Here is a 288,358-nt window from a genome sequence, read left to right on the forward strand (position 1 = left end):
AACACATAGTCAATCAACTATACTCCAATAAAATTTTGAAAAAAAGAATTTAACACAAGAAAAAAGAAACCAAAAGAGAAAAAATACTTTAAAAAAAAGACATATGGATGGCCATAACACACATACAAATATGTCCAACATTACTATTACAGAAATGCAAATCAAAACTACAATGAGGTATCACCTTACACTGGTCAGAATGGCCATCACCAAAAAAAAAAAAAAAAATCCTACAAGTAAGAAATGCTGGAAAGGGTGTGGAGAAAGGGGAACATTTCAACACTGTTGGTGAGGCTGTGGAGGAAAGGAACTCTCCTACACTGTTGATAGGAATGTAAATTGGTTCAGGGGCTATTGAAAACAATATGGAGGTCCCTTAAAAACTAGTTACCATGTGATCCAGAGTAAACAAAACTTCAAAAAGATACATGCAGCCCAATGTTCATAGTAGCTCAATCAACAAAAGCCAAGACACGGAAGCCACCTAAGTGTCAATGAATTAATGGATAAAGAAGATATGGTATATATATATACCATATATATATATATATATATATATATATATATATATATATATACACACACACACACAGTATATATATATATATATATATATATATATATATATATATGTACACACACACATAGGAATATTACACAGCCATAAAAAGAAAAAAATAATGCCATTTGCTGCAACACAGATGGACCAAGAGATTATATACTATGTGAAGAAAGTCAAAGAAGTATATGATATCACTTATATGTACAATCTAAAAAATGATATAAATGAACTGATTTCAAAACAGAAACAGACTTAGAATACACACTTATGATTCCAAAGGGGAAAGGTTAAGGGATGGATTACTTAGGCATTTGGAGTTAACATATAGACATTAGTATATGTAAAACAAAGAATCAACAAAGACCTATCATATAGCAGAAAGACAAACCTAGACAGTGTATTAAAGAGCAGAGACATCACTTTGCTGACAAAGGGCCATATAGTCAAATTTATGGTTTTTCCAGTAGTCATGTACAGATATGAGAGTTGGCCCATAAAGAAGGCTGATCACCAAAGAATTGATGCTTTTGAACTGTGGTGCTGGAGAAGACTCTTGAAAGTCCCTTGGACAGCAAGGAGATCAAAGCAGTCAATCCTAAAGGAAATCAACCCTGAATATTCATTGGAAGGACTGGTGCTGAAGCTGAAGCTCCAATACTGTGTCCAGCTGATGTGAAGAGCCGATTCACCGGAAAAGACCCTGATGCTGGGAAAGATTGAGGGCAAGAGAAGAAGGGGGTGACAAAGGATGAGATGGTTGGATGGCATCACTGACTCAATGGACATGAGTTTGAGCAAACTCCAGGAGATAGTGAAGGACAGGGAAGCCTGGAGTGCTGCAGTCCATGGGGTCTCAAAGAGTTGGACATGACTGAGCGACTGAACAACAATAGCACAGAGAACACTACTCAATATTCCATAATAACCTAAATGGGAAAATAATTTGAAAAGAAAAGATACATATATATGTATAGTGAATCACTTTGCTGTACACTAGAAACTAACACAATCTGTGCTGTGCTTAGTCACTCAGTCGTATCCGACTCTTGGTGACCCCACGGACTGTAGCCCACCAGGCTCCTCTGTCCGTGGGGATTCTCCAGGTAAGAATACTGGAGTGAGTTGCCATGCTCTTCTCCAGGGGATCTTCCCAACCCAGGGATCGAACCCAGGTCTCCCGCATTGCAGGTGGATTCTTTACCATCTGAGCCACCAGAGAAGCTTCACATAAGTCAGAATGGTCACCATCAAAAACTCTACAATTAGGAAGAGCTGGAGAAGGTGTAGCAGAAAAGGGAATCCTCCTCCATTTGTTAACACAAATGACAATTTGTGCAGCTGCTATGGAAAACAATATAGAGGTCCTTTAAAAAATTAAAAATGGAGTTACCATATGATCCACAATTCCACTCTTGGGTATATATCCAGAAAAGACAAAAACTATTTCAAAAAAATGCATTCATCCCTATGTTCATTATAGCTTTATTTACAATAGCCAAGACATGGAAGCAACCTAAATGTTCACAAGTGGAACAATACATAAAAAGGATGTATATATGTATCTGTGTGTATATGTGTGTGTGTACATATATATATACATATATATATATACACATATATATATATATATATATGGAATATTACACAGCCATAAAAAGAATGAAATAATACCATTTGCAGCACCATGGATGGACCTAGAGATTATCAACCTATGTGAAGTAAGTGAGACAGAGAAAGACAAGTATCATATGATATCACTTTTATGTGGAATGTAAAAAATGATACAAGTGACCTAATTTACAAAGCGGAAATAGACTCACAGATATAGAAAACAAACTTATGATACCAAGAGGAAAACATAAGAGGAGGGATAAACTAGGCATTTGGGATTAATATATACACACTACTATATGTAAAATTGGTAATCAACAAGGACCTACTTTATCACACAGAGAACACTACTTAATATTCTATAATAACCTAAATGGGAAAATACTCTGAAAAAGAATAGATACATGTATACATATAACTGAACCACTTTGCTGCACTCCTGAAATTAACACAACAAGGTAAATCAACTGAACTCCAATATAAGCTTTTTTAAAAAAAGAAAAAACATCTGTAACAAAAGAGAAAAATCTCAGAACAAAAAATAAGACATACAGATGGCCAAAAGTCCTATGAAAAGATGTTGAACATCACTAAATATAAAGAAATGCAAATCACAACTACAATAAGGTATCACCTCAGACCAACCAGAACAGCCATCATCAAAAACTCTACAAATAATAAATGCTGGAGAGGGTGTGGAGGAAAAGGAACTCTCTTACACTATTGGTGGGAATGTAATTCTTACAGTCACTATGGAGCACAGTATGGAGGGTCTGTAAACTAAAAGTAGAGCTAATATATGACCCAGCAATCCCATTCCTGGGCATATATCCAGAGATAACCATAATTTGACAAAATACACACACCCTATCATTCATTTTAATAGCCAAGACAAGGAAACAGCCTAAACATCCATCAAGAGATGAATGGATAAAGAACATATGGTATATATCCAGTGGAATATTACTTAATAAGAAAGAATGAAATAATACCATGTGCAGCAACATGAATGGACCCAGAGATGATTATACTAAGCAAAGTAAGCAAAGCAGAGTAAGACAAATGTTATATGATATCACTTATTTGTGGAAGCTAAAAAATGATACAAATGACCTTATTTATGAAATAGACAGTCACAGATGTAGAAAACAAATTTATGGTTACCAAAGGGAAAGGAGAGTGGGAGAAGGGATAAATTAGGAGTTTGTGGTTAACATATACACATTACTATATATGTAAAATAGATAACCAACAAGGACCTACTGCATAGCACAGGGAATATACTTAGTATTTTGTAATAACCTATAAGGGAAAAGAATCTGAAAAACAATGTGTGTTGCATAACTGAATCACTGTGCTGTACACCTGAAACTAACCCAACATTCGAAAACAACTACACTTGAATATTAAAAACTCACCTGAAAAAAATTTCTAAAGCTTACCTGATAACTTAACAAATGCAAAAACAAAACAAAAACAGTGGCATTATTCCAACCACAAAAGGAAGGGATAATTATATAACAAGATAGGGGTGCTAGTTAGTGCTCAAATAGCAATCATATTACTATATATATCCATAAATTTATCAAATTTACACACTGTATCCATTAAATGGACACATCACATATAAAATATATTTTAATAAAAAATAAGTAAAAAATTTTTTTTCAAAAAATAAGAGAAACACTGCTTAATTCATTTTTTAAATCTATGGCATTAAAATTTGCATGCAGTTTTTCTGTTGGGGATATGTCTTTGTCACATCCTGATTTCAAACTATTTTAAAAATCTATAGTATAGATTTTCCTGGTGATCCAGTGGCTAAGACTCTGCACTCCCAATGCAGGGGGCCTGGGATGGATCCCTGGTCAGGGAACTAGATCCCACATGCTGCAACTAAGGGCCTGCATGCTGCAACTAAGATCTGACATGGCCAAATAAATAAAATTAACAAAAAAGGTCACTCTTGTTTCTAAGTAATCCTTGCATTCAAGCCAGTGGTACTTGAAAAATAAATAAATAAAAGGAAAAATCTATGTTAATTAAAACAGTATGGTACCGACTGAAAAATAAAACATAGATCACTGCAACAGAAGACAAAGCGCAGGAGCCAAGATGGCGGAGGAGTAGGACGGGGAGAACACTTTCTCCCCCACAAATTCATCAAAAGAGCATTTAAACGTCGAGTAAATTCCACAAAACAACTTCTGAATGCCGGCAGAGGACATCAGGCACCCAGAAAAGCAATCCAACTCTTCGAAAGGAGGTAGGAAAAAATATAAAAGACAAAAAAAGAGACAAAGAGGGAGGGACGGAGTTCCGTCCCGGGAAGGGAGTCTTAAAAAGAGAGAAGTTTCCAAACACCAGGAAACCTTCTCACTGCCGAATCTGTGCCGAGCTTTGGAAGCACAGAGGGCAACATAACAGGAAGAAAAAATAAGTAAACAATTAAAACTCGAAGATTGCGAGTCCTACGGTAACTCCCCCAGCGGAGAAGCAGCACAGACGCCTGCACGCGCCATTAGCAAGCGGGGGCTGGGCAGGGAGGCGCAGCGCGGGCTGCATCACTTAGAGTAAGAATCTGGCCTGAATACCCTGAGCACTATCTGAGCGAAATAATTTGGGCTAGCAAACCAGACTGTGGGATATCTACCACGTGAAAAACCAGCCCTAACCTAAGACCGCCAGGCCCGCGCACGGAACAAAGAATTGAACAGAGATAGCCAGCTCCAGACCTTCTCCCTCTGGTGACAGGCAGCCAGAGCAGGAAGGGGGCAATCACAGCCCCAGAGAGACATTATCTATAAAACTGTAAGCAGGCTTCTTTGCTAACTAAAACTTTTTGGGGGTCTGGACGGTTAACATCTGCCTGAGAAGGTGCGCCGGTTTTACACCCAGATAACCGAGTGGCGGGGAGGCAATAAGTCGCAGCATTGGCGCTCGCCAAACACCTCATCACTTGAGCTGCTTGGACCTGGGAAGAGCACAAAACTCAGGCCCAACTGAGTCTGCGCCTCTGAGGACTACCCGAGTGCCTGAACCTGAGCGGCTTGGACCTGGGAGGTACATGCAACCCAGGGCCAGCCTCAGATTGTTCCCAGCGGAACAACCTAGAGCCCGAGGAGTGTGGGCAGGGAGGCTACACGCGCCGTGAGCAGGGGCAGACCCAGTGTGGCTAAGGCACTGCGAGCGCACGCCAGTGTTATTTGTTTGCAGCATCCCTCCCTCCCTCCCCACAGCGCGACTGAACAAAGAGAAGAAATACAGCTCCACCCATCAGAACACCGACACAAGCTTCCCTAACCAGGAAACCTTGACAAGCCACCTGTACAAACCCACACACAGCGAGGAAAAGCCACAATAAAGAGAACTCCACAAACTGCCAGAATACAGAAAGGACACCCCAAACTCAGCAATTTAAACAAGATGAAGAGACAGAGGAATACCCAGCAGATAAAGGAACAGGATAAATGCCCACCAAACCAAACAAAAGAGGAAGAGATAGGGAATCTACCTGATAAAGAATTCCGAATAATGATAGTAAAATTGATCCAAAATCTTGAAATTAAAATGGAATCACAGATAAATAGCTTGGAGACAAGGATTGAGAAGATGCAAGAAAGGTTTAACAAGGACCTAGAAGAAATAAAAAAGAGTCAATATATAATGAATAACGCAATAAATGAAATTAAAAACACTCTGGAGGCAACAAATAGTAGAATAACAGAGGCAGAAGATAGGATTAGTGAATTAGAAGATAGAATGGTAGAAATAAATGAATCAGAGAGAATAAAAGAAAAACGAATTAAAAGAAATGAGGACAATCTCAGAGACCTCCAAGACAATATTAAACGCTACACATTCGAATCATAGGGGTTCCAGAAGAAGAAGACAAAAAGAAAGACCATGAGAAAATACTTGAGGAGATAATAGTTGAAAACTTCCCTAAACTGGGGAAGGAAATAATCACCCAAGTCCAAGAAACCCAGAGAATCCCAAACAGGATAAACCCAAGGCGAAACACCCCAAGACACATATTAATCAAATTAACAAAGATCAAACACAAAGAACAAATATTAAAAGCAGCAAGGGAAAAACAACAAATAACACACAAGGGAATTCCCATAAGGATAACAGCTGATCTTTCAATAGAAACTCTTCAAGCCAGGAGGGAATGGCAAGACATACTTAAAATGATGAAAGAAAATAACCTACAGCCCAGATTATTGTACCCAGCAAGGATCTCATTCAAGTATGAAGGAGAAATCAAAAGCTTCTCAGACAAGCAAAAGCTGAGAGAATTCTGCACCACCAAACCAGCTCTCCAACAAATACTAAAGGATATTCTCTAGACAGGAAACACAAAAATGGTGTATAAATTCGAACCCCAAACAATAAAGTAAATGGCAACGGGATCATACTTATCAGTAATTACCTTAAACGTAAATGGGTTGAATGCCCCAACCAAAAGACAAAGACTGGCTGAATGGATACAAAAACAAGACCCCTACATATGTTGTCTACAGGAGACCCACCTCAAAACAGGGGACACATACAGACTGAAAGTGAAGGGCTGGAAAAAGATTTTCCATGCAAATAGGGACCAAAAGAAAGCAGGAGTAGCAATACTCATATCAGATAAAATAGACTTTAAAACAAAGGCTGTGAAAAGAGACAAAGAAGGTCACTACATAATGATCAAAGGATCAATCCAAGAAGAAGATATAACAATTATAAATATATATGCACCCAACACGGGAGCACCGCAGTATGTAAGACAAATGCTAACAAGTATGAAAGGAGAAATTAACAATAACACAATAATAGTGGGAGACTTTAATACCCCACTCACACCTATGGATAGATCAACTAAACAGAAAATTAACAAGGAAACACAAACTTTAAACGATACAATAGACCAGTTAGACCTAATTGATATCTATAGGACATTTCATCCCGAAACAATGAATTTCACCTTTTTCTCAAGCGCACATGGAACCTTCTCCAGGATAGATCACATCCTGGGCCATAAAGCTAGCCTTGGTAAATTCAAAAAAATAGAAATCATTCCAAGCATCTTTTCTGACCACAATGCAGTAAGATTAGATCTCAATTACAGGAGAAAAACTATTAAAAATTCCAACATACGGAGGATGAACAACACCCTGCTGAATAACCAACAAATCACAGAAGAAATCAAAAAAGAAATCAAAATTTGCATAGAAACGAATGAAAATGAAAACACAACAACCCAAAACCTGTGGGACACTGTAAAAGCAGTCCTAAGGGGAAAGTTCATAGCAATACAGGCACACCTCAAGAAACAAGAAAAAAGTCAAATAAATTACCTAACTCTACACCTAAAGCAACTAGAAAAGGAAGCAATGAAGAACCCCAGGGTTAGTAGAAGGAAAGAAATCTTAAAAATTAGAGCAGAAATAAATGCAAAAGAAACAAAAGAGACCATAGCAAAAATCAACAAAGCTAAAAGCTGGTTCTTTGAAAGGATAAATAAAATTGATAAACCATTAGCCAGACTCATCAAGAAACAAAGGGAGAAAAATCAAATCAATAAAATTAGAAACGAAAATGGAGAGATCACAACAGACAACACAGAAATACAAAGGATCATAAGAGACTATTATCAACAATTATATGCCAATAAAATGGACAACGAGGAAGAAATGGACAAATTCTTAGAAAAGTACAACTTTCCAAAACTGGACCAGGAAGAAATAGAAAACCTTAACAGACCCATCACAAGCACGGAAATTGAAACTGTAATCAAAAATCTTCCAGCAAACAAAAGCCCAGGTCCAGACGGCTTCACAGCTGAATTCTACCAAAAATTTAGAGAAGAGCTAACACCTATCCTGCTCAAACTCTTCCAGAAAATTGCAGAGGAAGGTAAACTTCCAAACTCATTCTATGAGGCCACCATCACCCTAATACCAAAACCTGACAAAGATCCCACAAAAAAAGAAAACTACAGACCAATATCACTGATGAATATAGATGCAAAAATCCTAAACAAAATTCTAGCAATCAGAATCCAACAACACATTAAAAAGATCATACACCATGACCAAGTGGGCTTTATCCCAGGGATGCAAGGATTCTTCAATATCCGCAAATCAATCAATGTAATACACCACATTAACAAATTGAAAAACAAAAACCATATGATTATCTCAATAGATGCAGAGAAAGCCTTTGACAAAATTCAACACCATTTATGATAAAAACTCTCCAGAAAGCAGGAATAGAAGGAACATACCTCAACATAATAAAAGCTATATATGACAAACCCACAGCAAACATTATCCTCAATGGTGAAAAATTGAAAGCATTTCCTCTAAAGTCAGGAACAAGACAAGGGTGCCCACTTTCACCATTACTATTCAACATAGTTTTGGAAGTTTTGGCCACAGCAATCAGAGCAGAAAAAGAAATAAAAGGAATCCAAATTGGAAAAGAAGAAGTAAAAATCTCACTATTTGCAGATGACATGATCCTCTACATAGAAAACCCTAAAGACTCCACCAGAAAATTCCTAGAACTAATCAATGATTAGAGTAAAGTTGCAGGATATAAAATCAACACACAGAAATCCCTTGCATTCCTATACACTAATAATGAGAAAACAGAAAGAGAAATTAAGGAAACTATTCCATTCACCATTGCAACGAAGAGAATAAAATACTTAGGAATATATCTACCTAAAGAAACTAAAGACCTATATATAGAAAACTATAAAACACTGGTGAAAGAAATCAAAGAGGACACTAATAGATGGAGAAATATACCATGTTCATGGATTGGAAGAATCAATATAGTGAAAATGAGTATACTACCCAAAGCAATTTATAGATTCAATGCAATCCCTATCAAGCTACCAACAGTATTCTTCACAGAGCTAGAACAAATAATTTCACAATTTGTATGGAAATACAAAAAACCTCGAATGGCCAAAGCGATCTTGAGAAAGAAAAATGGAACTGGAGGAAACAACCTACCTGACTTCAGGCTCTACTACAAAGCCACAGTTATCAAGACAGTATGGTACTGGCAGAAAGACAGAAATATAGATCAATGGAACAAAATAGAAAGCCCAGAGATAAATCCACACACAAATGGACACCTTATCTTTGACAAAGGAGGCAAGAATATACAATGGATTAAAGACAATCTCTTTAACAAGTGGTGCTGGGAAATCTGGTCAACCACTTGTAAAAGAATGAAACTAGAACACTTTCTAACACCATATACAAAAATAAACTCAAAATGGATTAAAGATCTCAACATAAGACCAGAAACTATAAAACTCCTAGAGGAGAACATAGGCAAAACACTCTCTGACATACATCACAGCAGGGTCCTCTATGACCCACCTCCCAGAATACTGGAAATAAAAGCAAAAATAAACAAATGGGACCTAATTAAACTTAAAAGCTTCTGCACATCAAAGGAAACTATTAGCAAGGTGAAAAGACAGCCTTCAGAATGGGAGAAAATAATAGCAAATGAAGCAACCGACAAACAACTAATCTCAAAAATATACAAGCAACTCCTACAGCTCAACTCCAGAAAAATAAATGACCCAATCAAAAAATGGGCCAAGGATCTAAATAGACATTTCTCCAAAGAAGACATACAGATGGCTAACAAACACATGAAAAGATGCTCAACATCACTCATTATCAGAGAAATGCAAATCAAAACCACTATGAGATACCATTTCACACCAGTCAGAATGGCTGTGATCCAAAAGTCTACAAATAATAAATGCTGGAGAGGGTGTGGAGAAAAGGGAACCCTCTTACACTGTTGGTGGGAATGCAAACTAGTACAGCCACTATGGAGAACAGTGTGGAGATTCCTTAAAAAACTGGAAATAGAACTGCCTTGTGATCCAGCAATCCCACTGCTGGGCATACACACTGAGGAAACCAGAAGGGAAAGAGACACGTGTACCCCAATGTTCATCGCAGCACTGTTTATAATAGCCAGGACATGGAAGCAACCTAGATGTCCATCAGCAGATGAATGGATAAGAAAGCTGTGGTACATATACACAATGGAGTATTACTCAGCCATTAAAAAGAATACATTTGAATCAGTTCTAATGAGGTGGATGAAACTGGAGCCTATTATACAGAGTGAAGTAAGCCAGAAGGAAAAACACCAATACAGTATACTAACGCATATATATGGAATTTAGAAAGATGGTAACGATAACCCTGTATACGAGACAGCAAAAGAGACACTGATGTATAGAACAGGCTTATGGACTCTGTGGGAGAGGGAGAGGGTGGGAAGACTTGGGAGAATGGCATTGAAACATGTGAAATGTCATGTATGAAACGAGATGCTAGTCCAGGTTCAATGCACGATGCTGGATGCTTGGGGCTGGTGCACTGGGACGACCCAGAGGGATGGTATGGGGAGGGAGGAGGGAGGAACGTTCAGGATGGGGAACACATGAGAAATAAAAAAAAAAAAAAAGACAAAGCACAGAAAGTAACCCATGCATACATAATCAATTAACTTATGACAAAGGAGCCAAGAATATACAATGGGAAAAGAACAATCTCTTATACTCATTGAGATTGACAATCTCAGTACTCAATAAATGGTATTGAGAAAACTGGACAGCCATATGCAAAAGAATGAAATGGGAACACTGTCCTACTCTGTACATAGGATTTTCTCAAAATGGATTAAACACTTGAATATTAAGACCTGAAACCATTCGATTCCTAAAAGAAGGCAAAATTGGCAAGCTTCTGGACATTGATCTTGGTGATAATTTGGGGGGATTTGACACCAAAAGCAAAGGCAAAAATAAATCAGACTATATCAAACAAACAAAAAGCTTCTGCACAGCAAAGGAACCATCAATAACATTATAAGGCAGGGGCTTCCCTGGTGTCCAGTGGTTAAGAATTCATCATGCAATGTAGGAGACACAGGTTCGAACCCTGATCCGAGAAGATCCCACATGCTGCAGACCATCTAAATCCGTGTGCCACCATTATCCAGCCTGTGCTCTAGAGCCCACGTGCTGCAACCACTGAGCCTGTGTGCCCTAGAGCCCGTGCTCCACGACAAGAGAAGCCACCACAGTGAGAAGCCAGAACACCGCAACTGAACTGCAGGCCCTGCTCAGCGCAACTACACAAAAGGCCACGCAGCGACAAAGACCCAGCACAACCAAAAATAAATAAAATTATTTTAAAAAATGAACAGGCAACCTACTGAATGGGAGAAAATATTTGAAAATCATACCTGATAAGGGGGTAATTTCCAAAATATATAAAGAACTCATAAATATAACTAGCAACCCCCCAACCCCCTCCCTGAGGAACAATCCAATTTAAAAATTGGCAGAAGATCTCACTAGACATTTTTCCAGTGACAACCTACAGATGGCCAACTGGTCCATGAAAAGATGCTCAATATCATTAATCATCAGGGAAGTGCAAATTAAAACCACAATGAGACACCACCTCATACCCATTAGAATGGCTATTATCAAAAAGACTTTAGATAACAAGTATGGTGAAAATGTGGAGAAAAGGGAACCCTTGTGCAATGGTAGTGGGAATATAAATTGGTATAGCCGCTATGGAAAACAGTATAGAATTAAAAAATTAAAAACAAAACTACCTTCTGACCCAGATATTCCAATTCTAGGTATTTATCTGAAGAATATAAAATGCTACTTTGAAAAAATAAATGCACCCCTATGTTCATTGTAGTAATATTTACAACAGCAAGATATGAAAACACCTATGTGTCCTTTGATGGGTGAATGAGTAAAGATGTGGCATAAACAATACTAAACCATAAACAAGGAAATTCTGCCACTTACAACAACAGGGATGGACCTCGAGGGTATTATGCTAAATGACTTACATCAGAGAAAGTCAGAGAAAGATGATATTGTATGATCTTACATATCTGCAGAATTAAAACAAAAGCAAACCAAGTTCATAGTTACAGAGAACATATTGGTGGTTGCCAACAACAAGGGTAGAGGCAATAGGGGTGGGCCAAATGGATGAAGCAAGTCAAAAGGTACAAACTTCCCATTACAACATTACAAGTCATAGGGATGTAATATATGGTGACTATAGTTAATAGTACTGTATTGTGTATTTGGATGTTGCTAAGCAGGTCAATCTTAAAAGTGCTAATCACAAGGAAAAAATTCCTGTAACTATGTATGGTGATGAATTTTACCTAAACTTATCATAGAGATCCTTCTGCAACATACACAAACATCAAATTGCTGTGTTGTACACCAGAAATTAATGTAATATTGTATGCCAATTTTGCTTCAGTTTTAAAAATTACATGACCTTGTGCTCTCAGGGCTTTCCAGGTGGCACTAGTGGTAAAGAACTCTCCTGCCAAGGCAGGAGATATAAGAGACACGAGTTCGATCCCTGGGTCAGGAAGATCCCCTGAAGGAGGGCATGGCAACCCATTAAATTATTCTTGCCTGGAGAATCCCATGGACAAAGGAGCCTGGCGGGCTATAGTCCATAGGCTTTCAGAGAGTCAGACATGACTGAAACAGCTTAGCGTACACGCACGTGCTCTTGAGAATGTGCAACTTTGTTCCATTCATAGAGAAACACAGGACACCAAAAAGATGTACCCTATCTGCTTACATTTCAACTTTCCCCCACAATTACTATGTATGTCCTAAAGACAACTTCTTACACATCATGCCTTACTTCCCTACTGGAAAGTAATTCCACATACTCTCTCCCCCAGGGAGCTGAAATGAAATAAATGAAGCCACGTGTATTGTAGGTGTAAAAATGTGTGTATCTCAAAATGCTATCACTTAAAATGTGTCTACTTTTTAATGCTTTTGAATTGTTTCACACACCAAAAAAAAAAAAAAAAGAAAAGAAGAAAAAGTTTACAAAATTGTAACTGAAGCTCACAGTTTAAAAACCAAGCTAAAAATCATTATAATTTTTCACAGGAGGAGGATTAGGCAAACTCTGGCAGCAGATGACTTCACAAGATGTGAAGAAGTTAAGACTCTTCAAAGGACTGCTTTTTTATGTTCCTTAGTGTGATGTACCTCACAAATGAGTTTCGCTTTTTTAAAAAAAAACAAACAAACAAACAAACGCACCTGCTGATCTCATTTCTGATCTCTAGGTCTCCTCTGAGCGAACCCTATGTCTCATCTCCAACAAGATGGACTAGCCTATCTCTATCTTAGAAACTCAATGAGATTAAGTTTTATACCCCCAGCTTTGAGCAGATGACCTTTGTCCTTGGTTCGGTCTTTAAGGACATTTGCTTGGAGGATGATACCTGATGATTGGTTCCCCTAAGATTGCTGGAGTTATGGAATTTCAGTTGATGGATGGCTTGTCGTTTTAGTCCCTTTATTATCTTTTTAGACCAATGTGGATTACAAAAAATTTCCCAACCTTCTAAGGCACAGTGCTGCTCTACAGGATTAGATTTCAGTAGACCTCACTCTAGTCCACCTGAATCAGAACGGAATCAGTATTTTAACAAAGTTCCCTAGGCAATGGTAGTCTCTAGCCAAGGATTAGGAACCACTGGACTAGACCAGCCTCTTTAAAATGTCTGAGCACTAGGATTTTGTCCTCCTGACATACCACATACTTTAGTGAAATACCTGAGATCCTGTGTGCATAAAGCAAGTGTCTCAACAATTTAACTTTGCCAATTTTGTGGGAGTGGGGCTCTTTCCCTGTGAGACTTCTGAGCGTATCCTCACTGGAAGTGAGTCATAGATTTGGTTCAATCACATGCTCATCAAAGTATATTTGCTTGAAGTACCCTGACATTGGGGCACAGTGGTAAAGAATTGCCTGCCAATGCAGGAGACGCAAGATACATGGGTTTAAAACCTGGGTCGGGAAGATCCCCTGGAGAAGGAAATGGCAAGCTGCTTCAGTATTCTTGCTTGGGAAATCCCATGGACAGAGGAGCCTGGAGGGCTACAGTCCACGGGTTTGCAAAGAGTCAGACACAACTAAGCTCACACACGCATGTGCACACACACACACACACCCTTACATCATTAACTCTCTTTTTAAACTGACAAATTTTGTGCTGCTGTTTTTGGCAAAAGTCAAATTGAAAGAACTCTCTCTCATTCAAACATTTACATACACGCATACACAACCCCCACCCCCCACACACACACAGGCTTACTTTTCTCAGTTGTTTTCTGATAACTAGTTACCAGAATACTATAAACATGAGAAATGGAATATTTCTGGCCATATCAGTAAACAAAGGATGTTGCAGTCATTAAAGACTGCAGTCCTCCAATGTGAGCAGGCAAGCCCTGAGGACACTTAGGAAGGAAAAGAACCCCTGCCATCTACCAGCTATCAGACTGCAGCCACTCCCCATGATGAACCCTGAGGGAACTCAGGATGTGATAATACAGGATCCTGACCCCAGATAGTTGAGGTGCATATCAAAGGAACGGCTTCTGTGAGCCCAGACTCTTGAATCTTCCCACACATAGAAAAGTGCTATATTCCTTGAGATATCTGATTTTAACTAACAATAATCTTTTGCTGCTATGCAAGCTGGATTGTGGAGGAACCAGAGATCAAATTGCCAACATTCCTTGGATCATAGAAAAAGCAAGAGAATTCCAGAAAAACGTCTACTTCTTCTGCATTCACTATGCTAAAGCCTTTCACTATGTGGATCACAATAAACTGTGGAAAATCCTTAAAGAGATGGGAATACCAGACCACTTTACTTGCCTCCTGAGAAATCTGTATGCAGGTCAAGAAGCAACAGCTAAAACCAGACATGGAACAACAGACCGGTTCTAAATTGGGAAAGGAGTACATCAAGGCTGTATATTGTCACCCTTCTTATTTAACTTATATGCAGAGTACATCATGCAAAATGCTGGGCTGGATGAAGCATAAGCTGGAATCAAGATTGCCGGGAGAAATATCAATAACCTCAGATATGTAGATGACACCACCCTTATGGCAGAAAGTGAAGAGGAACTAAAGAGCCTCCTGATGAAAGTGAAAGAGCAGAGTGAAAAAGTTGGCTTAAAACTCAACATTCAAAAAAATAAGATCATGGCATCTAGTCCTATTACTTCATGGAAAATAGATGGGGAAAAACAATGGAAACACTGACAAACTTTATTTTCTTGGACTCCAAAGTCACTGCCATGAAATTAAGAGGCTTGCTCCTTGGAAGAAAATCTATGACCAACCTAGACAGTGTACTAAAAAGCAGAGACATTACTTTGCCAACAAAGGTTCCATCTAGTCAAAGCTATGGTTTTTCCAGTAGTCACGTATGGATGTGAGAGTTGGACCATAAAGAAGGCTGAATGCTGAAGAATCGATGCTTTTGAGCTGTGGTGTTGGAGAATACTCTTGAGAATCCCTTGGACTGCAATGAGATCAAACCAGTCAATCCTAAAGGAAATCAATCCTGAATATTCATTAGAAGGAGTGATGCTGAAGCTGAAGTTCCAATACTTTGGCCACCTGATGTGAGGAACCAAGTCATTGGAAAAGACTCTGATGCTGGGAAAGACTGAAGGCAGGAGGAGAAGGGGGTGACAGAGGATGAGATGGTTGGATGACTTCACCGACTCAATGGATGTAAGTTTGAGCAGGCTCTGGGAGATGGTGAAGGACAGAGAAGCCTGGCATGCTGCAGTCTATGGGGTTGCAAAGAGTAGGACATGACTGAGCAACTAACAACAACAACAATCTTTTGATGTTCCTGAGTACCTGCCCTTTGTTGCAAAACTTCTATATGACCTGGCTCCTCCCCTTACCTCCTGGGAACAGTTTCTCAGAGCTATCTGAAGTGCTGCCTCTGGGGCTGCAGTCCTTGTTTTGCCTCAAATAAAACTTAACTTGCAACTCTCACATTGAGTTACTTTTTTATTTTTAACACATTTACTTTGAGTAATGGCCAGGCTTTCCATGTGGAATAGTCTAAATTCTCTGTCTCAGTTATAAGAAAATGTAACTGAGCATTTTGGCTGACTTTAGGCTGGGACTTGATTCTTCTTCCAATAGGTAGACTTGAGCAACACCTTCTTACCACCTAAGTCCATCCTCTGATAGATGTGCTGCTAAAGGACAACTCAGGGCAAAAGCAAGTCAACCTACATCCCTACTGATGTTTTGTATATACATATGAAGTGTACAAATTCCCTGGTAAACACTAATAATAAATGCTTAATAAAGACTTGGTTGAATGAATGTATGGTATACTTGAGTCAATGAGCAGAGGAGGCTGCTGGGAGACAGGATGGGCAACTGAATATAGTCATATTTTATGAATGAACAATGGCCGACTTCCCTGGTGGTCTAGTGGTTAAAAATCCACCTGCCAATGCAGGGGACATAGGTTCAGTCCCTGGTCCAGGAAGATCCCACATGCTGCAGGACAACAAATCCTGTGCCCCAAACTACTGAAGCCTTAGAGCCTGTGCTTCACAACAAGAGAAGCCACCGTAATGAGAAGCCTGCACACAGCAACTAGAGAGTAGCCCCCACTCACCGCAACTAGAGAAAGCCAACATGCAGCAACGAATACCCAGCACAGCCAAAAATAAATTAAATACACCAATAGCAGCAAACAATGGGACCACTGAGAGAGATTTTGTCATAGGGTAAAGAGAAGCTTGGTACAGCAAGCCAGTCTCAGCTGAGGGTTGAAAGGAAGTGATGATTTTGACCCTACGGTGACAATAACACTTGTGTGGTGGTGCCAGAGCCACATGGGCCTAAACTTCCAAGGAGGGGTGCCTTGCCTTGAGAACAAAGCCTGCAGGCATAAGCCGAACTAACTATAAACATTCCCAGGCCCCAGGACCCTTCTCTGGGACCCTCCTCTTTCTGAGAAAAACACCAGAGGGTCCTGTGCCCTTTCTTTTTAGGAACATAACTGGTGGAGAAATTTTTACATCATCAGGAATGAATAAGACGGCACAGCTGAGAACTGTAGCTCCAGAGACATGGTTCATTGTTGAAACACCAGCTCCTCTAGCCAAGACGGCCTTCTTCACCAGAAGTGTGGACACATATAAAGGGGCTTGGGATCCCCAGAAACACTTGGTCTATACAGCCTCCTAACTGTGCCACAGGATTCATTTTCCACATCTTCCTCTTAGTTCTAGAACCCCCCAAGTTCCAGTTTATAGCATATAAGTATATGGCTTCTGTTTGTGGTATATATGTGGGTTTTGTTGTTATGAAAATGAAAAAAGAGGAATGAGTTTTTCTTTTTCCCTTTTCTGAGAACAAAGAAGATAAAGAGAACAGTGAGCAAGCCTGAACATTCTTAGTTTTTCACTTTAATTGCACCTAAGTCTGCATGTCTGTAACTAAGTCTGCTTTCTCGCCCCCTAACTCTGCAGGAGCTATAATTCACATTTTCTCCTATTGGTTCTATGTTAAGTGCATCCCCTATCTGGTGTTTTACCCTTACAACAACGCTTCCCCTTGTAGTTACATATCAGAAAGTAGGCCGCAGGGCCACCGAACTGCCAGACTCAATTACTGGGTTACTGACTCCAGTTTCTGGGTGTCTTTGAAACGATGCAAGAGGAAGAAATCAAGATCCTATTACCTCATTACCTTTGTTCCTCGTTACCAACTCTTGACTCCGAGCCCTTGCCTTACATAAGCCCCTAGACTCCCCATGGAGAGGGGGCGCAGTGCTTGAGGCACAAGCCTACTCTGTTCCTCTCTCCACTGGCTGAGAATAGAAAGCCCCCTTTCTATTTCCCCCAAACTCTCTCTCCGTGTATTTCATTCGGCTTCAGTGGACAGAGAAGGCCAAGATTTTGGCCGGCAACAGTTTCTGTTATTTAATGAAAAAATTTAATTCTCCACATTATTCCAGTTTACTCCAGAATCCCGACCAAAATCCCAAACCAGGGATTTTACTAATATTCTATAATGCAAAGCTAGAGGGGAATGTACAAGAGAAATTTGGGGGGAAAATACACGTGTGAATAAACATGGACTCAAGAGACCAAGTGGAACATGAGATCAAGTGGAAAAGAGAGAGGCCAGTGTCTGTTTTTTCATACCACCACCCCAATTTTCAGTGGACAATGAGCAATGGCCTACAATTCAACTCAGTTTTGATACTATCAACCTGAAGATAGCATGAGATTACATCAGTTAAGGGCTCAGTCCTACAAGACTGCTCCTCCCCAACATATACACACATACTTTAGATGCCAGTCTCAAATCCAGGTTGTCATTTGCTCTGACCCACCTGTCATAGGTCAGAGGTTCCCACAACTCCCTCCTCGGGCTCTATTAATTTCCTAGAGCAGCTCACAGAACTCTGAGAAATGTCTACTAATAGATCATGGATGAAATGGTTGGATGGCATCACCTATTCAATGGACATGTTTGAACATACTCTGGGAAATAGTGAAGGACAAGGGAGCCTGGCATGCTGCAGTCCATGGGGTCGCAAAGACTTGAACATGACTGACTGAACAACAATATGATAGACAAAACTCAGGGACAGCCAGATGGAAAAGATGAGTAGGGCAAGGCGTAGGGAAAGGGGGCGGAGCTTTCATGCTCTATCTAGGTGAGCCACTTCCCCCAAATCTTCCAATGTTCACCAACCTGGAAGCTCTACAAACTCTGTCCTTTTGAGTGTTTATGGAGGCATGATTGATTAAATCGTTGGCCACTGGTAACTTAACTAAATTCCCAGCCCCTCTCCTCTCCAGGAGACCTGGGGATGGGACTAAAAGGTTCAACCCTCTCATCACCTCATCACACTGTGGATTCCCCTGGCAACCAGCCCCCATTTTTGGAGACAGAGGTTTTCCAAGAACTGTCCTTAACATAACAAAGGCATCTTTATCACCCTCATTACTAAGGAAATTCCAAGCATGTTAGCTCTTCGCCAGCAAAGGGACAAAGACTAAATATACATTTCTCATTATAAATCATAATGTCACAGATGTCAAGAAAAGAAGTATTTTAATGAGAGAGGATAAGGGACTGTTTCCTTAAGTTATTAATAGTATGTGAAAGTATGTAAATTTTAAGAGCACAGTCTGAACAACTTTATATATATAGAGTCTCATGTAACCACCAACCACATCACAGTATGGAATATTTTCAGCACCTAGAAGGTTTTTGTTTTTTTTTTTTTTTGTCCTCTCCATGTTGATTGTCCCCAAAGGGTAACCATTATTTTAATATATCATCATAGACTACTTTTGCCTATTTTAACCTTTATATGGAGGCATCATACTTTGTGGGGTGTGTGTTTGCTGTTTTTTGTGGAGAGGACAGTTTTTAACTAAGGTTGTTACAGCCCAGATGACATTTAATGGTATGATTGAGAAGCAAAAACAAATGTAGAATATAAGGAGTCCCTTTCCAAGTCTAACTCAAAAAGAGTGTTCTCCTATCAAAAAAGCCAGACTGAGCCCTAAAAACCCCTGTCATAGAAGCAAAGGTAAACACCGTTTATATGACAAGAAGGATTTACTCCTGAGTACAGTCCCATTGGAGGAGAGTGTCTATTTAATATTTCAGTCCAACATAGATCTGCAGAGGCAAGTGGGATCAATAAAAGCTAGAGAGACCGCAGTTGCTGTGATATGTGAGTGGAGATGGAGAGAACCCTTTATAATCAGGATGCCCCCTCTATACCAAGGAATCCCAAGAGTTTCAGATGGTACTGGGCATATGGCAGGCCTTCAACAAATATCTGATGAAAGAGTGTTGAACTAAATGAATAATGAATAGTGTAGAAGGAAGACTTCTAAAATATTATCGTATTATACACCCATCACTCAGAAACTGGGAGTAAGCTGATAGACAACGGTACTTGTTTTGGTGAAACTTCAAATTTTCTTTTTAAAGATACTCCGGTTCTGGGACTTCCCTGGTGGTCCAGTGGTTAGGAAAGACTCCAGGCTCCCAATGTAGGGGGTGCGGGTTCATCCCTCATCAGGAAACTAGATCCCCTATGTCATAAGTAAGAGTTCACATGTCACAACTAAACATACTATGTGCCACAACGAAGACTTGGTGCAAAGAAATAATTTACAAAAAAAAAAAAAAATTCCAGTTCTGTCTCTGTGAAGAAAGCTGAGCGCAAAAGAATTGATGCTTTTGAACTGTGGTATTGGAGAAGACTCTTGAGAGTCCCTTGGACTGCAAGGAGATCCAACCAGTCCATCCTAAAGGAAATCAGTCCTGAATATTCATTGGAAGGACTGATGCTGAAGCTGAAACTCCAATACTTTGGCCACCTCATGCAAAGAGTTGACTCATTGGAGAAGACCTAATGCTGGGAAAGACTGAAGGAGGGAGAAGGGGATGACAGAGGATGAGATGGTGGGATGGCATCACTGACTCAATGGACATGAGTTTGAGTAAGCTCTGGGAGTTGGTGATGGACAGGGAGGCCTGGCGTCTGCAGTCCATGGGGTTGCAAAGAGTCAGACACAACAGAGTGGCTGAACTGAACTGATTTCTCTCTCAAGCAAATAACAATGAAATATTATCAGCACAATTCCCTAAGTAGTTTGAAATACCTAATGGCTGATCAGTTTACTAGTTCAATTCTTTTCTCTGGGTACTAGGGCAGGTCTTCCTACAAAAGTGTTAAATCAATATTATGTGTTACATGGGTGGATTTCAATATCATCTTCACATGCAAGTATTTTAGTATCAGAAAGAATTTTTCTATAATTTTAAATTGTCTAACATGATGAATTATTATAATTTAAATAATGCCATAGTTAAATCCACTGCGGTATCATGGACTGGATTTTGGAACAGAAGAACATTAGTGATAAAAACTGGTGAAATCCAAATAAAGTCAAGAGTTTTAGTAAGTAGTAATGTACCAGTATTCATCTCTTGCTTTTGACAAAGGTATCATGGGTATGTCAGATGTTAACATTAAGAGAAACCAGGTGAAGGATATATGAGAACACTATACTATCTTTCGAGAAGGCAATGGCACCCCACTCCAGTACTCTTGCCTGGAAAATCCCATGGATGGAGGAGCCTGGTAGGCTGCAGTCCATGGGGTCGCTAAGAGTTGGGCACGACTGAACGACTTCACTTTCACTTTTCACTCTCATGCATTGGAGAAGGAAATGGCAGCCCACTCCAGTGTTCCTGCCTGGAGAATCCCAGGGACGGCGGAGCCTGGTGGGTTGCCGTCTATGGGGTCGCACAGAGTTGGACACGACTAAAGTGACTTAGCAGCAGCAGCAGCAGCATACTATCTTTACAACTTTTTTGAAAATCCAAATTATTCCAAAATTTATGGTTTATTTTTAAAAATACAGTGGGACCTCCCTGATGGTCCAGTAGTTAAGACTCTGTGCTTCCAATACAGGGGGCAAGGGTCACTCTCTGGTCAGGAAACTAAGACCCCATATGCTGTGCAACACAGCCAAATTTGTTTTTTACTTTTTTCAATTAAAAAAAAAAAATACAGTAAGTCCCACTAGTTTTCGCTGTAGAAGATGATGAATGTTTGCTATTTACTTGACTTTTTGAGGCATATGGAGGGAGGGAGAAGCAAAGGATCTTTTATACTTCTTTACCTATACCATAGGAGCACACATCCAAAAAGAGCTTGGCTTCATTAAACACACATTCACATATTGATAATAGCTATGCTCACAGGTGTAGTGGAAGGCTAAGGGTGAGAGGGAAGTAGGAATGTTTATAAAAGGGGAACATGAGGGATCTCTGTGATGCTGGAAATGTTCTGAATCTTCAGTCTCAATGGTACACAATTATGATACTAAACTCTAGTTTTGCAAGATGAGAAGAACCTGGGTGAAGGCTACATAGGATCTCTCTGTATTTTATTTTAGATTTTTGACCATGCTGTGCAGACTATGGGATCTTAGTTTCCCAACCAGGATGGAAACCAGGCCCACAGCAGTGAAAGTGTCAAGTCCTAGGAATTCCCTCTGTATTATCAGCTTTCTCAAAATAAAAAGTTTATTAAAAAGACTTACAGATAGAGGAAAGGTAAAATAAAGAGAAAAATAGATGTGTTCAAACAAAATATTGATAATACTACAAATATAACATTTGATAATTATGAGCCATATTAGCATTGATTTCCAAGGCCAAATTGAGCTTGTAAAGAGAATTATCAAACTACTGTTTAGAACAGTAAGAAAAATTTTTCTTTTGTAATCTGTAGTCTCTAATGAGCAATGTAACTGATCCAAAGGTTATCATTCAGATGTCACACAAAAGCACAGAATAAAAACTATGAATTATATGTGAATCAGATCTACAATTCTTGGTGAATAAGTTACATGATGGAATGAATGAATGAATGAATGAATCAAACACCACTTCTTCCCAACCTCCAGGATTCCATACTTTCAATTATCTTCCCTAATTTTGCTTCTCCACTGGCTGCTTCCTCCTCAAATATGCTTAGAGCTTCCCTACCCTTAAATCCCCTGATCTCTTCACAAATAGCTTGTCATTTACAAGAGAAAAGACCAGTAACTTCACAGTGGAGCAAACCAGTGGACACTGACTTACACGAGTGATCAAAGCTACCATCACCGGTAAGTGACCAACTGACTTCATGTGGCTCCTGACAGGACAAGCTAAGAAGGAAACTAAACTGCTCAACTCCATTGAATTGTAAGTAAATATTAGAGAAACCCAATACTAAGCAACATTGTACAAACCAATGGCTGCAAAATATCCATGTGATGAAAGACAAAGAAGGCAGAACAACCGTTGCGTATGACAGACATGATGACTAAACGGAATGTGTGAGATTCTCAATTTGATCCTATGCCAGGAAAATGTGTTATGGAAACTTTATCATGAAAACTGCCAACATTTTGGGACTTCCCTAGCAGTCCAGTGGTTAAGAATCTGCCTTCCAATGCAGAGGACTCCAGTTTGATCTCTGGTTGGGGACCTAAGATCCCACATGCTGCAGGGCAACCAAGCTGGAGTGTCCCAACTCCTGAGCTCCATATGTCCCAATGAAGAGCCCCTGTTCCACAACTAAATGAATACATTAAAAATATTAAAAAAAAACTTTAAAGTACAGCAGTCATATTTTAAAATAGCAACCTCCTATGTAAATCCAAAGCCAACAAGTATAAGACTATATATCAGAGTCAACAAAAATGTTAGTCCGTTATATAACTTTTCGTTAGTTACATGGTTTGAAAGTGACACATTCTATCATACAAATGATATGGGAGATGAATGTTCAATTAGTATTTGGTATATAAAGATAAAATCAAGACATTAAAAATGGGTAATACTTTACTACTGTAGTCATAAAACTGAATCACTACTCAAAGAGACTATTTGATATTTTGTTCACCAAAAAAAATATCATTCTCTACTTTTAAAAAAGTCTATTTTATTCTTTGCAAAGAACATACATTATTTAACTTATTCTTACTTAAATCACAAATTCCTTTCCCCTCATTTTTTTGGTTTCTAAACTTCTTATAATTAAATATTATAAACATTATTCCAAGATGCCATATGGTCATTAATTCAATAGTAAGCAGCAGCTTAGTACTATTTTTATATTCTGATTTCCTGCCATTCCCATCTGTCCCATTAATGACCTAGATATCAGATTTTGATTAATTTTCCCCCAGCTCTTACATTTATTTCTAGTTTTCTAAAAAAATCCTCTCTGGTCTGTTGGCGGCATAAAATGAATCTTCCTAAATATTTGGTCTCAAATACTTCACTATTATACAAGGGTAGTCTTGACTTCATCGTGAAAAGAAAACAACCAATGAAAAACAGTTATTCTGAATTAGGGGCGATTGAATCAACTTTGATTAACATGTATCTTCTCAATTTTTCTAGTATGCTCTGAGAATATCTTGTTTTTGAAGTTGTCCCAGCAACTTTTTTTTCCCCAGCCAAACTAGAATTGTCCTGCTTGGCCTAATTAGAACTGAACTGTTTGGTTCTCATTAAACAACTCTGCTCAGTATTTTGTGGTTTTAAGTTGTTATAAGTCATTTAAGATTTTGTATTAGATCACATATCTAGGAGAAAGGAACCCCAAACACTCAGATTTAATCAAGGCATATCTCAATTGATTGCATGTCATTTTTGAAATGATTCATGTAAAATACCATATATGAACTATGGGTATTAATGTCTACTTAAGAAAATGACTATATTGTAGAGTAGTCCCAATAAATGTAGTTAATGAATGGATGAATGAAATATAAAATGGAACACTAAATAAACAGATTCATATACTAGTAAAAGCATATGAATTAGGTAACTGAGTTCAAGGCTTGCTGCTGCTGCTGCTGCTGCTGCTGCTAAGTCACTTCAGTCGTGTCCAACTCTGTGCGACCCCAAAGACGGCAGCCCACCAGGCTCCCCCATCCTTGGGATTCTCCAGGCAGGAACACTGGAGTGGGTTGCCATTTCCTTCTCCAATTCATGAAAGTGAAAAGTGAAAGTGAAGTCGCTCAGTCGTGCCTGACTTTTAGAGACCCCATGGACTGCAGCCTACCAGGCTCCTCTGCCCATGGGATTTTCCAGGTAAGAGGACTGGAGTGGGGTGCCATTGCCTTTCAGTTCAAGCCTTAGTTCCTTGATTAACTGCATATGTAACTTTAGTCACAGATCAAAAAGGTACTGTAAAGTTCATCATACTGGTTGAAATGAATCTATCTGGAAAATAAAGGCACCAAACTAGAGGTGCCTATGATTTCATAAAGGTTTATGGCCTTATGGCTGTGATGTGAATGCCACAGCTTATGCATGACAGGGTGTACATGTGGGAAAGAAGTTCTCCTTACATGCCCTGTTCCTTTCATGGTGGGGAGGGGTGGGAGGGGATCTTTCCCAGAAGCCTCCTATAATTTCCCTTTTATCTCATTGGCCACAATTGAGTCATATAGCCAATTCTGACTGCAAAGTTGGCTAGATAGTGAAGACTGGGTATTTTCAACCTCTAGATGGAGATAGGCAAGGAAGAAGACTGGGAATGGCTGTCGACTAGGCAGTCGACAGTCTGCCCCAAATCAGCTCACTGGTTTTAATGATGATGAAGATGAATCCAGAGAAGTGACTTACAGCAGTTTAATGTTAGGGCCAGAATCAAAACTAGAACTTATACCTTCTAATTGTGCAGTTCTGAGCATCCCCTAGTAGCCACAGTGCTTCTTCAAAGGTACCATACTGGGACTTCCCTCATGGTCCAGTGGCTAAGAATCTGCATGCCAAGGCAAGGGACACACATTCGACCTCTGGTCCAGGAAGATCCCACGTTTCACGGAGCAACTAAGCCCATGTACCACAACTACTGCGCCTACGTGCCTACAGCCTGTGAGCCACAACAAGAGAAGTCACCACAATGAGAAGGCCCCACTCATCACAGCTAGAGAAAGCCTGAGCAAATCAGCAAGGATCCAGTGCAGCCAAATATAAAAATAATTTTAAAATAGTGAAAGTGAAGTCACTCAGTCACGTCCAACTCTTTGTGACCCATGGATGGAGAAGACTGGTAGGCTACAGTCCATGGGATTTTCCAGGTAACAGTATTGGAGTGGGTTGCCATTTCCTTCTCCAGGGGATCTTCCCAACCCAGGGATCGAACCTGGGTCTCCCACATTGCCCACAGACGCTTTACCCTCTGAGCCACCAGGGAAGCCCTTATTTAAAAATAAGTTATTATTTATTTTTAAAAAAGGTATCATATCTTCAGCTCTGAGATAATGGGGTTGACTAGAAGCAATGAATTCAGCAATGTATAAATGGGCATCAATTGAGCACTTAATATATTCCAAATAATGAGTGAAGTACAGGAGATCAAAAGTTAATAGTTTCTTCCCTCAAAATCTGAATGATCTTAATATTTTACATTCATAAATAACAATTATAATTTTAAAGCAATAAAGTGAATCAATTATCCATTCTGAGAAAAGGTTTAGAAGGTACATATAAATCAGAAAATATTGCTATTAGCTTACAATATTATCTAAGGCAGGGGTTAACAAACTGTAGCCTGTGGACCAAATCCAGCCCACTGTTTGGATATAAATGAAGTTTTATTGGAACACAGCCATACCCATTCGTATACATTTATTCTATGACTGCCTTCCTAATACAGTGGCATAGCTGAGCAGTTGCAACAGAATCGAATAGTTGAGATGGAAACCATAGATTGCAAAGTCTAAAATATTTACTATCCGGCCATTTACAGAAAATGTTTGCCAATCCCTTATTTAAGGGGGAAAAGAAGAATGTTTATATAAAATAATAGATGGCTCTTGTTTATCTCATCATGTCCTCCAAATGTTTTACTGACATTTGACTCTCTCGTTTTTGGCTTCCTACCAATTCAGCAGATTGGACATCAACATCAGTAATACAAGACTTTGATTACTTGTGCCACTGCTACTTTGAAAACATTAAAAGAATGCTTCAGTTAGCAGATAAGTTATTTTTGTTTCAGAGAGCAGTTATTCACTGTTCAAGATGATGAAGATTTGATTTGGTTGGCTTAAATGGCATTTTTGGAGAACTTGAATCTATCAGCGCATATGTAAGTATATTGTGTGAGGCAAGTCAAATTCAGCTGACTCCAGTTTGTTTCCTGGCATCGGCCAAGACACCTGGAAGTTTCCCTTCCTCTGGTGGCTGAATATCCACACCTAAATGCTTGTCCGTGTCTCAGATACAGGTTTCAAGTTCAACTCAACCCTTCTCTCCACACTGTTTATAGTATCCCCCACCTAACCAGATGTTCCACAGGCTGGGGTTCTAATTCTGACTTCACCACTCTTGGAATTTGGCTTCCCTGGTGGCTCAGACCGTAAAGCGTCCGCCCGCAATGCGGGAGACCCAGGTTCTATTCCTGGGTCGGGAAGATCCCCCGGAGAAAGAAATGGCAACCCACTCCAGCACTCTTGCCTGGAAAATCCCATGGATGGAGGAGCCTGATAAGCTATATAGTCCATAGGGTCGCAAAGAGTCGGACACGATTGAGCGACTTCACTCACTCACTTTCAAATTTCTTTTTTCAGTTTTCTTTTTTGTACAATGGGGAGAATTGTTTTCACCTCACTTAGGATTGGTGTAAAAATTAAAGGAGACATTGAGTATAAAGTGCTTGGCACACAGCAGATATAAAAAATTACTTCTCCTTCCACACACTTCTCAAAACATCAGGCTTTAAATCTTGAGAATTCAGCTTCTGCTTCAGGCTTCAAATCATTTCCAAAAACGTGGCTATCACCTTGCTTCTTCCCTGTGTATGTGCTAAGTCACTTCAGTCGTGTCCATTTCTTTGAGACCCTATGGACCGTAGCCTGCCAGGCTCCTCTGTCCATGGGTTTCTCTAGGCAAGAATACTGGAATGGGTTGTCATGCCGTTTTCCAGGGTATCTTCCCGACAGGAGTTCAAACTCGCATTTTCTGTATTGGCAGGCTGATTCTTTACAACTAGGGCCACCTGGGAAGCTTCTCTAAATGGCTGCAATTATCTCCCATCTCTTCTTCCTTGCTCTGATTGCATGCTTTTTTGAGCCATCTTACTACAATTTTACTTAGCAATCTACATTTACAACAAAATAAAACTCCATTCTTAGTTTGCTACATTTTGATCAATTCAGTCATGATCTGCCTTCCTCTCCAAGCCCATCTCTGCTCCACCTGGTGTCTCACCTTCCAGTTGGCCAGCCCAAGCGTCTTCCAGTGGTAGTCTCAGGGTCCCAAAGAGCAGAAGAAAAGTCCCAGTGAGCCAGCATTTTTGAGTCTCTGTGTCTTTCTTACTGCAGTATATTTAACATACCTGCTTGTGTCTTCTTTGTTTATGTCTGATTGGATGTAACAAGTTATATGGCCTAGAGTCAGTGTGGATAAAAGAGTATGTATATAAGGAGAGGTTCTTCTTGGCGGGGCAGGGCATTACTGTAACAATTAGCCCAGTCACTTCCTAATTATGTGACACTTGACAATTCACTTACCTCACTGACACTGTTTCTTAAATGTGTACAACACAGACACCATTCATAAGATCCCTGTAAGACAAAAACTTTTTAATTCCTTACATATATTGTGCCTTACACATAAACCCATTGTTATACAACCTTGCTAGGAACTAAGGAGAACTAAAGAAAAACAAAGGGTGTCAGTAAATATCTGCTGTTTATATAAATGAAATGATTGCCTTGAGAAATGGACTAGTTGTAATATGGTCTTTGTCAGAGATGTTTTCCACTTTAATAACTTTCCTCCTGATTTATAAGTGTATATTTAGAGTAGAAAAATAGAGGAAAGTAATATTAACTAAAATCCCGTTCATAAGAGAACCACTCTTAACATCCCATCAGATTCCTCTTTAACCTTGTTTTGTATGAATTTTTTAAAATTTGGATTTCAAGCTTATTAACAGCTTACAAGCAAAGTTGAAACATCTTCTGAAAAGAGAAAATGGGTTTAATTATTTCCACTTTTAAAACTTATTAAAAACATTTGTGTGTTGAAATAAAAGCCATCTTACTGACATACCATTTAATTTTTGTTAATAAGGCATCAAGAATGGTGACTGAGAGACTGCCAGGAGACAGAAAAACATTCACTTGCTTGTTTGGCAGCTAATAAGTCACAGCCATAAAACTTACAATAACTGACAAGTTATAAATATGCCCTATTTTCCTTCTTTAAAAAAATTCCTCATAATCAAAATCATTTCCTTTACTTGACTCATCACAGGCGCCTTCTGCCAAGAGTATCTTCTCCATGCAAGAGTGAAAAAGCAGCTCCACCTTTTTAAAGTTTTTTATTTGTTTTTTACATAGGCTACTATTGTCTATCTTTTGGCAGTTTCTGGTTTTTTGTGTGTTCCTTATTCATCTCTCGGCCGCCCTGATCAATTTCATTGAACTTTTAGCAAGTGTATTGGTATGTCCTTGGGTCTTTCCCATTCAAAACTGTTGCAAATACGCATAAGCCACAAGAATGCAGTTTAAACTGTCTCAATTTATCAGATTTCCACTTCATTAGTGAGACTTTACGCATGGTTAAAAAAGTAATATGGGCAAATAGAAAGAACTTCACCCTAATTACAAACCCATCACTGACTTAGTGACCTGCTACTAATCTAACAAGGACGATTTCAGAGGTATTACATTTATTACCAACATACTGGAAGGGAGGAAGGGAGGAGAAAAGGAGGAAGGACTAGTAAATAATGTCTAATTTTCCATGTCTGTCAATATGCATCTTTTTGGAATGAATTTTCAAAGGTAGCCAAGTAAGCTAGGACTACTCGGTTTCAGAATCATGATCATGGTTGAATGGGTTGAGGGAGTTCAGATAGACTAAGGGGTAAGTTCAAATAATTGATTTTAGAGGAGTTGAAAAAATGTTTTTGGCCAACCATATCAATTATTTGGCTGGGACAAGGCTGGGCATATGCTTTCACCAAGACATCTGTTGAGTAGTAACCAAATCTCTACCTGAAGTTAATTGATCTCACCCATCAAGCAATCAGTGAATAAATGAGGAGCACCGTCAAAAGCTGGGGCTTCGCTGGTGGCTCAGAGGGTCAAGAATCTGCCTGCAATACAGGAGATAGTTTTGATCCCTGGGTCGGGAAGGTCCCCTGGAGAAGGAAACGGCAACCCACTCCAGTATTCTTGCCTGGAGAATCCCCATGGGCAGAGGAGCCTGGCAGGCTGCAGTCCATGGGGCCACAGTTGCCACTGAGTGACTAAGCTCATACACATGGCCAAAAGTTATTCTGCGTTGTTTCCTTTTCAAAGGTAGTTTCAAGTGAAACCCTATCAAAATGGTGAAGTCACTCGAGGCTAATCCCTTCCTCCAAGGGTTACTCCCATCCCAAATGTGCCTGCTTTGTTTCACTCTCTGGAGCCTTTAAGGCAGTTATTTCATATTTTGTTCGAGTTGTTAGTTCCCTTTGCTGAATCACTTTATTAGGAGCCTCCTTGGCCACACAGGAAGTGGAATCTAGGTGAATCACGTTTAGCTCAGAGAACATGACCGGTATGGTACTGATTCTTTGGCCTATGTTGATACCTGTTTCATGGACCAATTTTCCCAAACTGTGTGTTTGAAAAGAATATGTAAGTCTGCCACTATTGGGTGCAGAGTTTCTTTCAGGTCAAATGGGATTGTGTACTTCAAATTGTCCGTGGCCTTAATGGTTTTTATCTTTGCGATATAGTAAATCAGAAGAGTACATTAATATTTTCCACTATGATTGTGGATTTGTCTACTTATCCTTGTATTTCTATCAATTTTGACCATATATTTGCAGTCTGTATTAAGTGCATAACATTTTTAGTTGTTTTGACTTGTTGGCATAATGAAACTTTTATCATAATAATCATTTTTAAAAGTCTTTGGAAAAAAAAATTTAAGGGAGTGTAGGAAAAAAAAAAAAACTAAAAACGTCTTTGGGGCTTACCTCATGGTCCATTGGTTAGGAATCCACCTTGCAATTCAAGGGACACTGGTTCAATCCCTAGCTTGGGAAGATCACACATGCCAAGAGGCAACTAAACCAGTGCACAACTAATGAATCCCTCACATTCTAGAGCCTGTGCTCCACAATGAGAGAAGCCACCACAGTGAGAAGGCTGCACACAGCAGCTGGAGAGTAACCCCCACTCGCTGCAACTAGAGAAAGCTTGTGTGCAGCATGAAGATCCAGCACAGCCCCCAAAGAGTCTCCACAGAGGTTTTTTGCAGTGTAATTGTATTCTGTTCTCAGTCTAGAACTCTTGGTTCACAGCGATATTATAGACTTGATTTAGAGAACATTTATCATCTATCTCATCAGAACAATGACCTTCTTCAAGGACATGCTCCTTCCTCACTTCATCCAATTTCTGGAATTGCCGACCACAGTCTCTCTGTCCCTTTGTCCACAGTATGTAGTCTGAGAAGTAAGCAAATGGCCCCAGCTGGGCCAAAGTTCTTCCCCAGACTTTTCTGGATCATTAGTTAGACAGAAAGTTTTCCTTCTTCAGTAGTCAGAAAACTATTGAGAAGGGTGCCCAGGATTTCCAGGTGAGGTACTCTCTCTGGAAAATTCCTCTGCTGCTCTGTGCCTTTACCCTGATCCCAAGAGCCAGACAGCGGGGGCCCAGCTGGGCAGAGTCTTCCCTTGATGGCCTCGGCTCCCCCGTCTACAGGGACAGGATCAAAGACGGACTGTGGGGTCCATCTGCTGACAAGTATCCACGGCTTCTGTGCACTGGACACAGCTGTATCAGGGAGGAAACATGCGAGTGTGCGTCAGTGTGCACCACACACTTCCCTACTGCCCTGCAGCCAGCGCTCCTTGCACGCAGGCCAGGCTCTGTCTCCTGCAGCGCTGTGGAACAGAATGAGACCAGCAGCGAGAGAGTGAGAGACCAGTGAGAGAGCAACAGAGATAACATAGTATCGGTCCGCAGTGTCCCCCTGTGTCATGAGAGGGCCTGAGTGTGTGTGGCGGAAACAGTGACAGTTCCTTTCTTCTGTCCTTGCCTATCTCTTGGGACCTAGTAAACAAGAAAGGTAGGAGTCGTGTGTGCGTGTGTGTGTGTGTGTGTGTGTGTGTGTGTTGGCAAGACTGGGAATAGGGGTAGATGCCATTCATGCCTGTCTAGCTCCACTGCTGGGGGCTTACGTGAAATGGTAAGTTTCTACTTCACCCTTTCCCCACAAGGCAGTCTATGTGTCCGTTGCAATGGATGAACACCTTCATGAAGTACTTTAAAAGGGTACTATGAAATTCTGGCCAAAGAAGATAGTATCATAACCAATAGCCATCTTCATCATAAGTTCTAAAATTTCATAGGAAGGAAAGGAGTGCTTTTCTGTTTAATAATAAAAGTATTCATACTTACAGGAATGCAGTGATAAAATCTTCAAGAGACTCCCCTGGTGGTCCAGTGGTTATGACTCCCCACTCCCCTATGCAGGGGGCCCAGGTTTGATCCCTGGTCAGGGAACCAGATCCTGCATGCTCCAAGTAAAATCTCTCATGCCATAACTGGGGGAAAAAAAAAAATTCTGCATGCCGCAACTAAGACCCAGCACAGCCAAATAAATATTTTTAAAAATCCTTAAAATATGTAGAGCTTCCCTGGAGGCTCAGTAGTAGGAAGTCCACCTGCCAATGCAGGAGACACAGGTTCAACCCCTGGTCCAGGAGGACCCCACGTGCTGCAGAGCAACTAAACCCATGTGCGACAACTACTGAGCCTGTGCTCCAGAGCCTGGGAGCTGCAGCTACTGAAGCCTGCACACCCTGGAGCCCATGCTCGACAACAAGAGAAGTCACCACAATGAGACCCCACCCCGCCCCACCCCACCCCCCTTACTGCAACTAGAGAATACCCCCTGCTCACCACATCACCGCGACTAGAGAAAGACCTGCGCAAAGACCCAGCACAGCCAAAAGCAAACATAAATAAATAAAAATGTGCAAAAAAAATGTTAAATGCTTAGTATACCTGAATACGTGAGTACACATAATTTGTACTTTTGGACTATACCAGGCAATGACTTGAAGGAAAACATATTGATTTAATCAAGAAGATAGAACTAATTTTAAAAATAATGATTATGATTTTATGTAGGTGGTAAAGCAATGATGTAATTTATAAACACAAAAGCCACACAAAAATAGAAAAGTGCAGTCTGGAAGCACTAAAGTCTTGATATGAAACAGGTTTGCATAAACAAACTAATCAAAAAAAGGCCAAAGTTTAATTTACTAGTAACAAATTATTTTTAGCATATGCAAAAAATAATTATGAAAATGCCCTTTGAAACCAAATTGCATGTTTCAAAAAGGACAAATCTCTTGAGAAAGATCAGAATCACTAATTTTAAGCTATATTCAATTGTCACAGATACAGATAGATACTTCTCACAACATAAATATTGCATAATCAAATACTACTTTATGCAAAACCTATTCAGCGCATTAAATAAACTCCATAATATGTCATGCTTTTTAGTAATTATATTTATCTCTCCAGAATGCAATATTTAATTCAAGAATAATTTACTGAAGGAAATACACAAAACTTCTTGGTAAATTTCTGATTGAAAAAAGCATGTTTATTAAATAAGTTTGGATATCTTAATGATTCTTGCTTATAATCACATTCTGCCTGCCCTTTATCTCCCTGTCTTCTATTTTATCTCAAAGGAAGAGAAATGAGATAAAGAGAAGCAAGTTGCTGGACTAGACCTATACTGGAATATTGCTTTACACTTAGTCAAATGCAAGACCTAGAGTGCTTCTAAACGTTGTCACTTTCTTCCATTCAGTTTTTGCTGTAGGAGTAATATTACATAAACGGAAAACACATACACATACACACACACACACACACTTTATGTAATACATATTTATTTAAAGCAATACCTGACATGTTATTCAAATCCTGGTTGTGTGAAATGAATCAAACTTTTGACAGTGACTTGAGTGTGTGTGTGTATGTGCAGCTTTCAAATACTGTGGTTCATACTAGTGGGTAAGAATATGCCCTAAAAGTAATATTCCATAATTAACAAGCAAGCTCATTTCCTAGGAGAGATCCGTTAGCAGCTTCTAGCTAACCCCACTTGTGAATTGCCATTCATAGCATTAAGATCACTAAGAAAGCAAATTTTAGTATAGAGGACACCAATTATTTTTCAGCTTAAGTTCCTTTTTCCAAAATTGCCCGTGTATTTCTGTCATGGAAGGATAAAGAGAAAATCATCAAAGGCTGTGGGGACTTCCCTGGTAGTCTAGTGGCTAAGATTCTATGCTCCCAATGCAGGGGGGCTGGGTTCAATCCCTGGTCAAGGAACTAGATCCCATATGCTGCAGCTAAAGATCCCGCATGCCACAACTAAGGCCCAACCCGGCCAAATAAGTGAATAATAAATATTTGAAAGAACAAAAAAGGAGGTGAAAATCAACAATATTCACATTTGCCAAAACAGGTTAGGTTATGCTGTGATAACAACCCTCCAATCTCAGTGGCTAAACACAATAAAGCTTATTTCTGGCCTCTGCTCAAAACGGTCATCTCACTGAGGTAGGCACTTGGCTCTACAACCACTGCAGCAGCAGGAGAAGAGTGTTGTGGTGTCTACCACTGGCCATTTGATGGTGCCTCCATGTGCAACTGTGTCCGACTGTTTGAGACCCCATGGACGTAGCCCACCAGGCTCCTCTCTCCCTGGGATTCTCCAGGCAAGAATACTGGAGTGGGTTGCCATTTCCTCCTCCAGGGGATCTTCCCAACCCAGGGATTGAACCTGTGGCTCCTGCATTGGCAGGCGGATTCTTTACCACTGACCCACCTGGAAAGCCCAAGCATTGTAACATCTAAAACTCAGGCAGCTGTGGGCATCTCAATTAGTACCCTGTGACTTAGATCAATTTGTATCCTGTGAATTAGAAGCAGTGACAGAAGAATACTCTTTGTCTGCAGAGAGACGACCAAGTGGCAAGGACCTGATGGTGATCTAGCTCTTAGTTATAACCCTGAGGCTGACAAACCTTCCTGTCCTCGGGGTCCAAGATAAACCTGAAGGTCCATCCAATAAATGCTTTTTTTTTTCCTTTGGCTGAAGCTAGTTTCTGTTGTTCAGAAACAAAAGCTTTACTACTGAATCAATACTGTTTAATCCAAGTGCCTCCTTACTAAGTAAAGTGAACTGCTTCCCTAGGTTCAGGCTTGTGCGTTATTGAGGTACATACTGCCATCTCAAGTCAAAGGAAATAAAGCATATGCTGATGTAGATCCTTCTCTTCTAAATTCTCTTACCACATGCTCTTGTACATGATGAGTTTTTTTCCCCTCAATCTCAGAGACTAATGCTTTCTTTACTAATGCCCTAATTAGAACAGTAACTCAATATGTCAAAGTGTTTAGCATTTTAGGCATTATGCTAAACACTGTATAAAGGAAGTGTGGCTTAGTTAAGTATAATGCCCAATGTCACAGGACTAGATAGCAGCACAGGTGATCTTGACCCTATCTGTCAGACTCCAGAGCTTCTGCTTTTCTTAACAGTTCTCAAAATTTCAACCTAAGCTAAACATCTATATCTCAAAACCATGAAAACAGATACATGTACATTTTTCCCAATAAGACTTATGTTTTATTAAGAAATCCTAAGAGCATCGCCATAACACAAGATGTTCCTCTTTTTTGTCCCTCCCTTTCAATAAAGAATTGGACATCTATCAATGAACCAAGAATTGGGCATCTATCCATAAACTTCCCTCGTGGCTCAGACGGTAAAGCGTCTGCCTACAATGCAGGAGACCCAGGTTCGATCCCTGGGTTGGGAAGATCCTCTGGAGAAGGCAATGGCACCCCACTCCAGTACTCTTGCCTGGAAAATCCCATGGACGGAGGAGCGTGGTAGGCTACAGTCCATGGGGCTGCAGAGAGTCGGACACGACTGAGCGACTTCACTCACTCCATGAACCAAAGCGCCTTTGCAGGAGTTGTGGGATCCAGCACGACCCACCAAGGGACGCGCCAACCTGTGCATCAGACAGCAGGCAGAAAGACTTCAGTACACGCTGTTGAACTGGTGGAACAGCAACCTGTCCCATATCATCTCATGACAGTCAAGAAAAAACTTGCAAAGTGCTGAAACTGGGCAGGTACCCACGGACAAGACAGAAATTGCAGAAGTCCAGGCTTTCCAAAGGGAGATTCTAGCATGCCATTGGAGTAAAAATATATGGCATGCATTTTTGCAACATGTGACTATATGTAAGATGTGGATGGGTTTGGACACAGGGGCAACAGTAAGAACTTTACCTGTGCTGTCCTTTGTCCCTCAAGGGGATGAACAAGCAGTGGGCCTCCATCTCTCTAGTAGTGAAAAACTAGAGCAGGAAATGAGTGCTGACTTCTCCAGTTGTACCCGATGCAGCTGGAGAAACCCATTTTTCTCCAGCAGCACCCAGAGTACAGAGATCGGACCTCCATGGCTGGCAGGAGCAAAGAGAACAAGCAACAAGGCAGACAAGAATACCGTATCAAAGGGCATTAAAGGGACATGGTTCCTATTGTATTCACTCAGCAGGAAATCTACCCGCAAGCCTCTGGGAATAGCACACCTGGGGACCTACCTACCTACCAGGTCCCTGGGCGCCCTCAATTTCCTGAATGCTAGAGACACACCTCCCGCCACACCGCAGCTGGTTGCATGTGCACACTGCCCAGCACAGCAGTGACAGCTAGCTCTAGACAGTGAGTTCAGAAAACAGGCCAGGGTTTACCGGCAAGGCAGACGTCAGAAACGTGAGCTATAGTGCCACCTTCTGGAAATGAGATGTCCAGCAGCCAGCCTGACGAGTTTTAAGAACAAGACATAAAAGTTCAAGGATTCGGCCACAAGAGGGAGCAAGACAGTAGAGCAGGTGTACCGATACAGACGCGGAGAAAATCCCAGATAACAGCACTAACAACCGGAATACTCTATTTGAAAGCAGGAAATCCCATGGATGGAGGAGCCTGGTAGGCTGCAGTCCATGGGGTCACTAAGAGTCAGACACGACTGAGCGACTTCACTTTCACTTTTCACTTTCATGCATTGGAGAAGGAAATGGCAACCCACTCCAGTGTTCTTGCCTGGAGCATCCCAGGGATGGGGGAGCCTGGTGGGCTGCAGTCTATGGGGTCGCACAGAGTCGGACACGACTGACGCGACTTAGCAGCAGCAGCAGCATAGATTTAAAGATGTTATCTGCTAGTTCAAATGTGAAACCAAGCAGTGCAAAACTACCAGCAATATGAAAAACAAAATCAAGGAATCATGTCATCAACAAAAGATACTTTAACAATCAAGCTGTAATGTACAAAAGTCTGTGATCTAGCTGATAAAGAATTCAAAATAGCTGTTTTGAAGAAACTCAACAAGCTACAAAAAATACCACAGAAAGACAATTCATTGAAATCTCTCTCACACACAATCATGATTATCATAGCAAAGGAAATCATCAACAAAATAAAAAGGCAATCTATTGAATGGGAGAAAACATTTGCAAGTTATATATCCTAAAGGAAGCTAATATCCAAAATATACGAAGAACTTATGAGTAAAAAAGCAAACAATCAGATTTTTTTAAATGGGCAGAAGATCTAAACACAGTTGACCCTTGAATAGCATGCATTTGAACTGTGAGGTCCACTAGTATGCAAGTTTCTCTCTCTCAGTAAGTATGTGCTATCGTGTTATTACACGATCCACGATTGGTTGAATCCACAGATGCAGAACCAGGGATACAGAGAGTTGACTAAACAGTTATTTGCAAATGTGACTGTGTCAGAGGGTTGGCATCCCAAACCCCTGCTTTGTTCAAGGGTCAACTGTAGGTATTTTTCCAAAGAAGACCTACAGATGTTTACAGAAAGATGTTCAACATCACTAATTATCTGGTAAATGCAAATCAAAACCACAATGAGATATCACCTCACAACCTGTTAGAATACTTATTTTCTACAAAAGACAAGAAATAAGTGTTGGCAAGGATGTGGAGAAAAGGGAACCCCTGTCCACTGTTGGTGGGAATGTAAATAGGTACAGCCACTATGGAAAACAGTATGGAGGTTTCTCAGAAAATTAAAAATAGAACTACCATATAGCCCAGCCACTTCACTTCTGGATAATTATCCGAAGAATATGTAAACTTATTCAAAACCATGTACGTACCTCTATGTTCATTGCAGCATTATTTACAATAGCCAGGCTATGGAAAAACCTAACTGTTCATCAATGTATGAGTTGATAAAGATGAGAGGTGCATGTGTATGCATATTACTCATTCATAAAAAGAAAACTGTGCCTGTTGGGACAGCATAGGTGGACCCTGACGGTATCATACTAAGTGAAATAAGTCAGAGAAAAACAAATACTGTATGATTTCACTTTATGTGGAATATAGAAAAAGGAAAAATCATCTCATAGATACTGAGAACAGATTGGTGGTTACCAGAGAAGAGAGTTGAGGCAAAATAGGTAAATACAGTCAATTTGTATGGTGATGGATGGCAACTAGAGTTATGGTGGAGATCCCTTTGTAGTGCACACAAACATTAAATTATGTTTCAGGTCAAATAAAAAATAAATGTTCAAAATGAGATCTTTACTAAGAGATAAAAGTCATTTAAAAGAACTAAGCAAAATTTCTGGAGCTAAAAAAAAAAAAATCAATGATGAAGTGAAAAATGCAATAGAGAGCACCTGGAATAAAGCAGAGCAAACAGAAGACAGAATAAATGAGATGATAGGAATTTTGAAATAACCCAGTCAGAACAGAACAAAGAAAAAAGAATGAAAAAGAGAAGAAAGTGTATGTGACTTGTAAGAGTCCAGCAAAGGAGTAAATAGAATATTCAGGGTTTTACAAAAAGAAGAAAGGGAGAAGGGGGCAGATAGCTTATCTAAAGAAAAACAGCTCAAAGAACTCAAACCTGGGATATGAATTAGACATCCAAATTCATGAAGCTAATAGATTAATTTATTATCTCAAAGCAAAAAGATCTTCTCCAAGACATTAATATGAAACTGTCAAAACTCAAAAATAAAGAGAATCCCAAAAGCAGCCATGGAAAAGAAATTATAATCTACAAAAGGAAGCCCTATTAGGCTATCAATGGGTTTCTCAGCAAATACTCTACAGGTCCAGATTAAGTGAAGTGACACATCCGAAGAGTTTAATGAAAAAAAATCACCAGCCAAGTATATTCCATCCTGAATTTTGAAAGAGAAATGAAGACTTTCCAAGACAAACAAAAGCTGAGGGAGTTCATCACCACTAGCTCTATCTTGGGAGAAGGCAATGGCACCCCACTCCAGTACTCTTGCCTGGAAAATCCCATGAATGGAGGAGCCTGGTAGGCTGCAGTCCATGGGGTCACTGAGGGTCAGACACGACTGAGCGACTTCACTTTCACTTTTCACTTTCATGCATTGGAGAAGGAAATGGCAACCCACTCCAGTGTTCTTGCCTGGAGAATCCCAGGGACGGGGGAGCCTGGTGGGCTGCCGTCTATGGGGTCGCACAGAGTCGGACTTGACTGAAACGACTTAGCAGCAGCAGCAGCTCTATCTTGTAAGAAATGTTGAAAGTAGTTTTTCAAGCAGAAATGAAACGACACTAATCAGTGACATGAAAACATATGAAAATACACAGCACACTGGTAAAGAAAAATAAGCAGTCAGATTTAAAAACTCTAATTACATAATGCAACAGTGTGTTAACCACTTAACTATAGTACAAAGATAAAAGGAAAACAATAATTATAGCTACTGCAATTTGTTAATGAATATACAATATAAAAAGAGGTAAATAATGGCATCAGAAATAGAAAAGGTGGGAGTAAAAGGGTGAAGTTTTGTAGACAATTGAAGTTAAGTTGCTATCAGCTTAAAATGTACTGTTTTTTCTATGACATGTCTAACATAAGCCTTATGGTTACTACAAAGTAAAAATCTAAAATAGATGCACAAAAGATAATCAGAAATAGAGCCACAGAAAAATCACCTACTTACAAAGATACATATAAACAGAGGGGAAAAGAATCAATGGAAATACAAAACAGAAAACAGGAAGATGGCATTAGTAAGTTCTTAGATATCAACACTGACTCTAAATGCAAGTGGACTGAATTCACCAAACACACAATGACTGAATGCATTAAAAAAAAAATCAAGACCCAACCAAATGCTGCCTACAAGAAACTCACTTCAACTTTAAGGACATACACATAGGCTCAACGTGAAGGGATAGAAAAAATATATTTCGTAAGTGGAAAACGAAAGACAGCAGAGGTAGTTACACTTTTATCAAACAGTGTGTACTTGAAGTCCAAACTGATAACAAGACAAAGTCATGTAATGATAAAGGGATCAGTCATCAAGGAAATATAACAATCATAAAGATCTACGTATACAACAGAACACATAAATATGTTAAGAAAATACTAGCAGATCTGAATGGATAAATAAATAATAATAGTAGGGGATCTCAGTATCCAACTTTCAGCAATGGATAAGAAACCCAAGAAGGAAACACTGTGGACTTACCAAACGTTTGTAAAATATCCCATCCATTTTTCCATTTTTTTTTCAAATGCACATGGAACATTTTCCAGAAGTGATCAAGTGATCGTACTCAAAACAGTTAGCAAATTTAAGAAGACTGAAATCATACCAAGTATCTTTCCAACCACAACTATATGAAACTAGAAGTCACAAGAAGAAAGCTGGAAAATCTAGGAATATGTGAAAATTTAACAACAACTGCTCAACAACCTTGGGTCAAAAAAGCAATTTTTAAAAATCTTTCAAATGAAACAGAAAAATAACATATCAAAACCTATAGGATGCTAAAAAAAAAAAAAAAAAAGCAGTTTTGAAAGTTTATAGTGATAAATACATATATTACAAAAACAGATTACAAACAAACAACTTTACACCTCAAGGAACTAGAAAAAGAAAAACTAAGCCCAAAATGAGCAGAAGGAAGAAAGTAACAAATTTCCAAATGGAAATAGAGACCAGAAAAATAGAAAAAAAAAAATAAACTAAGAATGGATTCTTTGAAAAAATAAGCAGAATTGATGAATCTTTAAGTAGACTAAGAAAGTAAGACTCGACATCAGAAATCTAAAATATGACACAAATGAACTTATCTACAACAGAAACAGATTGACATATAGAGAACAGCTGTGGTTGCCAGTGCGGTGGGGGAGGGGTGGACTGGAGTCTGGAGTTAGTGGACGCAAACTGTTACATTTAGAATGGATAAACAACAAGGTCCTACTGTATAGCACAGGGAACTATATTCAGTATTCTGTGATAAACCATAACGGAAAAGAAGGTGAGAAAATGTATATATGTGTAACTGAATCACTTTGCTGTACAGTAGAAATCAACACACGCTGTAAATCAACTACAATAAAATAATATTAAAGAATAACATCAGAAATCAAAGAGGAGACATTACAACTGATACTATAGAAATACAAAGAATTATAAGAGACTCCTCTGAATAATTATATGCTGGGAGATTACATAACCTAGAAGAGAAAATGGATAAATTCCTAGAAACACACAATCTTATACCAAGACTGGATCATGAATAAGTAAATTGAACACACCAAGTAAGGAGATTGAATCAGTAATCAAAAACTTTCCAACACAGAAAACCTCAGGATCAGATGGCTTTACTGGTGAGTTCTACCAAAATTTGAGAGAAAAATTATTATCAATCTTTCTCAAACTCTTCCAAAAATTCCAAGGAAGAGGGAATACTTCCAAAATTATTTCATCAGGCCAGCATTATCCTGATATCAAAGTCAGGTAAAGGCACTACAACAAAACTACAGATCAGTGTCCTGATAAATACAGATGCAAAACCTCTGTAACAGCAAACCAAAATTGATAACACATTAAATAAGGATTATATACCACAAACAAGTGGAGTTTATCCCTGGGATGCAAGGCTAGTTCAACATATATAAATCAATTAATATCATATACCACTTTAATAGAATGAAAGGAAAAAATCATATGACCATTTCATTAGGATGCAGAAAAAGCATCTGATAAAATGTAACATCCTTTCATGATTAAAAAAAGAAACTGGGTATATAAATAACATGGTGGTGGTAATTTAGTCACTAAGTCGTGTCCAACTTTCATGACCCTATGAACTGTAGCCCGCCAGGCTCCTCTGTCCATGGGGATTCTCCAGGCAAGAATACTGGAGTGGGTTGCCATTTCCTTCTCCATATAAAGACTGTATGTCAACATAATAAAAATCATATGAAACAACACTGCAGCTAACATTGTAATTCAAGGGTGCAAAACTAAAAACTTTCCTGTAAGACCAGCAACATAACAAGGGAGCTCATTCTTACCACTCTTATTGAATGTAGTACTGGAATCCTAGCTAGAGAAATTAGGCAAGACAAAAAATAAAAGGCATCTAAATCAGAAAGGAAGAAGTCAATTGTCATGATTTGCAGATGATATAACAGAAAATCCTCAAGACTCAACCAAAATAATGGCTGGAATAAACTGACTCAATAAAGTTGCAGGATAAAAATCAATACACATAAATCAGTTTTTATACACTAACAGTAAAACATCTGAAAGAGAAACAAAAGTATCCCACTCATAATGCAATCAGAAACAGCGCTTAGGAATAGATTTAATCCAGGAGATAAAAGATCTGTATATTGAAAACTATGACTTTGATCAAAGACATTGAAGTCAAAAAAAGGAAAATATTCTGAGTTCACACATCAGAAGAATTATTATTAGAATGTCCATACTATTCAAAGCCATCTATAGATTCAATGCATTCCTTATTAAAATTCCAATGGGATTTTTCATAGAAATAGAAAAAATTCTAAAATTTGTATAAAACTACAGAACACCCTGAATAACCAAAAGGTCAACAATGGAAACATCACACTTCTTGGTTTCAAACCATACCATAACGCTATAGTAACTTAAACGGTATGGTACTGGTATAAAAATAGACATTTTGAGCATTGGAACAGAATAACCCCCAGAAATAAACTCTTGCATTTACAGTCAAGTAGTATTTGACAAAGGAGCCAAATACACTCAATGGGGAAGCGTAGTGTATTTATTTAACAATAGGGTTGGGAAAACTGGATAACCATGTGCAGAAGAATCAAATAAAAACAGTATATAATATCATTTACATTGAAAATCTAAGGGAACTCCTGGCACTTCGGTGGTTTGGAGTCCAGACTTTCACTGCTGAGGGCCCAGGTTCAATCCCTGGTTGAGGAAATAAGATCCCACAAGCTGCATGGCATGGCCAAAAGAAAAAAAAAAAAGCCAAACTTATAAAATCAGAGAGTAGAATGGTGGTTACCAGAGGCTGGGGAGCAGAGGAATTAGGGAGATGTTGTTTTCAAGGGTACAAACTTGCAAAAAGCATAGATAAATAAGTTTTGGAGATCTAACACACAGCATAGTAATCCAGCCAACAATACTGTATTGTAAGTCTCAAAGTTGCTGAGAGTTCAGTGTTTAACTGTTCCCACCACAGAAAAAGAACTAGGTGATATAATAGAGGTGTTAGCTAACACTATGGTGTTAATATCACGTTATATGTAAATATATTACATCAACACATACATCTTAAACTTATACATGTGTGCTTAGTCACTCAGTCGTGTCTGACTCTTTGCAACCCCATGGACTATATAGCCTGCCAGGCTCCTCTGTCCATGGGATTCTCCAGGCAAAAATACTGGAGTGGACTGCCATACCCTCCCCTCCAAGTGATCTTCCCAAGCCAGGGATGCAACCCAGGTCTCTGGCATTGCAGGCAGATTCTTTACTTTTTGAGCCCAGGTTGTGTCAATCATTTCAATAATAAATTTTTAACATTAAGAAACTATAGAAGTCTATACTTTTTGAAATATTTGCATTTACTCATTAGTATACATAACTCATGTAAATTTTATTTTTGCATTCTAAGGCAGTCCTTGAAAGCATAATACATTTTTTAAAAAGTCTGTGTGGGCCCTGCAGTGACTCATGTTTACTAATGGAGAAGATTCAAAGGAAACAGTCTTCTGGGTAACAGCTCTGTAGCTAGTATACATTTGCCTTTCATGAAAAACCAAACCTGCACCAGGACCCCAGCTGAAGGCTGAAACTGCTTGCTTAGTATTCTCAAGCAGTCCTTGCACTGGTGAATACGGGCAGGGAAAATTTGAGGGGCCCATCAAAACAGATTGTTTCTTTTGCTCTAGTCATGAAGGGAATATTTTCAGAGTGGATAGGGAGTTCCTTGGGGGTCGACATTGGAGTTTCTATTGTTGATCCACTTTCAAAATACCTTCATCCCACATGATGGTGAGTCATTTTGTGCTGATGTTCGAATCCCTAGTCATGAGTTTGAGCAAACTCTGGGAGATGGTGAAGGAAAGGGAAGGCTGGCGTACTGCAGTCCACGGGGTCAAAAAGAGTTGGACGCGACTGAGTGACAGAACAACAACAACAAATTTTGTGCTGATGTTCAAGTCCCCAGTACTGGTTGTTCTGAGGCTCAAGTTTATCCTGCCCTTTGCTCCACTTGGTTCAGCCTCAAAACACGCAGGGAGGCTTCCAGTGACTCTTTCTTTGGCCGAAGCTATATAGAAGTTAGCTTTTACTACTTGACAAACTACTGCAAAACTCTAGCTTAGAACAAACATTAATTGAGCTCACGATACAGTGAGTCAGCTGGCTGATGCTGGGCTGCCCGGGTTGATCTCGTCCAGCTGCAAGCACCCTTCAAACCCCTGATGGCCTCAGACTTTTTCAGCTCCCCCCGGTCAAAGCAAGTCACATGATCATCCCAGATTCAAGAGGCAGATAGACTATCCCCTTGTGAAGAGAGAAAAACAATTACGGCCAGGTCTGCAATCCACCACAGTTTGCTTAAACTGATTTCCTATAGCTTGTAATGAACCACTGATGAAAACTTTTAATTAATTTTTTTTGGCCACATCACATGGCTTGTGGGATCTTATTTCCCTGACCAGGGAGTGAACCCAGGCCCTCAGCAGTGAAAATGTGGAGTCCTACCTACTCCAATACTCTTGCCTGGAAAATCCCATGGATGGAGGAGCCTGGTAGGCTGCAGTTCGTGGGGTCGCTACGAATCAGACACGACTGAGCGACTTCACTTTCACTTTTCACTTTCATGCATTGGAGAAGGAAATGGCAACCCACTCCAGTGTTCTTGCCTGGAGAATCCCAGGGATGGCGGAGCCTGGTGGGCTGCAGTCTATGGGGTCGCACAGAGTCGGACACGACTGAAGTGACTTAGCAGCAGTAGCAGCAACCACTGGACTGCTAGGGAATTCCCTATTTTTAATTTTTAAAGTGTTAATATGTTTTTATAATCATATCTCATTGGCACAATGATCACACAGCTAATCAGGCAAACTTTACAAGAAATACATTAAGTTGATAAAACCAACAGTGACTACAAACCAATTTCCTGCTGGCATTTTAACCCTTAAAAATGGGTAATCCCACTTTCAAATACTTTAGATGGGCTACTTAATGATCTTGGAGACTCACATTGTGTGTATACATATATGTTGCGTCCTGAAACTACTTCCTTTGTAAATTTAGTCCATAATATTCCCAGTGCTTTTTCTACTAGTAGGCAAGAAGGGAAAGTTCTAGAAACTGCTATTGTGGCAAACACAATAACGGCTCACACATTCTGTTGCAGAAAAGGGCAGTTCTGATGACTTTGTCACACTTGGTGTATATTTTACCAGAAATGCTAGAGGTTTACATTTAAAACCCCTCCCAAAGTGGTAAAAGTGGCTCAGCACATAATGTTGAATCTTCCAGCTCAATAAAACACTTCTGTATCCTCAAGCAGTGATGAGGCCATCTGGAGCCTGGCATGACCAGACCAATGGGCAACACTGGTTACTACTCCTTCTCCTCAAGGAACATTAACTAAAATCTCCTTTTAAAGCAAAGCATCTGGACCTATTTATCACCATTTAACAATGCAAATGGGGTTGCATCTTAACAAGAGGGCTGTATTAAGATGCTGAGGATACAGCAAAAAGAAATTCAACAAGGACAGAAATGACTGTCAACATCTCACCTTGCCCAAAACTTAGAACTCAGTGTCTTGGGTGGCAAAAAAATCCCCACTCTGTTTCTGTATTTGAGAGTCTCCTTGACTTTTCAAAATAAGATAAAAAGTTCTGATTCTTCAGAAACAGATGTCACTTCATCAACACTGAACATTTCCTGACCCACTCACACACATATACACAGAAATCTAACAAACTCCTGAATGAATCCTGACTTCTCAGAGGCCTCCTCATCCAGCCCCTGACCCCTGATTGATGGTTCCTTCCTCAAGGCCAGTACTGAATCTTAAAGGCTCTTCAGTAGTGCAGTAACACCTCAGGTTCCTGTTTAGAAAACTGTTTGAGCCGCAAGACTGGGAGCTAGCTTCTGCTGGGTTAAAGAAGGAACCCCAAACAGAGATGCTTGAAGAAACAATCGTTTCATTGCTCATGATCCTGTGGGCAAAGCAAATTACGTGGCCAAACCCTGAGTCTGTGCCCGTAGGGACCAGTTAAAGGCGTGGCTAAGGAAGGTGGAAACAAACGGGACCAGCACTGAGTCATTTACTGCAGAGGGGTTCATCATTTCACCTGTGAGCTCCTTCAAAGCTTGTGGCTGGATTTCCTACGACCCTGGTGACTTTTTTCTTTTGACATATGAGAGACAATGAGGCTTTGTTAGTTGCTCAGTCATGTCTGACTCTTTGCAACCCCATGGACTGTAGCCTGCCAAGCTCCTCTGTCCATGGAATTCCCCAGGATAAGGATGATAATCAGGGGACAGGAAAGTATGTATGCTCTCTTTTCATTTCTATTTATGTTTAAGTCGACTTCAATGTATACTTTTTTTTTTTTAAACTGGGACTAGCCTAGTGTTTTACAAACCAAGAGAATTCATCCTGCCAACTTTATAGAAATATTAAGTAACCATGACCACAGCATGTTATTCCCTAGAACCTCACCACTGCCTGTAGATCTACATTCAGAGAAGTAGCTATTTCCATTTATTTTTTTATTTACAAGTTAGTTGTCTATTTACACAAAAGGCACCACTTAATTGACTGTTTCAAGTATAAAAAAGAATTCTTGTTCTTTTGGTCACTATTTTTATCTCTTGAAAATGCTCTAATTGAATGATTCATTCATTCCAAAAATAGTATTTAGCTTGTTATGTGCAAGAAACACAATGCCATGGAAGATACTGTTTTCCTATTTGCTCTCCCCTCCCTATCCCAAGCTAATTCATTCATTTCTTATTTGTTTAGCAAATATATACTGACTATATTATAGGCCAAGTGCAATGACAACTCTGCATAGCAAACTCATACATTCAATCCACACCTATGTACTGAGTGTCCGTTATGTGGCAGGTACTATACCAGGCACAGCTCCAAGGGTGAGCTAAATTCGGCAGGCTTTTCTTTCTGTGGTTTACAGTGGACTTGGGAATACAGACAATCGGGGAAAAAAAAAAGCACACAAACATGAGTATATTCAATCACAAAATGAGATAAAAGTACAACAAAGGAAAAGAACAGCCTGCACTAGGGAGCTACAAATTCCCTAAGTGATGCCTGAGGTGAGATGAGAGGTCTGGGAAAAGCCAGCGGGGCAACAAGAGAAGAATCCATGGCAAAAGCCCCAGCCCAGAACTGAAGGAAGGAGGGGAGGGGAGGGAGATGGAGGCAGGAAGGTGTGAGGATGAGGCTGGAGGTGGGGGATGGGGGATGACTGATGCTGTTGAAACTGAGTAGGACCCTTCTGGGTACAAAAGCTTCTATGTTTCTCCCGTTTCTTATTGGCAGGAAAAGGGCTTGAGCCCCCTAGACCTTCCCTGAGTTCCAAGGGTCAGAGGCAAACAATTACCAGTCAGGGAATGGAAGGGATGCAGAAACAGTGTGCATTCCAACTTGCCTCAGTCGTGTCCGACTCTTTGCGACGCCATGGACTGTAGCCCGCCAGGTTCCTCTGTCCATGGGGATTCTCTAGGCAAGAATACTGGAGTGGATTGCCATGCCTCCTCCAGGGGGTCTTCCTAACCCAGGGATCGAACCCACATTTTTTATGTCTCCTGCAGTGGCAGGTGGGTTCTCTACCACTAGCACCACCTGGGAAGCCCCACAGAAACAGAGGAGCAATCAACAGTAACAAATACATGACCTTATGGTATCATACGGAAAACTTCCATCACCCCCAAAATGTCCTATGCTTCATCATTTCATGCCCCTATACCCTCCCCTCCAAACCTCACTCTACCCAAATAAGGAACCAACTCACTAGCCCTGTCCTCCTCAGGGAGTGAGCCAGCCACCTGTTACTTGTTCTCCCTCTGTGAACCCCAATAAAGCCTTGCCTGAAAAAAAAAAAAAAAAGGAATTATAGTGCAGAGTGGGGCAGTGTCCTGGTTCCTTCCAAGGAAAATACTTAACACTTTTGAGCTCTTCTACACTAAAGCCCCGACCCAGGTGGAAGATGGTAACTTCAGGCTGAGCACAAGAGTCCTGGGGTACCTCCCTGTTAACTCATCACCCACCAGTCAGAATAAAGCCACACCACCTGCAGCCCTAACCCCAAATACTGCCTAAAAACATTTCTTCCCCAAACTACCAGAGAGTTCCAGGTTTTTTGAGCCCAAGGCACCCTTTCTCCTTGTTTGGCCCTTCAATAAACCCTTCTGTGCTCTAAACTTTGACGATTTGACGTGCTTGGCTTCAGCTGGGCATGGGCACACACTTGCATTTGGTAACACTATGAAGGGCTGTCGGTCACAGTAACTACATGGGCTTTTATCGTAAGATAAATGAGAATCATGGAAGGATTTTAACTGGCAGGGGGACACGGTCAGATTTGCTTCTAAAGTGACTGCTCTGTTACTTTGGAGAAGACACTGGTGTGGGGGCAGGGAGATGAGGAGAAATCCCTGTTGAGTAGTTCAGGAGGGAGCCTTGACTATGGTGGTGCCAGTGTCAGTGGAGAAAAGAAGATGGATTGTGGATTTATAAGAGGTAAAAACAACAGACTCTGGTGATGGGTGTGCACAAGCTTAGAGAGAAGGGGGTATCAAAGCTGACTCCAAGATCAATGGCTCAATAATACCTTTAGTAAGCTTTCTACCTCTAATCTATACCCAATTCTAATTTGTGTTTTTAATTCTAAACTGTTTTTCTCCTCACCACCACCCTCTTAAGGCAACTCAGTTCTGATGCCATCTACCTGGAGATGCGTAAGATACCACAGGTTAAGGGCCCCTTTCAGACACCAATCACAAATCAGGGTTGTTACCTGTGCTTCTGACCCATCAGCTATAGATCAAATCACGACCGCCTCCCCTCAGGTCTGATTAACTCATTCGAGCAGTTCACAAAACTCAGAGAAACATGTGACTTACTAGTGTATGGGGATATGAGGGAAGGCCACAACTCGGGAACAGCCGGAGAGAAGACAGGCGCAGGGCATGTGGAAAGGACTGCAGAGCTGCCATGCCTTCTCTAGGTGTGCCGCTCTTCTCAGTGCTCACCAGCCTGGAAAAGCTCTGAACCCCATCCCTTTGGGTTTTTCTGGAGGCTTCATTACACTGGCCATTGGTGATAGAACTCAACCACCGTGGCCCTCTTCCCCAGCACTCTGCAGGGGAGTGGGTAGGACTGAAAGTTCCACCCTCTTATTACATGCAACCAGCCCCGCCCCAAGCTTAGATGTGTTCCAAATGGCCTGATTAACATAACAAAAGATACCTTTTTATTAATACTACTCTCATCGCATGCAATTCCAAAGTTTCAGGAGCTCTGTGCCAGAAATGGAGACAAAGACCAAATATACACATAAATAAATAAATCACAGTATCACATTACCAACTTGTTAGGAACAAAACACTTCCTTTTGAGTAAGAATTGCAGAGGCCATCCACGAGGTCACCCACAAGATGTATCCATTAGTTTCTAACTGTGACATAAACCACTTCCAAAATGTCATGGCTTAAAACAACAATCATTTATTTACTCACAGTTTTGAGGTTTGGCAATTGGAGCTATGCTTCTGTGGGTCGTTCCCCTCCTGCGGGCCTCTGCACTCAGGCTGGTGAGTGCAGTCAGCTGGAAGTTTAACTGACTAAGGGCCTTCAGCTGAGATGACCTAGTGACTGGTTCCACCTGATCTCAGCTTCCAGGGGGCAAGCCTGACTTCTTTCCACAGCGGTCTCAGGGCTCCAAAGAACAAGAGGTGATTCCCAAAAGGCTATCACTTTTCAAGCTTTTTTGCTTGCACTTTACTTTCGCCTCACTGGACAATACAAGTCACGCAGTCAAGCCCAGAGTCATTGTACAAGAGGCTCACTCAGGGGCATGGATATAGGGAGCTGTGACCAAACAGGGGAAAAACACTGAAACACTCTGCCACACGTTTGTTTTTTTTTTTAATTTTGTATTTTTGGCCAAACTGAACAGCATGTGGGATCCTGGTCAAGGATTGAACCCACACCCCCTGCATTGGAAGCACAAAGTCTCAACGACCGGACCACCAGGGAATTCCCAGTTTCATTGTTTTAACTATGAATGACTTGAAAACTTCTGGGAGGATTTCCTACTATTTTCTACTATAATATCTCAGGGATTTACTTACATTTATGTAGAGTCAATGCATTGTGACTGCCAACTAAAGAATGTCATGCACCATCTAGCTCTACAAGGATTGTCATCAACTACTGCAGTCACTGACCTTCAGCCACCCCCGAAAGGCATCACGGCCGAAATCTGGAACGAGGCACTCTGTGAGCTGGGAAAACTGGCAGAACAGGCCTTCAGATACGTGTTTTCAGGAGACATTTTTATGAAACCAATTTCCTACATCTTCCCGTACTTAGAAAAGCACTACAACCATTAACTAAGAGGTCTGTTCCTCGTGACTAGTAGTTACCTTCTACCAAGACGGGCCATGATAGCACGTAACCCTTCTATAAAACCAGCATAATCACAAAATACTCCTCTTTGGAATAGTTCCCCAGAGCTATCTGAGAGGCTGTCTCCTGAGCTATAGTTCCAGGAAGTCCCCAAATAAAACTCAAACCTCCCATATTTTGTGGTTTTATTTCAGTCAACATTATCTAGGTACAACTACAGTTTGATCTGGTGTTCTTCATCTAGTGTCACACACAGTGTATCTATCAAGAAAATAGTTTGCCTAGTAAAACACCCCCTTATTCCCTGCAAAATCTCATACTTTATATACCTATTGTTGCCCTGCTGTACCCTCAAAACAAGGCAAACTATATAAAATATACAACACTTATCTAAATCACCTAACAAACATTACCTTTATTTCATGAGACTAAAGTTAGTAATTACCCCAAATTAGCCTCCTAACTATATCTATGCATTACTTAGGTGTGTAAAGTTCATAAAGACAGGCATCCCCCTCAATCTGCCATTTACTGCCAACAAAATCAAAATGAAAGTACATTTTAATAATCTCCAAAAGAAAAAAAATATTTCAATACTAATTTTACCACAAGCCAAACTACCATACCAAATACCAATATTATCACTTAAATACATAATTTTTATACATATAAAATCCAACTCATCCTGTTAATGTAGCTTAATAATTAAAGCAAGGCACTGAACTTCCCTGGTGGTCCAGTGGATGAGAATCCACCTGCCAATGTAGGAGACATGGGCTTGATCCCTAGTCTGGGAAGACTCCACATGCCACGGAGCAACTAAGCCCTCAAGCAGGCCCCACTCTGCAGACTGCGAGCCAGAACTACTGAAATCCAGGCGTCTAGAGCCTGTGCTCTGCAACCAGAGAAGGCACAGCAATGAGAAGCCCATGCACAACTAGAGAGTAGAGAGTAGCCCCTGCTTCCCACAACTAAAAAAAAGCCCATGCAGCAATGAAGACCAACCAAAAAGAGAATAAATATTTTTTTTTAATTAAAAAAAAATCAAGGCACTGAAAAATACTTTGATGAGTTTACTAACTCTGAAAACACATAAGGTTTGGCCCCAGCCTTTCTATGAGTTTCAGGTAAAATTACGTATACAAGTACCTGCAGCCCAGTGAGAATGCCCTCTAAATCATAAAAGATCAAAAGGAGCAGGCATCAAGCACACTAAAAAGTGACTCACAACATCTTGCTTAACCATACCCCACAGGAAACAGCAGTGCTAAAAAGTAAGCTTGTAACCGAAAGTTTAAGCTACATTAACTAAACAGCACAATTGAACTCAACTCACAGGCTAGTAAAGTAATGCTTAAAATTCTCCAAGCCAGGCTTCAGCAATGCGTGAACTGTGAACTTCCAGATGTTCAAGCTGGTTTTAGAAAAGGCAGAGGAACCAGAGATGAAATTGCCAACATCCGCTGGATCATGGAAAAAGCAAGAGAGTTCCAGAAAAACATCTATTTCTGCTTTATTGACTATGCCAAAGCCTTTGACTATGTGGATCACAATAAACTGTGGAAAATTCTGAAAGAGATGGGAATACCAGACCACCTGACCTGCCTCTTGAGAAACCTATATGCAGGTCAGGAAGCAATAGTTAGAACTGGGCATGGAACAACAGACTGGTTCCAAATAGGGAAAGGAGTATGTCAAGGCTGTATATTGTCACCCTGTTTATTTAACTTATATGCAGAGCACATCATGAAAAATGCTGGGCTGGATGAAGCGCAAGCTGGAATCAAGATTTCCAGGAGAAATATCAACAACCTCAGATATGCACATGACACCACTCTTATGGCAGAAAGCAAGGAAGAGCTAAAGAGTCTTTTGATTAAAGAGGAGAGTGAAAAAGTTGGGTTAAACTCAACATTCAGAAAACTAAGATCATGGCATCCAGTCCCATCACTTTGTGGCAAATAGATGGAGAAACAGTGGCAACAGTGGCAGAATTTATTTTTGGGGCTCCAAAATCACTGCAGATGGTGACTGCAGCCATGAAATTAAAATATGCTTACTGCTTGGAAGAAAAGCTATGACCAACCCAGACAGCATATTAAAAAGCAGAGACATTGCCAACAAAGGTCCATCTAGACAAGTCTATGGTTTTTCCAGTAGTCATGTATGGATGTGAAAGTTGGACTATACAGAAAGCTGAGCACCGAAGAATTGATGCTTTTGAACTGTGGTGTTGAAGAAGACTCTTGAGTGTCCCTTGGACTTCAGGAGATCCAACCAGTCCATCCTAAAGAAAATCAGTCCTGAATATTCATTGGAAGGACTGATGTTGAAGCTGAAACTCCAATACTTTGGCCACCTGATGTGAAGAGCTGACTCATTTGAAAAGATGCTGATGCTGGCAAAGATTGAAGACAAGAAGAGAAGGGGATGACAGAGCATCACCAACTCGATGGACATGAGTTTGAGCAATCTCAAGGAGTTGGTGATGGATAGGGAAGCCTGGCATGTTGCAGTCCATGGGGTCACAAAGAGTCAGACATGACTGAGCAACTGAACTGAGCAGAACTGATTGCAAATAAAACTAGCCTCCAGGCATTAACTCAAAGACTGACATCTGCCTACTGAAACGAAGCATGCAGGGAGCCAGGAGCTTCCTAGTCTCATTTTTGTTGTGCACTTAGTATTTGTATGACCATGGCAAGACGTTTAACCTGTGAGTCAGTTTCTACATCTGTAAAATCAGAGATTTGGATGTCACATACTGTAGTGACCTCACTTTAGTGAGTGTTTACCCTGAAGGTTTGCATGTGGTTGTGTGTGAATAAGACAGCCTTCATTTAATTCCCTCCTATATCACTTAGCTAGTGCCTAACATTGTCTCATTGTTTTCAAAAGGGATATAAATAAGCATGTGTTAGGAAGACTAAACACAAATAGGGAAGTAAAATACTTATGATATATAGAATCTCTCAAATTTTAACTGTTATTATGAGTTTTTAAGCCATCAAAATGCCTTAAATATTTTTGTTTAATTTTAGTATAAAGCCTTCTATTTGCAATATGAATAGCAATATGAATTTGCAGTATGAATAAACTCTTCTGGTTCAGCCTTTTAAATTATGTTCCAAGTTTGATCATAAGTACAAAAGAAAAACATAGTATATTTTATTACATATGCTTTATTGTATGGAAAAGTATTTCTGAAGATACGGAGTGTCAAGAGCTAAACTAGTCAATGAAAAATGTAATGTAAACCTCTTTAATGAGTAAGTCAGTGCTGTGCTGTGCTTAGTCACTCGGTCCTGTCCAACTCTTTGTAACCCCATGGACTGTAGCCCACCAGGCTCCTCTGTCCGTGGGATTCTCCAGGCAGGGATAGTGGAGTGGGTTGCCATGCCCATCTGCAGGGAATCTTTCCACCCCAGGGATCAAACACAGGTCTCCCCCATTGCAGGTGGATTCTTTACAGTCTGAGCCACAAGGGAAGCAGTGTAAATCAATATAAAATGCTTATTTCTATATGGATTTTGGCGTATTTCAAATCTTTGCTCTTAAAAAGAATTTATAATCTAGATATCAAAGTAAGAAGTAAACAGTAAAAGTAGTATAATTCATAGTTGTTAAGAACAAATGTTAATTACTGGACTTTGAACAAGTCAGATTAGCATATGATTTGGTGATGAGAAAAATCCTGAGTTAGGAAACAGTCATTCAACTGAATGTTGATAAAGGGCTAGACTGCAATGAACAAAGAGTGATGCACATGAAGTGGAAGAACGGCATGAGTATTAGAGCAGGAGTGGAAAAGACCGTGATGTGTTTTGGAGACAGTGGATAGATAGGGCTGGAGATGTTAAGGAGATAAGGCTAAAATGATGAAACTGAGATCCTTAAATGCCTGTTTAAGGACTAGAATTTTTTCTTTCAAGACTGAAAGAGGAAAGTGTAATTTTAACACAGGACAAGTAATTTGCAGGGGTGTACCTAGCCTTTCCTCATAGCTCACCTCATAGAATCCGCCTGCAATGCAGGAGACCCTGGTTCGATTCCTGGGTCAGAAAGATCCCCTTGAGAAGGGATAGGCTATCTACTCCAGTATTCTTGGGCTTCCCTGGTGGCCCAGATGGTAAAGAATTTGCCTGCAATGCAGGAGACCTGGGTTGGGAAGACCCCCTGGAGGAGGGCATGGCAAGCTTGCATGCTGATGTTATTGGCTAAGTCTAGCCTTTACATTGATCTGATTTGTTGTCATATAGCAGGTACTTTGCTCTGACTGGCTGACATCTACCTCAGTTTGTTCTGATTGGCAGACTTCTAACCTGACCCATTTGGCTTACCTCAAGCCTGTACATTGCTCTGACACATTGCTCTGATTGGCTGACTCCTAGCCTGAACCTTGCTCTGATTGCCTGACCCCAGGCCTTTACTTTGTCCTGATTGGTGGAATCCTAGCCCATGCTTTGCTCTGATTGGCTGAGTCCTGGCCTGTACTTTGTTCTGACTGACTACTTCTTAGACCGTCCATATGTATGATTGGCTGAATACTAGCTCATACTTTGCTGTTATTGCCTGAATCCTGGCCAGTACTTTGTTCTGATTGGTTGACTCTTAGGCTGCACCTCTTGTTGACTGGCTGACACCTAGACTGTACATTACTACGATTGGCTGATTGTAGCTTGTACTTTGCCCTGATTGCCTGACTCAAAGACTATAAATTACTCTGATTGGCAGACCTCTAACCTGTACTCTGAGCTGACTGGCTGACTACTAGCCAGTATCTTGCTCTGATTGGCTGACAGTAGCCTGTAATTTGCCCTTATCAACTGACTCCTAATTTGTATATTGCTCTGATTGGCTGACTCCTAACCTGTGCATTGCTCAGAGTGGCTAACTCCTATCATGTATATTGCTCTATTAAAGACTCTTAGCATTTCCCTGCACTGATTGGCTGACTTGAAATTGCACACTGCTCTGATTGTCTGACTCTGGATGGTGCATTGTTCTGATTTGCTTACTCCTAGACTGTGCCTTACTATGATTGGCTGACTCGAGCCTGTACATTGCCCTGATTGGCTGCCTCCTATCCCCTTCTTTCTCTGATTGGCTGACTCCTGCCCTGTATTGCTCTGATTATCAGAGTCCTAGTTCTATGGTCTGATTGGATACTACACAGTCTGTTCACTGCTATAATTGGCTGAATCCGAGCCCATAGTGTGCTGAGATTGCCTGACTCCTGGCCTTTACGTTGCTCAAATTGGGTAACTCAAGTGTTCTTTGTTCTGATTGGCTGACTCTTAGCCTACACCTTGTTCTGATTGGTGAAAACTAGCCTACCCTGATTGGCTGAATTCTGGCCAGTACTTTGTTCTGATTGACTGACTCCTAGCCAGGTCTTGGCCCTGACTGGCTGACTCTGAGCCTGATCTTTACCCTGAATGGCCGAATCTGAGCATGTATATTTAACTGTTTGGCTGACCTCAAGCCTGTTATTTGTCCTAATTGGCTGACTCCTAGCCTGTATTTTGCTCTGATTGGCTAACTCCTATCCAGTAGTTTGCTCTGATTGGATGACTTCTGGCCTGTACTTTGCACTGATTGGCTGACTCAAAGCTTACATGCTGATGGTAGTAGCTAAGCCTAGTCTTTACATTGATTTTATTTACTATCTTATTGTATTATGGTCTGACTAGATGACTCCTCGGAGAAGGCAATGGCACCCCACTCCAGTACTCTTGCCTGGAAAATCCCATGGACGGAGGAGCCTGGTAGGCTGCAGTCCATGGGGTCGCTAAGAGTTGGACACGACTGAGCGACTTCACTTTCACTTTTACTTTCATGCATTGGAGAAGGAAGTGGCAACCTACTCCAGTGTTCTTGCCTGGAGAATCCCAGGGACAGGGGAGCTTGGTGGGCTGCAGTCTATGGGGTCGCACAAAGTAAGACACGACTGAAGTGACTTAGCAGCAGCAGCAGCAGCAGCAGACTGATTGGCTGAACTCTATCATATTCTTTGCTCTGATTGGCTGAGTCCGAGTCTTTACTTTGCGCTGAGCAGCTGAGTCCTAGCCTGTACATTTCTCTGATTGGCTGAACTCTAGCATACATTTTCCCCTGATTGGCTGACTCCTATCTTGTACTTTTCTCTGACTGGCTAACTCCCATCAGGTAGTTTGCTCTGATTGTCTGACTACTGGCCTGTACATTGCTCTGATTGGCTGACTTCTAGCCAATACCTTGTTCTGATTGGCTAAACTCTAGGCTATACTTTGCTCTAACTGGCTGACTCCTAACCTGTTCTTTTCTCTTATTGGCTGAGTCCAAGCCTATACTTTGCCCTAATTGGCTGAGACATAGCCTGTACATTTATTTATCTGATTGGCTAAACTCTAACCTGTACTTTGCTGTGATTGGCTGACTCCAAGCCTGTTCCTTGCTCTGATTGGCTGAGTTCAAGCCTTTACTTTGCCCTTAGTGCCTGAGTCCTATCCTGTATTTTACTCTGATTGGCTAACTCCCATCAGGTAGTTTGCTCTGATTGGCTGTCTCCTAGCCAGTTCCTTATACTGATTGGCTGAGTTCAAACCTGTACTTTGCCATGACTGGCTGAGTCCTAACCTGAACATTTCTCTAACTGGCTGAACTCTAGCCAGTCTTTTGCCTGACTGGCTGACTCCTAATCTGTTCTTTGCTCTTATTGGCTGAGTGCGAGCCTGTACTTTGACTTGATTGGCTGAGTTCTAGCCTGTACATTTCTCTGATTGGCTAAACTCTAGCCTGTACTTTGCTTTGATTGGCTGACTCCTAGCCACTACATTGTTCTGATTGACTGGTCTAACCAACACTTTGCTTTGATTGGCTGACTCCTAACCTGTTCTTGGCTCTGATTGGCCTAGCCAGAGTCTGTACTTTGCCATGATTCAGTTCAGTTCAGTTCAGTCGCTCAGTTGTGTCCGACTCTTCGCGACGCCATGAATTGCAGCACACCAGGCCTCCCTGTCCATCAACCAACTCCCGGAGTTCACTCAGACTCACGTCCATCGAGTCAGTGATGCCATCCAGCCATCTCATCCTCTGTCGTCCCCTTCTCCTCCTGCCCCCAATCCCTCCCAGCATCAGAGTCTTTTCCAATGAGTCAACTCTTCCCATGAGGTGGCCAAAGTACTGGAGTTTCAGCTTCAGCATCATTCCCTCCAAAGAAATCGCAGGGCTGATCTCCTTCAGAATGGACTGGTTGGATCTCCTGGCAGTCCAGGGGACTCTCAAGAGTCTTCTCCAACACCACAGTTCAAAAGCATCAATTCTTCGGCGCTCAGCCTTCTTCACAGTCCAACTCTCACATCCATACATGACCACAGGAAAAGCCATAGCCTTGACTAGACGAACCTTTGTTGGCAAAGTAATGTCTCTGCTTTTCAATATGCTATCTAGGTTGGTCATAACTTTCCTTCCAAGGAGTAAGCGTCTTTTAATTTCATGGCTGCAGTCACCATCTACAGTGATTTTGGAGCCCCAAAAAATGAAGTCTGACACTGTTTCCACTGTTACCCTATCTATTTCCCATGAAGTGATTGGACTGGATGCCATGAGCTTCGTTTTCTGAATGTTGAGCTTTAAGCCAACTTTTTCACTCTCCACTTTCACTTTCATCAAGAGGCTTTTTAGTTCCTCTTCACTTTCTGCCATAAGGGTGGTGTCATCTGCATATCTGAGGTTATTGATATTTCTCCCAGCAATCTTGATTCCAGGAGTCCTAACCTGAATATTTCTATGATTGGCTGAACTCTAGCCTTTTTCCCTGATTGGCTGGCTTACTGGCGTGTATATTGCTCTGATTGGCTGGCTCCTAGCCAGCTTGTTCTGATTGGCTGACTGTAGGCTCTAGTTTGCCCTTATTACCTGCCTCCTAACTTGTATATTGCTCTGATTGGCTGATCCTTAGCCTGTGCATTGCTCTGATTTTCTGACTCCTATCCTGTACTCTGCACTGAGTGGCTAAGTCCTATCTGGTCGTTTTCTCTGATTGGCTGAGTCCTGGCCTTGCCTTGCACTGATTGGCTGACTTGAAATTGCTCTCTGCTCTGAATGTCTGACTTGAGCCTCTACATTGGTCTGAGTTACTGACTCCTAGTCCAAACCTTGCTCTGATAGGCTGGCTCGAGCCTGTACTTTGCCCTGATTGGCTGACTCATAGCCCCTACTTTGCTCAATTGGCTAACTCCTTGCCTGTACATTGCTCTGGTTGGCTGGCTCCTAGCCTGCACTTTGCACTTATTGGCTGGCTCAAAGCTTATATGCTGTCCTGATTGGTTAAGTCAGGCTTTATATTGGTCTGGTTTGCTGGCTTATAACCAGTACTTTTCTCTGACTGGCTGAATTCTACCCGGTTGTTTGTTCTGATTGGCTGACTCCTGGCCTGTCCTTTGCTCTGATTGGCTGACCCCTGGCCTTTTTCCTCCATGGTTGGCTGACTCCTTGCCTTTATTTTGTCCTGATTGGCTGATTTTAGCCTTGCATTTTTCTGATTGGCTGATTTCTAGCATGTACTTTGCTCTGATTGGCAAACTCCTATATGTTAATTTCCCCTGATTGGCTGACTCCTGAATTGTATTTGCTCTGATTAGCTAACTCCTACCATGTATGTTGCTCTGATTGGCATATTCCAAGTCTGTACTTTGCACTGATTGGCTGACTTGAAACTGGTATTCTGCTCCGATTGTCTGACTCCATCCTTTGCTTTGGTCTATTTGCTGACTCCTAGACTGTACCTCGGAGAAGGCAATGACACCCCACTCCAGTACTCTTGCCTGGAAAATCCCATGGATGGAGGAGCCTGGTAGGCTGCAGTCCATGGGGTCGCTAAGATTCGGATTCGACTGAGCGTCTTCACTTTCACTTTTCACTTTCATTCATTGGAGAAGGAAATGGCAACCCACTCCAGTGTTCTTGCCTGGAGAATCCCAGGCACGGGGGAGCCTGGTGGGCTGCTCTCTATGGGGTCGCACAGAGTCAGACACGACTAAAGTGACTAAGCAGCAGTGGCAGACTGTACCTACCGTGATTGGTTTCCTTGAGCTGGTACTTTTCGTTGGTTGGCTGACTCCTATACCCTCTACTTACTCTTATTTGCTGACTCCTGGCCTGTAGTTTGCTCTGATTGGCTGTCTCCTAGCATGTATATTGCTTTCATTGGCAGACTCCATGTCTCTATCTTCCACTGATTGGCTGCCTTGAAGCCGGTATTCTGCTTTGAGTCTCTGACTCTAGCCTGTGCATTTTTCTGATTCGCTGGCTTCTAGACTGTACCTTTACTGTGACTGGCTGATTTGAACTTTTACTTTACCCTGATTGGCTGACTCCTATCCCCTACTTGCTCTGATTGACTGACTCCTGGCCTGTAATTGATCTGATTGGCTGACTGATAGCCCATAGTTTGCTCTGACTGGCTGACTCCTAGCACCTCACTGCACTGTTTGCCTGCTTCTTAGCCTGTTCTTTGCTCTGATTGGTTGACTCCTAACCTGTGCTTTAGTTACCAAAATATATGTGGCTTCCTGCTGCTTGCTTCTCAAAAGCCAAAAAACAAGCAAGGTTAGTGGCTAGGAAAGATTGCTCAATTTCAGATGCTGGCAGCCATGGTGGCAAGATGGATGTCTGGCCTAAGGCCAACTCCCCACCACTGGCAACTATTGTGGTAAGAGCTTTCATGGACAGCAGTAGGCTACGAGCAGAAACAGCATATTCAGCTCTGACATTCATCTTCTGATTGCTCATCGGTGATCTGATCAGAGTCATATTGGTTGTTTTAGGTACCCTTAATCTTAAGTTCTAAGGTCCGTTTGTTCCCATGTATTTGAGGTAAGTTCTTGCAATTGTGGCAGCATATGTCATTGGGTACAGCCTGGTCATCATGAAGCTAACTTTTTCACCCTAGTTTTTGATATCTGTACTCGTCACAGGATGTACCTCAGAATATTATCTGTAGGACTAAAGGTCCTTGACTATGCTTAATGAGTACATTATTATTATTTGGTTTCCTTTACTGTTTTCCTTTGTTTTCACATTTTCTGATGTTTCTGATTAAACTTATTCTTTGACTAAAGTTTTCCACACACAAAAGGCTGACTGAGGACATGGTGGGTGCTGGAAGGCAAGGATCATAGGGTTCTGCTCTGTTTCAAACCTCCCTTTTCTTGATTACTCTGCAATCATGAATAGGGACAGGTACAGAAGGAAAAAAGGAATATTACTTTGTCATAGTACCTGGACAAGCATTTGAAAATTAATAGACATTTCAATGAGAATAATAATCAAAATGGATCTTTGTTTTTTCCTTAATGGTTAAAGCAGATGTACAGTGTATGTTTAATAGACCACAAACAGGCTGTGCTTGTTAGCCTAAAATTCAAGATAAATCATGTGTAGGCCAGCATTATTTCCCCATACCTCAGTATGTGAAAATTTCTTCCATCATTTGCCTCTTTTAATTGTAACTCCTTTCAAAGAAAACATTAATCATCAATTATTTCTCTGACGCTGGCAGAGTGGCTCTTTTCCCTGCTCTGGGTCCATCCATTTCTCTGGGTGCTTGGCCTTGTTTTTGTTTATATATTTGCCTAGTTGTTCATGTTGGGGGAAAACTAATCAGATATCATGAACAGGCTCAGAGGTATGTTCACAGGGAAATGCTTTCTAGGCCATACATTTTATCATTTGTATCCAATTGTCATACAGATATTGTACATGTGCTTTAAGTCATAAACTTAAAGCCAGCAGTGCTACATATCACAAGTAGTTATACTCTGTGACCACGTTATTGGACAATATTTCCATCCTGAACACTGGGGTCAAAATATGATTAGAAACAAGACAATTACTTTCCTTTAGAAGTCTGTTACCAAATTCAGATCAATATTCCACTAGAACTTTGCTCTCTTCATAGATAGAAGGAAAAAAAATTAGATTGAGAATCAGTTTACTATCAATAAAATTCATTGACCTAATTAAATTTAGTGTAATCTTAATCCTGCCAAGGTACAAAATTCGTTTTTCAAAGTTCCTTTTTCAGAAACCTTTTTTTTTTTTTTTATCATCTCCTAAATCCCCACAAATTTGTCCTGCATTTCCCTATACAGAAACAAAGACCTGTAGGACAGAAGTGTTATCATCATTCTTTCTCAACAAAAATATTTCCATTCTTTATACCTTCTCTTTGCTGACAACACATATCCTACTTGCTTTACACACTGCAATGGTTTCCTTATCACTTTTCACATCACAAGTTTTAACCCTGGAAAGCATAACAAATCCAAGATACAAGTGACTGAAATGTTATAGCAACATTTTCGGATTGGCAAATAAAAATATATTCCATAAACTTTAAAAACATTTATTTTATCACACCATAATTTTTCTTTAATAATACCACATGCATGTTTAAAAACCCAAACATCTTTAGTTTCCTTCTTATTCTTACAAGAAGACAAAAGTAGATATATTTAGATTTGTTTTATTTATAAGTGCTTATATTTTTTAAGGCCAATTCAATAGAACTCCTTTAAAAGTTAACCTCAACAATATTATCCAAAGTCAAAAGCCCATATTGAGACACGCAGACCTCCAGACAAATGGATATCTCATGGTTTCATTGTTTTACATTTCATCAATTAGACATTGCAGTTAAATGTATCCATTTATGAATAACAGAATAGCCAATTTTACACATGCAATTTTAAGCCTTCTCTTTTTCCCCTTTGACTTGAAGTTTTACTTATTAATACAAAGATGAAGGCTCAGGCAAAGTAGACATGTTTGTAATTCAAGGACATGATGAGAGTCAACTTCCAACTTTCTTCTACACATATTTTTGTTTTAGCGTGGTCTGAAAAAATTGTTTTATCAAGCTGCTGCTACTGCTAAGTCACTTCAGTCGTGTCTGACTCTGTGCGACCCCATAGATGGCAGCCCACCAGGCTCCCCCATGCCTGGGATTCTCCAGGCAAGAACACTGGAGTGGGTTGCCATTATCAAGCTAGCCTTCTCTAACTGCACATACAAAGAGAAACGGTTTTTAGAATTGCAAGAGTTTCATCTTAACCAATTTTCTTAGGAATCTAAAGAATACTTTGCTATATATTGTCCAAAAAAAAAGTTTCTTTTTTGTTAGTCATGATTCCATGGCTAAAATTTTTCTTAATGAATTGAACCTGAATTTCCCATTTTGCATAAGGCAACAAAATGCCACTGGCACAAATGGAATACACACACACGCACCAAACAACAGGTCAGTCACAAATCCTCTCCGAGGGAGACTGGTACAGATTCCCAGACAAACACCTCCCCAACATGAAGCATTCCCAGTGGTAGCCGACGTCAGAACCAATTGGCAAAATGTCCAAATGACACTCACCAACGTGAGTGTCATGGCGGTCACCAACGGTCCTCAGTGGTAGATAGATGTCAGAACCAATTATCAATGCACCAATAGCACTGTTCACAAACAATCCTCAACATCAGACACACATCAGAACCAATTTGCAAAATGCTGGAATAGCACCTCAAGCCCCAAACAGTTCTCAACATCAGAACCAATTGGCACGAATGCCTAAATAGCACTACTGCTGCTGCTGCTGCTGCTGCTGCTAAGTTGCTTCAGTCGTGTCTGACTCTGTGCGACCCCAGAGACGGCAGCCCACCAGGCTCCCCCGTCCTCACAAATGAGAAGATCACCCATGTGCACACTGGTGGACTAACCAAGATTTGGAGCTCGTCAGCTCATCTCAAGTCTAAGTTTCCATTCCACCAAGGAAAAGAATAAGTTGGCAGCCAGTGCCAAGCAAGGGAGAAACAGGGAGGATTCTCAAAACAGATGGTTTTGGCAGCTGTTAGGAACGTCCCTGAAATCCCCTACTCTGGGCTAGCTAGCCACAAGCAGCAGGCTCATACATTGTCATGGCCACAGGTCTCCCCTGGAAAACCCAGGAGAACCAGGTGCCATGAAAGCTCAAGAGCCAGCAGTAGGCAGCCCCAAGATGGGCACCAAAATCTGTTACCAAAAGTTGTGTGGGGTCCGGCTGCTCTCCTCTCAAAAGCCAGTAAACTGGCCAGGTTGTTGTAAAGAAAAGTTTACTTCATTTCAGAGGCCTGCAACTGAGTGGTAGGAGGGCGGATGTCTGTCCAAAGATGGACCACCACCCCCACCCCCACCACTGGCAACCACTGAAGCAAGAACTTTTTTAGATAGAAGGAGAGGACTATATGCAGAAAAGGCACAGTCAACGTTGAATCATCTTGGTTGTCTTAAGTGCAGTTAATCTTCAGTTCCAGGGTCCATTTGTTCCCATTTCTTTGAAGCCAGTTCTCAGAATAGTGGCGGCTTATGTCATGAGAACAGTCTGGTCATCATGAAGTTAACTTCTTCACCCTAGTGTGTTAGTATCTATATGACAGCTTACAGGATGTGGCTCAGAATATTATCTATAGCCCTCGAGAAAGATTTAAAGGTCCTTGACTATGCTTAATCAATACATTATTGTTATTCGGTCTCCTTTGACTGCTTTCCTTGGTTTTCACATGTTCTCATTTTTCTGATTAAGCTTATTCTTTGTCTAAAGTTTTCCACAGACCAAGGGCAGGCAGAGGACATGGTGTGTGGAGGTAAGGACCTCAGAGTTCCTCTCCATATCACTTTGCTCTGATTGACTGACTCTGATTGCCTGTACTATGCCCTGATGGTCTGACCCCTAGCCTATAAATTTCTCTAGTTGGCAGACCTCTAGTCTGTACATTGCTCTTATTGGCTGTCTCATAGCCTGTACCTAACACGGATTGGCTAATTCTAGTCTGTACTTTGCCCTGATTGGCTGACTGCTAGCCTGCACATAGCTCTTTTTGACTGATGCCTAGCCTGTACTTTGCTCTCATTGGTTAACTGCTAGCCTGTATTTTGCTCTGATTGGCTGACTTCAGACTTGTACTTTGCTCTAATTGGCTGACTGCTAGCCTGTGCATTGCTCTCACTGGCTGACTCTTTGCTTGTAATTTCCCCCAACTGAAAGTGAAAATATTAGTCACTCAGTCCTGTCCGACTCTTTGCCACCCCAGGGACTGTAGCCTGCCAGGCTCCTCCAACCATGGGATTATCCAGGCAAGAATACTGGAGTGGGTTTCCATTTCCATCTCCAGGGGACCTTCCTGACCCAGGAATCAAACCCAGGTCTCCCGCATTGCAGGCAGATGCTTTACCATCTGAGCCACCAGGAGGGATTAATTATAGAATCCCCGTCACAGATTTACTGTGGAAATTAAATGAGATCATATAGTTAGAACATTTAATGGTTGCTAGCACTAGAAAGAAATGGCACCCCACTCCAGTGTTCTTGCCTGGAGAATCCCAGGGACAGGGGAGCCTGGTGGGCTGCCATCTCTGGGGTCGCACAGAGTCGGACACGACTGAAGTGACTTAGCAGCAGCAGCAGCAGCAGATGACCGATTGGCCGAACTCTATCCTATTCTTTGCTCTGATTGGCTGAGTCCGAGTCTTCACTTTGCACTGAGCCGCTGAGTCCTAGCCTGTACATTTCTCTGATTGGCTGAACTCTAGCATACATTTTTCCCTGATTGGCTGACTCCTATCTTGTATTTTTCTCTGATTGGCTAACTCCCATCAGGTAGTTTGATTGTCTGACTACTGGCCTGTACATTGCTCTGATTGGCTGACTTCTAGCCAATACCTTGTTCTGATTGGCTAAACTCTAGGCTATACTTTGCTCTGACTGGCTGACTCCTAACCTGCTCTTTTCTCTTATTGGCTGAGTCCAAGCCTATACTTTGCCCTAATTGGCTGAGTCATAGCCTGTACATTTATTTCTCTGATTGGCTAAACTCTAACTTGTACTTTTCTGTGATTGGCTGACTCCTAGCCTGCTCCTTGCTCTGATTGGCTGAGTTCAAGCCTTTACTTTGCCCTTAGTGGCTGAGTCCTATTCTGTATTTTTCTCTGATTGGCTAACTCCCATCAGGTAGTTTGCTCTGACTGGCTGTCTCCTAGCCACTTCCTTATACTGAATGGCTGAACTCTAGCCTATACATTTCTCTGATTGGCTGACTCCTAACTTGTCCTTAGCTCTGATTGGCTGAGTTCAAACCTGTACTTTGCCATGACTGGCTGAGTCCTAACCTGAACATTTCTCTAACTGGCTGAACTCTAGCCAGTCTTTTGTTCTGACTGCTGCTGCTGCTAAGTCACTTCAGTTGTGTCCGACTCTGTTTGACCCTAGAGACGGCACCCCACCAGGCTCTGTTATCCCTGGGATTCTCCAGGCAAGAACATAAGTGGGTTGCCATTTCCTTCTCCAGTGCATCAAAGTGAAAAGTGAAAGTGAAGTCGCTCAGACGTGTCCGACTCTTAGCGACCCCATGGACTGCAGCCTACCAGGTTCCTCCATCCCTAGGATTTTCCAGGCAAGAGTACTGGAGTGGGGTGCCATCGCCTTCTCCGTTTGGTCTGACAGGCTCGGACTCAGCCAATTAGAGTAAAGAACAGGTTAGGAGTCAGCCAGTCAGAGCAAACTGCCAGTCAGAGCCAGTCAGTTTGCTCTGACTGGCTGACTCCTAACCTGTTCTTTACTCTTATTGGCTGAGTCCGAGCCTGTACTTTGCCCTGATTGGCTGAGTCCTAGCCTGTACATTTCTGATTGGCTAAACTCAAGCCTGCACTTTGTTCTGATTGGCTGACTCCTAGCCACTACATTGTTCTGATTGGCTGACGTCTAGCCAACACTTTGCGTTGATTGGCTGAATCCTAACCAGTCCTTGGCTCTGATTGGCCTAGCCGGAGCCTGTACTTTGCCATGACTGGCTGAGTCCTAACCTGAACTCTAGCCTATCTTTTGCCCTGACTGGCTGACTCCTAAACTGTTCTTTACTCTTATTGGCTAAGTCCGAGCCTGTACTTTGCCCTGATTGGCTGAGCACTAGCCTGTACATTTCTCTGATTGGCTAAACTCTAGCATGTGCTTGCTTTGATTGGCTGACTCCTAACCTGTGCTTGGGTCTGATTGGCCTAGCCGGAGTCTATACTTTGCCATGATTGGCTGAGTCCTAACCTGACTATTTCTCTGATTGGCTGAACTCTAGCCTGTCTTTTCCCCTGATTGGCTGGCTACTGGCATGTGCATTGCTCTGATTGGCTAGCTCCTAGCCAGTACCTTATTCTGATTGGCCGACTGTAGGCTCTAGTTTGCCCTTATTCAGATCAGATCAGTCACTCAGTCGTGTCCGACTCTCTGCGACCTCATGAATCGCAGCACGCCACGCCTCCCTGTCCATCACCAACTCCCGGAATTCACTGAGACTCTGACTCCTAACTTGTATATTGCTCTGATTGGCTGATCCTTAGCCTGTGTATTGCTCTGATTTTCTCCTATCCTGTACTTTGCGCTGAGTGGCTAAGTCCTATCTGGTAGTTTTCTCTGATTGGCTGAGTCTTGGCCTTGCCTTGCACTGATTGGCTGACTTGAAATTGCTCTCTGCTCTGAATGTCTGACTTCAGCCTCTACATTGGTCAGAGTTACTGACTCCTAGTCCAAACCTGGAGAAGGCAATGGCACCCCATGCCAGTACTCTTGCCTGGAAAATCCCATGGATGGAGGAGCCTGGTAGGCTGCAGTCCATGGGGTTGCTGAGGGTCGGACACGACTGAGCGACTTCACTTTCACTTTTCACTTTCATGCATTGGAGAAGGAAATGGCAACCCACTCCAGGGTTCTTGCCTGGAGAATTCTAGGGACAGGGGAGCCTAGTGGGCTGCCGTCTATGGGATCGCACAGAGTCGGACACGACTGAAGCGACTTAGCAGCAGCAGCAGTCCAAACCTTGCTCTGATTGGCTGTCTCGAGCCTGTACTTTGCCCAGATTGGCTGACTCATAGCCCCTACTTTGCTCGATTGGCTAACTCCTTGCCTGTACATTGCTCTGGTTGGCTGGCTCCTAGCCTGCACTTTGCAGTGATTGGCTGATTCAAAGCTTGCATGCTGTCCTGATTGGTTAAGTCAGGCTTCATATTGGTCTGGTTTGCTGGTTTATAACCAGTACTTTTCTTTGACTGGCTGACTCCTACCTGGTTCTTTGTTCTCATTGGCTGACCTCCGGCCTGTCCCTTGGTCTGACTGGCTGACTCCTGGCCTTTTTCTTCCATGATTGGCTTACTTCTTGCCTTTATTTTGTCCTGATTGGCTAATTTTAGCCTGTGCATTTCTCTGATTGGCTGATTTCTAGCATGTACTTTGCTCTGATTGGCTAACTCTTATCTGTTAATTTTTTCTGACTGGCTGACTCCTGAATTGTATTTGCTCTGATTGGCTAACTCCTAGCATGTACGTTGCTTTGATTGGCATACTCCAAGTCTGTACTTTGCACTGATTGGCTGACTTGAAACTGGTATTCTGCTCTGATTTTCTGACTCCATCCTTTGCTTTGATCTATTTGCTGACTCCTAGACTGTACCTCGGAGAAGGCAATGATACCTCACTCCAGTACTCTTGCCTGGAAAATCCCCTGGACGGAGGAGCCTGGTAGGCTGCAGTCCATGGGGTCGCTAAGATTCGGATAAGAGTGAGTGTCTTCACTTTCATTTTTCACTTTCATTCATTGGAGAAGGAAATGGCAACCCACTCCAGTGTTCTTGCCTGGAGAATTCTAGGGATGGGGGAGCCTAGTGGGCTGCCGTCTATGGGATCGCACAGAGTCGGACACGACTGGAGCGACTTAGCAGCAGCAGCAGCTGCCTGTATGTTGTTCTGATTGGCTGACTCCTAGACTGTACCTTACTCTGATTGGCTCATTCTAGCCTTTACTTTGTCTTGATTGGCTGACTCCTAGCCCAGTTTTCTCTGATTGGCTGACTCAAAGCTTGTTGGGGGGCTGAACTGATTAAGTCTAGCCTTTATATTGGTAGGATTTGCTGTTCCTGTACTTTACTGTGATGGTCTAACTCCTTTCCAGTAGTTTGCTCTGATTGGCTGGCTCCTGGCCTGTATTTTTCCCTGACTGACTGATTCCTAACACCTACTTTGCTCTGACTGGCTGGCTCTTGGCCTATACGTTGCTGTGATTGGCTGACTCCAGGCCTATACTTTGTTCTGATTGGCTAACTCCTAGCCTGTACATTGCTCTGATTGGCCACCTCCTTACCTGCACTCTGCTCTGATTGTCTGACTCTAGTTTGTGCATTGGTCTGATTTGCTCACTCCTAGACTGTACCTTCAGAGAAGGCAAAGGCACCCCACTCCAGTACTCCTGCCTGGAAATTCCAGTGGATGGACGAGCCTGGTAGGCTGCAGTCCATGTGGTCGCTAAGAGTCAGACACGACGGAGTGACTTCACTTTCTCTTTTCACCTTCTTGCACTGGAGAAGGAAATGGCAACCCACTCCAGTGTTCTTGCCTGGAGAATCCCAGGGATGGCGGAGCCTGGTGGGCTGCTGTCTATGGGGTCGCACAGAGTCGGACACAACTGAAGCAACTTAGCAGCAGCAGCAGACTGTACCTTAGGCAGTGGCACCCCACTCCAGTACTCTTGCCTGGAAAATCCCACAGACAGAGGAGCCTGATAGGCTGCAGTCCATGGGGTCGCTAAGAGTCGGGCACGACTGAGCGACTTCACTTTCTCTTTTCACCTTCATGCATTGGAGAAGGAAATGGCAACCCACTCCAGTGTTCTTGCCTGGAGAATCCCAGGGACGGGGGAGCCTGGTGGGCTGCCATCTCTGGGGTTGCACAGAGTTGGACACAACTGAAGCGACTTAGCAGCAGCAGCGACAACAGACTGTACATTACTGTAATTGGCTGATTCAAGCCTATACTTTGCCCTGATTGGCTGACTCCAGCCCCCTACTTTCCCCTCATTGGCTGACTCCTAGATTGTTCTCAGCTTTCACTACTGATTCCTAGCATCTCCTTTGCTGTGATCAGCTGCTTCTTAGTCCGTACCTTGCTCTGGTTGGCTGACTCCTAGCCTGTGTTTTAGTTACCGAAATGTAAAAATCTCAACATTCAGAAAACTAAGATCATGGCATCTGGTCCCATCATTTCATGGCAGATAGATGGGGAAACAGTGGAAACAGTGAATGACTTTATTTTTGGGGGCTCCAAAATCACTGCAGATGGTGATTGCAGCCATCAAATTAAAAGACACTCATTGGAAGGAAAGTTATGACCAAACTAGATCAGATCAGATCAGTCACTCAGTCGTGTCCGACTCTTTGGGACCCCATGAATCGCAGCACTCCAGGCCTCCCTGTCCATCACCAACTCGCGGAGTCCACTGAGACTCACATCCATCGAGTCAGTGATGCCAGTCCAGCCATCTCATCCTCTGTCGTCCCCTTCTCCTCCTGCCCCCAATCCCTCCCAGCATCAGGGTCTTTTCCAATGAGTCAACTCTTCGCATGAGGTGGCCAAAGTACTGGAATTTCAGCTTTAGTATCATTCCTTCCAAAGAAATCCCAGGGCTAATCTCTTTCAGAATGGACTGGTTGGATCTCCTTGCAATCCAAGAGACTCTCAAGAGTCTTCTCCAACACCACCGTTCAAAAGCATCAATTCTTCGGCACTCAGCCTTCTTCACCATCCAACTCTCACATCCATACATGACCACAGGAAAAACCATAGCCTTGACTAGACGGACCTTTGTTGGCAAAGTACTGTCTCTGCTTTTCAATATGCTATCTAGGTTGGTCATAACTTTCCTTCCAAGGAGTAAGCGTCTTTTAATTTCATGGCTGCAGTCACCATCTGTAGTGATTTTGGAACTCCCCAAAATAAAGTCTGACACTGTTTCCACTGTTTCCCCATCTATTTCCCATGAAGTGATGGGACTGGATGCCATGATCTTCGTTTTCTGAATGTTGAGCTTTAAGCCAACTTTTTCACTCTCCACTTTCACCTTCATCAAGAGGCTTTTTAGTTCCTCTTCACTTTCTGCCATAAGGGTGGTGTCATCTGCATATCTGAGGTTAGTGATATTTCTCCCAGCAATCTTGATTCCAGCTTGTGCTTCTTCCAGTCCAGCGTTTCTCATGATGTACTCTGCATATAAGTTAAATAAACAGGGTGACAATATACAGCCTTGACGAACTCTTTTTCCTATTTGGAACCACTCTGTTGTTCCATGTCCAGTTCTAACTGTTGCTTCCTGACCTGCATACAAATTTCTTAAGAGGCAGATCAGGTGGTCTGGTATTCCCATCTCTTGAAGAATTTTCCACAATTTATTGTGATCCACACAGTCAAAGGCTTTGACATAGTCAATAAAGCAGAAATAGATGTTTTTCTGGAACTCTCTTGCTTTTTCCATGATCCAGCAGATGTTGGCAATTTGATCTCTGGTTCCTCTGCCTTTTCAAAACCAGCTTGAACATCAGGAAGTTCACGGTTCACATATTGCTGAAGCCTGGCTTGGAGAATTTTGAGCATTTCTTTACTAGCGTGTGAGATGAGTGCAAGTGTGCGGTAGTTTGAGCATTCTTTGGCATTGCCTTTCTTTGGGATTGGAATGAAAACTGACCTTTTCCAGTCCTGTGGCCACTGCTGAGTTTTCCAAATTTGCTGGCATATTGAGTACAGCACTTTCACAGCATCATCTTTCAGGATTTGGAATAGATCAACTGGAATTCCATCACCTCCACTAGCTTTGTTCATAGTGATGCTTTCTAAGGCCCACTTGACTTCACATTCCAGGATGTCTGGCTCTAGATGAGTGATCACACCTTCGTGATTATCTGGGTCATGAAGATCTTTTTTGTACAGTTCTTCCGTGTATTATTGCCATCTCTTCTTAATATCTTCTGCTTCTGTTAGGTCCATCCCATTTCTGTCCTTTATCGAGCCCATCTTTGCATGAAATGTTCCTTTGATATCTCTGATTTTCTTTAAGAGATCTCTAGTCTTTCCCATTGTGTTGTTTTCCTCTGTTTCTTTGCATTGATCTCTGAAGAAGCCTTTCTTATCTCTTCTTGGTATTCTTTGGAACTCTGCATTCAGATGTTTATATCTTTCCTTTTCTCCTTTGCTTTTCGCTTCTCTTCTTTTCACAGCTATTTGTAAGGCCTCCCCAGACAGCCATTTTGCTTTTTTGCATTTCTTTTCCATGGGGATGGTCTTGATCCCTGTCTCCTGAACAATGTCACGAACCTCATTCCATAGTTCATCAGGTACTCTATCTATCAGATCTAGGCCCTTAAATCTATTTCTCACTTCCACTGTATAATCATAAGGAATTTACAAACTAGATAGCATATTAAAAAGCAGAGATATTACTTTGCCAACCAAGGTCCATCTAGTCAAGGCTATGATTTTTCCAGTGGTCATGTATGGATGTGAGAGTTGGACTGTGAAGAAAGCTGAGCGCTGAAGAATTGATGCTTTTGAACTGTGGTGCTGGAAAATACTCTTGAGAGTCCCTTGGACTGCAAGGAAATCCAACCAGTCCATTCTAAAGGAGATCAGTCCTGGTTGTTCATTGGAAGGACTGATGCTAAAGCTGAAACTCCAATACTTTGGTCATGTCATGCGAAGAGTTGACTCATTGGAAAAGACCCTGATGCTGGGAGGGATTGGGGGCAGGAGGAGAAGGGGACGACAGAGGATGAGATGGCTGGATGGCATCACTGACTTAATGGACATGAGTTTGAGTTAACTCTGGGAGTTGGTGATGGACAGGGAGGCCTGGTGTGCTGCGATTCATGGGGTTGCAAAGAGTCAGACACGACTGAGCGACTGAACTGAACTGAACTGAATTGAACTGGTATAGGTTCCAACTGCTTGCTTCTCAAGAGCCAACAAACAGGCCAGAATGGTGGAAAGGAAATATTACTTAATTTAGATGCTGGCAACTGGAGTGTCATGAGGAATGTCAGGCCCAAGGTCAACTCCCCACCACTGGCAACCTTTGAGGTAAGAAAGAGCTTTAATAGACAGAAGGAGGGGGCTATATGCAGAAATAGCATAGTCAGCTCTGATAATCATCTTAGAATGGTCATCAGTGGTTTGAGTCATCTTGGTTGTTTTAGGTACCCTTAATCTTCAGTTCCAGGGTCCATTTGTTCCCATTTCTTTGAGGCCAGTTCTCAGAATTGTGGCACCTTATGTCATGGGTATAGTATGGTCATCATGAAGTTAACTTCTTCACCCTAGTGTTTGGTATCTATATGACAGCTCAGAGTATTATCTCAAGTGTCTCAGAGTATTATCTCAAGGCTTTGAGAAAGATTTAAAGGTCACTGTCTATGCTTGATTGGTATATTATTCTTATTTGATCTTTTTTCAATGTTTTCCTTGTTTTCCACATGTTCTCATTTTTCTGATTAAACTTATTCTTTGACTAAAGTTTTCTACACACAAAAGACTGGCTGAGGACATGTTGCAGGGTGCCAGAGGGCAAGGATCATAGGGTTCTGCTCTGTTTCAACCCTCCCTTTTCTTGGATACTTATCAGTCTTGTATAGGGACAGGTACAGAAGAAGAAAGGGAATATTACTTAGTCATAGTACCTGGACAAACACTTGAAAATTACTAGACATGACAATGAGGATAACAATCAAAATGCATCTTTGTATTATTTTCTGAATGTATTTTTTCTTAATGGTTAAAGCATATGTACAATATATGCTTAATAGGCCATAAACAGGCTGTATTGGTTAGCCTAAAGTTCAAGATAAATCACATGCAGGCCAGAATTATTTCCCCATACCTCAGTAGGTGAGAATTTCTTCCAGCATTTTTCGCTTTTAATTATAACTCCTTTCACAGAATGTGTCAATAATCAACATATTTTTCTCACATTGGCAGAGTGGAAATCTTTTCCCTGTTCTGGATCCATCCATGTCTCTCAGTTCTAGTCCTCACTTTGATCTGATTGGCTGACTCCCAGCCTGTGATTTTCCCTGATTGTCAGAGACCTAACGTACTTTGCTGTGATTGGCTGACTCCTAGTCTCTACCTTGCTCTATTTGGCTTAGGACTAGCTGGTACTTTACTCTGATTGTCTGTCTCCTAGCTGTACCTTACTCTGAATTGGCTCTCTCCTAGTCTTTGCTTGATTTGCTGACTTCTAGCTGGTATTCCTTAAATCCTAAGCATAGGAGAGATAAGAAGGCCTTCTTAAGTGAACAATGCCCCCTCCCCCCCCAAAAAAAAGAAGAAGAAAACCATACAATGGAAAAGGCTATAGATTTCTGCCAGGAAAGTGGAGATACAAATGGAACATTTCATGCAAAGGTGGGCACAATAAAGGACAGAAATGACAAGACTTAACAGAAGCAAAGAGAAAAAGAAGAGATGGCAAGAGTACACAGAACTATGCAAAAGGGTCTTCATGAACAAGATAACCACGATGGTATAGTCACTCACCTAGACCCAGACATCCTGGATTGAGAAGTCAAGTGGGCCCTAAGAATCGTTACTATGAAGAAAACTACTGGAGGTGATGGAATTCCAGCTGAACTGTTTCACATCCTAAAAGATGATGCTGTTAAAGTGCTACATTCAATGTACCCGCAAATTTGGAAAACTCACCAGTGGCCACAGGACTGGAAAAGGTCAGGTTTTATTCCCACTCCAAAGAAAGGCAATGCCAAAGAATGCTGAAACTACTGTATAATTGCACTCATTTCATGTTCTTCAAGGTAATGCCCAAAATCCTTTGAGCTACCTTTGACATTACATGAACTGAGAACTTCCAGATGTACAAGCTGGGTTTAGAAAAACCAGAGGAACCAGAGATCAAACTGCCAATGTTCACTGGATCATGAGAATTGCATGAGAATTGCATGAGAATTGCAAAACATATCTGCTTTACTGAGTAAACTAAAGCCTCTGATACTACACTTGATCTTAGCCAAAAGGCCGAGAAGCGATTCCAATCCCAAAGAAAGGCAATGCCAAAGAATGCTCAAACTACCGCACACTTGCAGTCATCTCACATGCTAGTAAAGGAATGCTCAAAATTCTCCAAGCCAGGCTTCAGCAATATGTGAACCGTGAACTTCCAGTTGTTCAAGCTGGTTTTAGAAAAGGCAGAGGAACCAGAGATCAAATTGCCAATATCTGCTGGATCATCGAAAAAGCAAGAGTTCCTGAAAAACATCTATTTCTGCTGTATTGACTATACCAAAGCCTTTGACTGTGTGGACCACAATAAACTGTGGAAAATTCTTCAAGAGATGGGAATACCAGACCACCTGACCTGCTTCTTGAGAAATTTGTATGCATGTCAGGAAGCAACAGTTAGAACTGGACATGGAACAACAGACTGGTTCCAAATAGGAAAAGGAGTGCATCAAGGTTGCATATTGTCACCCTGCTCATTTAATTTATATACAGAGTACATCATGAGAAACGCCGGGTTGGAAGAAGTACAAGCTGGAATCAAGATTGCCGGGAGAAATATCAATAACCTCAGATATGCAGATAACACCACCCTTATGGCAGAAAGTGAAGAGGAACTAAAAAGCCTCTTGATGAAGGTGAAAGAGGAGAGTGAAAAAGTTGGCTTAAAGCTCAACATTCAGAAAATGAAGATCATGGCATCTGGTCCCATCACTTCATGGGAAATAGATGGGGAAACAGTGGAAACAGTGTCAGACTTTATTGTTTTGAGCTCCAAAATCACTGCAGATGGTGATTGCAGCCATGAAATTAAAAGACGCTTACTCCTCGGAAGGAAAGTTATGACCAACCTAGACAGCATATTAAAAAGCAGAGACATTACTTTGCCAACAAAGGTCCGTCTAGTCAAGGCTATGGTTTTTCCTGTGGTCATGTATGGATGTGAGAGTTGGACTGTGAAGAAAGCTGAGCACCAAAGAATTGATGCTTTTGAACGGTGGTGTTGGAGAAGACTCTTGAGAGTCCCCTGGACTGCAAGGAGATCCAACCAGTCCATTCTAAAGGAGATCAGTCCTGGGTGTTCATTGGAAGGACTGATGTTGAAGCTGAAGCTCCAATACTTTGGCCACCTGATGTGAAGAGCTGACTCATTTGAAAAGACCCTGATACTGGGAAAGATTGAGGGCAAGAGGAGAAGGGGACGACAGGGGATGAGATGGTTGGATGGCATCACTGACTCGATAGACATGGGTTTGGGTGGACTCTGGGAGTTGGTGATGGACAGGGAGGCCTGGCGTGCAGCGGTTCATGGGGTCATAAAGAGTCAGACACGGACACGACTGAGTGACTGAACTGAAGTGAACTGAACAGGGTTGGTCAATTTAGGCCGGCCACCACAGTCAGACAATGTACCCAAATTAATAGAAATCCACTGTAAAGCATGTCAAAGAGTACCTCAAAATAAAGTCCTAGCTATGCTACCATAAGCCAAATAAAAATAAATAATAAAATAAAATATAAAATGTATAAAATATGCTATGCTATACTAAGTCGCTTCAGTCGTGTCCAACTCTGTGCGACCCCATAGACGGCAGCCCACCAGGCTCCGCCATCCCTGGGATCCTCCAGGCAAGAATACTGAAGTGGGTTGCCATTTCCTTCTCCAACGCATGAAAGTGAAAAGTGAAAAGTGAAAGTTAAGTCGCTCAGTCGTTGTCCGACTCCTAGCGACCCCATGGACTGCAGCCTACCAGGTTCCTCCATCCATGGGATTTGCTAGGCAAGAGTACTGGAGTGGGTTGCCATTGCCTTCTCTGATATAAAATATAAATAAAATAAAAATAAGTTGTAAAACTAACCTTAACATTTCTGATTACACAACAGCCAAACTGGGGTTAGATATCCCACTCCGTTTAGCCCTAAACCCAAATGATTCTAACAACAGCATTATTAACCAGCGTACTACTGGCGGTAGCCTAAAACTCAAAGGACTTGGCAGTGTTTCATACCCTTCCAGAGGAGCCTGTTCTATCATTGATAAAGCCCGATAAACCTCACCAACCCTTGTTAATACAGTCTATATACTGCACACCCTAAAAGAAATAATAGTAAGTGTAATAATCAGGCATAAAAACATTAGGTCAATGTGTAACCTATGGGATGGGAAGAAATGTGTTATATTTTCTACCTCAAGAACATAAAATATTTTCTAAGAAAGCTTTTATGAAATAAAAAGCCAAAGGAGGATTTAGTAGTAAATTAAGAACAGAGCGCTTAATTCAATCAGGCCTGAAAGCACGCACACACTGCCCTTCACCCTCCACAAACGTCAAAAACTTCTTTTAACTTATTAACAAGTATCAAACATATCAGCAGAGATTAAGTCACAAGGTAAGCATACTGGAAAGTGGGCTTGGATGAATCAAAAAGTGTGGCTTAAACAAATGCACTTACTTTATACCCAAGAGACTGCATGCTATGTGAACACTGGGAACTAAAACTAGCCCAGACTTCCCACCAAACTCAACTATTAAAAGGAAATTAAATAAAACACTTATTCAATATCTTAAGTATAGGAGACAGAAATTTTAATTTGGCAGTTTAGAGAAAGGACTGTTAAAGGAATGACACCAAAAAGCAATAAAAGTAGCAAAAACCAAAGTTTACCCCCTTTGACCTTTTGTACCGAATATGATGATTTAACTAGAAAACTTGAACAAAGAGAACTTCAGTTAAACCCCCTAAAACCAGAAGAGCAATTTATGAACAGTTTATAAAGACAAACTCACCTAATGGACAAAACAGTGAGAAGATCCGAGAGTAGAGGCGACAAGCCTAAAAGCCTGGTGCTGGCTGCGGTAACATGATGTTGCTTCCCCAGCAGTCAAGATCAGAGGGGAGAGTAACTGAACGTCCTCCTTCCATTGACTCTTTCCTCCTGGATCCTCCACCATACCTCTAAAGCACGGATTCCCTAGCAAGCTCTCCAGGCCCTGCAGTATTACTTCCGGTTGGCTTTGGGCTTCTAAAGAGGAAAGCTTGAATTTTTTTTGGTCTCCATTCTCTTGTATTTGACCCAAAGGGTTTCTGGGATCACTGTACGTTTGCTTATGTCAGCTTTCCATTATAAAAAAAATAGCCCAACAGACACAGCTATAGTATTGGTCAGTTATTAGCATGTAATTGACGAAACAAAATCTGTTGCCTACAATCAACAGTGATTGTGCTCACAGGGCTGTGAGTCAGCTGGGGAGTCTGTTGATCTAAGAGCATCTGAGTCAGCTCCACGTCTCTTATTGTCCTGGATCCACAGGGTTAGCTAATCAGGATTTTTCAGTAATGACATCTTTTAAATCTACTGGCCACACTGAGTTCCCAGGTTGGTTGGTTTGCTTGTAGGTTTTTTCATTTGCCTCTTTCCCCTTCCTTCTGCCCCTAACCCGACTCCCCTGTGTTTAAAATGTGGCTTTATAAAAGTTTTAAGACACAGTAGCTTGTTTCTCTGACTTTTAAATTCCAATTTTTAAAGATTTTTTTAAAAGATGCCTTTTCTTTTATCTACTACATTTATGAAATTTACAGAGATATTTTAGTTTATTATTTCTACACCTGTCAATTCCCAGAACAGGTGGGTAAGAAATCTGTTTATTACACTAAGATATCAAGGGCTCTTTTTATTACAACTATATCAAGACATTCTTTTCTTTTCTGGTATTATTATTCACAGAGGAATGATCACCTTCTGTCCTTAACTTGAAATGAAAGTTCTAGCTAGACATTTATCAAACATCCAGCACTTTCAAAGGCTTCTCAGGCTATTTTGCCAGTTATCTGAGAAGGAATGATGATGAAAAGAAGCTCTGAAACCTCCCCAGAGAATCAGTGATGAAAAAATAAATTACTCCTAGAATGGATAAATCTTCTGTGGTTGATGGGATGGGAGTTTGCTAATTTAGGGTCACCTACTTAGGAATGACTTTGTATGGTTTACAGATTAATCATAAATATTAATGGCAGAGGTTACTGAAGTAGAAAATAAAGGCTTACAAATACATATATCTGCAAATATTCATCATGGAAACTTTATTGAATGAAAATGAACCACATTTCCAGCCTGGATGGGAGGGGAATTTGGGGGAGAAACAATACATGTATATGTATGGCTGAGTCCTTTTGCTGTCTACCTCACACTGTTACAACATTGTTAATTGACTATACTCCAATACAAAATAAAAAGTTTAAAAGAAAAGAAAATGAGCCACATATCTAGGAAGCAAGCCTACATTAAAGACTAGAATATGGAATCAAAGTTCACCCAGTATAACTTCAGGGCATGTGGCTCAATTGCACATGACCTTCTACTCTCCCACCACCATTTCTTGCTAACACTTCTGAATATGTATGTCACCCAGCTTTGGGCCCCAGAAATGCATGTGGAAGGACAACAGTTAATTGTGATCTGAAGAGACTCAGTCATGCTAAGAAGTCTGGTAGTGTGGTTCAGAGCATTGGCTCTGGAGTCTGACATACTCAGACCTGTGTCTTGCTCTTAGACTTTGGGCAAATCACTCAACACCCCTGAGCCCCTTCTAGGGATTCAGAGAGCTTGTCTCTTCTGGGGAAGATTCTAGTCCTAGGATCAGCCTCCTTGAGCACCACTCCATCAGCTCCTCCCCACTCCTGCCCACCCACGAGGCCTCTGAAATTCCCTCCTGGGATTTTTGTAGGGAAAAGAACCTGAGCCTTCCCTCTGGTAGAGACTTGGGGCTCTGGGCCCTTTATTTCCTAACTCACTGCCTTTAGAAGCATTTATCTTTGTCCCTCACACCCCACCCAGTCAAGCATAAAGGCCTCCAAGCATTAAAAGGAAAAAAACAGCAGAAAAACACTCAATAAATTATCTAGTCAGAGTTAAATAGAATTAAATAATTTTAAGGATATTGATGAGAATTCAACATGATAATGTATGACAAAGCATATAAAGCACTTAATGTGGATATACAATAACATCTCAATTAATATTATTATTATTATTGTCTACTGATCACCTTATAAGAGCAACGTTTTATAAACCAGAGGATCAACACTTGATATTGAACCTCTTAGGCAGTTTGCCTTCCCAGGTGGCTCAGTGGTAAAGAACCTGCCTGCCAATGCAGGAGATGCAGGAGACATGGGTTCGATCCTTAGGTGGGGAAGATCCCCTGGAGTAGGAAATGGCAACCCACTGCAGTATTCTTTTTTTTTTTTTTTTAATTTTATTTTATTTTTAAACTTTACATAATTGTATTAGTTTTGCCAAATATCAAAATGAATCCATCACAGGTATACATGTGCTCCCCATCCTGAACCCTCCTCCCTCCCCATACCATCCCTCTGGGTCGTCCCAGTGCACTAGCCCCAAGCATCCAGTATCGTGCATTGAACCTGGACTGGCATCTCGTTTCATACATGATATTTTACATGTTTCAATGCCATTCTCCCAAATCTTCCCACCCTCTCCCTCTCCCACAGAGTCCATAAGACTGTTCCATACATCAGTGTCTCTTTTGCTGTCTCGTACACAGGGTTATTGTTATCATCTTTCTAAATTCCATATATATGCATTAGTATACTGTATTGGTGTTTTTCCTTCTGGCTTACTTCACTCTGTATAATAGGCTCCAGTTTCATCCACCTCATTAGAACTGATTCAAATGAATTCTTTTTAATGGCTGAGTAATACTCCATTGTGTATATGTACTACTGCTTTCTTATCCATTCATCTGCTGATGGACATCTAGGTTGCTTCCATGTCCTGGCTATTATAAACAGTGCTGCAATGAATACTGGGGTACACGTGTCTCTTTCAGTTCAGGTTTCCTTGGTGTGTATGCCCAGCAGTGGGATTGCTGGATCATAAGGCAGTTCTATTTCCAGTTTTTTAAGGAATCTCCACACTGTTCTTCATAGTGGCTGTACTAGTTTGCATTCCCACCAACAGTGTAAGAGGGTTCCCTTTTCTCCACACCCTCTCCAACATTTATTATTTGTAGACTTTTGGATCGACACTGCAGTATTCTTGCCTGGGAAATCCCATGGACAGAAGAGCCTGGCACGCTACAGCCCATGGACTTGCAAGAGTCTGACACAACTGAGCGACTGAGTGCTCAAAGCACACACAAGACAGACTTAAATTCAAATTCTGGCTCCTTCTTTTTAAGGACATGCAAGGGCTTCCCTGGTGGCTCAGACAGTAAAGAATCCGCCTGCAATGCAGGAGACCTGGGTGCGATCCCTGGCTTGGGAAGATCCCCTGGAGTAGGAAATGGCAACACACTCCAGTATCCTTGCCTGGAAAATCCCATGGACAGAGAAGCCTGGCGGGCTGTCGTCCATAGACTCACAAAAGAGTCAGACACAACTGAGCACACACACACACACACACACACACATCTTATCATGACTATTTTCCCTATCTACTAAAAGATAATAATAGTTAACATTTATTGAGCAGTTACTCTCTGACACCCCTGTTCTAAGCAATTTGTTTAACCCTCACAACTCTTAAGAGGTGAGGATTGTTATTATTTTCTAGATGAGGCAACAATGCAAACAAGTTTTACAACTAGATGAACAGCACACAACAGATTATTGTATGTCAAACCCAGGCGGAGAGCCCAAAAGCTTAACCATGTCATTCTTGTTCCCCTTAGTTTTCCTCTGATGTTTTAGAAATGAATTTTATTTTCCCTCAAGATTCTTGCAAGTTGAGATTTACTTTCTATTTGTTATCTATACAAGCTGCAATTCTTATAAAACCTCTTAAAAAGTCAAACAATGTAAATGTATATACAGTAAAAGGGAAGGGACTTCCCTGTGGTCCAGTGGGTAAGGCCTCACACTCCTCATGCAGGGGGCCTGGGTTCAACCCTTGGTCAGGGAACTTGATCCCATGTGCCACAGCTAAAGATTCCCACATGCTGCAACAAAGATCAAAGATCTTGCATGCTGCAATTAATACCTGGTGCAGCCAAATAAAATAAATAAAAATAAATATTAAAAAAAAAAGGGAAAGTCTCCTACCCCACACTAGGAAAAGTATGGTCCTCTTTACACACTAGGAAAGCACCATAAATTGTTCAGTGTAGACCTTTCTTAAAAATCTCAATAGCATTCTCTACTGACATCACAATGGCCATAGTAGGAGAAAACCAGTGTCATGAGTTTATAATAGCATGATAATAATATGCAGGAACTATGTCCAGAATTGCTTTCTGACTTCTGATCATTTCTGTTAAACTTTCTTCACTTTACCTCAACCTTTAAGGAGAATTTAGAAGAAGAAAAGTGACTCTGGAGGTAACTCCTAGGAGACAAAATGGCAACTGAGCCCTCCTTCAGACAAGACTCTGGGAAACTGAACACTCCAGTGACCAATCACCATATACATGATGAAAAATTATTACCCAAGCCACCAGAAGGCCCATTATTCATAAAGCAGCATTCAAAAATGGCCATTCCCAAACCACCAGAACAGTCTTTTGCAGCTAAAGGTAAATTCTTAGAATGTGATTCATTCCTTTATTCTACACATATATATTCAGCATCTACCACATTCTACACACTCCTATGTAATATGACTTAAGAAACAGACTTAATCAGAAAATTAGAAAAAACTCTTCATGGAGCATACATTCTAGAGAATGGTAAGAGAAACAAACAAGCAAAGTCATTTAATGAAATATATGATGTGTCAGAAGGTAATAAATATTATGGAGGAAAAATATCAGAGTTAAAAGTGTTGGATAAGGCCCAAGATTTTATTCATGTTGCTTATTTCTCATTTAAGATATTTTCTTCTATGGTCTTAGCTGTGTTTTAAATTTTTTGGCTTTCTTATTGTGAGATAGAATTGACATACAGAAAAGCACATAAAAATATAAATAGGCAATTATATAAAATATATTATTATAAGGTGAACACCATGTACCCACAACTCCACTCATGAGATAGAATGGCCTGCTATACACTGAATATTTGTGTCCCCCCAGAATTCATATCGTTGAAGCCTCATTCCCAATGTGATGGTGTTGGGAGTTGGGCCTTTGGACATGATTATGTCATGAGGGTGAAGCCCTCATGAATGGGATCAGTGCCCTTACAAGAGAGACCCCAAAGAGCTCCCTTGTCCCTTCTACCTTGTGAGGACAGAGTGTAAAGATGGTTGTCTATGAACCAGGAAGCAGGCCCTCTTGCGACAACAAATCTGCTGGTGCTTTGCTCTTGGATTTCCCAGTCTCCAGAACTGTGAAAAATAAATGTTTGTTGTTTAAGCCAATGGTCTATGATATTTTTGTTATCACAACCCAAATGGACTAAGACATGGCCCAATCACAACACCCTCCACAGACTTTCAGAATAGCCACTATTCTGATTTCCACATTAGTCACTCCCTTGCATTTTAATAGTTTAACTATTATATATACCTTCCTGGGCTTCCCAGGTGGCACTAGTGGTAAAGAACATGCCTGTCAATGCAGAAGACATAAGAGACTTGGGTTCGATCCCTTAGTTGGAAAGATCCCCTGGAGGAGGGCATGGCAACCCACTCCAGTGTTCTTGCCTGGAGAATCCCCATGGACAGAGGAGCCTGTCAGGCTATAGTCCATGGGGTCACAAAGAGTTGGACATGACTGAAGTGACTTAACACACACACACACACATATACTTCTCTAAAAAAAGACAGTATAGCTTTTGGGATTTCCTCTGTGATGAGGTGCTTCTTCCATTCCTCTAACCATTTTTCTAAATTGGGTTGTCTCCTTTTTTCTTATTGATTTACAGAAGTTTCTTTCAATTCTGGACACAAGTGCTTGGTTATATACATACATACATATATATATATATATATATATATATATATATATATATATATATATAATGCAAATATTTGTCCCTTCTCTGACTGGTGTTCTCACTTCTTACAATGTCTGTGACAGGCATGGAAGAGGCTCTGACCACCTGCAAGGAGGGAGGTTAGCTGATAGCCTCCTGCTGTTGGGTCCTCTGGGGTCCTTCCCAGTGTCTGAACTGCACTTAGGCTTTTTGGGGTGGCCACTGGCCCATGACTGAGCACGTGGTGGCACTCAGGTCTGGCCATTTCTTTCTCTTTTAAAATTAAAACAAAAATTATTTTATTTATTTACTTTTGGCTGTGCTGGGTCTTTGCTGCTGCGAGGGCTCCTCTCTAGTTGCAGCAAATGGGGGCTACTCTCTAGTTATGCTTCTCAGACTTCTCATTGTCGTAGCCTCTCTTGTTGTGGAGCGTGGACTCTAGGGCCCATGGGCTCCAGTAGTTGTGGCTCAAGGACTCTAAAGCTCAGGCTCAATAGCTGTGGCATATGGGCTTAGTTGTTCCATGGCATGTGGGATCTTCCTGGACCAGGGATCAAACCTGTGCATCCTGCATTGGCAGGCAGATTCTTTACCACTGAGCCACCAGAGAAGCCTCTCAGCAGGTTAATTTTCATCATGTCTTGTCTTCCAGTGGTTTCATGAGCTCCAGGCTGGTAGGTGCCTTAGGAAAATTATTTCTGGTGGCTTCCAATGGCCTCGGGTGAGATGCTTTGTGGTTTGATTAGGCCAGACACCTTGCAGGCATTTCCTGTCCAGATTTCATCAACTAAGTTCAGGGCTTGAGGGACCCAGCTCATTGAAGCTAGGAGTTCTGGGGGTACAAATTTGTATGAGACAGGCATGTGCCAACTTCTCAGGGGCTCTTTTCCTTCTCTCTTCTACTCTAGCTGTGCTCAGAGCCAAGGCAGCCTTCTCTCTAGTCTCCTGGGATAGGGAATAAGGGAATGGATCCTGGAGGTTCAGTCTTCTTGGGTCCCTTCATAATGCTATAGAATCACAGAGATTCCCTTTTATTGTGACTGTGTCCTGGTCCTGGACATCTGGATCCCAAGATGAATAAAGCTTATTCATCTTCAGTGCTCTGAGAACCTATATCATGGACTACAGGCTACCATCCCCACGTTAAACATTAACCTGGGAGTTCATATATATATATAAACTTTATAAAAGTTTATAAAGTGTATAAAACTTTATATATATATGTTTACATATATATATTTAAATAAATATATATATGTCAATAAATATATATATATGTCTTCCATAGTTTTAAGATATTATTTCAATATTTCCAATAAGAAGGTTGATCCAAATCACCTAGTGTGATAAATATGGCCACGAATTATTTGCAGCTCTTTCTGTCAAGAGATAGGAAATATTTTCCCTTCCTCTGACTTCAGGCTGGGCATATGATCTGCTTTGACCAACAGAAAGCAGCAGAAGTGACACTGTAGGATTTCCCAAGCTGAAGCCTCAAGGGGCCCTACAACTTGCAGTTCTGCTCAGTTGGAACCCAGCCACCATGAGCACAGTGAGCAACCTAGGTGCTCTGGTTGACAGCCTTAGCTAACTGTCAGATGTGTGAGTGGGGTCACCCGGGGCCAGCCAGCTCCCAGCCAACTTGTCATCTGACTGGAGGCCCATAAATGATCCAAGCAAGATCAACAAAACTGCCCTCAATGAGCCCAGGCCAAATGGATGGTCCACAGAACTGCGATCAATACAATTGTTGTTGTTTTAAACCACAAAGCTTTGAGGCAGTCTCCTATGCAGCAATAGATAACTGACACACCCAGCTCACCAGTTATTAAAAACTGCAACTACCCTAAACTGAAATATTGATGCTAAAAACATCAGTAACTTAGAAACATAGTAACATAATTAATATTTTGAGAAGATATTTATGCAAAATTTGGTAATAAGCTAAGGATATTCTACTTTAGGAAGCACATTATTTGTGGCAGAATTGGATTTTTAATCTTTTTCCTTTTGATTCCAGAAAATCTTTAAGCATACATGATTAGAATGGCCAAGTCCATTTGGATATACTAAAGCCAATTGATCAATAAAATATAATAAGAAAAACTCTACCTTACTTTCTCTAATCCCTTCCCCAAGTGGCCTAAAAGTAGCTCCACAAAAAGCAACTTTAAAAATAAAAACCACTGGACCTAGAGTTTATCATACTAAGCGAAGTAAGTCAGAAAGGGAGAGACAAATACCATAGATATCTCTTGTATGTGGAATCTAAAACACAACACAAATGAACATATCTATGAAAGAGAAACAGACACACGGACACAGAAAACAGACGTGTGGTTGCCAAGATTGGGTGGGGGAGGGAAGGACTGGGAGTCTGGGATTAACAGATGCAAACTAGTATGTATAGGACAGATAAACAACGATGTTGTACTGTATGGCCAGAGAACTGTAGTCAATATCCTGGGATAAATCATAATGGAAAATATATGAAAAAGTATATATATATATAACTGAATCACTTTGCTGTACAGCAGAAATTAACACACTGTAAATCAACTATACTTCAATAAAATAAACAAAACTCATTCTTTAACCTAGAAACCTGAGTGTAGAGAAAGGAATAGTCTAACTCTAAGGCCATTCACTTTGTTTCAGGTTAACATCCTAGTCACGTGTTTTGGATAAAATCCTTCTTAACATCTTTCCACAGCAAAGGGCAAAATATTTTGGGGAGCAAAGAATCTTTCACTATGTCTTCCTACTTCAGTATTTTTTTTTTCATCTATGCATCTACAGCTAAATTTCTTACTTATACTACTTCTCTTTGGTAAAAATTAATTTGGATGACTAAGTTCTAAAGTTGTTTATGATTCTTTTTAGATTAGTGCATTCAAGGAAACTTTTGAAAAATGTTTTATTTTACAGAAAAAGAATTCCATTTAAAATACAATTTATTCAAAAGATCCCTAAGGAATAAATTGTTAAAACAGTTGGCTCAACAACTATTTTATGATTGAAGGAATTTAATCCTATTTGTAGCTTATTAACAACAATATAAGTCTATTTTGATTTTTTTCAAAGTATACCCTTTATCTCATGTAATTGTATGTGGAAAGTGTTTACAAATTATTCTATAAATTATTCATCAATTTCCAGATGAGTTGTATTTTATTAGATTTGGATGCTAAAGTGCTATAGTGGATATATAATCAAAGTGCTGATGGACTACAGTAATAAAAAACATTTTCTTAGAAATTTTATAAAACTCAATATGTACAGGAGAAGGCAATGGCAACCCACTCCAGTACTCTTGCCTGGAAAATCCCATGGGCAGAGGAGCCTGGTAGGCTGCAGTCCATAGGGTCGCTAAGAGTAGAAAACCACTGACTGACTTCACCTTCACTTTTCACTTTCATGCATTGGAGAAGGAAACAGCAACCCACTCCAGTGTTCTTGCCTGGAGAATCCCAGGGACCGGGGAGCCTGGTGGGCTGCCGTCTATGGGGTTGAAAGGTTGTTGTATCACGCAAATACACCGGGATTCTTGGCCCCCGGAGGAGAAGAATTCAATCCGGGGCCAGAGACAAGGCTTGATCGCTCAGAGCTTTTGTGTAATAAAGTTTTATTAAAGTATAAAGGAGACAGAGAAAGCTTCTGACATAGGCATCAGAAGGGGGCAGAAAGAGTACCCGCTTGCTAGTGTTAACAATGAGGTTATATAATCCAAAGAATGTCTGGAGGTTTTAAAGACCTTATCAGACCTACTCCCATAATTTACATTTTAAGATAACACTGTCCTCAGGCAAGATACATCCTTGTAAAGACCAGGTCTACTCCCATAATTAACATTTTAAGATAACAGAAGGTTGAATCCAAAGACTGTCCTTAGGCAGGATACATTATTGTTATATAATCCTAAGGAATGTGGAGAAAGAAAAAAAGTTTGTCCTTCCTCCTTGAGAATTCCAGACCCCTCTCTCCTTGGGGACCCCTAGACTCCTTATCAACCTGCCTAGGAAATGACTCTCTCATTCTCCCCTTTTCTTTTAGGAGAATTATGTTGCCTAGGGAAAAGGGGCGTCGTTCTCGTTCCATAACTGCTTCCGAGCTGACAAGGGGCATTGTCCCTAAATTGGTGAGGCAACATATTCTCCTAATCCTCATATTGAGGATACCTGATCCAGGGGCCCCAAATAGTAGTTGGAGGAAGCTACAGCAGTAGCAGGAGTTTGAGCAACCATTTGTAACTTAAAAGCTTTCATGCGGCTAGAAACAAATCCAGTTATACAATTACAGGTGCAGGGAGCAAACAGTTAAAACAAAACAATCAGAATCAAAATTAAAAGTCACACTATGTCCATAGTTAAAGTGCAAAGTGTTGCACCGGTCCATTTTAGGGTTGGTAAGTGTCATCAGATGAAGAGGAGGCATCGCATGTGATTGTTGTCGAAGGTATTCATGGACTTGGAGAAAGTCTTTTCCTTAAATTGGGGATGTCCACCACGGGAAGCCTTCCACTGATGAAGAGGAGAGCTCTCTGCAGACCCAGCAGTTAGACCGATTGTGGAATGCAGCATAGGAGTGAGCCCAGGAAAGGAATACATTGTCTTGAGGATCCAACGGCAGACTCAGGATATTTGGAGTCAGCAGAAGTAGACTCACATAGATTATCAGGCCCATCCGCTGCCCTTTGCTTAACTCTAGAGCTCGGGTCAGGGCCACAAGCTCCGCTAACTGAGCACTGGTTCCCTGGGGGAGAGATTTTGCTTCCAAAACCTGTTCAGCAGTCACCACGGCGTAACCTGCTTTACGCTTTCCATCCTGAACAAAAGAACTGCCATCTGTAAATATTTCCATGTCAGGATTGGCTAATGAGGTATCCTTTAGATCCTCCCAAGCTGCATAGTTTAAAGTTAGGAATTGAGAACAATCGTGATCAGGTGTTTCATTTTCCTTCTCAGGAAGGAAAGTGCCAGGATTTAAATTTCCACAAACTTCAAGCTTAGCTTCTGGTCCTTCTAACAACAATGACTGATACTTAAGAAGCCTACTGTCTGTCATCCAAATATTAACCTTAGAATTTAAGATTCCACTCACATCATGAGAAGTCAGTACAGTAAGGTTTCGTCCATTAATTATTTTTAAAGCTTCAGGTGCTAATAAAGCCGCTGCCCCAATTACTCTTAGGCAGTGGGGCCACCCACGTGAAACTACATCTAATTCTCTGCTTAGATAAGCAATAGGTTGCTGGTGAGGTCCTCGGGGTTGTGTCAAAACTCTCAATGCCACACCTTTTCTTTCAGTGACAAACAAATTAAATTCTGACCCTGTGGGCAAGCTCAGAGCTGGAGCTTGCAGGAGAGCAGTCTGAAGAACCTTAAAAGCCTTTTGAGTTTCTGGAGACCAAACCAGTTTGTCGGTTTGGGCCTGCTGAGTTTCAGCTATAAGTTTATATAAAGGCCGGGCAAGTTCCCCGTAACCCAGAATCCAAATGCGACAGTAACCTGTGATTCCCAAAAATCCTCTCAATTGTCTTAAAGTCATAGGTAGGGGGTGATTTAGTATAGGTTTAATTCTCTCAGGGCCTATGGCCCTAGTCCCTTCTGATATGATTAGGCCCAGATATCTAACCGATTGTTGACAAAGTTGAGCCTTTTCTCTTGATGCCTTGTAACCACAGCCTGCCAGAAAGTTTAAGAAATCTTCTGAGGCTCGTGAACAAGCTTCCTCTGTCTCAGCACAGAGCAAAATATCATCTACATATTGTAACACCACTGCTTCAGAGCTATTAAAGTTTTGTAGATCCCGTGACAAACTTTGTCCGAATAAGTGAGGACTGTCATGAAATCTCTGGGGCAAAACTGTCCAGGTTAACTAAGAAGCTGGCTGCATAGGGTCTTCAAAGGCAAATAGAAATTGACTTTCTTCCGCCAAAGGCACTGAATAGAAGGCATCCTTTAAATCAATTACTGAGAAATATTTGGCCCGTTCAGGAATTTCAGACAATAGAGTATAAGGATTAGGCACTACGGGGTGTAAAGGAACTACAGCCTCATTTATTATTTGTAAATCTTGAACTAGTCTCCATTTACCATTCGATTTCTTCATACCCGAAATAGGAGTGTTGCAAGGACTGTTACAGGGAATTAGTAGTCCCTGCTCCTTTAAATTTTCGATGATGGGTTTTAACCCTTCCTTAACTAGGTTTCAGTGGATACTGCTTCTTATGTGGAAATACGTGTGGGTCTTTGAGCTTAACAACTACAGGAATAGCATTTTGTGCTCGACCCACAGAATTTCCATCAGCCCATACTCTAGGATTTACATTTTGTTCAACTAAAGGGAGAGAAAGGAAGGGCTCCATATTCATGAAAACAGAGGCATGGACCTTGCTCAGTATATCCCTTCCCAAAAGTGGTGAGGGAGATTCTAGCACAATCAGAAACTTGTGTGAAAACAGCACAGAATCCCAGTTGCAAGATAAAGAATAACTGAAATAATACCTTTTGGCTCGTCCAGACAGTCCCATTACAGAAGTGGATGGGGAAGAAAGTGGGCCAGGGGCTTCAGTAAGCACAGAATAAGTTGCCCCAGTATCTAAAAGGAAATCGACGGATTGGCCCCCTACAATTATTAATACCCGGGGTTCCTCAGGTGTAATTAGGATGGGAGCTTGTGTGGGGATCCCCAGGCACCTTCAGTCCTGATTGTCTTGAGAGTCGGACCCCGGAGACCTACGCCTCTGGGGACAGTCTCTCTTCCAGTGTGGTCCTTTATGCAGACCGGACATGGAGCCGGGGGCAGCTTAGATGCCTGAGGGCAATCCCGTTTGAGATGCCCTTCCTTTCCACAGTAATAGCAAGTTTATCCCTTTTCACCTGGGCCCCTCTGGACATTTTTCTCAGGCTGTTTAAGAACGTTTTTCATAGCCATGGCAAAGGCTTCCACCTTTTCCTTTGTCTTTTTTTGCCTTTCTTTCTTTTCCTCATATTCCCTACCATAATAGACTGTCTGATCCAGTTGTAACAGAGTATCTAAAGACTGATTTGGTCCATACGCCTGTTTTAATAGCTTACGGCGGATATCTGGAGCCGACTGAGTGAGAAATCTATCCTTTAAGATCACTTTTCTCTCTTCACTTTCGGGATCAATGTCAGTGAATCTGCGAAGGCCTTCTCTCAGTCTATCTAGGAATTTACCGGGAGCTTCCTTCTCCTGTTCTGTGTCTGCCAATTTGCCATAGTTTAAAGGCTTAGAACGCCTGCCTAAGTCCTTCAAGAAAACGTCTAACAAAATGACTCTGATCCCATCTTCCTTTAGCTGTGTTGTAGTCTCAGTCTGGTTCTATAGTTGGGACCGCCTGATTCCCAGTGGGGAGGGCCGCTATCTCGTTCTCCCTCTTCCCTACTGATTCATTACCAAGCCATTCATCTCCATAAACAACCGCTTTTCCCAAAACTCGAATCTTTGACTCGGGAGTCAGCGTTTGTCCCAAGATATACATCACATCCTTCCAAGTGAGGTCATAAAGCAGAGTAACACCTTTAAAGGCTCTAATATATTTTTCTGGGTCCTCTAAATAGTCTCCCAGATCCTCCTTGATTCTTTGTATTTCTTAATAAGAGAAAGGCTTATTAACTCTCACAGACTGATTATTTCTCCCGGTGGGTGTTTCATAAAGAGGCAACAGCTTGTGTGGCTGTTCCTCAGTCTCTCTGGCTGCTCTGTGCATATGATCCCAGGGATAGATTGGAGAAACCTGTTTTTCCTCTTCTCTTTGTCTCCTGTCCTCCATCTCATCTCTTACTTCGATGGTCTGAGTTTCTACTGAAATCAGAGTAGTCTGAGGTCGTACTGAGACAGGAGTTGTTTGGACCTCCACGTGGGCAGTTTGAATCCCAGTTTGGAGTCCCAGGTACGGGGGCAAAGTAAGAGGACAGGAGGGAGCTGAAGGTTTCACGCCCAAATCTATACCCTTAGGACATAAGTCTGGCATATTTCGCAGAGAGAAAAAGGGCAACACATATGCTATTCTACCCATTTCCCTTGTTCCTTACAGAACCGGTCTAATTGTAGAACAGTATTATACTTAAGAGACCCTCCAACTGGCCACCGTTCGCCGTCCTCCAATGGATACCGTGGCCATACAGTATCACATAGGAAGACCAGGTGTGTCTTCTTTAAGCCCTGGGGATCAAATCTATCCCAGTTTTTCAGGATACAGTTCAAAGGAGTGAGGCTGGAATTGTTAGCTCCCATCTGTAAGAGAGAAAAAAAGCGACCAGCGTCATTTTTTCTACCGGAGGCGTCCCTCCCTGCTCTAGATGGGGGTGTAGACAGACGTTACACCAAAAGCTTTTCCTTCCTGGTCGGACTTAGTCTGTCCCTTACCGACGCAGGCGCCGTACTCGTCCCTCCCAGTTCTACCACCGAGATGGGGTGGGGATGTACCAGGGGTAGACTTGATAGCATCCCTACTTGACGTCCAGCTCTTCACCTTTAACCTTGCTTGCCTCTGATGTCACCTGGGGTGAATCAGAGTAACCTTCCGGAATGCCTCCCAAGCTAAGACCGCTGCTATAAGCCCTATGAGATCACCATGGAACCGCAGAGCAGGGCTCCTTACTTGCTTCATGCAGGGCATGCCATTCATTCACACAAGCACACGGTAGAGTTAGTAAAGCACAGCAGAAAACGTGTTCACTAAGAGAACAAAGAACTAAAGCTCCAAGCATCCTTACTTTGTCCTGAAGGATCCCGGACGAGCCCCCAAGATGAAAGGTTGTTGTATCACGCGAATACACCGGGATTCTTGGCCCCCGGAGGAGAAGAATTCAATCCGGGGCCAGAGACGAGGCTTGATCGCTCAGAGCTTTTGTGTAATAAAGTTTTATTAAAGTATAAAGGAGACAGAGAAAGCTTCTGACATAGGCATCAGAAGGGGGCAGAAAGAGTACCCGCTTGCTAGTGTTAACAATGAGGTTATATAATCCAAAGAATGTCTGGAGGTTGTAAAGACCTCATCAGACCTACTCCCATAATTTACATTTTAAGATAACACTGTCCTCAGGCAAGATACATCCTTGTAAAGACCAGGTCTACTCCCATAATTAACATTTTAAGATAACAGAAGGTTGAATCCAAAGACTGTCCTTAGGCAGGATACATTATTGTTATATAATCCTAAGGAATGTGGAGAAAGAAAAATGTTTGTCCTTTCTTCCTCCTTGAGAATTCCAGACCCCTCTCTCCTTGGGGACCCCTAGACTCCTTATCAACCTGCCTAGGAAATGATTCTCAGGGTAGCACAGAGTCGGACACGACTGAAGCGACTTAGCAGCAGCAGTAGCAGCAATATGTACAAAGCTAATGAAAATGATAATGGAAATTTTTCTCCATTTAAAAATTATAATTTTTTAATGAAAATCTTAAAGTTTATATTCCACTTACAGTGTTTACAAAATACTGGCTATATTCCCCATGTTGTACAATACATCCTTGTAGACTCTTACATCCAACATATTGTACCTCCCACTCCCTCACCCCTATATGGCCCTCATCTCCCTCCCCGAGGATAACCACTAGTTTGTTCCCTATATCCGTAAGTCTGCTTCTTTTTGTTATAATCATTAGTTTGTTGTATATTTTTTATTTTTTAATTGAAGGATAATTGCTTTACAGAATTTTGTTGTTTTCTACCATACATCAACATGAATCAGCCATAGGTATACATGTCTCCTTCCTCTTGAACCTCCCTCTCATCTCCCTCCCCATCCTATACCTCTGGGTTGATGCAGAGCCCCTGTTTGAGTTCCCTGAGTCATACAGCAAATTCCCATTGACTATCTATTTTACATATGGTAATGGAAGTTTCCATGTTACTCTCTCCATATAGCTCACCCATCTCCTCCCCTCTCCCCATGTCCATAAGTCTGTTCTCTATGTCTGTTTTTCCATTGCTTCCCTGCAAAAAATTCATCAGTACCAGCTTTCTAGATTCCATATATGTGCATTAGTATACAATATTTATCATTCTCTTTCTGACTTACTTCACTCTGTGTAATAGGCTCTAGGTTCATCCACCTCATTAGAACTGACTCAAATGCATTGCTTTTTATGGCTGAGTAATATTCCATTGTGTAGATGTACCACAACTTCTTTATCCATTCATCTGTCAATGGACATCTAGGTTGCTTCCATGTTCTAGCAATTGTAAATAGTGCTTCAGTGAACAATGGGATACATGTGTCTCTTTCAATTTTGGTTTCCTCAGGACATATGCCTAGGAGTGGGATTGTGAGGTCATATGGCAGTTTTATTCCTAGTTTTTTAAGGAATCTTAAAAAATCTTCCATAGTGGCTGTATCAATTTACATTCCCACCAACAGTGCAAGAGTGTTCCCTTTTCTCCACACCCTCTCCGGCATTTATTGTTTGTACACTTTTTGATGAGGGCCATTCTGACTGGTGTAAGTTGATATCTCATTGTAGTTTTGATTTGCATTTCTCTAATAATGAGCAATGTTGAGCATCTGTTCATGTGTTTGTTAGCCATCTGTATGTCTTCTTTGGAGAAATGTCTGCTTAGGTCTTTTTCCACTTTTTGATTGGGTTGTTTCTTTTTCTGGCATTGAGTTGTATGAGCTGCTTGTATATTTTGAAAATTAATCCTTTGTCAGTTGTTTCATTTGCTATTATTTTCTCCCATTCTGAGGGTTGTCTTTTCACCTTGCTTATAGTTTTCTTTGCTGTGCAAAAGCTTTTAAGTTTAATCAGGTCCCATTTGTTTACTTTTATTTCCTTTACTCCAGGAGGTGGGACATAGAGGATCTTGCTTTGATTTATGTCACAGAGTGTTCTGCCTATGTTATCCTCTAAGAATTTTATAGTTCCTGGTCTTACATTTAGGTCTTTAATCCATTTTGAGTTTATCTTTGTATATGGTGTTAGGAAGTGTTCTAATTTCTTTCTTTTACATGTAGCTGTCCAGTCGTCTCAGCACCATTTATTGAAGAGGCTATCTTTGCCGCATTGTATATTCTTGCCTCCTTTGTCAAATATAAGGTACCCATAGGTGTGTGGGTTTATTTCTGGTCTTTCAATCTTGTTCCATTGGTCTATATTTCTGTTTTTGTGCCAGTACCATAGTGTCTTGATGACTGTTTCTTTGAAGTATAATGTGAAGTCAGGAAGGTTGATTCCTCCAGCTCCATTCTTCTTTCTCAAGACTGCTTTAGATATTTGGGGTCTTTTGTGTTTCCATATGAATTGTGAAATTTTTTGTTCTAGTTCTGTGAAAAATGTCATTAGTAATTTGATAGGTATCACATTGAATCTGTAGATTGCATTTGGTAGTATAGTCATGTTCACAATATTGATTCTTCCTATCCAGGAACATGGAATATCTCTCCATCTGTTTATGTTGTCTTTGATTTCTTTCATCAGTGTCTTATAATTTTCTGTATACAGTTCTTTTGTCTCCTTAGGTAGGTTTATTCCTAGATATTTTATTCTTTTTGTTGCAATGGTGAATGGGATTGATTCCTTGATTTCTGATTTTTAATTGTTAGTATATAGGAATGCAAGTGATTTCTGTGTCTTGATTTTGTATCCTGTGACTTTGCTAAATTCACTGATAACTTCTAGTAATTTTCTGATAGTATCTTTAGGGTTTTCTATATATATTATTATGTCACCTGCAAACAGTGAGAGCTTTACTTATTTTCTGATCTGGATTACTTTTATTTCTTTTTCTTCTTTGATTGCCATAGGTAGGACTTCCAAAACTATGTTGAATAATAGTGGTGAGAATGGACACCCTTGTCTTGTCCCTGATCTTACAGTGAATGCTTTCAGCTTTTTCACCATTGACAATAATGTTTGCTGTAGGCTTATGATATATGACCTTTACTATGTTGAGGTAGGTTCCTTCTGTGCCCATTTTTGAGGAGTTTTAATCATAAATGGGTGCTGAGTTTTGTCAAAGGCTTTTTCTGCATCTATTGAGATGATCATATGGTTTTGATCTTTCAGTTTGTTAACATGGTGTATCACATTGATTGATTTGCCTATATTGAAGAATCCTTGCATCTCTACAATAAACCCAACTTCTCATGGTGTATGAGCTTTTTGACGTGTTAATGAATTTTGTTTGCTAAAATTTTTTTCTGGATTTTTGCATCTATGTTCATCAGTGATATTGGCCTGTAGTTTTTTTGTGTTGTCTTTGTATGGTTTTGGTATCAGGGTATTGGTGGCCTCAGAGTTTGGAAGTGTTCCTTTTTCTGCAATTTTTTGAAAGAGTTTTAGAAGGATAGGCATTAGCTCTTCTCTAAATGTTTGACAGAATTCATCTGTGAAGCCATTTGGTCCTGGGCTTTTGTTTTTTGGGAGATTTTTGATCACAGTTTCGATTTCAGTGCCTGTAATTGGGTTGTTCATAATTTCTATTTCTTCCAGGTTCAGGCTTGGAAGATTGAACATTTCTAAGAATCTGTCCATTTCTTTCAGGGTATCCATTCTATTGCCATATAGTTGCTCATAATAGTCTCTTATAATCCTTCATATTTCTGCATTGTCTGTTGTCAGTTCAGTTCAGTTCAGTTCAGTCACTCAGTCGTGTCTGACTCTTTGCGACCCCATAAATTGCAGCACACCAGGCCTCCCTGTCCATCACCAACTCCCAGAGTTTACCCAGACGCACATCCATCGAGTCAGTGATGCCATCCAGCCATCTCATCCTCTGTCGTCCCCTTCTCCTCCTGCCCCCAATCCCTCCCAGCATCAGAGTCGTTTCCAATGAGTCAACACTTCCCATGAGGTGGCCAAAGTACTGGAGTTTCAGCTTTAGCATCATTCCTTCCAAAGAGATCCCAGGGCTGATCTCCTTCAGAATGGACTGGTTGGATCTCCTTGCAGTCCAAGGGACTCTCAAGAGTCTTCTCCAACACCACAGTTCAAAAGCATCAATTCTTCGGCGCTCAGCCTTCTTCACCGTCCAACTCTCACATCCATACATGACCACAGGAAAAACCATAGCCTTGACTAGACGAACCTTTGTTGGCAAAGTAATGTCTCTGCTTTTGAATATGCTATCTAGGTTGGTCATAACTTTCCTTCCAAGGAGTAAGCATCTTTTAATTTCATGGCTGCAGTCACCATCTGCAGTGATTTTGGAGCCCCAAAAAATAAAGTCTGACACTGTTTCCACTGTTTCCCCATCTATTTCCCATGAAGTGATGGGACCGGGTGCCATGATCTTCGTTTTCTGAATGTTGAGCTTTGAGCCAACTTTTTCACTCTCCACTTTCACTTTCATCAAGAGGTTTTTTAGTTCCTCTTCACTTTCTGCCATAAGGGTGGTGTCATCTGCATATCTGAGGTTAGTGATATTCTCCCAGCAATCTTGATTCCAGCTTGTGTTTCTTCCAGTCCAGCGTTTCTCATGATGTACTCTGCATATAAGTTAAATAAACAAGGTGACAATATACAGCCTTGACGTATTCCATTTCCTATTTGGAACCACTCTGTTGTTCCATGTCCAGTTCTAACTATTGCTTCCTGACCTCCATACAAATTTCTCAAGAGGCAGATCAGGTGGTATGGTATGCCCATCTCTTTCAGAATTTTCCACAGCTTATTGTGATCCACACAGTCAAAGGCTTTGGCATAGTCAATAAAGCAGAAATAGATGTTTTTCTGGAACTCTCTTGCTTTTTCGATGATCCAGCGGATGTTGGCAATTTGATCTCTGGTTCCTCTGCCTTTTGTAAAACCAGCTTGAACATCAGGAAGTTCACAGTTCACATATTGCTGAAGCCTGGCTTGGAGAATTTTGAGCATTACTTTACTAGCGTGTGAGATGAGTGCAATTGTGCGGTAGTTTGAGCACTCTTTGGCATTGCCTTTCTTGGGGATTGGAATGAAAACTGACCTTTTCCAGTCCTGTGGCCACTGCTGTTTTCCACATTTGCTGGCATATTGAGTGCAGCACTTTCACAGCATCATCTTTCAGGATTTGAAATAGCTCAACTGGAATTCCATCACCTCCACTAGCTTTGTTCATAGTGATGCTTTCTAAGGCCCATTTGACTTCACATTCCAGGATGTCTGGCTCTAGGTCAGTGATCACACCATCGTGATTATCTGGGTCATGAAGATCTTTTTGTACAGTTCTTCTATGTATTCTTGCCACCTCTTCTTAATATCTTTTGATTCTGTTAGGTCCATACCATTTCTGTCCTTTATCGAGCCCATCTTTGCATGAAATGTTCCCTTGGTATCTCTAATTTTCTTTAAGAGATCTCTAGTCTTTCCCATTCTGTTGTTTTCCTCTATTTCTTTGCATTGTCTGTTGTAACCTCTCCTTTTTCATTTCTGATTTTGTTGATTTTATTCTTCTTTTTTCTTAATAAGTCTGGCTAAAAGTTTATCAAGTTTATTTCCTCAAGGTTTGTTGTATATTTTAGTTCCACATATAAGAGATCTCATACAGTACTTGTCTTTCTCTATCTGACTTGTTTCACTTAGCATATTGTTTTTGTCTTAGTTACTAAGGTGTGTCTGACTCTTTTGCGACCCCATGGACCCCATCAGGCTTCGCTGTTAATGGGATTTCCAATGCAAGAATACTGGAATGGGTTGCCATTTCCTTCTCCAGGATAATGGAGTTTTAAGATACTTGCTTGGTATTGAGACAATAATGTTGTGATCAATACCAGGTACAATTAACACAATTTTGTCTTGATTTGGTCATATTTGTGGATTGCTATAAACAGATTCTTTATAATGTTCTAGAACCACATAAGTGAGGCAGAAACAATAAAATAAAGAATGTAAATAATTTGGTTGGTATTAGGGAAAAGAATCAGTGCACAATTTTTTCCTTGGAATTGGTTGATTCTACTATGTCATCCCAAGAGTCAACTATGAACAGAGAGGTATTTTAAAAAGCTTCTTTACATAAAATAGGCCAACTATGAAGACAGTACAATGCAAAGCAGAGTATCATTACTTCTCTTAGATAAAAATTAATTTGGATGACTCAATTCCAAAGTTGTTTATGATTTTTTCTATGATTCTATTTTTATGACTAAGTTTAGGAGAGTAATAATGTGTAATTAGCAGAGATATTTCAGCTTTAAATTGTTAAATTATAGATGATGAAGAAAATTATCTATAAATCTGAGTTTTTTCATGAGCTGAAAAGCCTAAGAAATACCAAAACAGTAGGAAAGTATAAGTGGAGTAATGGCTTCACTGAAGCCTTTGTTTTTTTATGATCCTAGCATGAAGGCCGCAGAAGGCAATGGCACCCCACTCCAGCACTCTTGCCTGGAAAATCCCATGGACTGAGGAGCCTGGTGGGCTGCAGTCCATGGGGTCGCTAAGAGTCCGACAGGACTGAGCGACTTCACTTTCACTTTCCTACATTGAAGGAAATGGCAACCCACTCCAGTGTTCTTGCCTGGAGAATCCCAGGGACGGGGGAGCCTGGTGGGCTGCCGTCTATGGGGTCGCACAGAGTCGGACACGACTGAAGCGACTTAGCAGCAGCAGCAGCAGCAGCAGCAGCAGCAGCAGCAGCAGCAGCATGAAGGTGGAGAAGGCGATGGCACCCACTCCAGTACTCTTGACTGGAAAATCCCATGAACGGAGGAGCCTGGTAGGCTGCAGTCCATGGGGTCGCTGAGGGTCAGACACGACTGAGCGACTTCCTTTACACTTTCATGCATTGGAGAAGGAAATGGCAACCCACTCCAGTGTTCTTGCCTGGAGAATCCCAGGGACGGGGGAGCCTGGTGGGCGGCCGTCTACGGGGTCGCACAGAGTCGGACATGAATGAAGTGACTTAGCAGCAGCAGCAGCAGCAGTATGAAGGCATCCTGGACATCATTGTAGCGATCGCACATGATCACTATAATGCTATCATGTAATTATGATTACCCCAAACAAGTATACCAGCCACTTCTGCAGCGCACAATGATGGAAAGGAAGGCTACCTAAGAAACAGAAATGCCTTGAGTGTTGAAAACAGCGCCACCTAGCGGTTGAATTTGTTTCTAACAAGCCAGCTTCTTTCTATTCCACATGACCTTTAGCAAGCCGACAAAAAATTTTAGACTTCAAGTCATGGACTTTGAAAACATAGGGGAATCTTGTATGGTACACACTGTGATTGTATATCTGAGACAATTCAGTAGAAATGGCTCAGCATCCTTCCATGTTATAATTACTTAACATTGCCATTACAGCTTCCAAAGTACAACTCAACTAAAGAAAAAAAACCACATTACATTTGAAATCCTGTCTACTATGATCAGATGAAAGAAATCCATGTTAACACTTGTGCCTTCACCAGTTCTTCCAGTCGTGGGCCACAAATCCTTAAAAAATCTATTAGATAAAGCGACTAAATATCAGTCTTACCTCCCAGTGAGTAAAGAGAAGTGAAATACCCAGCCACAATGGGGAAAAAGAAATCCAGCACAGGTGAACAGCTCCCAGCAACCCATCCTCTCTGCTCCTCTGGCACCCTTCCCTCAGTGCAACACCTCCTTGGTTCTTACTGTGTATGACTTACTTCTCCAGACAGACTGCAGGGTCCTTGAAGGCAGGTCAAGCCCTTTTCTCTTGGGTGCCCTTGTGCTGCTGGCGCTGGGCTGAGCACCCAGCGATGGCTTATTGGTTGACTAATGTCATGGGGGGATGGGCTGGAGGGGCGGGCGATTGATTCCAGCTGAGGAACCTGAGGAATGAGGCAGGTGCAGGCTTGAAGGGAATGGGTGCCAAGAATGGAATGGTGGTGTCAGGAAGCTCAGTAGCTCTAAAGGAGTCTGTCCCCACCCCCCAAGGCTCTGACCTAGGAACTTGGGTTAAAAAAAAAAGCTCACAGAAGTAATCCCAGAATGAATAAATAAATTACCGCAACTCCCGAGATGAAATATGACAGCCATTAAAAGTTCTTTGAATATTGTGGGGATAATTGTTCAGTTTCCGAGCCCGACTTTCCCTCCATAGAAGGTATTAGATTGTCACTGCACCATTTTATTTTGCCCATGTCTTTGTGGTCTTTTAAACACGTTTGAAAGGAAGCCAATTTCATCCAATTTTATAATTCAGTGCTTTCTTTCAACTGTAATGAACTAGAACCTGAAATAGAATAAAACAGGTCTTGTGCCCAATTTGAAATCCAGTATAATGGCAGTGCTCTTTCTCCCTTGATAATAAACCTATATCTAGAATGGAGACTTTCTGGCCCAGAAATTTTCTAGCCTTAATATATAATTCTGAATGTGGTGGGCTGACAGTAGTACAATTCAAATTTGTTGGAAGGTTCTATACTGGAAATAAGACAAATAAGTATTTTTTCTGAGTCATGTAATTCACAACAAATGGATGGTTAAGGATATAATTTCTAATATACATTATTTATTCTAATACTGATGCTTTATATGATGTGCTTAAAATAATTGTGCCAGAAGATCAGTAAGATTTCAGCCCTTTTAATTGGGAAAAGTGTCAGGATAAACAAGATTACACTAATGGACTTTGATACATATAATTAGGATGATGATACATTGTCTTTTTTTTCACCTTATCTTTTTACTATGAAATAGTTCAAGCATACAGAAAAGTAGAGGATATAGTAAAAAAAAAATCCATACTCCCATCACTCAGTCAAATCTTAAGATTTTGCTATGTTTGCTTTAAGTCTTTTAATTTTTTAAGAAACACAACTTTTCAGGTTCCAGTGAAGTCTCTTGCCTAATTCCATGCTCTGCCTTTCAGAGGTAACCACCATCCAAAACTTGGTTATCTATCATCCCTCTCCAAGTTTCATACTTCTAGTTCAACTGTATGTGTTCACATACATGATACATTGTGTTGTTTTGCAGGTTAAAATTTTTATACAACATTTATGAACATCCAAGATCTGTGAAAATACCACCTTAAAGTTTAGGGAAAAAATTAAAATAACCACAAGTATTATTTACGAGTCTGGATGATTTTCTACCCTTCTTTCTAACCTCTTATTTTCCAATTTTTCTAAGAACAGTATTATTCATTTCCAACAAACAATTTGATCAAAAATTAAACGGACAAGAATGCTCATTTTACAAAGAGGTCCCTTGGCTGTTGAGAAACCAGTGATGTAGAGAATGAACTTGCAAATATTCACTGTCATTTGAATTAGATTTACTTATTTGAAGAGGTAGGTGGCAAACAGACATTGTTTTCTCCTATACACACTGTAGTAAAGAAAGAGACGTGGTGGTAAATTAATAAAAGGCTGAAGGTTTAAAATGAGCTTGAGGAGAAAGATGAGATTAAACCTTCAAGAAAAATAAGACACAGCACAGTTTCTAAACTACAAGTTACTGGTAATTATTGTCATATGTTTTACTTAATATGTTCAGAAGACTGCCTCCTCATTTACCAAGTCTTTGGGGAAAACAAGTTAGTTGTATCCTTTTGATCAGTAATATTCTATTGGACAAACCATGAAAATCCCTGGGAAGCTGAATGGGAGCCCAGATCTTCTATTTCTTCATAATCTTTTATGTATTAGTGACTAAAGGATTTTTCTTATTTCCAATATTAGATACTTGAAAAAGAGTTAGTGAAAGTGAAATAAAAAGGAGATATATTTATTAACCTCCATATTTTTGAGGAACAAATAAAATTTATTTCCTTCAGAGGGTTCATTTCAGGGACTATAAGCTCACATGCTGTCAGGGACTAGTCAAATATATCTATTTTACATAAATGCAAATTACACTTTCATTGAGGTATAATTCATATACCATAAATACACTCCTTTAAAGTGTATGCTTCAGTTTTTAGTATATTCACAAGGTTGTGCAATCATCAACCCAAAAGAAATCCTGTCCATTAGCAGTCATGTCCCTTTTCCCCTCCCCACACCCCAACTCCCGCCCCAGACTCTGGCAGCCACTAATCCACCTTCTGTCCCTGTGGATTTGTCTATTCTGGACATTTCACGCAATCTGAATCATACACTATGTGGCTTTTTGTATGACTTTTTTCACTCTGTGCAGTTTTCAAGATTCATTTATGTTGTAGTATGTGTGTGGTACCTTATCATTTTTACATGTGAATAATATTCCCTTGTATGGATATCTCACCTTTCATTTACCATTCATCAATTGATAAGACAGTTGTTTTCTCTTGCGCTATTATGAATAATGCTGTCATGAACATTTGTGTACAGTGGCCTCTGAATTTAAGCTCAAAAATTTAGATTTGCAGGGGCTTCCCTAGTGGTACAGTGGTTAAGACTCTGAGCTTCTGCTGCAAGGGGCAAGATTTCAATCCCTGCTTAGGGACCTAACATTCTGCACCGCAATGTGGCATGGCCAAAAATTAATTAAAATTAATTGAGCAACTAGTTTTTAAAAACTTTGTAAAAAAACTTTTTATTTCATATTAGGGTATAGCCAATTAACATGAGCAACTTGTTTTTAACCTATCTTCTGCTTCTCAGAATATTTATCTTTATAGTCCCCAAATTTAAGTTATTAGGTCATTTTCACTAAATCTGATGACAAGGAAATCTTTAGAAACACTGGTGAGAGTTCTTTGTCTGTGATACTTAACACATCTTATCCTTTAACGTAAGACCAGAGCTAAGATATGTACCTATAAAGTATAGGTCAAGTAGCAATCAAGTTGGTTTTGAAACTCACTCAGTTTTCCAGTAATGCCTATTATGTGACCTGATGAATTGTAGGTTGCAAGAACAGATCAAGTAAACTTCCTTATTTAAAAAGTACAGTTAAAACAAGCTATTACAAAGTTCTAGTTAAAAACTAATTCTTGGAACACTTTTACACTGTTGGTGGGAATGTAAAATGGTGCAGCCACTATGGAAAACCATATGAACGATTCCTCAAAAAATTAAAAATAGAACTACCATATGATCTAGCAATTCTACTTTTGAGTATATATCCCAAAGAATCGAAATCAGGATATCTACACTCCCAGGTTCACTGCAGCATTATTCACAACAGCCAAGATATAGATACAACCCAAATGTCCATTGACAGATGAATGGATAAAGAAAATGTAGTATATACATACAATGGAATCTTGATCAGCCTTAAAAAGAAGGAAATTCTACTGTTTGCAACATCAATGTACCAAATTTGATACACTGGTACAAATTTAGATTATGCTAAGTGAAATAAACTGGACACAAAAAGAAATATTGTGTAATCTTACTTTATGTGTGGAATCTTAAAAAGTCAAACAGAAATAGGAGATTGGTGGTTAGCAGGGGGTGGGGTGAGAGGGGAAATGGGGAATTGTTCAATGGGTATGAAGTTAGTTACACAAGATGATTAAGTCCTAGAGATTGCTGTACAACTTTTAGTGCCATAGTTAACAATACGCTATTGTGCATTTAAAAATCTAAGAGGGTAGATTTCATGTTAAGCATTCTTAAACATACAAACACAGAAAGCAAAAGGGACACCAGGAAATTTTTGGAGGTGACTGGTATGTTTATAACCTTGATTTTGGTGATGGGATAATGGGTGTATGCATGAAGTCCAAGCTCATCAAAGTATATACTTGAAATATGTACAGTTTTCTATATATCAATTATACCTTATTAAAGCTATAAAAATAGTAATTTTTGCACTTCTATTTATGATTAGACACTATGAGGTAAAAACTACCTACTTGACTACCATTGCTGTTATAGTGTCTGTGCTATGACATCTTTTGTTTCATGGTTCCTCCTAAATTGCAATCATTCTTCATTCCCACAGGATACAAAATACCTATAAGCCAAAGAACTGAGACTTAGGCATTTTAAAAGAAACACACTAAAAAAAATTCTAAGATATTATTACAGGAGCAAAAATGCATTATTTATGTTACTGATTACCTGGAGAACAGAAGATTGAGGTGTTGGTGATTGAGTTCAGAGAATAATGGCATACTTGACTCCACCAACTCACCCAGGTAGAGAGGAACTGAAGCATAGAGTGGAACCAGTAAGTCATGGTTAGCCATGACTGCAAGACCCTATTGAGAACAGATGCTGACCTCACCGGGGCATTTTCTGGATGCTGAGATGGGGCAATGTAGTCTTTTTTGACAGAACAAGTAAGGTGCTCATCATCCCAGAAACTGCTTCTTCAGCTGTTGGTTAATTCTTCAGTGTGTGCCTTATCAAGGGCTAACAGCTGAGCTGAACGTTTCCTGAACCATCTTTCTCAATTAACTTTGATCTAAGTTCTAGTCTGTAAATGAGAAATGCAAGTAAGAATGAGGGTCAATTTATTTTAAGTAAATTTATCATTAAATATCAACGTGTATCATTTCAAACATTTATAAATATCACAATTTATAGAAAATTAATTAATCTTAAAATTATCGGAACAATGATTTTCACAGTTATTTACATTAACTCAAACTACCTTTGTAGAAACAAACGATGTTTAAAAGTGTCCTTGCCACAAAGTAATAATTTCATAGTACCTTTCTGTAACATTTATGTCACTAAAGTGGCAGCTGCACCAATAAAACCCAGCAGATTCAATAATTTACAAACAGCATAATCAGAACTGAAAATGCAAACTACCATTCATTCCAAACAAAACAAAACCTTTTATATTAATATATATAAATATATAAATATTTTTCCATTTTCATCACTGAAGAAAATAATTAGGAGGCAGTATTTTCTTGTTTGTAGTAAAAAAAATTAATCTTAAGATTATTTTAAAATTGACATTGAGAAGCTAGGTTAGGTAAATTGTTATAATGCCTCACAATAAATTTTTTGAGAATTTCTTGGTTGTGGGTGCAGCGAGAAGGAAATTCTTGGGTTTACTGGAAGCTTTTTCTATCAATTAAACCATTTTTCTGTTGTATTAATAATATGTCCATAAGCATATTATCATCTCAAATAGAAATTTTAATTACTTATCAGCAATTTATAACACACTTAGATGGAAAGAGATTCTTGGCTTTTTTTTTTCTACTTAAGTTTGTAAACTTTTTTTGATATCCCCTCAAAAGGATCCTAAATAGATCTAAATATATGTCAAAGGAAAAGCAAACTTTATATGGACTCAGTGCTTGTATTTGAAAACAATATTTGCTATACTATTCCACAGGTTTTTTTTTAGCATATAAAAGTATGGTATAAGAAATTATAGTCACAATAAAGTACATTTTCTTTTATTCACATAGAACATATACTTAAATTTTAAATGTTGGCTCTTCAAGAAAGCTTCTCCTGGTAAATAATATGTATAACCATTGCCCAAAAATGTATACAGCTGTTTTCCCCAAAATATTTATACACATAGTGGTCCACTTAAGACCAGCCCCATTAGAATCCACTGAATACAATGTGTTCTTAATTTATAAATGGGCTACCCTCAGTATATAAAATATAAATGCATGTTTGTTACACATACAAAGTAAGAAATATAAAAAGGAGAGATGAAAAGAAAAGGAAGTGTTCTTCCCTATAAGATCCTGACAGAAATTCAGTGTAATTAGTGAGAACATGTATTCTTAATTTATAAATGGGCTACCCTCATTATACAAAATATAGAGGCATGTATGTTATACACAATGTAAAAAATATAAAAAAGAGAGATGAACGAGAAAAGAAAGGAAAGTGTCCTTCCCTATAAGATCCAGATAGCAGCAATTCAGTATAATTAGTGAGACCATGTAAAACACATGAAGAATTTTCAGTTTTGGCAAATACTTTTTAGAAAAATGCCTAAGGAATGAGGGTACTAAATTTCTATTTTAAGAATTTAGTAGAGGCTTCCATTTAAACATTTAGTGAAGATGTTGTGGTCTCCCTAATAAGCAGAAAAGAGGACTTTGGGTAGGGGAGTCTGTTAAAAAGAAGCAAACAAAAAATCACAGATTTTTAGCCGGTTAGTAATAGCCCCTTAATGAAGTGTGTGTAGTGCAGGAATCAAATCCTGGCCCATAAGAGTCTGAATATATGTGATAAAAAATTCCAATGGACAGGATCTGAATTCTTTCTAGATCTTACAGGAAATGAGGCAGGAAATGATTGCAAAGGAGGGGGTCAGCCCCAAAGGCGGCTGGTCCAATCTTAACTAGTGCTGTTAAAAAAAACACCCAATGTTTCTATAGCATTCTTTCTGCTGCATTTTCTTTATTTCAAGCCACAGGTCTACTTGGAGGATCATGCAGCAAGTGGCTTATAAATAAAATCAGTTTATGAATAGTGTCGTCACATTAAGAGACTGAATCACTGGATTCTCTCCATAGGTAAAGAGCTCGCATCTTTGGAATCCATGAGTTGGTAGTATTTACGGCATACCTAAAATTGGACAAAAATCATATATGTCAATAATAATATACATGCAATTTAGGAGTTAAAGCAATGAAGATGATTCAATCATTATTGAGCTAGAAATTCCATATGGTTCCTAAATATTGCTTCACAGGTAAAATGCAACAAATATAACTGGGCCAATTTCAAAATTAGCAAATGAACACTACTGCTAACTGTTTACCAACTAAAGTCATTCCAATTTTTCTCAAATCTCAGCATATGTTACCAAGAGAGATCCTAAAGATGGCAATCATATGTATTTTGGAAGTCTAGGAATTTGGACATTTACTGTATCCTTCAGCTTAGAGATATGTTATATATCCTATTTTTTTAAAGACCAAGCTTTTTCATTCTGTACTGATATCAAAGGGAAACAGAAGGGAAAAAAATATCAATGAAAATATTCAGCTGCAATGCTATTTTCTTTTCTCTTCCAGACCACCATAATGCAGCCAAAAACAAAACAAAACAAAAACCTCAGGATAAAGAAAAAAATAGAACTTTTTCTAAAACAGAATTTAAAAAAAATTAAATTACAGTTCTTCTGGGAAATACTCAGACACTTCCACCAAACATTCCTGAGAAGCAGAAGAAAATAAGCATCTGCTAATTCTGTACAGATTTATGTATACAGAAGCCTTTTGTAGTATGTAAAGCACTAATACCAACATAAGGAATGGTTATTACGGAAGAAAAATATTTGAACAAATTTATTATAAACATGAAGAATACAGAAAATGGTAAATCTAATTTTAAATTTTCATGCACATAACTGAAATTTTATCATGATTTAAAAGATAATTTAATGTTCTGCTAATGTAGATAATTTTTATTCCCTTTCTAATATAAATAACTTTTCATTCTATATTTATATATAGTGCTTTAGTGATGATGCCAATCTGATTAATGCTTGTCAGACTTCTAAAAACAGATGTTCTCCCATATATATAAAAAATTTTTACATTTTAAACCCAGGTCATCTTGTAATTAATTAAGAGAAATAATCCAACTCCCTAATTAAGATTTTTTAAATGTTTCACTTTCTTAGCAACATGAAATACGTCATTTCCATTTAGGCCAATAATTTGAAGAAAAACTGAACTATCATCAGGAACAACTTCCAAAAATGATTATTATATTTAAATTAATGCTGGTTACGCAGTGAGTTTTACAATGTACTGAGCAATTTTACTATTATAAGAATATTCAGAATATGCAAAAATAATAATTCAGTTTGAATTTCACCAATTTATTTCAGCAATAATTTTAAAAAAATTTCAGTTCACCAATGTATTCTCTTAACTAAAATAAAAGTGATGATAAATTTCCCCAGGTTTAGAGTTTTACAGAAACTCTGCTAACATACTCTGGCCAAAAGTCTTACCAGGATTGAAATATTAAGACTTCTGTAGCAGATTTTCATAAGTATGAAAAACAACTTAAATACATTTGAAAGACAGTTCAATTGATTTCAAATACTATACATTTCATCTACCACTCTGAACATCCTTTCATTTAAGCATGAACACTAGTACTTGTGGTTACTGCTGCACGTGCCAGCAGAATGTAGCCCCTCAAAGAAAATCATCTACTAAAAATCAAAGAGAATAAAAGCAGAGTCACAGTCCTTAATTCTGAATTAAATGGTCTATTAACTAGACCTTCAACAGATTTTCCAGGTTCCTAAGAACAGGAAGAAGGAAAAATACTGAAAACTTTCTGTTCATTTATACACAAATACATTAATGCTAACTCATATAATTGTCTAATTTAAAGAGGAACTGACCTGAGAGGTACCTTGCTCCGATTAACATTACCACGCTACTCACTATAAAAAAGCCCAAGGGCAGACTACAGAAGATACTAGGGTCACCTGTTGTCATCCGAGTAGGAGGGAATTCCAGTCAAGCAAACCAAAAGAGAGACACATAATTACAATATTTGTGTTAAGAATCACATGATAGCAAAAAAAAGTTATAAAAATAGTATATTCATAAAAGCTAGCAAAGAGTTATTACTTTAAATCAAAACCAGAATCAAAATTGAGGGCTTATGACAGTTAACAAACAATACAGATAGCATGCCACAAACAGCAAGAACATAGAGCATATAGACCAACATAAACCTTCCACTGGCAAAGCCAAAGAAAGCTGAAGGAGAACTTTCTTTTTGGGAGGCTGCTGATTTTAGCTTTCTTGGTTCTTTCCCAAAAGATACTAAGTGAGCAATACCATTCCCCATCCAGATTAAAATTATAGATCCTTTGGCTATCAGAGAAGAGTTATATTAGTCCAATTCATTAGTTTGAAAATGAATTTCAAACCCTGTTGGTTTCATTTTCTTTTTTACACACAGTTGGTATAACAAAATGAACCTGAAAAGTAATGTTACTATATAATTTAAAAACTAAACTGTATTATCTATATTTAAAATATTGTCTGAGAACACAATTGTTTTGATATTTTCTAACCTGATTAAAAACATTTCCTTTAAAGAATAGCTATATAGATACAGACATAGGCTTTTCTTGAATTTAAACATTATGTATCTTGAACATTTAACACTTTTTGAAAAAAAACGTTATTTTGGTGGGTTTGGAGTACAAAGTCATGAAGTCATTATTTATCATAAGCTCTCTCCAAAAAATATTAAATCTCCAATCATTTCTACATTTTAAACATATTAAATGTATGTTAAAAATTCTTTACACTCCATTCAAATATAGTTACAAACAAGAAAATAAATATGAATGCTTCAAAATTGGCAATATGCTTTGGAAATTAAGCTAACATAATATTCTTCCCATAAATTAAAACTATTTAAGGAGGATAAGAGGCCAGGTAGCAATTTGAATAGCCTTATGAGATCATCAAAATAGGATTCTATCTGTACTATTATTACATAGCTTACATTGGTTGAGGAACAATCAGCATTTCACTAATTGAATATTGTTATCTGGATTATTATACAGTTTTAGAGACTCTCAAAATGTTGTACATGAGTGCTTTTCATAAATCTACTACAAATTGTTTTCACAGTTTGCCTTAAATACACTGCAGCCTAACTGAAACAAACACCAAGTTTGAAAAATTGAAAGCTCTCAAAAAATCAAATTATTTTATCATCAATTCTGAAGGCAGAAACAAAAAAATCGTGTAATTTTCTTTCATTCACTTTTTCTTGGCATTTTAAGTTCCCTGACAATAAGGTAAAGCAAACAGAAAATGATCAATTGGCTTTGTGGAAACTTGGCAATTAAAGTTATATCCTCAACTGCAAGTAAGGAAGAAGTACATGTGGCATTGACATGGAGGCGGATATGGCGAGGGAGGGGAACAGGTTGAATTGTGCCATTTTATTTATTTATTTGGCCATATAATATTTTTTTGGCCATAAAATAAATAAAATACATTTTATTTATTTATTTTTGGGGAGCATGCAGGATCTTGTTCACTGACCAGAGATGAACCTGTGCCCCATGCATTGGAAGTTTGGAGTCTCAACCACTGGACTGCCAGGGAAGTTTCTATGCCATTAAAAAAAATACAACTAGTCAAAGAAATCACAGAACTCATTTTCATCAGCTTTTAATTGATGGCAACCAGAAAATAAATCAGAGTGCACGGCTATTGCATCCTTCAAAGCAACTAGCACTGTGCTACAAAAAATACCTATGATTGAGAAGTTTAACTATAAAAGGTCTCAAAACTGCAAACAGTCTTAGCAAGAAAGGCTTTGTCACCATCTTAGAAAGAAAGGTGGGTCTCAGAACAAAAGATTTAAAGACAATGGATATTAAGCCTAAAGCTTATTTAGGAGAATAAACAAAAGCTTCAAGTAGAAACAGGATGATCCCAGAAGCTTCTCTGAAAAGCTGCCGCTGCTGCTAAGTCGCTTCAGTCGTGTCCGACTCTGTGCAACCCCATAGATGGCAGCCCACCAGGCTCCGCCGTCCCTGGGATTCTCCAGGCAAGAACACTGGAGTGGGTTGCCATTTCCTTCTCCAATGCATGAAAGTGAAAAGTGAAAGTGAAGTCGCTCAGTCATGTCCGACTCTTAGCGACCCCATGGACTGCAGCCCACCAGGCTCCTCCATCCATGGGATTTTCCAGGTGAAAGTACTGGAGTGGGGTGCCATTGCCTTCTCCGTCTGAAAAGCTAGATACATTAAAAGTGGTTCTTGGGACTTCCCTGGTGATCCAGTGGCTAAGACTCTGGGCTCCTAATGACGGGAGCCTGGGTTTGACCCCTAGACAGGGAACTAGATCCCACATGCTGCAACTAAGCACCGGTGCAGCCAATAAATAAATAATTTTTTTAAAAAGTGGTTCTATACTCACTTTGGGGTTGGAAGGCAGGCTATATTTCATTTATAAACTCTTCTCTCTTAAACTATATGCTTCAAAATATTATTGGCCATTGTTTCATCCATTAAATTCCAAATCTTGTATTTAGCAAAGGATTATCAAGCCATATTAAAGGTGTGTTAAAGGCTGTTTCAATATTAAAGGCAGCTCAGAGCTGTTTACAACTAAATATTTTATTTATGGTAGATACCTTTCCCACCTAAGTGATTAAAAACAAAAATCCTCTAATTTCTGCCAAGAACATTTCCCAATTATGACATTTCTAATTTACTATGTTTGGTACTTTTCTTCCTCTGATTTCAATGAATTCTTACAACATACACTCACTAAGGACTTGGGGGCAGTCTAGGAAGTAGTGAAATGTATTCTGAAATCAATATAGCTTTTGGTCGGTTCAAGTCATGAAGACAGCCCCCCAAAAAGGCAAAGTCAGTCACGAAGAGGAAAAAAAAAAAAACAGTTTAGTTGATTTTTTTTTTCATTAGGAAGAAACTAGAAATACTTTTACTTTTAGAAAATTAAGTTATCAATCAAAGGAATAAACTAATCAACCAGGAATAAACTAATAAGGAAAGGTATGGCAGGACAGGAGTTAAGCACATATATCGATCTGATAATTTACATTTTATGTTTAGAACTTTAAAGTGTTTTCAAAATGTTAGAAACTATGAGCATATCATAATGCTATTCTTCAGAGCAGCCTTGCTAAGTATAAACAGATACTTAAAGAAGCTATTTAACATACTAGGACAAAGTGGCAATAACAATAAAAACATTTTTACCACTTTCTGAAGACTGAGTTGTAACCCAACCCATTGATTTCATCACAGCTTTCTTCCATGTAGAATAACGAATTTCACTTTCTAGAAATAGAAGGTAGGAAAACCATACATAAGAAAGGCAGTTTACTCAATGTTATGTGGCAGACTGGATGGGAGGGGAGTCTGGGGGAGAATGGATACATGTATATGTATGGAATAATCTGCCAGGAGACCCCAGTTCGATTCCTGGACTGGGAAGATCCACTGAAGAAGGGATAGGCTACCCACTCCAGTATTCTTGGACTTCCCTGGTGGCTCAGACAGTAAAGAATCCACCTGCAATGTGGGAGACCTGGGTTCGATCCCTGGGTTGGGAAGATCCCCTGGAGAAGGGAACAGCTACCCACTCCAGTATTCTGGCTTGGAGAATTCCATGGACTGTACAGTCCATGTGGTGGCAAAGAGTTGGACATGACTGAGTGACTTTCACTTTCACATGCATGGCTGTCACTTTGCTGTACACCTAAAACTATCAATAACAACTGTTAGTTACTATACTCCAATACAAAATAAAAAGTTTTTTAAAAAAGAAAGTTTACTAAGATGTTCTAAGTACTATACTTATATTCACTCATCATTCTTGATAAATTGTTTCACTTATTAAACTGACGCTTGTTACACTGTATTTAACTGACATGGAGCTTTACCAGGACTCAGATCCCAGTATGGTTGCCAAAGACTGCCAATGACTGCAGAGAGAAGCTTGTGTGGAAGTTGGAGGGAAATTCAGCCTGGTCTGCAAAATGAAAGGAGATGCGGAGACAGGCTATCTGCTAAGACCAGGTCATTCACAAGCAGGTGGTGATGAATTAGAAAGGAGAATCCTATTTGATCTGCTTTCTCTTTGGGGGAGGGCAGAGGACCTTGGAAAGTAAGTTGCTCAGTTATGTCCAACTCTTTGTCACCCTATGCACTGTAGCCTGCCAGGCTCCTCTGTCCATGGAATTCTCCAGGCAAGAATACTGGAGTGGGTAGCTGTTCCCTTCTCCAGGGGATCTTCCCAACCCAGGGATCAAACCCAGGTGTCCCGCATTGCAGGCAGATTCTTTACCATCTGAACCACCACAAAATCCACTATGATGCCATTTTTTAAAAATATAAATTTATTTATTTTAATTGGAGGCTAATTACTTTACAGTATTGTATTGGTTTTGCCATACATCAACATAACCCTGTATGAGACAGCAAAAGAGACAGAGATGTATAGAACAGTCTTTTGGACTCTATGATACCATTTTATACACAGCTTTTTAAAAAGGTTTAAAACCAAATTGAATATATAAAACCTGACTTCTGTACACAAACTTAATTACAGGTATTGGGGCTTCCCAGGTGGCGCAGTGGTAAAGAATCTGCCTGCCAATGCAGGAGATGCAAAAGACATGGATTTGATCCCTGGGTCTGGAAGATCCCCTGGAGGAGGAACTGACAACCCACTCCAGTATTCTTGCCTGGAATAGTTCATGGACAGAGGAGCCTGGCGGGACAGTCTATTGGTCTGGCTTGTGGCTTAGTTTTGTTTGTTACAACAGTGAGTCAAATATTTAATGCTCATTGATTTAAATTGTTGCTGCTTTTGTCAGGCTAGCCCTGCTGTGCTTAAAAGTTACCAGAATGGTCCTTAGCCAAGTTAATCCTGTCCTAAAACTGGTCATTGGCACTAAAGAGGACCCAATGCAGACATGATGGGTCAGTGGTCTATATATCTCCCTTGTCACTGTCAGAAAAGGTTACACTAACAGGCTATTAATAAAACTGATAATGTGGCAGTGTTATCCTCGTACATGAAGAGACTATAAACAGTAGAAGTGAATGGTAAAAAAGTGATTATAGAAATTTGTGGGTTTTTTTTAAAATAGGGAACTATTTCTCTTATTTACATTCATTCAGATATGAAGCCAAATATGTTTAGCAGCTGAATATGAAATTACCTTCACATTTGCAATCTTATTTCATTTCTTGATTTGTGACTAAACCACCAAACTCTCTCTCCCTTTTCACAGTACACCAATCTTCAGTCTTTACGAGTACCCTCACTGAAAAAGATAACTGTAGAGCACAGGGAACTATACTCAATATTATGTAATAACCTATAAGGGAAAAGAATCTGAAAAACATAGTATATATAACTGAATCACTTTGCTGTACTGCTGGAACTAACACAACATTGTGTTAGAAATCAACTCTACCTCAATAAAAAAATAAATAAAAGTACCCTCAGCGTTGATCTGAGGTTCAAATCGCTCCATTGTGACAGCCGACAAGTCCTCAGGCTCCAGACTCCAGACGCCAACCCCTTCTGCAGCCCCTGCAGCCATGGCGGCTCCCAGAGCAGTTGTTTCAGGCATGGATGGTTTCACTGAGGGGAGCGAACAACATCACTATCTTAGCAATTACATATGCCTGAAAAATCAGTTCTTCAAAAAAAACTTGACTATTGGGGTTTGAAGGAATGAGGGCTTACTGACCTACTGGAATATACAGAATGTCTGCTTGTAACTGCATAAGGATTTTGTTGTTGGTCATTCCACCATCTACCTGCAAATGGCTGAGTGGAATTCCACAGTCACGGTTCATGGCGTCCAAAATCTGAAAAAAAAAAAAAAAAACCAAAAAACAATGCAATGAACATCATCAAAGTACCACACAGTAATATCTCAGAAAATAGTCATCTTCTACTTAAAAACACACAAAAGCTCCCCAAAGCCTACAGAAGGAAAAAAGAGATTTCTTCTAGGTCTTCCTTGGTCTGGTTACCACCAACCTTTTCTCTTACCACTCCTCTGCACTCACCTCTATATCCAGGCAAGCCAGACAACTCTATTTTGCACCCTGATTTCCTGCCGTGGTGTCTATGTTTGTGCTGCTATTCAAATCCTTTGCCTAATATGTGTCGCTCAGCATCCCCTCAACTGTAAAATGCCCAGTGCCCAGCAGCTAACAGGAACTTAGAGAGTAATGACAGCTGGGAAAAGAAAACAAACTTGCATTTATTACATTACTGTTTAGGCAGGCTTAATTAAAATTTTTTTTTCTTTTGGCCTTACTGTGCAGCCCATGGGATCTTAGTTCCCTGACCTGGGATGGAACCCGTGCCCACTGCAGTGGAAACATGAAGTCTTAATCACTGGACTGCTAGGGAAGTCCCCAGGCTTAATTTCTGATTATGCTGGGAAGATTGAGGGCAAGAACAGAAGGGGGCAGCAGAGGATGAGATGGTTAGATGGCATCACTGACTCAATGGACATGAGTTTGAGCAAACTCTGGAGATGGTGAAGGACAGGGAAGCCTGGCATGCTGCAGTCCATGGGGTCACAAAGAGTCAGACATGACTTAGTGACTGAACAACAAGAACAAGCTTATTAAATTTTCATAAATTTCTGGCATATATATATATATAAAATTTGTATAGGAATAATAAACATGGATTAAATACAGGAAAAAGGCCCATATTGATTACCTCTCGAGTTTGGAAACAAACAGCTTCTAATGCAGCAAAAGCAATATGGCATTTATTGGTGAACTGAGTGAGCCCACAGATGATCCTAAAAATACACACAAAGATTTTTAAGATTAGAGCAGAATAAATGAGTCATTAATCGGGAATGTTCTAAATATGGAAAGGTTGAATTTGGTACATAGAAGTGTATGGGGGGAAAAAGACATTAAAAAGCCAAAACTGGACACAAACATTAAGTAGCTGGCAAAATCCTTATAGTCTACAATGTTGCATCCACATATGAAAAAGTTCATGATCTATCTGAATAGATGACAATAATATAAAACCAAATCAATATTCATCTAGATGATAGCCTTTTGATACATAACTTACAGGTGCCTTGAAGATAAAAGATAATAATACTAACATGAATAGGAATATAGCCAGGGCTTATTGTCAGATGACATAACTTCGTGGAATTTTTTCTAATATTTATTTATTGATTTGGCTGAACCAGGTCTTAGTTGTGGCAGGTGGGATCTAGAACCCAGGTGCCCTGAATTGGGAGGGAGGGCAGAGTTCCAGCCACTGAACCACCAGGGAAGTCCCTGGAGTTCTTCTTTATATCATGCCATGGGGCATGCAGTGCAGTAATTTAGTTCCTCAACCAGGCATCGAATCCATGCCTCCTGCAGTGGAAGCGTGGAGTCCTAACCACTGGACAGCCAGGGAAGTCCCAACTTCTTGGAGTTTAAAGGTTCTAAAATTATACTTCCCAAGGATAAAAGGTTTCCTCCATACTTCAAAATCATTTGAAAATAGAAAACTATTAACCAATAAGTTTTTAGCTAATATAGTAAATAAATCAAGACAGACAAAAGCATACCTTATTTTCAATTCTTACCCTCTTGCACTGGGCTCCCAATAAGGTGCATACAGCCCCGAAAATGCTGGGACGAAATAGCAGCCATAAGAAGTACCTACTTCTTTAGCAAGTTTTTCTAACGTTAAAAACAAACAACAACAACAACAAAAAAAAACACACAAAAAATCATTCCAATATATACTACTTCTTTTCATCAACAAGCACACATGTTTAAAATATTAGGACAGGACTTTTGGTTTCCTAATATGCAGTACAGCAAAATGTTGCTAATTGTAGCAGAATATGAGGAGCAACAAAAGCAAATTTCTCCTTTACAAAATATAACCCAGTCCAAGAATGAAAGGAACTGGATTAGTTTTGTTAAGGTATTGTAGCTCATTTCCACTATTTTTTAAAAAAATATTTAATTTATTTTCGGATGTGCTGGGTCTTCGTTGCTGTGCACAGGCTTTCTCTAGTTGTAATGCCTGGGAGCTGCTCTCTAGACATGGGGCACAGGTTTCTCATTGCAGTGGCTTCTTTTGTTGTGGAACACAAACTCCAGGGCACGTGGCCTCAGTAGGAGTGGGGTAGGGGCTTAGATGCCCCACGGCATGTGGGATCTTAGTTCCTGGACCAAGGATTGATCCTGTGTCCCCTGCATTGGCAGGCGGATTCTTAACTACTGGACCATCAAGGAAGTCCCAGTTTCCACTATTTTTAAGGTTGCTGACTAGCAGATGAAGAAGTGGCCTTCACTGCATTCCTAATCAGAAATGTGTCCCTGATTATCTCACCTTCAGGTGAAATGAAGCAAGCAGGAGAGTGGGTAGGGAGTTCAAAATAATTACCTATCATTTGAAAATAGCCATAGTAATACTTAAATTACAGGTTCTGGAGTTTTAATTCTCACTCTAATAAGAGTTAAAGCTCTTTCTTATCAGATAAATTTAACTGCAGATTCTGGCAATCTTCGGTGTTCAATTTTACACTTGGGTAATTTTTATGCCTTACCGTGACTGTTTATGAATAAGCACCACTAATTACGTCAATTTGTTGTTTTATAAATCTTCACAAAGAGTCTTTTATATATAAATCAAACTCATAATAGGAATCCATATAGTTTAATGTCAAATACAGGGCAAAGCATTAACAGACTACAAGAGTAAAATATTAACAATTTTCATTATTTAGATTCCAGCCCTTTGTTAGAAGATACTCACCAATTTCCTCGGAGCTTTTTATAATTCCAAGATTGTCTCTAAGCCAGCGAATAACAGCACCAGCTATAGCTACTGAACCCTATGAAAAATAAGGAATCCGAGAGAGAATATATTAAATATGTTATCAGTACATAAAGTTCTTATTGAGCATATTGTCTGTGTATGATTCTACCAGATGGATACAATTCAAAAATTTTAACTTTGGGACTTCTACAAATGTCATAAACCAGGTCTTTTAATATAAACATGGTTTTATCTAAGTTATTATAGAAATTTTTCATGAGGCAGAGAAGACAGCCCTCCAGTAGACCTTGGACCTGTTCCCATAGATGGACATCACTGTGCTGAGCAATCTGTTTCTTGAACAATTGTTCTGTTGCTAAATGACAATGGTATGTTATCACCCAGAATACATTCCCATCGTAGCCACAAAGTTATTGGGAAATGTTACCCTGAAAGTTTTTTAAGCCCATTTCCCAAATTAAACAGTATATTAAATCTAGCAACCACACACAAAAAAGTCAACAAAGAAGGCTAACTGCAAAGTAATTATTCTTAGATAACTAATGAGGACCTAACTGTATAGCACAGGGAACTCTACCAAATGCTCTGTGGTAACCTAAATGAGAAGGACATTTTTAAAAGAGTGGATATATGTATAACTGATTCACTTTGCTATACAGCAGAAACTAACATAGCTGCTGCTGCTGCTGCTGCTAAGTCACTTTAGTCATGTCCAATTCTGTGAGACCCCATAGATGGCAGCCCACCAGGCTCCCCCATCCCTGGGATTCTCCAGGCAAGAATACTGGAGTGGGTTGCCATTTCCTTCTCCAATGCATGAAAGTGAAAGGTGAAAGTGAAGTCGCTCAGTTGTGTCTGACCCTCAGCGACCCCATGGACTGCAGCCTACCAGGCTCCTCTGCCCATGGGATTTTCCAGGCAAGAGTACTGGAGTGGGGTGCCATTGCCTTCTCCGAACACAGCATTGTAAAGCGATTATACCCCAATAAAAATTCATTAAAAAAATAATTATTCTTTACAACAAAATCACCAAGGGATGGAGTGGAGGGGGAATGTATGGCTGTGGCAATAAGGAAGAAAACATACAATTTGGAGTCAGATGAACTGGGTTTAAGGCTGAATTCTATTTCTTAATAGATTCATAATTTTAGGTAAATTAGTTGGGCTTTCCAAGACTCCATTTATTCGCCTATATAATGGTAATGACTATAATAATAGTTACCTAAAGAAATTACAAGGAGGCTTAATATAGGAAGTATACAGGAATATACAGGAAAGTTATTACTGAATGTAAATACTAGTTTCATTAGTTCTTTAAGTGTTAAAAAAACATATCAGCCAAATTCCATTGACTGATGTATGGATAAATGTAGTATACCTACACACTGGAAAATTATTTGACCATGAAAAAACATGAAATTCTGCTACAACATGGGTGAATGTTGAAAACATCATGCTAAATGAAAGATCATATATTGTATAACTCAATTTATATGAAATGTCCACAATACACAAATCCATAGACACAAAGTTGACTAGTGCTTGCCTAGGGTTGAGGTGATGGAGTTAGTCTTTGGGGAAATAAAAATGTTCTCAATTTAGACTGTTGTGATGACTGCAAAACTCTGTGAACATACTAAAAACCACTGAATCATACACTTTTAGAAGAGTGAATTGTGTGATACGGGAAGGACATCTCCATAAAGCTGTTTATTAAAAAAAAAAAAAAGATTCTGGGGCCAAAAGAAGTATTAGCACAAACCATTAGGAGTTCCAAAAAAGGTTTCTTGGTTCTGATGTTTCATTCATACACATTTGTTCATCTTCTGTGTTTTGTTTTTCATATAGATTACTAATGTAAATTACTTCCATAGCATCACTCCAAACCAAAACATCAGGTAATACAGTAAGTGTAGGAAACAGAACTTTTTTATACGTTGCTTGCCTGTCTATCCCCAGTAAATTAAATTGCAAATGGTTATCCCTTCTTGCCATCAGTTTTCAGGATGTAAACAAACTAGACGCTGAACATGTTGCTATTAATACATTCTACCATTCATAGCTGCTATGAGAACAAGTCACTATATTCTACTGAAAAGCTGGCAAAACACCAGTTGCTCTTTTTACACAGTGAATTTTCAGCTATAAAAATCATTTGAGGAACTGATTTGACATCTCTGTGAAGATAGAACCAGATTTTAAAAGTGGGACAATAACAATTTAGCAAACATCTGACAAGGGACCCTAACCCAATGCCTCTCCTCAAAGAATACACTTCCTAACTTTGATATATTATATACTTAGGTAGAGAGTAGGACCATTAAGGAGAACTAAGTACATTTTTTGCTTCTGGAGACAATTCAACTCTGAAACATCCTTTGGAAGCAAACAATTCAGAGATACTAGTGCCAAAGACTAGAAAACACGTAAGATTCTCTAGACCAGTGCTGTTAACAGAAATATAATGTGAGTTGCAGATATAATTTAACTTTTTTAGTTACCATAGTTAAAAAGGTTAGATTAATTATATTTTAACTCAATATATTAAAAATATTATCATTGCAACATGTAACAATATAAACATTGAGATATGTTTATATATATATATATATATATATATATATATATATATATATATATAAAAAACTCACTAAGTCTTGGAAATCAGGTATATATTTTCTACTTACAGCACATTTCAATTTGGACTAGCCACATTCAAAGTGTTCAATAGTCAGGTGTGGCTAGTGGCTACCATACTGGACAGCACAGTTCTAGATCTACATGGAAAAACAGATGTTCTTTCTCCTTATACACTCAAAAAGACACTGGTCCTACATGGCATCTAACCAAGAAATGTGTATGTTTCCAATGGTTTTAGGTGAGTAAACAACGAATTTTAAAAAGCCATTAAGCTGGAAGTCTAGTGGAGTGGTCTTATGGCTATGAGCTAGTGGAACTTCATATTTTGGGAAATCAAATGTTGGTGTACCTCCTTTCCACTGATGAGGGCACTATGTTACACGCTCAGATAAGTTTTTTTTCAGAGGAAGCAATGTGGTTATAAAAAAAGGAAAATCAAGATTTTCATTAAAGGTAACTGATTGAGAACATTACTGAAGACATTATTTAAAGCCACTGTCAAGCTTCCAGAAGAAAATTATTTTAACTTTGGTCATCAGGAGTATAAAGTAGTGTTCTATTGTTGAGCAGAGAAGTAGGTTTAATATGAAAAACACTTATCTGAAATAAGTATATAATTTTGGTATCATGATATAATACTTGGTATAGCTCTTTACAAATTAATAAAAATAAGAGAAACCTCCAAATTCACAAAAGATGTAGTCTTCTGAATCCAAAGGCAGGAGATAAATTGGAAGGTGGTATAATGCTTTGAAGATGGGCAGGGAAAAGAGTACAGGAATGGAAACCTAAAATGATAGATAGAAGGTGACTGTCTACTTGTGATCAAATAAGTTACTGTCAATTATATCATAAATATAAAGATTCAATACTTCAGCTCATCAACTAAAAATATGAATCAACTCTTATTCTAAGTCACGATCCACTGGGAAAGCTACACAGAAGCCTAACTGAGGTGTAAAACATAATAGAAATGAGAGGGCTTTCCCAGTGGCTCAGCGGTAAAGAATCCACCTGAAATGCCAGAGACATGGGTTCAATCCCTGGGTTGGGAAGATCCCCTAGAGAAGTAAATGGCAACTCACTCCAGTATTCTTGCCTGGGAAATCCAATGGACAGAGGAGCCTAGCGGGCTAAGGTTCATAGGGTTGCCAAGAGTCCGATACGACTGAGTGACTGAGCGTGCACAAAGAAAAACATAATAGAAGTGGGTAAAAAGAAGTTCAATGATAAATGGACAAGAGAAATAAATTACTCAAAACTAGACAAACAGCCTGGAAAGTGAAAAGCTAAGGAAAAGGCTATGTGAAGATTAGATTAAAAATAACCAGGTAGCTCCGATATAATGGCATGGCAGGCAAACATATGTTCCCTCGAAAGTTCCTTGAGATGAATGTTACTGCCATGAACAGTATTATAAAGTAGATTATTTCAGGATGTAGGATGTGTCTCACAATGCAGTTATGGTTAAAATCAGTACATGTGGAGAAAAATTATGTAAACTTTAGGTTATCCTTAAAGTGCTCAAAATCAACCATTAGGCACAGGAAATAGTTGTGTGTATGCTACAGTAATACACAACACTATATAATTAATACTGTACTTAATTTATATATGATTACAAATGCAAAAATCTAACTACAGCATTTGTAATTGCAAAGAGAAGACAACAGGAGCAGAGAGGTGAATTGGGGAAGCATTTTTGAAATGTAATCTGTATCATTAATACTTTGGTAACAAGTTAGAGAATTAAAATTAAAAGCACTCATTTGTCAGAAATTATACACCTGTGGCAGATTCATGTTGATGTATGGCAAAACCAATACAATACTGTAATTAGCCTCCAATTAAAATAAATAAATTTATTTATATATATATATATATAAAGAAAGTATACTTTCTAAGAAAGTACATTAGAAAAGTCCATAAACAATGTTTACAGGCTCCCATGATCCTCAACTCCTGCTATTCATGCTCTTCCATGATGCTTTCCCTTTAAGTAAGGTGGGATCTATGACTTGCTTTTAACCAACAGGACCTGTCAAACATGACAGGATGTATGTGGCAATATGTATGTGATTACGTTGCATAACATTATCACACATGTTTTCTGGACTCTCTCCCCGCCTTGCTGGTATTAAGTCCTCACATAGGAAGGAACTGCAGGTGGCCTCTAGGAGCTGAGGGCAGCCTCTTGCTGACTGCTAGTAAGAAACTGAAACCTCCAGTCCTACAACCACAAGGAACTAAATTTGGTCAATAACCTGAGTGAACCTAGAAACAGATGGAGTCTTAGATGAGACTGCAACCTCAATCTACACCTTGTGCAATCTCAGTCTAAATCTTGACTGCAGCCCAGTAAGACCCTGAGTAGAGGATCCAGCTAAGCTTTGCACGGAATCCTGACCCATGAAAACTGTAAGGTAATAAATGGGTATGGTTTTAAGCCACTTGCATCAGTGGTAGTATTGTTATGCAGCAACAGTTAACTAATAAATAAGGCTTATACCTAAAATGAATATCTGGCTCAAGAAAGATGAAAAACTCCAAAAAAGAAAAATTTAACACTAAAATCACAAATCACATCAAAGAGATGAGAAAAAGGACATTTAAAGAAAACAATGGGTGGGGGGGGTGTTAGCCCCTATGGAAGATGGTATGGAGATTCCTTTAAAAACTAGGAATAAAACCATCATATGACCCAGCAATCCCACTCCTAGGCATACGTCCTGAGGAAACTAAAACTGAAAAAGACACATGTATCCCATTGTTCATTGCAGCACTATTTACAATAGCTAGAACATGAAAGCAACTTAGATATCCACTGACAGATGAATGGATAAAGAAGTTATGGTACATATACACAATGGAATATTACTCAGCCATAAAAAGGAACACATTTGAGTCAGTTCTAATGAGGTGGATGAACCTAGAGCCTATTATACAGAATGAAGTAAGTCAGAAAGAGAAAGATAAATATCATATACTAACACACACACACACACACATATATATATATATATATATATGGAATCTAGAAAGATGGTCTTGAAGCATTTATTTGCAAGGCAGTAATGGAGAAACAGACATAGAGAACAGACTTATGGACATGGGGAGAGGGGAAGAGAGGGTGAGATGTATGGAAAGAGTAACATGGAAACTTATATTACCATACGTAAAATAGACAGTCAATGGGAATTTGCTGTATGTCTCACGGAACTCAAACAAGGGCTCTGTATCAACCTAGAGGGGTGGGAAGGGGAAGGAGATGGGAGGGTGGTTCAAAAGGGAGGGGACATATGTACACCTATGGCTGATTCATGTTGAGGTTTGACAGAAAACAACAAAATTCTGTAAAGCAATTATCCTTCAAATAAAGAATAAATAAATTAAAAAAAAACAATGGGGTTCTTATAAGAAATCCTCTTTGGAGCTCATGTTTAAATAGGCAAAAATGGCATAATATAGGATTTGGTATATAAACAATACCTATTGAGTGTCTACTATAAGCCAGATTCTGGAATAGAGTGGTGAACAAGACAGGCAAGTCTTCTGACCGCAGGGAACTTATATCCTAGTGACAGAATACAGAACATGGAAGTATCAAACCCATAGTATGCTCAAGTTCATAATCAGATCAAAGCTCCCCAAAAGCATTTTGTTTTGGGAAATAACATTTAGAAAAAGATGAACGAGGAAGGGAGAAGCACAGCTTGGGGAAGATGGCACACAGATGGCAGAGGGAAGGCAGAACTACTCACTCTATTTTGGTAATTCTTGCTGTATTTTGTTTCAGTATCTTCCACCACTAATAAAAATTTCCAACTAGCAACAGTGGGACAAATTTAAGCAGTTTAACTTGAGTTTAAAGTCTCAAAACAACTGAAGGATCATGTGTCCGACTTCCTTTTTACTAACAATGAAATAGGGACCCAGAGATGTTAACATTCTTAGTGATAAATCCCTATCAACAGAGATAGTTGAGTTTGCACTTTAAAAAAAATCACCTGTGTCCCTAACAGAGGATAACAGGCAAAATATAAAAAGAGAAAAACAAAACAACACATGCTACCTCAAGAAGAGAATAGCATCAATGTGGACAGAAATAGAAATGCACAGTCAAGTAGGGTTTGAGGCCACAGGCATGATGGATTCTGATTCATTGTTCTGTATGTGTCAGGCAGCAGGAGGGGCTGGAACTGACTCCTGCAGAGGAAAAGAATTCAGAGTGCTTCACGTAAGACCAGGAAGAGTGTCAGTGTTTGAAGCCAGGGGCTCGGTGGCGCTCTCCTGCTTGTGTAGGGGTGCTGGAAAACAAGCAGTTGTCTACCTGCTGACTAAGGCCATTGGCTTAATGGAAAACGAGACCAGAAGGGAAAATTTCAAAATACATGAAGAAATCCAGTATTAAAACATCAGACATAGTGTTCAGAAAACAGAACACCTACATGCAAAAGAATCAACCCAGACTACTTTCTCACACCATATATGAAAATAAACTCCAAACAGATTTAAAATTCAAATGCAAGATCTGAAAGTATAAAACTTCTAGAAGAAAACATAGGCTGTATGCTCTTTGACCTCAGCAATATTCTTTTTGTACTGTCTCCTCAGGCAAGGGAAACAAAGGCAAAAATAAACTAAAAAGCTTTTGCACAATGAAGGAAGCTATCAACAAAATGAAAAGGCAGCCCACTGAATTGGAGCGAATATTTGCAAATGGGGTTAGTATACAAAATATACAAAGAACTCATATAACTCAATGTCAAAAACTATCTGATTAAAACATTGACAGAGGACCTAAATAGACATTTTTCCAAAGAAGACATATAGATAGTAAATAGCCCCATGAAAAGGTGCTCAACATCACTAATCATCAGGGAAATGCAAATCAAAATCATAATGCAATCTCCCCACACCTGTCATAGTGGCTATTATCAATAAGACAAGAAATAACAAGTGTTGGGGAGGATATGGGGAAAAGGGCCCCTTGAGCCCTGGTGTCCACCTCTGAGTAATTTTTCAAAGGAAAAAAAACACTAGTTAGAAAAGATATATGCACCAGCATGCTCATTGCAGCATTATTTACAATAGCCAAGATATGAAAGCAACCTGAATATCTCTCAATAGATGAATAAAATGGATACTTTTATAATATATATAATGGAATATTACTCATCCATAAAAAGGGGTGACATCTTGTGATTTGCGAAAATATGGGTGGACCTAGAGGGTACTTGCTAAGTGAAATAAGCCAGAGAAAGAAAATATAGCATGGTATCACTTGTATGTGGAATCCAAAAAATAAAACAAATGAACAAACAAATTAGAAAATAGACTCACAGAAACAGAGAACAAAATGTTGGTTGCCAGAGCGGAAGAGGGTAGGAGGATGAGTGAAAGAGATGAGGGAGATTAAGAGGTACAAGCTTCCAGTCATAAAATAAACAAGGCATGGGACTTCCCTGGTGGTCCAGTGGTTAAGACTCCATGCTTCTAGTGCAGGGGGTATAGGTTCGATCAGAAGCTAAGATCCCACAAGTGGCGTGGCCAATAAATAAATTAATTAAAAAATAAACAAGTCACAGGGATATGATATACAGCACTGGGAATATAGTCAATATATTATAATAATTTTGCACGGTGACAGATGCTAATTAGACTTATTGTGGTGATCATTTTGTAATGTATAAAAATACTGAGTCACTATGTTGTACACTTAAAAGTAAGTTAAGTGTAATTTAATTACACTTCTATTAAAATTTGATTAAATTAAAATATACAGACTTTTTAGTAAATTAGATAGTACTGCACATCATACGCTAGCTTAGAAGCATCACTTCTAGTAAAAATGTATGGAAGGGGAAGAAATGACATCAGTCAACAAAACTTAACAGTTGGAACAGAATTCATTCCAATCTGACAAATAAGTCTTTAAAATAAGTATGTGCTAAATGTATTCAAAGGAGTGAATTAGGAGACTTCCCTGGTAGTCCAGGTTAGGACTCTGAGCTTCCACTGCAGGGGTACAGGTTCAATTCCTGGTCGGGAAACTAAGATCCTGCATGCCGTGTAGCATGGCCAAAAAAGAAAAAAACAAACAAAAGCCAAAGAGGTAAATTAAGGTATGATTTCCATGAAAATAAAATGAATTACAAACCAAAAGAAAAAGAGAAATAAAACAGAATCAGGTGAAAACTAACCAGTTAAAGATTCTAGAAATGAAAGTACTGAGTGAGATTATAAAAGGTAGTAGTTGAGATAAACCATAGAACAGACAAGAGAAAACAGGTAAATTATTGCTCTTATACACTGCTGGTGGTATTTACATATGGTAATGAAAAAGAATGAAACAATAGTGGTGAATCTCACAAATAGAATGTTGAGTGAAAGAGACCAAAGTTTGCATACTGTATTACTCAGGCTCACTCTTTTGTATTATTAACATATAAACTATTAAAAACATGCAAAACTAACTCTGGTGTTCAGGGTTGCACATTTAAGTGTTAGAACTATAAAGAAAATAAGAAAGTGGTTATGATAAAACTCAAGGCAGCAGTTACCTGAGGGGAAAGGAAAGAGGCTGTGATTGGGAGTCGCACATAGTGGGTTCTTGGCAGTTCTGTTTTTTGACCTGGGTGAGGTTACATGGGTCTTCATCTTTAATATTTCTTTTTTCTGGCTGTGCAGCATGTGAAAACTTAGTTTCCTGACCAAGGATCGAACCTGGGCCCCTTGTAGTTAAAGTGTGGAGTCTTAATCACTCAACTGCCAGGGAAGTCCCACATGGGTCTTCTTTAATAACGTGCTAAGCTGTATATTGATGGTTTATGCATTTTTTCCTACGTTTTACATTTCACAATTAAAATGTTTTTGTTTTATTTGTTTTAAAGAGAAAACTTTGAAATGTAGATACTGAGAAACTCACCAGGGATACAGCACAGAGAAACAAAGAGTTTAAAAATATATAAAATGGCAGTTAAGAGACATGGAGGGTGGGTTGGAAAGTTCCAATATCCAGACAATAGCAATTCCATATGAGGATGGAGGCAGTGGTAGAGAAGCAATATTTGAAGAGATAATTGCTGAGAATGTTTCAGAACTGAAGACTTGTATCCAAGTACCTAACAGAATAAGTAAAAATAAATCTAAACTAAGGCATATCATAGTAAAACTATGGAATGTCAATGATAAGGATATAAAGTTTAAAAACTTTATATCAGGGCAGCCAAGGTCTGATTGGCAGCAAAACATGGCCGGAAGGGATGTAGCTACAAAAACTGAGATTTTTACATCCACTCCAGAGAGAGGGCACAATAAAGAGAAACCTATAAAGAATAGGCTTACTACCCCAGATTCTATGAACTTTGAAAGGTTGTCCCTCAGCAAGAAAAACCTAGGGGTGGTGAATGGGGACATAAAAGGTCTGGGACCAAAGAAATGATACTGGACACAGAAATTGATAAATATGTCAATTAATATGATTTTTGATTGACTGAAAATAGTATGAATTACTGTATGTTTAAGAAAAGGGGAAAATGAAAATTGTAAATTCCATGACTGCTGGTGGAGGTGGTAGGTATAAAGCATTCAAAGTCCTCATCATGGTTGGATGGTTATTAAAAATATTAAACAATTATAAACACTCTTGGAAAAATATATAATTATTATTTTGAAAGTACTACTAAAAAAAACCCCAAACAATTAGAAATGCCTTATGTTGCTTCCTAGTCAGCAGAGGCATAATGAAAGAAGACTAAAAACTAAGAGGGGTAGGCATAGTTTCTGTTTTCAAAGAGGGCACTTTTAAAAATTTTTAATTTATTTATTTATTTTGGCCTCACCAGGTGGCTTGTGGGATCTTTGTTCCCTGACGGGAGATTGAAACTCTGCCCCTGGCAGTAAAAGCATGGAGTCCCAACCACTGGACCACCAGGAAATTCCCTAGAGAGAGTACTTCTGAAAGTAAAGAAAGTTACTTTTTGACACCTCAGATTGCAAAGCCTAACCAAAATCTGTCAAATTACAGAAATGAGTATTAAATACCTGCTTTATAAGCACTTTCCCCAAAAATGAAGCAGGGCGACTAGGTGGAATTTGCATGAATTCACTGAGAAAAAGTTATACCAATCTAGCTTGATTCTCTGCATTCTTTTTTGATTTTTAAAAACATTTTACAAGATTTTTGTGAAAAGAATTAGAAAATATGGAAAAGAAATTCTATCTGTCGTTAACAAACTAGTGTGTGTGTGTGTGTGTGTGTTATGGCCGAGTTTCTAGGTTAGCAGAAGGGTGTGACATATGGGGGATGCAGTGAAAAGAACACTGGACCGGGGAGACTGAAGCCCTGAATATTCAGATGTATAAGGAAGGAGATGGTCCAGTGGGGCAGCCTAGGCATCTAGACTCTGATGTCCAATAATGTGGATTTGCATCAAACTCCTTGGCCAAATGACTCCAGTTTCACTTGCCTTCTTCATGCATGAAACAAGGGGATAGCAGGGTGTAGCGAAGCCTGTTGTCATCTAATCCACTGCTTCCCTCAGCTTTAAAATTCTATGAAACTAAAAAAAATTACATGAATCAAAAGAAAATCATATGGTAATATATATGCTGGTGCTCTGTGACAACACGGAGGGATACAGTGGGGAGGGAGGTGGGTTCAGGATGGAATAGACACATGTATACCTATGGCCAATTCATACTGATGCATGGCAAAACCCATCACAGTACTGTAAAGTCATTATCCTCCAATTAAAAGAAATAAAAAAAAATCATAAAGCTAAATGTGTTAAGTCTCCAGATAAGACAAAACTGGAAGAGTAAGGGTGAAGAATGAAAAAGCATTCAGACTTGTGTCAGAATTGGCTGAAATCACTATCATGAAATTTAATAGGAAGAAACAAAGACCTCAATTTAGATGAACAAAAGATCATCTGTGCAAATATTAATACAAAATGGCATAGACGTGGCTTGATAATTCACTCAAAAAGAGCTAGATATTTTAATATATGCTCTTGGAGCCAATGATATGATGGGATGATTAGATTAAATTAACGAACTCTCAGACTAGAGTAGCAGAAACAGTATTTATGGCCATGAAGGCACAAATCCCATGGTGGGCATATTTCATTTTATTATTTTTTAAACATTTATGTATTTGGCTGCACAGGGTCTTAGCTGCAGCATGTGGGATCTAGTTCCCTGACCAGAGTTAAACCTGGGCCCCCAGCATTGGAGCATGGAGTCTTAACCACTGGACAACCAGGGAAGTCCCAGGAATACCTCATTTTACTGTGCTTCCCAGATACTAGGTTTGTTTGTTTTTTTTCCCCCACAAATTGAAGGTTTGTGGCAACCCTGCACAGAGCAAGTCTACTGGTACCATTTTTCTAACATTTGCTCACTTTGTATCTCTATGTCACATTTTGGTAATTCTAACAATATTTCAAATTTTATTATATTTGTTAAGGTGATCTGTGATTTTTGGTGTTACTACTGTAATTGTTCTGGGGTGCCACAAATTGTTCCTATATAAGACGGTGAACTTGACGATAAATGTGTATGTATGTTCTAACAGCTCCACCGACTGGCCATTCCCCATTTCTCTACTTCTCCTCAGACCTCCCTATTCCTCGAGATGGAACAATATTGAAATTAGGCGAATTAATAACCCTACAGTGACCTCTAAATGATGCTCAAGTGAAACGAGGAGTCCCATGTCTCACTTTAAACCAAAAACTCAATAGAAATAATTTAACAAGTGAGGAAATAATATCTAAAGCTGAGATAGGCTGAAAGCTAGGCCTCTGGCACCAAATGGTTAGCCAAGTTGTGAATGCAAAGGAAAACTTGAAGTAAATTAAAAGTGCTATTCCAGTGAACACACGAATGATAAAGAAGTGAAACAACTTTACTGCTGATATGGAGCAAGTCTGAGTGATCTGGATAGGAGATCAAATGAACCACAACATTCCCTTAAGCCAGAGCAAGGCCCTAACTCTCTTTAATTCTATGAAGGCTGGAAGAGAAGAAGCTTCAGAAAAAAATGTTTGGAGCTAGCAGAGGTTGGTTCACGTAGTTTAAGGAAAGAAATTGTCTCTGTAACATAAAAATGTGAGGTGAAGCAGCAAGTGGTGATGTAGAAGCCACAGCAAGTTATCCAGAAGATCTAGCTAAGGCCATTAATGAAGGTGGCTACTAAACAACACATTTTCAATGTAGATGAAATAGCCTTATATTGGAAGGAAAGACATCTGAGACTTTCACAGCTGGAGAGAAGAAGTCAATGTCTAACTTCAAAGCTTCAGAGGATAGGCTCTCTCTCTTGTTAGAGGCTAATGCAGCTGGTGACCTTAAGTTGAAGCCAATGTTCATTTACCACTCTGAAAATCCTAGGGTCCTTAAGAATTACAGTAAATCTACGCTGCTTGTGCTCTATAAATGAAACAAGAAAGCTTAGATGACAGCACATCTGTTCACAACATGAAGTGCTGAATATTTTAAACCCACTGTGGAAACATAATGCTCAGAAGAGGATTCCCTTCAAAATATGAAGGGAACTGACAATGTATCTGGTCACACAAGAGCTCTGATGGAGACCTACATTGAGATTCATGTTGTTTTCCTGCCTACTAATGCAACATATGGGCTTCCCTGATGGCTCACGGATAAAGAATCTGCCTGCCAATGCAAGAGATATGTGTTTGATCCCTGGGTTGGGAAGATCCCTTGGAGAAGGCAATGACAACCCACTCCAGTATTCTTGCCTGGAGAATCACATGGACGGAGGAGTCTGGTGGGATACAGTCCATGGTGTCAAGAAGAGTTGGACATGACTAAGTGACTAAACAACAACAACAACACAGTATACATTCTGCAGCCCATGAATCAAGGAGTAATTTTGAATTTCAACTCTCACTGTTTTAAGAAAGACAACTTGTATGGCTACAGTTGCCATAGACAGTGATTTCTCTGATGAATCTATCCTGGGCAAACTATAATGAAAACCTACTAGAAAGGATTCATCATTCTAGATGCCATAAGAACATTTGTAACTCATATGAAGAGGTCAAAATTACATTAACCAGAGTTTAGAAGAAGTTCACTCCATCCCTCATGGATGACTTTGAGAAGTTCAACACTGTTTCTAGGAAGTAACTAAAATTAACGAGAACTAGAATTGGAAATGGAGCTTTTTTGTGACTGAATTGTTGCAAAGTCATGATAAAGCTATAGCGACTGAGAAGTTGCTTTTCATTCTTACAGATAAAACATTCATTTTGATATATGGCAAAACCAATACAATATTGTCAAGTTAAATAAAATAAAATTTAAAAAAAGATAAAAAATAAATAAAAAGGCATATTTATGAAAAAAATTAAAAAAAACACTGATTTTCCTTAGCTTTGAATGTCTGTCATATTATCTATACTGATTGAAATGTACTTACTTCTAATGCATAATATACGGGTTTATCTCTGCCGAGTTTGTAAGCCACTGTGGTCAGAAGGCCATGTTCAGAAAATACACACTGTAGGAAAGAGAAAAAGAGTTTACAGCCAGGAAAACAAAAAGACAGCATAAGAAAATTTTTAAAGCAAAAATGATCTAGTTATAATTCAATAAACATGACAATTTAGAAAATATATCTTAAAAATAAAAATTACCAGTATTAAGAACAATACACTTGGGAGACTTGGATAGAGATATATATACTACTATATACAAAACAGATAACTAATAAGGATAACCAATAGCACAGGAAACTCTACTCAACACTCTGCAATGACCTACATGGGAAAAGATCTTAAAAAAGTGGACATTCTTTGCTGTACACCTGAAACTACCACAACATTATAAATCAACTGTTAACTTCAATAAAAATTATTTAAAAAAAAACAATACACTCAAATAGTACAAAAAGTTTATCCCTTGTTGGAATTAAGAATCTGACAAGCTCCTAGTGAGATATTCTACTAACACAATTAAAAACACACATATAAAAGTTAAAGAACCTAAAATGGTTCTTACAAGAATGCTTCAAATGTAGTGATACTCATCATTTTTATTGAGCTCTAAATTAAACCCTGATAAAAAATTTTTAAAAAGCTGCTGACTCAAAAGTTACTTAATAGCAAATTATGTTCAAGTATTATTTATATGAAGTTAAAGAAGACTTCCATTAATCTTTTAATTTGAAAAACACCAACCTTACGGCCTGTATTACATAGTAAGAAGCAGCCTGTTCCATACCTGCAGTTAGGGGAAGAATGAACAGTGGGACAATTTTATTAAAAGTAAATGCTGAAACGTTAATAATACAACATTGACATTTAACATAGAACAATAAAAGAAATTAAATTTTTTGAAAAGTTTCAAAAGTTAACAAATATCAATACACTCTTGGAATAATGTTTTAAAGAACAGTCTAGGGACTTCCCTGGTGGCCCAGTGGTAAAGAATTCTCCTGCCAATGCAGAGAACACTGGTTTGATCCCTGGTCTGGGAAGACCCCACATGCCACAGGGCAACTAAGCCCATGTGCTACAGCTACTGAGCCCACATGCCTCAAAGCCCGTGCTCTGCAACAAGATAAGCCAACCCAATGAGAAGCCCAAGCACCACTAGGAAGTAGCCCCCACTTGCCACAACTAGAGAAAGCCTGCACAGCAACCAAGACCCAGCATGGCCAAAAATAAACAAAATATTTTAAAAATATGTGCTTTCTTAAAGAAAAAAGTCTAGAATAAAATGTACTTAGTGGAATCCTAATGGAAAAACTCAACATTCAAAACACTAAGATCATGGCATCCAGTCCCATCACTTCATAGCAAATAGATGGAGGGAAAATGGAAACAGTGACAGACTTTATTTTCTTGGGATCCAAAATCACTACAGATGGTGACTGCAGCCATGAAATTACAAGAGGCTTGCTCCTTGGAAGAAAAGCTATGACAAATCTAGACAGCATATTGAAAAGCAGAGATATTACTTTGCCTACAAAGGTCCATATGGTCAAAGCTGTGGTTTTTCCAGTAGTCATGTATGGATGTGAGAGTTGGAGCATAAAGAAGGCTGAGCGCCAAAGAATTGATGCTTTCAAACTGTGGTGCTGGAGAAGACTCTTGAGAGTCCCTTGGATAGCAAGGAGATCAAACCAGTTAATCCTAAAGGAAATCAACTCTGAATATTCATTGGAAGGACCAATGCTAAAGCTGAGGCTCCAATACTTTGGCCATCTGATGCAAAGAGCCGACTCATTGGAAAAGACCCTGATGCTGGGAAAGATTGAGGGCAGGAGAAGGGAGCGGCGGAGGATGAGATGGTTTCATGGCATCACCGACTCAATGGACATGAGTTTGAGCAAGCTCCAGGAGTTGGTGATGGAAAGGGAAGCCTGGCGTGCTGCAGTCCATGGGGTCGCAAAGCGTTCGACACGACTGAGTGACTGAACAACAATGAAAAAATGCAAGTATAGTATTTGGAGCTTAGTCGTAACCCAAGTTCATGTTTATATTAATAAAATAGCACTGAGTTACAATAAATCCTAAATTCTCTCACAGTTACATCTCTACTAATCCACGTGGAGGGAAACATCATGGCTAATAGCCATTCAGCAATGGGGCAGGCCGGCCTAGCTCCATTATTAGGCAGTCGTAAACCTCTGGCATGGAGACGGTATAGGTCCAGCGTGGGGGAAAAGTGTAGCTGGACTTTGGCACAGGAGTAGCTAGGAGGGAAAAGCTATTGCTGGTCTATCTTCTCCCTTCCCTATACAGGATAGGGTGTTCTAACAGTGCTCAGAGAGTCAGAGCCAGCACGTAGCACAGCTGCCAGGGAAGAACTGAATTTACTTTGTGGCGGCCTTATCAGCAAAAGCTTTGGACTCTGTAACAAATCTGGCACTTGGACATGCACGAGTGGTTCTGAATTGTGCCGAGCAGATAAGTGGTTCAAGCTGATATCAGCAAGGGTCCCATGGCAACACTTTTCAAATAAGTTGGCTGTCATCCCTGGCTTACCACAGCTGTCCTAACCTGCCTGGGATTCCCTCCCCACAGGCCCTGCTGCTGTGCTCTGCGACATTCATTAGCCCAGGTGGGAGGGCTCAGCCCAGGGGTGCGCAGACAGATCCCAGCAGATGCTGCTATTAATATTAGTCAGTGCTAAGCCAACAGACCCCACTGGCTGTGTTTGTCTTCTGGAGCAAACAGAACGGGGGCAATTTTTTCTGAAAAACATTTTTCCAGGAACCACTGATGTGAAGAAGAATTCGCCCAATACCATCCATCTCTTTTGCTTGATTCAAGCATGATTGTGGGCTGCTTGATGACCAGCCAGCACATTCAGGGAGCATGGCATCCATCAGTATCTACCTCAGTTTTCAAAGACACCAGTAGGCGAGAGTACTGGAGTGGGTTGCCATTGCCTTCCCCGCAAGTAACACTAGGTTCAGGTAATAATACATTTATGAAGTCAAAACACATAAATCTCTATACCTTTTTACTTCTGTAATGCTGAAAAAGCTACATATTTTAAGTCAATCTCCGTGAACAAATATTCATAAAAGTGGAAGTTAATTATCTGTTCCACACTTTATAAAGGAGAAATCTGTACTGATTTAGTCCCCATATAAACACTATGTATACTAAACAGTAGTGTACAAGTCCTAAATTACGAAATTGACACAGAGGCTCAAGGTACTTCATAGAAGTAAATTCTTAAGTTCATGTACACTTAATAAGTAATTAATGAGCATTATCAACACATGAAGAGACTTCTTTGCTACATTTAGGCCACAACATTTTTTTTTTTTTTGTGGCCAAACAATATGTGGGATCTTAGTTCCCCAACCAAGGATAGAACCCATGCCCCTTGCAGGAGAAACTTGGAGTCTTAACCACTGGACCACCAGGGAAGTCCCTAGGCTACTGCTTTCAAAGCCATATATAGGCAATTATTTTCCTCTTAAATGTTATTTTTTTATTCCCAGTCATCAAAAATATATGGGATTTTCAGCATTTATATGGTCTACCAATCCATTCTCAAGATTCTGCTGTATTCAGACAGTGGGAGTGGTGGGGTAGGGGTGTGTGAGTGGTCCTAGTTGAATCTGTGGAAGAGACAGGAGGCCTCTGCTCCTACACTTAGAGCCTCTGGGAGAGAGGAGGCACTTAAAACACAAGCTTTTAAATTAAAAACACAAACGAACAAAATTCTCCAAAGTTGGAAAGATCCTATTAATCTAACAAACTGTCTACTTCACTCCCCCTTCCTGGATGGTTGCCTTTTTGCATAGCACATTCTGTCTTGCTGTCTCTATCTTCTACTTACCTGCATCTCTTCTGACAATTTGTAACCTGGCTTCTATTTTGAGCATTCTATTAAAGCTTCATTCTTGGAGGTCACCACTGAAGACCTGATTTCTATGTCCTTTTCGTTCTATTTTGCACTGCTTACCAGGCCCCTCTCTTAAAGAGAGACCCTGGATCTCCACATTAATGACTCACTACATTTTATTTGTCTGAATTCTCCATCCAGTCATCTCTTCCTTCTTCTAAATATCTCCTCTACCTATATACTTTTTCTTGGTAATTTCATCAATTCTTATTGCTTCAAAAATCACCTCTAAATATGGGAAATTCAGAATCTATACTTTTATACTACATTCATTCCCCATGACCATGTATGTATAATGTATAGCCTACCAGTATCACCAACGTATCCCAAACACAAAGTCTTCTACTTTAACCCATTCCATACTTTGGCTACGTCTAACCACTGGGACCAGCTGACTAGACTCCATACCTGCTTCCTGTCTCGTGTTCCTCTGCAGTGCCATGGACATCCACCCATACCTCCATCTCAGTCCTCCTCATCCTTCATAGTCCTTGTTGCTGTTACTGAGATGCTGTAGTAGCCTCCATGTCCTCTCTGCCTCTAGTTTTTCCTCACTTTATTTTTTTTTTAATTTTAGTTATTTATTTTTGGCTATGCTCGGTCTTCATTGCTGAGCGGGCTTTATCTAGTTGCAGCAAGTGGGGGCTCCTCTATAGTTACAGTGCTAGGGCTTCTCATTGTGGTGGCTTCTCTGGTTGTAGAGCACGGGCTCTAGGTGCGGGAGCTTCAGTTGTTGCAGTATGTGGGCTCAGTAGTTGTGGCTCCTCGGCTCTAGAGCACAAGCTCAGTAGTTGTGGCACAGGGGCTTAGTTGCTATGTGGCATGTGGGATCTTCTGGGATCAAGGATCGAACCGTGACTCCTGCATTGGGAGGCAGATTCTTTACCACGGAACCACCAGGGAAGCCCTCTCCTCACTTTAACCCAGGACTGCCATATCATTAATGAACAGCTCCAGTCATCTCTGAATAGCAGCCCCCAAACCTTCAGGAAGTATCTCTTACTCTGGAATTTAGGGTGTCACACCACCTTAGCCTTATTTCCCCACGATCACTTCCCTACCCAACTGTTCTCTACATTCTCTAAATAAATTTTCCATTTCTTTCTCTAAATAAGTTTTCCATTTCCTTATTTGCATCTTGGTTCAGTGTTCCACGTGTTCACCAATACTGCTCAGTCTTCAAAATGTCTCACTACTAACAATCTTTGTGATTTTTCTTCCCTCCCTTTGAAACCCAACAGCAGTACTTCCAAGTTTCTTATGGCACATAAGTTCTGATTTATACTATGATGAATTGTATATCTGTGATCTTTTCCTTCAGGAAGAGAAACATGAGCCAAAGATCTTACAATTCTTCACCTCTTTCAACCTGCAGGGGCTGCTGAGGTACTCCGCCTGCCCTCCCTAACTTAAATCCCGCATTTCTGGAATTGGCTGATAATGCTTAAGAGGGAGGGGAGCATAAACAGAAACAAAATCAGGCAACTTTACTGGGCACCTCCCATGTGCTCTACAGTGTCAGATACTTGCCAAAGAGAAATAGCATCTGCTTTACTAGCATTAGGGTGCCAGGCAGAGGAGGAAAGAAGAGGGTAGTGGGGATAGCCTACTTTTCTATCTATCATTTCTCTGACTCCTGACTTAGCTACCTGGAATCCAGAATTCAAAGAATATGTTTCTAGACCATGCATGACCTGTGAAGAATTTTCCTATCTCTCTTCTCAGAAAAACTGTCACCCAAATGTCACACTTTTGCATGAGGACTTCTGACCCTACTAGAGTATAAGAATACTACATCTAAAATAGAGACATTCCATTACTGACAAAAAGGAGAATGTAAGCAGTGAAGTTAACATTAGTGAGAGAATTAGAAAACGCTCAACAGGACTTCCCTGGCGGTCTGGAGGTTAAGACCCCACACTGTCACTGCAGAGGGTGTGGGTTTGACCCCTGGTCCGGGAACTAAGGTCCCACATACTGTGGGGTGTGGCCAAAAAAAGAATCCTCGAGATAAAAACCATCAAAGGTAGACAGCCTGCTTCCAGGGCTGTGGAAATCTTTTCCACACAGGGGACAGTAAAGTATAAAGGTCAAGTGCCCTAAATCAAATCAGCTGGATTCGGATGCAAAGACTGCTTTCCTCACTTGTTAGCTTAACTTCTCTGAGTATCTGTTTTTCTCATCCTAAAGTGGGAGTCATCTTATCACTCTTAAATATGGGGCTTGTTACAGACTACATGTGTGACTATTAAGAAGATAAGATGAGAAGAAAAATGCACCAAATCTCTACTTCTGTCATTCCTTCTGCTTTGTGTTGAGGCAGAAACTTCAAATAACGGGGAAAAAGCATAGTGCCAGAGAAATAACTTTGAAAAATCCCACAAAAATATGACTTTGAAATTAGTGAGAAAGTCTTGTGCAGGAACAATATGTTGAAAATTAGAGTTTCTTCCCTCTGCTCAGCCTCCCTCCAACAACCTCTGCAAAGGGCAAGAATACTTTATTTTTTATTATTTAAAATTTTTTTAAAAATTGTATTCATTTTGGCTGCCTGTATGGCATGTGGGGTTGTCACGTTCCCTGACTAGGGATCGAACCCATGCCTCCTACATTGGACATGTAGAGTCTTAACCACTGGACCACCAGGGAAGTCCGTCCCAAGGCAAAAATACTTTAAACCAGCATTTAGTTTCTGTATGGGAAAGGTTTTGAATTTTATAAATTAAGGTTTTCACAAGCTTCATCAGTGTGTTTACATATGCCATGGTTTGATTTATGTGAAGGAGATGAAGAAAAACAAATGGCAAAAAGTGTAAACATATATAACGGTACTGGCACTCTTGAACTATTAATTTTTGGTCTGGAGAAACTTCAAAAGCTTTTCCTCATTCCAAACACCAAAGGAAAAAACAAACAAATGAGACCCCCTTGGTTTGCAGGTCTGTTTCTTAAAACTCACGTGTTTTTGGCTTGTCCATCTTGGAAGCACATTTGTCCTACCAACGCAGCAGACTGGTCTCCCAAACACTGAAAGGATATATGACAATAAAGAATACTAAGACAATATTATCCATTTTCTTTTTAGGAGAGCCATAAGATTTGTTTTTTCTTCTTCATTTAAGAAGGAGAGAATTGTCTTATATTCTTTGTATTGCCTCCATTTGGCCATTGCCCTATGTGTTAATGCTCCGAACAGGGATAGGAAGGGAGAGTTAGAATTAATTTACTCAACAAAATTCTTAATAGCCCACACTGCATCCCAGCAAAACAAGAATTAGCCAATTCTTCTGCTCTTACTTATTTTCCATAGTTAAAGAAGGAACAGATTGATTAAGGCAAGCCAGAACGTGAAAGGGGGTGGGGTAGGGAGGTGGTAGGGAGATGTTTGGTGATGAAACTTACCCCAGATATTGGCACACCTTCCAAGGCCCCAGCTTTCTAATGAAATTTTAAAAAAGGATTATGAATAATCACAAATTTGGCTCTACTAACATAACTGTAATAGAAATGAACACAAATAGCAACATGCCAGAGCATGTGGGCAGACAAGACAAAGCAAGTGTTTCAACTACATGAGTGGTTCAGAGAGAGAGATACTAGAAATATTCCTTGAAGAGACATGGATATGAAACACTGGACAGGGAGCCAGGAGATGCAGGATCTACTCCTGGTTAGTTAGTTAGTCACCGAGCAGGCTGCTGAAACTTCTCTATACCTCAATTTATTCATCTACAAAATGGGCCTGAGCTTATATGAATGCCACAGACCATTAGTTCTTTGCTATTATTGCTGTTACTATGAACAGACTAACACATCCTTCATAATGAACATAGAGCTATCAAACCAGCACAGAACATGTTTATTTTGGAAGGCTGAATTTTACTAACTGTTCTTCCTACCCAAACTGCTCTTGATAAATAAGAAACAAGAGAGAGGTTCAGGTATGGGGCATTATTTGTTCATAGTCAACATCATTCTTCAAGTTTTCATAAGCAAGAGTTAATTTGTGTCATGAATAGTGGTTTTGATTTTGAGCCAGTATGGCTAGCACTTTAAGGAAAAAATGAGATTTAAGTGGCTGACTGTGAACTTTACCAAATTTAATTTTGAAAAAAATACTTACACTAATACAAACCAACATGTAGTGATATCAAGGAATTAGGGGAAAGGAATATGATCTCCAAAGTACCTGTGATGTATTGGATTGGCTTAAAAGTTCATTCAGGTTTTTCCATATCATCTTATAGAAAAACCTGAACAAACATTATGATGAACCTGATATTAGGAAGAGTACCAAACAAAAGCTTTCACCTGACCTTTCAGCCTGCCATTTCTCTGGGAGCTTTGGGTTCCCTCTCTATGATAGTGAGGGGAAGAAGAGAAGCCACCTCACACAGCTATGGTTAGGAAGTAAGAGCATGCATGTGGAAACCATTCACAAATTAGAAAATACCCACTAGATAGTGGGGTGATATTTTATTTCTTTTATGCTTTTGGGTTAGTCCAAGACCTTTTATTTACTGTATATATTCTTGGACAATCTGAACCTGGCTTATAAGTGAAAGTGAATCAGGAAACCTAGAGACTGGATATGTAAGGTATTCAGATACTGGAAGAAGTCTTTGCTTACACTATTCAAGTTATTATCAAACTACCAGCAGAATCTACTATGTGCGGTCAGGCACGGAAAGCGCTCTTTTTTCTTTACAGGGAGGGGGTCCCTGGAGGATTCCTGGGAATATTCTCTGGTGAAGCATGCAGAAAAAGTGACAGTGCATTTCCAACTAACTGGTCTGAAAGGTTGGGCAAGATGTCATTTAAGAGACACAGAGAACATATAAAAACTATACCTCATTTCCCTATTATGCTACAGCCCAAAAGCACATCACAACCGTACTTTGTAATAGGGTCCATCAGAATTTCTCATTTCAGAAAACTATCTTAGTCTTTTATTTTGAAACATCACTCCTAGTTTTATGGAGGACTTAAAAAGAAACAAATAAGATTATGTTTTAATAACAACTAAAGCTTCATTAGAGCTTATAATAATTTGGAGGGTCATGGAAGAGTCTGGATTAATTTGCTGAGTAAATGGATTTCTGCTTATCTAAAACTAAATGGAAATGCACTGTATCTTTTCCAAATGAACGGGTAGCATCATTGGTGGGCAACCTACTCACCGGGCTATGAGAGATTTTCTATAGTCAGCAAGGGGGAGAGAGGGGGACAGAAGGATAATATTTTAAATGCAAGAGAAAACTAGGCCAGTTAAATGTTTTTTCAACCATCCTCTGAAACTGTTTCTCAAGAACAGTTTTTTTTCCTCTGACCCAAGTCAGTTTATAGGTAGCTATGAAATTATCGAAGCACTTTTAAACTGTAGATAAGCAATGATTATGCTTCCCTTAAAAAATTCCATGTTGCCTTAAAAAGGCTTTATTATAAATGAAACACTTAAGACTTCTTGCTTAAGCTTTAACCAGAACACTCGGGTATTCTAGTGTATTAAGTCTGTAAGTAGACTAATATTTTTTATGAAATGTCCAAACATTAATTTTTGGTAATTAATCATAGACTTTTCTTAATTTTTACCATACGTTCTAGATTTTTGAGCTTAAACACCAGTTCAAATCATCCTAGAGGTTTTCATTCCTGGTGTGTAATCAGAAATACTCAGCGATGCTATGTGTAATTTGTGCTTAGACTACTTCTTCTGTGGGTTTCAATGAAAGCAACAGTAAAAATGCCCAAGATGAAAACCAGTTTAATTAACAATCACAAATCAGAACAGACTCTTTGCTTTCAGCTTCTCTGCTAAAGTTTTGTTCAGGCTGACAAAGAATCTGAGACATGGTCTGGCCATTAAAGGAGATTCAACAGGAAAAAGAATGCCACTAAAATGTGAAGAGACCTTCCTATAAATTAAAAGCAGGCAATGCAACTACTAAACAGTTATTTGGATTAAAAGAAGAAACTGGCTCAAATCTTCCCTTATCACCTACCGCAGTTAGATTATCTCATCAATACTTTAAAATAGTCAAAGAAAAGCCAATAAAGTTCATAGTATATAAAGTTTTATATGTAGTTTTATATAAAGTATACATAAAACAAATTGGCAAGAAGGACTCAAGAATTTGAAGTTATAAAACTATTTAGACAATATTAAGTTCTTATTTTACATACTGCCAACATTCATAAAAAATTCATGGGTCTCAAAATATAAAACATAACACAACTGACTTTTGAATTCTGTATAGTAAGGTTTTTATTAAGATAAAAATTAAATTAAAAAAATTTCTTTTTCTTTTTACCATTAGGCCATAGATCTCTGAAGAACTCCGGACATTTGGAAGAATTTTCATTGGAATTTCAAAAAATCTAAAAAAAAAAAAACAGTAAAATAAGATTGGGTATATAATACTATTTTAAGTAAACATCTAGAAACATTTATATGAATTTAAAGGCATGCAAACAAAAATTTAAAATGGGCATATTTGAGAGTTGAGTTAAATGGGAAGAAATAAATAAGCCAGCAGTAGGCTTAGATATTTAACACTCTAACTTTACATAAAGAAATCAATACAAAAGCAAAAGTACACAAAAAACAAAGTACTTTTATAAAGGAACCTAATTTTCCTTGAAGAATAATTGAGACAATTACTTAATTTGGCCTGTTTATTATATATGCAGTAACAGTCTCTTACAGGGAGCCCAGTCTCGTGCTCTGATGACCCAGAGGGTGGGATGTGGTAGGGGAGGGAGGATCAAGAGGGAAGGTGTATATATACATATTCGCATTGTTGTATGGCAGAAACCAACACAACATTGTAAAGCGATTATCCTCCAATTAGAAAAAAAAAAGTATACAACATAGACTTGTATATTGTAGTTAAATATCAACAAAGTTTGGTGCTCCACTGACAACCTGAAAATAATTAAGATTTAGGTTATCAACAGGCAACAAATTAGAAAACTATTCTGAGGGCAAAACACAACTCACTCGCAGAGCTCTTTATCCCATTCCAAAGAATGGATGTTGAAAAGCATTGTCCTGCTTGCATTTGTTACATCTGTACAATGGACCCCTCCACTGGCTCCTCCTGTCAAGCTCTGGACAGAAGAAAATGACATGTTAAATCTGTACTTATTTGCAATTTAATTTCTACTTTGTCAAGAGCCAGAATCTGTTGCAGAGCCCATACAGCAAGAGAATGAAACATTTCAATTACTTCATCTTCTAGTGTTCTTTGGTATCCAACAGAAATATAATGTAACAGAACCACATTGACCCACACATGTAATTGGATATTTTCTAGTTGCTACAATTAAAAAGCATAAAGAAGCAGGTGAAATGAATAATACTGTAAGTTTTATTTATTATATTATATTAATATATTCAAAATATCCTTTCAACGTATGAAATTATTACTAAGACATTTTACCTTCTTTTTTGTATTAACTCTTTGAAATGCAGTGTATATTTTACACTCATGCACACCTCAATTCAGACCTGCTGCATTTCAAGTGCTCCATGGCCATATATGGTCAAGTGGCCATCATAGTAGACAGCAGTTCTAGTTGATGGTTAACGAAAACAAAAAATCAGTTTTGCTTTCATCCTCTTATCTTTGGAAGATGCAGAGTCTTATTAAATTTGATGTGCTTACCTCTTGGGATGTTATTGACCTGTGTTGCTCCTGTTCTTGTTGTATGTGTGCATGTGTGTGTGTGTGCGTGTGTGCCAGTTTTGAAGTAACAATTCTCACCGGGCTGCACTGCACTGATCCAAGCACCTATCCTGAAAGCAGAGCTTTAAACTCTCTAATGTTAATACCCTTGGACCTGAACTACAAGGACTGCTGCTTTCTTTTATGTAGAAGCAGTGAGAAGTAAGAAAGGAACACAAGTGCAGCAATGGCATCATGTGGGAACAGGGGAGGAAGGGGACAGCTCAGTGTGCTCCCTTGAGTGTCCTGCAGCTCACAGTTCAACATACTGCCTTACTCTGGCTCCAGGCAATGGTGAGAACTATTGTCCGAATTATTTCAACTGTGACTAAAACATATGAAAGCTGCTGGCCATGAACACAAAGCAGAGCGTGCCCTGGCCAAGACAGGGAGGGCTGGGGAAGGCGCCACTTCCTGATAGAGGGTTTTGTCTGATCTGTTCTGTGGATCTGGCAAGTGACAAGAGGGGCAATGTTCCTTTAACGTTTCCCTGAATGTTGAAAAAAATAATAATCCCACACTTACAGAAGTGTTTGCAAATGAAATTATATGTCTGGGATTTGTTTTAAAATTATCCATGGGGAGAAGGAGTGAGTATAGTGGGAACAAGTTTGGCCATAGCCAATGACTGTAGCTGACTCATTATTCTAGAGGTTCATGGCACTATTCCCTCCATGTTTTGGGTGTATTTGAAAATACCCTTGAAAATAACTGAGAATAAGAAAGGCAGGGAGATAAGGAGAGGGAGGGAAGAGAAGATATGTATGTATCTGGGAAATGTTTGTTTCTACTCATTCATGTTCAGTTTAGGGAAGATTATATAACAGAAATTTCCACTATGATTTTTCATATCGTGGCCTAATTGAGTAATAGACAGCTATGTTATGTTGAAAGCAAATGCTAAAAAGTAGTCCCAGGTGTATTACCATGTTAAATAGTAGAAAATAGAAGAGATAATTTCTTCTAAGAAACGGCTAGTGGAAAAGAAGTACAGTTAACCCTTGTACAACACAGGTTCAAACTGTGCTGGTGTGCTTATATGTAGATTTTTAAAATAAAAACTATAGTATTACACAATCTGTAAATACAGACTGCTAACTATCTCTGGTGGGTCCTAGAGCCAGTCCTCTGCATGTACCAAAGGAGTGAATAATAGGCAAGGGATACAGGCAACTGAAATTTACTACTTGATAATTACCTAAATTAGTTATGCTAAAGGTAACAGACATGAGATATGGTTTTGGCAATCATCCTTCATTTTTACTGAAACAAGGCAAGAAAAAATCAAAAGGAAGTAGCCAAAAATGCCTCTCAAATGGCAGCTGAAATTTTCTGCTATTTCTTGAGTGGCTTTTCTTAATGATGTTGCCAACTAAAAAGTTTGAAACTCTCCATAGAAAAAAGATAAGCAATTTAAAAATGTTTTCCATACATACATGATTTTTAAACATACCCAAATAAGCCATGAATCAATGGTCCCAAAAAGAGCTCTATCTTCTTCAACGGCCTTTTGAACTTTTCTCACATTGTCAAGGAGCCAACGAAGCTTCACCGCACTGAAATAAGTGCTAAGTGGAAGGCCTGTCTTGGACTAAATACAGTTATGACATTCAGCCAGCAAATGAAACTCATAACAGCTTAAAATAAAACACCAAATCAAAAAGGTCAACAAATTACAAAATATGCAATGACCCTAAAGGCAATCTCAAAGTATTATGGATAAAAAACACTTTTCCTATCTCATGGCACAGGAAAGCATGTTCATGAACAAAAATCAGAGTGATATGTTTGCAATTCAAAGAGCATCCATGTAGCCAGATAAAGAGAAAATTAAATGACACATGCCCTGAAACCTAGATAGCTCAGCCACAGATGTTAACATTTGTGATAAGTTAGTATTACACACAGAACCTAGTCCAAAACCCTGCCTTTTATTTTATATTCAGTGAAATTAATATTTAAAACTATTAAAAATCAGAGAGTGCAAGTTTATCAGTTCATAAACTAATGACCACAATCAGAAGATTGTTTTAAGATAGATAAGACTTAACAAAAACAATATATTTGTGTGCTAAAAATATAATAAATACATAGTCAAACACACATACATATTCAAATAACATAAAATTGGTGGACAATAGAGCTCAAAGACACACCAGATGAAAGCAACCCAAAGTTATTCTATTTAAGAAAGTAGTTGCCAGTTGAAATACAGTGTTGTACACATGAAACTTATATGATTTTACAAACCAGTGTTACTTCAATTAATTTAAATAGTGTGTGTGTGTATATATATAAAGATTGAGTTTGCATAAATTCCACAAATACATTCAACAAAGGGAAGGTTAACTGAATAAAGGATAGAGGGTAAAAATGAAACACAGGTTTCCTTGAGAATGGATCCAGTACAATTCATTTTAGTTACCATATTAAACACTATATTTAGAAGGGCTGGTGAAAATGATTAAAAAAATACATCAAAATAATGCAACTATCTTTTCCTTCTCAATCCCCATTCTCATTTAGCACCTCATCTAACTGCAGGAAGTGATCCTTTTTCCTTCTCACCTCCCATGGATATGCGTAGTAAAAAATCTCTATTTAACACTGTAATGCAACCTTGTAAGTTAAGAATCTTAGCTCACAGTTTACTGTGAAAAGATCCATGCTCAAAAATTATAATAGAAATGACATATGGGCTTTAGAAATAATAGAAATAACATATGCTTCTTTCATTTGAGGGACCAAGGGTCATCCCACAAACCAAAGAGAAAGGTAGCATATTAAAAAGCAGAGACATTACTTTGCCAACATATGTCTGTCTAGTCAAAGCTATGGTTTTTCCAGTAGTCATGTGTGGATGTGAAAGCTGGACTATAAGGAAAGCTGAGCACTGAAGAATTGATGCTTTTGAACTGTGGTGTTGGAGAAGACTCTTGAGAGTCCCTTGGACTGCAAGGAGATCCAACCAGTTCATCTTAAAGGAGATCAGTCCTGGGTGTTCATTGGTAGGACTGATGTTGAAGCTGAAACTCCAATCCTTTGGTCACCTGATGCAAAGAGCTGACACATTTGAAAAGACCCTGATGCTGGGAAAGATTGAGGGTAGGAGGAGAAGGGGACGACAGAGGATGAGATAGTTGGATGGCATCACCGACTCAATGGATATGAGTTTGGGTGGACTCTGAGAGTTGGTGATGGACAGGGAGGCCTGGCGTGTTGTGGTTCATGGGGTCGCAAAGAGTCGGACACAACTGAGCGACTGAACTGAACTGAACTGTGGCTCAGCTGGTAAAAAATCCGCCTGCAAGGCAGGAGACCTGGGTTCAATCCCTGGGTTGGGAAGATCCCAACCCAGAATGGAAAGGCTACCCACTCCAGTATTCTGGCCTGGAGAACTCCACGGACTGTATTAGTCCATGGGGTCGCAAAGAGTCAGACATGATGAGTGACTTTCACTTTCACACTTTCACTTTCAGAATCAACAACCACAAGAAACTACCATTTAAGAGTCCCACTGCCAAATATAAAGGGAATAAACCAAAAGCCCCAAACAAACAAACAAACCAAAATCAAACAAACAAAAAACTCTGGAATTTCCTTTTGGATACTAGGAGAACTTGACCTTGCTAACAAAAGTACCTCACCTGTTTTAAAATTTTTCTCCCCGTTTGTCTGAAGAGAGATCTATATTAAGGACCGAAAACTAGGCAATTTTTTGGCATCTTCATATGAAGAAAATTGGAAGAGGAATTCACGGAAACGCTGGAGTGTATTCTACTTTCTCTCCCTGAGTCCAGATGCCTAAAACCTCAAAAGCACCCAGAACTTTCTTTGATGGATGGTGAAAAAGCAAGAGAGAAGGATCTGGAAAGCATGGTGGAATTATAGAAGCACTCCTTAGGGAGTATGGTTTAAGCCTTTGGGACACTTTATCATCCCCTCCAGCCTATTTATCTTGGAACATTATTTCTCCAATTCACCACAGAGCAAGGAAGACAGGTAATTATCTGTAGAGAAATATTCTATAAATTGTATTTAAATAACAATTGTGCAATAAGACAGAAAGCCTGGTGAAATCTCCAAGCTTTTTTTCTGTTAAACGAGAATTTTAATAGCATATTTTTGAAGAGATCTCTTACCTTGACAAAGTTATTATTTCCTGGGATTCTTTTACTAAGACTCTCAACAGTAGACTGGGTTCTTAGGTCAAGCCACACTATAGATCAAAACACAATAATAAATATGAAAAACTTGATTTTAAAAAAATCAGACCTTAATGAAATCACTGTCAAGGATAGGAGACTGATTAGTTTCTATAAGCAATTAAAATGCTGTAGCTTACCAAAGACAGAAATTAGAAAATTAGAAATGAATGGGCATATTGTTAGAAGAGAGGATAAATTTATGAGGGAGAACTTAAAGCTTTTATGCAAAATTATAGACCAAGTTAGGAGAATAATACATACCTTAGGGTGCTATTTTGTATCCTTTTTATAGAAAAAGATGAAAAAACTGTTTTGGATATGGACTTTCTATGCATACACGAGTGCAGAAAAAAATCTAAATGCAAGGCAGGCTAGTTGCCAGGGCAAAATGCACAGCTCAGGATCACTGTACTAGGTATAAAAGGCTGTACCTTGGAAAAACTGGGTAGCAATTTGTGACAAAGTAGAGAACCTGACACTATTATAGAGGGAAAAAATTAGATTCATTTGCTTATGTACAGAATGCTTATATTAAACTCTTTCAAAGTAGACTAGAATCCGGAATCATTACACGAATCATTTAAAGGTCACCATTCTTTCTCCTTGCTAGATTATAAAGTAAACTCTCCACTTTAACAGATCAACCTTGTTTTTACTGAGTAACTATCACTTGCTTTCTGATCTCCCTAAATAGGAAGTTGTGTTCTGATTTACAACAGAAGGCTTGAGAAAGAGAACGCATTAAAGGGTATACAAAGTAATTGTGAAAGATAAACAATAGTATCAGCTGAGCTTTATTTGTCAGATTTCAGTTCTGAACCAAACTTTTGTAACTTTGAATATGTGAGTGCTCACTCGATATTTTTAGGCACTGACTATGCTCAGATGCCTCCTGAAAACAGTCTATTTAAAGGGCACCAGGAAGATCATGCATGCTTGTCTGCTGCCCATGTGAGTGCTGGCTGTTATTGTCTAGTTTGGTTCACCCTTAACTATACTATGCCTTTCTCTTCATTTAAAAACCAGTTACTTCCTGTTGTGGATTTTAATCAATTCTTTTTAATTACTTAAAGCATTATTTCCCTTGAGGGCAGTCTGTGCTTGATTTTGATGGTGGCTACTTTGCAGGAGAACTGAATCAGGGACTTCAGGATACTATACTGCTGTGGTCCCCAATCTTCTTGGCACCAAGGACTGGTTTCGTGGAAGACAATTTGTTCCAGGACCAGGGAGGGGGAGAGGGGTGATGATTCAAGTGCAGTAGGGTTCGAGCTCCTACGAGAATCTAATGCTGTTGTTGATCTGACAGAGGCAGTAATGTGAGGGATGGAGAGCAGCTGTAAATACAGGTGAAGCTTTGCTTGCTTGCTTGCCCTCCATTCACCTCCTGTTGTGTGGCCCAGTTCCTAACTGGTCACAGACCAGTACTGATCCACGGCCTGGGGGTTGGGGACCCCTGCTATACTGGTTTCCAAAGTAAAAAACAAGGCTCTTCATCACCAAGGAAACAGGAGGCAAAGAGGAAGCCCATGGAAATACACAGCCAAGCAGTGACCCCTGCTCTTTGCTGCCAGGCATCCATTCTTCTTGCTGCCGGGAGCCGTAGCTCTGATTCTCTTTAGGAAACCACCCCTCCTTCAACCTCAGCCTGAGATTCCACCCTACCCTCGGCTCTAGGATCTTGTCCCCAATGATTGGTTCGGGTGTAGTCAGATTAGCCTGCCTGAGATTTTTGTGCTTAGTCCGCAAGAGTCCCTGTTCTCAGCTCAGCTTGGGAGTGTGCAGCTGGGACCTGCTGTGCCCTGGAAGAGAGCTGAATCAGCCACAACTGGAGTCAACCTCAAAGAGACAGACTGGTGGGGGACCCAGGTGATACTGTCTGACCCAGGAATCAAACAGCCCCTGAACAAAACTACTCACAGAATTCCTGGTTTTTTTTTTTTTTTCCCCTTTATAACTTCATTTTAGTCGGGGCTGACTTTTCTATGACTTGCCCTGGGATGGATACAAGCCATTAGCAGAAGCCTCATGGAATCTCCAAGGTCTCCTGTGTCCAGGGAAAATGACAGTCTATCCACTTTGTCCACAGAGGCAGTGGTGTGTGACTGTGACCCAAGTGGACCTTCCTCATAGGCAAGCAACCCTAGCAGGTGTTAATGGCTGGACCAGAGTAGTTGGGCAAAGTAGAGGCATTCTAGAGAAAAGTTTTAAATCTGTGACAGGTAGAATTCACGAACACATCTCAGTCCTCCATGTTTCAAACTACAATGGGCTAGGGGTTTAAAATCAATGTAACTTTGATTACCTATGCAAAAAAAATGAAATAAGATGGGTTAGGATGGAAAATGTCAACATTCACTGAACTCAGCAGGATAAATATTGACTTATGAAACTTTGTTTTAGTTATGCTGGTTTGCTGAATCATGAGGTAAAATTTATTTTTTATCAAGGGACACTGCTCTAGGCTTTAGGCTTTTTTTGCTTACTGATTCAAAGCCTTCCAGATCAGCATTTTTCTATATTTTAATGGACATAAAAATTACTAGGGAGTTTAAAGATAAATCCCACTGCCAAAAATTCTAGGACAATAGGTCTGGGGAGGGGGCCCAGAAATTACACCTTTTAAATAAACATCCTCTCTTTAAGAAACACTGCGAGACTCAACAGCAGTGGTTCTGATCCAGAAAGCTCACCTGAACCACCTGGAAAACTTTGAAATCACACATCCTGGTCCCTACATCAGAGGATTCTTATTTTATTTTTTTCCTTTTGTGGCCATGCTGCATGGCATGTGGGATCTCAGTTCCCCAACCAGGGAAATGAACCCGCGCCCCCTGCAGTAGAAGTGTGGAGTCTAACCACCAGGGAAGTCCCTGCATTGTAGGAATCTGGTTGTGAGTCCAGGCAAGGAGAGCCTGAGTCCTCCTACCTGTGTTATTCCGTGTTCTGCTCAAGCTTGAGTACCCCTTTTTTAGGGCATGTTCTTTAGGACACTGAATTTGTTCCAATTGTTAATTTCAAAACAAAACTAGACACACACTGATGATCAAGTGGCTCTGTGACTCTATTGCTCTTGGACAAGGACTACTTAAGTTAACGGGGCACCATCCTCCTCCCTTAAAAGCTTCGAAGTACCCACAGTACTGGTATCTGGTACCAGTATCTGGTATCCACAGAATGAACCAAAGAGAGTCAAAACACTGGAGGTGAAATCTACATTTTTGACTTTGCCGCCAACAAGCTATGTGACTCAAGCAAGTCTCATTTCCCTTTCGGACTTGGGTTTCCAGAATATAAAATAAGGCAGTTTAGACTAGCTGGTCTCAGAAGTCCCTCTCCTTCCATTATCCCATGATCACAGAAGGCTGGCAGAATTTTTGTTTTTATAACTCGAGTATAAAGTGATTAGAATACATGGAATGAATTAGTAAAACTGCCAAAGAGGAAAGTGTCAGTGGTCGGTACACTACCAAGCAATACACAAATGCTTGAAATTAATTGAATTAAGAACAAAGGAAAATTAGAAAACTCATTAAAGGAGCTAAGATGGCAGAATTACATGAGCAGAATAAGAGACCAAAAGCCAAAGAGAAGATCCCGAGCAGGAGGACTAAGCCCCAGGTGGAGGTAATTTCTGAGAACAATCAGAAGAGGTGCTAGATCCAGAACCAACAGCAGCAGTCAATTTTCCCCAACACGTCGGAGTTGGAAGCTGGGGTGCGAGCAAGAGCCAGAGCACCAATACCTGAGGAAGCGCCAGCAGCTGGAACTGAAGAGCCAGAGGGAACAACGGCAGCTGGATCTGAAGGACCAGGAGAAACTGGAGCAGCTGGAGCATTAGGAGAAATAATGGCAGTTCATGCTAGAGATGGCCAGGTTCAAGGTTTGCGTTCTCTTCCTGACCATTTAGGACATGTTGGCTCACATGGGCAAGTTCATCAATGAACAGTCTTCTACCCATTTGAGTGTAGAAAAAGGTAAGGAAGAGACGTGGAGCAGAAGGGGAACAGAGGCTGTCCAGTCAGTCTCTGGTTCAATAGCATTTCCGGCTGGACAAAGATCAGGTCAATTCCTGCCTCTTGTTCAGATGACTCTTCCCTACCTGGCCACACAGTCTGCATCCCAGTTAGGAAAGTGGCTCAGTTGGTTATTGACTGCTGACCCAACTGCAGAACTGAAATGCTGTGTGATGCAGTGAGTGAGTGCATCACTAGGGGATGTATGAGTGGAGTGTTAAGGGAACTGCTAGTCTCTGCAGAAGTGGGCAGGGCATCCATAGGAAAACAAGTGGCTTTGGGAAGGCAGTGCCCCAGGAAAGCACTTCCCTGGAAGGGTGGCAGGAGGTAAAGTCCACAGAAAGCAACAGCATGTCTAGAGGGAACAGGGAATTGCTCAGTCCCAAAGTGATTCAGAAAAACATCAGAAGGAAAACAGAGTCCAGAACACCATACAGCCTGTTTCTAGAAAACACGTCCCTTACTTAGACTAAATAAACTGGATTTAAATGGTTCTCACCATCAAATGAATAGGTTCCAAAAACCCAACTTGGGTGACCTGGAATTTGTCTTTGTATTAAATGAAGTCATATCCAATATATGTCTCATAGATTTAGTTTGTTCTGAAAAACAAAGTTTTAAGAGTAAAGAAAAATGCAGTTGCCTCAAAGCCCATGGGTCAAGGTTAATTGAGTGATGTAGTAAAGAGTATAGGGTAAGAAACCTGTTTTAGAATATTTAGAAATTTGAATCAGTTTTGGGAACAACAGAAGGGAAATGTATCAAAGTAGGGCGGGGGGACCACACTAGAGATCATCTAAATTATTTTCAGTTGACTAGAAGCAAAGGCAAATAATACAGCTCCTAGGGATGGTTTGCTATGAGGTGCTACTAGCCTGACAGTGAGATAAGGTAAGGCCACAGGTTATGGAAGAACTAAGCAAGGACTGCTGACAGTTACACTCAATGTTATTGGGTTGCTTTCCCCACAATGGACATTAAATCTAGGAAACTAGATTTAACTGCTGTGTGTTATGGTAATTAGCTAAAAGTTAAGCTATTATAATTAAGCTGGGCATGAGGTCATTTGTAAAGGGGAAGAGACTGTCCCTCAGCTGATGACATTTTCTGAAATCAGGTGGGGACCAAAAGAAAAATGGCGAGTTGGGGGAGGGGCGGTGAATGAAAACATGTATGTCAAAATTTGGGGGCTAAAACCTATTTCAGCTTTTAGGTGTATAAATGTCAAGATGCCAATGGCTGACGTGGGTGCATGTGACCCCTGGTAGGCTCTGCGTTTCCCCTAAGAAAGAACACCTGCTGTTTAAACCAGCCATTTCATCTGGCATTCCTGGACTGAAAAGGTCATCAGCCAATTCAGAATAGTGGCCACATTCTGAACACTTACTGAAGCCTGATAGTCTGCTAGGCATTGTTTTAAGTGTCCCATGTGTATTAATTCACTGATCCTCAAGCCTATGAGGGCTGCTTTTAATTTCTCCAGCTTAATCACTCAGGAAACAGGCACAGAATGGCAGTAAGTGGAAAAGGCAGAATTTGAACCCAGAGTCTGAGTCCAGAATTAAATCTCTATGATATAGATGTAACCAAGAAGAAGTCATAGCCTTAAATAGAATATGAAAAAACATAGGTCCAAGTTGAACTCTAATTTAGATTCTTTTTGTTTAAACTGGCAGAATTGAGGAATCCAAGCACCACAAAATATGGCAGTATTTCTTTACCCAGGATTGAAGGCGATGTAAGGCATTCAAAGAACTATGTAACAACAGATATGACAAAACGAAAAATAAGTGGATTGTGACAGAGTGGAATACTCCATATTTTAACAAAAAATAACAACCTGCTCCCTTCCCAAGAAAAACAATACAATACAAAACCACACCTTTGTTGTTTAAGACCAAGCCTGCTTAGGAGTTTTAGGAGGTTTGCCAGCTATGGTTTTCTTTCATGTTGATACTCTGAAACATATCCCAGTTCCCAAAAAGATAAAAGAATGGAGCTTATCAAGTTTCCTTCAGATTTCAACAGATGACTAGCCAGATTTAATCATTGGCCTGGGGTGAACTAATATGCAAAAATTTTTTAAAAAGGCAAAGGGAATGACCAATGTCTAAAACTGTCACTCTCTGCATAAAGAGTCATGTGTCACAGGAAACTTTAAATCCAGTACCTTAGAAAAAATGTTTGTAATACCATTTAAAGAAGGAATAATGGCTGAGAGACACATGATTTTTATTGGTGGTTTTCTGTAATATACTACAGGGCTCACATCAGTGACTCTGGCCTCCCTGGATATTAGTCCTTACTATGAATAATATTTTGACATTAAATCATGAATTGTGTTCGACAGAAAGCTACCACGATGAGGGTCCTATTGTACTTGGCTTGCCGTGCGCACCAAGCAACTTCAGTAGTGAGTGACGAAACTTAGCCGAGAAGTGGGGAAAGAGCCAGGCCATCTGAGTCAAGCCAGAATGTTTCCCCAGCAGCATCAGTGAAATATGTATATGAATTTGCAAAAATATCAGTTGCTTCAAGCCTTCCCCCACTCAACATCTGAACTACCTGTGGAGCTTTGTGCTTCTTTATCGGTTTAGTCTGTGGTACATTTGTCAATATAAACCTCCTTTTCAATACTATTAAGAAGACAGCAAAGCCTGTAGACCACTAAAAAAAAAAAAAAAAAGGTGGTTCTGGAAGGAAAAGGCTTAGAAAAATGGTGGGGAGAGGAGTGGAGGGAATTCTTTGGAAAATATTGATGAAGATAATGCTGAGAGGGAGAGAGGAAAGTCAGAGGGATGAGGAAAACGAAAGACAGGCGAGAGAAGGCAGAGGCCTGCTTCAGATCCAGGGCCACAAAGCTGCTGCAATCCACCTGTGAGACCATCACGGTAAACGGCTGCATCATGCCACAGGGACTAGGAAGGAGGGATGTGTTTTTATCTCCACCTTGGGTACCATACCAATGTTCACCTCGCCAATCACAGAACTAACATAGAAACGCTAAGACAATATGAAGCTTCTGAAACAGACCATCTGTGCCTCAATAGATACCTTTGCATGTTTTTTTATCTCATAAGCATACCGTTAGAAAAGATGTCAAATGACAAACACACCCTAATGACAAGGAAGAACAAATAGCCTGTCTTGGTCTTCAGTGTCTTCCCCAAGCCTGTTTCATGTCCACTAATAGGACCCCAAATTTCTCCTCTCTGTTATTGTACAGGGGCTGAGTGAGTAGATTACCTATCCAGGACCTCATAAAAATGGTGACATAGTAAAAAGCAATTAAAAAAAGAAGACTGTCCCTCTCTTGTGCTTGCCTATAACAAATACTGTTCATCGGTTATATAATTTACTAAGTAAACAGAGAGAAAAATGAAGAAGCACAGGATAGGCATCGAGTTAGAAAAGGTTTACAAGAGGAAGGGACAAGGAAGGAAGAAAATATATAGATAGAGAAAGAGGGAAAAAGTTGAAAACCCACAGGCCATGATATAAATGAAGACAAAGAAGCTCAAAGACAAAAATATGTAAAAAGCTGATTCTGTTTTCATCAATTCCCTTTCATGTTGTTTCAAGATAAAGCTTCTAAAGATTTCATATTGTGTAGATATTCTCAACTGAAAACTTGCATGGACATATGCCACCTTAGTATTTCCTGGGTAGAAGAAAATTGGAGGCAGAATTTATCCTTGTCATGACTTAGTGGCGTCTCCTCCCAGCTAATTACTCTCTGTCCTCCTTTTCTATTCTCTTTCCTTGTCTAGCCTCCAAATTTCTACCCCTAGCCTTCTGTGTCACCAAGGCAAGCATAGTAACTGCCTGGTTTGTCACTATCTGCCTAGGGGTCATCACAGTACCTGTCTACAGAAAGGCACTTAAACTTTAGTTGCATAAATTAATGTAACCTTCATTCTTATGGTGAATTCATCTATAATAAACTGAGACTATATTAACAACTTTTTTTTTTTTTTTGGATGCACCACAAGGCACGCAGGGTCTTAGTTCCCTGACCAGGGATCAAACCTGCACCCCTTGCACTGGAAGCATGGAGTCTTACCCACTGGACCACCAGGGAAGTTCCTGTTATCAACTTTTAAGTCTACCTTTTGAACGATCTCTTTATAACAGAGCCACAAATTCTAATTGTCCAGAAATGAGCTTTAATTCCAAGTCCCATATTCAACTTGTCCAAGAAAGTCATTTTTCTCTCATGTTGGCACTCTTTAAATATTACTTAATTTCCTTCTGTTTCCTCAGGCTAAAAATCTTATAGCCGTGTTTTATTTTTGCTTCATGTTTATGCCCTATTCAATTTCCAAACATACCAGTTGTATCTTTCCTCTGAAAGGTCTGGCCAATTTGTCTCTCCAATCTTACTGTTCTAATCCCATCAGCTCATTAGCAGTTTCAATTAACTCCTTTGCTAGATTTTACTGAAGAGAGTAATCTTGTCCTTTTTAATATAATTACTTACATGGTAGGATTTAAATGCTTCCTATTTGTCCTTTCTGGTTCTATTCCTTTTTCTTTCCTTTCCTGCATTCTTTTTAAAAGTCATTCCATTTTCCCCCTTTATTATACATTATTTACTCTTTTACTGCTTAGCCTAGAGACTACAACATGCATCCTTGACAGTACTAGAACCACAAGACACTTTAACCTCATCTACTAAATATTCCTTTCATGTACTATTGTTGCCATGTAGTATTTAAAATTTTAATATATTTTGAATATCACAATACATTATTATTTTATACAGTCAAAATTCAGCTAGAATGACCTACATATTTTCTCTTTCTTGGCCTCTGTATTCCTCCTTGCATTGCTGAATTTCCACCTGAGAACATTTTTTTCCTTTTACCAGAAAAAAACTATTTAGTTTTTCTTTCAGTAGGGGTTTGCTTGTAATGATTTTTCTAAGTTTTGGTTTGTCATTGCCTTTATATTTTACCTTCATTTCTTAAGGATATTTTCACTAAATACAGAATTCTAGGTGAATATTATTTTCTTTTAGCACTTCAAAGATTTCATTCCGCTGTACTCTGTTTCCATTGAGAAATCAGCTAGAAGTTTTAGTGTTGCTCTCATCAAAGTCACATCCTCTGGCTACTTTAAAATTCTTTTTATCTTTAGGTCTCAGCCTGTGTTTGTGTATGGCTTTCTGTGTATATATCTTGCCTGGGGATTCATAGTGCTTCTTGAATTGGTGGCATATTTTTCAACAGTTTTGAAAAACTTTCCTCTCTCACTTTCCTTTTCTTCTGGGTCCCCAATTAAAAATATGTTGAATCTTCTTATCTTACTCTATATTTCTCTTACTTTTCTACATTTTCTAAACATTTGTGTGTCTGTGCCTCAGCTGCGTCTAATATGATGTAAAACTCATCAATGGAGTTTAATACCATTATAAAATTTCTATCCTTAAATTTCTAATTGTTTGCTAAGATTATCAATCTTCCCCATGAATTTCTTGAACATGCAGATCATGGTTAAAGTCTGATTAACTCTAGTATTAGGATTTCCTACGGGTCTGTTTGCAATGTCAGTTGTTTCTCTTGGTTTTCAGTCATTCTTGTTTTGAATACCTGATATTTTTTAAATAGAAAACTAGAAATTGTAGAAGAAAAAGGAATGAATAAACAAGCACATCACAGAAAGTCTTCCTGGCAAAATATTTACTGAAATCCTTCACTATAACTTCAACTAACCTAGTTGCATTATTTTAAAATGACACCTCAAAGTCCAAAGCTGCATTTCTACAATTCAAAGTTTACAGTTTAACAAGAACTTTCTGGTTTCTGTGAGTAGGCCCTTCCTTTCATAAGGGGGAAAACAAAAAGTAAAACCCTAACTAGTATAAAAAGTTGGCTAACATTCATCTGTGAAAGAATACTCTCTTAGTCACTAAAACTGTAATATTCTCCTTATATTCAAAATGAGCTGCTCATGAGAATGAGAAGAAAATAAAGATTCAAAAGAGGTACTTTGTCTAATAGGACCTTTGGCTGCAATTCTTTCACCTTTTCTTTGCATCTTTAGTTTTTTATCACCAGTACAGAAGACATACTAAATGCTTTCTTATAACACTGTAACATTAAACACCTTGATTTTTTATAAAGATTCTTTCCAAAGGATTCACGCTACTCTTACAAAACACTTTTTAAGCTCATTTTCTGCTTGAATGTCACTTTTTCCAATCTATACTAAAGTAACTGCAAAGTAAAAATTGCTCACTCCATAAATCATTCCATCTCTGACAACTTCTATCTCCACTCCCCAACCCACAACCTGTTACTTTATTGACCAAAAAATGGTGCTTTTCTATTTGTGACAGAATGATGCCTTTTAGTGATTGTATATTTAGAACAAAATCTTCCTTTTAGTAAGTGAGAGTGTCATTCAGTGCTCAATTGTCATATGCTGCTAAGAGTGAGACTAAAATATACATGGTTATTTCCACTGAATAAAGCGTGATATCTAATGGTGGTATGTTTAAGATTCAGCCTTTCCACCCTGTGGACACAGCCACGTTTATAGCAGAAGGAGCTAAAATGATGAGATTTTTGTTTTCATAAGCTCAGTAGAGTCGATTCAAGTGCCTATATGGGAAGAACAAGTACACAAATACTTGATGGAGAGGCAGACATGGGACTGGGAACATGTGTAATCTTGAGTTTTGAGGGGAGGAGGAGGTAAAATCTCTTTTAGGTGTCAGAAACAGCAGGGATCACGAAAAGTTCTAGCCATACTGATTCATTTGTCTAATACAAATTATCAGGAAGGGGAGAGCAAAAGAAAGAGTTAATTCCACATGGGAATAACTATCTGAAACTGGTAAATATATAACAACCCATTTCTTAGAAGACTCTTTGAGATTATAGGAAACATGACTACATGCTTTTTGAGCCAGATGTTTTAGCATGACCACATCTGCAAGCAGAAAAAGGCCTTGCATTTGACATCCATGCACAACAGCTTACCCACAGCGTTGTAGAGAGGTTCTCCAGTTAACTTGTCCCAGACTACAGTGGTTTCCCTCTGGTTACTGACACCAATAGCTTTCGAGAGAAAATTAAACAGAAAAGAATTAAAAAAAAAAAAAACAAGCAAAAATCTGAGGATAGTTCTCTTTTTTTTATATAGGCACAAGTAAACATAACAATGTGGGGAAAAGGAAAAAAAAAAAAAACATTTGGAACATTCGTAGTGGTATTGAGTTGATTTTCTTCAAATGGCCCCAGGAAAAACAAACCTCCAAGTCAAGCTTCTTTTTCTTTCCTACAGACTCCTTCCCTCTTTACTATCAGCACACCATGACATAGACCCAGATCAATAGTGAAAAGAAAGACTCCCAGGTTGGCTTATAAAAAAGGAATGCAATAACTTCCCCAGTTTACAACACCCTATTTATTATGCTGAGGCGACCAACAATAACCTCATTCATTTATTTACTTACTGCTACAAGAAATTTCCATCTGTGTGTGTGCACACACACATATGCATTAAAAAAAAAAAAAAAAACAGCCACCGATAGAATCCTTCATGCTGGGTAAACTCATATTATGGTTTAGAAATTCAATTTTTTCATGTATTTTAATAATAGTTTACAAGACATAGAGTTTGAATCAGGTATAAGTACAATATGTGATGGCAATTACCTCATACTAACCTATATACAACTCAAGGGCTATAGTTACAGTAAGTTACTCTAAGTAAAATACCATTCCATACCATTTTATTCAGTTTAGCTTGATTCAGCTAAATTGGAGGTTTTCAGACTTGGCTGTACATTAGAATCAACTGCAGAGCTTTTATAGAATTCCAGTGCCCAGGGCCTGGAGCAAACATTTTCATTTAACTACCTGGGGTAGCATCAGAGCATTGGTATATTTTTCTTAATACTCCCCACATGCATAGAGTTGCATACGCTGGGCTAAAGGGCTCTTTCAGAATTTAACCTTAAAGGCAATATAATCAACCCATCTTATGCTCAAATCTCTGGAATTGCCTGTTACGAGACCATTCAGACACCTTCTAGTGAAAAGATACTACCTTTCACAAGGCAAACCAATCTATGCCACACAGCTTTTCTATTTGAAAAAAATCCTTTTCCTCGTCGCTTCTGCCTGTCGATCTTTGCCACACTCTTTGGAGATACAAGAATAAGGTGACTCCTTCCACAGGTCAGCCTTTCACACTTGAAGCAGTTATTCTGTCCCTCCAGGCTTCTCTTCCCTTGCCGAGGCTGAACAATCCAATTTCGATCCACTGCCCCCACCTCCATACGGCATGGTTTAAAGTCCCGTCACCACCTCCCCTAGGAACATGCAACTATCTGTCCAAATTATTCACACTGTACCCCAGAATAGACACACTAGCAATGTTCTGACCAACAGAGATCTGAAGGGGACCAGCAGCTCCCTCGTTTTAAATCATCTTCATCCAATGCAGAGTTACTCATTGTAACACCTTGCCTAGATGTCCAAAGATGAATGAGATTCCATTACCAGGAAACTTAGAGGCACAGGGTGAAAGGAATAGATTTGGGGGTGATTTTTTTTTACAAAAGGAAGACAAAAATGTTTGCAGGAATATAGGAAGAGAAAGAAGAATATGGGGGTAGGGGAGGAAGGGGTCTGGAAATGAATGGGACACCATCCTGATTCTTACAGTAACAGAGGGGATGAGATTAACACCCAGGGAGGAGCTTCACTAGGGCAGAAGCTTATTTGCTGACCTCATGGTGGAGGGAAGGGGGCAAGAGATACGGACATGTTTCTCCATGAAGTGGCATACAAGGCGATCTGCTAAAACGGGGATTGTGCAATTGGGCACTGTTCAATAGAGCGCAGGCTCCAAAGCCAGACTGCCTCTGCTTTCTAGCAGTGTAACCCTGGGTCTCAGTTTTATCTTCTGTAAAATGGACATCACCAATAACTCCCACCTTGAAAGTGCCAAGTGTTAGTCAGTCTGTCTGACTCTTGCAACCCCATGGACTGTAGCCCGCCAGGCTCTTCTGTCCATGAAACTTCTCAGGCAAGAATACTTGGAGTGGGTTGCCATTCTCTTCTCCAGGGGATCTTCCTGACCCAAGGATCGAACCCAGGTCTCCTGCATTGCAGGTAGATTCTTTACCATCTGAGTCACCAGGTAAGCCTTACCAGGTTTCAAAAAGAGAAACTGGAATTGATGCCTATTAAAACAGTGCCACAGCGGGTTCATGTTGATATATGGCAGAAACCAGCACAATATTGTAAAGCAATTACCCTCCAATTAAAAATAAATTAAAAAAACAGTGCCTGGCACACAGTAACTACTCCATACACGTTACTTAAGGCTGCCGTTCAGTGTCATCATTGCTATGCAGACAGTGGAGTGTCAGTCAAAAGGAATAGGACTGAACGAAGTGGGACACTCAAAGGTTAAGGAATTCCCTAGCAGCACTGTGGGCACAGCAGAGGCTAGAGACCTCAGCAGGACCTTGGCAATGGTTGTTAAGGTGACCTTCACCATGAGGACTCATCAGGAATTCATGCTCTACTAAACTCTCCTATTCTTCCCCACTGCATTAATTAGTGGTTAACTAGTTGTCTGCTTCCTGAGTTGCAATCTTGGAGTTTCTATTCTAAGCCCTTCCGGCTACCCTTCTTTATTGGCTCATTTGCTGGTGGCTCAGACAGTAAAGCATCTGCCTACAATGTGGGAGACTGGGGTTCAATCCCTGGGTCAGGAAGATCCCCTGGAGAAGGAAATGGCAACCCAGTCCAGTACTCTTGCCTAGAAAATCCCATGGATGGAGGATCCTGGTAGGCTACAGTTCATTGGGTCGCAAAGAGTCAGACACGACTGAGCGATTTTACTTTTTACTTTCTTTCACCTGGTATTTAGAACATTATCTAGAGCTATTGCCATCTGAGTCATCAGTCACAAGGTTCCACTCTGACCACTCCTTCTTTCCCCTCTCTCTCAATTTGGTTCCTTCGTGCCAAGCAAAAGTGCTTTTCTTGCAGACAAAGTCCAGTGAACCAGCTTTCTCAGGACTTTCTTCCAGACACAAACACGTCTGGCACTGCTTTCTCTGATACAGGTCTCTGAACTTCTGAACTGCTTTCACAAGCTGATTACTTGCCATTTTTACCCTAAAATGCTCTAGGTTTTTCTATGCCCCTCAAAGAAAACTTTTCTGACTGCACAGGTACTTATCTTAATAGTTTCCAATTTTAATTCCCTCTTTTTCAGAATACATGTTTAGGTTTCACAATTTGCCACCCTAGTCAAGCTACAATAAGAGCATATGACATACAAGTCTTTTAGCTACAGATATTATAATCATTGGCACATATAAAACCCAATGTATAAAAAAACAAAAACAAACAAACAAAACAAATAAAATACCCAATGTATTACTCTTGTATCTGGCAGATACTTTTTTAGGATTTTGTTTTCCTCAACACTGAGTGTCACTATAAAATTAACTAGTTAAGTGATACATTTAAAATCTGGTTAAATTTTGCTTAAGATTGCCTATGAAAAGTTATAACTGCAGTTAAGAAAATATAATGAGGAAAAAGCCTTTGGAAGTAGTCCAGAATGTTATAATTGTTGTCTTTGTAGAATTATAGATGACATGCATCCTTATTTAAAAATAAGTTATAATTTATAATTGGAACACATTTCTGAAAAAAAAAAAAATGAAAACCATACATAGTAAAAGAAAGTGGCTCCACAGTAAAGAGTACACCTGCCAATGCAGGAGACGCTGGATCAGGACTATCCCCTGGAGGAGGAAATGGCAACCCACTCCAGTACTCTTGATTGGAGAATCCCATGGACAGAGGAGCCTGGTGGGCTATGTCCATGGGGTCGCATAGCGTCAGACACAACTGAGCGCACACATACAAAATAATACAATCCCTAGAGGAAGGCTCTGGGACTACTGGAAGTTCCATGTAGGAAGCAGTATAAAGCTTTTTAAGAAAGTAGCATCTGGAAGATGTGTGCTTATGGCAAGTTGTAACAATTGCAAATGATATCTGGCCACTGCTGAGAAGTGCTTTGGGACAAAGAATACCTTTTCTGAGAGGCCAAGTCTGAGAGGTGAAGGAAATGTCTGTGGATGTGTTGAGTAGGGTGAGGCAGTGGGCGTGGGGGTTTCCTTGTTTTGCAAGGGTGTGAGAACAATCTAATCACTTAGGATTTGATGCTCTCAACTTTGTAACAGTGTATTTTGTGTTCTGTTTGTACCTCCTGACAGAGGATGAAAGAGATTATCTGGTTTTGTCACTCTGTATACTTTTTATTTAAATTTTTTATTGGGGTATAGCCAATTAACAATGTTGAGATAGTTTCAGGTAAACAGCAAAGGGATTTAGCCATACATATACCTGTATGCATTCTTCCCCAAACTCCCCTCCCCTCCAGGCTGTCACAGAACACTGAGCAGAGTTCCCTGTGCTATACAGTAGGTCCTTGTTAGTTATGTCTTTTAAATACACCAGTGTGTATATGCCCATCCCACACTCCCTAACTATCCCTTCCACCTATCCTTCTCTTTGGCAACCATGAGTTCGTTTTCTAAGTCTGTGAGTCTCTGTTTTGTAAGGAACTCTACTTGTACCATTTCTTTTTAGATTCCATATATAAGGGATGTCATACAATATTCTCTTTCTCTGTCTTACTTCATTCACTATGACAATCTCTATGTCCACCCATGTTGCTGCAAATGGCATTATTTCAGTCTTGATAATGGCTAGTCAGTCTGTATACTTTGTATTTCCTTCAGTCCAGTGACAGGCAAACAGAGCTGCCCAGCTCTCTAAGCCAAGAAGGAAAGCAGCAACCTATTTACTTGTCTTGGGCTCCTGTGAGCTGTTAAACTGGAAAGTGAACTCTGATTTTAGAGACCTTGTTTGTAGGGACCTGAAATCAACACACTTCAGCTGATGAGGACAACTAAAACCAATGAAACTGGAGTTTGTAAAAGAAATACAACCAATTTCTTTGGAAGGAATGATGCTAAAGCTGAAGCTCCAGTACTTTGGCCACCTCATGCGAAGAGTTGACTCATTGGAAAAGACTCTGATGCTGGGAGGGATTGGGGGCAAGAGGAGAAGGGGACGACAGAGGATGAGATGGCTGGATGGCATCACTGACTCGATGGACATGAGTCTCAGTGAACTTCGGGAGTTGGTGATGGACAGGGAGGCCTGGCGTGCTGCGATTCATGGGGTCGCAAAGAGTCAGACACGACTGAGCGAGTGATCTGATCTGATCTGATGTTGAACTCAGTGATTACCACCAGGTAAGTGATCAATGAGTCACTCTTTAGTGGGGAAAAAAAAATCATTTATTTGCCACACTGGAACTCAAAACTCAAGCCATTTTGAGGTTAACATTGTGTGGCTCAGGAAAGAGAGGACTGGACCAGGAGACAGGGTGGCTGAGCATGCATGTTATCCACCACTAAAGAGCTCCACGACCTGTGATGGCTTCCTGTCCCCTCATCCACAACTAGGTTTAGGTGATGGAAAATCCTTTACATCATGAGGCTTCTGTGACCTAGAGCTCTAGCCAAAGCTTGGCCCTTGACAGTGCCCATTCAAGAAATTATCTGGGAAAAAAGTTTTTTAAGCACAATCGGCCTGATATGGATGAGCTTGTGGAATGTTCTCTTCCTCGGCCATAGGCTGAGAGTTGTTGAGAAGGAAGTGCTGGGTCACTTTGGTTAGGGTATAAGTTTCACACTGGCCAGACACGGAGGAGCAGAGAGCAGGGAACTATGTGTTCAGTGCTCTTGCAGACAGTGCAAGTGGAAGACGAGTCACTTGGACTGCAGTCATGTGTCATCTTCAGGAATACCACAAAAACAAGAGAAAAAAGAACCACCTGAGTAGGTCCAGAAGGCTAACACATCGCAGCCTACCTCACCTGTAAGGGAGGTAGAATGAGGTCAAAATCATGGCCAGTGGCTCTGGAGTCTACATCCTGAACATGGCGTTCAGCCACCTAGATGATTAATGTCACTGGTAATGGATATTTTGACAACAGAGTGTGCTGGTGAATGCCTCATATGTTTACACTGTTTAGACTGTGAAAGCTGTGAGGACAATTCAAGAAAACTGAGCAACAATCACTTCCACATGCAACTCATCTAAAACTTGGTGAATGCAACTCTAAAAGAAATGTGAAGTTTTTCCCTTAGATGTAGGAATAAAATGAGGGTAGGATATTAAAAAACTGTTAACCTATATCAAACTGCCCGTGGGTATTTCTTGTAAAAATCTGCAGTAACAGAAATATCACTGTTACAGTATCCCATGAATTTGTCATGGGATTGACATGTTTCTCCCATTTGACAGCTGTACAACCCTATTTGTGCTCCACTGTGTCCCAAGGGCACTTAGCACATTGTAGGCATTCTGAGTTTGCTGAATGACTAGTTTTGATTGTGCTTAGTCTTTTTTTTTATTTAGGGAAATAAGGGAAACTCTGGAGGAAAAAAAAAATCAATGTTTCAACTTGGGAGTGTGAGTCAATTTCAGAGCCAAGATGACATGAATTAAGGAACCACCACCAACAACTAATTATTCACTCTATCTAGAGACAAATTAGCCAAGGAAGAAACAGAATAGCCCTTGAATGATGAGCTAGAAACATTTAAACTCTAAGGAGATGACAATAACCACATTATGCTTTCACCCTTTACATTAGTAGCACATCAATTTTAGATGTCTGGGTTATTTTTCCCTCTCTGTATGAATGAAGCAAAGTCAAACATAGGCAGATATTCTATTAAAACTACTAGGAATGAACAGAGGTGTCTATAATAATCTCACACTCTCAATTATTTTAGGGCAACTTCATACATGAAGTGCTTTGATTTCAAATCTCTGTCCACTCCAAGCTGTTCCTTCTTTCTCTCCTCAGTAAAGAGCATCTCTATAACCATCCAAGAGCTCCAGGAAAAAAAAAAAATCAAGTCTCATCTGTGACCCATCTCTCCCTCTCATCCCAGTACTCTCTCTGCTCCCCTGACATCCAATTCATCAGCAAGTTCTGGCCCTTTCTCCTCACCTTCACTACAACCACTGTTGATCAAGTCATCATCCTCTCTCTCTCAGGATTCCCAGGGTGGTCTCCACACTGGTCTCTTTGCGTCCACACTTACACCTTTCCTATCCACTCTCCACACAGCGGTCAGGGAGTTGTTTCTAAACTGCAAGTCAGACCCTGTTATCCTCTATCAGCTCACTTAAAGCCTTCTCATGGCTCCTTGTGACACTAAGAACAACATCCAAACTCCTAACTTACCAACAATGCCCTATCCACTTTCCAGATTTCAATTCCAACTGAAAGCCTTTATCAGGTTGTAAGAAACAACCCTTCTTTTACGTTGTTTTTGACATGCTGGCCTTCTTTCTGATCTAGGAATTGGCCAAGCTTATACCCACTCAGGGCCTTTGCACATGCTACTTTCTTTTCCTCAAACACTCTTCCCCCAGATATTTGTATGGCTGGCCCCTTTTGACCTCCGAGACATCAGAAAAAGTGTCACATCCTCAAAGAGGCCTTCTCTGGCCTTCTAATCTAAAGGAAGCCTTTCTCCGTATACTCTACCATATCACTGGGTTTTATTTTCTGCATGGAACTTATCCATATCTGAAATTAGCTAATATTTCTCTGCTGTTCTTGGTGGTCTCAAATGCACCAAAAGCAAAGAGAAAAGGGACCTAATCTTCCTGTTTATTGTTGCATCCTCAGTTCTTGAAGAAATGCTTGCCATTGCACAGGCACTGGAGTATGTGCTGAATGAATGAATGAATTTAACTGAGATAATCACAGAGAGAGTAAAACATTAAAAATACCTTTTATGTTGGAAATATCAATATTGAGCTGCCCGAGTTTCTCACACGTTTTCTCTATACACTCATAGACAGACTGCAGAATTTCCTTAGGGTCCTGCTCCACCCACCTTCAAACAAAGGAAAGTATTTTGGTTAGTCCACAAACAAGCAAGACAGATATAATTTATTTCTCTAGAGTTGTTCACTTATGAGGGTGTGGCTGCATAAACTGAAGAAAATCAGATAAACAAAGCATATCCAATATTCTAAAGAAATGACTTAAAGAAGGGCCAATTTCCCTTACATTTTTATTATTCTTCATACAGTAATTAACCATTTCAAAGGAGGTAATACTAGGCCACAAACAGCAGATATTCTACCTGTTTTAAAATCATTTTTTTTCAAATCTAGTAAGAAATAAGTTCCCCAATTCTTTATATCTTGTAGGTCTGATGAAATCTGATAGTATTCACATTTCACTAGTCATTAGTCATTTTTAAACAGACTAAATACAGATATTATTCTTTTGACACACTGACTGATTTCCTTGCTTTTATATTTGTTTATTTATTTATGAAGCACAACAAATTCTAAAGTCAAATAAGTATATTAATCACTTTTGTCATGATTTTTCCTAAAATGTGTTGTTAGAAAGTAGGGAAAAAATTTTTAATTCCTTCCAAGAACTATGTCATGTAGACAAGTGATTGGTCTAAGTTTTCAGACCAAATCCCAGTGCAATTGTACATAAGGTACAAGGACCTCAGAAGGATGAATGGCTCACAATAAATGACAAGGGTGAATATCTGGGAGAAACAAATGGCATACCTTATCTATGGAAAAGTAGAAATGACACAAGTTAAAAGACTCCTATGCTACAATCTGGAAGTAGCAAGGGAATGCTAAATGCCTTTCTTCTCAGCCTTCCTCCAGGTCTGCCCAGCTTTCGCCCAGGCCTGCCCAGCTTTCCCAAGCTATGAATTCTGTCTCTAAATTTTCTCTTTCCAAAAACCCGATCTCCTTCCACATATTTCTAATTTCTATCCTTCCAAGACTAACTATCCTCTCTCTTAAACTGCAATGGGATCAAGTCTATAGATAGTCATTCCAATGCTAGTAACATGTCAATAACTTTTATTATTAAACAAAGGAATTCCCTGAAACAGAGGAGAACATTTTTAATGGAAAATCTGGTAAGGCACTGCTTTTCCTCTTTCTTAAATTGAAGTAAACTTTACAATATAATGAACAAATCTAAAGCGCACGCATTTGTTGAGTTTCAACAAATGCATATACCAATCTAACCCACATCCAGATGTAGAATATTTCCATTGCACCAGAAAAGTTCTTTCATGCGTTCAAGTCAATCACACACTCACAGGCAACCACTTTCGGGATTCCTATCATCCTAATCAGTTCAGCATTCTTAAATTTTAGATAGCCATATAGGATGTAGTCTCCTATGCCCAGCTTTTTTTCATTTTCCATGATATCAGAGATTCAACCACGTTGTTGCATGTATGAGGCCACTGTTTTAAACCTGACGAACAGTATTTCATTGTTATTGTTTACCGATGAATAGTATGTTCATTGTTTACTGATGGCAAACATTTGAGGGGTTTCCAGTTTTATTATGAACAGAGCTACTATAAGCATTCATGTAGATAAGTCTTTCTATAGGCATATGCTTTCACTTCTCTTGGATGAATTCCTAAGAGTGGAATGCAGCAGATATATGATTCATTTGATAAGAAACTGCCACATAGTTTTTCAAAGTGGTTGTGTCATAAATATCAATTTTTGAACATTGTACAGTACATGTATATGTACTATATAGTGCATATATATTAGTAATACCACAATTACTACATATGAACATTATTTCCCAAAAGGATGATTTAGTAGCAGATGTTAAGATATATGCATTAAAAAAATTTTTTTTCTTTATTTAAGGAAAAAACCCTCACAAGCAAATCAGGAGAGAAGCAGCTTGACAATAATGAAGATATAAAACTAAATGACTTCAAAGTCAATGTGGACTTTCTGATATCTAATACACCTTTGCTTTATTACTTTACAACTCCTTTTCTGTCCCTGAATTTCTAAGCCATCAGTCAGCTACATTTTTGCTGACCTACCAAGTTAGTGCTTCTTTATATATATATATATATATATATATATATATATATATATATTTACTTATTTATTTATTCTTTTTGCTAAGCCAAGCCTGAGTTATGGCACATGGGCTCAGCTGCTCCTTGGCAAGTCAGATCTTAGTTCCCTGACAATAGAAACCAAGTTCACTGCACTGCAAGGCTGATTCTTAACCATTGGACCATCTGGGAAGTTCCAAGTTACTGCTTCTTTTCTTGACTAATACCTATTCCTTGTCTTCTCAGGAGGGTGTTTGGTCAAGTTTACTTTACAGAGACATAGGGCAGGTGGGTTGAGATGGACTAATAAATATGAGGTATCTTTACATATTAAATTAGGAAACATACCCTTCTCTTGGAAACTCTTGTTTTATTTCCACTTGATGATGACTAAGTAGTTCGGCTGTTTTTGAATTGAAAACCTGAAAAATATATTGCAAGAGTAGAGTAAAAAATGCAGGTAGACAGCAAAGATGTTCAAAAGTTATTCAGCAACTGAAGTTCTTATTCACTGATAGAAGAATCATTTCAGAGGAAATGCCAGACAATGCTCTCTTCAGATAGAATCATGCAAGTTATAAGGTAGCTTCAGAAATAACTTCTTTTTAGATAAATGAAAATCTGTTAAAGATAAAGCTGAAGAGGCAATTCTTCATTCTTTAAAAAAATGGTTCCAGATGTAGGAACTTTAATACATCAACCAGTGAATAGTATGGATTTCTTTTAGAGATTAGGAAAACCAAAAATAAAAGAGCTGGACCAGTGCTGACAGTGATAGTGTCAGGTTCCATTCTGCATCCATCTTGCATGTAGAAACAGGAATCATAGATGCCCAGGCAGGAAAGCATCCTGTGTAAATTCCTTTGAAGGAAAGTGTAACAGTGCATCTCACTCTTATGAGAGCCAAGGAGAGTCGTTATCAGGAAGGAAAGAAGAGGACCGACGGTGGCATCAAGCTGAGTGCTCTCTGTGACATGAATTGGTGGCCCTGGATTATAAAACATTAAAACCTGTGGAGGAAAGCTACCAAAGAATAAGTGCAGTACTAGCCTCTGCAATTTTAACACCATTAAAATAACGCTTCCTAAAAACCTAACAACTTCTTTTCCAAATATTATTTTTCACCTGGGTATATCTATATTTAAGTATCACATGACTTAGCCTTTCAGAGTTAAGAGTTCATTTTTTAATTAAAATTAACTTCCCCAATCACTCTAATTGCAGCAGTAAAGTCACCTCCAATTAAGAAAGTGTTTCCAGGCCTAGGTTTCCTGTGGGAGAAAATTCCTCGCTGAAGACAGACTCAGAAAGACAAAGTAATAAGGGGAAACACATGGTGAGTCTTGTCGCTGCTCACCTCCCTACTCACCACACACATCATCTTTTGGGGAGGAAGTGATAAACTAATGAAAGCAAGAAGGAAAATTCTCAAGTCCTCTGAGGAGATAAAATATCTCACAAGTCAAAGGTTAACCTGACACATCATAAATAAAAGGCAGTTGGCAGAAACTGGTGTAATATACCAGTAATTTACAACTTTAGCATTAGTGTAAGTTGCTAGGATGTCCACTCCATTTGTCCCATTTTATTTTCTAAAGTTTCTCTAGGGCCTGGAATAGTGCCTGGCCTAGGGTCGGTAATTAATAAATATTTGTTGAATATCTAAAACACTGTGGTCTATCAGGTACTTATTAGGAGATACATTATTAAATCAAATGGGAAATGGTTAAATGGCAGAAACTTTAATAGGAAGCCATAGTTGTATGTTTCCTCATATTACTCCCATTCCCAAAGTCTGCTGCTGCTGCTGCTAAGTCGCTTCAGTCATCTCCGACTCTGTGAGACCCCACAGACGGCAGCCCACCAGGCTCCCCTGTCCCTGGGATTCTCCAGGCAAGAACACTGGAGTGGGTTGCCATTTCCTTCTCCAATGCAGGAAAGTGAAAAGTGAAAGTGAAGTCACGCAGTCGTGTCCAACTCTTCATGACCCCATGGACTTCAGCCTACCAGGCTCCTCCATCCATGGGATTTTCTAGGCAAGAGCACTGGAGTGGGGTGCCACTGCCTTCTCCATCCCAAAGTCTACAAGTCCCCACAGGACCCTGGAACAAGAAACAAGAGGGGTGGGATGGGAAGGGGGAAGGAGGCTTAAGAGGGAGGGGATACACATATAATTATGGCTGATTCGAGTTGTTGTACAGCAGCAATCAACACAATATTGCAAAACAATTATCCTCCAAGGAAAATTTTTTTTAAAATAAGGTGTGCGTTTTTGGTAGATGGATTCATAAGACTTCGACAGTGGACCTAGGGAGCTTTGAATGGAGGCTTCCTCCGCCATCACCCCCTAGTTTTAAGTAGGCTAATGTCAGGACCCTTATGCACACACACAAAAACGGATTTAAAGGTTGTTGAAATAGGCACAGAAACGGGAAGTAATTTGGCAAATCCTATCTGGCATATTAGAGCGTGATGTCTGATCACAGAACATGTGGATGTAAGAGGATGAAGTCTGGACCTCTCTACTTCTTTAGAGCTCTGACTCTGAGGAGAAAATGGACATCACCTTTAGGTGTTTAGGATCTGACCCCATGCACCACTCCCCAGTGTATGGGGCAAGTTTTAGATTTACTATTTTAGAATCTGCAACTTGCTTCGTGGATCATCATCCAACAAAAATATAATGCAAGTCACAAATGCAAGCCACATATAATTCATAACATAATTTTATAATTTAAAATTTTCTCACAAAAAAACAGTAAAAAAAAAAAAGCTGGTAAAATAATCTTAACATTTTTAAACCAATATATCTAAAATCATTTCAACAGGTGATCAATACAAAATTGATTAGCTTGTCTACTTTTTTAGTACTAAGTCTTTGAAATCTGGTATAGACTTTATACTTCTGGTCCAACTCAATTCAGACTAACCACATTCAAAGTGATCAATGGCCACCGAAGACCAGTGGCTGCCATATTGGACAGTGACGTTGTGGAGTAGTGCTTTTCTCATATACCTAGTTCATGTGAGGAATTGTAATGAAGCCTCCTGATTATCCATTTGTCTGCAGGTGGACAAGTATCCAAAGTAAGCTAAGGATGTTTCCATAAGACTCTATGGCTGATGGGTGAAAGTAAAGTCGCTCAGTCGTGTCCGACTCTTTGCGACCCCATGGACAGTAGCCTGCACCAGGCTCCTCCATCCATGGGATTTTGTAGGCAAGAGTACTGGAGTGGGTTGCCATTTCCTTCTCCAAGGAATCTTCCCAACCCAGGGATCGAACCCAGGTCTCCCGCATCGTAGACAGATGCTTTACCATCTGAGCCACCAGGGAAGTAGGTAACTCCAATGACAACACATTACCCAGGAGCAAAAATGCTAGTCTGTTCTTTTCAGGTAGATCTCAAAAGATAGCAATGGCTATACAATTTGCTGTATAAAATGAATAGCATGGTCATTCGTGTAAAAACTGTTAGATGGCAAGGGAGAAACACCCCTGAGTTACAGATGCTCCTCATCTTTTTCATCCTTTTCAAGTTTGAAACTCAATTTAAAGATCAGTCCAAACTGCAGATGCACAATGGCACAGAACAGAAACTCCCTTTTAAAAAATTCGTTTTAAGAAAATTCATTTAAAGGAATACACAAGAGTTTATGGGATCTGGAAGAGATCTGGGCCAGTGTTCAGCATCCTCCCCGCATCTCTAGGACCCTTCAGAAGCCGGGAGGGAGGGAGGGACAGAGAGTTTTAGCTCAGTCTCTGGACCACACCCTACCTTAGATTTCATATTTTACTGACTTCAGCTTAAAGATTTAAACTCTTCTGGAAGTGCACTTAACCATGGACTTCCAAGGCAGAAAGTGAAATGACAATACAAGCTGAAACCCATGGACCTAACGGAAATGCTCTCTTACTTACCAAGTAAGCTCCAAGAGATGGGATGGAACTGACAAAACAGGGCTAAGCTCTAGGTTTTCTAAATACCAGAGCTTTTCCAGTACAAAATCATACCGGGACTAATTGTGATGTTTTTATCCATTAAGTGGCAGCAAATATGAAGAGGTTTTCTAACATAGGGCTGCCTATGCTATCAAGAGGAGGAAGGACATCTAACCCAGACTTGGGGGGAGTCAGAGAGGGGCTCTCAGAAGATGTAATTTGCAGACGAAGACTGGGAACAGTGGGGAAGGTAGGCTGAGGCAGGCAGAGCAGCTGAGGATGTATGTGTCTGCAGTGATCCATGTAAGATGCCTAGAGGTGTCTTGGCAGCCGTGGGTACTGAATGAAGCGTGTTGCTGAGATATTCAGTTTAGGAGGTATAAGTATTTAGATGCATTAGGGGCTTGGATAGGGAGGAATGACAAAAAAGGAGGAATACTCAAGGATGACAGGTTACAGGTTCCAAGTTAAGAGTAGGCAGTGTTTTGCTATATTCAAATGGATAACCAACAAGGACCTACTAACAGCACAGGGCACTGTGCTCAATGTTATGTGGCAGCCTGGATGAGAGGGTAGTTTGGGCGAGAATGGATACATGTATATGTATGGCTGAGTCCCTTTGCTGTTCACCTGAAACTACCACAACATTGTTAATTGGCTATACCTCAATATAAAATAAAAAGTTAAAAAAAAAAGAGTATGCAATGTTACAAAACAAAAGTATGGGAAGGAGCAGTAATTACAGTATGGAAAGGGGTAAAGAGATTGCCAGTTTCATTCTAAACAACCTCTGTTTGAGTGAAGACACCAGCAGTCAGTTGCTAATGTTTGAGGACATAGCTGAAAGAAAGAGATCCATTAAGGGGAGAAACTTGGAACTAGTAGATAAATAAGTTCTGGAGAGCTGATGCACAGCAGAGTGATTAGAGTCAGTGGTAATGTACCAGAAACTTCAAAGTTGCTAAGAGACTCGATCTTAATGGTTTCCACCAAAAAAAATGAGTGAGAATGATGTGATAAGGCAGCGCTACGGAGATAATGCTACGGTGGTAATCATATGGCAATATACAAATATATCAAACAACACAGTGTACATCTTAAACTTAAACGACCTTCTGTGTCAACCATATGTCTATTAAAAAAGAGAGAGAGAGAGAGTTTTAGAACTGCATGTGAGCCAGAAAGGCAGTTGAGAGCCTCATGCTTGATGTCATATGAAGGAAGAGCTAGGGCTGGAGCTCAAGCTCAGCCCTGTCCATATCAGTTTTTTGGTTGTGTTTTTTCATCTTTTTTTCACCATGCAGCACATGCAGCACAGCATGTGGGATCTTCCTTGACCAAGAACAGAGACTGAACAGGTGCCCCCTGCAGTGGGAGCATGGAGTCTTAACCACTGGCGTGCGTGCTAAGTCGCTTCAGTTGTGTCAGACTCTTTGCGACCCCATGGACTGTAGCCCCTCCAGGCTCCTCTGTCTATGGGGATTCTCCAGGCAAGAACACTGAAGTGGGTTGCCATACCCTCCTCTAGGGGATCTTCCCGACCTGTGTCTCTTATGTCTCCTGCATTGGCAGGCAGGTTCTTTACCACTAGTGCCACCTGGGAAGACCTTAACCCCTGGACCACCACGGAAGTCCCATGTCAGCTGTCTGACTTTAACTTTTCTAAGTTGCTGATTTTTCCATCTGCAAAGGACTAAGTAATGTATGAAAAGTATTTCATACAAGGTGAGCACATAACATGTATCCCAAAGATGTTACAATTACTGTTGTTATCAGCGCTACTATTTTGATTACTGTTCCTATTATTACTACTACCACCAGTGCAGCAGATAGGTGATAAGAGTTCAGATTAAAAAATAAAATCGTGCATAGAACCTGGACTGGCAACGATGCATGATTTTTTTTTTTTTAAATCTGAACTCTTATCATCTATCTGCCAGAGGGATGGTACGGGGAGGGAGGAGGGAAGAGGGTTCAGGATAGGGAACACGCGTATACCTGCAGCGGATTCATGTTGATATATGGCAAAACCAATACAATACTGTAAGTTAAAAAATAAAATAAATTTTAAAAAAATCACCAGTTCTGTATTCACCTCTAAGCGCAAATCATGTCTCAGTTCCGGAGTTTGTTTTTGGTGGGGGAGGGCAATGAAAACCTGAAGAAACAAGTTCAGGTAGGAAAAGAAAAGTTCAGCATAGTGCTGGCACATAGTAGAAACCCAAAAGATGTTACCACTACTGCTGTTGCTACGACTACTACTGCTGCCACTTACTACTACTATTTCTATTATAAGCAGGAGAGTTAGAAGTCATTAGTCTATATTCACCACTGTGCCTACATTATGATCAATTTCCAGATGTGGAAGAGGGGGACACTTAAAAACCTAAAACAAGGAAAATTACTTCTATAAGAACTGTTTAAAAAGAACTTTCTGAAACAATGCCCACCTTTTCTGTCTCAGCCAAAGGGGCGTAGTGGAGACACGAAATACAGTCCTTACTAAGTACCTGTCTTTCACGCTTGCCTCACCCACTCTGTGACTAACTCAAGCATCCCATCCCCACGTGATTTCCCCTCTAGCCTACTCATGCCACACTCTACTGGGTAAGTAAGACATTTTTCAGGAATGCAAACTCCCTCTCTAAAACACCATGATATTATGTAAATCCATAGCATCTAAAATAAAAATACTAGCTACGAACATGTTACATTGCAAACTTGACCACAAATGGCATCATGGCATCTTCCCAAAGCCAGAGAAGTAAAGAAAACATAGCAAATGGCATATTTTTCTTTAAAAAGTGAGGTTATATTCAATAGCATATATTTATACATACCTCTAATATAACTATAGTTGTTAAATCCAACTTTTCCCAAGACCCCACAAGTTTTCCCTTTCTAGTCTTTCAGTCCAAGAGTTCTAGACAACACATCAAGCTCTGGAGGCCTCTCTCTGCTGATGTCTATTCAAGTAACAAGCACCTCTGTTGCTGCTGTTGTTTAGTCGCTAAGTTGTGTCCAACACTTTGCGAACCTATGGACTCTATGTAGCCCACCAGGCTCCTCTGTACATGGGATTCTCTAGGCAAGAAACCTCGAGTGGGTTGCCATTTCCTCCTCCAGGGATCTCCCATGATCAAACCCATGTCTCTTGTGTCTCCTGCATTGGCAGGCAGATTCTTTACCACTGAGCCACCAGGGAAGTCCAAGGAGCACCTACCAGATGCCAAACGTTGTGTTAAGCTTTGGAGAGGGGGAAAAAAAGATACCACTCTGCCCCTCATGGAAGTCCAAACTGAAGGCTCTAAACATTTATGTTTATGAGACAAGAGGACAAGAGAGGGTGGCAGCCCTCTGATGAGATGTTCTTACCATTTCTGTAATGTGATGGGCAAGAAAGAAAACCAACTTAGTGGGGGTTGGAAAACACAGTTACATTTATTATAAGAGGGGTCTCATTCCACTGTGGGCCAAATTCATTTTACCAAATTCACTGTTCATTAGTTCCTGTCCCCTAATGGGTGCTTAATATTTATGCGTTGAATACATAAACGAAAGAAAAGCGGAAACCCATCCCTTAACCTTGAGATCTCTAAGTATGATGAGACAACCGGGGCCAAGGCAATGTTTCCTGCCAAAATAAGCATAGAGCTACAATTCAAGTCATTCTTCACAGATGCTGGCTATTGGAACAAAATGGTTACGCAACCATTATCCACGGTGACTACACCTAAGCCCTGCCCTGGCCCCACTTAATCTGAGTCACAAGATGATCAAAACCAGCAGTACTTATTCAAAGGCAACCTTTAAAAAAAAAACAGATTGTGAAACCAGTGTGTAAGTCTGTTTTACTTGGTGAAGATTCATCTGTGACCATAATCAGAATTGGTAAGTGCCCAGCCTCCTATCTTCTCTCCACAGAAGGTCTTCCACATCCATGGTTCCGTTTCTACAGATTTGAGCAACTGCAGATCCAAAGTGTTTTCTAAAAAAAATTCCAGAAAGTTCCAAAAAGCAAAACATGAAGTTACCCTGTGCCTGTCACCTATGTGCATGGCATCTACACTGTATTTACAACTCCTTACACAGTATTTACATTGTGTTAGGTATAAGTCATCTAGAGAGGATTTAAAGCATAAGGGAGGATGTGCCTAGATTATATGCAAGTGATATGCTATTTCATTATATAAGGGATGTGAGCATCCTATGATTTTAGTATCCACGGGAGACCTGGAACCAATCCCCTGGATACGGAGAAACAACTGTACTCAGAAAACTGGGGAACCTACTGAAGGCAGGAGGAGTTAGGACGGTAGGCTTCTGACTGGGAGAGACCTGGATTTGAATCCCAGTTCCACCAGTCACTCTGCAACCTTGGGCACATTCCCCAACATGTTCTAATAACCTGTGTAAAGGAGCTCAATAATACTACTTACATCACAGTTGTTATGAGGATTAAATGAGATAATGCTGGGAAAGTCCTCAATAAGTACCTGACACACCACAGGTACAACACAATCCAAGCCTTTGTTTTTTTAATGTATTTTTAATTGGAGGATAATTACTTTACAATGTTGTGTTGGTTTTTGCCATACATCAACACCAATCAGCCATCAATATACACACATCCCCTCCATCTTGAGCTACCCTCCCACCTCCTACCCCATCCTACCCTTTTGGGTGGAGTCTTTTTTTAACAGTCAATCTAATGGGGAAACAACAAAGCTACCAAATTAAAGAAGGAAGTTGACTGTTTAAGCAGAAGCTTTTGACTTATAAAGAAATGGCCCCTCCTTTAAACCTGTTACACTAATTCTCTTTCCAAGAAGTTCCTACTCTGCAATCTGGGTAAACCCTTGCCAAGCCTAGCTCACTTTCCTATCAGACAAGTTGGAAATTTTCTTTTGGTGCAAAACATATGCCTAGGGTCCCCAGGTTAAGCCTTTGACTACTAGAGGAAGAAGTGAACACATTCTAAATTTGCAGCTCTACTACTAAAAGAGAATTAATTAAGTAATCAGACAGAGAGGTTTAAGATTTTTTGACAAGATAAAAAGGAGAATCTGAATTCAAATTCAGTTGACCTATAAAAATCTTTTCAAGAAATATGTGTAAAGCACTCCCTGTAGAGAAGACAGGTGTTCATTTCTCATGTTGACCAAGATATTTTAAGGAATACAAAGATGAACAAGTCTCCAAAAGGAGGTTCCTGCTTTAAGTTCAGCAGATACATAATAACACAAAGTAAAGCTGATAAGACCTATTAACAGAGACATAAAAAGAATGCTCTAGGAAGGGGGAGAAATTCTGAGAAAGGGTTTGAGCAAAGACTTCCACCAAGAGATGGTAACTGAGCCTCTATTTGGAGGAAGAACAGAATTTCAAGGAGCAGATATGGGAAAATGGGGAGGAGGCATTTCCCTTGGATGAGAGAACGTGAATAAACAAATCTTGTGTCCTTTATGGGGGAAAAAATGTAACTGGCATAGAAGAAGGGACAGGGAAGCTCAGTGAGGTGATTGGTCCTGTGAACACTGAATGAGACATGCAAATGCAGTGAATAATGGCCAGGAAATTATTTTAATACTTTTCACTTTATAAGCTTCCTTATGACAGTTCTTATTTGTTGTATTCTTTCCTGAGAAGATAAGCAATTATTTCTGAGTCATAATTACGATGTGGAACAATATGACTGGTACAACCCCTGGGGATCACTTTGTGACTGAAGCACTTGTTCAACAAATCTATTATCTGAATTTTGCAGACAGTGGTTTAGCAACTTCTTTCCTTATAACCAAGGGAGGGAAAAAAAAAAAAAAAAACCTTTCTAAACCATTGCCAGATTTTTCTCTACTTCACCCAGAATCTCTTCACACAAGTAGTCTTCTATCTACCTCTGAAGCTTACTTGAAGAGTTGTTTCTCAAGGAGCAGGAAACTTTACTGATCAACTTTTAAACATCACTCTGTAAGCAGGATTGGAGCCTTCTGAATGTGCACCTTAGCTTACTCATTGAGATCAAGCCACAGTAAACAGCAGCCGACTTCTTAAAGGCTCCTGCTATTCATGTCAAACACTGAACAACCGACTGTGATAATATAAAGTTGATTCATTCCTTCCCCACCAATGCAGAAAGACACTCCTCGGGCAACAGAATCTGAGGGGCCAGGAACAACCTGCAGTAGATAAAGAAAACTGCTGGGCTACATGCATGACAACAGTGTTAGTCTCTAAGTTGTGTCCGACTCTGTGACCCCATGGACTGTAGCGCCTACCAGCCTCCTCCATCCATGGGATTCTCCAGGCAAGAATACATTCCCTTCTCCAGGGGATCTTCCCAACCCAGGGATTGCACCTGGGTCTCCCACATTGCAGGCAGATTCTTTACCATCTGAGCCTCCAGGGAAGCCCCATGTACAGCAACACTGACAAGTCAAAAGGAAGACCAGCGCGGTCAGGCTGGCAACTCAAAGGGCAGCCTACAGAGTTAGGAAATATTTTACCCACTTTCAGAGAGGGCAAAGGCTGTATAAACTTGGGAACAACTGCCATGTTTGGTTTGGCCCCTACAGTCCATTAGCAACTAGTTGCCAACATTTAAGGACAGGAAGATTTCACTGAAAACGCTTGACTACCAATTTTTCTTAAAGAATCTGAAGCTTGTGCAGCGCGAGTGTTCCCGCCTGGCAGCTAGAGGCTGTCCCTTTAGCCTGAGTCCGCTCTCCAGCCTTCCTCCTCCCTCTACCTGTCTGTCCCCTGCAGGCATTTGTGTGGGCAATTCTTGAATGTGGCTTCAAAACTCAACCCACAGTTAGTCAACACACATGTCTTAATGGTCTTTCTTAATTTGGGAAGATGGTAGTGATGACTGTATACTTTATTAATCAAATCTAGTTAGGTGAACTTTTTTACTTATGATTCAGGGTTACTTTATAAATATTTATATGAAAATAAGACAAAGTAAAACCTGCCCTGTCTGATCAAAAGATAAACAATGTAAGAAACAGGAGAATTAGGTCTTGGCAGCTCAAACCAGCGTAAGTCATTAAGTAAGAACCAAGCTAAAACTGGACTGAAAGCTTCCGACTTTAGACAAGAGAGATGAGTATCAAAATGAAGGTACAGATGCAGGTTTTAGTCAAGTGGTCAACTAAATAGAGTTCTGAAAAATATATATATGTAAGGTATATACAATGTATACATACATATACATACTAAAGAAGACATCAAAACATGAATTGAGACAAAGAAGTGAAGAGGGAGCTAAGCAATCATTAAATATTTACATCAACTTGCCAGGTTAGTCAAATGTCCATTGTAAGAATGAGCTCTTAACCAACAACAGTTTATTTCAATTACTTTTAAATGATCTTACTGAACTCAGTACTAGATTACTTTAAGAGCAAGTTTCCTAATGGCCCCAAACAAATCAATCAGCAGAGAGTCACTTAAATAGCACTCCATTATGGCAAAACTCTTCTGTCACACATGGCAAATAAAAAGAGAAACAATTTCCCTGTCACTTTATGCTGTGAAGTGCCGAGAGGACAGTCATCTTTGTAACAGGCAAAGTATCGGAACTGAAATTTACGAAGCTTCGAAATGAAATCAAGATTCCGGTAAAAGCAGTGTAGTGTGACTTTTCCCTAACGTGTTCTGCCACTCGCCAGCCCCCTGAGCATTCTACCTTCTGCAATGTCTGTGGGAGACGATGACAAGGCATCATCACGCAAATACTATATTTGTTTGACTGCTCCACAGACGCTGTGTTAGGCTCCCACAGCCGTGACACAGCTTCCCCCCATCCAAGGACGTCCTGAGCCGGGCAGGCCAAATGCTTCTGGGGAAGACTGCAGCAGCGGTCAGTGTGGCCACCTGTCCCCGGCTGCAGGCGGGCCGCTCTGCACGGATGCTCGATGAGTCCTAGCTCCCTTCGGGGGAGGAATCCCCCCATCAGTAGGCGGCCGCGCTCCACCACCGAGGCCAGGGCTACTCAGCTCAGCCTCGGGGGTCGCGAGAGGCCGCGTTCCCCCAGGCCCGGGCGGGGCGGCTCCAGCGTGGCAAGTCCCACTACGGAACCCTTGGCCTCCTCCTCTTGCCCCGTAGCCGGGGCCCCGGGCCGTGGGAAGAACGGGATGGGGACGCGACACCCAGCCCCGGCGTTCCAAGGCTCCCGCCCCGGTTCAGCACCTTCTCAAGTGGCACCCACCCCGGGCTCACCAGAAAGCGCGTCGAGCTGGTGCCCTGGTCCACTGCTCCCACCAAGGGCCCCAAAACTGCTTTCTTCGCGGATGCCATGAAACCAGCTTTGGGTTGGCGGGCGGTCTTGACCCGTTTCCCTGGTGACGGCGACGGGCGGGGAAGGGGCGTGCGGCTAGCCTGGAGGGCCTGCAGGCTGGCGGCAGTAGATGGCTCGGACCGCGCTCCGAGCGGCCCCTTTACCGGCGCGGAGCCTTCTCGCCCCGCCCCTCCGGCCCAGGCCCCGCCCCCACCCGCGTTCCCTACGACTTCGGGGGCGGGGTGAAGGGGGGGGCGCTGTCTGCCAGGCCGGCCAATGACCGAAAGCGGAAAGAGAAGGAACGTTCAGACAGACTGAGGGAGCGTGACGTCATGGGGCGGGGCCTGGGCGCGGCGGAGGCGGTGTCCCGCGCGGCAGGTCACGTGGGCCCGGCGAGCCGGCAGCCAAGCCCGCCTGCGGCAGGGCCGCAGGGGGAAGCTGGTGCTGCCCATTGCAGGGAGCATCACTGGCCCGCAGAAAGGGCACAAGCCCACCTACGCCCTGGGGCTTCAGCTCGCGGATGGGTTCCAAAATGCGGAACTGCTTGCTCCTCTGGTGGGCTGTGCAGAGCACGGCGTGAGTCACTCTTTGGACCGACCCCGCTGGGCCTTCCCGCGCTTCCGATGCCCCGCCCACTTACCCGTTCCTCGTCCCACTTAAGAATAATCTCCTTCACTGGGGCTGACCCTAGGTAGTGTCACCTTCAGGAGCAGCGCGAATCCTTCGCCTCTGGAGGTTTTTTAGGGATGAGGAACTCAGAAGTTCTTTCGGTTTAGCGTTCAAGGAAAGCGCTCACAAATCAACCTCCTCAGGTCATCAATTGACTATCCAGAAAGTCCCGGGGCTCCTCCCTGTCCTGATGTGCCCTTGCTCCTCGCTTGACCTCCCTCTGGTGTCCTCTCCCTTACCCGCCATTTCCTCTCCTTCCGTTAAATGCTGTGGACAGCAAAAAGGAGAGAAAAGGGGCTTGCTCATTTGACCTTGAATTTACTTTGCCGGGTTCTTTGGGATCCTGTTTTTCAGGAATTTTCAAACTCTGGACCGAGACCTACTATGAGAAATAGCTAACAAAACAACCCCAGGCATATGTTCAAGTGTGTGTGTGTGCGCACGCGCGTGCATTTATATTCATATAGTTACATGTTATATATATTTTATATATCGTTACATATGTTCTAAATGTTTCCAAAACAATATTTATCTTTAATCCTATGCATTCTGTATTTTTGTTATTCTATTGCATATCATCTTGTTAAAATGCTGGTTGAAAAATCACTAAATTGATTTTGTAAACCAGCGTGCTCTATCAATTTCAAAAGCATTGTACTATTTCCACTCTCACACTTTTTTCCACCCCATTTCCTCAGTGTTCCTCTCAGTGTTCTGGAACATCATTTTTATTTTTTCCCCTTTTGCCTTACTCTCCACCACATCACTTATTCATCTCTTGTGTTTACAGTTTTCTCACTCTTGCTCTGGAAGCAAATTTTCCTATACTCTGTTTAGAAATCAAATTCTAGTGTTCCAGATGAGGCCTACTTCTGGAGATGCTGGACTTGGTAAGTACTGATAAACTGACTTGCTTTAGGAATGCAGATGAAGCAGTATTTCTGAATTTCCTGGAAGAGGAAAAGACACAGACAGGCATACCAGCAAATGTAAAGGAATTAAGACAACTTGTCCCAGATGGAAAACCCTGAAAAACGTTAATTGACTGATACAGATAAAGATTTCCTAGACTCTAACAGGCAGTAAAAAGAAAGTCACCAAACCTACCACATTGATCCATTAAACAAAAATCCCTGAGTATGTCTGAACTTTCACACAACTTTTGACTCTCAGATTCTAACAGGACGGCAAATCATTTGTTCAGCAGTATCGTGTGATCAGAATTCAGACATTTCAGAAAAAGTAGGGCTAGATGTACTAGAGATTCTGAAACTTATTGATCTTGTGGTTCCCATGATAGTCTGTGTGTTCCACATTGTCATTCCTTTACCAAAACAGAACTTATGTCTTTGAGGAAAAGTGACTTATGCATGTCTTATCCTGGATGGAATCTAAACTTTGAAGCCTTCTTATCTTTAACATAGGCATTCAGAACATCTGCCCAGTGTTCCAGAAACTCAAGATACTTATGGAACACTTACTGTAATGTAACTCACAATTCCTTAAAGACAAATATTCCCATTCTTATGTTGGTTCAGTTGTAATTCTTGAACCACCTTGTGGCTTTTGCCTGTATAAACCCTTTACTCTTTCTCTTCTCCAGAAGAGAACCTGAATCTGTGTCTCTGGAAATGCAATTCCTAAGATTCCAACTAAGCTCTTTGTTTTGCAGGCCTTGATATTGATGATTGATACCAAGGGTATCAATGGGTCTTAAATGGGAGAATCCAGCTCAGCCTTATCTCAACTCCACACCTTAAATATTTACTCAGACTCTCAGAAACTTATTTACTCTCATCCTTTTGGAATCATCCCTGTTTGCATACTGTTTCTTATCCCTTACCCCAGCTACAGTCTGGAAACTTAAATCTATTATGAAAGTGAAAGTGAAGTCGCTCAGTCGTGTCTGACTCTTTGTGACCCCATGGATTGTAGCCTACCAGGCTCCTCTCTCCATGGGATTCTCCAGGCAAGAATACTGGAGTGGGTTGCCATTTCCTTCTCCAGGATCTTCCTGACACAGGGATCGAACCTGGATCTCCCACATTGCAGGCAGACGCTTTAACCTCTGAGCCACCAGGGAATATATTTATATATAAATATAGATTTATATATAGATTTTTAATATAGATTTATATATAAATATAAAAATCAACCAATATATATTCTGATTCCATTTTTCATCCTATGAGAAAAAGTTGGAAATAACTGGTGATGCAAAATTAATTAAGGGACTTCCCAGGCAGTTCAGCAGTTAAGATTCTATGCGCCTAATGCAGGGGGTGCAGGTTCAATCCCTGGTCGGGGAACTAAGATCCCACATGCCATGCAGCGTGCCCTCCCCCAAAAAAGAAATTAATCAAAAGTCGATTTAAGAAAGAAATGGAAAATTTTTCTGAGCCAACCTGAGGATTATAGCCAAGGAGACCATCTTTTAGAAAGCTCTAAGGACTGTCAGAAGACAGAGCACAGTTATGTTTTTGAGACTAAAGGTGATATGTCAAATGACATATTGACATGTTTACACAATCCAGTTCTGCATGTAGAAAGCTAGTAGTGGGTCATCCTGACTGTTTACAAAGTTAGGGAGGAATGGTATCTCCTAAGGAGGTCTGTGATGCAGATGCACAATACACACTAAAGGGGACAGAGGAAACCCAAACAGGCAGAGAATAATATCATGTTTAAATTTTTCTTGTCTTGCCATAAAATGCCATAAAATGAATTTAATCTCATCATAACAATGGTCCACGTGAGGCCCAGAGTGCATAAGTGACTTGTCTGAGACCTTCAGTGGTAGAACCAAGACCAGAATTTCTACCTCCTGACACAAGCAGAGTGCCCTTTGATGGCAACCTGAGGAAAATTAGGAAGAGAAATGGATAAAAAGGAAGAAGATAGGATGCTGGTCCACCTTGATCTCCCCAACACCCACTGAGATTTGTAAGCAAAGCGATAGAAGAAACACTGGATTGGAAAACTAAGGACCTTGGTTTGAAGTTGACCCTGGCATTTAACACTTAATCTTCCTGAACTTGAGTATCTTATTGCCTCCCATGGCTTTCTTTTGCTTATCTGTAAAACAGGGAAAATATCTCTGACATGGGTAGGTTAATGTGAGACTTAAGTAACACAGTATCTGTGAAAACACTCTATAAGTAGCACAGTTCATCATGAAAAGCAAGATGGAAGCTTAGTAGCAGTTGTGTTTCTATCAAAGAAATCCAGAGGTAAAGACCAAGGTCCCTCATGCAAATGATTTAAGTAGCTTGAATCATCGAAAGCTCGTTGTGAAATATCTCTGACTGGTACAGCAAGGAATCAGTGTTAACTCCACCCTTCCCCCCAAGAGTTTCCGGGTGTTTCATTTATATTTCTCCTCTAGTTTTTCTTGTTCTTATTAATTTACAAAGAATTTATATAAGCAGAAAGGCCACATTTCCTTAGAGAACTTTTTTCTTTTTGTCCAGTAACACTTCTTGGTCTTTTCATATTTGCCCGACTTATTTTTCTAGTCTATTTTTTTGTTTGTTTCTCACTGCCTCTTTGATCAGGTCTTTATTCAAAATCAGTTGTCCAAAATGATTTTGGACATTCTAGACAAACAGTCTAGTCTGTTTGGAAAGTTAGCTTTTCCTTAATCTCTCCTGGTTTTATTCTAATGATTACTTGGATATGGATAGACAGAGATACAAAAAAATAAGTATAACCTGGAAAGTTAGTGCTGGAAAGGATTATAATTAATAGGAGCAGTCCTTCTATATTTTATGGGACCGGAACGATTTAGGCAGATACACGAAGTGCTGTGCCCAAGGTAGCAGAGGAAGTTAAAGATAGATTCAAAATTTAAATATACTTGATAATAACAGCCAGATTGAGGGCCTTCCCCTCTTGCTATGTGAACTGAACAATCTCCTCGCAGGCATGTTAACAATCTAAGTATAACATCACTTTGCCGACAAAGGTCCATATAGTCAAAGCCGTGTTTTTTTCCAGTAGTCATGTATGGATGGGAGAGTTGGACCATAAAGAAGGCTGAACATTGAAGAATTGATGCTTTCGAACTGTGATGCTGGAGAAGACTCCTGAAAGTTCCTTGGATAGCAAGGAGATCAAACCAGTCATCTTAAAGGAAATCAACCCTGAATATTCATTAGAAGGACTGATGTTGAAGTTCCAATACTTTGGCTACCTGATTTGAAGAGTTGACTCATTGGAAAAGACCCTGATGCTGGGAAAGATTGAGGGCAGGAGGAGAAGGGGGTGACAGACAGTGGATGGTTGGATGGCATCATCGACTCAATGCATGTGAGTCTGAGCAAACTCCAGGAGATAGTGAAGGACAGGGAAGCCTGGCATACTGCAGTCCATAGGGTCACAAAGAGCCGGACAAAACTGAGTGACTGAACAACAACAAACCCCTAGCATTATATATCATTTAATGCAATGTTACAGTTATAATAGATATGGTGATCATTCTCAAACTTTACCTACATTAGAACCACCTAGCAGCGGTCCCCAGCCTTTCTGGCACCAGGGACTGGTTTCACGAATGGTAATTTTTCCACAGACGGGGATGGGGTTTGGTTTCAGGATGATTCAAGCCCATTACATTTATTGTGCACTTTCTTTCTTTTATTATTACATCAGCTCCACCTCAGATCATCAGGCATTAGATCCCAGAGGTTGGGGATCCCTGATATAGAGGACTTGTTAAAACCTGGGCCCATAACCCCAGAATTCCTGGTTTAGTAGATGAGGTCTGAAAATCTGCATTTCTTTTTTTTTTTTAATTTTATTTTATTTTTAAACTTTACAATATTGTATTAGTTTTGCCAAATATCGAAATGAATCCGCCACAGGTATACCCACGTTCCCCATCCTGAACCCTCCTCCCTCCCCTCCCCTCCCTCTGGGTCGTCCCAGTGCACCAGCCCCAAGCATCCAGTACCGTGCATCGAACCTGGACTGGTGACTCGTTTCATACATGATATTATACATGTTTCAATGCTATTCTCCCAAATCTCCCCACCCTCTCCCTCTCCCACAGAGTCCATAAGACTGATCTATACATCGGTGTCTCTTTTGCTGTCTCGTACACAGGGTTACATATACACAATGGAGTATTACTCAGCCATTAAAAAGAATACATTTGAATCAGTTCTAATGAGGTGGATAAAACTGGAACCTATTATACAGAGTGAAGTAAGCCAGAAAGAAAAACACCAATACAGTATACTAACACATATATATGGAATTTAGAAAGATGGTAACAATAACCCTGTATGAGACAGCAAATGAAAATCTGCATTTCTAACAAGTTCCCAGGTGATGCTCCTATGGTACAAGGACCACACTTTGAGAGCCACTGTGCCATGCATATGCTAGAATATCTATTTTTCTGGGATCTGGCAAAACTGTGAGATATGAGAAATTTGTCTTCTGACTTGTATAGAACTCCTTTGTCCCAAATCTTAGTTCTCTGTTAACAATCAAATAATCCACTTAGAATACTGGTAGTAAAGGTCAGAGGCAGAGATTCTCAAACATTAGTCTGTGTCAGAATCACCTAGGGCACTTATTAAGGATGCAGATTCCTGACCCCTCAAAGGATTTTCTCCTGATCATTATTATATCCCTAGGGTGTGGGTGTTCTATAAGTGACTGTTGAATGAATGAGTGAATCTATCAATATGATAGACTGTTATATAAGTGGCTCCTAATGAATTGTGCCTTTTGATAATAATGTCCTTGTGTTGTACCTTCCCACATTTTGGCGGAGGAGGAGGGTGGCTATTTTAAAGTTTTGTTATAGACTTTGCTGCTGGATACAAATAAAGGCCTACAACTGTCATAGGTGTGATGGGCAGTATGTACAAAGTCTAAGCTGTAAAAAAGCATATCAAAATATAGACTTGTGTTTTGGAATACATTGTGTCAGAGGCTGCCCATATTAATGTTTTTGGTATAAAATGGTAACATTTCCCTTGATAAGCAGACAAAACCTAACCACTACTTTATAGACATTTCCATCTCCTGTAACTATTCTACTCTCACTTACCCAAATTAGTCACAACTCACTTCTGTCCCTTCATAGGTACACAGGACACTGGGCTTGGGCCATGTGACTTTCATGATTAATGGGATGTTAGAAAATATGATGCAGGCAGAGACTTGAATAAGTCTTTGTACAAGAAACATATGCCCTCTTGAAACTGAGCCACCATACTGTTAAGAAAACCAAACTAACTTGCTAGCCAATGAGAAGCCATGTGAAGGTAAACTATGGCATTTTTTGTTGACCAACACCAGCTTCCAGATACATGAATGAAACCATCTTGGATATATCAGCCGCAGCAGAGGTCCCAGCTGATTGCAGCTGCTAAATGAGGGACCAAGCTGAATGAGTGACTTTAGCCAATATCACCCAGAGCAAGAAAACCAGCTATGTCTAACTCATTCATAGAGAGTTATGAGAGATAATAAATGGTTGCTGTTTTTAGGCACTTGATTTTAGAGCACCAGAGAAATGATATGATGAGTACATTTTGATGTCATCTCTATTCCTCACAGAATTTAATTCTTGGTCATATTTGGTTACAACAGAGATACTGGCTCTTTTGGAAAAGTCAAAGTATGAGCATCCAGAAGCTTTCTCGTCTTCTAAAACCTTTGAACTAATGTAAGTTGAGAAGCTTTCAATTGAAAACCTGTTCCTGATAAGGTTCTGGGCAAGGGTGATACCTGGAATGCCTTTGAAGCCTTGGTTCGATCTGTTAAATGCAAGTGGTGCTTAAGGTGGGACCGTGACACTTTGCTTGCTTTGATTTCCTTCTCCTAGCATCTGTTTGGCTCTCTAGGCTCACATTCTCTTATATCCCTCATGCTTTCTCTTTCGTGTGCTTGTTTGCCTTTCCCTCTGCATATGCTCACCTCCAGGCCTCCAGTGGCTAACAGAAGACAAAGATGTATGCTCCTTTTTATTTTCTGCTTTTGGTTACTATATATAAAGATGGAATTTTCCATGTGGAAAATGCTTAAAGAGATAGGAATACCTGACCACCTGACCTGCCTCCTGAGAAACCTGTATGCAGGTCAGGAAGCAACAGTTAGAACTGGACTTGGAACAACAGACTGGTTCCAAATAGGAAAAGGAGTACATCAAGGCTGTATATTGTCACCCTGCTTATTCAACTTATATGCATAGTACATCATGGGAAATGCTGGGCTGGAAGAAGCACAAGCTGGAATCAAGATTGCTGGGAGATGGTATGGGGAGGGAGGAGGGAGGAGGGTTCAGGATGGGGAACACATGTATACCTGTGGCAGATTCATTTTGATATATGGCAAAACCAATACAATATTGTAAAGTTAAATAAAAAATTAAAATATTAATATTATTAAATTAAAAAAAAAAAAAAGATTGCCGGGAGAAATCTCAATAACCTCAGATATGCAGATGACACCACCCTTATGGCAGAAAGTGAAGAAGAACTAAAGAGCCTCTTGATGAAAGTGAAAGAGGAGAGTAAAAAAGTTGGCTTAAAACTCAACATTCAGAAAACTAAGATCATGGCATCCAATCCCATCACTTCATGGCAAATAGATGGGGAAACAATGGAAACAGTGACAGACTTTATTTTTGGGGAGCTCCAGAATTACTGCAGATGGTGACTGCAGCCATTAAATTAAAAGACGATTGCTCCTTGAGAGAAAAGCTATGACCAACCTAGACAGCATATTAAAAAGAAGAGACCTTACTTTTCCAACAAAGGTCCATCTAGTCAAAGCTATGGTTTTTCCAGTGGTCATGTATGGATGTGAGAGTTGGATCATAAAGAAGGCTGAACACTGAAGAATTGATGCTTTTGAACTGTGGTATTGGAGAAGACTCTTGAGAGTCCCCTGGACTGCAAGGAGATCAAACCAGTCAATCCTCAAGGAAATCAGTCCTGAATATTCATTGGAACGACTGATGCTGAAGCTGAAACTCCAATACTTTGGCCACCTGATGCAAAGAACTGACTCATTGGAGAAGACCTGATGCTGGGAAAGGCTGAAGGCAGGAGGAGAAGGGGATGACAGAGGATGAGATGGTTGGACAGCATCACTGACTCGATGGACATGAGTTTGAGCAAGCTCCAGGAGTTGGTGATGGACAGGGAAGCCTGGCGTGCTGCAGTTCATGGGGTCACAAAGTGTCAGACATGACTGAGTGACGGAACTAAACTGATATAAAGATGGAAAAAATATGAATAATGACAAAAATTAGCTCAGTGGCATATATCCACTATTGATACTATGTATAAAATAGATAACTAATGAGGACCTACTGTATAGCACAGGGAATGCTACTCAGTGCTCTGTAGTGAACTAAATGGGAAGGAAATCCAAAAAAGAGTGGTTATATGTATATGTATGGCTGATTCACTTTGTTCTACAGTAGATACTAACATAACATTGTAAAACAGCAGCACCCCAATAAAAATTAATTTTAAAAAAGGGAAGTCAGTGTAATCACAATTATGTTCAATATTGTGTTCAATTATGATTAGAAATTATCCATTACATTTATGATCATGGGGCAATGGCTTTTCAAGTGCTCCATTCACACATTCCTATCAAACAAAGAAAAGAAAATTGCTTTAGTGCCTTTCTGAAAAGTCCCATAGTAGGCATGGGACTACATGTTTGGATGAAGGAATTCACCAGTCTCAGTGAGATTACAATCATTCATTTGCTGATTCTTTGACAAAAATGTGTGCTCTTAAAAAGAAAAGGTAATTTTACAGTTTGTTTGTCTAAGCTCCCTATTTAAACTTGACTAGGGGAAAAAACGGAGGAAAACCTCATTTATCACTCAGTAAGGGCATGTAAGAAAGGAGGAACAATGATGTTAATTGAAGTATATTCATTGTTAGTTTAATGGGAAACTCTATTTTTGAAATATTCCACTAAAGTCATCTGCGTCTTTCAGGAAATTTATATGAAAAGAGACATATGTATGTATTTAAATTTTTTTTGGCCTCACCCCTTGGCATGTGGAATCCTTGTTCCCTGACCAGGGATTCCCATACCCCCTGCATTATAAGCAAGGAGTCTTAACTACTGGACCACCATGGAAGTCCCTGGATTTCTTTTTTTAATTAAAAGATTGGAAATATCTTTTCAGATTATCTAGCTCAACTGAACTTATTAGAGTAGGAGAAAATAAAGGCAAGAATCTAAGTTGCTTGTCCAAAGTCACTCAAACATATGAGGTTGGTTACCAAGTACTGAGATGCACATGTGTGTCTTATGTGTGTGTGCTCAGTCATGTCCAACTCTTTGTGACCCCATGGACTAAAGCCCATCAGGCTCCTCTGTCCATGGGATTCTCCAGGCGAGAATACTGGAGTAGGTTGCTATTCCCTTCTCCAATGAATTTATTACTATTCATGAAAAAAGAACTCAGAGTATAAGCCAACCTACAAGGAAACAATAGTACTATTTTCCCAAAATACTGCAAACATATAAACATTATGTATATAAATGAGTAATCACTGAAAAAAAATTGTGGCCTCTTTTCAGAGTCATTCTACCATACTTTTTGTTCTCCATTCTCCCAAGGCCCCATTTCTCACCACTACACAAAACCAAAGTCTTCATCTCTATCACCAATCTCTCTATGTTATAGAATGAGTAATTAAAAACTGCACAGAAACACTGGATGCTGGTGAGGATGTGGGGCAGTGGGAACTCTCATTCACTGCTGGTGGGAATGCAAAATAGCATAGCCACTTTGGAAGACAGAATGGCAGTTTCTTACAAAACTAAACATACTCTTACCACTGGACTCAGCAATTGTACTCCTTAGTATTTACCCAGAAGAGCCGAAAACTTGTATCTACACAAAAACCTGCAGCAGGTGTTTATAGCAGTTTTATTCATAACTGCCAAAACTTGGAAGCCATCAAGATGTCCTTCGGTAGGTGAATGGATAAGTGAACTATGGTACATGCAGACAAGAGAATATTATTCAGTGCTAAAAAAGAAATGAGCTATCAAGCCATGAAGAGACATGGAAGGATCATAAATGGACATTGCTAAGTGAGAGCAAGCAATATGATTTCAAGTATAGGACAATCTGGAAAAGGCAAAACTATGGAGACAGTAAAAAGATCAGTGCTGGCCAGGGGCGGGTGGGGTGGAGATGTGTGGGGATGAATAGGTAGAGTACAGAAGATTTTTAGGTTGGTGTAACTACTCTGTATTGATACTATAATGGTAGATACATGTCATTATCAGTCAGTTCAGTTCAGTCGCTCAGTCATGTCCGACTCTTTGTGACCCCACGAATCGTAGCACGCCAGGCCTCCCTGTCCATCACCAACTCCCGGAGTTCACTCAGACTCACGTCCATTGAGTCAGTGATGCAATCCAACCATCTCATCCTCTGTCGTCCCCTTCTCCTCCTGCCCCCAATCCCTCCCAGAATCAGAGTCTTTTCCAGTGAGTCAACTCTTCACATGAGGTGGCTAAAGTACTGGAGTTTCAGCTTCAGCATCATTGCCTCCAAAGAAATCCCAGGGCTTATCTCCTTCAGAATGGACTGGTTGGATCTCCTTGCAGTCCAAAGGACTCTCAAGAGTCTTCTCCAATACCACAGTTCAAAAGCATCAATTCTTCAGCACTCAGCTTTCTTCACAGTCCAACTCTCACATCCATACATGACCACTACCCACAGAATGTAAACATTAAGAGCAAACCCTACTATAAACTATGGACTGTGGGTGATAATGATGGGCCAATGTAGGTTCATCAGTTGTAACAAATGTAGCACTCTGGTAGTGGATGTTGATAATGGGGGAGGCTGTGGGTATGGGACAGTGGCCATATAGGAATTCTCTATCCTTCCTGTTCAATTTTGTTGTTAATTCAAAACTGCTCTAAAAAAATCTCTTTTAAAGAAACTAGAAATACTTCTAATAGATATGGATGGTTCTGTCCCTACTTATCCTCCTCAGCTGACTGTACATTACTGGGCATTTATTACTTTGTTTGAAAAATCACTTTTTCCCTCCCATTGCCATTTTGATTCTCTGGTCTTGACCTCCTTTATTACTTTATTTATTGCTGTACCACATAGCTTGTGGGATCTTAGTTACCCAACCAAGGATTGAACCCATGCCCCTGCAGTGGAAGCTCGGAGTCCTAACCACTGGACTGTCAGGGAATTCCTTCAATCTCCTTTACTTTTGACCACATTGCTTGCACTGGTGTATTTTCTTGCTTATGATAAAATGAATTTTTTAGAATTCCTTTTAGTTGTATTTTAATGCTGTTGTTCAGTCGCTAAATTGTGTCTGAGTCTTTTGCAACCCCATGGGCTGTAGCCTGCCAGGCTCCTCTGTCCATGGGATTTCCCAGGCAAGAATACTGGAGTGGGTTGCTATTTCCTTTTCCATGTATTTTAATAAGCTTATGAATTTAATACTTTTTTTTAAAAAAAAGCTAAGACTATTTTAAATATTTTGTGAAAACTGGCACAAGATGGAATCACTAAATTCTGGAGGACAGAGGGTTTTTTCCCTTCTTTTAAGAACAGTTGGTCCCTAAATCCTTGCTGTTCAGGAGAATTTCAAGAATATTTTGTACTTCCATTTTCAAATATACCTCAACCTCCCCTCTCCCCTTTATGCCCTTTCCCCCGGTTGCTGGTTCATGACACTAAAGTCCACAAATGGAAATTCTTTCTTTGTAGTTTATGTCTGGCTGCCTGGAAATGATGGTGATGTCACAATCTTTGGTTAGGCAATCTAGCAAGAGGAACCTGGTTAAAGGGAAGATAACTTCTATCTGTAAATTAGTATTTGTACAATGAGAAAACCATCAGTTTCTCAGTTCAGGACTTCGTCTTCTTTTGGACGAGGAGATAGAACATCTCTGCCCATTAAAGAGAATCTTCTTTGATGTAATGCCAATGTCCAGATCCTTTGAAATGCCTGCCTATTCTGCAGGTGACGGAGTCCAAATTGCTTCTTCCTTTAGACATTGCCAGTCAACAAAATCTCACAGATAGGGACACCCAGACTGGCATATGTGTTCAGAAATAGAGAACAGAGTGACCACTTCGAACTCATGATTCACAGCTACGTGGTTACAAAGTTTAAAGGAACAAGCCCCATTTCAAGTGAGGGTCTGGTGCCTTCTTCAGTACCCTCAGTGAAGTGTTTTGCAGTAGAATAGCTTTTCCTCCTATAATTGTGTTTATTATGTGGGAGCCTTCTCTGCTAACAAATATAAGAGAGCTTGTGACATGGCCTGCATTCAGGAAAGACTATTTTCAATCTTTTGATTTTCCCCGTTTAATTCTACTGATACTCTTTTCTTCTAAAGAAGAAAAGGCAGATCATAGATTCCAATCAGAGTGAAAATACTCAGATACTTGTATATTTTATAACTATTTTTCTTTCTTTTTTGAAAAAATGGAGGTATAACTGGCAACATATTAGTTTCAAGTGTATAACACAATGATTCGACACCTGCAGACACTGTAACATGATCACCACAGTAAGTCTAGTCACCATCCATCACCATAAAAAGTTACTAAAATAATGCTTTTCTTGTGATGAGAACTTTCAAGATCCAGGCTCCTGGAAACCTTCAAACACGCAGAACAGTGCCACTGACTGTTGTCACCATGCTTCTCACCATCCCCATGACCTATGCTTTTTACAACTGGCAGTCTGTACCTGAGACCCCCTTTACACATTTCACCCACCCCCAAACCTTCCTCACTCCTGGCAACCACCATGCTGTTCTCCACATCCATGAGTTTTGTTTTGTTTCTGTTCTGTTTTACAGATATCACAAGTGAGTGACATCATGTGGTATTTGTCTTTCTCTGTCTTACTTATTTCACTTAGGATAATGCCCTCAAGATCCATTCAGGTTATCACACATGGCAAGATTTCTTTTTCTTTTTTTGGCCATGCCTTGTGGGATCTTAGTTCCCTGACCAGGGAAGAAACTTGTGCCCCCTGCAATAGAAGCATGGAACTTAACCACTGGATCTCCAGGGAAGTCTCTACATTTTTTTTTTTTTTCATAGCTACTTAGATGAGTGTTTCTGTGGCTTTAGAGTCACACAAGTCTCTGAGTTAAAGTCTTGTTATGCAGGACAAGTTGTAGCAAGTTGGAGGTTTTCTTAGACTCACCCCTTTAAAAATTCCATTTTCCTGGCCTTTGGCCCTTGCTCACAGGCCCTTCTTTAGCAGTAGTCCCTTCTCCTTCCCTGCCCACTGTAGCCTGTTGTGTGTGCTGCAATAATGGCTTCCAATGTGTTCACTCCTCCCTGTCTCCAAGCCCTTGCTTAGTCTCCATCACCCTAGATCTACACTTGACCAGGTGACTTGCTTTGGCTAAGGGAGCAATAGGCACTGTGACGAATGGACACTTAAAACAAGCTTCTTCATTTGGGCCAGGGCTCCTTTGCTCTGGTGGTCAAGTGGTTAAGACTCCATGCTTCCAATGAAGGGGGCACAGGTTCAATCCCTGGTCAGAGAACTATGATTTCACATGTCATGTGGTGCAGCCAAAAAGCAAAAAAAAAAAAAAAAAGGGAAAAGAAAAACCGGCCTAACAATCACCAGGGATGTGAATGAGGCTATCCCAGAATGTCCAGCCACAGCCCAGCCAGCCTAGACCACAAGAGCCATCACAAATGTCCCAGTCATCACAAATAATCCACAGAACTGTGAGCTAACTAAAATATTTTGTTATTCTTAGCCCCTAAATTTCAAGATAGTTTGTTTTGCAACAAAAGCTATGTGACACACAGTCTCAATCAGTTTGATTTTCTATCATGTGAGGGAATACCGATCACATAACTTGTTATTCGCCTTTCCTCTTTTTCCATTTTGGACAATATCTTAGTCCGGTTCTTTAGTTCCAAGGAACAAAATCCACTTAAGTTAGCTAAAAATAAAACTCTGTGTGTATATATGTGTGAGTGTGTGCACAGGTGCGCACGTGAATATGCTAAGTGGGAGATTAAGTGATGGTTTTAATGACAAAACAGACAACTTCTTATACACAAGACCTGCAGCTCAATCAGGCCTTATGTTTGCTGGTGACGAGAAGCCTCTGAGAACTGAGTCTACTCTAATTTTCATTTTTTTGGCCTCTATGTGACTCTTCTCTGAAACTCTTTGAGCATCTGCTCTGTTTTCCTACTTAAAGATCAGCTTTCTCTGTTTATTCATCAAGTGGTACAGGGCTCCAAATGACACCTCAGTCTCCACGTATAGAAGACTCCATTGCTTTTTTTTTTTTTTTTTAAGATTTCTTTTGATGTGGACCATTTTAAAAGTGTTTATTGAATTTGTTACAATATTGCTTCTGTTTTATGTTTTGGATTTTTGGCCACTAGGCATGTGGGATCTTAGTTCCCCATCCAGGGATCAAACCTGCACACCCCTGCACTGAAAGGCAAAGTCTTAATCACTGGACCACCAGGGAAGTCCCTCTATTGCTTACTCATTGCAATCTTCTACAAACTCTCAAAAATTTAATTGACCCTGAACTTCTCTGGTGGTCCAGTGGTTAAGAATCCACCTGCCAGTGCAGGGGACACAGGTTCGATCCCTGGTCTGGGAAGATCCCACATGCTGAGGATCAACTAAACCCATGTGCCACAACTACTGAGCCTGCCTTTTAGAGCTTGGGAACCACAACTACTGAGCCCACATGCCTTAGAGCCCATGCTCCACAGCAAGCCAAGCCACCACAATGAGAAGCCAGTGGACCACAACTGGAGAACAGGCCCTGCTTGTCACAACTAGAGAAATCCTATGAGTAGCAACAAAGAGCCAGCACAACTAAAAAATTATTTTTTAATTGACTCAATTCATTTGCCTTCTGCTTATGAGTCAGCTTCCCGTTAACCAAGTGATCACCCTGATCTAGTCACAGTGGTGACATGGGACAGATAGGTTGGGCAAGAACTCTTGTGCATCTACTGGTTGACTTGAGTTCTGCTGATCTAGGCTGGGCTGGGCTACGTGCCCCTGCTGTGGTAGCCTGGGTGGCCCTTTTTTGCACTGCTGGTTGTGTATTGTGTGTGCAAAGTTGTTTCAGTCACGTCCAAGTTTTTGCAACCCTACGGACTGTAGCCTGTGGGTTTCTCTGTCCATACAATTCTCCAGGCAAGAATACTGGAGTGGGTTACCATGCCCTTCTTCAGGGGAATCTTACCAACCCAGGGATCAAACCTGCGTCTCTTGTGTCTCCAGCATTTGCAGGCAGGTTCTATACCACTAGCGCCACCTGGAAAGCCTGGTTGTATATTAGATAGGCTCTACTCCACATATACTCTTTCCTTCTTTGCTTCAGTGAGATAGCTTGTTCTGAGGCATGTTTATCTCCTGGAGAGGGCAAAAGTGCAGAACAAATGGAAATGTGCAAGGCTTATTAAGGCTAGGCTCAAAACTGTCACACTGGTACTTCCATCCAGATATCATTTATCAAAGCAAGTTACATGACCAAGCCCAAGGTCAAGGGGCAGGGAAATCCACTCCATTCATGATGAGACCATGACAAGTGTCTGTTTGCAGGGAGGGCTGAAGAACTGGAGTCAGCAATGCAATCGGATACAGCTTCCCCTTTCCACACCTTTGAGATGTTCATCATTGGACTAGCAGAGATGGCAGTGGTGGTGACTAATAGTGAAGAGCGGGAAGACACAGGTCCAGGGGTTAGAGGAACTAGTCTATCGGAATGGCTTCTAAAATTATTAGCAGTCAAAATGACACAGTTTAAAGGGACACGGTAGATATGGGCTTACTCTGGATAAATACTATTATTCCAGGAGATCCAATGTGGTACCATAGTTGCAATCTCAGAGAAGGCAATGGCACCCCACTCCAGTACTCTTGCCTGGAAAATCCCATGGGCAGAGGAGCCTGGTAGGCTGCAGTCCATGGGGTCATGAAGAGTCGGACACGACTGAGCGACTTCACTTTCACTTTTCACTTTCATGCATTGGAAAAGGAAATGGCAACCCACTCCAGTGTTCTTGCCTGGAGAATCCCAGGGACGGGGGAGCCTGGTGGGCTGCCGTCTATGGGGTCACACAGAGTTGGACACGACTGACGTGACTTAGCAGCTCTGCAGGCCACGGCATGACCCTACTGGAGAGGGCCAGCCAAGTTGTTCAGGGTGGAGCCCTTTTCCCTGGAATGAGAAAACTGCTGTGCACATCAGGAAAGCAACACAGATATATACAGTCATATAGCTGACTGATACAGAAGAGGTCAGAGGTGAAGTGGCAGCATGACAGCAAGCACTGGCCCAAGGCTAATAGCACAAGACTACTTTGGCCCTAGGCTTCCCAGGTGACTCAGTGGTAAAGAATCTGCCTGCCAATGCAGCAGATATGGGTTGGATCCCTGGTCCGGGAAGATTCCCTGAAGAAGGAAACAGCAACCCACTCCAGTATCCTTGCCTGTAAAATCCATGGACAGGAGAGCCTGGCTGGCTACAGACCATGGGGTTGCAAAGAGTTGCAAAGACACAATTGAGCTACTGAGCATGCACTTCAGACCCCAGAAGGTTTACTTTGGTCAGGCTTGGCTAGCGCCAGAGATGAAAAGTTATTGAAGTCCCGAGGGCCTGGCAAGGAAAAAAAAAATAGACTAATTCTGCTAGCTCACAATGTTTTTTCTGTCTTGTAAACCCTCTGCCTCCAGTGCCCAGCCTGCTATACAGCTTGTCTAAATGATTCATTTGGCAGGTATCATGTTCCACCTTATCTGTTTCTTACTTGTCATGTGTGGATTGTGTGGTAAATCACATGACTGTTTAAAATGATAAAAATCAGAGCAGGCCTATGTCCATGTAGTTGGTTCTGATTTTTTAAGGAACAGAAATTAGGGTAACAAAGTCAGAAGACCCAGGAGGTGTAAACAGGTGGTAGGAAGACGAGGCAATAAAAACCAGAAATCATTAGTCAGGGTTCACTCTGATAGGCCCAGAAGAGGCTCCCAATACAAGCGAGTTCCTAATGGCGGAAAGAGCCTGTGCCCTGACTATGTGTTAGGAGAAATGGGGGAGAAGCCTGTTTTGAGCCCTTAGGGGAAGAAATGGACATTGGCCAAGCAGTAGTGGGAACTCTTTAAAACTTCCTTATCTCTGAATTCAGAGTAAGCTCCTGTTCATTTCTGCAGTCTCATTCCCCACAACTTCCCCATCTGTACTCTACCCACTGCCAATGCTTTCTGTTTCTCAAAGATGTCCTGCTCTTTCCCTGTTCTGTGCCTTTGACTGGGCTGTTCTCACCATCTAGGATGCTGTCTTTCTAACTTTTGCTGATCAAGTTATTCTCACCCTGTGATATCTACTGTCTCTAATTCTACTTCTTCCATGAAGTGGATTCCTCAAGCAAATGTGACCTGTTCTCACTTTAGCTCCCACAGGACACCTCACAGTCTGCCTTTTATTATTATTTTACTTGTACTTGTTTTATCCATCATTTCTCTCGCCTTCCTTCTGTATGCAGTTCAGTTCAGTCACTCAGTCGTGTCTGACTCTTTGTGACCCCATGAACTGCAGCACACCAGGCCTCCCTGTCCATCACCATCTCCCGGAGTTTACCCAAACTCATGTCAGTGATGCTGTCCAACCATCTCATCCTCTGTCATCCTCTTCTCCTCCTGCCTTCAATCTTTCCCAGCATCAGGGTCTTTTCAAATAAGTCAGCTCTTCGCATCAGGTGGCCAAAGTATTGGAGCTTCAGCTTCAACATCAGTCCTTCCAATGAACATTCAGGACTGATCTCCTTTAGGATGGACTGGTTGGATCTCCTTGCAGTCCAAGGGACTCTCAAGAGTCTTCTCCAACACCACAGTTCAAAAGCATCAATTCTTCAGCACTCAGCTTTCTTTATAGTCCAACTCTCACATCCATACATGACCACTGGAAAAACCATAGCCTTGACTAGATGGACCTTTGTTGGCAAAGTAATGTCTCTGCTTTTTAATATGCTGTCTAGGTTGGGTATAACTTTCCTTCCAAGGAGTAAGTGTCTTTTAATTTCATGGCTGCAGTCACCATCTGCAGTGATTTTGGAGCCCAAAAAATAAAGTCTGACACTGTTTCCCCATCTATTTGCCATGAAGTGATGGGACCAGATGCCGTGATCTTAGTTTTCTGAATGTTGAGCTTTAAGCCAACTTTTTCACTCTCCTCTTTCACTTTCATCAAGAGGCTCTTTAGTTCTTCTTCACTTTCTGCCATAAGGGTGGTGTCATCTGCATATCTGAGGTTATTGATATTTCTCCCAGCAATCTTGATTCCAGCTTGTGTTTCATCCAGTCCAGCGTTTCCCATGATGTACTCTGCATAAAAGTTAAATAAGCAGGGTGACAATATACAGCCTTGATGTACTCCTTTTCCTATTTGGAACCAGTCTGTTGTTCCAAGTCCAGTTCTAACTGTTGCTTCCTGACCTGCATATCGGTTTCTCAAGAGGCAGGTCAGGTGGTCTGGTATTCCCATCTCTTTCAGAATTTTCCACGGTTTATTGTGATCCACACAGTCAAAGGCCCTCTGTATTAGTTATCAGTTATTGTTGTTGTTCAGTCACTAAGTCCTGTCCCCATGGACCACAGCATGCCAGGCTTCCTTGTTCTTCACTATCTCCCGGAGTTTGCTAAAACTTAATCCCACCGAGTGGGTGATGCCATCCAGCCCTCTCATTCTCTTCTGCCCCCTCCTCCTCCTCCCTTAAATCTTTCCCAGCATCAAGGTCTTTTCTAATGAGTCAGCTCTTTGCATCAGGTGGCCAAAGTACTGGAGCTTCAGCTTCAGCATCAGTCCTTCCAATGAATATTCGGGGTTGATTTCCTTTAACATTGACTGGTTTGATCTCCTTGCAGTCCAAGGGACTCTTAAGAGTCTTCTCAGCACCATCCTCTCTTATCAGGACCTATAAAGAGGCTTGTTCTCAAAGTCTCTGCCCTCAAAAGACTCTAGTTTGTCTAGAGGAAGATATAAACAGATGACCGGGGATTGAATATATGGTAAAGATTAAACAGAAGGGAGAGTAAGCACTATGCATCCTGTAAGAAGGGAATGCTAACCAGCCTTCAGGAGTCAGAATGCAGAGGGTAAAGGGCAGAAGTCATTCAAGCAGAGTTGGCAGCATATGCAGAAACCCTGGGATTATTCACAAATTTCTGTAAGAAGCAGTGCATTAAATATTTATATTTAGATCTTAGAAAATTAATAACCCAAATGTATCAATTATATAAAACTTTCTTATTTGTCACATCTTCTGGCAACCTTCAATAAGCTATCAGTCACTGAAATTTATAAATGAGGAAACCAGGCCCAGGGTTCAAATGATCAACCTGGAGTCAATCAAATTCAAAGCAGCAGTAAGGGTGACAACACAGATCTTCTGATGCCAGGGTCATGCTCTTTCCTCTACATTCTGCCTCTCAGATCCAGCTCCTCTTGAAAGGAGAGAACTGGGTAAAAGGTCAAGGAGAGGCTGGAGGATAAATGACATAACTTTCATGGCCTGAGCCCAAGACTAACTCTGCTTAATAAAGTATAGAATATCCAATGCTGGTAGTGGGTAGACCAGAGTGCCTTTTAATCTCTTCCCATGGACTCTTCTGCTTTCAATGGTTGGCACTGCTTTTCACACAGGTAATAAGAAGGGTGGTGGTGGAGGATGACCTCTAACCTACTTAAAGAACTGATATGCAAGCGGTGATGGTAGCCAACAAGAATGTCATAACATTCAAGTGTAAAGAATTACTTGGTAGTGGCACAAATCACCTGACTGAAATTCTAACGTCAGTACAAATGACATCTCAATGGTGAACTTTTTTTTTCTTAATAGGATACTACTATATTATAACTCAAAGTTTCCACTTAAAAATATACATGTGCATATACATGTATATGTGTATATACATTCATAATATTTAAGTGGGGTAATATAGGTAAAATCTAAAAAGATTGCTGTACTTCCTCAAATCCTGGTCTCTACAGAGATCAGCACTGCCACCCTCTGTAAAAGGTGGAAACTGCAATTATCTAGTAATGATACTGTATCCTTAAATGTCAATTGCTTCCCTTATTAATAGCCCTGAATGATGGGATATCTGTGTTGGATAAAACCTTGGCGATCACACCTCATTTTCTACATTACAAATTAGATTCAGAGAAATTTGATGATTCTCCTGGGCAACATTTCTTTGGGGTTTTCATATATGTGATACCATTTCATCACTGAAATCTTGAAAAGTAGAATGAATGGTATTCAATTTTACAGACGGGAAAAAAGAGCTCAGAGACTTTAAGCCTTGCTTATGAGCACAAGAGTAATAAATGACTATGCCAGCATTTTTGTGCTTTTCCCTGTACCAGGTAATTTCAATTCAATTGATCATGAATTTCAATTGATCTGAAGGAAATGACAGTTAAGGAATAACATTAATTAAAAATTGGGATTTTACTGTTTTCTGATGCAAGATAATAAGGAGGTGAAACGGTTCTATATTGGAATATGAGACATTTCTAGCAGCTACTGGCCAAGTAACCTTTGGACTAATTTCTTACATGTGTTCATCTCCTAAGTCACAAGTCTGGAATTTGACCTGTCTCTCAGGGTTAGTATGAAGCTCAAATGAGCTAATTGCTTGAAAAATGCTGTGTAAACTAGAAAATGTTAACTGATTATATGGTGATTCCCGACAGACTACTTAACAGAACTTGATTATCTGTAAACTTTTTATGGAAAAACATTCTAACCAATGTTTTTATATAAAAAAAGACAACTGTAGGATTTGCTGTCAAAGTTTTAAATGATTGTCACAATTTTCTGGTGCTATCTTAAGTAGAGAAAACAGAACTATAAAGTAGAACAGATATAAAAAATAGACTAATAACATTTTAAGATAGCAATATATGGCAAGTCAAGTGACACAAAGTAATAAAAATGAATCATTAATAAGTGTGCTGAAGAAAATGGACAGGAATATGAAGAAAAATTAATTTATAGTGATATTTATAACATATCCTAAATATATTTCAAATTAGTTGGTTAAATATTAAACAGCCATCTATGAACAGAGCTAGAAGAAAATAGAATCATAAATCTTAAATTAATTGTGAAGGGGAGATAATTTCTTGATAATTAAACTCAGAAATATCTATGGTAAAATGCATAAAATAAGAAATGAAAAGTTTTCCCACAACAATGAATAATAAGATGAAAACAACTGAGTGAGAAAGATATTTGTACTTGATATGCAGGAGTAAGAATTTCTGACCCAAAATATGTATGTAAAAGAGATACTGGTTTATAAAGGCAATAGCTACTTTCCAATGCAAGCAGGGTCAGAGAATATGATGTACAGTTACATAAGAGGAAATACATGTAGTAATCAAATCTATTCACTTATTTATTTAATTTTTGGTTGTACTACATCTTTGTTGTGGCGAGTGGGCTTCGCTGCTCCGAGGTACGGGGGATCTTAGTTCCCTGACCAGGAATCAAACCAACATCCCCTGCATTGGAAAGTAGATTCTTACTCATCAGACCACCAGGGAAGTCCCTCAGACATTATTCAAAAGTTAAGCTCCCAGAAGAATTTAAAATTTTGTGAATTAGAGCAACTCTAAGGTGTCATTGTAACTATAATTCACAAAAATAAATCAATTTAAACAAGTCATTGTTTGACACGGGTGTAGGGGAAAATGCTAATCTTATACAGTGCTGACAGAATTTAGGCAATCTTTTCCAAGGAAGTACTTCAAAAGTACATCTTTTACAAAGACATTTACGTTTACATCTCATATTATAGTCAAAACTTGGAAGTTTCTGAAATACGACTGTGTAGAAATTACTAGGCCCATTGTGATCTGTTTGGGCAACAGATTAATAGTCCCATTAGAAATGACAAATGTTTGAACCATATAAATATATGAAAATAAATATATAACATAATTCTGTATAAAACAAATCAACAATGTACAGACATTGATATCAGTCTTATAAAATTCACAGTATAAGCAGTAGGGTTGGAAGGGACCCTGCTGCTCAGTAACAAATAATTTTAAATGAAGGTTTCCCTTCTCATGTAATTATTCGGTTCAACTTTATTTTATACCATGTATAAACATAAAAATATGAAAATACAGTTTAAAAATCAGAGATAAATATAATTCTTCTATGGGGCTGTGGATTATTATTATCTTAAGAATTTGGGGGACATCCCTTGCAGTCTAGTGGTTAAGACTCTGTGCTCCCAATGCAGGGGACATGCATTTGATCCTGGGTCAGGGAACTAAGTCCCCACAATGCCATGTGGCGTGGCCCCCCAATTTCTTTTTTCCACATCTACAAATTGTGGTTTATTTACTGCTGCTGCTGCTAAGTCACTTCAGTCGTGTCTGACTCTGTGCAACCCCATAGATGGCAGCCCACCAGGCTCCCCCGTCCCTGGGATTCTCCAGGCAAGGACACTGGAGTGGGTTGCCATTTCCTTCTCCAATGCATGAAAGTGAAAAGTGAAAGTGAAGTCGCTCAGTTGTGTCCAACTCTTAGCGACCCCATGGACTGCAGCCTACCAGGCTCCTCCGTCCATGGGATTTTCCAGGCAAGAATACTGGAGTGGGATGCCATTGCCTTCTCCGTATTTACTGCTATCAGCTGAATTTTGTGTCCCCCAAAATTCATTTGTTGAAATCAAATCCCCAGTGAGACAGTGCTTGGAGGTGTGGCCTCTGGGAGATCAGGCTATGAGGGGATAGCCCTTATGAAAGTGCCCAGTGATCTCCTGTGTCCCTTCTGCTGTGTTAGGTTATAGTAAGAAGACAGCTCTAGAAACTAGGAAGCAGGCTCTAACCAGACACTGAATCTACTGGTGCTTTGATCCTGGACTTTTCAGCCTCCAGAACTGTGAGAAACAAATGTTCCTTGTTCATAAGCCACTAATTCTATGGTATTTTGTTATAGCGGCCCAAACGGACTAAGACATTTATTATTTATACTTGTGATACCCGTTGATCTTTTTTCCTTTTATCAATTCAGTTTGTAGACTTGGAACTAGATATACTCTTAAGAGATTATCTAGGTCAATCTTCTCATTTTGAGATTGAGGACATTGAGGCCCAGGTAGATTATGGGACTCCTCAAAGTGACAGAACTCGACAGTTACAATTTAATATTCAGTTTATATACAAGCATTCCTTATTTTCTCACAAACAGATTTGTCATACTTCCAAATGAGCATGTTATCTGTCAGAGTAACTCAGTGTCAAAAGTATTATTACCTCAACCTTGCACATAATTAAAGAAATGTAAATCAAAATAATAAAATGCTATGTATCTCTTATAAGATTAATAATAAATTAAAAACATATTATATTTAGTGATGGTGGGGGCTTCCCGGGGGCTCAGTGGTAAAGAACTTGCCTACCAATGCAGGAGATACATACAGGTTCAATCCCTGGGCCGGGAAGATTTCCTGAAGGAGGCATAGAAGAGAAGTCAAGGTGCTACCAAGGCTGTCCTCCGTCTGGGGGAATCCAGGGGAGAATCCTTTTTCTTGCCTTTTCCAGCTTCTCAAGATTGCTCATATTCCTTGACTATGGCCATCTTCAAAGTCAGCAATGGCCAGTCCAGTCTTTCTCATATTGCATCACTCCTGACACTCTCCTTCTTCCATATTTGAGGACCCTAGAAGGCAATGGCACCCCACTCCAGTACTCTTGCCTGGAAAATCCCATGGACGGAGGAGCCTGGTAGGCTGAAGTCCATGGGGTCGCTAAGAGTCGGACACAACTGAGCGAATTCACTTTCACTTTTCACTTTCATGCATTGGAAAAGGAAATGGCAACCCACTCCAGTGTTCTTGCTTGGAGAATCCCAGGGACGGAGGAGCCTGGTGGGCTGCCATCTATGGGGTCGTACAGGGTCGGACACAACTGAAGCGACTTAGCAGCAGCAGCAGCATGATTACACATAAGGGAAGCTATGGGTTTCCCTCATAGTTCACTTGGTAAAGAATCTGCCTGCTATGCAGGAGACCCTGGTTTGATTCCGGGGTTGGGAAGATCCCCTGGAGCAGGGGTAGGCTACCCACTCCAGTATTCTGGCCTGGAGAATTCCATGGACTGTATAGTCCATGGGGTCGCAAAGAGTCAGATACGACTGAGTGCCTTTCACTTATGATTACACATGGGCTTTCCAGGTGGCTTGGTGGTAAAAGAAAAAAAATCTGCCTGTCAAGCAGGAGACACGGGAGATGCAGGTTCAATTCCTGGGTCAGAAGATCCCCTGGAGTAGGAAATGGTAACCCACTTCAGTATTCTTGCCTGGGAAATGCCATTGACAGAGGGGCCTTGGTGGGTTAGAGTCCCTTGGGTCACACAGAGTTGGACACGACTGGGCAACTAAACAGCAGCAGTATAATTACACTGGGCTCACTGAATAATCTAGGAAAAATTTCCTATCATAAGGTCAGGTGATTAGCAACCTTAATTCAATCTGCAACCATAAATCCCCTTTGCCATGAGATTAGAATATGGGATTATTCAAGGGATTAGAAAATGGACATTTAGAGGGGGACCTTTATTCAGCTTATCACAAGACATGAGGACCATGGCCACTCTGGGACTACAGAGGGATGCTGCCAACATGAGCCAGAGGGGCTGGAATGTTAATAATTTATAGAAGCTGAATGTGGTTTTATAATCTCACACTGACAGTACCTCTGTCAAGTGTAGCTGAAGGAAAACTTGTTATGCTAGTTTGGCACGTGAGCTGAACCTGGGAAGCAATCAGGACTGCCAAGTGTTTAATTCCTTTATTGTTTCTCTCTTCCTTTTATTTTGAGAGTATTCGTTGGCCCTATGTCTGCATCCATGCTTTTGTCCTTCTGTGGAGTCCTTTACCCACCGACACAACCACATTCTATTGTGAATGCGTCCACGTTACTGTGTCCTTACCACACTTTTTGAGAAAGTTCCACCACTCATGAAAGCCCTTGCTAAAACACAGGTATCAACATCACTCTTCATTGACAAAAGATGCTAGTAATATTTATTTGAGGTGCACATACATGACATGCCCACAGACACACATACACAAAATTTACTCTAGAGGTTTAGGTGGGAAAATAAAAGGAAAATATAATTTAACTTGAAATAGAAACCCCATGAAAAATTCAGGAGTAAAAGGTAATCTGGGGATAATAAGAGAAATTGCTTCTGTAAATAAAATCATACTGTTTAGGAACATTAATTCTTTTTTAAATTAAATTAAATTCTTTTTTATTGGCTATAGTTGCTTTACACTGCTGTGTCAGTTTCTGCTCTATAGCAAAGTGAATCAGCCATATGTATACATTCATTGTTGTTCAGTTGCTACATTGTGTCCAACTAAGTCTCTAAGTTGTGTCCAACTCTTTACGACCTCATGGACTACAGCACGCAGGATTCCCATACACACACACACACACACACACACACACACACATATGTATATATGTGTACATATTTCCCCTCCCTTTTGGATTCCCTTCCCATGTAGGTCACCACAGAGCACTGAGTAGAGTTCCCTGTGCTATACAGTCTTCTCATTAGTTATTAATATCTACTTTATACATAGTATCAATAGTGTATATATGTCAATCCCAATTTCCCAATTCGTCTCACCCAGGAACATCAATTCTTTTCTAAGGTCCCAGGTGCACATTTTCATCAACAATTATATATAATTCCGCTCCCCCTCCAAGCTCAATCTTTCCTTCTGATGCTGTGGCATTAGTAGTATCCAACTCAGAATTTGAAAAAGAGGTTAAAAAAACCACTATCTGAAATGGAGGCAACATGTATCAAAATGCGGGAGATTAATCACGGACAAGAGTGATCTACCTAGAGAGGTGTAAGGGTTAGGAAGGTTAGGAGAGAACTAAACCGGAACTTAAGTGTAAGTCTTTGAAATCCCAGTTCCGTTAAGTTTTACTCTTTAAAGTGGAGATAAGGGCGCCCCTGGTGGTGCAGTGGATAAGTACCTGCCTGCCAACACAGGGAACAGAGGTTTGAACCCTGGTCTGAGAGGATCCCACATGCTGTGGGGCAACTAAGGCCGTGCGCCACAACTACTGAAGCGCACGAGCCCTGGAGCCTGAGCTCCGCAACAAGAGAAACCACCGCAGTGAGAAGCCCGCGCACCGCAGCTAGAGAGTAGCACCCGCTCTCCACAACTAGAGAAAAGCCCATGCAGCAGTGAAGCCCCCGTGCTGCCAAAAATAATAAATAAATACAATTTAAAAAATAAAGTGGAGATAAAATGCTGACTAGTTGCATTTCAGAGGGATGGACAAAACTTCAAGGCTGAGTGGCTGTCCAAATAGAATCCCTCGTGGTTGGCAAAATATGGGATTAGAATCTCCTGTTTGGGAGGGCATTTCTTGAATTTGCTCTGCCTGGTATTAGGTAAAGGTGTGGGGCTGTAGCAGCTTCTCAGCACATATTCACTTGTAATATTCTTTTCACCCTGGTATAAAAATGAAAACTACTAGGAACCAGGTGACTGTCTCCACAGTGGTTCGTTTCCAGGGAGATCATGTCAGGAGAATGGGGCTTGAGGAGGGGTTGGAGTGAGACGCAGAGTAGAAGTTATACATAGCTTTGGGCATGTCAATCCAGGGAAAGACACAACTACTGTGTCATTTTCAAGGCAAGACATAAAGAGCTTCTTTCATCTGCATGGGGCTCTTTATGTAAAGTGGCTGTGTGTGTTGTGTGGGGAGGATGAATAGGGAGCACATACTTGCCTTTCTTCAAGCAGGCCTATGGGAACATTCTTGTCAGCCCTGCCTCTCTCCTATCTCCTCCCACTCTACCCACCAAGAGTAAAGACAAGAAGCACAAAGCCCACTTCAAACCATGCTTACTAAAAAGCCAAGTACCCTTGTGTGGTTAGCATACGTTATTTAAGTATATTGCTGCTGATGATGACATATCCTGAAAAGGTTATGTAAACTGCTTGTGAAACACACAGCAAAGAAAGGTAATATCTTCATAATTTTTTTTTTTTTTTGGCCATGCCATGTAGCATGTGGGAATCACAGTTCCCTGACTAGGGATTGAACCCATGCCACCTGCATTTGAAGCAACGAGTCTTAACCACTATGCTGCCAGGGAAGTTCCAGAAAGGTAATATGGCAATCGTTCATAAGTTGTATATCTTTTTTCCCCCACCCCCCAACCTCAAAGACTGACTGTATATCAGCTTGCCCATTGACTTTAGAATTCATAACAAGGGGCAAATCAAGTGAAAGACAAAAGAGTTTTCATTTTGCTAAAATCTAAAGAAGCTTGACCTTATAATTTTATAAAGCTTTATTTCCGGAGTTAATGGGAAAAATCTTTAGCATTAGAAACTTAATGGCGCTATGCCTTTTTCTTTTCCAAAAAAGGTTTATGTCATAGCTTATCTTTCCTGTCTGTGCATCCTTCTTGTTAGCAATATTAAGCTTGCACTGTGCTTATCCTGACTATAGATCCTTTCAGCAAGGAACAAGACATTGAGAAATCACAAATCATTGCTTTGTTTACATTTCTAGTGTAAGAGTTGAATATTTGTTTTAAATAAGATACTATTATCTTCCAGCCACCTTTTTTTTAAAGGCCATGCCATGTGGCATGTGGGATCTTAGTTTCCCAACCAGGGCTTGAACCCATGCCCCATGCATTGCAAGCATGGAGTCTTAACCACTGGGCTGTCAGGAAAGTCCCTCAGTCACCTCTTTTAATGAAAGTCATTTAGTGAAGCCACTTCAAAGTTATGAGAACAAGGAATTTCTGTGCCTATTTCTTATTCCATTTAATAGCAGGAATCAAAGTTTAGTCAATGCTCTAACTTGCAAAAACCTCTAACTAATAAAGAACTAAATGTTTTGTGTATTTAGTCTTTGTCAGGAAATATTTAAGGAATTTATGAATTGTTCTTTGGAAATTAAGAGGTACAGAAGACCAAGTGGAGGGTGGGAAAGTCCAAAAAACTTAGTTTTAAGGGCATAGTTTATTAACTGCTTAACCTTGAGCAATGGATTGATCTGACTTACCTCTCTGATTTGAATTATATGAACTGCACATGAATTGAGGGACTTGTAGCTGTAAAACCCTAACATGCAATGATTAGTATACTAATTAGGTCCTGAGCCCAAGGATTCTGAAATCAGACTGCCTGGGTTCAAATCCCAGCTCAGTTGTCTACTGTACTGTGACCTAGAGTAAATTACTTAACTTCTCTGTGCATCATTTCACTATCTATAAAATACAGATGAAAATAACACCTGCCTCATAGAGTTGTTTCGATGATTAAATAACATAGTATATGAAGATCACATAGAAAGTAGTATGTAAGTGTTAGCTATTATGCTAAGGCTAGTTTTAATGTATAAATTGGTTAACGGTCATTCACAGAATAATCTGCCACAATACCATTCTTGAATTGGTTTGATTACCAAGAAGAAAAAGAGAAAAAGAAAAAACTCCTTATGGATGACAACCAAAACTATGTACCCACCCAGCTTACTGGCTACAATCATTAATGTGACTGTATTCCTCCATACTCCACTGTCTTCATCACCATAATTTACTATCTCAGCAGACTCTTGCCCAAGAAGGTAATATTTGCATATAACTTTATTGCCTATTCTGGGAACTTTCTGAAAGACACACTACACACCCAGACTTTTAATTCCTTGCCCTGAAAATTCTCACCTTCCTGTGTCCACCAATCCTAAAATCATGATATTGTATATCACAGTTCTTACCTAATCCTAAACCAAGACTCCTCACTGAAAGGCCTTCCTTAATCCAGACTTCCAAATCTCATAAATATCCTGGTTTTCCCCTCCTCAATGACTATTCTGTCAAGTTTGCTCTCTTTTACTGCACTAAGAATAAACCCAGCTACGTCTTGTCAATAAGACTTCTCGGTGATACTTACGGGGAGCCAGTATTGCATATGATGAACTCTGGAACTGGAATCAGAAGGTATGAATTGAAGTCACAGCTCTGCCAGATGGACAAGCCACTAATTTTCAGATGCACACGTACATTAACACATATAATATTATAAAAGTGCCCACTCTAGTATATGGTAATGAATACTTGAGCTTTCCTGGTGGCTCAGTGGTAAAGAACCCATCTGCCAGTGCAGAAGATGCAGGTTTTATCCCTGGGTTGGGAAGATCCCCTGGAGAAGGAAATGGCAACTCACTCCAGTATCCTTGCCTCGGAAATCCCATGGACAGAGGAGCCTGGTGGGCTACAGTCAGTGGGGTCACATAGAGTTGGATGTGACTTAGCAACTAAACAACAACAAAAAATACTTAATGTTTCTTATGTTACTGTTCCTTTTTGATTGTCAGCAGGGAAATGACTACAATGTTAGTCTGTTCAAGCCATGCTCTCTAGTAAATGCTCCTGGGCTGCTAGTAAATCACCTTATACATATAGCCAGTGAGAGCTGAAGAGCCTGGAGGATGAGGTCTTCTGAATGGAAGGACCACAGCACCCAAAGCAAATACTGAATTGTTCTTACCTGCAGAGAGCTAGTGTGTGTGGGCACGCTCAGTCGTGTCCAACTCTTAGGAGCCTGGCAGGCTACCATCCATGCGGTTGCAAAGAGTGCTAGTAGCTGACTCTCAAACTTTATGGGTGGGACTTCTCTGGTAGTCCAGTGGTTAAGAATCTGCCTTGCAATGCAGGGGATGCAGACTCAATTCCTGGGTCGGGGAACAAGTTGCAGAGCAATTGGCAAATACTGAGCCCACACGCTCTGGTGCCCATGTGCCACAAATAGAGAGTCCATGTGCTACAACTACAAAGCCCATACACCACTAGAGAGTCGTGTGCCACAACAAAGATCCTCCATGCTACAACAAAGATCCTCCATGCTGCAACTAAGACCCAATGCAGCCAAATAAATAATACATAAATAAATAAAATATTTGAAATACCTTATGGGTGGAGGGCTGAGGAGGACTAGCCCACACAGCTTTCTGTTCCCCAGAAGCTGGTGGCTCTATGGGAGGTGTGCTGTGTGGACACTTCTTAGGCCTTCATCACCTTGCTCACAGACTCCTCTGCTCCTCCTTTCTCACTTCCTGCACCAGTTACTGATAAACTGACTCTAAGGTCTGCCTGTTGTGGGAAAATGGGTTTGGACCTTTAAAATCTTCTTCCTTTGTCAGCTGCACAATGTTCAGCTTTGTCAGTAGAAGGTGCTGGAGAGACACTGTGGGGGGAACGGATTCTATGTCATGGTCTGATGTGCTTGCTCAGCAAGCTCCTAAAGGATGCTGGGTGTCCCCAGTGAGGGTAACTTCTCCAGCATCCAGCACCCACAGTGCACTAGAGCCAGCAGCCCTCAGGGTCCAGAAACTTCCCTTGGTGCCCACCTTGAGTGGTTTTATATCAGAGTGCCTCCCATGAGACACCTCCCTGTTACCAGCTTCCCAGGAACCCTGGAATATAGAATTTCCCAAGCAAATTACAGATAGAGGGTTTCTATAAAGTTCTGCTGGTGTGACCACACAATGACTTCTCTGTCATCCAGTGAGTCATGGTCATACTTCTCTGTAAGTTCTAGATTGGGTCTAGGAGTGGTAGCTGCTTCTACTTCTATTTCTAGATTCTGTAAAGTTCTCTATACCTTTCACCAAGCAATTCCTCATTCCCCCAACTTCCTGTGATATTTAATGGGCCTTCTAAATTTTTTTTATTAGGCATTTTTATTTCTTACTCTGAAATGCCTCTTTGCATTCTTTGCTCATTAAAAAAACTATTTAAGTATGACTGACATACAAAAAGCTGTAGATAATTAATGTATACAACTTGATGAGTCTAGAGGTTTTATACATCCATGAAATCATTATCACAATGTATTTTAAATGAATAACAACTTCAATCACATATAACATTTCTACACATTTACTCCTCTTCCTTTATGTTACTAATACCAGTATTGACTTCTTTTTATATTATTTATCTACTAACAATGGGGAAAGGAAATGGCAACCAACTCCAGTATTCTTGCCTGGAGAATCACATGGACAGAGGAGCCTGGTGGGTTACAGTCCATGGGGTTGCAAAGAGGTGGACATGACTGAAGCTGAAACTCCAATATTTTGGCCACCTCATGCAAAGAGTTGACTCATTGGAAAAGACTCTGATGCTGGGAGGGATTGGGGGCAGGAGGAGAAGGAGATGACAGAGGATGAGATGGCTGGATGGCATCACTGACCCGATGGACCTGAGTCTGAGTGAACTCCGGGAGATGGTGATGGACAGGGAGGCCTGGCGTGCTGCGATTCACGGGGTCGCAAAGAGTCAGACACGACTGAGTGGCTGAACTGAACTGAATTGAGTGACTTAGCATGCATGCGTGCATGCATCTACTAACAAACTTTTGTATTTATATTTACTCTTAATGCCTTTGTCTTTAACGTTTATGCCAGGGTCAAATGTGTCCTATGTACCACTCTTACAGTATTACATTATTTCTGTATTTGCCTATTGGGCTCCCCTGGTGGCTCAGATGGTAAAGAATCTGCCTCCAATGCAGGAAACCTGGGTTCAATCCCTGGGCCAGGAAGATCCCCTGGAGAAGGAAATGGCAACCCACTCCAGTATTCTTGCCTGGAGAATTCCATGAACAGAGGAGCCTGGCGGGCCACAGTTCATGGGGTCGCAAAGAGTCGGACACGACTGAACGACTAACACTTTCACTTTCATATTTGCCTATATATTTCCTTTTACCAGTGAGATGTATACATTTCTATGCTTCTATGTTGCTGTTAAGTGTCCTTTCATTTCAATTTACAGAACCCCCATTAGCACTTCTTGTAAAGCACGTCTAGAGGTGAACAATTCTCTGTTTTTGTTTGTCTGGAAAGTTTTATCTTTCCTTGGCCTTTAAAAAATTAGTTATTTTTGGCTGTGCTGGGTCTTTGTTGCAGTGCACGGGCTTCTCATTGTGGTGGCTCCTCTTGCTGTGGGGCATGGGCTCTAGAGAACAGGCTCAATAGTTGTGGCATGTGGGCTTAGTTGCTCCACAGCATGTGGGATCTTCCCCAGGTCAGGGATTGAACCCATGTCTCTGCACTGGCAGGCGAATTCTTCACCACTGAGCCACCAGGGAAGCCTTTTCCTTGACTTTTAAAGGAGAGTTTTGCCAGGTATAGTTAGTACTACTGGCTCATAGCATTTTTCTTTGAGCACTTTGAATCTATCATCCCATTCTTCCCTGGACTGCAAGGTTTTTGCTGAGAAATCTGCTGCTAGTTTTCTGGGGGTCCCTTTGTATGTAATGAGGCACTTTTCTCTTGCTGCTTTCAGGATTCTCATGATCTCTAACTTTTGATAATTTATAGGCATAAATTGATAAGATATTGTGGGTTTGGTTCCAGACCACCACAATAAAGTGAATATCACAATGAAGTGAGTCACATTTTTTTTAGTTTTCCAGTAAAAGCTATGTTTACATACAAAAACTGCTAGAATTGATGAATGAATTCAGCAAGATAGCAGGATACAAGATCAGCATATAGAATTCTGTTGTATTTCTTTCCACTAACAATGAAATATCAAAATGGGAATGCCAGAAACAATTCCTTTTAAAATCACATAAAAAAAAAGACTTAGAAATAAAACTGACCAAGGAGGTCAAAGACTTATATGCTGAGAACTATAAAACACAGATAAAGGAAACTGAAGGTGATTTTAAGAAAAAGGAAAGATATCCAATGCTCTTGGATTGGAAGAATTAATATTGCCCAAATAGCCATACTACCCAAAGCAATCTACAGATTTAATGTGATCGCTATCAAATTACTCGTGACTTTTTTCATAGAACTAGTACAAATGATCCTAAAATTTATATGGAATCATAAAAGACCTAGAATTGCTAAATCAGTTCTGAGGGAAAAAAACAATGCTGGAGACATAAACCTCCCAGACTTCTCAGTACTACAAAGCTGCAGTAATCAAAACAGTATGGTATTAGCAAAAAACCAGACATATGGATCAATGGAATAGAATAGAAGGCCCAGAAATAAAGCCTCATCCCTTCAGTCAATTGATCTTTAACAAAGGAGGTAAGAGTATATGAGAAAAGATAGTCTTGTCAGCAAGTGGTGATTGGGAAAGTTGGACTGCTGCATGTAAATCAATGAATTTAGAACATATCCTCTCACCATATACAAAAATAAACTCGAAATGGCTTAAGGCCTTAAATATAAGACATGACACCATAAAACTCCTAAAGGAGAACATAGGTAAAACATTCTCCAAAAGAAATCATATCAACGTTTTCTTAGGTCAGTCTCCCAATGCAATAAAAATAAGAGCAAAAGTAAACAAATGGGACCTAATCAAACTTCAAAGCTTTAGCACAACAAAGGAAGCCATCAACAGAATGAAAAGGCAATCTATGGACTGGGAAAAATATTTGCAAATGATGCTACCAACAAGGCCTCAATTTTCAAAATATACAAACAACTCATACAACTCAAAACAAACAAACAAAAAACGGGCAGAAGACCTAAATAGACATTTATCTAAAGATGACATACAGATATCCACTAGGCACATGAAAAGATGCTCAACATTGCTAGTTATTAGAGAAATGCAAATCAAAACTACAATTAGGTATCATCTCACACCAGTCAGAACAGTCATCATTAAAAAGTCTACAAATAACCAATGCTGGAGAGGGTGTGGAAAAAAGGGAACTCCCCTAGACTGTTGGGGGGATCGTAAATAGATGCAGCCACTATGGAAAAGAGTAAGGAGTTTCCTTAAAAAACTAAAAATAGAGTTGCCATATGATCTAGTAATCCCACTCCTGGGCATATATCTGGAAACTCTAATTCAAAAAGATACATGCACCCCAGTACTATGTACAATAGCCAAGACATAGAAGCAACCTAAATGTCCATTGACAGATGAATGGATAAAGAAAATGTAGTGTACACACACACACACACACTGGAATACTACACAGCCATAAAAAGAATGAAACAATTTCATTTACAGCAACAGGGATGGACCTAGAGATTTCCATACTAAGTGAAGTAAGTCAGAAAGAGAAAAACTAATACTATATGATATTCTTGTTGCTGTTGTTCAGTCACTGAGTCGTGTCTGACTCTTTGAGACCCCATGGACTGTAGCCTTCCAGGATCCTCTGTCCATGGGATTTCCCAGACAAGACTACTGGAGTGGGTTGCCATTTCCTTCTCCAGGGGATTTTCCTGACCCAAGGATCGACCCTAACAAACATATCATTTACATATGATATTACTTACATGTAATATAATATGTAAAATCTAAAACACGATACAAATGAACTTGTTTGCAGAACAGAAAGAGACTCATAGACAGTAAACAAACTTATGGTTACCAAAGGGGAAAATGGGAAGGGATAAATTAAAAATTTAGACAAACAGATAAGAAAGTTGTGGTACATACACACAATGGAATATTACTCAGCTATTAAAAAGAATGTATTTGAATCAGTTCTAATGAGGTGGATGAAACTGGAGCCTATTATACAGAGTGAAGTAAGTCAGAAAGAAAAACACCAATATAGTTTATTAATGCATATATACGGAATTTAGAAAGATAGTAATGACAACCCTATATGTGAGAGAGCAAAAGAGACACAGATATAAAGAACAGACTTTTGGACTCTGTGGGAGAAGGCAAGGGTGGGATGATTTGAGAGAATAGCATTGAAATATGTATATTACCATATGTGAAATAGATCGCCAGTCCAGGTTTGATGCATGAAACAGGGCACTCAAAGCCAGTGCACTGGGACAACCCAGAGGGATGGGGTGGGGAGGGAGGTAGGAGAGGGGTTTGGGACTGGGGGGACACATGTATACCCATGGCTGATTCATGTCAATGTATGGCAAAAACCACCACAATACTGTAATTAGCCTCCAATTAAAATAAATAAATTAATTTAAAAACAAACAAAAAAGTCTAGGATTAGCAGATACAAACTACTGTATATAAGATAAACAACAAGGTACTACTGTTTAGCACAGGGAACTATATTCAATATCTTGCAACAAACCATAATAGAAAAGAACATGAAAAAGAATATAAACACACACACAGACATATATATCTGAATCACTTTGCTGTACACCAGAAACTAACACAACATTGTAAATCAGCTATACTTCAATTTTAAAAAACATTGTGAGAATTACCTGGTGGTCCAGTGGTTATGACTCTGCTTCCACTGCAGGGAGCAGGGGTTTGATCGCTGGTCAGGGAACTAGATCCCACATGCTGCAGCTAAGAGTTCACATGCCATGAAAGGATCTCACGTGCTGCAATGAAGACTGAAGATCTCACATGCTGCAACCAAGACCTGGTATAGTTCAATAAATAAATAAAAATTAAGAAAGAAAAAAGATCATTGATCAGAGATCACCATAACAAATAGTAACACAGTCTGAAATATTGTTACAATGATCAAAATGTGACACTGAGACACGAAGTGAGCAAATGCTATTGGAAAATGCACTGGTAGACATGCTCTATGCAAGGTTGTCATAAACCTTCAATTTGTCTTTAAAAAATAAAAGCAACGTCTGCTAAGTACAATGAAACAAAGTAAATTAAAACAATGTATGCCTGTAATGACCATGTGTAGCAGTATAGACCTCTTTACGTTCAACCTGTTTGAGGTCTTTGGGTTTCCTGAATCCAGATGTTCATTGTCCTCCCCAGATCTGGGAAGTTTTCAGTCATTATTTCTTTTAATAAGCTTTCTGCCCCTTTCTCTTTCTCTTCTCTTTCTGGGATTTCCACAATGCCTGTGTTGACATGAGAGCTGAGATCTCCTATTCCATCTTGCTGATGTCACTTCTTATTAGTAATTCTTTATATGGCAAACTTTCTTTGTGGACATTTTCTTTCCTGATTTGACTCAGACTAATATGCTTTCCAAAGCATTTCTCTCTCTTTATTCTTTTTAAAAATATTTATTTTTATTCATTTATTTATCTGGCTCTGCCAGGTCTTAGCTGCAGCACGTGGGATCTAGTTCCCTGACAGGGATCAAACCCAGACCTCCTGCACTGGGAGTACTGAGTCTTAACTAATGGACCACCATGGAAGTCCTTCTCTTTTTATTCTTTTCCTGTGGTGTAAAGGGTAGGGCAGGAGATGAGGCCTTTCCCTAAGTATTTGCCAGATTCCCCAGTAGAAATAATTACATCATAGCACCCATTAGTCTCTTCTGTAGCTTTGCAGATTTTGTAGCTTTAAGAACTTCTATTTTCAGTATGCCTTTCTTTGCTTTCTAGTTACCACTGCTCTAAGGCAGATATGCTCAGACTCTGGTAGTCTCTATTGGGGGAAAGAGGTCCTAGAGAAGGGGAACATGAAGAATGATGAGCTCTGGCTGATCTTCTAGAAAATTTAAAATCAAACACATCCTGCTGTCACAAAAACTAATTTTCTTCCCAAAGTCTGTCTATAAGAGACAAAAGACAAAGGCCTATAAGAGAAATCCAGTTTTCTCTCTAATATACATTTGACTTTTATTTATTGGGAAGTAACATTTTGTTTTATTAGCTTAAAAGAACATTTGCCTTCTCTCAGCTCTAATTTACGTTATAAACTATGCCATATTATTTGAGATTAACTGGTCACAGTGATTGCAATCTCTTTCCTCCCTGTAATGGGTGTGTGTGTTTATGTGTCTTCTAAATTTTAAATTTAAAAAACCTTCAACTTAAGGAATAAAACAGGTTACTAACAAAATATATTTAGAAATAATTTATAAAATGAGGAATGATTAGCATTTGTTTCTAAAATTGCTTCCTCTTTTTTCAGTTGGTTGAAGTTATTTTTACATTCTTTTAAGCCACAAGGCAGCTGTTCTTTGACCATGTCTCTCATTCTGTTAATCGCTTCTGAGTCTTTTGCATTGATGCCAAAGTATCAACTGTAATTGAACATCTTTTGGAATACAACAAGCTAATTTACTGCAGAAGATTTTTATATTATTTTTAATAGCATCATGAAGCTATTACTGACATATAATGAAGTTCACATATTTAAAGTATATAGTTTGATGTGTTTTGACATACGTACACACTCATGAATTCATTACCACATGATGCATTTTTGTTACTATTGATTAATTTATATATTTTAGAGTTTTATGCAAATGGAATCATGCAGTATGTACTCATTTCTGTTTGGCTTTTTAAAAAATTTATTTATTTTAATTAGAGGCTGATTACTTTACAATATTGTATTGGTTTTGCCATACATCAACATGAATCTGCCATGGGTGTACACGTGTTCCCCATCCTGAACTCCCCTCCCTCCTCCCTCCCCGTACCATCCCTCTGGGTCATCCCAGTGCACCAGCCCCAAGCTTCCTGTATCCTGCATTGAACCTGGACTGGCAATTTGTTTCTTATATGATATTATACATGTTTCAATGCCATTCTCCCAAATCATCCCCTCCTCCCTCTCCCACAGAGCCCAAAAGACTGTTCTATACATCTGTGTCTCTTTTGCTATCTCCCATACAGGGTTATCATTACCATCTTTCTAAATTCCATATATATGCGTTAGTATACTGTATTGGTGTTTTTCTTTCTGGCTTACTTCACTCTGTATAATAGGCTCCAGTTTCATCCACCTCATTAGAACTGATTCAAATGTATTCTTTTTAATGGCTGAGTAATACTCCACTGTGTATATGTACCACAGCTTTCTTATCCATTCACCTGCTAATGGACATCTAGGTTGTTTCCATGTCCTGGCTATTATAAACAGTGTTCCTTAAAAAACTGGAAATAGAACTTCCATAGGACCCAGCAATCCCACTGCTGGGCATACACACCGAGGAAACCAGAATTGAAAGAGACACGTGTACTCCAATGTTTGGCTTTTTTTAACACAGAAAATTACTTAGAGATTCATCAATGTTGTGTGTATCACTACTGCATTCCTTTTTATTGTTTACTGATACATCACAATCTTTTAATTCATTTACTTTTTTACGGACATTCAGGATATTGGGCTTTACTGGTGGCTCAGACAGTTAGGAATCCACCTGCAATTCAGGAGACCCCAGTTTGATCCCTGAGTCATCAAGATTCCCTTGAGAAGGGAATGGCTACCCACTCCAGTATTCTTGCCTGGAAAATCCCATGAACAGAGGAGCCTCACAGGCTCCATAGGGTTGCAAAGAGTTGGACATGACTGAGCAACTAAGCATGCACACAAAGATATTTCTAGTTTTTGGTTATTACAAGTATAACTGTAAAGTATGACATCTGTATACAAGTATTTGTGTGGATATATGCATTTATTCCTCTTTCATTAGGCAAATAACTAGGAGTGGAATAGTTGGATCATATGACTGGTATATGTTTAACTCTTTGATAAAATGTAAAAATGTCCTCTGAAATGACTGTACCATTTTACATCTCCACTAAAAAGGTATGAAAGCTCGAGTTTCTCTACATCCTCACCAAAACTTGGTATGGTCAGCCATTTTAATTTTGGACATTCTAACAAGTATTTAGTATAAGTGCATTATAATTTTAATTTGCATTTCCTTGAACTAATGATGTTGACCATCTGTTTATGTGCTTATCTGACAATAATTTATCTTCTTTGATGTAGTATTTATTCAATTTTTTGACTACTTTTTGAATATTTAAAAATTTTTAATTGGAAGATAATTAATTTAGCATGTTGTATTGGTTATGTAACACAACATCATCAATCAGCCATAAGCATACATACACCTTTTTTGAATTTTAAAAAAGCTTTATTGGAATATAGTTGCTTTATAATGTTGTGTTAGCTTCTGCTGTACAGAAAAGTAAATCAGCTATGTGTACACATATATCCCCTATTTTTTTGGACTTTCTTTCCATTTCTTCCCATTTTGGACTTTCTACTCGGAGCACTGAGTAGAGTTCCCTGTGCTATACAGTAGTTATCTATTTTATATGGAGTATCAGTAGTGTATATATGTCAATCCCAACTTTCCAATTCATTCCATCCTCCCTTACCTCCTTGGTATCCATAAGTTTGTTCTCTACGTCTATACTTCTATCAGTCTGTACTCATGAAATTACTTAATTAATTTTTAAAATTCTATATACAAATGAGATCATATGGTACTTAACTTTTTCTGTCTTATTTATTTCATCTAGCACAATGCCCTTAAGATGTATCCATGCAATCACAAGTGGCAAGGCTTCATTCTTTTTTTATGGCTCAATAATGTTTCATTGTATACATATACCACACCTTCTTTATTCATTTGTCCAATGATGCACATTTAGATAGTTTCCATATTTTGCCTACTGTAAAAAATGCTGCAGTGATCATAGGGGTGTATGTATCTTTTTAAATTAGTACCCAGAAGTACTTTAGACAAAAACTCAGAAGTGGAATTGCTGGATCATATGGTAGTTATATTTTTAATTTTCAAAAAAAATTAGTGGCTGCATCAGTTTATATTCCCACCAAGTGGGCTTTGCTTTTCTTCACATCTTTGCCAATACTACTTATTTTTCTTGTCTTTTTGGTAACAGCCACTCTAACAGGCATAAGGTGATATCTCACTGTGGTTTTGATTTGCATTTTGCATAATCCTTCTTTACTGTGGAAATCACTTACTTATTCATTGAGCATATGAAAGTATAGAAAGATCTATGTCACAAAGTAGAATCTGGCTGACATCTTTAAGTTTTGTAGTGCACCAAAATTTAGACAGAATAAATCTATTTGGATGTGGCATTTACCCCTACATTAAGTGTATGGGTTCAGAACTCATCGTGTGAATGGCACTGCTTAAGTTGTGCAGTGTACTCAATAATATATGCAGTAAGTCTAATTTCATAAGGCCATGAATAACCTCCACATTGACTATATGAACAATCCAGAATGGTCTGTGACATAAACTAGGACGTAGTTGTCAGTTCTTGAATAGTACAGTATATCCAACTATAAGTAAGATAAGTCTAAACTCACAATGATCATCACTTACTTACACATTAGCATATGAGAAATCCAGAAATAGGTATGGGATTTACCAGACAGTAAATGGCAATTCTTCAGTTGCACAGTGTACCCAAATGTACAATTTGCTTTCATGTGGCCATCACTGACCTCCATACTGAGCATATGAGGAGATTAGAAAAATTCATGGCAAAGACTAGCATACAACTGGCATCACTTGTTTTTGCGGTGCACTCAATGTACACAGGACAATCTAACTACATATGGCAACACTTCCACATATTAACATATGAAACATATGTTTGAGTATATGAAAAATCCAGAAAGACTCATGGCATAGACTGTAATATGAAGAGAATCCTTTAAGTTGTGGAGTACTCCCACATTTATTTTCATGAGATCATTACTAATGCCACACTGACCACATGAGGAGTCCAGAAAGGTACATGGTATATACTGAAATGTAAATTACACCAGTTGAGTTGTGTAGTGCATCTATGAGTACTTACCTCCATTTTGAGCATATCAGGAGTCCAGGAAGAAACCTGGCATGGACTGTGATGTGAATGGCATCCTCTGGTGAGCAGTGTTCACAATCGAATATAGAGTAAGTCTTCTTTTATGAGGCCATCTCTTACCTCCACACTGAACACATGCAGTCCAGAAAGGTCTATGGAATAGAGTAGAACATGAATGGCTCCGCTTCAGTTGTGCATTGCACCCAATCATACACGCAATGTCTACTTTCATGTGGTTGTCACTTACCTTCACACTGAGTAGTAGAAATTAAGAAAGATCCATGGCACAGACTATGATATGACAGGCGCCTCTTGATTAGCATAGTCCTATCAAACATACATAGGCTAAGTCTACTTTTATGTGATATCACTAATTCATATTTACATATTGGTAGCCTGAATAATTTATGGTGGAGGCCATAATAAAAATAGCATCCTTTCAGTTGTTAAGTGTAGTACTGTGTAACTGGTAGATCTCTTCCCAGTATCTATCCCATTCTTTTTTCTCCCATGATTTCCAAAATTCTGATTCCCTGAATTTTAGCCTGGTAAATAAATACCAAAATATTTCTCAGCCTCCAATGTAACTAACTGTGGTTATATAATTAAATTTTATACCATGTGTACAATAGATGTGAAACTTCCCCAAAGTGTCTTTAAAGTAAAGTAGATGCTCTTCTCCTTTTCCCCCTCTTTCTGCAAACTTTAATGAAACTGTGATAGTTGAGGCTAAAGCAGTCATCATGGGACATGAGGCAGAAGCTATGTATTGAGGATAGAGGTGCAACAAACTCTAATGGGATTGGACCCATAATGACTGTAGAGTCAAATCTACCAGCTTGGGACTGCTACATCTGACTGCTCACTTGAAAGCTATCTTGCTTAAATGACTGTTAATTTAGAATATGAGTCACACCCAGCCATTCAAAATCCAGTGATGGTTAATCTTATGCATCAATTGGGCTAGGCTATGGTGCCCAGTTACTTGGCCAAATACCAGTTCAGACGCTGCTATAAAAGTACTTTTCAGATGTAATTATCATTTAAATAAGCAGACTTTGAGTGAAGCAGATTACTCTCCATAATGTGGCTGGGCCTCATCCAATCAGTTGAGAGCCTTAAGAGAAAAGAGTGAGGTCTACCTGAGAAGAAGGAATTCTGCCTCACTTTCGGACTCAATATATCAAGTTTTTGCTGGATTTTTCAGCTTGTCAGGTTGCTCTGAAGATTTAGGACTTTCCAGCCCCTGCAATCATATGAGAAAATTCCTTAAAATATGAGGAAATCCTTTCTATGTCTCTATCTGTCTCTATTTATTCTGTTTCTCTGGAGAGCCCTGACTAATACACCAACAAACTAGTTTCCCATATGTTTCAGTTTAGCATATATATTTTATAGGATGATGACAAATTTAAAAATTACCAAATGTAGAAACCAGGTATAAGCCAAAAGTGTGGCTTTTGGGAAAGCCACTTTATACCTCCAAAATTAGGTACAAATATGTAATAATTAGGTAATAACACTCACTCCACTTTTATCACAGAGGACAAACATTTGAGAACAAAATAGTTGTGTTTGTCTGGCAACCAAAGCATTTACGAAAGCACTCTTAAATATTGGAAATAAACATATAAAAATTGTAAGCAAGTATGAGACAATTATTTCTGACATCTAAAACAAATTATTTATCAACTGCAAAATGAAACAACTTATTAAGCAGTTAAAAGAACAGACTTCTCAGCTTGTAAAGAGAGATTACTCCACTTTCAAGAGCTTCAAATAAAATTTCAGACGTATGCTTGTAAAATGCCATTCATGACTAGGATATTTCATCTGGTTATTGGGTTGAGTATAATGCGAAATTGGTATCTCAGTGCTCATGCACCCAGTTACCCACCATCGGGATTTTAAAGGGGTTTTGGAGGACCTGTCAAAGTTGTATACCAAGAGGCATGCCTTTCATATCTCTACCTGCGTAGCTGGATATTATTAATAGCATCAAGAATTCACTAGCTTTGGAGTATTTCTTGTCCTGGGGCTTCCCTGGTGGCTTAGATGGTAAGGAATCTGCCTGCAACGTAGGACCCAGGTTCAATCCCTGGTCAGGGAACTAGATCCCACATGCCACAACAAAGATTGCACATGTCACAATAAAGATCAAAGATCTTGCATGCTGCAACTGAGACCAGGCACAGCCAAATAAATAGATACTAAAAACAAAACAAAAAGAGCTTCTCTTTCTTGATGTATTCCATGTACACAATGACTAATATTTGGGGTTTTGCCTCATTATCTTGGTGGTGAACTCAAACTCCTTCTGTTATGAGGATTTGATTATAATAAATCTCTGTCTCAATCTTCCCTAATACACACCAACTATTCTTCTGTTAACCCCACCAGTTTCTTCACAGAAAGATCTTCCTGGTTCCCAACACTCTTCCTCCCTAGGCCACTATGCCATCCCTGAAACTGATCATGCCCTCATCACACTAAAGCTCTTATTCTCTGGCATATCTCCTTCTTTAGCACCCCTCCTGGGTCTATATATTTTTCTTACCTATATGTATAGTCAAAGCTATGGTTTTTCCAGTAGTCATGTATGGATGTGAGAGCTGGACCATAAAGAAGGCTGAGCACTGAAGAATTGATGCTTTTGAACTGTGGTGTTGGAGAAGACTTTTCAGAGTCCCTTGGACTGCAAGGAAATCCAACCAGTCAATCCTAAAGGAAATCAGTTCTGAATGTTCATTGGAAGGACTGATGCTGAAGCTGAAGCTCCAATATTTTGGCCACCTAATGCGAAGAACTGACTCATTGGAAAAGACCCTGATGCTGGAAAAGATTGAAGGCAGGAGGAGAAGGGGACGATAGAGGATGAGATGGTTGGATAGCATCACCAACTCGATGGACATGAGTTTGAGCAAGCTCCAGGAGATGATGAAGGACAGAAGCCTGGTGTGCTACAGTCCATGGGGTCACAAAGAGTAGGACACAACTGAGTGACTGAGCAACAACAATACATGTTCGTAATATCTTCTAGGCAGAATTACTTTTACAGGGGAAGTCTGTGTGTGAACTTGCTTAATTTTAGGTATAATTGTCACTTGTGTTCTTCAGGCCATTCTTGCCATGAGAAAAAGGTCAAGGGCCATTCCTTAAGGAACATCTTCTCTCAGCAAATTTTACAAGGACTTCATGTCGACTGCTTCATCTGATACCCAGCTGCAGCCTGAACAAATCCTCCACTGCTCTAGAATACCCTCTTCTGGTCCATGTCCACTTAGGGAAGTGTGTAGAGGCTGGGGGCTATTAAGCTGAAGGGTCCCTGAGTAGTGAGACCCTAGACAGTACAGTATCACCACTGTTTCTGTCCTCTGCTTCTGATTTCCTCTCTTCTCATCGATTGATGTTTATCTCAGTTTTTTCCACCCAAGAGTTATAGCATTTTTGGCCTCTTGTGGATGGAGGCCACAAGAAGTTCCTTCTGCTCATCCTGGCTGGCCAGGATTTTGGGGTTCTCGGTGCTGGTCGGTCAGGGAAGCAGAACGACTAGACTTTTTATATACACACAAATAGGCTTTGAAGATGAGATATAATTTGCATATTAAACATTATCTGTTTATGATACATTATATATAGTTTAGATCTATTGTAAAGATTTGGCCTTGCCCAGTTGTGGGGGCTAATTTAAAAAATCTACATGAGGCTGTTGATGCTGGGGACTGAAGGCTTCAGGGAGGCAGTTGGGAAGGGAAAGGAAACCAACATGAAATAGGAGGAACAAGAATAAGCTGGAAGATGTGAGGCTGAGCTGGAATCTAGAAGGTGGACTAGAATAACTGTCAGTCTCTCACACCTTTAAGCCTCCAATTGGGATGATAAGGTAAAAAAAAATGCATGGAATATGAATGATCAAATGCCTGAAGAGATAAAGAAGGAATGCTGTAGGAGAAAGCAAGTAGGAGGTAGATGGCAATCCCATAGCTGGAGGCATGGAGAAACTATAAGTCTTGCCCTAGTTCTGGGAGGGACAAGTTATTTAAGAAGACTGAGATGGGGATCTGTTGGGATTTCCCTGGTGGCCCAGTGGCTAAGACTCCACGTTCCCAATACAGGGGCCTAGGTTCAACCCCTGGTCAGGGAACTACATCCCACATGCCACAGTGAAGATCAAAGATTCCATGTGCTGCAACTAAGACCTGGCACAGCCAAAATAAATATTTTAAAAAAGAAGGACATCTGCTGAAATCCTTGATTTCTTGGTCAAGGTGCTTTCATCAAGGTGCATTTGAGGGGAGGAGGCATGGTTCCTAAAATTGGAACTTGTCCCAGTCAGGGCAGTGGGCTGATGGTATTTGTATATTAGCAACTTGGGAAGGAATGCTCTAGGTGACTCTGAACTGAGACTATGTTGAGGAGGAGGCTCTCAGGTCTTGGGTTTCTTGGAGGTTTGAGGATGTTTGGACATATACAAAGCTGTGCCTTGTTGGTGCATATTTCTAATAACAAATGAGGCACTCAGTATACAGTACTGAGTGGATAAATAATAGAAATAGCTCTAGCTTCAAACTGGGCAGCTATTAGGAAGATGTACATGGAAAGGTGTATGGGATATTTCTGTAAATAGTTTTCCCTGGCTTTCCCCGTTGCTTGAATTTCTATAATTTTGTCTTTTATATATGCAAATATTCCAAACATTTTTAAAAGACTTTAAAAAAAATTTTATTAATTTTATTTTTTAAATATAAATTTATTTATTTTAATTGGAGGCTAATTACTTTACAATATTGTATTGGTTTTGCCATACATCAACATGAATCTGCCAGGGCCGTACACGTGCTCCCCATCCTGAACCCCCTCCCACCTCCCTCCCTTTACCATCCCTCTGGGTCATCCCAGTGCACCAGCCCCGAGCACCCTGTCTCATGCATTGAACCTGGACTGGCAACTCATTTCACATATGATATTATACATGTTTCAATGCCATTCTCCCAAATCATCCCACCCTCACCCTCTCCCACAGAGTCCAAAAGACAGTTCTCTACATCTGTGTCTCTTTTGCTGTCTCCCATACAGGGTTATTGTTACCATCTTTCTAAATTCCATATATATGAGTTAGTATACTGTATTGGCATTTTTCTTTCTGGCTTAACTTCACTTTGTATAATAGGCTCCAGTTTCATCCACCTCATTAGAACTGATTCAAATGTGTTCTTTTTAATGAGTGAGTAATACTCCATTGTGTATATGTACCACTGCTTTCTTATCCATTCGTCTGCCAATGGACATCTAGGTTGCTTCTATGTCCTGGCTATTATAAACAGTGCTGCAATGAACATTGGGGTACACGTGTCTCTTTCAATTCTGGTTTCCTCGGTGTGTATGCCCAGCAGTGGGGTTGCTGGGTCATATGGCAGTTCTATTTCCAGTTTTTTAAGGAATCTCCACACTGTTCTCCATAGTGGCTGTACTAGTTTGCATTCCCACCAACAGTGTAAGAGGGCTCACTTTTCTCCATACCCTCTGCAGCATTTATTGCTTGTAGACTTTTGGATAGCAGCCACTCTGACTGCTGTGACATGGTACCTCATTGTGATTTTGATTTGCATTTCTCTGATAATAAGTGATGTTGAGCATCTTTTCATGTGTTTGTTAGCCATCTGTATGTCTTCTTTGGAGAAATGTCTATTTAGTTCTTTGGCCCATTTTTTGATTGGGTCGTTCATTTTTCTGGAATTGAGCTGCAGGAGTTGCTTGTATATTTTTGAGATTAATTCTTTGTCAGTTGCTTCATTTGTTATTATTTTCTCCCATTCTGAAGGCTGTCTTTTCACCTTGCTTATAGTTTCCTTTGTTGTGCAGAAACTTTTAATTTTAATTAGGTCCCAATTGTTTATTTTTGCTTTTGTTTCCAATATTTTGGGAGGCGGGCCGTAGAGGATCCTGCTGAGATTTATGTCAGAGAGTATTTTGCCTATGTTTTCCTCTAGGAGTTTTATAGTTTCTGGTGTTATGTTTAGATCTTTAATCCATTTTGAGTTTATTTTTGTGTATGGTGTTAGAGAGTGTTCTAGTTTCATTCTTTTACAAGTGGTTGACCAGTTTTCCCAGCACCACTTGTTAAACAGATTGTCTTTTCTCCATTGTATATTCTTGCCTACTTTGTCAAAGATAAGGTGTCCATAGGTGCGTGGATTTATCTCTGGGCTTTCTATTTTGTTCTGTTGATCTATATTTCTGTAAAAGACTTTTTTTTAGAGTGAATGGAGGTTTACAGCAAAGTAAAGACATTTTCCGTTCACTCCTTGCCCTCACAGTGCTCATTTTATTTTCTACTTTATTAGTCTTCATAGACAAGTAAAACATATCCATTATAAAACAGAAACCTCAAATAAGTGAAAAGGGAGAGGAAGGAAAACATTTTTCATATGATATCTTTGAAAGATAACCACTGTCAATATTTGGTGGCTATCCTTATGTAGATAAACATTTTTTAAAATAGTCTTGCTTATAATTGAATAGAAAATAACTTTTATCATACGCCCTACTTTTATTTTTAAAGATAAACTCTCTTTTGTACAAAAGGTAATTCATTTCCATAACATCAATTGCAAAAGTCACGAAAGGGAGGAAGTTCCCTGGTGGTCCAGTGGCTGACTCTGTGCTCCCAATGCAGGGGGCCTGGGTTCAATCCCTCACCAGGGAACTAGATCCTACATCCACAACTTAAAGATTCCACATGCTGCAACAAAGATCGAAGATGCCATGTGATACAACTAAGACCCCACACAGCTAAGCAAATAAAATATTTTAAAAAGGACACCAAAGGGTATATATTAAAAGCTTCTTCCATACTTCCCAGATATAACATATGTATTTAGAACTGTGTGTGTGTATGTGTGTGTGTGTGTATTTCCCCCACATAAATGGTAGCACACCTTAAACATCATTCAGTATCTTGTTTCCTTACAACAGATCTTAGTGATCCATTACATTTCAGTTCACTGAAATTGCCAGTACTTTCACTAAGTGGCAAGAACTACTGAAGGTTTCCCAAGTGGCTCAGTGGTAAAGAATACACCTGTCAATGTAGGAGATGTGGGTTCAATCCCTGGGTTGGGAAGATCCCCTGGAGAAGGAAAAGGCAACCCACACCAGTATTCTTGCTTGGGAAATCCCATGGACAAAGGAGCCTGGTGGGCTACAGTCCATGGGGTCACAAAAGAGTTGGACATGACTTAGCAGCTAAACAATAACTACTGAAGTCCAAGATATCTTTTTTGGGAGTAAGACCATTAAGACAAGCAGTTAAAGAGAAGCTGATACCTTTTGAATGAGACTCAGAATTGTTAATATGAGGAGGACAGAGAATGGAGATTAGAGAGAGACCAAGAATTTGAAGAGGATGGTGGGGAACTGGCCAGAGGCTGGGGAATGGTGGGTGTGAAGTTGCTAAGTTCTAGCTGGTAAGAGAGACTGCTGGGAGAAGTGGAGTGGTTGAGGTCAGTGACAAGAGATAGGAAGGGAAAGAGAAATTCATGGAGGAGAATGAGGAAGAACTATTGAAATCTTAAAGAATCTCTGGTTTGGTTCTACTTTGCAGGTGTAAAGGAGAAATTTCTGCCTAGCTGCAACCCCCAACTTACACTTCAGAGCACCTCCTCATGGCCAAAGTAGCCCAGTTGCTGTCCTAGTTGGTGTTGCCTCCTGCACTCCCCCTTGGCATAGCAGGGCTGCCCTGATGTGAGGGACTCTCAGGGCCACTCCACACCTGTTCTGTGTGGCTGTGCTTGAGGTGACTTCTTTATCAAAGTTGGGACAGATGCCAGGAGCAAATCAACCTCCCCTTCTCTGAGACTCTTTTCCTGTTCTCTCTCAGGGGATTCAGAACTTTTTCTCAGTACCTTTCCTATAGAGTGCTGGAGCTTCCACTTCTCACAGATGCTCTGTTCTTGGCTTAGTAGTGGGAAGTTTTGGGAACTACTCTCTGCTTTCTGGGGGTCTTCCCTGGTGGCTCAGCAGTAAAGAATCCGCCTGCCTCTTGGAGAAGGAAATGGCAACTCACTCCAGTATTCTTGCCTGGGAAATCCTACGGACAGAGGAGCCTGGTGGGCTATAGTCCATAGTGTTGCCAAGAGTTGGACATGACTGAGTGACAAAACAACAACAACAAGAAGGAAGTTCTACAGTGGAAATCATGCCAGACTGAACATCCGAAGAACCAGCTTCCAGTTCCTGGCTTGGTTGTCACTGCCATATGGATTTAGGAAGCCATGTCACCCCTCTGGGGCCTTAGATATCTAAAAAAATAAATAAATAAATAAATAAATAAAAGGGATCTGCCTGCCAATGCAGGAGACATGGGTTCGATCCCTGGGTCAGGAAGATCCACTGGAGAAGGAAATGGAAACCCACTCCAGCATTCTTGCCTGGGAAATCCCATGGACAGAGGAGTCTGGTGGGCTACAGTCCATGGGGTCATAAAAGAGATGGACATGACTGAGCACAAGTGTGCACACACATGCGCATACATACACACACACTGCTTTCTGAGGGAACAGGTCCTCTGCCAACCTTTTGATGGGGCAAGGCTTGACTTGTGTTATAATTCTTGGGCTAGGGACTTCAACTTACCCCCAGTAATGCACTGAAGTTGGATCAATGTATTTGTCTCCTGTGTAAAAATAGGGTTGTATCTTGTCCGATAATAAAATAGTTCTTAGGACACGCTGTATGTTGAAAATATATTGAGTAGCTAGAAATAATGAGGAGATAGAAATGTGGTTAGGTTCCCAGGCTAGCACAGAAAAGTTTATTTAAGCAGAATGAAGGCAGTCTATGTTATAAGCAGTACAGATCAGAACCACTAGGTGTAGCAATACTTCAGGGGAAATGTCCTCAGAGGTTCCTGACAGGTCTAAATGGAAGAGCAGTTCCAAGCTGTAGGTGGAGTCCATGTGGGCAGAGAGTGGAATTCTAGGGTTGGAAAATACAGCCTATAATGGGAAGTGGGAAACCTTAGGAAGGAGAAACCCGTATTGGGTTTGGAACTGAGTGGCTGCGGTGGGCGTGAAGGAGTTGGGAGAGGAGGAGCTCGTTGCTTCTGCGTGTGATAGGCAGACTGAAACCATTAGGGGGAAGAGAGCAAGTGGAGGAGAAGGAGTAGGAGGAGAGGCAGCTGAAATGTTTGGAGTCTTTATTTACAGAACAGGCCTTCTCTTCTTGCTGGTAAATGCTGTTGCCTCCTGAACGAGGGTTTTCCTGCCCCTAAAGTCCCTTCTCTTCTTGCAGAGACCCTCTGCCCTGCTCTGACCTGGGAAAGGCAAGAAGGTGAAGTCAGGACTTGTGAAGGGAGACTGAGAAAAGACAGAAGTGTGTCACCGAAGCAGAGTCACAATTCACAGCAGGGTCTTCGATACCTGAGGGGGGAGGGGGTAAGGGAGGAGCCCTGTGGGCCAGGGGGAGGCAGTTTCTGGAGCACACATGGGAGCGCCAAGTTGGGGGAGTGTTATTTGCATTTTTATGCATTTTCATGGCTAAAAATGAATAACCTTTCTTTCAAGATGAAGATTCTCCCAGTGACTAGAGAAACAGAGTTCCACTTAGGAAAAAGAGTCTTGGGGGTTAACATATAAACCCATTCTTTTGGATTAAGTAAAAATACCATGGCCATTATTTTTAGATAAAGAAAATATACCCCAAGATGACTAATTCTTGTGGTGGTAAATGCTAAAGGAAATGGTTCTGTTGTTACACTCATGACTGTTCCAGTGCCCTGGTCTTGGCCGGGAACAGGTGTGCTCTTCAATGGGTGTCTGTCATATGCTCGGTATGACATCGACCACATCATTTTCCCATCTGCAGACTCGGCCACCACATCCTGATCTTGAAAATCTGAAACATAAACTGAACTAGGCTCCTTTTTAGGACTCTATTCTTAGTGACTTATATGAATTCACTTCTTGCCTAAAATTTCCACACACTTCAGAAGGTTTTTCCACACATGTTTTTGCTTCTCCTTGAGAAAACGAAACAAATAAACCAAGACCTTGTGATCACATGATATTTTATATGCACACAGGCAAAAGTATTTGTTTCGTGTATTTAAATAGCTCTTTTATTCAGAAAACAATTACCAGTATGCCAGTCATACACACACACATACACACATATATATATGCGTGTGTGTGTGATTTTAGGTTTTTCTCATTAGTGCTTTTAATTAGGGGATGTTTTAGCTAAATGGTTTATTATTTTTTTTTTACCCTATCCCCAGCAAAATGGTTTTGAAGTCAGTCTTCTTGGGTTAAAATTCTAGCTAAAATTATTAGCTCTGTGTCCTTAAAACCCAAATACCCTCTCTGTCTCTGTTTCCTCCTGTCTAAATATGGCTAACATGGACCCGGTTGGCAGGATTAAATGAGTTAACACATTTAACGATCTGAAAACAGATTTTTTTTTTCTGATGCAGGGAAATTTATTATTTTTTTTTATTTTTTATTTTTTTTAATTTTAATTTTTATTTTTTTGCACATTTTTAATTTTTAATGTCAAGCTTAAAGAAAAGTTTCAAAAATAATACAAATAATATCCATATAACCTCTGCCCAGATTTTTCACTTGTTCTTATCATTTCACCCCATTTCTTTATTATTTGTCTGCTCCCCACCCAAAAAGTTTTTTTCTAAACTCTTGGAAAGCCTGCTGCAGATATCATGGTTTTTATTCCCATGAAGTATCCCACATACTTCAGTACATATTTCTGAATTTCCTAAGAATAGGGATATTCGGTTAATAACTATAATAGTACAGTTGTCAACTTCAGTAATTTAACATGGATAAAATACTTTTATTAAATCTACTGTCTGTATTCTAATACTGTTAACTGACCCTCAGTGTCCTTTTTAGCACTTTTTCCTTCTAGTACAAGATCTAGTCCAGGATCAGATTTTAGAATACAGTAAGTGCTCATTAAGTCTTAGTAGCTGTTATTTAAGCCCAAATAGTTCAATAGAATGAAGATGACTTGGTACAGTGGCAATAGAACAAGCTTAAAACCAGGAAGATCTGGGTTTTCATCTTTAAATCCTGCTCCTTAAGTGATCTAGAAAATCATTTAACATTTTTTTGAGCTTCAATTTTCTTATTTGTAAAACAGGAATAATGATATCTACTTTGTGAATGTTACTGTGAGTCTTAAATAAGTAAATAATTCATGTCATAGATATTCTAGTCTCAGCAATATATACCTAAATAAGTAGATTTATTAGTATTAAATCTTGACCCTTGAGTACACTTTAAAAAATATTCTCTGTAATGAAATGTGAAGTAGGCAGAAAGCACTTTGGCTGAAATAGAACTGATATCTCCAGGGAAAACACTTGGGTGACCGAGCTGTGGGCTGAACTTGTCTCAGGAAACACCATTTTCTCCCCTGAAAGAACAATGGATAAACTATGGCTATGCAGATTTGGAATTTTAGCAGATATTTTCTTGAAAAAGAATGCAATGTGCCACTCAAGGAAACAATTGACAGTATATGCAGCCAATAACAAAATTCAAGTTTACAAACAAAAATTCAAAACTTTGAAAACTGGATCCACTAATTATGAAATATGTCAGTATTTCCAAGGGCCACATAATTCAGTGGACCAGTGTTCTTTTTCAAATGACTGGTACATAATGTTAGAAAATCATACATGAGCAAAATATACATTCAAAGTGTAAGTTACCTTACACCTGTCAGAATGGCTATTATCAAGAAGGTAAGAAATAACGTGGAGATTTCCCCAAGGAAGACATACAAATGGTCAAAAAGCTCAACATCACTATCAGAGAAATGAAAATCAAAACTACAATGAGGTATCATCTTATACCATCAGAATGGCCATCATCAAAAAGTCTACAAACAATAAATGCTTGAGAAGGTGTAGCAAAAAGGGAACTCTTTTACACTGTTGGTGGGAATGTAAATTGGTACAACCACTATGGAGAACAATATGGAGATTCTTTAAAAAAATAAAAATAGAACTACCATATGTGAATATAAGTTGGTGCAGTCACTATGGAAAACAGTACAGAAGTTCCTCAGAAAACTGAAAATAGAATTACCACACGATCCAGCAATGCTACTTCTGGGCATAGAAAGAGAAAGAGAAGTCGCTCAGTTGTGTCTGACACTTTGCAACTCCATGGACTGTAGCTGACCAGCCTCCTCCATCCATAGGATTTTCCAGACAAGAATACTGGAGTGGGTTGCCATTTCCTTCTCCAGGGGATATTCCCAATCCAGGGATCGAACCCGGGTCTCCCATACTGCAGGCAGACTCTTTACCATCTGAGCCACCAGGGAAGCCCGACTTTGGGGCATATATCCAGACAAAAACTTGAATTCAGAAAGATTCATTCACCCCTATTTTCATAGAAGCACTATTCAAAATAGCCAAGACATGGAAGCAACCTAAATGTCCATCAACAGATGAATGGATAAAGAAGAGGTGGTGCATATATACAATAGAATACTATTCAGTTATAAAAAAGAATAAAATAATGCCATTTGCAGCAACATGGAAGCAACTAGACATTATCATACTAGGTGAAGTCAGTCAGAAAGAGAAAGACAAACACCATATGATATCCTCTATATGTGGAATCTAAAATAAGCCACAAATGAATCTATCTACGAAACAGAAACAGAATCATGGACATAGAGAGTAGACTGGTAGGTTGCCAAGGGGAGGGTGGAGTAGTACTTTGGGATTAGCAGATGCAAACTGTATATATAGACTGGATAAACAACAAGGTCCTACTGTGTAGCACAGGGAACTATATACAATATCCTGTGATAAACCATAATGGAAAAGAATGTGAAAAGATGTATAACTGAGTCACTTTGTTGTATAGCAGTAATTAACACAATACTGTAAATCAGTTATACTTCAATAAAAAAAAAAAAAAAACTACCATAAGATTCAACAGTCCCACTCCTGGGCATATATCCAGAGAAAACCATAATATGAAAAGATACGTGCATTCCAATGTTCATTAGAGCACTATTTGCAATAGTCAAGATATGGAAACAACTGAAATGTCCATTGACAGAGGAATGGATAAAGAAGCTATGGTATATATATACAGTGGAATACTACTCAGCTATAAAAAGGATGATATAATGCCATTTGCAGCAACATGGATGGATCTAGATATTATCATACTAAGGTAAACTGAGTCAGGCAGAGGAAGACAAGTATCATATGGTATCACTCATATGTGGAGTCTAATTTTAAAAAGTAATACAAATGAACTTATTCACAAAACAGAAAAAGACTTATGGATATTGAAAACAAACTTATGTTACCAAAGTGGAAATGTTGGGGGGAAGGATAAATCAGGAGATTGGGATGAACCCACACACTACTCTATATGAGACAGATAAACAACATGGCACAGGGAACTCAAGTCAATATTCTGTGGTGATCTATATGAGAAAAGAATCTAGAACAGAATGGATATGTGATTCACTTATATGTATAACTGAATAATTTTGCTGTACATTTGAAACTAATACAACATTGTAAGTCAGTTCAGTTCAGTCACTCAGTCGTGTCCGACTCTTTGCGACCCCATGAATCGCAGCACGCCAGGCCTCCCTGTCCATCACCAACTCCCGGAGTTCACTCAGACTCAAGTCCATCAAGTTGGTGATGCCATCCAGCCATCTCATCCTCTGTTGTCCCCTTCTCCTCCTGCCCCCAATCCCTCCCAGCATCAGAGTCTTTTCCAATGAGTCAACTCTTCGCATGAGGTGGCCAAAGTATTGGAGTTTCAGCCTCAGCATCACTGTAATCCAATTTAAAAAGAGAAATAAAGTGGAGAAAATGGGACACTCATGCCCTGTTGGTGGGAATATAAATTGCTACAGCTACTGTGGAAACAGTATGGGGGTTCCTCATAAAATTAAAAATAGATCTACTGTATGACTCAGCAATTCCACCACTGGGCACCTATCTGAAGAAAATAAAAACACTAAAACATGTATGCACTAAGTGTCCATTAATGAATGAGTGAATAAAGAATACACACATGCATGCACACAATAGAGCACTACTCAGCCATAAAAAAGAATAAAATCTTGCCATTTGTGACAACATGAATGGAACTTCAGGGTATTATGCTAAGTATGATAAGTCAGAGAAAGACAAATATCACATGAGTTCACTTATATGTGGAGTCCAAAAAAAAAAAAAAAAAATCCAGACTTAAAGAGAGCAGCCTGGTGGTTGGCAGAAGGGAGGGAGGTTTGAGAGGGTGGCAACTGGACGAAGAAGATCAAGAAATACAAATTTCCATCTTAGCTATGGCAATCTGACAGGAAGTAAAAGGTACCCAAATTGGAAAGGAAGAGGTAAAACTGTCACTATTTGCAGATGACATGATACTCTACCCAGGGAACCCAAAAGACTACACAGAAAATTGTTAGAATTAATAAATGAATTCAGCAAGGTAGCAGAGTACAGAAATGTGTTGCATTTTTTTACACTAACAATGAAATATCAGGAAGAGAAAGTTAAAACATGTTTTAATTGTGTCAAAAATAAAATACCTAGGAACAAATAATACCAAAGAGGTGAAAGACCTATATGTTGAAAACTATAAAACACTGATAAAGGAAGTTGAAGATGATTCAAAAATGGAAATCTATACCATGCTCTTGAATTGGAAGAATTAATATTGTTAAAATGGTACATTATCCAAAGGAATATACAGATTTAAGGTGATCCCTATCTAAATATCCATGACATTTTTCACAGAACTAGAACAAAAATACTAAAATTTATATGGAACCACAAAAGACCCAGAATTTTCAGAACAATCCTGAGGAAAAAGAACAAAGCTGGAGGCATATCCCTTCCAAACTTCAAACAACACTACAAAGCTACAGTAATCAAAAGAGTGTGGTGTTAGAATAATAACAATATATATATATCAGTGGAACAGAATAGAGTCCAGAAATAAACCCACACAGCTAGGCCAATTAATCCCGGACAAAGGAGGCAAGAATATAGTATGGAGAAAAGACAGTCTCTTCAGCAAGTGGTGTTGGAAAAGCTGGACAGCTATGTGAAAATCAATGAAATGAGAATATTCCCATACACCATATACAAAAATAAATTGAAAATGTCTTAAAGACTTAATTAAATATAAGACATGACACCATAAAACTCCTAGAAGAAAACACTGGTGAAGTATTCTCTCACATAAATATTTTCTTAATTATCTCAGTCTACCAAAGCAAAAGAAATAAAAGCAAAAATAAACAAGTGGGACCTAATCAAACATAAAAGATTCTGCACAGCAAAGGAAACCATCAACAAAATGAAAAGACAACTTACAGAATAGGAGAAAATCTTTGCAAAGTATGTGACTGACAAGAGGTTACTATCCAAAATATAAAAACAGCTTGTACAACTCAATATAAAAAAGCCCTAGTTAAAAATGGGCAGAAAATTTAAATGGACATTTCTCCAAAGAAGACGTCCAGCAGGCACATGAAAAGATGCTCAATGTCCTTAATTACTAGAGAAATGCAAACCAAAACTATAATGAGATATTACCTCACACTGGTCAGAATGGCTATCATCAAAAAATATACAAATAAAATTTCTAGAGAGGGTGTGGAGAAAAGAGACTCCTCTTGCACTGCTGGTGGGAATGTAAGTTGGTACAGATGCTATGGAGAACAGTATGGAGGTTCTTTAAAACACTAAAAATAGAGCTACCCTATGATCCAGCAACTTACCTTCTGAGCATATATCTGGAAAAAATAAAAACTCTAATTCGAAAAGATACATGCACCTCAACATTCACAGCAGCACTATGTTACACAGCTATAAAAAAGAAACGAAATGTTGCCATTTGCAGTAACATGTATGGACCTAGAGAATATCATACTAGGTGAAGTAAGTCAGACAAAGGCAAATATTATAAGATACATGGAATCTAAAAAATAATACAAATTAATCTATATACAAAACAGAAACAGACTCACAGAGGTAGAAAATAAACTTATGGTTAACAAAGGGAAGCAGGGGGGGATAAATCAGGAGTATAGGATTAACAAATACAGAATACTCTACAAAAAACAGATAAGCAACAATGATTTACTGTATAGTATAGGGAACTGTATTCAGTATCTTGTAATAATCTGTAATGGAACATAATCTGAGAATATATATATAACTGAATCACTTTGCTGTATACCTGAAACTAAGACAACATTGTAAATACTTCAATTAAAAAAAAAGAAATGCAAACTTCCAGTTATAAAATAGATAAGTCATGATATAAAGTACAACATGGGGAGTATAGTCATAATACTGTGTTAACTATGGTGACAGATGGTAACCAGACTTATTGCAGTGGTTCTTTTGCAATATATACAAATGTCAAATCATTATGTTATACACTTGAAACCAGTATAATATGGTATGTTGATTATACTTCAATAAAAATGAAAAAAAAATCCAAAATATAAGATAGACCAATGGATTTTAATATAACAGAATATGAAAAGTTCACTAATATGGTTCTAGATTCCACAGTACAACCTTTAAGAAATTATCATTTGTTGAATTTTGCTGTCATGTCAAAGAAGGATATCCATAATTATCTGATAAGTTTATTAAAATACTCTTTCCTCTTTCAACTGCCTATTTCTGAAAGGCTGGATTTTCTTCATATAAATCAAGTTGAAATCTTGGTTACTGCAATAACCAAAAAACTTATTCCAATTGATTAAATTGCAGAATCTAGTTGTCTTCTATAAGGCAACATTAAAGAGATTCATAAAGGTAGAAAATAACTTTAGTCTTCTCATTAGTATTTTTGGAAAACAAATTTTTCTTCGAAACTGTCATTCATGGGTCTATTACTGTCATTCCTAAATGAGTTAATAAGTATTAAATTTATTTTTAGTAATAATTTCTATTGTGTAAAATATCAGTGTGTGCATGCTAAATCGCTTCAGTCATGTCCGACTCTGCAACCTCATGGACTAGAGCCTGCCAGGCTCCTCTGTCCAGGTGATTCTCCAGGCAAGAGTACTGGAGTGGGTTACCATTGCCTCCTCCAGGAAATATTAGCATAACCCATCTAATAACACAAACACCCCGGCATCCTCCACACTTTTTAAGTGTATAAAGGGATCCTGTCACGAAAAAATTGAGAACTACTGCTATAGACCATGATTTCTGCACACCAGAATAGCTGAACACTAGAATCACCTGAGGAACTCTTAAAAATATCAATGCCTGACTCCACCCCAGTAACTTAAATCAGAATTTGAGTTGGGAGCCTGGACATTGATGTGTGTGTGTGTGTGTGTGTGTGTGTGTGTGTATATATATTTAAACTTTTTTGTTGACACTAATGTACATCCAGGGTTGACAATTATTGTCCTAGAGTACTGTTTTCTAAATTTGTCCAATCCTATGTATTATCTGAGATGGTTGTTAAATGTCCTAGGTCCTTCCCTAGGTCTATAAACCAAATCTCTGGGGAAACGGGCTGAAATATCTGTCTGTGTAATAAACATTTCTGATGATTCTTTTTTTTTTTTTTTCAAATTTATTTATTTGGCTACACTAGGTATTAGTTGCAACATGCAAACTCTTAATTGCAGCATATGGAATCTAGTTCCCTGACCAGGGAAGGAACCTGGGTCCCCTGAATTGGGGGCATGGAAGCTTAGCCACTGGACCACCAGGGAAGTCACTCCAACAATTCTTAGAATAAGATGACTTTGGGAAACATTGCACCGTTTCCTTCTCAACCTCCTCATGGAGGCTAGCTAGAGTGCAAGTTGCTAACAAAGGCATTACTCAATAAACTCAACCCACAAAGTTTGCAGTATACACTTTAAAACTTCCCCTGGGAAATTACCCATTCATATGAGATTCTGAATGCAGAAATGACTTTAAATTTTAAAGGAATAAAAACAATATAGTTAATGATTTGACAAGGTATTATTCTTATAGGGAGGGACTTTTTTCCAGGATACTCAAGTTCCACAGTTTGGTGGCAAGTACTTTGTACACTGGGGTTAGGAGAGTAAATTTTGCATTAAGCAACTGACTCCTCAGCACACTTGTTCAGAAGGACCTAAGTCAGAGGACTGGCAAGAACCAGTCTTTCTTGATTTGATTGTCTTGGACCTAGGATAAAAGCTTTGTAAATACTACAGTTTCATTTCCTCCTGAATTGTAATAAGGCAAAAAGATCCAAGGAGGGGGTCAACTGGGTGACCCTGGAGTGCTGATCAGAAAATGGTTTATGGGAATCATAGTGGAGAAGTGAAACTTGCCCAAGAATACACCCTCAAATTCCTACTTTTTATCTTTGGGTAAAACAGGAAGAAACGTACTGCCAACATTCAATAGTAATTTCCTGTCTGCAGCACCACAGTCATTCCTTTTCCTGGTCAAAGAAATGGAGAAATCACTCTACTACCAGTGTGTGGAGGCACAGATGGAGCCTTGTTTTTTATGTACTAAATGCATAATGCCTGGCTCATAATAAATGCTTGATAAAAATAGGGTCCTTTGTCTAGAGCTTAACATTAAAAAGGTACAAAAGTATTAATAATTCTATACAGAACATTTCTTTTATGTAACTTGTTTTCAACAAGGTTCATGCTGAAAACTTGTAAAATCCTTTAAGAAAATCTTAGCTCGTCCAGAAAAGATTACCATCAGGGTGAAAACATGTCCTCTGGGGAGTGGAGGTGAGGGGGTAAGGGGAGGAAACTTTTCCCTTTATAGCTCTTTATTGTTATATTTTTTAAACCATGAGCAGATGGTTCACAGACACTTTTTTAAATGAGGTTAAGTATTTTTTGAAAAATAATTTTATTTATTTATTTATTTTTGGCTGTGCTGTGTCTTCATTGCTGCGTGGGCTTTTCTCTAGTTGAGGAGAGCAGGGGCTACTCTCCCATTGCGGTGCACAGGCTTCTCATTGTGGGGGTTTCTCTTGTCACAGAGCACAGGCTCTAGGGTGCATGGGCTCAGCAGTTGTGGTGCATGGGCTTAGTTGCTCCATGGCATGTGGGATCTTCCTGGATCAGGGATCGAACCCATGTCTCCTGCACTGGTAGGCAGATTCTTTACCACTGAACCACTAGGGAAGCCCAAGAAGTTTAAATATTGAATTAGATAATCATGTAAGTGGAGACTTCGTAGTGGCCATGGAGGCCCTTCTCTCCTCTTTAATCCCAACACTCAGAATAGGTCCAACTTCCTCTTCACTGTTATCTACAGGTGGAAGTATTAGAAAGTCCACAATTCTCTTCTTCCAGCAAGAGGTAGAATTATTTGAATATGAGTTGGCCATATGATTTACTTTGATTAATGGGAGGTACTTTGATCAATGGGATGTTAGCAAATCATTAGATTCATTAGAAAAGCTCCTGATGCTGGGAAAGATCGAAGGCAGGAGGAGAAGGGGATGACAGAGGATGAGATGGTTAGATGGCATCACTGAGTCAATGGACATGAGTTTGGGCAATCTCTGGGAGATGGTGACGGACAGGAAAGCCAGGCGTGCTAAGGTCCATGGGGTTGCAAAAAGTCGGACACAACTGAGCAACTGAACAACAACAAATGTTAGCAAATGTTACACAAGCAAAGTCTTGAGAAACACTGGTTCACTGGGGCCTGCCACTTTCATGTTTTTGTCCCTTGTCTACTGCCCCTACCAACCCCTGGATATGTTAGCAAAGCCACTTTGGGCCAGTCAGCCCCCATCTGATTCTCCAAATGACCACAGACACATGAGCAATCCCAGATGAGAGCAGTTCAGCCTGGCCTGGACCAGTAGAAACCTCCTACAGAACTGTGAACTAAGTAAATGGTTGTTGTTTTAAACCACAAAGTTTCAGTATAGTTTTTTTATGCAGCAATTGTAACTGATACAGTCTCTAAATTAAGAATTCTCTGCTCTAGTCAAATAGGTCCATTCGATCTCCACAACAAACCATTTCATCCACCTTTGTTCATACCCTATGAATGGTGCTCCTTACCTTCATTCTGTATACAAGATCTCTCTCTTTTCTTTGACAGTGTCCTTAACCCCACCTCTCCATGACCAAGAGCTTCCTTTTCTAAACTCTTGAAATATGCTTTATATCTGTTAAACATGCCAGTGCTAGTATTTAAATTCTATTGAAAATATTTCTGTAGTTTAACAGAGATTAATGAGAGTTAAAGTAATTTTACAGAAATATGCTGTTTCATTTGTTCCTTTACAATTTTAATACTATTTAACTCAATAGTCGTAACTTCTCCAATACTAGTACAATATTTAACAGCTCTTTGAAGCTGCAAGTCCAATACTTTGGCCACCTGATGTGAAGAGCTGACTCATTTGAAAAGACCCTGATGCTGGGAAAGATTGAGGGCAGGAGGAGAAGGGGACGACAGAGGATGAGATGGTTGGATGGCATCACCGACTCGATGAACATAAGTTTGGGTGAACTCTGGGAGTTGGTGATGGACAGAGGGGCCTGGCGTGCTGCGGTTCATGGGGTTGCACAGAGTCGGACACGACTGAGTGAATGAACTGAACTGAACCGAATTTATCTTTGTAGGTATACGTCCAAATTCTGCCGTTGTAATGTTGACTTCTAAAGGCTAGAAACTGTTTCTCATTTCTCTCTTGAAGTGTTCTGTATAAGACCTAGTACATAACACATAAAGAATCGTGCTCTGCCTTTGGAGGCAGAAAAACCTGGATCCAACAGTTAACTTCTTTGAAAGCAAAACTTTCTTTATTGTAAAAAATATAATTCTACTTAATCTGTAGGGTTATTTTGAGATTTAAATGACCTAAATTAAACATTGAAACACAAAGCAGTCAGTATAAAACACATAGTAGGCATGCTACACGTAAAAACTTTTCCTATTAAAAAAGCCTCCTGTCCTAAGTCAAAGATCTTTCTTGGTAAATGTCATATTACACTTGAAAGTATGTGGGTTATTTTTGAGTATCTTTTGATATTGATTTCTAACATAGTCCCACAGTGATAAGAAAACAGACTCTGCATGATTTCAATACCTTTAGACCATGACATTTTTGTACCTTGTTTTATGTCCCTAGGGTACATTCCAGTGTTTCCCAGTTTATAGTCTATGGGAACTTTAACAGAATTTGTATCCTACTGTTGTATAAATTTTAATTATGTTGAATTGGTTCATGGTGCTTTTCAGGTCTACTATATCCTTCTACTTTTCTATATATTCATTCTATTAATTTTTGAGAGTTTGATACTGAAACTCCAACTAAAAATCTTAATTTATCTACTTAAAAAAATCATTGCAATATATAGTGGAACTGTATGTAGCTCTGTTCTGTATTTTCCAAGACTCCTGGAAATGTGTTATGATACTTTTATAATTTTAAAAAAAGAACAGCAGAGAAGAAATGATCATCCTAGAAGTAATGTTTGATAAACTTTTTTAATGCCTGATAGAAAAAAAAAAACACCTCATGTTAAGATATAGAATACAGGTACCTTAAAACCTGGCTCCTCAAAGTGTGGTCCTATGTGCACAAGCAGCATTGTCATCCTCTGGTCGATTGCTAGAAATATAGATTGTCAATCCCTACCCTGAACCTACTGAAAGTGGATTTTAACAAGATTCCCAGGTGATTTCTGTACATGCCAAAGCTTGAGAAGCACTGCCATAAAAGATGTTAAAGTAAAGCCAAGATTCATAGATTGACTTGACATGATATCTGGGCAATTAAGTAAATCCACTGGATTAGAGTCCTATCTAACCTAATTATTTGATGGGAATTTCTGATAAAGAGCCCCCAAAAGAAAGTTTGTATCATCATATGCATCATAGTAATTCCTTAAAGAAAGTTGATAGAAGGGATTGCTTTCTTTTCTAAATTTTAAAGACAATGAATTGATTTCTACTAAACATGAATGGAGTTTCAACTCCAATACTTTGGCCACCTCATGCAAAGAATTGACTCATTGGAAAAGACTCTGATGCTGGGAGGGATTGGGGGTAGGAGGAGAAGGGGACGACAGAGGATGAGATGGCTGGATGGCATCACTGACTCGATGGACATGAGTCTGAGTGAACTCCGGGAGTTGGTGATGGTCAGGGAGGCCTGGCGTGCTGCGATTCATGGGGTCGCAAAGAGTCGGACACGACTGAGCAACTGAACTGAACTGAACTGAAACATGAATGGGGAGTGACTTGTAGGTTTAATGTTTATCTTGAGTTGTTTTTCATTAGCCTTCAACACCTCATCCTTAGGATTTAAGAGCAAGGGAAAGAGTTACAAGGAATACTATTTGTTGTTGTGACTGGTACCTATAAATAGAAGTTGCTTAAACAAAGCTAACTCTTGAATCTATAATCCAATACACACATTTCTTGAATTTTACTCTACGGGGACAGGAACCAAAGGAAGGCTTGATGTGGCCAGTAGGAGACAGAGATGGAAAATTTCCACCCCAGAAGACTTTCCACTAAGGGAGGAAATCTGGAGACAAAAGGGTTCAACGGCACTATTTTCACTTCCCTGTTGCTTTGTGAAATAATGTTATTTGGACTGAAGTTTTAGTTTCTCCTCCATAGGCTTCATATGTCCCTGGCTGCCTTTGTAAACATGAGTCAGTATAATGGCATGATAAAAATAGAATCAAGGGGGAAAATAAAACTAAGAAGAATTCCAAAGAGAATGTCAGTTTTTAAAATTTAGAACCTTTCTGAGGTACTAGAAACTTCTACATGGCTTCTGAGTGGATAGTCACTCTTCCTTCAGAAATCTACCCAAATTACATAGTTTGGTGGAATTAGAGCTCATAAAGATGATGCAGACTTAATTTTTCTAGGCTCTGTGACCTTTGAGCCAGGATCTAAGAGCTGACCAGACAGCTCTCACGAAGGACTTCTATGAACTTCTAATAACTTCTTGGTGACAGAAACTAAAATTTTGACTAGAAATCTGGGTGTAGAGCAATATTGCTTGCAGGACTTCCCTGGTTGTCCAATAGTTACAACTCCACACTTTCAATGTAGGGGGCATGGATTCAATCCCTGGTTGGGAAACTAAGATCCCATATGCTATGCAACACAGCCAAAAAAAAAAAAAAAAACCTAAAAATAAAATACATTGTTTGGGACCTTTGCTTTCCTGGGGAACCTGCCTGCAATGCAGGAGACACAAGTTTGATCCCTGGGTCAGAAAGATCCCCTGGAGAAGGAAATGGCAACCCACTCCCACTCTAGTATTCTTGCCTAGAAAGTTCCATGGACAGAGGAGCCTGTTGGGCTACAGTCCATGGGGTTGCTAAGAGTCAGACATGACTGAGCGACTAATACTTTCACTTTGCCTTCCAGAGCCACTGTTCTAAATCAGTCAGGCTGGGGGAGAAAGATACATTTGGGGAGCTCAAAATCCCTTGGATTTGAAGTTTTATTATGCTCATTCTTTGTATTATAGTTCAGATTATCTAAAAATGCAGAGATAAGGCTGCTAAGGAAAATGAAATCCATACCTTATCGAAAAAAACCCCCCAATTTTAACCTGTTGGTTTAATATATCCTTTTCATCTAATTCAGTCCTAGGTATGAATAAGAAGGAATACTAAGATTCAACTTTGCCTTTTCCTTTCTTCTTTTAAAAATCTGAAAGGCAGACAAAAAAGATAATGACATAGAGCTGGGTTTAGCATAAAACTAATGCACGAAGGGAATTCCCTGGTGGTCCAATGGCTAAGACTCCACACTCCCAATGTAGGGGGCCCAGGTTTGATCCCTGGTCAGGGAACTAGATCCCATAGGCTGCAACTAAAAAAAAAAAAAAAATCAGGAGTGCTTCAACTAAAAATCCTGCATGCCACAACAAAAACTGAAGATCTTACGTGCCACTGTTAAGAACCGTTGTAGTCAAATAAAACAAACAAACAAAACTAATTCAAGGAAATTGAGATTCTCCACAAATCTGGTTGAGTCTTTGGCCTCCTCATCTGAACAGAAATAAATTGTTACAGAACTAAAGCAGAGTTCAGGCAAATACTCATTGGTGTGATCTTCAAAGAAGAGGTAAACAAACAACATCAGTCAAATGGAAATTCTCAGTTGCTCAACTCAGGAACAGAAGATTTTTTCTCTTCAAGGCCAACTTATGGTAGAGGAAGTGAAGCTTTATTTTGACTTGAGGAGGAAGTATCTCTGTGTCCCGAGACTTGGACATCAGACTAGGGGGAGAGGGAAGAGGTTGACAGAGAAAAATATAAAAACTAGGAAAGAGAGGCAGAAGTGTGTGTGTTGTTGTTGTTGTTTTTTAGTCAGTAAGTCATGTCCAACTTACTGCAACCCCATGGGCTGTAGCCCACCAGGCTCCTCTGTCCAAGGAACTTTCCAGGCAGGAATACTGGAGCTGGTTGTCATTTCCTTCTCCAGGGGATCTTCCTGACCCAGGGACTGAACCTGAATCTCCTGAGGCTCTTGAATTGGCAGGCGGATTCTTTACCCTCTGAGCCACCAGGGAAGCCCTCAGAAGTATGTAAAGATGGGCAAAAAGAAGCAAGAACTTGTAGCAAAACTCTGTCAAAAGTGTTTCCAAGGAAAATTTACTATAGAGTTAATGATACAGATTTCAGCTTTGGTGTTAAGAGATTTTTGCTAAATCTTTAAGGCAGAGAATGTCAAGTGATAGCAAAGACTGACAGAAAACAGAAGCCAAAATAGTTCATGGTAAGAGCCAGTGAGGATGAGCTACTCCATACATGATACTCGGCCTTAAAACATATGGCATTAAGTTCAATTTGCCCCTTTAATTTATATCATATTTCAATTTTGAATCATTTTTCAACTGGAAAAATTACAAAATGCTTCAGAAACTTTACAAATGCAGTAATCATATTATTTGACGCTAAAATGAAAATCTCTCTGAGGTGGAAAATGGGAGTTATTCAAGAGCAAACAGCATCCATTACAATCTATTATATTCTACATAACAAAATCTCTAGTGCGCAACAAGCCATTACAGCTTCATAGGAATTCAGAATGTTGTACTTAATAAAGCAATTATAATCTGTCATTTCTTCCTCAAGATAAGCAGCACTGTCCTGGAGCTTACCTTATGGATTTCTTTGGTATAAATTAGACCCACTGAAGTATAGTGAGAAATTTTTAAATGTCATATTAATTCTACCCTATGGAATATGCAACATGTTCCTAAACTCTCATATGTTCATGTGAATTTTTATAGAATATCAATTAAAATTAATCTGCAGCAGCAATGTACTAAAACTTTATATATAATATTGTAATTGCATCTGCGGGAAAGGTGATTATAAAAATGCCCACGATAAAGTATGAGAAATGAATGTGGAAAAATAGAATCACATTTTTAGAGATGTTACAAGTTATACATTATTATGAAAAAGTTGACCTTTATACCATTATGTACTATCAGAAGGGTGCCAGGGCTTTTGTTTTGCTCAGTTTTTCTGGAAGCACAGATCAAATTCAGTTTTAAATTGCTCTGGCCTATTGAATCAACTTAACAGGCACTGCTGACTAATTGTAGAGATCAGGAATAAGACTGAATTAGAAAGGACTTTGAGGGCTTCCTGGTGGCTCAGTGCTAAAGCACCTGTCTGCTAATGTAGGAGACACAGGTTCTAACCCTGGTCCATTCCGGGAGATCCCGCACACCACGGGGGAACTAAGTCCCTGTGCTACCACTATTGAGCCTGTGCTCCAGAGTCCAGGAGCTGCAGTTGCTGAAGCCCGCACACCTAGAGTCTGTCTTCCACAAGAGAAGCCACCACAATGAGCATCCCACACAGCACAACTAAAGAGTAGCCCCCACTCGCCACAGCTGGAGAAAAAGCCTGCTCAGCAATGAAGACCCAGCACAGTGAAAAATATAAATAGAAACGACTTTGAGGTACTGAGCTTGGGTAATGCTATAAAGGTAAGTAAGGATATGAATTTTGGGGTCAAAAGATGAAAGGTTTGGGGACTTCCTTGGTGATCCAGTGGTTAATCTTACAATGCAAGGGGTGCAGGTTTGATCCCTGCTCAGGGAACTAAGATCCCACATACCTCATAGCAAAACAAAACAAAACCAAAGCACAAAATAAGAAGTCACTTGTAACAAATTCAACAAAAACTTTAAAAAAATGGTACACATCAAAAAAAAAAATGATGAAAGATTTGGTCTTATTTATGTGAAGCAGTCAGAGATGCAAAGTGAAAAATCTGGGGGCCATGGGAGAAAGACATTGGGATTGGAGATACAGATTCCCAGGTCATCCAAAGATAATAGAAAGTGTGGCAAGTTATGAGTTTATCAAGATAAGACACTGGGCGGGGGAAAAGCAAGAATTTCAGTTCTAGGAAATAGGTGGTTGATAGGAAACCAAAGAGCTTCGAAAGGAGAAAGTGAAGAGGTAGAATAATTAGCAGTATGCAATGAGACCACGTCCACTGGGTGGTAGAAGGGAAACCTCCGTAAAAGAGAGGTAGCATCAATAAAGAACTGAGTAAATATATTATTATTGGAACAGATGTGTGTTGGAAGTCAGTGTAGCTACTACAATGGATGAGGCCAACCTGCATGACACTGAAAAGTTTGCACATAAAAGACAAGGGACAAAATAGCATACATAGCAACCTACTATTTGCATACAAAAGAGGACAGATGTAATCATTGAATTGATACATGAGAAACTGAAGATCACAATTGTTACTCTGGAGTGTCCTGAGAGCTGGAGATCAGATGGAGAGAGAGGTTTAATTTTCACTGTATACATTTTTGTGTCATTTATAATTTCTATCATGCAGATGAATTTTTAAAAAAACAAACTATTAAAACAGAAGTGAGTGAATAGCATTGGATACTGTAGGATGTCAAAGAGGCTTACGCTGAAATAATGGTCATTAGACTTGATGACTCAGGGGCCTTGGGAACTCTGAGAAAGTAGGTTCAGTTGGGTCATTTGATATTAAAAGAGAAAACTGTATTGTAAATGGCTGGAGAGCACACTTCAGAAAGACAAAAAATTTACACTGAAAGAGTTGAAGTTTGATGGAATAAATTTGGGAACTGATAAGTTGTGTGTATGTGCATATATACATACACATATATATTTGATGTCTACATACATACTATTCTCTAGTTATGGGAAAGGCAATAATGGCTCTTATCTGGAACTGGCAATTGGCAAGTAGAACATGACAGAAAGACTAAATGTTGAGGAAGAACGTGCTGGGAAGAGCACTTAGAAGTGAGTAAAGAGTGGACAGGGGAAATCATGAGCATTGGGGGTGAGGTAAGTATGGATGATATCATAATGGAAATAGCTTTGAGGAAGTTTTGACACCAGGAGAAGCAACTGAATAACAGGAATAATATCCATTTAGAGGCATAAGCCGTACAACAGATGTATAGAAAATTGTATTATAAGATTTCAGCTACAAAGGATGTAATTCTGCTATATTAAAGTCAGCAAACAGAAAGCAGTTCCAAGCCAAATTCGTAAGCTCAAGTCTTATCAGAAGAGCAAACTTGACATAGTGCCAACTTTTTGATTACAGAAAATATTTGCTGAAATGGATGATAAAATGAGTAATTTAAGAGACAAAATCAAGAGTGAATATAATAAAAATTTGGCAGCTTGTATTTGAATAAAACAATAAATGTGACTTAACCCAACCAAGAGCAGATAGAATGCCCCCAAAGAGCAGTAATGGCATGGCACTGCAGGTGAGCTCAGAGGGACCCCATCAGAAAGTGTTTCCGGAGGTAGGTCAGACCCATTCTAGGATATTCATAGTATATCTGGTTGTGGTTGAACCTACACTAGAATAAAATGAAACAGTATTTGGCCCTGAAGTTGCTATGCCCTTTTACAGCTAAGTTTTTTATTTTTATTTTTTGGAGTATAGTTACTCAGTACAGCACATAGTAACAGTGTTCTGTTAGTTTCTACTGTACAACAAAATGAGTCAGCCATACATATACATACATCCCCTCTCTTTTGGACTTCCTTCCATTCAGGTCACCACAGTGAATTGACTGTAGTTTCCTGGGCTATACAGGAGGTTCTCATTAGTTATCTATTTTATACAAAGTATCAATGGTGTATATGTGTCAAACCCAATCTCCCAATTCCACCCATCAACTTCCTCCAGCTAAATGCTTTACAGGCTTCAAAAGCCTGGAGACATCCTTAGGCCTGATTTTATAGGATTACACTGCAAATGAAACTGCCCCTGGGGGAATGAGTCTGGTCCTTCCAGTGGTAGCAGGTCAAGTCAAATTTGGGACTAATAGAGAAACTGTCTGTGTTATGGTACATACATGGAGATTGCCTTTTCAAATGGATCTAAGTAATGTTCCATGAAATAATGCAGCAAATTAAAAAAGACTCTAACAGAAATAAAATGACAGTATACTTTTTAAAGGTATAACTTTTCATGATAAGTCATTGGTCAAAGGTGAATAAAATAAGCCCATTAACTGGTATTCCCATCTCTGCAGCCATAAATAAAAAGATGCTTGCTTGAATAAAGACCTGAACAAAGAGGCAATGAGAAAAAAAAAAAAAAAGACGCTTGGAAGAAAAGCTATGCCCAACCTAGACAGCATATTAAAAAGCAGAGACATTACTTTGCCAAGAAAGATCCATCTAGTCAAAGCTATGGTTTTTCCAGTAGTCATGTATGGATGTGAGAGTTGGACCATAAAGAAAGCTGAGCGCTGAAGAATTGATGCTTTTGAACTGTGGTGTGGGAGAAGACTTCTGAGAGTTCCTTGGACAGCAAGAAGATCCAACCAGTTGATCCTAAAGGAAATTAGTCCTGAATATTCATTGGAAGGACTGATGCTGAAGCTGAAACTCCAATACTTTGGCCACCTGATGCAAAGAACTGACTCATTGGAAAAGACCCTGATGCTGGGAAAGATTGAAGGTGGGAGAAGGGGATGACAAAGGATGAGATGGTTGGATGGCATCACTGAATCAATGGACATGAATTTGAATAAGCTCTGGGAGTTGGTGATGGACAGGGAGGCCTGGTGTGCTGCAGTCACGGGGTCGCAAAGAGTCAGACACGTCTGAGCAACTGAACTGAAGTAGAAATGTTTACATATTCAGAGTCTGGAATTTACGTTTGATCAGAGTTAGGTAGAAAAAGATAACAGAATCAGATATTATTTGGGACAGGATTACTCTTTCTTGGTTTAATTGAAGCCATCAGAGTAAACAAGTGAAATTATTTTGAGAACTGTACATGTTTTTCTGCTTTTGGGCTAGAATAACTGACCCATTGGCAGACAGACTTCTCTGTCTTCCAGTAAAGATACAGAGCCGGTAAAGATTCATTTGAGCAGTAAAATTAAATGTGACTTAAAATACTATTTTTTTAAAATGGAAAAGTTATACACAGTAGAAACTTCAAAAAGATATAGTATAGAAAATTAAGACTTATTTCCAAAAGGCAATTGGTTGTTTCTAGTTTCTTGTATATCCCTATAGAAATAGTCTATGCTTTAAAAATACAAATTAGAGCCTATTATGCCTTCCATGGAGAAGGCAATGGCACCCCACTCCAATACTCTTGCCTGGAAAATCTCATGGACAGAGGAGCCTGGTAGGCTGCAGTCCATGGGGTTGCTAAGAGTCAGACATGACTGAGCGACTTCACTTTTCACTTTCATGCATTGGAGAAGGAAATGGCAACCCACTCCAATGTTCTTGCCTGGAGAATCCCAGGGACGGGGGAGCCTGGTGGGCTGCCGTCTATGGGGTCGCACAGAGTTGGACACAACTGAAGCGACTTAGCAGCAGCAGCAGCATGCCTTCCATGGTCTTTTGAAACAATGTACTTTGGAGATTTTTTCCTATTATTAGATATAAAATTACCTCACTAATTTTCTACAGTAGGGATAAACTCCCAGGCATTTGGACAATATCGTATTTATGAATATTTTTTCTTGGTTGTTTCTTAATGTTGCCACAAATATCTTTTCACATATCTTTGTGTAGAGGTGCAAATATATTTTATGGATAAATTTTGGAAATGGTATTGTTGGGCCAAAGGGTATGAATATTTAAAATTTTGGAAAATAACAGATACTGGAAAATTGCCTTTTGAAAATGTTTATAATCTCACCAATAGTGTATGAGAGTGCCTCCTTCCCCACAACCTTGCTCACTCAGGGTACTATTGAATTTTTAAACTTTCATTAATTTGAGAGAGAAAACTGTTTTCATTTGCATTTTTTAAATTATGAGTCCAACTGAGAAACAACACTTCTTAAAAACTAAAGGTTAATGATGAAATGGAATTTGCGAAATCATCTTTGACTTGGCTCTCTTTTGGGAGAGGGGTCCCAGGGAATTTGTTAGAGGAATACATTTATGTTTAGAGGGTTCTTACATAACATGTAGCAATAAACTACTTTAACAAGAGGCAGTTTCATAGATAGGTTTCATTTTTCAAAAAGGGGAAGAAACACCATTCTGTGGCTTGATGTGGGTTTGTCAGTTATTGCCTCCCCCGTTCTTGGGACTTCCCACCCTTCTTTAGCACAAATCAGACTTGAGCAAAAACAACTTTTTCCATAGGATCAGTTATAAAAAGAATGGCAAGGGCAATGAACAGCTTAGTTTATTGGTTTTATCAGGGAAAGTAGACTCACCAAAGGCTTGCGAACATTTCTGGTCAAAGCACTGGCTGGCTTATTCATCTCTATATGGTCAACCGTGGTATTTCTGCAGGACCAAAGGCACGGACTGGTTAGTGAAGGTAAGCAAAGGAGGCAACAAATCCTATGACTGTGAACTCTATCTGTCATTTCTCTTCTCACCCTTTCTTCACACTTTATCAGCAGAACTCAGTTCCAATCTCATGACATCTAAAATGCTTTTCTCATTTACCAGATCAGAAGTGAGTGGGAATGTAAGCAAGCATTCAATGGAGTTAGACAATGAAGAGAAATTAAGCCAAACACTGCACTTCTCTTACCTCATGGTCACATTTTGGACATTTCTAAAACTATTTTACTTAAAATTTTGACTGATCTGATCAAGTATTTGTTATGTCATTTCTTCAGTCCCTGTTTGCTAATTTCTACATAGGTTTAGCATCTGCATTTTTTAAAGAAGGCCTAAAAACCTAAGCAGAATTTTGCAGGGACAGCACAATTCGAATTTGGTCACAGGAATGTAGTTTTAGAGATGAATACAATGACAATAAATTCCAATTTGACTCTCAATTATTCGCTGGATGAAGTTGTGATAAGTGTTTTTCTGTGTGGCAGGATATACGCAAAGTAAATGTGATTGACAGTGATGAGGCTTTTCAAATTGCCATCTGGGTGATTTGGGAAAAGTCTCCCTGTTGGTATTAAAGACAGTACATGCACAAGTACTTTTGCTTGAATTTTGCTTGAATTATCTTTAGATCTGCTCATTCTTTTTTTGAGCACATCTATATGTGCTTGAATATAAACTTGGTTTGACCAGAATATTCACACTCATATTTTTAGACCCTTTTTTTGCGTACGTCAGTTGTAAGAAGCTCGTGTTTCCGAGCTTGAGAAGCTTTCTGGAGGAGTAGAGAGTATTTCAAATTTTTGCAAAACATTCATATTATAATGGTAATTTGGGAGATCTACACATGTGAGCTAATTTTATTATTTTAGAGCAAAGTGATGTTTTCAATAGTTATTTCAAGTTACTAGAACATTTCCAACCACAGACCTAATGATTATCTTAGATATGTAAGATATTGTCTCTCTGAGCTCTTCATAGGCACAATAGAATGTAAATTTCCCTTCATTAACTAACTGTAGTTACTTTCCTTCCAATTTTTTTTGCAAAGTTTCAATCCTATTGAAAAATGGAAAAAAACTACTTCAATGAACAAACATTTCTATCAATGAACACATGTTCAATAGTGCAATGCACACACGTTTCTAGTAATCACTTGTAGCATTTCATCACATTTATTTTTTCTCCTGCTATGTCTCTCTCTCTCTGTATATATACATAAACACACACATACACAGGTTGTTGTTTTTTTTTTTCTAAATTATTTGAAAGTATATTGTTGATTTCAGGACAGTACCCTCAAATTTTTGACCCATATCTCCTAAGAAAAAGAATAATCTTCTACATGACTATAATGATAAGGAAATTTAATCTTAATATAATACTATTATCTAATAGTAGATCCATATTCAAATTTCTCTAATTATCCACATGTCCTCTAGAGAGTTTTTATTTTTTAATTCAGGATTCAGTCTTGCATTGCATTTGGTTGATATGCTTACAATTAAATAAATGTTAATGGTAATAGCCATAATTAACAATATAATTAAGAATTATAACACCAAGGAAATTTAGTATCAATTCTATCATGATTGCTTTTCTTATTTTTTAGTCCTTTCATTGGTATCAAAATACTTTTAAAGTAATTCAAAGTGATTATAAGCTTTCATTTTTCTGTTTGTGAGACATAAAGACAGGATATGAAGAAAAATCCAAACTATGACAAAAATATATTTACTAATATATCTGCATTAAAATTTATATTTTCTGAAATAAGGAAATTTATATCCAGATAAAGTCCTTGGAAGTAGCTGTTTCCTTTGTTCATAAGGATCTAAGTAGAACTGAACAGAAAATTATTTACTTGTTGATGTTAATATGGAAAACAGAGGCCTTTTGACTTATGATTATTTTAGCCATCAAATTAGACTTTTGGGAACTAACTCATTAAGTAAGAATCACTTCATGTTTGACAGAAGAATTGGTAATCCAAATTATATGTTTTATAACAGGAAATGAAACAAAGTAAGGAATATTTTAGAGCCTCCATCAACAAACGCCACAGAATATGAAATAACAGGGACATAAACCAAGGTGTATGATTAAGTGAATGGTTATTTTCAGCTCTTAAGAACATGTTACTCTCAAAGATAAGAGTCAGGAAAATGCAGGAGATCTAAAGAAACACCTTGTTTTGGGTAAAGTTCTTGTATTATTCGCTGGAAAAAAACTAATGTAACAGATTTAGTTACATTATTATAACTAGATTAAGAACAAAATAATATTCAAGTTTTTCAATGATAACCTTTCAGTGGTTTATTTGCAAGTCCTCCAAATCAAGATCTTTAAAAAACATAGATTGGAATGAAAGGATCTAAAATTAAGATTATAGGCGAAATACAGAGATGAAGAGATGAAACAGAGTATTTTGGGGATGGAGGCATTATGAAAAAATAACATTTCTGGTATATCACCTACATATAATCTTAACAAGACAGCTTGCTTCACTATAAATATGAGGCAAAAATAAATGTGCTCATCTGATCGGAAAATTTTAAAAAGTAATAGTGTATTGAAGAATAACAGTGGAAACAGTTAATTTTAGACACTGATGGTGAGAGAATAAATTGGCCCAAGCTACTTGAAAGACAATTCTGCTTCTCCAAATCTGACCTGGGGAAACATTCCTGGAGGCACTGAAGTGACTGCACATAGTCAATAAGCAAGAAAAACCTCCATGTCTACTATGAGAAATTATTTGCTAACATAAGTTGTGCCTGTTATTTTCCATGAAAAGGCAGACCTATATAAGCAGGCATTGCTGACAAGTGGGAACTAAACTGCACCCCAACTAGCTAGGTTCAAGATCATCTATGAAACAGACAATAACATTTTCCTGTCCCTATTTCTGTGACGTTACATACCGTGATGCCCTGAGGCAGTCCCATCCAGTGCCTCCATTTTCGTGTGGCTATTGAGGTCTTCTCTGCACTGTCTCAACCACCTAGCTTCTCAGAAGTCTTAGTTCTCATACATGCAAACTGTCTTTTCAAGGACAGGATCTCTTCTGCCACCGTATCATCCCCCAGTACCCCCACTTCCTACCAATCCTCCATCTTCCTGCTTTTCTTTTGCTATTGCCAGTTACTCCATTTAAAGGACTGTCTCAATGATTTATTTCACTGTTCAAGGTAGCAGCTGGATTTTGCTAAGGTTCTGTGCAATCCTGATAAATATATTGGGGTAGGAGAGACAAGAACTTAGAATTTCTTTCTAATTTAGGGGCAAGGATTTTAAATGGATGGCCAGGGACTCTGGAATGTTGAGATATGAGACTTGATGGGAGGTGGTGCAATGGGGATGGATAGGGAAACAGGGCTCTTGGACAGAGGAAGAAGGGCATGAATGCCTGGGTTGGGCATGGGATGTGAATGAACTGGGAGGAGTCCAGCATGGCTGGCGTCCTGGGTCCTGTGAGAACAGGCAGAGATTGAGATGAAGAAGGCAGATAAGAACCTCGTATCATGAGGGCCTAACATGTGTGGACTTTATCCTGGAGGTAATGGGGAGCTGTTGATATTTACACAGGGTATCTGTAATATTAAATTACCCTGTGGTTGTAAAATTAAGGGCAAGGCAATGCTAGGCTACAGAAGTGGGAATAGTTAAGGAAAGTGTCCATATAGTTAGATTAAAAGAGCAGACGAATGTGGATGAACCTAGAGGCTGTCATATAGAGTGAAGTTAGAAAGAGAAAAACAAATATTGTAAATCAATGCACATATATGAATCTAGAAAGATGGTACTGATGAACCTATTTGCAGGGTAGGAATAGAGGCACAGATATAGAAAACAGATATGTAGACATGGCGGGGTAAGGAGAAGGTGGGATGAATTTGAGAGAATAGCATTGACATATATACACTGTGTGTGTGTGTCCAACTCTTTGCGACCCCAAGGACTGTTGCCCGCTAGGCTCCTCTACCATGTATAAAATAGATGGCTAGTGGGAAGCTGCTGTATAGCACAGGGAGCTCAGCTCAATGCCCTGTGATGACCTAGAGGGGTGGGAAGCAGGGGGTTGGGGCGGGGAGGGAGGCTCAAGAGGGAGGGGATATATGTATACATATAGCTGATTCATGCTGTTGTACAGCAGAAACCAAATACTACATTGTAAAGCAATTATTCTCCAAGTTAAAAAAATTTAAATAAATTTTTTTTTAGAAAGAGCATAGTAGAAATTATTTCTATATCTCAAAGACATATGAACACTGATACACAACTGAGTCAAACATGTAGCCCTGTGGGGTGGGCACTGGCTGTATTCTTATCTTTTCTTTCTATATTTCACTGCATCTTCCTTCCCTTACTTGTCAAGGGTTGTTATTACATAAGAGTCAGGACTGGTACTCTTTTCCTGGAAGGAATAATTGCTTGTCATGACTGTGTAATATTAACTGTTCTCAACTAGGCATTAGTTAATGTTTTAAGAATAGATCATACACTTTGGGGTTAGAAAATCTGAACTTGAATCTTGCCTCTACTACTTACTTGCTTTGTGATCTGGGGAAGGTCATTTGTCCTATCTTAATCTTAGTTTTCTCATTTGGAAAACCTGGATAATGATAACATCTAACAGTGCAGTGCTATTGGAAGATTAGGGGTAATGGTTGGAAAGCACTCAACACAACTTTGATTATTATTGTGTCCTATCCCAGTTACTGCACCTGCTTTTCGATTTAGGTCAAGTATAGGCAAGCCATAACCTGTGGGTCAAATTGGCCCTTTGTCTGTTTTTGTAAATAAAGTTTTACTGGAACACAGCCACACCCATTTGTTTACATGCTGTCTCCCACTGCTATCCTGCTATGATGGCCGAGTTGAGTGGTTGTGACAGACACCTAAAATATTTAATATTCGGCCATTTACAAAAAAAGTTTTCTGAACCCTAAGTTGGATTTTTCCAAAAATTTCCTCTTACCAATTTCTTCCCTCGTTAGTTTTTCTGTTTAAATCCATGCTTGTGTTGTTTGAATGTAAATTAAAAGTATGTCTATGTACAGAGTTATAATGACAGTTTTCTGAAAAGTGTTAATATAGAAGGAAGAATTCATATTACAATTTCTTCTGATATCCAAGTAAATGATTTAACAATGTGCTGCACTTCAGTACATATTTCTAAGTTGTGAATTTGCACAGCAGGTTAATTTTGGTATTCCCCTGTCTGGTAATGATTAATGGAGGCTAAATTTGTCTAGAACATCTCATCTGCAAATGTCCTTGAAAGTCTTTTCCTTCACACTTCAAAAAATTTTTTGCTTTTTATTTTGTATTGGAGTAGAGCCGATGAACAATGTTGTGACAGTTTCTGGGGAACAGTGAAGGGACTCAGCCATACATACACATGTATCCATTTTCCCTCAAACTCTTACTCAGTCATGGAAAATTCCAGATGTATCTCTGTTTCTATCTTCTCTGTGATGAGAAATAAAAATTCAAGTGATAAAATATCTTTGTACAATTGAAATAATACACTGACTTAAGTTTTACCATCTCAGATAAAATTAAGTCAAATATTCATTTGAAGTACATCTTTTTAATAACTTTGAAGAGTGAGGTCTTCTAAAAATTTTGTAATTACTGAAGTTTATTAAGAAAAATGCCAACAATTAATCAAAATGAACCCAAATAACTCTCTGTTTTAAAATTTTAAGATGTCATGATACATAGTAATATTTTAATTCTAGTGGTACATTAAAAGGTTTTTATAAAGTTCAAATGAGTTAACATATGTATAATTTGGGTGTTTCACACATTACTCTCCACAGCTTGAGAAAAATCTTGCAAAAGCTGCTCTAGCATGCGCTCTGCTGCCCTCTGCTGCTCATTTTCAGAAATGGATTTTGATTTTGAGTTAATACCTAGGGCTTCCTGATGGCTAAGCGGTAAAGAATCTGCCTGCAATGCAGAAGATGTAGGAGACACAGGTTCGATCCCTGGGTCAGAAAGACCCCTTGGAGGAGGGCATGGCAACCCACTCGAGTATTATGGCCTGGAGGATCCCATGGACAGAGGAGCCTGGTGGGCTACAGCCCATAGGGTCACAAAGAGTCAGACACGACTGAAGCATGCACGCATGCAATGCTTACCTCACTTATTTTCTTCTCTTAATATAGTCAAAAGCCCATGCAATATTAAAGTTTGAGGGGATTCTATAATTTAATCCCACATTCTCAATTTACAGATAAGTTGAGTCTCTGAGAGGTTAAGTGATATGCAAGCGTGAGCTCTGTTTTCTTTCATTTTTTTGTCCATGCTGTGCAGCTTGTGGGATCTTAGCTCCCAACCAGGGACTGAACCCAGGTCCTCTGCAGTGGAAGCGTGGAGTTCTAACCATTGGACTACCAGGGGATTCTAGCGGGCTCTGTTTTCTGACTGATCAGCATTTGAATGCCTGCTGGTTATGGACATAGTACTTAATTTCGATACATAGAAAATGAGAATAATAGTACCTACATCTTTGAATTTTTGTGGGGATTCATTGATTTAGTACATAAAAGGCACTTAGAACAGTGTCTGGGTTGTAGCTAGTATAAATGCTAGCCCTGTTATAGACCTGCCATTAACTAGACTAAAACCACAGCAAGATCAGAACTAGAATTCTAGTCTCTTGACTACCAGTTCAATAGTATTTTTTTTGGCCTTAATGAGTCTGCACAGCAACCAAATTTTACCTTCCAATGTCCAATGTGGATTTTTAGAATGTGACCTGCTCACGTTGGAAGTTCTTGTAGTTTCTGTGACACTATCGACACTGCAGAGCTTATTTTGGCTCATTCCTCCTTGTAGTGTTCAAGGCAGGTTCCCCACAGAAATTATTACCCATACAAGCTGCTCAAGCATCTAGATAGAAAATCCTGCAGCCCACACTTGGGAGATGCTGTCACTGTTGACTGACAGTAACCCTTCTAATGAGTTCCCTGCTTGAATCTCCAGTGCACAGTTAGACACCTGCACTCACTTACCAAGAGTCTGACTCAGGAGGAACTGAAGTAAACCTATCAGCTTCTTTCCTGGCTCTGTCTCCTGATCTCTCCATTTTGGTCAATGCTGGTGTCAACTGTCAGCGTGCCTAGACACAGTTACGTCTTCTCCTTCACTGCCAAGTCCAGGGGTTATGGCCTCTCAAGTTCATTGCTTCTCTTCCTTTTCTGCTTCCTTCTTCCTGGCTCCTGCCCCTAAACAGCTCAGGTGGGCATGAATCCAGCAGCCCCTAACCTGGGTCATGGACTCCAGTTTCATTCTGCTGACATTCATCTTGCCCTTTATTCATAGATCAAATCATGCCTTGAAAACCCTTGGTTACCTTCCAGAGGTTTGTATTGCCTTCAGCATAAACTTAAAGTCCTCAGCCTTGCATGTCTCAATATTACCTCCCTGACGTTTTCTCTCACTCCTTTCTCATAGGAATTTGTTCATTTAGGCATGGGTGTCTCTGTCCCTTGGTATTACGACACATTTTCTGCTTTTCCTTCATTGGTCCTACCACTGTACTGGTCTGCCTTGGGCCCTATGTTAGGGCTCTTATTCTACCAGAATTAAGGTATCAACAAAGCTCTCAGCCCATGACAAATAGGGCAAAGAGGCTTTTATGTGTGTGTTAGTTGCTCAGTCACGTCTGACTCTTTGTGACCCCCATGGCCTAGCCCACCAGGCTCCTCTGTCCATGGGATTTTCCACGCAAGAATACTCGAGTGGTTGGCCATGCCCTTCTCCAGGGGATCTTCCTGACTCAGGGATCGAACCCAGGTCTTGGCCATTACTCAAAACAAAATCCATTTCCTTCACTACTGTGAACGAGCAGAGGTTATCTGGAGAACTTATACACATCAGCCACATAAAGTGAGAGAAGAATCCACTATGATTTTTTAATATGAAAAGAAATGTGATAAACAGGTGATTTGGGATAATGGCTGAATGGGAACAAGGGGAACTCAAGAATGATTTTGCATTATCACCTTCACTATCTTCTAAGTCTGTGCTGTCCAATATCTTAGCCATGTGGTATTTTTAGTTTCAATTAAATGAAGTTAATTAGTTAGTGAAATTCAGTTTCATTAGCCACATTTCAAGGGCTTAATAGTCACATATGGCTGTTAATATTTTGGACAGCACATATGTAGATCAATCTATCATCCCAGAAAGTTCTGTTGGACTGCACTGGTCTAGATTTTTCATTTGCTTCTCTAAGTCATCCACCCCTGATCTACTGCTTTCCAGTTTCTAAAGTATAACTGCTCTAGTATCTTCTCTTGTTCTCCCTTTTCTCATGTATTATATTTAAAAAATCATTTATTGTTGTTTTAGTGAAGTTTGGAGGGGGAGAAAGAATACAGGTATATGTCTAATCCATTATTTTTCTTAAAAATCTTTGCTTTTCTTTCCCTCAGTGTGATCCTGCTTTTGGGCTCACATTCTAAGTAATCACAGTCACTTCAGGGGTCCCTCTGGCTTGGGCTTGCCTCTGAATTCCAGCTTGCTTCCATAAAGCCATAGCATCAGCTGAGGATGCTGGGGGTGGACGGGAGGTGGCACGGTGGGGACATTTCTGGCTATTGTTATGTAGTCACATGGGCATCCATGGTAAGTTCTCATCATTCACCTGGCCCCTGGTTAACATTCTATAACTATCATGTCTGCAATCTGCCCATCCCCAATGGAGGTTTTCGCCAGGTTTGCAGGCTCTGGGCAGCATGCTGGTACCTAAGCAGACTTCACAAGGCAGCCTTAGGCCAGTCCACCTGGGCATTCCATTTGGTTGGTTTTCCCCCTGCTCCTCAGGTTCCACATGGGGGTTAAGGCACAGGCCTCATCTACTCAGGGCTCCCCCAATCTATCTGGCACCATCCTGTTTCCCTCCACAGGGATTCCATCCACTGAGTCTATTGTTGATATGTCAATATGATGCCCTAAATCATTTGGTAGTGGCTTAGTTCCTAAGTTGTGTTCAACTCTTGCAATCTCATGTACTGTAGCCCACCTCTATCCATGGATTTCCCAGAGAAGAATACTGGAGTGGGTTGCCATTTCCTTCTCCAGTGGATCTTTCCGACCCAGGGATCGAACCCGGGTCTCCTGCATTGCAGGCAGACTCTTTACCACTGAGCCACTTGGCTCAGTGACCAAGCCGCCAGTCATTTAGGGTTCTGGATTCTGAAGTGTAAAAGCTCAGGTTATGGAATCTCAAAACTCATTTCTCTAAAACTATGATTTCTGCTAAGACTTTCTAAAGATTCTTTAGCAACTCAAAAGCTGGGAGATGTGGTTTTGTTCTGGTTTTCCACAATGATAGTCTTAGGTCCTGAAGGCAGAAGGCCCCACTTGCAATCTGGGTGGGGTGAAGTGGGAGGGTCGTGAGGTAACTGCATCACTAGGAAGCCTTAGGATAAACTTTCTTGCTGTGTTAATTATCTTCTCATGTATAGAAGATTTGCCTTTTCACCTGGATGTTCAGTTTGTTAAGAACAGAACCACACAAGTTTTTTTGGAAAGAACATTTTCTTACTGTTATAAATGCGTCTAGCATACAAGAATCGCTTCATGGATGTGTTGAAGACCTTTAACTTTGTAGCTTCATGGTACATGACAGTGTCTGGAATACAGTAAACATTTAAATCAATAATAAATCTTCTGAACATATTTTGGAATAGTTCCTCCCAAAAGAAATAAACATTGAAAACATTGGTGGTAGTGGTTTAGTCGCTAAGTCATGCCCAGCTCTTTTTGACCCCATGGACTGTAGCCCATCAGACTCTTCTGTGCATGAGATTTCCAAGCAAGAATACTGGAGTGGGTTGCCATTTCCTTTTCCATGGCATCTTCCCACTCAGGGCCAAATCCCACATCTCCTTCTTGGCAGGCGGATTCTTTATCACTGAGCCACCAGGGAAGCCCACTAAGTATATTACATTCATAATACTAACTTTATACAATTAAAACATTAACTTGGAAAAATAACTTCATGACTATAAAAGAGATACTAAAATTAAAAAAAAAAAAAAGAATCCTTAGGGTTAAGATAATCCTTTTCTAATATGACTTGTCAATTTCAGGCTCAAATTAATGGGTCTGTTTTAGAAGCCCAGCCCTTGAGGCCAAAGCAGGTCAGTTCTCTTTGCTCTTGTCTGTTGCTCCATTGTCAAGAGTGTCTTTTTTGGAAAATGCAGCTGTGGATTTCCGCCCTACTCTGCTGCTGCTGTTAAGTCATTCAGTCACGTCTGACTCTTTGCGACCCCATGGACTGTAGCCTGCCAGGCTCCTCTGTCCATGGGATTTCCCAGGCAAGGATACTGGAGTGGGTTGCCATTTCCTTCTCCAGGGGATCTTTTCAACCCAGGAATCTAATCTGGGTTTCCTGCATTGGCAGGTGGATTATTTACCACTGAGCCACTTGGGAAGCCCACAGCCTATTCTAGTCACCTTAGAATCAGTGACAGCCGCTAACAGTGGGAGGAGAGGGGCAGGTAGAGGAAAAGCTCACAGTAAGAAAAGTTCCTTGGTAACTGGGGTAGAGGTAAACACATCAGTCAGACACAGGAACATTTCCAGGACATACTGTAAAAACTAGGACTGAGAGAGCAAGAAAGCCATCCTGGGCAGCAAAGGGAGACGAAGGCTTCATGGTCCATCATGACAGGTTGACAGTGAATCAATTTCTTACCCTGCCATTGCTGTTCATTATTTAATTCAAGTTAAGGATCCTTTGATTTCCTCCTCAAGGCAAACAACTGCGCTAGCTCCCAAGAATAAAATACGATGATGAGTAAGATATAGCTCTCATTTTCAGTAGAATCTGCCACCAATTCCCTCATTTTTTCACAACCCACTAGTGACACTGCTTCCCCAGTTTGCGGCTACTCAATCACTCTCCGTTTCCTTCAGGGCAGAAGGCAGATGCCCTTGCCCGACTCCCAAGGCCCTTTAGGATTCAATTTCAGTCGACAACCCCAGCCCTCTCTGCTTAGGCTCAGTGTCTTATATATGCCATGTAAGGCCATCTCATCAATTTCTTATAACTCTGTGACTAGGGATGGAACTCCTAGGCTTCAGTTTATCTGAAATGCCACCTTCTCTGGGACATAGCCTGTCATCTCTCCTCCTTCACCCCAGGTTGTTACTCAGAAACTTGTTGAAGGAGGGAACTGTGTCCATTTCATCTTTATACCTCCAGCACACGTCAGTGCTCTGGTACCACAGCAGGCACAGAATGAGCAAGAGCTTGGGGAATGAATGAAATCAACTTATTTATTGCCCTTTACTTTTTTGATAGCACAGCTGCCCATTTATGAGACTCCAATCTTCTTTTCCCCCATTGTAACTCACACACTGTCTTTCCAGAATGCTGTCAGAAGGCTATCTCAGTGGACTTGCATACCGGAATGACATCCAGTGGAGTTATCCATCTTCTAATGAGCAAGTGGCTGAGGAAAAGGAAGAGGAGATGGAAGCCACAGCAGCTGCAAGTCTTTCCTATTCCTCCGTGGATGAAACACAAGTCCAAAATCTCTATGTGAGCTGCAAATCCTCTGGCAAGGTCATTTCTTCAGTGTATTCAAGAGAGAGCCAACATAGTAGAAATCCGAGAATTACAGTGCTGCAAACAAACCCCAATCCTGTGTATGAAAGCCCAAACTTGGCTGCAGTTGAACTATACAGAGACACCAGCAGAGAGACCTACTTGGTCCCACCTTCCTGCAAGAGTATCTGCAAGAATTACAATGACTTACAGATTGCAGGGGGCCAGGTGATGGCCATTAATTCAGCGACAACTGATTTCCCCTCTGAGGGTAGTTTTCAATATGGTCCTTTGCTGAAATCATCTGAGATTCCTTTGTCCATGGAGGATTCCATGTTCACTCAGCCCAGCGACTTGCCACCCACCCCTATCCAGCGGTATTCATCGTACTGGAGGATAACCAGCATCAAAGAGAAAAACAGCCTACAAATGCAGAAGCCTATTTCGAATGCGGTGCTGAATGAATACCTGGAGCAGAAGCTGGTGGAGTTGTATAAGCAGTACTTTATGGACACTGGGTTTCATGACAGTTCACCTACCCAGATTCTGGCATCTGAACTCATCATGACAAACGTGGACCAAATTAGTATTCAAGTCTCTATAGAGAAGAACCTGGAGATCTCGAAAGCCAGGGATATCGTCATTAACCGCCTATTACAGTATGGGTCAACCGAAATCAGCACGCCGAGTCTCCATATTTCTCAGTATAGCAACGTGAATCCATAGAGAGGGTGCTTCCATTGCTCTTTCTCAACTACTCAAATCCTAAGCAACAAGTATTCATTTATTCTGAGAATGTGCAGGAAGGGGTTGGCAAGGGGTAGAGAACAAAAGGTTGGTTGCAGGTCAGGTATGGATTAAGAGGAAATCTCATAATATTACACGTGAAGGAATGTGGGGAAAGGAGCTATAATGACTTCCAAGTGAGGGCTGTACAGCAACAAAGAAAAAATAAAAATGATCAAAAAAGAAGGTATGATTCATATAAGGGAATACAGAAAAGGAAAAAGAAGAAAAACCAAGTAAGGATGCACATAATGTATGGAGAGTCCTTAAAAAACTAGGAATAAAACCACCATATGACCCAGCAATCCCACTCCTAGGCATGTACCCTGAGTAAACCAAAATTAAAAAAGACACATGTATCCCAATGTTCATTGCAGCACTATTTACAATAGCTAGAACATAGAAGCAACTTAGATGTCCATTGATAGATGAATAGATAAAGAAGTTATGGTACATATAAACAATGGAATATTACTCAGCCATAAAAAGGAACACATTTGAGTCAGTTCTAATGAGGTAGATGAACCTAGAGCCTATTATACAGAGTGAAGTGAGTCAGAAAAAGAAAGATAAATATCATATATTAACGCATATATATGGAATCTATAAAGACGGTACCAAGGAATTTATTTGCAGGGCAGCAATGGAGAAACAGACATAGAGAACAGACTTATGGACACGGGGAGAGGGGAGGTGAGGGTGAGATATATGGAGAGAGTAACATGGAAACTTACATCACCATATGTAAAATAGATATCCAGTGGCAATTTGCTGTATGTCTCAGTGAACTCAAACAGGGGCTCTGTATCAACCTAGAGGGGAGGGATGGGGAGGGAGATGGGAGGGAGGGTTAAGAGGGAGGAGACATATATATACCAATGGCTGATTCATGTTGATACTCGGCAGAAAACAACAAAATTCTGTAAAGAAATTATCCTTGAATTAAAATAAATAAATAAATAAATTTAAAAAGAAGAATGGACACCATGGCAAAACTAAAAGCCAAAGGTTTCAGGGTAGGGGGTTAAGAATATGTTTGTCACCCAAGTAAAATCCTCCAAGTTGTTTCTTCTTGAGGGGAATGGACCACTGAAGGCTGCTACATTTGGGTAGAAAGACAGGTTCAAACAGTTTTCAAAAAATACATTTGTATCTATTTTCCCTATCCTGTACCAGATCATTTAAAAATATATTCTTTATAAAGATGAAAATAGTAGCAAATTGCAATTGTGCTTTTATTTTTTAATGATTACTTAGCTACGACCTCAAATACAGCCACACAAATCTAATTCTGTTTACTGGGGGGATGAAGTTTTATAAACTGAAAAATACCACATAGTGAATATTAAACTACTGCTTTGTTTTGCCATGTTTGATTTTCTTGGTGGTAGTAAGCTTGAAAAGGAATTATGCATCTTATTTTTCCCATTTTTCTCTTCTTTTTCTACATGCTCTCTTGTCCCTTCTGGAGCCAGGAAGGGGTCTTTTGTATTCTCTTACAAGCTCTAGGATCTCATGGTGTCAAATTCTGTAAATGCATGCAGTAGAATGGTAGCTTCATGAGAGTCCCACTGCTCCACTTAATTCCTCTAGTTCAAGGATTTGCAAATACTGACTCATTGGCCAAATCTAGCCTGTCACCTGTTTCTTTTATTGAGAGGGCTTCCCCTGTGGCTCAGTGGTAAAGAATCTATCAATGCAGGAGACATGCATTCGATCCCTGGGTTGGGAAGATCCCCTGGAGGAGGGCATGGCAACCCACTCCAGTATTCTGGCCTGAAGAATCCCACTGGACAGAGGAGCCTGGTAGGCTACAGTCCATGGGGTCCCAAAGAGTCAGACACAACGTATCGATTAAACAACAGCACCAACAACAATCTGCATATAACACATTAGTTTCACATGCACAACATGATTTGCTATTTGCATATTATGAAATGATGACCACAATACACCTAGTTACATGCTTTGAACTCCCATGAGCTAAGAATTTTTTCAGCCATTTTAAAATAAAAGGAAGAATATTTTATGACACAAGAATTATGATATTCAAATTCAGTGTCCATTAAACAAGGCTTCATTGGGGCAAAGCCATATCTATTCATTTCTGTATTCTTTTTTTTTTTTTTTCATTTCTGTATTCTTTATGGCTGCTTTCACACTAGAAAGGCAAAGCTCAGTAAATGTCATGGAGAACATGTGGTCAACCGAAGCCCAAAACACTATCTTTCCTTCCACAAAAGAAGTTTGCCTACCCTGCTCCACAGCAGTGCCCTGACCATACAACGGGTGATTGAGTTAATTCAGCTGCCTTGAGGAGGGTGACTCTGATATGGAGACTGGTGAGCAAGTTTATGGGGGGCTGTTGGGAACAACCTCTGTGAGGGAATGATGAAAGCCAAAGAGGTTTCCATAGATGCCTCAGCCACTTAAGGGAGCTCTGTGATTGGGGTGGGCCTTCGGCAAAAACCATCACAATATTGTAAAGTAATTATCCTCCAATAAAAATTAAAAATGTACTGTGCTTAGTCACTCAATCATGTCTGACTCTTTGGAACCCCATGGACTGTAGCTCGCCAGGCTCCTCTGTCCATGGGATTACCCAGGTAAGAATACTGGAGTGGGTAGCCATTCCCTTCTCCAGGGGATCTTCCCAATCCAGGGATCAAACCCAGGTCTCCCACATTCCAGGAGGATTCTTTACCAGGGAATAAAATAAATAAATAAATTAAAAAATGGAGGGAGGTTCAAGAGGGAGGGGACATGTATACCTATGGCTGATTCACGTTGAGGTTTGACAGAAAAGGACAAAATTCTGTATGCCAATTACCCATCAATTAAAAAATAAGTAAGTTTTTAAAAATAGTAAACAACAAGGATCTACTGTATAGCAGAGGAACTCTACTCAATATTCTGTAATAACCTATATGGAAAAGAACCTGAAAAAGAATTGATATATGTATATATATACCCGAATCACTTTGCTGTATATTTGAAACTAAAACAACATTGTAAATTAACTATACTCCAATATAAAATAAAACTTTTTCAAAAACTAAAAAAAAAAAAAATTTCTCCCGCTTGACCAGCAGGGGGTCGCAACCGTAGCTGAAGTAATTCAGAGTCAAATTTCTCAAGGGGAATCAGCTGTGAGCCTTCAGAAGCCAAACTCCTGGCAGCTCCTGGGAGAATGAGTTCCTCAGTCAGGAGGAGAAATGTGAAGCACAACAGCATCCTCTGCATTTTCCCAGTATTTGTAGAGTGAATTTTCTTTTTTAACAACATGTGGTATCATGTAAAAAAATCTAGTTTTGAAATAATAATTCAGAAATGTTATTCAGTGTTTTAAATAAATAATAGCCACTATGCATGAATTCGGAGAAGGCAATGGCACCCCACTCCAGTACTCTTGCCTAGAAAATCCCATGGCCGGAGGAGCCTGTTAGGCTGCAATCCATGGGGTCGCTAAGAGTCGGACACGACTGAGCGACTTCACTTTCACTTTTCACTTTCATGCATTGGAGAAGGAAATGGCAACCCACTCCAGTGTTCTTGCCTGGAGAATCCCAGGGACGGGGGAGCCTGGTGGGCTGCTGTCTATGGGGTCGCACAGAGTCGGACATGACTGAAGTGACTTAGCATAGCATGCATTAATTAGGCTTCCCTCTGGGTAAAGGATCCACCCGCCAATGTGGGATACCTGGGTTCAGTCCCTGGGTTGGGAAGATCCCCTGGAGAAGGGAATGGCTACCCACTCCAGTATTCTGGCCTGGAGAATGCCATGGAGAGAGGAGCCTGGTGGGCTAGTCCATAGGGTCACAAGAGTCACAAATGACTTAGCGACTAAACAACAAAAACAACAATGCATTAATTGCTTGCCATGGTGCCTGGCACCATGTTAGGCATTTTCTATGAATTTTATATAATTATCATAATAACGTCATGAGAGAGTATGCCTATTATTCCTCCACCCCTGCCTTTTTTTTTTTTTTAAACACTGAGCTGGGCTCAGGGCAGGTAAGTAATTTGTCCAAGGGCACACAGGGAGTAATGAAACTAGATTTGAATACACTTCCATTTAAATGTAAAGTCCTGGTTCTTTTTCTAAGAAAAATTCTTCATTTTTGTTTGACTGAATCAGGTCTTTATTGTGGCACGTGGGATCTTTTGTTGTGGAGTGTAGGCTCAGTAGTTGTGGTTCACCGGCTTAGTTGCCCCATGGCACGTGGGATCCCAGTTCCCCAACCAAGGATCGAACCCATGTCTCCTGCATTGTGGACCAACAGGGAAGTCCCTAAAGTACTGGTTCTTAACTACTACCACCTATTCTTTTGTTGACCACCATCAGTTCAGTTCAGTTGCTCAGTCGTGTCCGACTCTTTGCGACCCCATGGGCTGCAGCACACCAGGCCTCCCTGTCCATCACCAACTCCCGGAATTTACTCAAACTCATGTCAAACCACCATCTGTCTCATTAAAGACTGGTTATCTACTCCAAGGAAAAAATAACTAACTTCTTTACCATTATGTTACTTCTTTTCTTTATAGTGTTCTGTTTTGTAGTATTTACTTGCCTCTCTTCCTGTCTGCAAATTGGAAGTTTTGGTTTATTCATTTGCTCCTCCATGTCCCAAGCAATACTTGCACACAATAGGTAGCTGATTCATACATGTCAAGTGATAAACAAGTTTTACTGTGTTGGATACCACATCTGATGGCTGAATCGAAAGATCTATCAGTCTGAAAACTAGGTAATTTTGACTAGAAAAAAGCGCTATTCAGAGTTCCTCCTCAAGAAGAAAACTGAATAAGTGAGCTTAATTTCTTATAGCAGCTTAGTAAATGGTACAATAAAAACATGTTATAGTAATATCACACATGTTTACTCTTTTGACAATTTGAGAAGTGACTTGTTACAAAGCAGGCTGGTTCATTCTTTTTCAAATAAGCACTTATTTGATGCTGCTTTTTGGGGAACACTGTGTACTGATATGAAACATGCAGGGAAGACACGTGTGTGCATGTGTACAAACACAGAGGATTCGACCCCTTCTCTGTCACCTTGTTATGCTGGAGGGACCTGGCAAATAAGTAAGGATCAAGTAACAAAGCCGCTTGCTTAAGCAAGAACTTGGCAAAGTGGTACCAACAGGAAGGAATACAGCAATCAATGACTGCAACTCAAGTGTGGTAAGTGCTGCAAAGGAGATGTGCTCAGAGGTGCTGGACAGTGTAGGGGCCCAGGGCAGGCAAATACTCCAAAGGGGAAGTGATGGTTTAAATTACTTTTGAAGAACAAGATAGGGTGGAGGTAGATGGATGGAAAGGGTGTTCTAAGCGGAGGTATGAGACTGTCTGGAACTACAGTCAATGGCTGAAACCAGAGCTGAATGAATGAACAAATGAGCAGCATATTAACTACTCTTTGACACTGTAACAAATGACCACAAAATTCAGAGCTTAAAACAACACAAACTTGTCTTACAGTTATATATGCCAGAAGTCCAAAATCATTCTGGTTGGGTTAAAATCAACTTCTTGGTTGGTCTGCCTTCCTTCTGGAGGTTCTAGAAGTAAACTGGTTTTCTAACTCTTTGGAGCTCCTAGAGGCCATCCCTGTTCCTCAGCTCCTGACTGTGCACTGTTCTAACTTCTGCAGCCAGCATCACACCTCTGTCTCTCACACTAAGCCTCCTGCCTTGCTTTTATAAGGACCTTTATGAATAAATTGGCCCTAACTACATAATTGAGGCTAATGCATTCAGCCAATACAAACAGGCAATTGTGTGTATTAACAATAAGACGTCTGAGTTTTGCTAACCTAAGGTTTGACATTCAACAGATATAATTTGGATTATTTCCTTTTTCTATTATATTGTCCATACTGAAAACCATCTGTCACGTTTTATCTGCTCACACTTTAAATTCAACTAAATTCAACAAATATTTACTGAGCATCAACTGTTATATAAAATGAGATTCACAGTCCCTATATAAACAGCTCCTTTATGATGTAGTACCAAACCTTTTAAGCAAGGCACACTGAGTGTAGTAAGAATTGTGCAATGACTATTTAAGGCATATTGAATCATTTTTCTTTTGATTTATACCAATTCAGTGGCTGCTGTTATTGTTTAGTTGCTAAGATAAGTTCGACTCTTTTACAGCCCCATGGACTGTAGCCCACCAGGCTCCTCTGTCCACAAGATTTCCCAGACAAGAATACTGGGGACTTCCCTGGCTGTCCAGTGGTTAAGACTCTCACTTCCACTGCAGGCAAGAATACTGGAGTGGGTTGCTGTTTCCTTCTCCAGAGGATCTTCCCAACCCAGGGATCAAACCCACATCTCACAGGCAGATTCTTTACCACTGAGCCACCAGGGAAGCCCGCCCTTGCTTATCTCTATCTCCTTAGTTTTGGACTCTCAGGCATTATTACAGGGCTATGACTGGACCCTTCTTTACTAAGCACTCTGGGAAGTAAGGGAAGGGGTAGAGGTGGGGCACCTTCAGTATGGACTTTAATAATCAGCCCTGGCTTGATTTGACCTTGACTTGGCCTTAATCTCAGGGCTTCCCAGGTGGCACAGTGGTAAAGAATCCACCTGCCAATGTAGGAGACACAGTAGACGTGGGTTTGATCCCTGGGTCAGAAGATCCCCTGGAGGAGGGCATGGCAGCCCATTCCAGCATTCTTACCTGGAGAATCCCATGGACTGAGGAGCCTGGCGGGTCACAAGGAGTCATACACAATTAAGCAACTGAACACATACACATACTCTGGCCTTAATCTCACTACCCATTTGGTACTGAAACCTCTCCCCTCCTTCCCACAGCCCTTATTTGTGTCTTTCTGTGTCCAATAGCTTGGCAGGGACAACTCCAATATTGAAAGGAATGAGGTCAAGTAGAGTCTTTCAACATTTCTCTGGAGACCTGTAGAGAATACTTGTTAAAGTTGTTTCTGTGATTCACTAACTTTGGGGATTGGGAGGATGGGAAAAAGAAGACAAGTGAGTTTTACAAATTTACATGGTAAAGGTTTTACAAATTTTCTTTTGCACGCTATAGTTAATTTTTTTTTCCTCTTGAAAAATTGAGGTGAAGATCAAGGTTCAGGAAGTGAATAGTTCAGCTCAAACTGCAAGATGAATTCAAACATATTTTGTACTGTCAGTATATCCCTGTCAGAAGAATGTTCTGACTTACCTGATTATTTTAAGTGAGAGAAAGCACGTGGTTGGAAGAAGAATAAAAAGTGGTCTTTGGGTTATAGAAAAACAAGAACCTTGATGTGCATTTTGAGAACCTCCCTACAACAACACCACCCCCATGCTACACATACATTGGGAGGTAGCATGGCTTGAAAGAGGACTAGCCTTGTGGCAGATGGGACCACAGAAAGCCGTGAAAAAAGATTCCTGGGTTCCATTGGCAACCTAGAAGCAGTGGACAGCTGGGAATCTGAAGAGGCCATGTAGACGAAGCAGTGATTCTTTTGGCAATGACCTGTGATAACCTGTGTCCAGTGATGACCAATAGTCTATAACTTGAAGGTCAGACATAAACTCCCCATTTGCCCCTCTACCATTCCTTGACATTGTGTAAGACTCCAGAACTGTGGTACAACCCTGGAAGGATTAGAGAAGCCAAAAGCCAAGAATGACTGATGTTTCCTGCTATCATGGAAAAATGGAAGTTTAGATTCAGAGATTCAGGTTGTTGTTGTTGTTGTTTTTTTTAAAGAAAGCACAAGTGTGCATGAGAGACAGAGAGAGAGAGAGATGGGGTGGGTGTGAGATGGGGTGGGGTGTGGGGAGAGATGTGGGGGTAAGAGAGAGAGAAAAAATTACTTATTATACACCTGAGTTGGTGGGGAAGTTGGAGTTATAACTGACTCCTACTCCTCAGCTGTGTCCTATGAAGAAGTAACCTAGATGGAAATCTCCAACTTTCTAAAGTAACAGCGCTAAGGAGAGGGACCAGTGAGAAGCTAGGTTTAGTGCTAGTCCAGTGGATGTGAACTAAGGGGAGGAGGCAATGGAAATAGGGAAATTTCCTCCCTCTCTTCCTTTATCTCCCTCTTTTTCTTCTTTCCCTTTTGTTCCTGCCTTTAATTTTCTCTCTCTTCCCCACCTTCCCCATCTTTCCCCTTCCTTCCTCTCCAGTGCAGGGGTGCACCAGATTTTAAATCACACCCAGAATTCTAATCACAAGGAAGCCTGGGAAATGTAGTTTTTGCTTTCAAGCCACTGCAGAACACAAGAAGGGTGGAATGGATGTTGAATGCCAAGCCATTATCCCATCACACGAATTAAAATCCAGGCCTGGGGAACTGCACGATATTGCTAATGAGAAGATACTGCATAGTGAACAGTGTCCACTGTCCTCCCTTAGGTCTCCTGTGATCCTTTCTTTTTTGGCCACACCACATGCCTTTCAGGATACCTCAGTTCCCTGACCAGGGATTGAACTCTGGCCACAGCAGTGAAAAATCCAGAATTCTAACCATTGGTCCACCAGGGAACTCCCATCCTGTGATCTTTTTCACTGCTCTGTATATCCCTCTGCCAGCTTCAATGTCCTTTGCCTTCAACCTCCTTCTTACTCCCTAGTTGGAGGACTGCCATTGGGCTCCCAAAATCTGCCCACAGGCACAGAGTTGGAATTGCTTAGGCATTTATATAACCCTGTGGTGGCCTCTTATGAACTGAATATTTGTGTCCCTACCCCTCCAAATTCATTTGTTGAAATCCTAATCCCCAAAGAGGTGGGACTTTGGGGAGGTGACTAGGTCATGAGGATGGAGTCCTCATGAATGGGATTAGCACCGTTATAACAGAAGCCTCAGAAAGTTCCCCTGACCTTTTTGCCCTATGAGAATACAGCCAGCAGGCAGCCATCCATGAACCAGGAAGAGGACTCTCATTAGACACCAAATCTACTGACACCTTGATGGTGGACTTCCCAACCTCTAGAACTCTGAGAATTAAGTGTTTGCTGTTTTATCTACCCAGACTATGACAGTTTTGGTATAGCAGACGAAACAAAGACATGACCCTTAGCCAACAACAGCTGAAGAAGGCACTAGTATGAAAGCCCAGCCCTCTCATGTTTACCTGGGATGAACTCTCAGGTACTATGCCTCAGAGCTGCCTTGAAGGATCAGGCTGCAGCTGTCCTCCTAAGGGTTTTCCCTGAAAATGAAAACCTGTCATGCTTTTCCTATTTCCTTATCCTGCTATTCTGTTCCTACTCATTTTCCTTTTTACAAGTTTATTCCAAGAGCACTTCCTTTATACATCACTAGCATACAGATCTTTCCCTCAGGATATGCTTCTATGGAACTGAACCCCGAAATGTCCCATTCACCATTAAAGATCAGTCCCTGTCTGTGTAGATCAAATTCTCACCAGAGAGAAAGTAGAATCCATTTACTTCATGCTCATGAGATGGTAGGAAGAGTAGGTGAGATGGATATGGGGAGCAGATGGTCAGTTATCCATCCTGTTCTCCCTTATCTAACCTTGGACTTTAGAATAAGAAGCTACAGTGAATACTGGAGGTTAATCATCAGGAAGCATAATTCTTACCCGTTCTTCCCTTTGGAGGGCAGAATAGAACATGATGACTTGAGTTCGGATGACTCATGATTAGGAGCTCTGCATAATCAGGACTTGCAACATTGTTTGCTCCTGTTTGATTCTTCTTGGAAAAAAAATACTGGAAATTAGATCACCTAGCACCCATTACAACCACCCTCTAGCTTCCTTTTCCATACAAAGTCAGAAATCTGAAAACTACATTTCCGAGATTTCCTTGCCTCTAGAGTTCTGCATGTGATCCAGGTCCTTAACCTCAGGGTTCAACTTGGAGACAGCAACATAAATTAATGGTTGCCTGTGGGAAGAGGTGATCATCCAGGAAGTACAGAGATTAAAGAATTCGATCTTCAGCTGTGGCGGCATTTCCGGCATCCAGTGCCAAAGACTGGAGTAGTGGGTCTGTGATAAGACTGTGCATTTTCCCAGGCTGTATGAACTCTTGAGACTTTGATCCTGAGATTATAGCACTTGTGGATCGTGTTGTTTTCAACTAAAAATCCTGGCAGACAAAGGAGGTATTTAAGAGAGGTTGTGAGATGGAGTCATTTAACCATGTGCTACAGAAACAAGGGACGGTGAATGGTTAGAAAGATAACTACAGCTATTACTCCAAAGCTACACTTGGTTCTTGACCTCAGAACATTTCTGCATGTCCCCAGTGGGTTGCCTACAGTCTAAATGGGTAGGATAGCCAGAGTGGGTTGCTATGGCACAGTTGTCTGTAACTTGGTGAATGACAAGCATAGGATGTTGTAGGTTATGAAAAGGGCCACAAAATATTCCTTTCCCTCTATCCATGCCCTTTGGGAGTGTATGTACTCTTTCTATTGCTTTAGCCAAAGGGACATTAGCAAACATTATGGAAACATAGGCTTGAATAGTGGACTGGAGTTTGCCCTCTTTTTGCTTTGCGAACTTGGTTACCATATAAAAAAAAGTCCAGGCTAGCCTGCTAGATAACAAGGAGTATATGGGCTAGTGATAGTAACATCCATTGCCCCTGCTGCTGCTGCTGCTGTTGCTAAGTCGCTTCAGTTGTGTCTGACTCTGTGCTACCCCAAGACGGCAGCCCACCAGGCTCCTCTGTCCCTGGGATTCTCCAGGCAAGAACACTGGAGTGGGTTGCCATTTCCTTCTCCAATGCATGAAAACGAAAAGTGAAAGTGAAGTCGCCCAGTCGTGCCCGACTCTTAGCGACCCCGTGGACTGCAGCTCACCAGGCTCCTCCGTCCATGGGATTTTCCAGGTCCGTCGCCCCTGCCTACCGCCAAATGTGTGGATGGGGACCTATGAGGCCACCCATCACCTGGCTGACCTGCCAACTGATCATAAATGTATGAACAAGCCCAGCTTGCCCCCATGAACCTGGCCCAGACAAAAACATGCCCAGAAAAATCATGAGTAAAACAGTTGCTTTTTTTTTTTTTTTTTAGAGGTTTGATAAAATAGGAACTGAGTTATGTACTGACAGAAAAGAAAATAAGGTCTAAAAATTACCTAGTGAACTTTTGAATCTAAGAGAATTTTCAGACTAGAAATTGAAAGCTATGATTTGGCTTATGTTAGCTGCCTATTGTATTTTTTTTTCTTTTCTTTTTTTTTTTATTCTTGTTTTACAAACAGGAAATAGAAGAGTGGAAAATGAAAGGAATTTTTCCAAAGTCACACAGAAAATTAATTGCAGATCTGATAAATGCAGTTACAGGAGCAAAGGGTTAGCATGTATAATACAACCCAACCTCTGCCATTATTCTCTCATTCTGGGGAACCACATTATAAGAACTACAGCATTGTTATATTAATTATTTGGATAAGAACAATAATAGCACTGCCATCAACTTTTATTAAGCACCAGGTTGTGTGCCAGTTGTTTTTAGTGTAACATTTTCATTTTTGTCTAAGTCTCAAATTAAGCAAAACATGAGAGCATTTTACTGCCATACAACAGATGAAGATAATTCATTGGGTTTGGTTAATTTGTTCAAAGTCGTGTCATTAATGATTAGTGGAGAAGGAATCTGAATGAAGGATGCATGGGTTTCCTTGGGTTTCTTCTCATGCTTCTATTTACATTTGATTATATTCAGTATTATCCATAATAAATACTTTTTTTTTTTTTTTATTTTTTTATTTGATAAATTTAACGCCTTTTATTGCCATACCTCATTTTACTGTGCTTTGCTTTAGTGAACTTTATAGATACATGTTTTTTTTTTTCCTTGTTAATTTTCTGTTTAGTTGATCTATCCATAAGTGTGAGTGGGGTATTAAAGTCGCCCACTATTATTGTGTTATTGTTAATTTCTCCTTTCATACTTGTTAGGATTTGTCTTACATACTGCGGTGCTCCCATGTTGGGTGGATATATATTTATAATTGTTATATCTTCTTCTTGGATTGATCCTTTAATCATTATGTAGTGACCTTCTTTGTCTCTTTTCACAGCCTTTGTTTTAAAGTCTAATTTATCTGATACGAGTATTGTGACTCCTGCTTTCTTTTGGTCCCAATTTGCATGGAAAATCTTTTTCCAGCCCTTCACTTTCAGTCTGTATGTGACCCCTGTTTTGAGGTGGGTCTCTTGTAGACAACATATGTAGGGGTCTTGTTTTTGTATCCATTCAGCCAGTCTTTGTCTTTTGGTTGGGGCATTCAACCCATTTACGTTTAAGGTAATTATTAATAAGTATGATCGCGTTGCCATTTACTTTATTGTTTTGGGTTCGAGTTTATACACCATTTTTGTGTTTCCTGTCTAGAGAATATCCTTTAGTATTTGTTGGAGAGCTGGTTTGGTGGTGCAGAATTCTCTCAGCTTTTGCTTGTCTGAAAAGCTTTTGATTTCTCCTTCATACTTGAATGAGATCCTTGCTGGGTACAATAATCTGGGCTGTAGATTATTTTCTTTCATCATTTTAAGTATGTCTTGCCATTCCCTCCTGGCTTGAAGAGTTTCTATTGAAAGATCAGCTGTTATCCTTATGGGAATTCCCTTGTGTGTTATTTGTTGTTTTTCCCTTGCTGCTTTTAATATTTGTTCTTTGTGTTTGATCTTTGTTAATTTGATTAATATGTGTCTTGGGGTGTTTCTCCTTGGGTTTATCCTGTTTGGGACTCTCTGGGTTTCTTGGACTTGGGTGATTATTTCCTTCCCCATTTTAGGGAAGTTTTCAACTATTATCTCCTCAAGTATTTTCTCATGGTCTTTCTTTTTGTCTTCTTCTTCTGGAACCCCTATGATTCGAATGTTGTAGCGTTTAATATTGTCCTGGAGGTCTCTGAGATTGTCCTCATTTCTTTTAATTCGTTTTTCTTTTATCCTCTCTGATTCATTTATTTCTACCATTCTATCTTCTAATTCACTAATCCTATCTTCTGCCTCTGTTATTCTACTATTTGTTGCCTCCAGAGTGTTTTTAATTTCATTTATTGCATTATTCATTATATATTGACTCTTTTTTATTTCTTCTAGGTCCTTGTTAAACCTTTCTTGCATCTTCTCAATCCTTGTCTCCAGGCTATTTATCTGTGATTCCATTTTAATTTCAAGATTTTGGATCAATTTCACTATCATTATTTGGAATTCTTTATCAGGTAGATTCCCTATCTCTTCCTCTTTTGTTTGGTTTGGTGGGCATTTATCCTGTTCCTTTATCTGCTGGGTATTCCTCTGTCTCTTCATCTTGTTTAAATTGCTGAGTTTGGGAGTCCTTTCTGTATTCTGGCAGTTTGTGGAGTTCTCTTTATTGTGGCGTTTCCTCGCTGTGTGTAGGTATGTAGAGGTGGCTTGTCAAGATTTCCTGGTTAGGGAAAAACAGTTGCTTTAAACTACTGAATTTTAGAGTGGATTATTAGGCAGCTAAAGCTAACTGACATATTAAGACTCCAGAGAATTCTCAGGTGCCACTGGGAACAAAGATTGGGCCAAGTTGTTGCAAAAACAGGTCAAAAATTGCATCAGCCAAAATTTTAGCAGCGGATGCCAGCAGAACACACAGAGATGGGATCAGATCAATACCAGCATATGGATTCCTTCTCCCCACTGCCCCCCAGTGCCATGAGGTACAGTATGCCCTACAGACCTTTTAAAAATAACAGTAGATGCAAAGAATATCTGAAATCTGGGCTCTTCCAAATGAAACCCAGTTTAAATTATTAGACTTAATGCCATTTACCAGGCTGGACTAAAAATTTTAATTCTATTTGTGGGATAAACAAGAGTATATCAATTATACAAAGTTAAGAAGTTAGGATAAGGTGGCCATATATAAGCAAGATAATATTCTAATAAATTAATTTCTGTGTAATTTACATTCCTGAAAGTTAATGTATCAATTAATTATTAATTATAAGAAGAATGTTTAAGTAACTTATGATACAGCATTTGGTAAATTATTTTCCAAAACTGTGTAAAATGCTATTTGGGAAGGTTATTTATTAGTGTAGAAAATATTTACAATACAATTTTCAGTGCAAAAATCACAACATATTATATATCCAGCATAATTTATATTTTTATAAAATAAGTCACCTTTGCATAGAAAGTAGGCTGAAACAAAGGACACATAATATTCAAAATGATTGTAGGCAATGGGTCTAGACATGATATTGTCTTTCTATATTTTCTAAATTATCTTTAATGAGAATGCACTGTCTATAATGTTAATTTTGGAAAATTTGCATTGTGCTATATGACTTTTTAAAAATTTATTTTTATTGGAGTATGGTTTCTTTATGCATTGTACTATATAACTTTTAAAGTTTCTTCTAGGTCTAAGATTCAATGATTCTAAGAATTCAAAACCATTTACTGAAAAATGGTTTCATGATATATGATGCCTGTGTGATAATTTTAGTTATTTTTGTTTATTATAGCCAGTATCTAATAAATATGAGTGTCACTTGTAGTCAAATAACAATTTATTATTGGCTAGAAGAATCTACCTTCCTACCATTACTCTTCCACTTCTGAGTCATAAATAACGATCATTAATTCTTGCTGGAACTGTGGGATATAAGTGAAGACTAAAAACTTCAAGGAAAAAATGGGAACCATAGCCTCACACTTGTTGAGCATATACAGACCCACAACAGGGCTGCACATGTCTGGGGAGGGGGCGGAAACTGTCTTCCTGAAACCCAAGCCAGAGAAAAATAAGCCTCAGGTTTCCAAGAACCAAATATTCGTATTCAGCTAATTTTCTGGTAGGCTTTGTGGAAGTTTTTCTTTTTTTGCAGCAAGAGAATTCCAGAAAACCATGTGATACTATAGATACGAGCTTTTTTATTTTTGTTTTTAAGAATCTTAACATTTTTATTGTTATTTATGGAATTAAGGAAGACTCAAGGGAAATGTAGTAGTAGAAGAAGCCAGTTCCTTTTCTTTATCTCACTAAGGATGAAGAGTATCTTAGATACAAATACTTATGGACTTCCCTGGTGGTCCAGTGCACTCCCAATGCAGGGGGCCCAGGTTTGATCCCTGGTCAAGGAATTAGATCCCACATGTTGCAACTAAGACTTGGTGCAGCCAAATAAATAAATATTTAAAAAAGATATAAATACTTAGATGTTTGGGGCTTCCCTGGTGGCTCAGCAGTAAAGAAGCCACCTGCAATGCAGGAGACCTGGGTTCAATCCTTGGGTCAGGAAGACCCTCTGGAGAAGGGAATGGCAACCCACTCTAGTATTCTGGCCTGGAGAATTCCATAGACAGAGGAGCCTGGTGGATTACAGTCCATGGGGTCGCAAAGAGTCAGACATGACTGAGCAGCTAAACAACAACAGCAACTTAGAAGCTTTAGTGCAGCAATACAGGAAAGCTCATAGGAAAGGAGTGTGTGTGTGTGTGTGTGTGTGTGTGTATGTGTGTGTGTAAGAACAGAATCAGTTATTCTTATATTTATAGCTAGTCAAACTGTGACCCACAGACCTCTGCTGGTCTGCAAGGTTTTTTAAAGTACCCAAATAGTGCTAACTAGCTCATGTACAGGTACTTGGTGTAGGTTTGCCTTATTGGTTTGTGTTAGCTCTCAGTGTTTCTTAAACGTTAATACTACCTTCCAAGCTGAATTGCACACCTGTTAATTCAGGGGCCCTCTCTTATCAATCTTTGTATGCTCCCCCAATCACTCCCCAAATACTCCTGGAGCCCTGAACGTATCAATACTTCTTGGCATTTTGTTCCCTCTGCTTTGTGCTGCCTTCTGTTAGAGGGACAGAAAAAGCCTGGTGCAGGTGGCCCAGTGTTTTCCTCCAGATTTTTTTTTTTTTAATCATCTAGATTTTTATTACAGCCACTTTTTATCCTAATGACCCAAGAATCCTTCCAATGGAGGAGTAGTTTCAAATGGCTGCCACCATGCTGTACTCAGCGTCACTGCTGCCTCTCAGTGACCAAGACTTTTGGTATCAGTTTCGGATCTTCATGATTGATAGTAGGTGTTTACAGTCTCCAGGTGCGGCAACATTAATTAATCATCTTCAGCAGCTTTGTTCCTGTGTCAAATTCACTGTGCTGCTTTCTGTCCTCAAAATAAGGAATTTCTCAGGAGCGCCTCAGTCTTTTATGCAAATACATGTCTGACCACCTGTTCTAACAATTATCGAGACAGGGCTGACAAGTTCATATCCCTGATTGTTTTTCATCTGGTGCCAGGAATATCACTCCTGCTGCCTCGCTGTTGCTAGGGCTACGATCAGTACAATACTTAGCATATAGGTAGCACTTATTCACAAAGGAATTTCTAATCTATGAGCCCACCTGATCTTCTCTAAACCCTGTGGGGTAGGTATATTCATCACTTTTATGAGAATTTTTGCTTTTCCTCTTTCAAGACTGCTGTGATGATTGTGGATATGAAGAGAGGATGAGTCAGATGAGAGGAAAAGACAGAGGGCAGCGGGAAGAGAGGGATTTTCTCATAAGCAGAATCTGTGAGAGGCTGAAGAAATAAGAATGAGATTAAAGAAAAGATGTGCTGGTAGAAGAATTGTGCTTTGGCATTTCTAGACATTGGAGAGATTTAGGAAGGCGAGGCAGAAATTGTCGCTGTCTCACAGGTATTGTTTTTCTTCCCTTTTTTACATCTTTTCTGCTATTCAGTTTTCTGAAGATTGTCACACCAGGAAGCAAAGGTGATGGAGGTGCAAATGATATTTTGCTTTTAAAATCAACAAAGTGGGTACTTTCCTGGCGGTCCGGTGGTTAAGACTCCATGCTCCCAATGCATGGGGCTCCAGTTCAATTCCTGGTCAGGGAACTAGATTCCACATGCCACAACTAAGAGTTCACATGCTACAACTAAGAACTGGCACAGCCAAAGAAATTAAAAAAAAAAAAAAAACTGATGAAGGGAAAGACTGCTATTTAAATATGGCATGTTACTCTAACTCAAGAAAAATGAAATCTTTGTGGCATCAGAGAAAGACAGTTGAGAAAATCTGAAAGAAGCATGGGCATAACCAAAGAGTAATTCAAACTGTCAACTCTTAGTTGATCTAAGAGTTGATCTAAGGTACCATAGTTGATCTTTATCCCACAAAATAGTACTCTGCCTCAACTGACAGGTACAGCAGGATAATAGTTAGAGACAGACCAAGATAGCTAAGGCATTTGACCTTTACTTCCTCATAGAAGAGCTGAGAATTCAAAACTCAGAGACGTCAGAGTCTTGGCTTTTGAACTGAAAAATAAAGCAAAGGTTATAGCTGAAGAGAAAATAATTGGGAGTGAGGGTGGAGGGAGGGGTCAATTAGGAGGTTGGGATAAATATACATACTACACTATATTAAACAGGTAACCAACAAGGCTTTCCAGATAGCTCAAACAGTAAAGAATCTTCCTGCAATGCGGGAGACCTAGGTTTGATCCCTGAGTCAGGAAGATCCCCTGGAGAAGGGCATGGCAACCAACTCCACTATTCTTGACTGGAGAATCCCATGGACCGAGGAGCCTTGTGGGCTATAGTCCATAGGGTCACAAAGAGTCAGACATGACTGAATGACTAACACACACAACCAATAAGGACCTACTGTATAGCACAGAGAACTATACTCAGTATTTTGTAATAACCTATAAGGGTTGCAAAGAGTTGGACACGACTGAGTGACTAACCCTTTCACCTTTCATAATGGAAAAGAATCTGAAAAATTATATATATATATATATATATATATATAAAACTGAATTGCTGTACTGTACACCTTCTGAAACTAACACAACATTGTAAATCAACTATACTTCAATAAAAGAAGGATTAAAAAACAGAAAGTATTTGAAAGACTGTATCATCAGTAATGGATAGTTTTCTTCACCCTAAACCTAGAAACAGATTCATAGACTGGTGAAAAGGGAGACAAGGTCAGAAAACAGGAAAGAGCTTGAACATCAATGCAGTTCCTGAAAGGAGGCCCTCTGCCCTGCCCACTGTTGCCAAAATTGGGCCAAGTCCTTGTGGGATGGGGAGAACTGAACCCTATAAAGCCACTAAAGGATGTCTTAGGTTCATATTGGCAATCACATTCAAAATATACCACTGCCTTCAAATACCACCATTTACTCAGGTTTAAATAGGGTGCAAGGCAGAAGAAACAGCATACATACTGACAGTACCACAAAGGTCTTAACAACTTCCAGGCATGACTTCCAATGTCCTTAATTACTCCACAAAGGACTGCCAAGGGCAGAGAGATGAGACTGAGTACAGATGGACTGCTTCAGATGAGGGATGCTCTGGGGTCTTGTAAGCATTTCTGTTTTTATAGTATTGTAAATCTTACAGGAGTACATGACTAGATTCCATTCCTCAGTACTTCTTATTATTGGGGGAAACTGGATGAAGGGTACATAGAACCTTCCTGTACATTTTTTCAACTTCCTGAGAATCCATAGTTATTTCAAAATAACAAGTAAAGAGATTTGAACAAATGTATAGTAACTATGGAGAAAATATTATCAAATGAAACAAATTACATAAAATGGTATGGACAGTAAAAGTACCATCAACTATGAAAATGAAATATACATTTGAAAAAAAAAACAAACTAGGAGGATTTTTTATGCCCAAACCAATAATGGTTATGCTGTGACATTAGGATTATGTAGGTTTATTTTTCTTTTTTCTAATTTCAAAGTTTCATTATAAGATTTATGAGACATAATTAAAATAATTAAACATATACCTTGAAAAATGGAAATAAGAGAAACACTGGTTTTCAGATAATAAGAGCATCTCACAATTGAGAGGGACAAAGAGAAGATCTTATTCAACCTCATTGAACATCTCCAATGACAATAAACTCTTATCTTTGGTGGTCCATATTTTTATCAGATTAGATATTATTAGATATTATTCAGTTCAGTCGCTCAGTTGTGTCTGACTCTTTGTGACCCCATGAACCGCAGCATGCCAGGCCTCCCTGTCCATCACCAACTCCCGGAGTCCACCCAAACCCATGTCTATTGAGTTGGTGATGCCATTCAACCATCTCATCCTCTGTCGTCCCCTTCTCCTGCCCTCAATCTTTCCCAGCATCAGGGTCTTTTCAAATGAGTCAGCTCTTCGCATCAGGTGGCCAAAGTATTGGAGTTTCAGCTTCAACATCAGTCCTTCCAATGAACACCCAGGACTGATCTCCTTTAGGATGGACTGGTTGGATCTCCTTGCAGTCCAAGGGACTCTCAAGAGTCTTCTCCAACAATACAGTTCAAAAGCATCAATTCTTCGGCACTCAGTTTTCTTTACAGTCCAACTCTCACATCCATACATAATATTATAATTGCTATAAATGTATTACTTTGAGTCAAAATGTAACCTTTTTATGATATCCAGGCTTTGTAGATATTTAAAAATAAATTATTTTTGAGGATAATGAGTATATTCATTTTCTAACTGTGCTGATGTTTTCTTGAGTGTGTGTTAAAATTTATCAAATTTACATTTTAAATATGCACAATTTATAAAATGTCAATTATATCTCAATAAACCCATTTTAAAAATGGAAATATGGGAGAATCTGGGAAGTATAAAAAGAAGTATTTCTTCATGTTATCACAGACTCACACAACTATTGGGATGTTGAGAAACCATCCAGTTCATGTCTTCAGGCAAGACCAAACTGAGAAGAACTTAAAAAATTGTTAAGCCCTTTCTCAAAACTCTTCAAAGAAACTTCTAACATTTTTAACTTTTAAATTTTTCTAATATATAACTACTGAAAACGTCTACTCTAAACCAATCACCTCTTGTCTGTACTAAACAAGCATGGAGTCCAGTTGTTCTTTCTTATTGGGGTCTCCTACACATTAATTAAATGTCACTGAAGCTCCTGAGAAACATGCCACAGAAATAAATTAGGCAACACTTTTCCCTACGTTGTAAATCTAGAAAATAACCTTGAAGATCCTCTTTGCCATTCCCTTCAATTCAGATCAAGCATAATGCCTGAATAGATCATTTTTGGATCTCACTCCTCTGGACCTCATCACTTCTCACCATCTTCCTGTACTTTCCAGAGGCATATGGAACTCCAGAGCTGATGAGATAATAAAAATTCCATCAAAAGCCTCAGTCTACCCTGGTGAAGAATACCTTTACCATATTTTCAGAGGCCCCTTTCTTCCCCAGCCAAACTAGATCCCTATGATAGGTCATCTGAGGAGGGAAAGAAGACAGAAGGGGAGAGGGTATCTTCCACCATTTCTGGTTCATGAGATATTATTACAAACTATCAATACCCTTGAGCATTTCTAAAGTGGCTTCTTAATTCTCTACATAACTTTATCTGTTACTTGATATTAACTTCTACTAGATTCTTTCTTTGAAAAAGTGGCCCAGCATATGTGGTAGATTGGCTCAGTATTCTTCAGGCACTGGATTGATTAATTTGTGCACTATCCCGTTTACTCACTCTTTTAATCAATTTGGATTGGATATTTCCCAGGTATTACAGAATCTGCTATGCATAGTGTTGATATAGTATATTGAGCAGGTCCAGGAGACAGAATAAACAGGTAAAACAGAAGTAAAAAACATTACAAGTCAGAATAAGTGTTATGAAGGAAATAAACAGAATGCCATAACAGCAAATCATGAATGTTCTGGGAGGGTTGATTTGGATAGGGTGGCTAGTTTGTCTAACAAAAAAATATTTAATTGACTCCTAAAGTATAAGAAATTTGTTAAGGTAGGTATGTGGTTATTAAGAATTTTCTGGAAGAAATTACTGTCTTCCTGGAAAAGGCAATATGGTACATTGGAAAAAGTACAGGCTTTGGGACTGAATGACACTGAGTCTGAATATTTGTTTAGCCAATTGTTTGCTGTGTAGCCATAGACATTTTGTTAACACTTATGAAGTTTTGTAGATAATAATACTTATTAGTATTTATTTTGGTGATTAAATGTATATTTCCTGTAACATTTCCATTATTTTTTATAAACATCAATTACCTATTTTCTCCTAAACAGAGGAATCATCTTCTAACATATGTATAAAGGAATCTGCAATAGTTTTAGGCATTGACAGTATGTTTTACAGATGCTAGACACAAAAATAATTATTTTGATTTAATATGTGGAAAGTCGAAAGTTAGACAAGTTTAATGTTCCCCAATGCCACAATGACAGCACAGAGAGGGAGCCAAACTGTCTTAGTTCAGTACATCAGCTTCCAACTTGTTTTAACACACTATGCAGGATTGTCAGCAAGTTGAGGGCTGGGGCAGTGTCGTTTTCATCTTTGACTGTACTGTGATCAGCCTGGTATATAAGAGGATTGTGTTCTAAAACTAATAATATGATAGAAAAAGTGTGGAGGTTCCTCAGAAAACTAAAAGTAGAATTGCCATATGATCCCATAATTCCACTCCTGGGCATATACTCAGACAAAACTATAATTCAAAAAGATACATGTACCTCAATGTTCATAGCAGCACTATTTACAGTAGCCAGGATATAGAAGCAACCTAAATATCCATCAACAAATGAATGGATAAAGAAGAGTTGGTGCAAATATACAATGCAATGTTACTCAGTCATAAAAAAGAATGAAATAATGCCATTTTTAGCAACATGGATGAACCTAGAGATTAACATACCAAGTGAAGTGAGTCAGAAAGAGAAAGACAGATACTATATATCACTTACATGTAGAATCTAAAATATGGCACAAATTAACCTATCTATGAAAGAGAAACAGACTCACAGACATAGAGAACAGACTTGTGATTGCCAAGGGAGAGGGGAGTGAGTGAGGGAAGGACTGGGAGTTTGCAGTTAGCAAATGTAAACTATTATATACAGGATGGATAAACACCAAGGTCCTACTGTATAGCACAGGGAACTATATTCAGTATCTTGTACTAAACCATAATTGAAAAGAATATAAAAAAGAATGTCTATATGTGTATTACTGAGTCAGTCACTTTGCTGTACAGCAGAGATTGGCACAACATTGTAAATCAATAATAGCTCAATAAAAAATTAAATTATGAATTAAAAACCTAATAGTGTAAATACTTTTACTCCTTCTCCTCCTGGAATTATTACAAAAGCAAAAGGGAGGAAAATGCTGTACAAACTCCATTTTGAATGAAACCAGGGGACAAGTAATCCTCAGACTCCAAAATATATTATATTTATATGCATTTGTACATGTATACATACACAGTATATTTATATATGTAAATATTATAAGGAAGGAAGCTGAGACTGAGTACAAGTGTATAGGAGGGAGTGAACAGAAGCCCTTGAGAACAGTGAGAGGGAGTAATAATAGAAGCTCTTAGAAAATATCAGAAAGGAAGGGGCTTACTCAGATGTGCTAAAGCTGTATACATTATGTGTAACCGTACAGGAACTGGGTCTTCTGGCCTGGAGGCAGAAGCTCTCAGAAGTCCAGTCTGGGTCAGAGAAGCAGAAGAGTTGGGGCTACATGGATAATCCACAGATGCGCCATAACTGCAGGAAGCAATGTGTCTCTGTGGTAGCAGAGGAGGAGCCTTTGTTCTGTGAAGTCACTCTCGCTATCATTCTCCTCACCCCCTGCTGTAAACATGGACTAGAAGTAGCTGACCCCGAAGAATATAACCTACTTAACCATGAGTAATAGAAAAAAACAAGCATACAGACACCATAGCAAAAAAAAAAAGAAAAATGTATGATACAGCAGTAAATATTACCAATACCTGAAAATGCTCACCAGAAGAATGTTGCCTTGGACAAGGAAAACTGTGACTAATAGATATAACTGGTGCCTGCTCCAACCCCTTTGCATTCACAGTTTCTGAAAATGCTGTTGGCTACTTGCTGCAAGCTCCTGTGGCTTCATGACAGCTAACGCAAGGTGGGCAAGGGTTTATGTCCCCAGAAGCAGCCCTCAATCAAT

At 39.8% G+C, this 288,358-nt stretch overlaps 3 protein-coding genes, 2 non-coding genes and 1 pseudogene across 10 annotated transcripts; 3 read left to right on the top strand and 3 right to left on the bottom strand.

Moving 5' to 3' along the window:
* Positions 1 to 74,523: 74,523 nt before the first annotated feature.
* LOC133243634 (U2 spliceosomal RNA) lies at positions 74,524 to 74,672 on the bottom strand (annotated as a pseudogene).
* Positions 74,673 to 87,032: 12,360 nt separating this feature from the next.
* Positions 87,033 to 104,731, bottom strand: LOC133243513 (uncharacterized). Its single transcript, XM_061410496.1, has 2 exons — positions 104,229 to 104,731; positions 87,033 to 91,781 (listed from the first exon to the last, which is right to left on the bottom strand). The coding sequence occupies exon 2, from the start codon at positions 89,064 to 89,066 to the stop codon at positions 88,005 to 88,007; it is 1,062 nt and encodes a 353-aa protein (XP_061266480.1). The 5' UTR covers positions 89,067 to 91,781; positions 104,229 to 104,731; the 3' UTR covers positions 87,033 to 88,004.
* A 1,953-nt stretch (positions 104,732 to 106,684) lies between these two features.
* On the bottom strand, positions 106,685 to 181,038 carry GK (glycerol kinase). 6 transcript variants are annotated; one of them, XM_061410490.1, is made up of 22 exons: positions 180,788 to 181,016; positions 168,973 to 169,046; positions 166,490 to 166,596; positions 158,606 to 158,683; positions 151,349 to 151,432; positions 147,538 to 147,614; positions 144,849 to 144,986; positions 142,669 to 142,778; positions 141,980 to 142,046; positions 140,849 to 140,866; positions 139,071 to 139,106; positions 138,628 to 138,695; positions 132,479 to 132,521; positions 131,719 to 131,799; positions 117,603 to 117,681; positions 116,419 to 116,515; positions 115,536 to 115,620; positions 114,544 to 114,664; positions 114,291 to 114,434; positions 112,037 to 112,117; positions 108,674 to 108,760; positions 106,685 to 106,872 (listed from the first exon to the last, which is right to left on the bottom strand). In XM_061410490.1, exons 1-22 carry the CDS (start codon positions 180,863 to 180,865, stop codon positions 106,862 to 106,864), a joined length of 1,764 nt encoding a protein of 587 aa, XP_061266474.1. In that variant the 5' UTR covers positions 180,866 to 181,016; the 3' UTR covers positions 106,685 to 106,861. The 6 variants fall into 6 exon arrangements, with proteins under 6 accessions (XP_061266474.1, XP_061266475.1, XP_061266477.1 ...); XM_061410491.1 differs by lacking the exon at positions 140,849 to 140,866; XM_061410493.1 differs by lacking the exon at positions 108,674 to 108,760 and having other exon boundaries at positions 180,788 to 181,015.
* Positions 181,039 to 245,906: 64,868 nt separating this feature from the next.
* TRNAG-CCC (transfer RNA glycine (anticodon CCC)) lies at positions 245,907 to 245,979 on the top strand. Its single transcript has one exon. It is a non-coding gene; the product is annotated as a tRNA-Gly (tRNA).
* Positions 245,980 to 252,725: 6,746 nt separating this feature from the next.
* On the top strand, positions 252,726 to 267,896 carry TASL (TLR adaptor interacting with endolysosomal SLC15A4). Its single transcript, XM_061410497.1, has 2 exons — positions 252,726 to 252,977; positions 264,401 to 267,896. Exon 2 carries the CDS (start codon positions 264,402 to 264,404, stop codon positions 265,302 to 265,304), a length of 903 nt encoding a protein of 300 aa, XP_061266481.1. The 5' UTR covers positions 252,726 to 252,977; position 264,401; the 3' UTR covers positions 265,305 to 267,896.
* Positions 267,897 to 274,934: 7,038 nt separating this feature from the next.
* On the top strand, positions 274,935 to 275,068 carry LOC133243587 (U8 small nucleolar RNA). The gene has a single exon (XR_009735138.1). It is a non-coding gene; the product is annotated as a U8 small nucleolar RNA (small nucleolar RNA).
* The last annotated feature ends 13,290 nt before the right edge of the window (positions 275,069 to 288,358 follow it).

This window comes from Bos javanicus, chromosome X (assembly GCF_032452875.1).
Source record: "Bos javanicus breed banteng chromosome X, ARS-OSU_banteng_1.0, whole genome shotgun sequence".
Taxonomy (NCBI): Eukaryota; Metazoa; Chordata; class Mammalia; order Artiodactyla; family Bovidae; genus Bos; species Bos javanicus.

Bases quoted from the DNA above. Each gene is read 5' to 3' on its own strand.
- TASL (XM_061410497.1), top strand. From the start codon at position 264,402: ATGCTGTCAGAAGGCTATCTCAGTGGACTTGCATACCGGAATGACATC.
- GK (XM_061410490.1), bottom strand. From the start codon at position 180,865: ATGGCATCCGCGAAGAAAGCAGTTTTGGGGCCCTTGGTGGGAGCAGTG. The intron at 144,987-147,537 runs GTAAGAGATCTC...AACTGTATTTAG, and splicing joins GAAATAATAACTTTGTCAAG to TCCAAGACAGGCCTTCCACT. The intron at 142,779-144,848 runs GTATGTTTAAAA...TCTTCTGTCCAG, and splicing joins TTGATTCATGGCTTATTTGG to AGCTTGACAGGAGGAGCCAG.
- LOC133243513 (XM_061410496.1), bottom strand. From the start codon at position 89,066: ATGACTTTAAGACAATTGAGAGGATTTTTGGGAATCACAGGTTACTGT.